The 288358-nt window shown below is 44.5% G+C and overlaps 7 protein-coding genes, 2 non-coding genes and 1 pseudogene across 11 annotated transcripts; 6 read left to right on the top strand and 4 right to left on the bottom strand.

Annotated features, from left to right (window-relative positions):
* Window positions 1–12025: 12025 nt before the first annotated feature.
* LOC146208982 (procathepsin L-like) lies at window positions 12026–25739 on the bottom strand. 2 transcript variants are annotated; one of them, XM_084587347.1, is made up of 7 exons: window positions 25628–25739; window positions 24503–24645; window positions 21390–21578; window positions 17856–18047; window positions 15554–15719; window positions 12422–12527; window positions 12026–12125 (listed from the first exon to the last, which is right to left on the bottom strand). In XM_084587347.1, exons 1-7 carry the CDS (start codon window positions 25731–25733, stop codon window positions 12026–12028), a joined length of 1002 nt encoding a protein of 333 aa, XP_084443473.1. In that variant the 5' UTR covers window positions 25734–25739. The 2 variants fall into 2 exon arrangements, with proteins under 2 accessions (XP_084443473.1, XP_084443472.1); XM_084587346.1 differs by having other exon boundaries at window positions 15554–15715; window positions 17834–18047; window positions 25628–25733.
* A 31974-nt stretch (window positions 25740–57713) lies between these two features.
* Window positions 57714–62806, bottom strand: LOC146208983 (ankyrin repeat domain-containing protein SOWAHC-like). Its single transcript, XM_084579700.1, has 3 exons — window positions 62744–62806; window positions 62193–62632; window positions 57714–57798 (listed from the first exon to the last, which is right to left on the bottom strand). Exons 1-3 carry the CDS (start codon window positions 62804–62806, stop codon window positions 57714–57716), a joined length of 588 nt encoding a protein of 195 aa, XP_084435826.1.
* A 50128-nt stretch (window positions 62807–112934) lies between these two features.
* On the top strand, window positions 112935–122021 carry LOC146208984 (procathepsin L-like). The gene is made up of 8 exons (XM_084596698.1): window positions 112935–113034; window positions 114019–114139; window positions 115084–115226; window positions 116335–116526; window positions 117141–117332; window positions 118236–118401; window positions 119643–119748; window positions 121831–122021. Exons 2-8 carry the CDS (start codon window positions 114037–114039, stop codon window positions 121928–121930), a joined length of 1002 nt encoding a protein of 333 aa, XP_084452824.1. The 5' UTR covers window positions 112935–113034; window positions 114019–114036; the 3' UTR covers window positions 121931–122021.
* Window positions 122022–126415: 4394 nt separating this feature from the next.
* Window positions 126416–158059, top strand: LOC146208985 (cathepsin L-like). Of its 2 annotated transcripts, none has more exons than XM_084596704.1 (9): window positions 126416–126712; window positions 128930–129251; window positions 136027–136153; window positions 139330–139472; window positions 140672–140860; window positions 141581–141772; window positions 142260–142425; window positions 145298–145406; window positions 157501–158059. In XM_084596704.1, exons 3-9 carry the CDS (start codon window positions 136051–136053, stop codon window positions 157598–157600), a joined length of 1002 nt encoding a protein of 333 aa, XP_084452830.1. In that variant the 5' UTR covers window positions 126416–126712; window positions 128930–129251; window positions 136027–136050; the 3' UTR covers window positions 157601–158059. The 2 variants fall into 2 exon arrangements, with proteins under 2 accessions (XP_084452830.1, XP_084452835.1); XM_084596709.1 differs by having other exon boundaries at window positions 128970–129251.
* On the bottom strand, window positions 143312–144507 carry LOC146208986 (uncharacterized; annotated as a pseudogene).
* Window positions 158060–181158: 23099 nt separating the features above from the next.
* LOC146208987 (uncharacterized) lies at window positions 181159–182648 on the top strand. Its single transcript, XM_084579710.1, has 3 exons — window positions 181159–181499; window positions 181581–181849; window positions 182362–182648. The coding sequence occupies exons 1-3, from the start codon at window positions 181210–181212 to the stop codon at window positions 182646–182648; spliced, it is 846 nt and encodes a 281-aa protein (XP_084435836.1). The 5' UTR covers window positions 181159–181209.
* Window positions 182649–196563: 13915 nt separating this feature from the next.
* Window positions 196564–231192, top strand: LOC146208988 (procathepsin L-like). The gene is made up of 5 exons (XM_084579719.1): window positions 196564–196776; window positions 197610–197801; window positions 200767–200932; window positions 230468–230573; window positions 230687–231192. Exons 1-5 carry the CDS (start codon window positions 196564–196566, stop codon window positions 230784–230786), a joined length of 777 nt encoding a protein of 258 aa, XP_084435845.1. The 3' UTR covers window positions 230787–231192.
* LOC146208989 (uncharacterized) lies at window positions 215321–218495 on the top strand. The gene is made up of 5 exons (XM_084596716.1): window positions 215321–215606; window positions 215687–215766; window positions 216793–216979; window positions 217611–217721; window positions 218427–218495. Exons 1-3 carry the CDS (start codon window positions 215408–215410, stop codon window positions 216901–216903), a joined length of 390 nt encoding a protein of 129 aa, XP_084452842.1. The 5' UTR covers window positions 215321–215407; the 3' UTR covers window positions 216904–216979; window positions 217611–217721; window positions 218427–218495.
* A 39797-nt stretch (window positions 231193–270989) lies between the features above and the next one.
* On the bottom strand, window positions 270990–271062 carry TRNAS-UGA (transfer RNA serine (anticodon UGA)). Its single transcript has one exon. It is a non-coding gene; the product is annotated as a tRNA-Ser (tRNA).
* A 367-nt stretch (window positions 271063–271429) lies between these two features.
* TRNAL-CAA (transfer RNA leucine (anticodon CAA)) lies at window positions 271430–271502 on the top strand. The gene has a single exon. It is a non-coding gene; the product is annotated as a tRNA-Leu (tRNA).
* Window positions 271503–288358: the final 16856 nt, after the last annotated feature.

The following is a 288358-nucleotide window of genomic DNA, read 5'->3' on the forward strand; positions in this document are numbered from 1 at the left end:
GCATACAAAGTCACGTAAAATGAGCACCTCAGCTTAGCGATGCATATGCTATATGGAAGCGGTCAGAACAGGCAATAATCAGCTTACGGCAAGGTCGGTCTAGAGGGCCAGCGTGCGCTGCGCCTCTCGCCCCTTTAGCCCGGCCATGCTTACGGAGGGTTGGTTGGTTCACAGGAAGGGAAAGGCGCAGTATCTGTCACACTTACTCTGTGGACACCTGAACCGCGCCGTAAGGGAAGGGAGGAAGGTGGGAGTGAAAGTGGAAAGAGAGAAAGGGGAGCCGTAGTGGAGGGCTACGGAGTAATTTCGACCACCTGGGGATCTTTAACGTGCGCTGACATCGCACAGCACACGGACACCACTTCGTTTCGCCTCCATCGAAACGCAGCCGCCGAGGTCGGGTTCGAACCCGGGAACTCCGGCACAGTTGTCGGGCGTCTTACCACTACGCCACCCCGGCGGGGCGCTTACGGAGGGCGTTGTTGTTGTTGTGGCTGTAGGAAGAAGGAAAAGAAAATGCACGGGCCTGCTACTGGCTCTGTAACTGAGCCACACCCTCTGCACCGTGCAGACAGAAGAGAAAATAGAGAAGGAGGAAAAGGAAGACGAAGAGAAAGACGCGCGCCGCAACAACGGCCGTTGCCCACCACCGAAACGATGTGGGGTTCAATGACGGCCTACAACAAATAAAAATTCTGTGGCAGGCTAGCCCCCGCCGCAAGCGCCGGTGGCCCATCTGTCCCAGCCCCATAAGGGGAGTGGCTTGGTGAGGAACGTAACTTGGCGCCTCTGGCGCTTGCTGGTAGTACCTTTCTATGGCGCAGCTGTAAGGAAAACGTACTAGGGGCCACTTTGGACCATTAAAGTGCGAAGAGGCGAAATCCTTTATAGCGCGATTGTTGCTGTCTTTGACGCAATGTTTACTGAATGCGCTTGATGAATCTTTAGTCCAATGTTTGCTCTACTCTCATGCCTAAATCTGCACGTTATTGACCGAATGGAGCCAATACGCATACGCAGAGGCGTCCATGCGCTGTGCTTTTTAGTGCACGTCAAAAATTCCAGGTTGTCTGTTCCGTAGCTTTCCACTGCAGCTCCTCTCTCTTTCTTCTTTCACTCCCACCTTCCTCTCAGATTACGGTACGGTTCAGGTGTCCGCGGGTTCGAACTGAACCTCGGCGGCTTCGTTTCGATGGAGACGAAACGAAGAGGCGTCCGTGTGCTGTGGGATGTCAGCGCACGTTGAAGGTGGTGGTAACAACTTTTATTGCCACGAAATGAAATGAATTATTTCGGGCTGGGGCGAGTCTAGGGTGGCCTCCAGTCGGGAGCGACCTCTTGAGCTCCCCAGGTGGTCGAAATTACTCCGTAGCCCTCCACTACGGCTCCTCTTTCTCTCTTTCCACTCTCACTCCCACCTTACTCCCTTCCCTTACGGCGTGGTTGAGGTGTCTACAGAAAACAAGTGAGACAGTTACCGCGTCTTCCCTTCCTATAAATCAATCATTTATTTTTTTAGGTATCCGCGGAGATGTGTGACATGTAGTGCGTCTTTTCTTTCCTTAAAGCAATTTTGAAACGACGATGATTCCCGAGTTACAGTCACTGTTTCAGTATGCTGTTTGATGCGGTATGCGAGGCAGTGTCAAATCAAATGCGCGGTACGAACACTGCCTACCATGGTAGCGCAGTAGCCAAAATAACCGACAACTGTGCCGGTGTACCCGGGCTCGAAACCGACTGCCGGCGTCTGCGTGTCGACGGAAGAGAACGAAAAGGGGTTCATGTTGTTCTTGTGGCTGTAGGAAGAAGGAAACGAAATGCACAGGCCTGCTACTGGCTTTGCAGTAGTGCCACCTGATTGATTGAGTGATTTATTGATTGGCTGATTTATAGGAAAGGAAAGGCGAGATAACTGTCTCACTTGTTCTTGTGTGGACGCCTCAACCGCGCCTTAAATGAAGGGAGGAAGGTGGGAGTGAAAGTGGAAAGAGAAAAAGAGCAGCCGTAGTGGAGGGCTGCGGAGTAATTTCGACCACCTGGGGATCTTTAACTTGCGCTATCGCACAGCACACGGACGCCTCTTCATCTCGCCTCCATCGAAACGCAGCCGCCGAGGTCGAGTTCGAACCCAGCACCATAATTCAAACGCATCTATTCTTCGGCGGTCAGCCTTCTTCACAGTCCAACTGTCGCATCCATACATCACAACTGGAAAGGCCATAGCACGAGTTATACGGATCTTTGTTGGCAGACTAATGTCTCTGCTGTTTACTAGGCGGTCAAGGCTAACCATGGCTCTCTTTTTCAGAAGCAGGCGTCTTCTAATTTCATGGCTGCAGTCTCCTTCCAGGGTAATCTTGGAGCCTAAGAAGAAAAAATCTGTCACAGCTTCCACTTCTTGTCCCTTGATGCTCCAGGACTTCATAGGGCAAGACGCCATGATCTTTGTCTTTTTAATTTTCAGTTTAAGCCAAAACTTCTCACTCTGTTTTTGTACGCGCATCAGAAGTCTCTTTGTACGCGCATCAGAAGTCTCTTGAGTTACACTTCACCTTCTGCCATTAAAGTGGTATCATCCGTAATCTAAGGTTGCTGATACGGTTTCCAGCAATCTTCACTCCAACTGAAGACTTGTCCAAACCGGCCTTCCTCATGATGCACTCTGCATGTAGGTTAAATAGGCAGGGCGACAGTATGCAGCCTTACCTCACTCCTTTGCAAAAAAGATACAAATACAAATACAAATATTTATCAGAACCTTCGCATCTTGAGCAACAGTCGAAGGAAGTTAGCTTAAAAAACTGGGCTGTTGAAATGTTTATGGCGGTAAATTTCGCACACTATTTGTTGTCAAAGATCAGAATGACCTAAGTGGGTTAAACGACCAGAAAATCATAAAGACTGCCAATGCTTGCTATTACTCAGGAAGGCAAGTCTCTCAAGCTATGCATATATGGCTTCCTTAAAATCAAATAATGTCATTTCAGTTGATGCCGCGGCAAGGACTAAAGAGATGTCATCCCGCGACGCTGCAGAATGAACAAGACAATCTTTTTTTTTCTCCTGCTTTCTCCCTATACTTCACTAATAATCAAAAGTGTGTAAAGAACATCAATCATCTCTTTTTCTTACTGTGCTTATGAACCTTCCAGATGCCTCCAAAGTGTCACAAGCTATTACGAACGCGTAGACCAGAAAGGTCTGGAACACAAGCTAGGGCTTTCCGGGCAGTCTCAATGGCAGAAGCATCGATCCTTAATTGCAAAGTCAATATTACCAGGACGACTATTTAGCGCAATGGCCTTTCTTGTGAGGTCATGGCCATTGATTCCGTGGCATTTCGGTCAGCGCATTCCTTTTTCAGCAGTCAAGTAGCGGCACGTCATAAAGTGGAATTTCGCAAATTGCTTCATCGACCGAAGGTCCGGCTCGGAAAAATCGACTATACAAAACACATTTTATTCTGGTATTACTCTGAACATTTCCTCTTAGACACTGACGCGTGAAAGTGCGGGAAGTGAAGATTGTAATTGCAGAGGGGTGAAAGCAAAATACTAATAAATAAACAACTAAGGGGCTCAACCTACAAATTTCTTACGAGAATTACTTTATGATGTATAATAATGACACGAACGTCCTTGAACTGAATGAAAAATGATATTTTTTAAACATGTGCTTTAAATTGACCTCAGTACGGTCGCGCTCAAGAACGGAACATTTTTATGCTTTTTAGGCCTTTAAAAATCTACTTCTTTATTTTCATATTTTTCAAATCTTTCTCAAATATGAAATTTATTGACTTCAATGCTCAGACTATTCAACATCTGATTATATTAATATGTGGCAATAATGTTTGCTCACGAAACACAACTACTTATGATTTATGTGAATGTTCTGGCAAGCGCCAAACGTATTTAGCACTAAGCTGTAGCAACGGTAGTTACTACAGATTCGTCTTCCTTCTGTCTCACTGTTGCTGATTATCGCCTGGGTACGGCGCTCGGCTACTGTTCCCAAGGACGCGGGATCGAATCCCGGCCTCTGCGGCAGCTTGTCGATGGAGGCGAAAAGCAAGGCGCCCGTGTGCTGTGCGTTGTCAGTGCATGTTAAAGAACCCCAGGTGGTCGAAATTTCCGGAGTCCTCCACTACGGCGTCTCTCATAGCCTGAGTTGCTTTGGGACGTTAAACCCCACAAACCAAATCAAACCAAACCAATCAACGTTCAGTGACACAGGGCATATATGTAGCAATATCTTCGAAAAGAAAACTCAGTCACATGAACCTCGTCAAGATAGATTTGTATGTGAAAGCACAGACAATAACATATACCATTAGACTAACAATTTACAAGAAAAAGGCAGGATACGTACTTCTTCAGGCAGTTGAGCTGTTGCAGAGTTCTTCTATGTGCTCGGACTCCTGTAAAAATTTCAATACATAAAGCAACACAGTGAAACCGTCAAAAAATGTGTAGAGGCTCATGGATCCTTGAACCGGTTCAAGAGCGTTAGCCATTGCTGGCTTCGCATTCTTTGCTGCCGGGTCAATATTGGGTCTTGTATGAGCTTGATAAACTTCAGGGAAGCTGGCTACTCTGGCTTCTCGTTGTTCGTAAATCTCGACAGCGTGTGCCACGGCTGCGGTCTCTGTCTTAAGTGAGTGTTGCTTCCTTTACTCCACGCCGCCTGGTTTTGGTCATGCATAATTCTTTTAAAAACTGGCGAGCGACTGACCGTCTTGCTGCTTCGGACACGTCTGTTGCCACTGCGGTTCATAAATATTTATATTCCTACCACTGTTGAATAGCCATTGTTTATCTTTCGAGGGCACTGGCGGCCGTTGTGATGCGAGCATGTTTATAGGCTTTCGTGACATATCTTTTCATTTCCATTCTCTTGCAAAATAAGCAGCTATCGTCATTTAATTTATTTCCGAAAGTCTTTGATCAGCACGTGGAGAATGAAGATCAAATTCTCACAACCAGTTAAACTTTGCACTGCTCCATGTTTTCTCGGAAAACACGATATATTAGCACTGGGTGCGACTTCTTTAATAGCAGTTTATATTGGCGGTAGGTGTTTTACATTCAGGAGAAAAAGGGCGCACGTTTATTGCGTGACAAGCTTAGACAAAACGCTAAACAGGCACTGTCGCTTGAAAACTACTTAAAATATTTGTGCCATTCATTCAAAAGAAAGTAGATAGAAAGTGCAACTCGAAACGTGCTAAGTGCTAATTTTAAACAATTTGTCAAGCTTTCCCAGCCTATTCAGCGTTATTACAATCGATGTATTAAGCCTCCGGAAGCACCACTCAAAGTGCTGAGGTCAGAAACGGTGAGGAAAGCAATCTCTGACATATTGAACACAGTACACATAAAACCTGCAGCATCTAAACTCTTGGTGTCTAGTCACTTATCTTGCACACAAATATTAGAAAGGTTAATCGCGGCTGAACTGAATGTGGAGCGAAAGCTTTGGCTGCGGGTGACTGAGCGTTGCAATCGAAAACAACCAGCGGTTTGTTGAAGGCATGAAAGTTCCTCAGCGTTCTCGCCAGAAACCGCTTTAATGCCAGCTGATACTTTCCTGCTCCACTCAGGAGGCTCACCGTGGTGCCGCGCATGAGCAGTGCGGAAACTACCCTTCTCTCCCCTCCTGCGCGCGCACCACTGGGATACCGCTACCCTTCTGCTCCTCTGCAGCCAGCGCACGGCGGAACACTTGTAGAATGGTGTAGCTGGTTGCCATGGTAACGGCGCATGCGCAGTACTGGCATCTTCCCAGCGCCGCGGAATGCGCCTCTAGTAGCCTAGTGCAGCTTTCGGTGCAAAAAGTACTGCATGAAACGAGAAGTTCACGCAGTGATATTAGGGTTTCATACAACATTCCTCGCCTTACAAGCCAGATCCATGATAGAGTAACTGGCCTGTGTATTAAGAGAACGCGTGTACCTGCTGGATGCAGATGAAACAATTACTCAAGAAACCACTCAGTGTACCCTTCTAATAATTATAAAGTTATAATGAACTTCTTTTGGAAGTGCATTTCAAAAACAGTATCTTTTGTTCGCATGAAAAGACAATAAATAAAATGTCGCGGTAATGGAAGCATTTCACTTTAACAAAACCAGAGACGAGTCAGCACGGAATTCATTTCGCTGTTGCTGATTGAAGACCTTTAAGAAAGGGCACTTAGCAGCTTTTATAACTTTTTATTCAGTGCTTCACATTTAGCATTTTTACTCACCAATCACATTTTGCATTTTTACTCATTTCCAATCAGTTGCGGCCATTACAGGTCATCGTTTGCCATACTGGTCGTTTCGTATTTATTAGCAATCATGATTACTCAGGCGCAGTCATTTTATTCATTTTCAATCAGTTTCAATAATTTCAAGTCGTCGCTTGACATATGTGTTGCTTCGTAGTCATTATGAGTCAAACCTAATTATTATAGTCATTACCTTCATAGCTAAGCATTTTACTCATTTCCAATCAACTGTTCTGACGTATTGGTCGTTTTGTAGTCAATAGCAGTCATCATGAGTCATGTTCAGCCATTGTAGTCATTACCATACATCGCTAAACATGTTTACTTATTTCCAATCAGTTGCGCTCATTACAAGTCGTAATTTAACATAATGTCCATTACAAGTCATTATCAATCATCATTATTAATCATTAGCATTAGTCATTCACTATATCGATGTCTATTCCTAATTTTTATTCATGACCTATAATCATCAATCCTTTTCATTCTTGATCTGCCTCCTCACACATCCGCTATATGCGAGCGACATAGTAGCCCAAAGATGTGTTCGCTTAACGAGCTAGCCTAGAAAGACTTTCGCCTTAAAACTCTTTCCGGACTTACGCAGATTGCTGCAGCCGAAGGCGCTGTAGCGCGGTACTCTACCCCTAAGTACCTCTTACAGGAAAGAAAAAAACCTTGTGCAACAAAACTGGGACGCAAAATACAGCAATCTCCGCGTACGCATTTCGGAGAAAAGCCACCACGCTATGACTGTTTCGAAGCTTGATGGCGAAAGCGGGCCGCGGCACACCACGTGATCCATGCTGACCGATCGGTGGCGTAGCGGCGCGGACAAAAGAACCTCGGTACTGTCAAAATTATGAAGTGGCTCTAGCTCTTTGAGCGCCACCTGTCCAAGGTTGAGATACCTATATTAAACACTACAGAAGTGGTCTGAATAAAAAAAGCTTGTTGTCGTGGTAAAAGGTAGAAGAGAAAATTAGTCATGCTCCAGTTGACCTAGTTTAATTGCTGGTGCTGTACACTGCATGCCACTGCGACTAAGCCGGCGCCAGGCAATAATGTGAAGAGGTAGGCAGGCGCAAAATACGGTCGAAAGACAAAGGGAAGAACGCGTAGCACTCGTGACTGTCATATTTGTCCTCCCTTTTGTATTTTTCCGAACTTTTGTATTTTTCCGAACAAACCAGAAGGCAGCTTGCTTTCTTGCGCAGCCGATGAGAGAGCTAAGCATTTTTTCGGAGGGCTCAGAAGGGTCGCTAGCTTCGTAGCGCATGTTTTTATCCACCATTGTCTACAAGACAATCGCGGTCATGTACTGACCCGAATTAACACCTCTGGCTCGATTAGATGTCGGAATACGGCTTTTGGAGTACGTCGCAATATATATACAGCCCAGATGGGGAGTCTTGTTCATGATGGAAAAATACAGCGCAGAGAAGGACGAGGACAAAATGAAGACACATAGGACACACGAGCGCTGTGTCCTCGTCCTTCTCTGCGCTGTATTTTTCCATCATGAATAACCAACACGCCCAGACTGCTACGGTATTGAGTCTTGTTCAGTATGCCTATGGTTCCCGGCCGCCTTCACTCTGGGCCAGCTGCTCATTAACCGGCAAGAATCTCGACGAAAAACCAGATGTAATCTGAAGGTGTACTTCGCACAAGGTTTCAAACTTAAAGCGTTTAGGTGCAGGTTAGTTGGTTAGTAAAGATGAAATCTTAAACAGCAGGAATAACGACCACGAATCTTTTTCCGCCTTGCAAAGGACGCCAGCTCTTTTTTAAATAACGTCAGGGAAGCAGAGATAGCGCAGCGGTCGTCAATTTTTATAATTCTTTTCTTTACATAATCTCAATTTTGATGCGATCTGCCTTCAAACTCATCAGACTGCGGCCGCGTGAAAAGCAAGTGAAGCCAAGGAAGAGGGCCATATATTTACTATATGTCCGGCCCTTAACGAACAGAGGCTTACATTGTATTTTGTGCTTATGTATATGTTTTATGTTTGGTGAAGTGTAGTGGAAGGTTTCATTGTTCAGAATTATTCAAATCCCTGTTATGCTCTCTTGATCTGTCAGTCTGGTGCCGTTCAGTTTGCCCCCCGAAAACCTTGCCTTAGGATACTGGAATCTTGTAACCCAGTCACTCACGGGCAGGCAACAAATCTTTGATGCCTTTGGTTGCATCTACGAATTGGCTCTGTCGGGTGATTAGAAACTCGGCTAAGCTTTGACAGTTTGCAATGGGCTAGGACGGCTACTCGTACACCAGACTGTTGCGCAATTGTTTTTTGTTATGGGACAAGGTATGCATCCGGGAAATACAACTGTCTTTTCATGTTTTTTCTCCTCCTACGCCATACTGGTAATCTCACCAAGCAGAAAAAGTCAGTGTAATTTGTTTCATACATGCTTTGTCCCATAATTTAAAAAGATAGCGCATCATTGCGGTGTTCGAGGAACCTTCTCAGCTCCTTACAAGCTCTCAAATTCTTAGCCGGGTCACTAAGCCCCTGACAAAGCAAATTCTTGGATGCAAGAAATGGCAGAACACAGATCCGTTTACAGTACTGAGCAACTGCATAGTTTACGAGAGTGCAGTATTCTGTAGACAAGTGCCTGAATGACAGATTAAGAGAGCATAATAAGGATTTGACTAATGCTGAAGCCCGAAACTACTGCAGTACAACTTCGCTGCCTCAAGTGCACATGGTAGCGCAAAACAGATTGGAAACGATTGTTCGGTAAGTGAAGAAATTCCAGAAAAAATAAAGATGGCACGAGAATTGAGATAATTGAAGCGAAAATGATCTTAAAATTGTTGCCGTTGCAAAGCATTACATCCATGGCGTTATCTGTAAAGGGGCTTGCTTTCTTTGCAAGGCGAAAATGAGCACATTGACTCTGGGATGCATCTAGTCATGTTATATATTCCTGTGAATTTCAGAAGCTAAACTTGTCAATCAGTGCTCGGTGTGCGTGTCCCCTCTCTGCATTCTCATCCTTCGTGCAGCTTAAAATTTTATCAGAGTTAGAAATGTCATTCCGTAATAGCAGATACGTTGCGTGTCTACGAGTAGTTTCCACAGTGATACCTAACAAGGAACAAACTAACGCTGACGATGTGACATGCTCTTGACTTGAAAAATATTGCCAATTACTACTACGCTGCACTATTTGGGATTGGTAAGGAAAATATTACCCGTAGCAGTGATGAAAAGACAGCACACGACAAAAGCTTTTATGCTCGCATGTTATGAGGGATGAGATCGACAGTGTTTTATTTATTTATTTATTTATTTATTGATACCTCAAAGGCCCCATTTAAGGGGTATTACATGAGGGAGTGGTTGACGAGTACATGAATCATTCGATGGATGATCTGAAGGTTTATGGGTCGGTATGAAGTATGACGGTGTTTGGCAAGTCATTCCAGTCCCGTGGGGTGCGAACAAAAAAAGATGACAGATGCGCAGATGTCCGGCCAGGTGGAGGGTAAACGGTCTTTTCATGGTGCGTGCGGCTGGATGTATGGTGGGCAGGGCTGACGACAGACTTGAGCAGGGGGTGATGATAAAACTTGTGAAAAAGGCAAAGTCTAGCAGTTTTGCGTCTGTGCGCTAAGTTAGTAAGGTGAGCATTTTGTTTTAGTTCCGTGACACTTACATGATAAGAATAAGCCGAGTATATGAATCTTGCCGCGCGATTTTGTGTTGCTTCTAGTATGCTGGAAAGATTATTTTGGTAAGGATCCCAGACAGCGCATGCATACTCTAGTTTGGGACGAATAAATGTTAGATAAGCTAGTAACTTAACTGATGGGGGAGTTGCGCGCAGTGTTCGCCGAAAAAAGCCGAGCATGCGATTAGCATCGTTTGTTACCTGCGTTATATGATGGGACCAATTTAGATCGCGGGTTAAATAAATGCCTAGGTATTTATACGTTGATACAGCGATGATTTCGGTGTTGGAGATAAAGTATTTTAATGATGGCAGGGAGCGACGACGATGGGAAGATAGTAATGATGTTTTCTTCGTGTTTAATGAAATTAACCAATTATTGCACCAGGTTGTTACGCTTTCGATGTCCAGTTGAAGAGTTTGGGGGGTTATTGCTATTAATTATAGGACGGTAAATAACGCAGTCGTCTGCAAAGATCCGGATGTTAGAGCGTATGTTAGATGGTAAGTCATTTATATAAATAAGAAAAAGCAGAGGCCCCAGGACGGTGCCCTGGGGAACGCCGGATATAACAATGTACGTGAAGATGAATATTTATTAGCTAGAACAAATTGCTGCCGGTTAGTGAGGAGGTTGCGAATCCATTCTAAAACAAAGGAATTAAGGTTCAGGCGGGAAAGTTTCAATAAAAGCCGTTTATGAGGAACTTTGTCGAATGCCTTTTCAAAGTCTAGGAACAGGGCGTCAACAGGAATATTAAGATCAATGTTAGAGCTTAGGTCGTTAATTCGTAGCCTGCAAGTACTGTAGGCTAAATGGCAGTGGTGAGCTAATAAATGAGCTATAATCCGTCGAGGTAGTCTTACTAAGACAATTGCAGCAAGTTGCTGCCGACAAGTTATGCACATTTCCATTTGATACGTGTGAAGCGAAAAGGAAGCAACATACCTGATATTCAGTTTTTCAAATGAAGATATTAAAAAAAAATGCTAATGCTCAATATAGAATTGCTGTATCCCTGTGCTTTTTTCGACCACCAGCGTAAACGACCTCTAGTCGCTGAGCTCTTCGTAGCCGTCCTTGTTGACGTTGCTGGAATGATTCAATAATTTTTACGGACTGAAAATGACATGGCCTGGCAGCCACATTACCTCGCACGATAATTTCAAATTCACACAAAACATTTACGCTAAACCTTACGCCATGAATGGAATGAAACTGATCAAACGGGATATGTGGTGCGAATGAAAGATCGCCACAAGTACGAAAGGGAGGTATTCATTTCATTTAATCACTGATTTGGTAAAAGTGTCAAGTTTATAAGGGATTGAAATCCAGAAGCAAAATGTTGGGAGTCAGATTCGTTACCGACTTGGACACGTACGGCAAGCCTGTAGGGCTAGGAAACAAGCTTGTTACATGACTGTTGCGTGGTCATTCACATCAAGATTTGTGCTACGATTGCGTATTAATATTTGGGGTTCAAGCTTAAAGTTAAACGTTGCCTGGTATTTGCGCCAAGTCACATTTAAAATCTCCCTTTTTTTTGAAGCAATTCAACTTCCGAATTTCCTTCTCTAAACTTCCTGGACACGTGGGATAAAACCATGTATTCTCAAACCAGAAAATACCATATTCTTTCCACAACGTTTTTCTGCGCTAAACTTTGCAGTGAGGTGTACATTCTCAACACACTCACTTGTGTTAAATACAAAAATGCTGGTGATAATTTCGCAAATGTTCTTTGAACTTACAGGTTCCTTCACATGAATAATCCCGTATATCGCAAGGAACAAAGGTTAACACTGTTATCTCAAAACTTTGAATAACAAAAGCTGTTCGCTTCAATCAACGTAGAAGAGGAACATCGAAAGAGCAATTACTGGGAGGTTTTACTTGTTATATAGGGCACGAAGCCTCTGCATTGATGTCGCTCAGAGAATGCGATCTGTTTTTTTGAAGAATATCTGGTATCATTCACCAATTACCGAAGCAACGTGAATGTCCTTTCAGATGCCCAGCTTTGATAATCCAATTATTTATTTCCTAGTAGTGGTGTTACACTAGAGGGTACGAGGCATCTGTGGCGATGCCGCACTGGTTGTTCTTGTCTCGAGACATGTATATGTAACCTTTGTTGCCCCAGTCTTCGGCCCAGCTGCAAAATGGAAGAAAAAGGTTAAATACATTTGCTACTCAAAATATATTTTAAAAAGTTGTCTCTCATTTAAATCTCTGTTTTAGAAAAGAGCTGCGACGTCCAATAATCAAACAATAAATATTTGAAACCACATATATGTATATAGATATAAGCTGAAATGTGACCAGAGAAATGTGAATGACAAATATTAAAAAATTTGCCGTTAAATCCTGTTGTCTCTTTTGTGTACTTTGAAAAGTGAAAAAAAAAAAAAAACTATCCACAATAGCATATAAGAATTGAGTAGCGGGCACCTGTTTTTGACGAGCCAGTACTTGGTTCCGTTTTCAACGCCATAGCCAGCAACAAGGACGCCATGGTCTAGTTTGTCGCTACTGCATGCTGGCTCGTCATATACACCTGGAACGTAAAGCACCAATATCAAGAAGCGTTTTAATTCAATGTTATTATCACACGCTAACTACCAAATGTTCTTGAGGCGGTTTATTAAAACTAACTAAAACTGTTTGGCAATGGTAAATTCACGCGTATGCCTTTCTTCAATATATCTACCAAAATTAACTGGACCGGCTGATTCGCCTTGAAAGAGGATCATGTGAAGCGAATTGTGTGCTCCTGTCTTTATACAGAAACTTTTTCCGGCAAAGTGCGTTCAGTTCATTTCGAAATATAAAATGAGTTTCCGTGATCATGGGAAGTTAATAGAATATGAGCATATTATCTTAATATATGAGCCATTTGCACTCACTAACAGTGAAACCTGCGGTATTTCGTACCTCTTATGCGAAAGGGGAAATGTCCTTTATGTATCTATATACACGTGTTGCTCTCGGAAGGAAGCAGGCACGACACTGTAAAACAATTCTAATTCGCTATTGCGGTTCTTTATAGCTTGCTAGAGATTGCTCATGAAAAGTGTTCTTGTCGTAGGAAATGATTACGGAATTGAACGGCGGCGCAACACGGAAATGGACACAGACAAGAAGGGGACACCACATGCGCAGCGTTTGTCCAGTTCCTCTGCCCGTGTAAAACTAAGCAGCGCAGCATTTGTGAGATGTTCCAACTAGCTCAATCTGAAGCACTTCTTGAATAAAGCACAATAGAAATTGCAGTGAATACAATAATTAACGTCGTGAGAAATCGGAGCACCCTCAACCACAGAAATTCAGGGTTATGAAGGTAGCGTTTACAACGGATTTTATGGCATGCTCTATATTCATGCCTGTTTTTTAAATGCTGCATTATTTCGAGAATAGAAAACGTTCCATCTGTCTTATATTGGCTTCAATCTGGGTATAGGTGTGTTGGCCTTAGATTTTTTATTCTTTATGCAAGAATCAGGCGTTACAGAAGGTGTTTAAAGTTTGCCAAAATATATATGTTTGTTCTAAGAGCAGACTTGCCTTCCCGAAAGCCGATTTTACTTCTGCACAGTTATAACAAAAAATGGGTTCACAAACAAGTCCGTCCTGGCGCGGTACTCGCGAATTTTACAAGAGTGATCCTGCCGTATAGAAATCTAGATAGGCTTTTGTAGAGAAAGCTACACTGCGCTAGGTTTTCAAGCCATCGGCGTGTTACCGTAGCACCGCATTATTGTAGCACAGTAGAAAACGCGAAGAAGGAGAAGAAGAAGAAGAAGAAGAAGAAGAGGGGAAGAAGAAGAAGAACCATCGCTCACCCGTAGTTAATGCTATCACTCCACATTCGGCTTAGCAGCGGCGAACCCGTTTATTTAAAGTGACTTCCGCAATTTCCAGGCTTTTCCGTCAAATATCCGGTACACGAACTTTATTCTCAAGTTAACTCTACGAGCAGCAAGCTTATCGCGTTGCAGGTAATTTCTTAATTGCTGTAGAACTGTCCCTTCGTTCGCACCTGCTCAAGACAAACCTTACTGCTGTGTTGTGAACTCTCTGCAGTTTGTTAATTGATGACTCTTGTGCATACAAGAGCCTCATACAATGCAAGGATATTCTATGATGAGATATTCTGCACACCAGAAAAGCAGTTTCCCCAAGGCTTTATTGTTAGCATATTAAATTTGCTGAATAAAACTAAGCCAAACCAGGCTCTTTGATTTTTTAATATATACTGCTATAGTACTCGTAGCAAAACACCAAAGGTTTTCGCTAGCTTCATGATCCGTCCGCCTGACCGAGTGTTTCTATGGCAGCAATCAAACCTATTGTCGCTTCATGTGATTACACTATGCCTTGTTTCGAGTCAGCTTGACCACCATGGCTCACCATCGCCAAAGTCAAGATCAAAGCTTATTAGACGTAATTAACACCCATGCAATATGTGTGATATACAGGTTAGAAAAGGAAGTGTTAACACATTGGCGTGATTACACTTTCCCCAGCTTTATTGAGCGGAATATCTTCACTTTTGTTTAACATATGAGCTAAGGGTACTACATGCCTGTAAGGCAACATAAGTACTTTTCTAAAATGAAGGCAAATTACCCTAATTACATCTTCTTAAGAATAATTGCTCTTGATTTTGCTCAGCTAGGTTTTATATGTCTAAATACACCTGTAAGCCTAACTTGTATAAGTTGGCCTAGAAAGCCTTAATAAGCCTATGTAGTGCAAAAGCACTTCTAAATGTCGAGAGTAAAACTTGAGCTTCGCTATGCCTAAACTGCTGTCATTTTTTTCCGAAATAAGTGAACGGTAATAAGAAAGATATATAGATATATAGTTAAGCGGCAGATGCATAGGAAGAAACGAAAAAGAGATTATCCACAGCCAGCACTGTCTAAGTAGTTACTGTGCTGATTTTGAAGTTGAGTTATGCCGCTAAAAATTTTCGGACTTCAAACCGTAAATAACGTACGTGGTGTAGGGCGTTTTGAAGAATGAGCGTAAGCAGGCGAGATTAGGTCCTAGCTTCTATTTTCTCCGTTGTGCGGAGCCAGTATGATGTTTGTTATGTGGTATTATCTTCTCCTTGCTATCGACCTGTATGCCAATGATGTCTTCTATTACCGTGGGCCGTATAGTATACCACATTTTTCATGCGGTTGCAGTAGTTGCTTCCTGAACTATGTCATAGGTGTAAAAGCTCCTAATAAAAGCATAGCACGGCAGTGCTTTAAATTATGTTTTGCTAAGTTATTAAATCTTTCACTAAAACATAGTATCATTTGATATGAAGCTACAAGCCGTTTCTTTGATGAGCTATAACACAATTTATGCTGCAGTAATGTCAGGAGCGTTTAAGTTGTTAAAGAAAATCCGAAGCACCTGCTTCAATATAATCTCATCAGCCCTCTGCTGCACAACACGCGACGAATTTTCTTCTACATCATCACCTCTTCACCAAGATTAGAAAGCGCTATAATAAAATCTTGTATTCTCGACAGGCTGTAGACAGCATGCAGATGTACACGTTAGCAGAGATTATACGGCACGCACCGTGTTTGTAAAACTGGAACGAACGTTGGCTGGCATCGATTCCCACGGACACAGGACCTACTGTCGCCACAGCTTTCTTTAAATCATCTTCTGAGCCCTCCTTTACAATAACTGTTCCTGTTACTGTGGCTCCAACGTCAGTCTTATTGAACTTGCAATCTTCTTCCTGCGCATGGAGGAATATTTACAGATAATATACAAAATGACTTTACTCTACTGTTGCGGCTATATTTATTATCATAAAGGCTTTACAAAATGGCAGTCTGTTTTACTAACAAATTTGTTATTGTAACCGTTAATATTAAGCAAGAGAGCAGTGGCCCTGAAATTCAGGAACCTGCATCTTAAGTTTTATTGCAAGAGTACCTTAAATAAATTTTCTTTCTGATGATCCAGAGTAAACATGACATCAAAAATATAATCTTCCTTCACACCTAACCTGACTTTACGATTCCTAACAATTTAGGCAGCTTCAAGTGTCACTCAGCGCAATTGGTCGACGTGGAGGTTAGGCATATCACAAAGAAAGGGAAGTTGAAACGAACAAGCGTCGCCGTTCTTCGGAATATGAAAATTTTCGCAATTATTATTTCGCTTAATGAGGACCAACATAACGCACCTAATGCATCTAAAGTTCTCAGGTTTATCAGGAAGATTTTCACATCTTTGCCGAAAGGGTACGTCTAGCAATTAGCATAATTTTAAAGCGCTGGTTTTGTCTTAAACATACATTACAACGAGCAGAATTCTGATGAATGCGCAAAAACAGACCTAGACCCGTAGCCGCAATGCCTATATGAAACGACCTAACGCTACTAACACGCATAACGTATGCACGAGTTTAGCTCCATATGAATGTTTCGCTTTCATCGCATGGTAAGAGCACCGCCTGCGTTCGCCGCATATTTTTGTCTATGTACATGACACTGCAGACCTTTTTTGTCCAAGCATGATCGACAAAATGAGTGTAAAGAAGAAATAACAAAGAAAAGGAAATATTGTTTCATATCATGCACCAGATTACACTTCTACAAATAACCTGGAAGCAAGAATTGGATGAATTGGCACATACACAAGCCATTTTGATTATGTCACCATTAAAAATATTGCAAAATACAACCAGTCAAAAAACAATAGTATTGCCAAACGGGAGAGTTGTTGGAACATATCGTTCCACCAACTCTTGTTGGTGGAACAAGACGCTCGTCTTGTGTTTCTTTGCTCTGGTGTTTGTCTTTTGCGCTGTTTTTTCATACAGTTAAAATAAAACGCAGTGGTTAAACATATTGCCAAAGGCATTCCTGAAATTTTCTGAAGCTGAAATATATACCAGGGCCAGAAGAACTCTTAAGATCGAGTCTAACGAGCATCTTCACAACCCCCTCATTAGAGAAAAACCCAATATGTTCGTTGGAAGAATCCCATCGATTGTTCACATCTTCATCACAGTTAGTGGGGAACACAGAATGAAAATAGGATTTAAAATGTACCGCCATTTCTTTTGGCAATGTGACGGCATTGCCATGCACGACTATTTTCTGGATAGGATCCCGGCAACTCCGGATGTGGTTCCAAACTTTCTTGAATGCTTTTGCATGAACTATGGGAGAATTTCGTAAAGCAACGCTGCCTGGCAGACAGGTTGCTAGCAGATTATTCCTTCTTCAGTGCTCCTAAGGTACCAGACTTTGGAGACATTTCTTTTTAGGCCCTTGATTTTTTTTAAATGGATATTATGTCGGTCACCGTGGACCCAATTGTGCTCATAAGTTAACAGCACAAAGCTGCCAAAGGCAGCGGATATATGGAGCAAATATCAGCAAAGTCAGCAATGAGAGCATAGGGGCCGCCACTGGGCGCGTACACAGAGGTTCAACACCCAACATAAATGGCAGCCTTGTAGAGGAATATATAGCCTTTGGAATATAAATGTATGTTATGCAGACCACTCTGCCTTTTGCTAATAAACCGCTCCTGTGTGGATTACCGTTCATGTTTTCAGGTTGGTACAGCGATTCACAATGAATTATATTATGGGTATATATATATTTCTCGAACGCTTCACTAATGTACTGCGCACTGCGTACTGAGCACGGCTTTGAAAAGGGAACTATTTTCATAATTTCGAACCATGCCACACTGAATACGGCATGCTTATCATAATTCTGTGCCTTGAGATGCGCAGCACTGAAAAAGAAAGAGTGTCAATGAATCATAGTTTCATCAGCCGGTTGTATCATCTGCACAACCAGTCCACAAAATGATCCTATGCATTCTTACTTTCTTCGTAATCGATACTTACGATGCCTTTGTATGGGTAGCTTTTCTCGGTGTCAATGCCTCCATTGGCCTTGATATAAGCAAAGGCATTTTCCATAGCACCACCGTTGCACCCATTGTTGCCGTACGCTTTTGAGCAGTCGACGAGATTTTGCTCGCTTAAAGAGACCAGCTTACCCGTTTTCCTGAAATGTTGACCTTCCAGAGACCCTGTCTACAGTAATGAAAACAATATAAACGTTATTAGCATACGAAGGCAAACCAGATGCCATAGAGCGCATTATGCTAGCTATGATGAACAGTTTCTAAATAGAGTCTATTAAATGGTTCATGAGAAAACATTTGGCAAGTAAATCAACAAAATAGATAAACATTTGCGCAAATTGATCGGCATTCACAATGGACAAGAGCGTAGGAAACACAGACACCTCTTGCGGGCAGATATATATCAGCTCGTCTCTTGCCTATACCCTTCAACAACAGCCCATGTTTGCTGCGCTCTTGTCGGCTGTGAAGCAATAGACGTGGCTGGAAAAATTCCATGATTGTTTTAACGAGCGGTAGAAGTACAAATCGGCCCCTTGGCTACAATCTTGATTTTCTTTATGGTCTTCAGCGGCTGTAAAAAAATGGCAGTGTTTAAACCACGCTTCGCCCAAAAGTGGAGTGACACCTACCACCTCGTGGTGAGGCTTAAAGGCATTAAAGTGGAAATAAACAAGCTTTATCATTTTCTTCTCGCAACAGTCCCGAATACTACTGTCAGCATAAGAAAAGTGTGTCTGTTCTGCTTTAATTAGACAGGTCATAAACGCATGAGAGCTGCTGCTTTCAATTCGATTGAGTGTTCCGCTGGTAACTTGACATTAATGTTATGCCCTCTGCACTGGAGGCATTGAAATCAAATGAACTCACGCAGCGCAGAGCAAGTGAATCTTCCAAAAGTGGGAAGACATTATTTAGTAAACTAAAACATTCTTTCTTTCCAACTATTTTGCGCCTGTACAAGTGGAACTACAATTCAATAACTCTTAAAGAGTGTCGTTCAAGGATGGAATATGATATATGCCAGAATCTTGTGCCTAGCTCAATGTTATTCATATGCCAAAGAATATCACAATCATGCCTTGAAATAATTATGACGTTATTATGTTAATTATACGTAATTCTGGCGTCACTGCTTACTAGTTTCTTTTTATTTCTTACAGCAAGGTGCGCCCCGTACAGGCAGCTTCTTTCCTGTAAGCGACAGAGCAGGGCCCGTAACCAGAGTTTTTGTCGTTATCGAAGTGTCGCTATCTCACGTGACCTCGAGTCATCTGATTGGTCGAAACGCCAGAACTGGGTGTTGCCAATACGGAAGCGGAAGAGGTGGCCACATCATATTCCGGGGTTTCCACCAATCAGATTACTCGAGGTCGGGGAGATAGCGACACTTTCGATAACGACGCAAACTCGGAATATGGGCACAGTTCATTAAGTATTCCCCTGTAGACCGCATGCCCAGAATCTAGGGTCGATTATCTAGAAGCTACCATCAATTCATTTTTTTTCTAACGTGCAATTAAAGTAATAATTGTTTTCTACTTTTTTTTACTTTTTCGTGGAAGAGAAGCGGAGGGGTATTCATGTGCTGTGCGATGTCAGTGCACGTTAAAGATCCCTAGGTAATCGTAGTGTCCGTTGCCCTCCACTATGGCACCTATTTGTCTCTTTCAACTTTAACTTCCACTTTCCTTCTTCCCCTCACGGTGCGGTTCAGGTGTCTACAAAACATGTGCCACATTGTACAACTTTGCCTTTCTTAAAGCAATTATTATATTATTAATGGGTACGCATTAAGTAGGTTTGTCGGCAGTTTTGTATCACCAGAATCGTCATCACGGTTACGTTCGAACGAAGCAGGTTATAAGAAAATGAACGGTTACGTTAGTTACAAGATCAAAAAATCTCGCCAGGGAAGCAATTTGGTGCATGTGGGATAATTAGGTAGATAATTACAGCCAGTTAACATTTAGACGTCGATTTAGTGGGGAGGAATAATGGCGACGTCCAAATCGAGTAACGTAGTACTCGGCATCGGGTGACATAAGCCTAACGTCCGGTGGCGCAAAATTTGATATTTTTGAACCTAAACGATAGAGAAACGCCGCGATTTGCGTGCACTAATAACGGGAACGGTTAGAATGTGTGTAAAGAGTGGTAGTAAACTAACCACAATCTGAAAAATTCTGAGAGCACTACAGAAATAACATTGAAGAAATGCTGAACCCTGGGCATTGCCCCGGCACACGGTATATCGCGTGACTTTTGTCAATCATAACCAGCGTTCCATACAACGCATCAAATTTTGCCGGCGTTCTATACTTAATTTACATGAAAGGTTTGGTTTGGTTTGGTTTGTGGGTTTAACGTCTCAAAGCGACTAAGGTTATGAGAGACTCCGTCGTGGAGAACTCCGAAACTTTCGACCACCTGGGGTTCTTTAACGTGCACTGACATTGTACAGCCCACAGACGCCACTCCGTTACATGAAAGGGAAGACGCAGTATCTGTCACTCACAGTATCCTGCTGAAGCATATCGCTGACAACACAGCAACGTTCAGGCTGAAGCATTTCCGCAGAGCAGATTTTCCGTGTTCTCGGAAATGTTTATTATTATTGTTATTATCAATTATAATATTGTTAGTAAGCCATCCAATTTTCCTTCTCCTAATTGTCGTTGCGACAGGGCAGATATAAGTTTCGTGTACGCCTTATTTCATAGTCAAATTCTGCGCCGTCAGCTCACAGAATACTTTCTACTGCGCGTTCCGCGAAAGAGCATGAAGGAATTTATGTCGTTTCAAGTTTATTCGCTTCAGCATTCTCACTCATATCTGGATAGTACACATGTTGTTTATTTATTCTTGTCCTCCCCTTCACATATTCCGAAGCTCGCTTCTTTCATTTATATTGGATTTTAATTGTGTTTTAATCTAAATAGTGTTTTATCACATAAAAATTCAATTTTCCAGCCTATATATTGTATTTACTTTGCTTTTACCTTTTCTCCTGTTTAATGCTGTCGGTGTTATTAACTCTTTTTATCTGCTTCTTATTTATATTTTAAATTTAAAACCTCATATTTCAATCTGACTGTCCCGCGTTCAATTGCATCCCGTTATTGTATTTAACTGTATTTCTAGTTTGTGTTTTAGCTAGTACATATTTGTAGCACCTTGAATGGTTGCTTAATTTTTGCGCACTTCTCTATGGCTATAATCAATGACTGTTCATTTTTTTTAAATCTATTTATTGCTTTCTTATGATGTGCTTTCCACGAAATGTTACACATTCATTTCGTCCTTTCTGTGACTTATTTTTCTAAATTCCATTCCGTGCGTTATTTATTTCTTCTATCTGTAAGTATGTAAACATTGCGTGTGCATTTTTATTCTTATTTGTGCTTCAGCACAAAGGGCATATAGTTCTTCCTGCGCACATTAAAAGATTGATTGATTGATTTTTATGTGAGACTTGGTTCGTGCCGCGCCGTGCTAAATATCTACTCACCGTACTGAAAGCCCAGCAGGAACCGCATCTGCCTTGATTCTTCACAGAAGTGACGTAGCCTTTCTCGCGCCAGTCCACCGACTCGGGAAGGTCACCCAAACCAATGTTTTCTGGAGGCAAATACACGGAGCCGTGGCTGCCGGTGTTGTCTTTCAAGCAGCTGGTGGCCTTCAAAAACTCGTGATGGAGCTGCGAAACAAAAACGCCTCTAAATAACATAAAAAGACTCAACTAATTTTAGCTGTACATATCAAGTTTATGTACCTTATTTAGGCATGTGTCAGTGTACTTCAAGAGCATCTGCTACAGGCTGATTGAAATAATGCATCACAAGTTCATTCATTTTTTTTTTCAAATACTACAGACCATTTGAAAAAAAAAATACTACAGACCATGTCGCCCCGCCGGGGTGGTGCAGTGGTAAGACGCCCGACTACTGTGCCGGAATACCCGTGTTCGAACCCGACCTCGGCGGCTGCGTTTCGATGGAGGCGAAACGAAGAGGCGTCCGTGTGTGTGCGATGTCAGCGCACGTTAAAGATCCCCAAGGGGTCAAAATTACTTCGTAGCCCTCCACTACGGCTCCCCTTTCTCTCTTTCCACTGTCACTCCCACCTTCATCCCTTCCCTTACGGTACGGTTCAGGTGTCCATAGAGCAGGTGTGACAGATACTGCGCCTTTCCCTTCCTGTGAACCAACCAACCAACTACAGACAATGTAATATATTAGCAGGATCATACGTATATTTCATAGAGGAAGCAATAAAAAAATTGTTTATGAGGTGAAATCACTAGCATATGCAAATAACATTAACAGAAAAAAAGCTCACTGTCGGAACAAACAAAAGAGATAGACATGATAATACAAAATGAGAATCTCATTTAATAAGGAGGTGACGTTAAAGGCGCGCAACCTCATGCTCTGGGTTTATGTGCCTAATAAGCGTTTTGCTTTTCTTCTAGGCTATTGGAATGGAAGAAATTTCCGACACAACAGCGGTGCCACATTGTGGAGTAGTTCCTCGTGGACTGCAAAAGCGCTGGTTGCATAATCGCACAAACTGAATTGAAGTTTGGGGGGCAAATATCTTATTGCACATGCATTCCAAAATTGTTGCAAACGACGTAGTCATCTCATGCTATCGGTCCTGTGTTCTCAGTATTGACATTCTTACGATAAGTGGGATATGGAAGTTATTTAGGTGCCAGATGGGGATAATTAACACAGCCGTGCAGGGGTTGGTTTGTCATACTGACCACTGCTTAAAGTGTTGGAGTGACTTTCTAATCAGATTCCATCGTACATTCTTAAACACCAAGCTATATTCACCCATGATCTCCCATAACTACTCACAAATACACACTCAAAGTTGATTTGAATAGTAGACAGATACCTATATTTTTTATAAATTTTATTTTTGCATAAAATTAGTTTTGTATATAGATTGGTTGTCTCGTTTGCGCTTTAGGAGACACCTACTTAGTTTTCCTTGTTATTGCTTTGACAAATAATTTCATTGAAAGGTTTTGTGCTAAAGTGGATATTTTTCAATCTTCTATCAATTTTATGTTCTTATTGGTGCCAACATTTACGCATAGCATTGTAAACAGCTGCTGCGATGATGCTTGAGCAGCTTTTAGCCCGGGAGACCACCTTGGGCTTGAGGAAAATGTGTTCAATTCAACGGAACTGTGAATTAGTAAGTGGAAAGCAATCGAATGGAATAAAGGCTTCTCTTTTGTCTTCCTCCAAGTGGTTCTTTTCATGCCCTTACATAAGCTTATGTGCTTGTAGGAGATCGTCTATTTCTGCGTTCTGCATGTGTGTCGCTCATACGGTTCTTGTGATGGGGTATAATACAGAGTGGAAAGCTCCAGCAATCAAAGCAACAGCTTTCTTTTCTAAATATTTGGAAACAGCACCTCTCAATTATCTTGTTGCACATAATCTCTCTTCAGGTATCTTGCCTGTGGCCCACAGAAAAGCTTTAACGATAATTTCGATACTGAATTTTCCTTCAGCCAATCATTACTTCGTTAGTTTGAAAATACTAATGCTGTAATTACCCACCAACTCATTTGAGGCATTTTTCTATCTAGAATATAACAAACCCCAGCTGCTAAAGGCCAAAGGTGTTGACTGTGCACTAGCCAAATCATTTCGCTAAAATACGGAGCTTTAATACAACTCCTTCATAGGCAGTAGCTTTCGGCAGCTAAGCGGAGGCTTGTGGGGTCGCATCCAAGATGCGGTGTCCGAAACGTAGTGGATGTATAGTGCAAGCATGTCATTGTACTACGCGATGGCAACAGGCGTGAAGAAACCAAGTCAGCCTAAGTTAATATGATATTTTTTATTACGTCACCCGCTCGCAATATCCGACCAATCACCAGACCCTGAACACCAATGTACGGCACACTCTCTGCGTGCGGCGATTTAAGCGCATGTAAGGAATCTTAGGCTAATAAAATGAATTTGGAGCTCTCACTTTCCTAAATTCTAAATGTTATGCCTGGGCTAAAAATATAGTAGTAAAAAAATTTCTTTAACTGGTGAAAAACACTGTTTACAATATTTGTAAGAGTACATTGAATGCTGAGTATTCAAGACAGTGTACAGTGATGAATCTTTGAAGAACAAGAGCTGTCAGTTTATATTTTGTTGGTGTTTTATTGATAGCAAAGCGAGTCATACAGTCAAATTTTCACGTTGGCTCGCGAATTTGCACGGGTTGCGTTTACTTTCAGGGCTCAGCAATTTAAGATTAATCGATTGTAGGCTCATCATTTTAACACACCTAAGAATCCTCTCACGCAGGCCGCCTCCTCTAGTTTTACATTATGAGGTCAATGAGGGTTTTTTTACAAAGTAAACATATAGGCTTCGCGAGGAAATACAATATTACTGGGAAACGCGAACATATTATTTACTTTCTCAACGTGCTCATATGACGAATCAAACATTAAAAGAGATTTTTTTTTTCAATGGACCGGAAGACAACGAAGGTGTATTGTCATTAAAAGCGCCTCTGTATGGCAGTAATTTACTTCTGCCCGAAACAACGTAAGTTACGAGGCAATAGTCAATCAGTATATGCTATAACTATACTCACCATGTCTCCAAAATGATTCATGCCCATGCTGTAAGATACTGTGCCCTTTGCAAACTTTTCATTGTGCCGTGAGATGAATAAGCTGTTATCTACGAATATCTTGTACCTTAGAACTTCTTCAGAGGGAGATGTGTATTTTCTGCCTAGAAAAAAATCATTTCAGGTAATTGAGCGTCGGTAATTGAATATAGCGTGATAACCAGGAAAACATGAACAATAGATCATTCATTTGAAATATTTTTAGCATCCTTGGTCCAGAACAGAAAATCTGTTCCCGATAAAGAACACGTATATTCAGCAGTATTTTGCCATTGCACTAGAAAGGAGGAAGCTAATAAGTTCACTTAATTACAGTACATTAAGAGCACCCTGTTACAGGCGCATTTTGTTTTCATGCGGTTTGTTTGCGACGTGAGATAAGGCCACTTATCATGTTTATGAGTATTCACTGACTGGCTCCGGTGAACACACTGTGGGCATTTAGCCGTGAAGACTGGTGCACATAGAGTCATATCTTGCTAAACGTAATGATAGCCTGCCATGATTTCGGACCGGAAGCGTAACAACTCGTTAGTAAAAAAACATGAACTCGCCACACCACGACGCGTGCATTACAGCCCACCTATAGATCTAATACAAATGCAGATGCTGAAATTTAAACGCATTAAGCATCTCACACCCGCTCCAGTGGTTAGTTATCAATTTGTGTCGTCGTTTGGCACCACCATATAACTCGCGGAAATCGATAATACAAACATTTAAATACTTTAAGAGCTTTTTGCCTGCTCAATGTTAGGTTGTCATTCCATGCTAAAAGCACGTTAATATTAAATGCATTTCATTGCAAGCTTCTTCGCTTACTGCGTTTAACGCGTGGCGAGGATTTTCAGTTTCCAGCATTATTGCAGTCGGGATTAAAAATCAATAGCATAACTATACACAATATTGGTTTGGGATAGTCGTTCTCTTGAATCCGACGCAAGACAGCGAATATCGGCCATGCACTCAAATATGAGTGTTTACAATGGTGGTTAGGAAATAAGAAAGCCAAGGAGCCTTGCATTAAGCACAAATAGTGCCTTTGCAGGAATGGATGACATCTGGCAAAAGTCAGAAAAATCCCACCGTGCTTTGCCTTAAACGTCTCCCATTCAGATAGTAGAACATCTCCTGCTGTCGCAGCGAATGCAACAGCAAGCGCAGCAGAAAGAATCAGCCAGTGTAGGATCATGTTGAACAGCAACTACGCCTGTAAAAAAAAAGAGCGGGTTTTTGAGGTTTTCATACACTCCTAAAGGCGAGTGACGTTTGCATTGTTTTCAAAACCTGTCTCCTTATAATTTAGATTGTGAACCGTGCTAAAAAGAAGTGTGCTTGAAAAGCTATGTCAGACCTACCTCCGACAAGACCTTTATCCTCCCTACCAAGCAGCGTAAAGTAATGTGCTGGGTTGCGAAAGAATAGAAAAGAGGCGCGTCAAAGCTTTAGCCTCTCAGTAACGTATACAGGACGCAAAATGCGGTCTGTACGTATCGATAATATACTTCAAAAGGCACCGTAATTCTTTAGTAACGCTTCTTTTTCCACGGACGTAGGATTTGTTTTGCCGCCAATATTATTTTCACAGCAGCAGCATTACAGTTACTATAGCAACACCTACAAAGTCTAGACGCTATAATGCCCCATTATTGAGCTATATCTCATGTTTACGTGCTGTAAGAGTTACTCTAAAACACTCACGTTGTGTCAATTGTCGTGAGCACTATAATGTAAACAGCTATAGTACTGTATAGGTATTTAGTGAATACTTCTCTCATAAGTTAGAACAGAAATATTTGAAGTTAAAATTGAACGCACGAATACAGGGTGCTATAGGATAAATGTATCTAGAGTTGAATATTGCGTATACAAAATTACATTCTATTTATAATTCTACAAAACCATCATGCATAAGTGTTTACCAAGTGCAACCACTAAAAAATGGTTCACTTGCCACACAAGCTAAACAGACACGGACATGTGAGACAGAAAGGACAGGAAATGTGTCCGTGTCTGTTTAGCGCTGCGTTGCTAGGGAACCGTCAACTTGTCCATGTTTCCTTTCCGCCTAAAGAGAGGTCGGAAAGCTTGTACTGAAAAACATTTTTCTAAAAATTGCTGATGTAGACAACGTCAATTTAAATGAACATGCAAATCTCTGACGGGACTTTATGTCACGTACCGGCCTGCAGAGTGTTGTATTCCCCTTGGACCGCACCAGGCAAGATTTTGTTCCGTCTTTTAAAGGAGGCCTGGTGTGTCTAGTGGCGTCTTATCTAGATTCTGCTGGAAGAATTTTGGGGCATCTCTATTCCGAAGCTCTCGAAATGCTCTAGATTGACTAAGCTGGAGGTGTTCCTATTGTTTCGTTGTGTTTTTCCGACACTTCCGGGATTGCTCATGCGGTGTGTCTACGCGTGACTGTTCACAGGTAAGCTGACACAACTAGATGTTTGTCACGAGATAGCAAAATGTGTATGAAGTACTGGTCAAACACCGCTGATAACTGTCTGTACATGGATTTTTCTTATCACGTCCCAATTCTGAGCGTTCCTGCCCTCGTTGTAAACAAAAAATTGCGGACATCTTAATGAAGAGCTCAGGTATTATGTGATGCAGCGACTATTAAATCAAAAGCTCAATCCTGATGGCGTTACGGATGCAAAGCATGCGTCAGAAGATGTCGAGGACAAGAGGTCAGACACGTATAGTGTGCGTCATCCAAGCCAAGACAGGACTGTGACTATCGGTATCGCTGAACCTTTTTAAGTTTCCGCTCTTCCTAACATTCAATAATGGTGGCTTTACTGGCATCAAGAACACATTTTAAAACGCTTTGATAGGAATATAATAATTTTGAATCATTTTAAATATTCTGTTGAGATTTTGGCATTATTTGTGTAATGTGTGCGTCTGACTTTATTACCGGTAAACATGCTTAAGATAATCACCTTAATGAGCAAACAATATATGAGGCTCACGTGGTAAGCCCCAACAGCGATGTGTATTGATTCCTTATCAATCTTCAGCAAACGTGTTGACAAGGTTAGCGTGTGTTTCCTAACACATAATTGAAAACCTAGTGAAGGGATAATATTTTGTACTATCAAAAACAAGCTGTCACTCAAATGATTATTTCAGTACACATTGTTCGCCTACAGAAACAGAAAAAACATATCGAGCAATCGAATGAGTAAGAGATTCTACTACCATGGTGCTGGCCATCAGTAGGGTAGAACGCACTGAAAACAAAAACCTGGCCGAACCTCATCTGCACAAAAACAACAAAAGTGAGCCTTGATATAGAAAGGCTCGCAAACAGACTATAAGGACGTGCTTAATAGAGGAACCATTTTTATATTGAACGAGAGTAGAAAACTTGGCAAGTTGGTAAGTATTCATCTTGTTGTGGCACCACAGGGACGAGGACAGATACGGAGAAAGACAAACCAAGTGCTCCTTGGTATGTCTTTCTCCGTATCTGTCCTGGTCCCTGTGGTGCCACAACAAGATTTATATTGAAACTGTGCATTCTTGCTGTATTCTTTACCTTCCGCTGTTACCTTTTCCTGTGAACTGAATGCACGGAAGTTTTCTACACGAGCCTAGATGTTTAGCAGTTTATTTCGGCTTTAGAGAATATTTGTGTCGGAAACTTTCTGAAGAAGGTAAGGCTGAAAATTAAAGACGGGACCGTCTGCTACAATTTCGCTGACAAGGTCACGCCAAAAACATTTGAAAGTCTACGAAGGTGGTGTTTATTTTAGCTTAAAGCTATGCTGTCCCCTGCGGACTAATACCCAGGACGACTTGCAGTTTTTGCTTTAAATTGCTTTGCTTGAATTGCTGATCTCAAATGTTTTTCTTGTCTGCTTTTTGGTTGCCCAAACTGATCGTGTTTTTTTTTCTCGCTGCATGTTTGACATTTCATTATTGGATATTTCATCAATTGGCTTGCTTCTGTTTGTTTATGTTCATGACTTTCTCTTATGAAGAGCTTTGCTTGCATTTCATTTAGTCCTTGGTTTGCTCATATTATATTGCCCTAAGAACAAGTGTTTTGAAATTATTTATTGCTACCTTCATTCTGTACACTGTTGTTATTTGTATGCAACTCCTGCTTGGGCCATAAAGGCCTGCAGTATCGAATAAATAAATAAACGTGTGTTTAAAATAAACTACGGATGTTTTTATATGCAGGTCGCTTTTATGCACTGAAAGTCACAGAATTTTATCAATTTTGTTTTTATATGAACCAAGATAAATGTCCCTTTCAGAAAGCACCTGGCGTCTTTTATGAAATACAGTTGTTTCGGCCAAGGTCGTGACGCAGCTGTCTAGATGGTCAGTAACCACCAATTTTAACGTAATTTTTTAGAGATGAAAATAAATAGAAAAACAACAATACACCGTACAGAACATGAATAATGCGCCAACAGGGCGTGCAGGCCTTAGCGCTTGCTGGCTTGCTTGCTTAAACCGAGAGCGAAATCTTTATAGTACCGGCCGCTTGGTTCGCTCATGTAAATTGTGCCTCGGCGTCGTATGAGAGTGTTCGCTCTTTAGCCAGTCCTTCGTGCGCTTGAAGCGAGCGGCAGCGTTGTCAAGGGCGCTGGAAGATAAAATGTGCCAACTGCTTACCGCTTTCGCCGGTTCTGCGTGATGAAAGTTTAGTAGCTCAGTATGTTTAATGTATGCTCTACCATAGAAAATTAAAACAAACAAGGGGCTTCAAGCCCACCTAGCTCCTGTCAAGAAGCCATGCCCAGCACGTGATCATTTGCAGGCTCCTTTTTGTTATTATTGTGGTTTACGTTTTTTTCATGAGGTTTTTTGTTTTATTATAGCCTTATATGGTGGCTATACAAATGATTGCAAGCGCCGTGATTTTTGCATACTTAGAACTACTGACGAGCTGTGAAGGTAGAACAATTACTTACATTTATGCCAATAGAGCTCACCATCAGTCCATATCAAAAACCATAATCCCCAACAAAACATAATTTACTCCTATGCACTGCAGTTCATCAGAATACTCTCTAATCCAGCTCAGTCCATCTTACTGCAGCTTGATCAACGTTATACGCTCTATAGTGCCCGGCCAAAGCCGCCCGAAAATTAAACCGGATGCCAAACTTCTCTGGCGAACGACTGCTTCATAAAATCCGTATACTGCTCTACAAAGCACCGGTGCACTGGAGGCGAGCCGCGCCAAGGGGAGAGAAGCGACGTATTTGAACATGAGCTGAGCATCCAGACAGCTCTGCGCCGTGGCCCAGGCGTTGGACCCCTTCTCGCTCCGCGGCACATTTCAAGCAATAGCTCAGCAAGCTCTCCCATTGGCCCTGCTAAAGTGTTGCCGTCGGATTGGACCATTTGAGCGTCAACGGTTTCTCGGTTTACGGAGACTCAAGTGCTTCCGCTCGAGACTCCTAGAGTGAGTTCGTCACTAGCGTCCATCGTGAACAGCTCGCCCTCTGAGAGAGCGGACGCGGCGGAATCTCCCCGGCCGTCGCTGCGCGAGCACCGTCGCGTATGGCTATGATAGCTTTCTGCCACAGAGCCGATCTCGTTGTGCAAATACCTGTAAATAGTGTTTAAAGCTTTTTCTTCATATCACCAGAGCCGACTCGGATCCATCTCTACTGCCAAGGGAGCTGACAGCCCTTGTTCACGAAACGGGTGACGAGCGCTGCGCAACCAACTCCTTGGCAAAGCCCTTTTGACGGTGGAATACTGTGGGATAACCCCACCGGCACAGCTCCCTCCCTAGAATATACTCATTTTCCGCTGTATACTCTGATTTAATCTACCCTACGAAGATGTTTAATTCGTAATCTACCTCATCCTTGCCTCAAAGGTCCCATGAAAAGCTTTTACTGAAATTATAAAACGCGCACGAGCAACAGGTATACCATCAATAATCTCCGCAATGGAAAATTTTTAAGCTAGCTTCATCGGCGTCGAACATATGGCCATTCGGAAATAATGCTCCTCTTTTACCCGCTCAACTGAATTACGCTGGCGCCAAGAAAAAAGAAAAGAAACAAGTCGCGATGGTTCCCCATCACGCCGCATCTGCACTTCATTTACGTTCTTGTCTCGAGTTTTGGCAGAGCACATATCTGCTTTCTCATTACTTTGGATTCCTACTTGACTGGGGACCCAGCAAATGTTTATGCTTCGTCCTTTACCTGTAATTGTTGCTATGCGGTGTATGATGTTTCCCCAGTATTGGTATAACTGCGTTTCTTGGGTGAAGGCTTGTGACTATACCTAAGGAATCTGTGTAAATAATACTTCTCCTGATATTGTATTTTCTTATTTTCTCTATGGCAACAGAGACAACATAACATTCAGCAGTAACGATGGACACGCACTGTGGAAGTCTTATTTCCTCCCATTCGTCTTGAACAACTACGCATCCGACATAATGATCTGTTTTCGAGCCATCCGTGTTAACGTCCATGAAGCTACTGTACTTCTCTTTCAGCTGAAGGAAATCTTGTATGATTTGCTCTTGTGAGGTTATTGTTTTTTGGAACTGTGTGAGAGAGAGGTCGTAGACTGCAGAAACCCGGCACTAAGGAGGCAGAAGGTTGGGTCTTTTGGCTATACTAGGTAAACAATCCGGAAGCTCAACCTCTTGACACATTTGCTCAAATCTTAGGAGCAGTGGTCTCACAGCATTGGGTTTGTTGGTGAATAGTGTTCTAGAAGGGCATTTAGTTACTAGGGAATAGCAGATATGCTTTGGCAGAGATCTGATGTTAAATATAGAGGCATCGTAAGTGAAATTCTTCTAGGAGTAGGTTCATTTGTTTCCACAAGCAGACTGGATATAGGAGAAGTTCGGTATGCTCCACATGAGAGTCGAAGTTCTTAGTTATGTACCAGGTCTACTTTTTTTAAGTATGATGGTCTAGCTGACCCATACACTATGCAGCCATAGTCTAAGGAGGAGCGTACGACAGATCTGTAAATGTGTTTAAGGCATGTCCTGTCAGCACCCCAGTGTTTACGTGAAAGAACTTTTAGTATGTTTAGAGATTTGGAAGCCTTTTTCTTTAGGACATTTATATGAGGAAGAAAGGTGAGTGTTTTGTCAAACGTTACGCCTAGAAATTTGTGTTCGTTTTTTACCGGTAATTTTGTTTTGTTCAAGTGTAGCGTAGGATCTGTCTGTAAGCCTCGTTTGAGAGAGAATAGAACAGCCACTGTTTTTTGAGGAGAAAACTGAAATCAGTTTGTGTCTGCCCATGCTGCTAGTTTATTTATGGTCAACTGCACTTGTCTCTCACATGGTGATATGTTAGACGATGTGTATGCAATCTGTAGATCATCAACATAAACAGAATACATTATGGATTTCAGGATAACTGCGCTTATGGAATTCATTTTTACTAGATAGTTGTGCTTAAGACGCATCCCTGTGGTACACCATTCTCCTGCATAATGTTCTTTGAAACGCTTGAGCCCAAGCGCACACAAAATGAGCGATTCAACAAGAAGTCTTTCAGACAGTTTAATATCCTACCACGTATGCCTAAATCTTCTAGGTGACGGAGGACGCCAAACCGCCATGTAGTATCATATGCCTTTTTCATATCGAAGAAGACTGCAAGGCAGTGCTGTTTGTGAATAAATGCTTTACGAACAGTGTTGTCAAGGCGGACTAGACGGTCCCTGGTAGAACATGCTGTTTTGAACCCACATTGGTGAATGTCTAGAAGTTCTCGGGAATTAAAGACAACGGTTAATCTGGTATTAAGAACACTTTTAAAAGATTTTGCAAGGCAACGTGTGAGAGCTATGGGTCTATAAATGCCGGGGACCGTTGGTGGCTTTGCTAGTTTCAGGAAAGGCACAATCATAGCTTTTTTCCAGGCCTCAGGAATACCCCCGGATACCCATATTTTGTTGAAAAACTTCAGAAGTGCTTCTAAAGCAGGTGTAGAAAAATGTGCTAGCATCTGACAGTGAATTTGATCTAGGCCAGGTGCAGTCTTCTTGCCGACAGATAGAATCGTGCTTATTACTTGTAGTGTTATCAACTTGTTATATGCTTCATTTGTACCTCCACCTGTTGGCAGCTTTTGTTTTTCGGCCTTGTCTTTATACATTATGAAAGATTTTGGATAGTGTAGAGAGCTGGAAATTGCAGAAAAATGCTCGCCTGGAATATCTACCAGTTCCTGTAAGTTTGTTTGAGTGCCAGGAGAAGTTAGAAAGGTCATTGTGCACGAGGAGAAGTTACCATCCAGTTTGTGAACAAGCTCCCATGTTCGTTTTGGTGTGATTGAGCTATTTATTGATGGTATGTACTTTTGCCAAGAAGCCTTCTCAGCGTTATGGTGGACATACCATGCCCTAGCTTTCGCCTGCCTGATTTTTACGAGGTTTTCGTTTGTTGGGTGCCTGCGAAAGGATCCCCAAGATTTGTTTTGTTACTTTTTTGCTTCTTTGCACTCTTGAGAATACCAGACTTTGTGATATATCAGTACCACTCCTGAAGAAAAGTGCGGCGTCAATGATGCAGGCCGTAAAATTTTCATTGAACTTATCAACACTGAAATTTTCGGAAAAGACCTTTTCCAGGCTGGCTTCAGACTAAAATAGAGCCCAGTTTGCAAGGTGCAGCTTCCACCGCTTGGGTTTGTTTAGAGTGATGGAAGATGAGGGTGTTAGGCTGATAATGACAGACAAATGATCACTTTCAAGAGGATTGTGAAGGATATCCCATTTAATATCAGCAAAAATCGATGGGGAGCTAAATGATAAATCTAAAACACTCCTTTTCCCCGCGATTGGGGAGCAGTATGTATGCTTTCCTGCATTTAGCAGGCAGACATGATTGCATAATATGAAAGCTTCTAAAATACGGCCTATGGTGTCTGTTTGATAGCTTCTCCAAAAAGTGGAGTGTGCAATAAAATCTCCAACAACCAGATATTGTTCTGGCAGTTGTTCTTAAAGCTCTTCCAGATCATGAAGGGTTACAATTAGGTGCGGTTGAAGATACAGTGAGCATATAGTTATTGTTTTATAAAGAATTATAGAGACAGCAACAGCTTCGAACTGGGTTTTGAGGCGAATCTCATGTGTTGCAACTCCATTCGGTACTATAATAGTGACACCTTCAGATAGCCTATTTGCTTCTTTTCGGCCGCAGCGAAAGCCGTTGTGTCCTTTTAAAATATTTTGATGAGGTCCTAAGTTAGTTTCCTGTATTCAAAAACTACAGGAGAAGATGAATGTGAATTTTCTTTTATATCGTTGTAGTTGTTTATGAGACATCGGCAGTTCCAGTGTAGGAGGAAAGCCATTTGTTTAAGGAATATGTCTGAATTTAGGTTTCAGGTTTGTCTGGTTCTGTTGTACGAGTTTTTTCTTTCTGTTTCCTTTCCAGTCAGTTATGCTGCCGCTGCAATGAGGACGAAGAAGGGGTTGTGCCCCTTGCCTTGGGGATTTGGCCGTTTGGGGAGAATTGGGATTGTCGGTTGCAGGTTTCTCTTCTGGGGGAGAGGCCTTTATGGTTGCTGGCTGTGGGGCCAGTGTGCCCTGTTTCTGCAATGGCAGGGCAGCTTTCGCTGCTTCTGCCCGGGGCGGGGATGGCCTTGCCTGAGGCTTACCCTCGGCGGAGACCAAATCATGTTGTGGTGTGCTGCCCCTACGCTCCACCACATTGGAGCAGTTTGGTTTGGCTGTGAACACCAAAATGCCCTATCTATCAAGATATCGTTGTCGTGCCTCTTTAAACGTTATGGTTTCCTTGAATTTTATGGTAATGACGTTCTTTTTCTTTTTCCAAGAAGGACATGACCATGGGTATGCGGCGTGTTCACCTGCACAGTTTGCGCAGTGTGGCGCAGTTTCACACTAGTCAGATTTATATTCATTTGAGGCACATTTTTCGCATGTTTGTCGGCCACGGCACCTCTGGGAGCCATGACCGAATCTTTAGCAGTTGAAACAACGCCTGGGTTTGAGGTGTATGGCCGGATGTCTACTTTGATGTAGCCGACTTCAATGATTCAGGGAGTTTGCTAGAGTTGAAAGTCAGAGCTATGTGCTTTGGTGGGATTTCTTGGTCGTTCTTGCCGATTTTGATCCTGTGCACACTGATTACATTTTGCTCGGAAAGACCTTCTAGAAGTCCTTCTTCGGTGAGTGACAGGAAGTCGTTCTCTGAGATCACGCCTTTGACTAAATTCAAGGATCTGTCAGCACTGACATTTTTGGGATGTCCCCAAATGTGACAAGTTGCTGATGGTTGCTGTACTGGAGTTTGCTTTGGAGCTCAAGCAGGAAATCCCCGCTAACCATTTTACTAATTCTGTATCCGGGGCCTAGTATGGTTGTGCTAGGTGCCGCAAATGGGGTTATTAGCCGAGCTTGTTCGGAAGGGCTTTCACTGTGGATCACATGATATTTAGGGAAGGTTTCCTGCTTCGTTGAAAAGAACTAGGCTGATACATCGAACCGTCTTTTCTTGAAAAGGCGATCAGTTTGTTTATGGAAGAAGCCATAAAAATGCATGATGTTTGGCCACGGCGCCAGCCACCCACCGTGGAGCCCAATGAGTGGACGGGGCAGGAATTGGCAGGCAAGTCCTGTCCACGTCAGCTGTACACCGTAACTATAACCTAATATGGCGTAACTTAGGGTAGTCAGCCGCACAAGGTTAACCCTCGCGGCCTGGAAGTAAGGAAAAACCAAGGTAGATAGTAAAGGACAGGAGAGTTGTAGGATAGGAGATAGGAAAGTGAAAGATGGAGGGGAGGATAGGAAAAGGCGACTGCCAGTTTCCACCGGGTGGTTCAGAATGGAGGTGACGTCTATGGGAAGAATGGGTCAATGCGGTGTGTTGCCTCCGCCGAGGGGCCTTAAAGGTCCGGACAATCGGCATCGGCTCAACAACCAGGATCCCCTTTTACCCAGACACGGTTATGCCATGCACGGCTAAGCGTGGGTGCTCGGGGTCTGTGATGTCGCACATAACAGGCAAACGTCGGCTTCAGCAGATGCCCCCTGCGGGGGTAGTGTACTTAGTTTATTAGTTTATCTTTACATCGTTGTTAAAAATCATTTGGAGAGAGAGAGAGAGAGAGAGAGAGAGAGAGAGAGAGAGAGAGACAAAACTATTTTCCACTAGTGTGGGATATACGGCTGTGGTGGGATACCGCGCAAAGACTAGTGTGCTCTTGTTCTATCATTTTTCAGTCATGACTACAGAAGAGACGGGTAGCACTATCTACATGTGTAACATTTCCTGATTATTCACAGAAATAGAAGAATTAGTTCTATATAAAGAAGGAAGTACTCCCACAAATTGGTCATGTTACGCACCACACTAAAGGTAATTAACACTGGGTAAAATTCAGCCTGTTTTACCAGATTGCTGTAAGAGGGATGGTCTCGCAGGAACTGCTTAAGCAGTCCCCTAAATCCGATCTTTGTAACGCTGATAGTATCGAATGCTTTTCTAATTTAACAAAAATATTTATTCTAAATACTTTGTAAATGAATCTTTGTAGAAACTTTCAACTGCCTGATCACTGTGACCAGAAGTAGGCGCGTATGCATGTACAAACTACAGTTTATTCCAGTTAAGCTCAACTAATATGTCTGCCATACCCTCATTAATGCTATAAAATTCATCTAAATGGGCAGCTATATCCTTATTGACAAGAAAACCTACCCCTAGTTTGTTGTTCCGGTAAACCTCTATAACACCAAACATGTCCGTCTTTTCGTACAGTATATTCCTCATTCGGCCCCAGCCTCACTAAGCCCTATGACATCCGTCATACCTTTTAGTTCCTCTAACAGAACTGCAAAACTATTCTCGCTAGCATATTCACTAACCATATTATCAGTAGCTATGGCCTTAGCAATAAACGTTGCCAGGGTCAGTTTCCAATGTCGGCCTCTCCGGAGCTAGAAATTCTTAGCACACTCCGCTGCGTCGCAGGTGTGACCGCCAACGTGGTCAGTTGATCCGCTGCCACTGCATGGTGGCTGAGGGCCGGGGTTTTAAAGACACATCATGGGAGGTTATGGCCAATTACTGCACTATGCTGGCCAACTCCTGTTCTGGTGAGGGAATGCATTGCCGGAGGTGTTAACCGGCATCAGGTCGCACCTCAAACCAGTTCATGCAATCATATCGACACACGATTTCTTTATTTGGGTGAAGAATTGCGCAGCACCTGGTTCGAACCATGATCTTTTTGTACACAAGGCGAATATTTTTCCTCTACGGCGCCGCAGCACAACCCATGCTTACATACTACCTATCATTGTGACACAAAGTGATACTGCCTATTATTGTTACAAATACGCGTCTACGGTGTGAAGAAAACAGCTAAAATCTGAGTTTGGGGGACCTAATAACGTAGCGATAATTTAGAACCTAGTTCCAAAAAGAATTTTGGGTTTCTAGTTGTAGACATTGTTTAAGGATATACACTTCATGAGGTTTGAATGTAGGAGGACGGAACCCCCGATACATTAGTGGTGCATGAGGAGTCTGACTTTGGACTCGATCTTACCTTATGTAGGAAGAAGGAAAAGAAAATGCGTGGGCCTACTACTGGCTCTGTGGCTGAACCACCTCCGCTGCCTCCTGCTGAAAGGGAGAAAATTCAGAAGAAGGAACCCACCCTCTATATTTCATGAGTGGGAACAGGCAGCCTGCGGATCACCCCATCCCGTCGTTCAGCAGGTCAAACATTTTCAGCCTTTTTTTACGGAACCAGGTTCTAGTTTGCCGAGGCATTAGAATCATCAGACGTCTTGTCCATCTGAAATTATCTAAAATGTCTCCTCCACAGACGGTGGGAGCTCTTTGTGGAAATGAATACAGGTATTCACACGTAAATCTGCGCTGGGTTGGGAAAGAGGCCATCTGCCTTCAGAGCCGGCACCAGACGCGTCTGCATTTTTTTCTCTTGAGGATGAGCCCCAATTTTCATTAAAACCTCTACTCTTTCAGGACACCTCTCTAAACAACCATAAAGTAGCGCCTGCCGGGCCTTACGACAGAATCGACCACTCACCCACTTTAAGTGGTTGTCGGTGCAAGCATCCGGTGGCAAAACCGGTGTCGGCGGCCTTCCGCCGGCGTTGGCGCTGTGAACGAAAACCAGTAGCTGGCAGCTAAAATGGACGAGCACAGACAGTCAGGACGTAGGATTGCGGGACGCTACTTTTGGCAGGAGCTGCCTACTCGGGCTTTTTTTTTTTTTCATATGAAAGGGTGATAACGGAATCAGCCTGCCTGGATCCTTGTATTCCGCTACCTCTGCTGCACGAAAGCAGGTTCATACGGGTTGTTTAAAGTGAGGCTTTATATGCGTCTGGTAACCTACACTATCGCCTCACGCCCTTAAATGGGGACTTTGTGTTCACTTAAGAAAACACGTTTCTACTAGTTGGTGAAGCATGGTTTCTTAACAAATTATTTAGAGCTACATAAATGGCGCGGACATAGGAATAAATGCAAAGGACGGGATACACACAGCTTCCATACTGTGTATTTCTTCCTGTGTCCGCGTCATTTATGTAGTGCTGAATAACGTGTTAAGATATTTTGTGTTCATCATAACCTTTTTCCATGAACAAAGGGAGTACCTGATCTGTGAATTAATAATTCTGCTTGTTATCTTGTTTTATGCTTGTGGAATGTATATAAACTTCGTTGTTTTATTTATTGTACATATTGTCTTGTGTTTCGGGCCTTATGCCGGAAGAACATTAGATTCTTAGCCTTGCGCGAAACCCAATATGAAATTAGGACCTCTTCAGTATTAATGGTTGCACACGACGTGCACGGAATATAGGAAAGCAACTGGATTCGACGCGCATTGACGGACGCGCTGTACCACAGAATATGAGTCTGACACTTCATCATTTGCTTAACGTCATCATTTATTTAAGGCACGACATACTACACCACTGATGACGTCATCAAACTAAAGCGTTACGGATGGATGGACGCGATCGTGGCTGCGAGCATTAGCTATTGAGCCAATAAAGGTTATCGCCTTGAAAATGAGCTTTAATTTTGAGTGTGATTTTTTTCATTGGACCAGCTGTGCTTTGCGATATGCTCACAAAAAAGGCTGCAGCACAGAATATGTGTTTGGTGTTGCTCCTGACCCTAAGTGGCTGAAAATGGTATGCCCCTGCAGAGCCCTCGATGTTTTGCGGCTGGGGCTGACCTGCCACCGGTGGTTGTATCTGTTCAAGGCCGTGATTACCACCGCTGCGGTGGATGGTGACGGCTGTTGTGATGCGCGTCTTTCTTTCCCTGTTCTTCTTTTTCTTTCTTTCTATTTTCTCCTCTGTCCGCACAAGAGAGAGGAGGTCGCTAAGCTACATAGCCAGTAGCAGGCCCGTGCATTCTTTTTCCTTCTTCCTGCATTGCGCACAACAATATGCTTGACAGGGAGGCTCTTCGTTTGTGCGGTCGACTCTCTCCGACAGTCAGTGAATTATTATCAGGCACAAAAAGCTTTGCTCCAGCATTTCAGGATTACAGTAAAAGGCTATCGAGAAACATTTTGTGAAAGTAAGTCGCGTGATATAGAAACAGAGAAGCATAGCGTGGCCCGCTAGATTAATCGTTTCAATCGATGGGTCGAGAATTCAGGTACAGGCATGACGTAGAATTATCCATGTGACTGGTAGTAATTGCCGAACAGTTCATGAGGGACTGTGTCGTCTGGCGATTTTTGTTCGCTAAATAGAGTGCTAGACGGTAGATAAATGGCTGAGGCAGCAGCAAAGTTTTCAGGGGTATGGCGGCAAAATCTGGCCTTCATTCAAAGAGTCTTTCGAGGTGTTCATCCCAATGAGAAAGGATGTTTTGTGCCGTAGTCAGTCAGGAAGGCCTAATGTGTAACCGACCTGGACATAAGGCTGCTGATTCTCGTTCAATGCAAAAACAACTTTATTGCAGTTATTGTAAAAAGGCAGGACATGGTGTGAATTCCTGTTCACGTAAGCACGGAAACCGAAAGCAGTCTTCTTGTTGTGTTTCGTCTTAGAAGGAGTCCACAACGGAAGGCAGGCTGGAAGTAGCTGAGGAGCAGCTTGGAGTCGGATTTGTCCGCAAAAGATCTGCAGGCGCACAAAATATACCTGTACAGGCGGGAAAGCTCAAGGACTACCCGTCCGTGTCTTACGTTACAAGGGGAGCACTACGGTGTTTGTATGGAAGGCTCTAGTTCCTTACACAGCTCTCACCAGCACCACATTCACGGTGGTCCTGGTTGAAGACAGTAGCATGCAACCTCTCGAGGCAAAAGTTTATATCGCTCCCCTTACTTAACTGACAAAGCCCTGGCGAAAGGCATGGAGACACCATTGAATGATTTGATAATTAGCAATATAGCGGAGGCCCGTGAGCCGTGATGTCTAGGCAGTAATTAGAAGAAACCCGAGTGTGCGGCTAAGTCATTTCCCAGAATATAGGCGATGTGGTTAATGTAAATGAAAAACGTGATGGCACAAAAGTAGTGTTGGTCGGAAAGGATGTTTCCGGGCAAAAAAATAAAGACTGCTTTAACTAGAAAAGGTTTTCCAGAGCACGCATGACACTTCTCCATCGTATTTGCGCAACAACGGTTCGCTGTATCGCCTTTATCATCTCGCCTCTGCCAGAGAGGTTCGACAGCTAGTACGTCCAAAGTTGGGCAGATCGCATGTGTTAAAGCTCTCCCACAATAGCCCGCCGGCGGTATATCAAGGCGCTAAGAAGGCTACAGGTCGAATTCTTGAAGACTTTTATTGATTATGAGTGCATGAATATATTAAGAAATATGTCAGGTCGTTTGGCACCTGCCAAAGGAGTTGTCCGAGAGGCAAAGAAGGGAAAGCTCTGCTAAGAAGCATGCCTCAAAATTTTGGCGCGTTCTCAATGGTGTCAGGAGAGGCATTAGGACAGGATCAGTAAGAAAAAAATTTAAGCATCGGGGATGGAGTCATCAATCTTTTACCGAGTTGCCATAATAAACTCCTACTGCAGTGGAAAAGTCAGTTTGTAGTTGTGGAAAAAAGAACAAGGCAGATTATCGGCTCGACTTCTGCCACGCTAAGAAACTGTTCCACATGAATATGATCAATATGCTAAGAGATACAAAGAACGTACGCCACAAAAATTCATGAGGCATCATTTTCGTTGAAGAAGATGACTGGGAAAAATAACTACCTAGCCTTACAACTGAACACGGTTAAGAGATTGAAGTTGTGAAGGTCTCAACCGAGCTCGATGATGAGAAGCAGAAAAAGACCCACGGTTTACTTTAAGCATATGAAGACATCTTTTCCGAGATTCCTGTAAAGACTAACCTCATAGAGTGCCAACCTAGGCACGCCTCATCGGAAGTCTTGAATATCCCGCAAAACCAGTCAACTTTTGCTCTGAAGGACGTGGTTGAAAAAGGAATAGGCCATTCGTTCAAATTAGGGGTAATTAAGGGTTCAAATATCCTCACATTTATCCCCACGATTTCATCAAGAAGAAAGACACCACCTATCGCTTTTTTATCTTTAGATGTATCAACGATGCTTTTGTGTTCAATGCAGAGCTTATTTTAAGAAATGCTGAATTATTTACCGAGATGGGAACTAAGGTGTAGATTTTTCGAACTATACACATGCTTTTTAGCCTTTTACTATAGGCTTGCCTCACGATCAAACCGCACTAGATTAAGATCGGGGCCATTAACATCTCTTTTCTTGGGCATCAGCTTAGAAAAGCGAGGACATTGGAAATGGTGGAAGAACAGTTGGTAAACGTGTCGCTTCCGAGGATCAAGAAGCAAGTGCATGCATTATAAAGGCGTGCCGGATACTACCTTGATTTCATTCCTGGCTACGCCGACAAAGTCCTACTGCTAGGGGAAATGACATGCAAAACTGAGCCAAACCTTGTTTCCTGGACACCACCGAGGCAAGCCGCTTTTGACGAGCTTAAGAAGGCGCTAACTTCTAGGCCCGTGGTAAGAGCTCTACGTCTTATTAAGCGGTTTGTGTTTCGCACAGATGCTTCCGCGTTTAGCATAGGCGATGTTCTCCTACAAGAACATTATGGCGTTTTCTATCTGGTATCATATGCCAGCCGACAATTTTCGCCTCTCGAATTCCGCTATTCTGCGATTGAAAGCAAGTGTTTGGTGATAGTCGGTGTTATGGAAAAATTCCACATATTCCAGTACGGAACGTTTTGCTTCAGACTGATCACAAACTATCTCACGAAAAAGAAGCACTCGAATAGCTGGGTACTGCGTTGGAGCCTAACATTACAAGTGTATACCTTTCGTGCGGGGTACATCCAGAGGTGGGAAAACGTAAGCGCTGACTGCATGATCCGTTAGTAAAATGCCGAAGGATGATGCCCAAAGAGTTATATTGCTTGGTGTTTACAATGGTTACCTGTACAATGGTAGTGGGGTGTTCTAGAATTTTCTCGCTCGTCAGGAGTTTTCGTAGAATGTCAACATTGATCTTTCTATTAAAAAATTGTATGCATCTATTGCTGCGTTGTATGAAGGCTCTTGTGAAAAGTGTACCGAAGCTGCCGCTTTAGTTGGGTCGCCGTATCGTGGGAAAAATGGTTTCTTGCCGAATGCACTCCCCAACTCACTCACCAAGGCACTCATTTACGCCTTGTTACGTACATGGACATCCTTGGACATCCACCAGCATTATCGGCTCGAACGGTGTCTATACCCCCTCCACACCGGGAACTATCCCGGCGCGAGGCCGCTCATTGGCACAAAATATAAACAGGAACTTTTCCAAACCCGTGGCTTTATAGCAAACTTTCCCCAAATGTGAATGCACTTATGATCAAACACTGCTCAAAAAAGGCCGCATTCATTCACATGATGTGGACATTTACACGACACAACGCAGACAATTCGGCTACATTGGATGCGTGGGAGTCCCTCCTGCGAACTACCCCGCTCGCCCAACAGCGCCAGCTCATTTTGCACGCATTGGAAGACGCAGAGTTCCAAGGGATCCCTGCTGACCTTCTCTAAGAAGTGCAACCAGTCTTTCGGCTGGTTTCCCTATTTTGGGAGTAAATAAAGAGCTTACCATCATCATCTACATACGCGACAAACACGCGCATTCGATGGAGTGCACGACTGGAGAACCCATCCATCGGAAATCGCTCGGCGCCAACCATCCAGCGCACTTCGGCCATTCTGTTCAATTGAGCTAGATGCGACACGTGACCCTATTGGCCCAGAAATTAGCTGCGAGCACGGTGCTGGGGGCTGTCGGTGGGAGCGGAGAAATTCGCCAGTTGTATTTCGTGAGTGAGTGCAAGTAGCGCGCTGCGCCACACCAACCTTGGCCTGTTTTTCCTTTTGTTTGCGCCGGCCTGACGTTGTTGAACGAAGTCATTTCTTTCCTGCCCCGTAGAGTATTGTGCTGCCAACCGCAAAATTGGGGTGCGTTTTTTCCCGCCAAGTGCCATATCTCTGGCGGTCCATTTTGCTTCTCTTTGAGTTTATTTCTACTGGTGAAATTATAGCGGGCTTGTTCTCTCTACGGCTGGTCATCCCCAGTCAGCACAGCAACATCGCACCAACCCGGTCTAACGTCGACAGAAATTGGCACTAACATCGACTTAACACTGATTTTTCAAAAATTATTACATTCTTATATCTTGGTCCGGCATATATTTCAACATTAAACCAGCCTTAGCATCGCCAACATAGGCGAAAAACCGACCGTGCCACTAGTATCACATATTGGTATTTACTGGCACGCAACAAAGATTCATTTGCATACACAGCATTGGACTGCCACTGTCAAGCGAACTTTAGACATGCAAAGTTATTTCATCTGCCCTTACTTCCGCCATTTGCTTTGAATAACTCAGTCGGTATATTGTGGCTTTCATATGCAGTTATTTCCCAATGCCATCTTGCATGCCATCTACGTAGGGAGCCATGAACACCATGCAAATGAATGAGACAAACAAAGCATTTTGCAAAAACATTTTATCAAGTACTCATATACATGTACATGTAACAGAAGGACATACAAGGACTAAAATGCAGTAAGGGAAGAGGAGGCATGGGGCACAAGGACGCGATGGAAGGGGCTAGTAAGTGGGATTGAAATCAAGGCACTATAGCAGCACATGGTCATGTAGTGAAGGGAGAGGCGGTGGAGCGCAGTCGCATTTGGTCCTGATGGAAGGGGCTGGGCATGGGCAGCAGGGTTCATGCACTATAGCCTTGTTGTGCCAGATGTGTTGCAGGAACAGAACGCTTGGCATGGAGTGCGTTCCAGGGCGCGGTCCACCATGGATGGAAAAGGCAGTGGACTGTGTTGAGCATGGTGGTTTGCAGTGAATGGTCGATGGATCAAGTGATGAGGTTAGGAACTGGGAGAAGTGTATGGCCCAGGCAGTAAGCTGGAAACTCCGCAGGAAGCACAACAATTCATCAACAGTGGAGATTGGCCCCGTGGGTTTTACATCTGCGTATAAATGTAGCATATATCCATAAGATCCAAACTCAGCCTCTCAACACTTATCCACATTTTTCGTTTAGAGCGTTTTGCCACAGTTCTCTGGGCGAACCATAACTTCAGGTTAATGCTTAGTGTTCATAAAGAAAGAGTTCTTGAAAATGTGATGGCTTAGGTTCCAGAGCTTATCAGTTTTTAAAAACCCTGCAATGACCAATATGGATTACTCTGCATACAAAACCTGATATAAAAGACCATATTAAAGGAAATGTTTCTGCAATACACCACTTACAGCCACACATACATTACTTTGGCAAGAATAAAAAAATATGGCCCTTCCTGCATCAACCAAACAATCATCAATCTGCATGCCTCAATCAAACAAAAGCTAACTGACGTAAATGTGTACATTGCAGATATTCTCAAGCCTGTGCGTGCATATTATATTCTAAACATCACTGGTGAATGGGAGACACCTGTTTAGCTTACAGCAATACCATTTCAAGTTCCAGATTTTTAGTTTTCACAATTTTTTGCATGTTGCGATCTACTATAAACAACGGCCATACTTGTAATGTACCAAGTAAGATGTATACAGTGCTGCTTCTTCAGTTGGAATTATTACGGTTAGCCTGTGACGAGCAATTCCGCAAGTACTGTAAATTTACTTTGTATAGGCCCGAAAATATTATGCAGGATCTGGCTACAATGATTTGATACTTCCTTTTCAGCTAGCAGCATGTCCGGTATAAATTTTCCCTCATAACAGCTAATCATATGGTCTTATCATGGGCATCCTTCCATGTGCAAGAATACTTTCACGTAGGAATACATAAGTCATTCTATATAAAGGTACCAGGTGTGGTGCTCAGGCACCTCTGACTTCTTAAAACCAATTCGTGGTAGATAATTGTATAGATAACAGTAATATGCCTGAATATTGGAGGCGAAAAATTATTTTCATTGCTTAAGCACGTTAAAAAATTTAATGCTTGATGTGAATATGGGATCACAAAAATCATACGTCCAGCATGACAGCAATTTTTCATTTTCCTCAATCACAAGTTCCTTCAAACACTAGTTTAATCCTGAGGTGAAATGTTGTTTCCTGCACATTTTATATTTCAGTATCAATAAAATGTAGCTATTTTGTGTATTTACTTCAAGACCAAAATTTTCACAACAGTCAAAAAATATTTGTTTTCCAGAAATTGAAAATATTTTGTACTCACTGTACAAAATAAAATTGTCTGATGAAATAGTTTTGTTCGCAGAACCAAATAGCACATATACACAAAAAATCACCAATATCTCTCAAATTTAAGGTGCAATGCATGAACTAAAAGTTCACTTAAGATATTAAGTATAATGCTGCTAACATTTTCAATTAAGTGTCTTCTGGTGCATTCAGGTTTCTAAAAAAATGTCTTGTCGGACAGAGGAGAATATTTGCAATAGGCAGCTATGCAGCGCAAGATGTACACGGGTGCACCAAAGCATGACTTCTTAATGTACTTACAATAGCAATTTGCTTGGTCATGTGGCAGTTCATTAAAACTTTAATTGGGCGTGACATAACAATTTAAAAAAATTGGGGGATCATTCCTTTTTTTATTAAGACATGTAAAACCAGTCGGCATGGTTTTTGTTGTTGGCCTAGCATTCACATACTGCAGCAGTTTGGCAATTTTTTTTTACGTCTTATTAAGTTCAGCAGAGGTAGTAAGTGGATGCAGAAAAAGAAATATGAGTGGGGAATATAACGGGGTCACGCCATCCCGAAATAAACTAATGGACAAGTGAAGCACACTGCGTATCTTAAATGGCATCCCTGGTCACATTACAAAAAGAAAATTGCCCCAGAGTATCACCAGTGTGAAGCGCAGGAGGTGGGCTGGTCGTGGGCTGGTAGCTGGAAAGGGAAGTCCCCTTGAGAGTCGGCGGCAAGACCACTGCCAACCATTATGGGGAAAACTCTTCAAGTATTCAGGCAAAGCTGCACATGTATAGGACTAACAAAAGTAGGAGCAACGGGCCCCTGAATGAGCAGCTGAACTAATAATTTCCTCTTGTCTTGCAGACCATCCCTCCTGCACTGTAAGCAAACCTACTCATGTTTTCTGAACTCAAAAGTATATCCAAGTACAAACAAGCAAAACCCAAAATGTTCTCTAAAAATGACAAAACTTGAAATTGTATGATGTTATCATTTCAGTAAATGCCTTGCTCAAGGGTTAAGCAATAAATTTATTGAAAGTGGGAATAAAGTGAGTTGTCAAGCTAATGACAAATATCAAAGGCTTGGGGAGAGATAACTATAATTGTTCCTTCAAGCGAATTAAATAGCCTATTCCCACAGGGCTTCATACAGCAGGGTGTAGGAAATCCACTTACAGCACGAATTTTGTCGGGGTCGGGTTGAAGGCCGGGAGCATCGACCAAGTGTCCGAATACCTTGAGTTGTCGTCGGCCGAAGTTACACTTCGTTGAACTCAGCTAAAGGCTAGCTCTTCGGAAGACTCCAGGAATGACATCAAGGCGGTGAAGATGGCTCTCGAACGTCGAAGAAACGACAATGACGTCATCGAGATAGCCTAAGCACGTCATCCATTTGAAACCACGTGGAAGATAGTCCATCACACGCTCGAATGTAGCGGGCGCAGTACATAGGCCAAAGGGCATCACCTTGAATTGGTGCAGGCCATCGGGAGTGACGAAGGCGGTCTTCTCTCAGTCCCGCTTGTCAACCGCGATCGGCCAATACCCGGAACGAAGATAAATCGAAGAGAAATGACTGGTACCGTGCAAGCAGTCGAGGGCATCATCTATCCTGGGAAGTGATTAAACGTCCTTCTTTGTAACTTTTTTGAGGTGTCGGTAATCAACGCGGAACCTCCAGGCATTGCCCTTCTTTTTAACAAGCACGATTGGTGACGCCCAGGGGCGGCTCGAGAGTTCTATAACGTTTCTTGCCAACACCTTGTCATTTCATCTTGTTTGACGCGACGTTCAGAAATGACAACTCAGTAAGGTCTTCTGTGAATTGGACTGGCGTCTCAGATACCGATATGATAAGTAACGAGGGACGTTTGTCCAAAGGGTCAGTTACCAAAATCGCAAATGTCACTGTACGAGGTCAGAAGGCTCGTAAGTGCTCGAGCACGATCAGGACACAGATCAGGAGCTACCATTCGTGATATGCGGGCCTCCGGACCGTAGGCGGGGACGGCGCATGTGTCGATACTCCAGCAGTAAGGCCCGGTAAAAGTGCACACACATTAAAGTCAGACAGCGGGGTCAGTTCGGCTAAAGAAATGCCCTCAGGAAGAACTTGTGCAAAAAAGATGAAGTTCAGGACTGGAAGATAAGTGTGGTTATTCGCTACATGCGCGATATTGTGAGGAAGGGCTATGCTACGCTGCAGAGTCACATCTGTTAAGGGGAAAACAAAGTAGTTCTCATCAAGAATGGAGGGAAAAGGCGTCATCAGCACATACAGATGAAGCAGTCCAGAAGAACAGTCAATGAGAGCGGAGCGTGCAGTTAAAAAGTGGAGGCCTAATATAACGTCTTGAGGGCAACTGGTGAGTACTGTAAATAACAAAGGGATGTTGCGGCCGGCAGTGCTAATGCGTGCAGTACACATACCAATCACAGTAGATGTGTGGCCATCCACAACACGAATGGTAGATGAGGTGGCGGGTATGAAGAATTTTGGGGCATCGGCGGAGCGAGGAACTCAGGAGAGGTGTGGGCGCCAGTGTCAATAAGTGCAGAAATTGGAACTCCATCTACAAGAATAACAATGAGATTACGTCTAGGTGCGGGGTTCAGAACCGAGTTGGCAGTCCGGGTCGGTAATGCAGCGTCACTCCCGGGCGCTGCATTCTCTAGTTTCCCAAGTAAGTGTCGGCGTATGATGGGGAAAAGCCGCAACGAGGGGTCGGTGCACGGAATCGACGAGCCCGGGGAGATGGAGATTGGCTCTGTAGTCCATCGTCGTCCTCTTCAGTGGCATATGCGTGGCAATATTTACCTGTTTCACAAAATTAATGAGTGTAATGATGAGACCTGTTGATTCCGCCAACATATCTTAAATATATGAAGCCTTTCCCCTCTTTGGGCTGCCAAGGCTTGACAAAACGTGATGCGATGAATACAAGTGTTCTGCAACGGGCTGGCGCAGGTCGGGTCGGCGCGCGCTGCCAAAAAAAGGAAAAGAAGAACATGGAACCTCCACGGCCAGCTGTCCTTGAAGTGTTGTCTCCCTCTCTAGAAAAGCATGATAATACTCCAACGCCAAGACCAGCTCCAATGACACAAGGGCCCTCTACTCTCATTGCCATTGGCGTCCTATGCGGGACAGCGGTTGCCTGCGCGCTTGTCTGGATTGCCCTCAGCACACCCCAAAGGCTGAGCAAAAAGAATTCGACACAGGGCCAATTCTGCTGTCCCGAAGAAGCCGCCTACCTGCTGTCTATTATAGACAGGAGTATTCTGCCCTGCAAAAACTTCTTCCAGCATGTCTGCAAGAACGCGATCGACGAGGGAACCGTGAAAAAAGGTTTCGCCGAAGGCATTTTGGTGAGCCCCTTTGCCATGCGTAGCAGGTGATATTGCAAGCACTTGAAACTCATTTAGCTAGATAACACAAATGTCATAATTACGTTTCTTGTACAGTGCCCGTAGCACCGAAGTTAGACATCTTCGGAAGTACATACAGGAAGCGCATTTCAGTATGAAGAGCTGGAGAGTGCCATCTTAAACTGTTCGCAAGAAAATTCATTTTGACAAATGCCGTCATAGCTACCCACGTTTACAGTAACACTGAAGCACAGATGGGTGCACGTTACTGACACAGAAATAGCGCATTTCATTGCCTGTGACTGGGAGGAAGAATGCGTATAAGTGCACCTAAACCTCTTTACGCGCCGAAAGGAGAAATTATGGCGAGTTTCGTTATGAGTATTGTTTAATTCTTTAGTAACGTTGCTTAGTGGGCATCCTATTGTACACATTCGGGCAAAGTTAAAATTTGGGCCTCAAGGGACAAAGTTTATGGACTGTCCCTCCCTAATTTTAAAGTCACCACTGTATTTGCAATACGCAAATCAGCTTTGACATCATCTTTCTCAAAATTCAGACGTAGTAAATTTTAGAAAGTCGAGGCGGAGAGGGGTGGTGTCGTTTTGACTGTGGCCTACCTAAATTTTGCAAGTCACCATTGAGTTAGCCACCACCAAGTTTGATAAAATTCTGATGTAGTCAGCTTTCGGGCATCCAATGATGCCAAATTTCCATGGCGGAGCACCTACGTTTTTGAGGTTTACCGCGAAATTGGTCACACTCGAAATACGTTACGCATCGAATTTGTCAAAAACTCTGAAGACCTAAAATTTTGGGATTCAGGATCCCAAGTGCAAGGTTTATCCATCTCAATTTCATGGTACTCTTCATATTATAATTAGGTTATGTACATCGACCTTCCTCGAATTCTGATGAGAAATGTTTTAGAGTACAGGAAACCAAGTGTAAAAAGCAGCCCGAGATCTATTTGGCCGTATTATAATTATATTAGGACAGTTAACTGTTGAGCTAGTCATCAAGTGTCGTGCTATAAGAATGAACGAGCCAATAACCACCACGTTATGCTTTAATTCAATGCATATAAATATAAATATATACATAAGCGGAGCAGCAAAGGGAAGTCTTAGCCATTGCATCTATCGATGCCAGAAATGATGCTAACAAGCTTTCATAGGTTTGTACATGCTACGCCTAAAGTGGCTCAATAATTTCTGTTTGAAGCATGTAGACCTGGCCATGTCCAAGATTTAACCAGGTTTAAGGAAAAGCATGTTCCATTCCATCGTAATTTCGAGAGTGTATATTTCTGAAGTGTGTGTGATGTGACAAGGGGCCCATAACGCCCTAGTATCATAAAGTAATAGTCTATTTGCCACATCAATTCTTGTTATAACAAGCATTTAAGTGTCCAGGTGGAACAATTGGCCTGCATCCAACGGTGGGATCTGTTTGTTACGTTCTGCGTACAAAGATATATGGCTGGAATGTCTAACCAAAATTCTGAGCTCATCTACTTAGACGGCTTTAAGCCCAGAACTTAACATGGCCCCTTATGCACATCAATTGTTATGACGAGGTACGAAAATTGCTTATGAACATGCCTCTCAAGCCACGAGAATAGCCTTCCCCACAATCCAGTTACGGATTGCCTACTTCTAGTGAGAATGCCCCTGTTAGAAACACTGGGTTTTATATCAATATTTCTTGATCCCAGGAGGACATCAACAGCCGACTAATCACGGGTGTCGATTCTTTCGTCTCAACGTCTGGTACCGCCATCCGCCACTTCTACACATCATGCCTAAAGGAAATATGGGAAGAGGAACTGCGTTTCAAGGACACCACTACTGCGGTTCTCGAATTCGCAAAAGCGAAACCTAAAATGACTTCGGCCGACATACTTCGCTTCGCTCTCAATGCGTACCACCGCTTCAAGCTTAACTTTTTCTTCACAATAGCATCGGAGGATACGAACACCGTCACACTCACAAGGAACTATATGCGTACCGCAAACGCTGGAAAATTCAGAAACGAATGCCTGCATACTGTTCTCAAGGAGGCCAACGCGCACTTCGGCACCGCTTACACGCTTGAGCACATTGCAGAGTGGGAACAGCATCTTCCGGGCCCGTCCAGGGGTGGTTTTACGGATACAACATTGCAAGAGCTCAGTGATGCACTCAATGGACTGGATCCCCGCCACCTGACAGCTATCCTTCAAGATTTCTCTATTTACATAGCAGAAGATAAGCCAATTCATGTACAGAAAAAAGACATTACCCTCAAAGAAATTCGGCTCTTGTGCAACTCCTCGAGCCAACCGCTGTCATTGTGTCACATGATGGTAGTGGTTACGCTTGAAGCACTATCTCAGATGCAGGTATACGCAACGCTAAAATCACCGACGCAACAAAGCACGGGCGTCTGCAGACACCACGCATTCAAGTTCAACGAGCTCTGGCGCAGGACGCTTATAGCGGTTCTCATTAATTCGAAGAACACAGCTCAAATAAGGAGCCTGTTTGAAGCAACAAGGCGTGCGTTCACAACCTACGCACCAGTTCGCAAATTCCTGACAGCCGCCAATGCCATAGAGCAATTCGAGGCTTTCATAGGAAATATGTCCCTCTTGTTGCCCACAGACCTCGTTCTGCCAGAATTTCCTGCGCCAGCACTCTCCTCTCATGGCTTCGTCCGAAACTATTTTCAGATTCTGAACTTCGAGTACGACGTTGCAGTAGCAAAGTCTCAGCGTGGCGTGGTGCAGGTCATTGAAGACATGGAAATGAAAACCAGCGGTCAAATGCGGATTCAAAACAAGACTGCATTGTACGTGCCGGCTCCCATGTTCACCATACTAAGCTCCAACAGCACGAATCCTATGCTTGCCGATGTTTCCGGTATGGGCGCCCAAATGGCTACCGTCATCTGGCTTCAACTTCTTCAATGGGATTTCGAATCTTCGCGTGTATGGGAAGCTTATGTAAGACAAAGGTAACCGTTTACACTTGGTGACGTCTTTTTGAGGCATTCAGGATGCATGTTTGAGAAGCAGCTTTTCATTACGCACTCGTGCCTAAAAATTGCCATATCTACGCGGTCCGTACAAGAGGCGATGTGTAGTTAACCTTTCCAACGTTTTCATCGCCAATATATGTCAATTGAGAAGTGATTGATTAGCTGTACGCTTATAGATTTTAAAGAGGCACCTTCACGGTTGCCTATGCTTGGAGGACCGCGTTATATATGACGGAATCGATTATGAGGAACAAATCTAGAATGTGCTTCGAGGAAATTTATTGGAGCCTTGCTGGCCTCCGAGCACATGGTATCAAAATTTGTAAGTTAGGAAAGCGAAGGGAAATCTTTAAAAAAAAATATCGGATGGCGCTACATGACGTTTCGAGGCGTTTCCCAGCAGGTGTAAAACGCGCGCTAGCGGCGACCGTTATCGGCGTGTTGCACATCCTGCTTTAAGCAGTTATGTCTTTTGCGGGAAGTTTTGTGCATATCAGTGTGCATATTACACATTTCATGGCCGCAAAATGTTCATCCACAGCAAGCGAAGCGCGTGTCTGGCGACATCTCGCTCGAATCGGAGCGCAAAGAGAACGGTATACAAAGGAGTTTTCTTAATTTGCTTTTACTATTTGTTTCTGCGGACCGGTACTGGTAGAAGTTTCTTTGGCGAGCACAGCTTGAAATTCGAGTATCTCTGCCATTGCAGACCTTATAGAACTAGTGCTCACAAAATTTGCTCAAACTATGTATATATATATATATATATTATATATACAGCAGAAAATGGAGAGGGAGATGAGGGTCGCGTCATAGTCTAAGATGAACGAATAGTCATCAATGCCAAGGACATTGTAAGGTATATCTCTTTTTTTGCGTAATTGTAGTGTGTTGACCAGAATTAGTACCGCAATGATTTTGGGAGAAAGAAAATTACCCACAAAGTAGAAGCATAAACCCTATGCGGATGGTGGGCACTGAACCCCCTACCTTGTTGTTGTTGTTGTTGTGGTTATTTATTGTATGTACAAAAGGAAAGAAAAGATGTTTGCAGCCCCGGTATCTGCTATCTGATATCCGAAGCACCTGAACTGGGGCGGCGGAAATAAAGGGATAGCGAGAATAAGGTAGAGGAAATCAAAGAGGTGAGTGATAGGGGGAAAGAAAAGGGTAGGTAAAAACAAAAGAAATATATACACTATGGTACAGTGTACAGTGTTTTGCTTGAGGCCCACTCGCAAATGTCTTAGGTAACTGAGCACTCGGCACATCGGGCGGGCCTCCGCAATAGCTCTGCGTCCAGGCAACTGTTCACAACGCACGCACTGGCACACTGTACAAAACACTGACGGCTGTCGTGGGCGATCGGCTGTTATTGTGGGAAATAGCACACGGTGGAGCGTTCAAGTCACAGCGCGAATTACCTGGCGAGACGAAATAGACGGTTCATCAAGCCCGCCTGTTCGATGTGCTCACACAGGCTCACGTGAGCTCGCTCGCGGACGCGCGCACTGCCCGGCGGCCACAGGAGCACAGCTACGCTGTCCTGCGCTCTGCAAGCCGCCAGCAACTCACTTCGTGGTTCGGCTAGCGCGGTGCAGCGCAGTAGAAGATGTTCGAGAGTTTCTACCGCGCCATAGCCGTCACACACGTCACTGGTGGCAAGTCTGTGGCGCATCCGTCGTTCCCCAGGCCACACAAATCCAATGCGTGCACGGAGGATCATTGCGCGTTGCAGCCGAGTCAGCGAGCGGCCGCTGACACTGTGAATGCGCGCACCTCTTGCGATGCGTGGTTCGGGGTGCTGCGTCCGGAGGTGATCGTCGATTACCGCACGCACATCCTCCAAAGCGAGTTGCTCGTCGCTAGGAGGGAGTTCATGTGCTGCGATCGCGAGCTCGTCGGCACGTTCGTTGCCCTCTATGCCGCAGTGCCCGGGGATCCACTGTGCCCGTATAGCGCAGCCATGCTCCGCCCAGCGCTTGAGACGCGCGCGAATCTGACATAGCAGCGGAGTTCCCCGGCCGGTGGTTCGAAGGCGGCTGAGGGCAGCGCGGGAGTCGCATAGCACGGCACACCTGGGTGGCGGCGGAGTCAGTTCAAGCAGTAGGTCCAGGCCTAGGCGTAGGCCCAGCAGCTCCGCCGTGGTGGAAGAACCCAAGAATGACAGGTGCAGCTGTCTGTGCAGTTGCAGGGCGGGGATGGTAGCCGCCGCTGCTAGCGAGCAACTATCTCTGGCCACGGAGCCATCAGTGTAAATGAGGAGGTGGTGTTGGAGTTCCTCGTAGATGACGGCTCTGGTCAGCTGCTGCACTGCACAGGGCGGTGTGGTGCGTTTCCGCGCTATTCCGACAATCTCTCGCTGAACCTCCGTAGCAGCGGGCCAGGGCGAGAAGAGGTCGTAGGGGGGCGTTGCACTGGTGAGCTGCTCGTACTCGAGCAGCGCCGCTCCCATGCGCGAGTGGCGATGATGTCGCAACCGATGTAATAGCGGGCCGCCGTCCTTTGCGCGCTGTAGGCGATCGATGTGTCGGAGCCGCGCCGCGTGGTCTGAAGCTGTAAAGGCCACGCACCTACCTCGGCCAAAGTAGCTGCGCATTGAGAGTTCTGAGGAAGGCCGAGGCAAACGCGAAGCGCCTTGTGAGGCTCGACTTCTAGCTTCTTCCAGCATGGTTTGCGCAGTGTGACGAGCGGTAGCGCGTAGAGTATTGCCCCCAGAGCTGCGGAGTTGTACAGCCGTAACGCTGCTTGCTGGGAGATTTCCTGGCCTCGAGCAGTGAGCCTGTGTACGGCGGCGGTGGTTCTCTTCATCTGCAGGCCTTGATCGCCGCGGGTCGGAAGGAAAGGCGCTGGTCTATGTCCAACTCCAGGTACCGCACCGAATGTCGCCACGGCAAGAGGGTCCTGTCCAATGTGAGCGGCGGTGGTCGCTTGCGCGAGCTCGGATCACAGGCCATTGCGATGGATTTGTCCGCGATGAGCGAGAGACCTAGGCCGTGCAAACAGTCGCTCACCGCCGTCAGAGCTGCCTGCAGGCACGCGCGCACCCGTGCTGTCTCGCCCGGCAGTCCCAGGCACCACAGAGCAATGTCATCTGCGTATATGGAGATGTACACATGATGCCGGCAGCCTGCAGGCAGGCAGCCCCCGGCACCACCGACATCGCCACATAACACCCCCCCCCCCCAACCCCCTACCTCCAAATATTGCATTCGGTGGTATTACTAACTGTGGTAATTTTTTGGTCTTTCTTCTAATACAAATGTGGGCCTGCCAAAGGTTCAGAAGGCTTGAGTGGCATTGCGGCGCAACAGACAGACCATATGGCATATATCGACCAGACAAGTTACAAAAAAATAATGAGAGAAAAAAAGAATTATAAAACAACACAAAAGGACCAAATAAAAAAACGTAAAAAGATAGCATCAAGCAGAATGCTGACAGAACTGACAGTCTTCAAGCCATAGATATTACGCTAGTGGGCTCTCGCAAAGCTCCCGCTTACCCTTGTTGATCCAGTTCCACTTGACACTTGAAGTAACACAGGACGTTCCATGTCCGCCACATTGGAATACGATGGTGCTGGTGAGCACACTAAAGGTTCGGTAGCCGGCAACACTAATACCCGAACAACTAGGGGGTCGGACATCCGTCGATGTAGTCCAGGAGGTAAGAGCACTACACTCGATATTTCTGTTTTGTGTTCGGTTACCACCAAGACACACTGTTTTTCTTGTACTTTGTGCTTCTATTCTTTCTCCTCAAAATATATACAGTACTAATTCTCGTCTATATTAACTAGAGAAGTAAAAAAAAGCCCCATACGCTTTCCAAGAGATCGCCGACTGTTGGCTTCTTTCATTGTGCCATATATGTTACTGTCTACGCGCCCTCTCCTTTCCGACAAGTCATGAAGTGGCATTTCTTCCGTAGAAAGTAGCAATAGCACAACCGACCAAATATGTGTTATTTAAATACTTGTTCAAGGAAGAGCTAATTAACCACTTTGATTTGTCGTCGTACATCCTCTACAACGCTGACAATTTGAACGGCAAATATAAATGTAATGTTCGCGTGTTTTTGGATCATTGGAATCGGCGTATCGCATCGACGGGCTTCCTAGGCATTGTACATCTCCAGCAGGTGGAGTTTTCGCCACAACTAAACTATATTTGTTCTCCTAGGAAAAAAGTCATAAGGCCTCTGGTGCTTAGTAAGCTTTCACCAGCCATTTCCACCTGCTCTAACGGCCAGTGGAATTGAGTGTCTAACAGCACATAATATAGTTATGTGCACTACAATTCTTATTTCATCATGAGGGACAAATCTTACGAATATCGTTTCAGTGTAGATAAAAAAGTTGATGGCTTTGTAAGCAAGAATCAATTTTGGTAAGAATACATTTTCTTTCTTGCTTCTGTAGACAGCACTAGACACACATTGGCACTCTACTATTTTGGAATTAATATTCACAATATGCGCGTAAAGCGCCACGACTATGCTAGAAAAACAATATTGGTCACTTTGGTGAATAATTTTCAGTTCTGGTAAGACGTCTGTTTTTAACCTGGAAGCGTATATGTACTTATTACATCTCCGTACTGTTTCTCGGCGCTTCCTTGCAGCTACTGTTTCGGGAACGCTACGTCCGCCCTTTATAAACATATTGCACCTTTTGCGGCCGTATATAGCATGGCCCTGCAAGTCGCTCTGGAGTCTTTGAGGACGTTGCCCTCCTTGGCAGGCATGGATCCGGGAGCAGAAGACTGGCATGAACCGAAGCCAGCATGGAAAGAGCACCGGATGTCCAACGCAGAGTTCTTCTACTTAAGCTACGCCTATTCTCAATGTGATGCTGATGAGTATCTTCAGGTCCTGTTGAACGAGGCTCTGAAGCTTGTCCCAGATTTTGCTTCTGCCTTTAGATGCCACTCCTACAGAAGTGCCTCCAGAAATGTGACTTGTGCGAACCTTGAGGAGGTGCGGATGGTCCTTTGATATGCTAGCAATCGTAGCATGATCACGAAACTCGTGAGGTGCAATGGATTTTTGACATATTTTGGTACTTTTCCTATTTCAATTTTTTTATTTATAGATGAAAACAAGTTGTCAATGCCGAATGGTTGTATTCCTCACATGCCCGTTTGCAAGCGGTGGCCTAAATAATGGAAGATAAACGATTGTTTCGTTATTAACTGTAAGCTAAATAGTTTAACCTGGACACTGCGTGAGTCTTTCAGCATATTAGTCTTTCTTATGAAGGTATATACGTATCAAAGCAATATAGCACGTTTTCATGGTGTTCTCCTGGCGACTGTCGAATCTACGCCGCCAGTGCTCTTTCTTTGCCGACAAAAGAAATGTTGAATTGTTGGAACTGCTGTAGTTTGTCATTATTTAAAATCCCCATGGTCTTCCCCCAAGCATACACCTTGCTTTATGATGCGTATTTCAGTGATCGTTCAAAGATCATTTCAGGCTGGATGTGAATTTTGCTACTGTGTGATTGCTTAAATGCACATTCCTACCCGTGTTTAGGGGGCAATTTTTTGCACTAATGGTGCGTTCGAACATCAAGCGACTTGAGTTTCCCACACTGGTTTATGTTACTGGAAAGCGAACAGCCGCCAATAGCTTCTTGTTGTAAAAAGTGTGCTGAAGCTTTTCATTGTTATATAAGAACTGTTCAATCTTGTTTGCGTAGGTCAGTGCTTTTGTAGGAGTGCATATTGATTTGTTGCTGGTTTCATACCCTGCTTCAAGGAAACGGACTTACAGAGTAGGTGCTTTCCTCCTAGCAGTCCTCCTGCTGTTACACCGCGGTTTGTTTTGATTATGTGGGGAACGAAAACAAAACTTTGAAACTGCAGGGAGGTGACTTTGTAAGGATTGCTACTCGCAGGTGAAAAATATATTTTTTTAAACGTTGCCAGGGTCAGTTTCCAATTGCAGCCTGTCCAGCGATGGCGGCCTGTCCAGCGGGATGCGATCGGAGCACATCAAAGAGCTTTTTTTAGGTGGCGTCTCCCAAACGACACCATATGCACGTACATATATGTTTTGTGTCTCAGCGCTGATAAAATTTGCGCACATATCCAAAACCGTAGCGCTTGGCCTCAAGCTTGCGTGCTCTGCCCCCCACGCCCATCTCCCTATAAACGAAGCAATCGAGGGTAAGGCCCCCTGACCACCTCGAAATTGTTTGTGATAGCGTTTTGCTTTTACTAGAATTAGACTGCATTGTTCTCTTGCCTCTTATGCCTTATGCCTTCCGCCTGCAGCTGGTTAGAAGTTCAAATCTTGTCGTTCCACATGGGTGTGAAATATTTCGTCTCTCTATCTGCATAAAACCTATGGAATATGAACCGACGGCCGTTTGCCTGGGTAATAATGTTAGTGGCTATTTTTCTTTCCTAGCAGTTTCGCCTTTCATTGGCTCCATAGAAAACTGTTAGAATTATTCTTTGCACTTTTCATAGCCCCTAGCGACTCTGCTAAGTTGGTTGGTTGGTTGGTTGGTTCACAGGAAGGGAAAGGCGCAGTATCTGTCACACTTGCTCTGTGGACACCTGAACCGCGCCGTAAGGGAAGGGAGAAAGGTGGGAGTGAAAGTGGAAAGAGAGAAAGGGGAGCCGTAGTGGAGGGCTACAGAGTAATTTCGACCACCTGGGGATCTTTAACGTGCGCTGACATCGCACAGCACACGGACGATACTTCGTTTCGCCTCCATCGAAACGCAGCCCGGGAACTCCGGCACAGTAGTCGGGCGTCTTACCACTGCGCCACCCCGGCGGGGCCTCTGCTAAGTGCATATCTCATTCTCAACATCTGTAGGGGTAATAATATTAGTTGGTTCACAGGAAGGGAAAGACGCAGTATCTGTCACAACCGCACCGTAAGGGAAGGGATGAAGGTGGGAGTGAAAGTGGAAAGAGAAAAGAGAACTATAGTGGAGGGCTACGGAGTAATTTCGACCACCTGGGGATCTTTAACATGCGCGGACATCGCACAGCACCCAGACGCCACTTCGTTTCGCCTCCATCGAAACGCAGTCGCCGTGGTCGGGTTTGAACCCGGAAACTCCGGCACAGTAGTCGGGCCTCTTACCACTGCCCCACGCCGGCAGTACTAGGAATCTATTCCCAGTGATTCGCTGCAGCATGAGCGCATCCGCCGTCTTATTTTCAAAGTTCATTGTTAGCTTCGAGAAGTTCTTATTGCCAAGTGCAAATGTTCAACGCTTCTTGACACCGCTGTAAGCGAACGCAGGGAAGAATAGTTTGTGCCTACGTTGACTCAATAACATCGTCATATATCGAAAATAATAAAAATAACTAGAGTATTCAAACTATTGGACATGCGGTTGAGGGTGAGAGAAGACAGAATAAATAATGGGGAGAATGAGTGAGGATCACCAATATTTAGGTGGGGGATAGGGCAAAGGAAGGCCACAAAAAGTTTAAAATTGAGGGTGAGGATTAGGGAGGGTCACTGATTGAATAATCTATGCCGAGGGAGGAAAGACCAACATTAGGGTATTGCCCACCTCTGTGCGGGAGTCACGGCTAGCTTGGCGTGCGGTGTGCGACTGTTGAACAAGTTGAATGGTTATCAGATTTGAGGGTCCGTCGTTGGTGTGAAGTTGGTCTGGTTCACACGAAACATTTATGGGTGATTTAAATCAGAATCTACTGCGAAGCGACGAAACATAAATTATAAAGCTGCATTCGGACTGCCGTTTCATGTTTCCCGTATACACTCTCGGCAGTTTGCCTGCTATTTATGTGATTCTTTTGCTGCTCCGATGATGTCTCGACGAAGAACGACGCTAAAGAAGGATTTATTTCAATAAACGGCAAAATATTTATGAGCAAGGCCGCTCAGCCATGCATAAAGCGCAATACTGTTCAGCCCAGTCAAGACTGGCAACATTAGTCAGGCGGCATGAACATGGTTAGGGGGTATTTTCTTCTTTCCGTCTTAATTTCGGTAAAAAGGTCTTTTGTAGGCAACGCAGCTGCGGCGGGTGTCTCGGTAAATTTTCTTTACATGAATCCTGACGTCACGCATGATGGACAGTCGTGGACTCAATTGTATTGGCGGTCACGTGGTAGCTATGAAAGTATTTGCGATGCTATTGTTATGAAGCCGCGATTTGGCCGCATATTGAATCTGCGATTGACGGAAAAACGGACGAGAAAGCGGAAAATGCAAATTGCGAGCTGACGCTGTTAATATCATCCACCAACGCGAATCGAACTCCTACCTCTGCAGCCAGCAGCCCAGCCTGTTCACCGACAACGCCACCGCGAAACATATCTTCGTTCTCCTTCTAGTGTGTTCTTGCCGTCTCCATGGAAACGTAGGGGAGCGACGATGATGCCTTCACCTCGATGTCTAGGAGGGAGCTGGGCGCACGCCATTGCCGCAAACTATGAAAATCAAGCGTTCAATCTGTGCGCGCCATTATCGCCGAGTGGAGCTATGGAATCCGGCACAAAATAATCAGCAGACTAAACCCTATAGGCTTTCACCTTATCGCGCTTCAGAGTTTTTAAGTGCCGTAATGTAACAAAAGTACGTAGGTGGCGCTGTTACCAGTGGCCGTACTGGCTTCTAACAAGTTGCTGTCGCTTGTCGACCTAAGCTTTCCCACGAGCGCGCTTGGAGACACATGATATAGCAAGCCCCATGATAAGGCGGTAGAGGGTGGCTGAGCCTGGCCCTGATTGGGCTGGGACAGGTAGGCAACCGCGAATATCAGCGGTGGCTAGCCTGCCACCGAATTTGTATCTGTTGCAGGCCGTCCTTTCACCCGCCACCGCTTCGGTGGTATACGATGGCTGTGGCGGAGCGTCATTCTCTCCCTCTTTTCTTCTCTATTTTCTCTTCTGTACGCTCGAGGCAGCGGAGGTGGCTCAGGTACAGAGCCAGTAGGAGGACCGCGAATTTTCTTTTCCTTCTTCCTACAGCCACAACAACCTGCCCGGCTTCATGATGAGCCTCCGGCCGCATCGGGAGCCGCGCTCTACGTGACTCCAGCCCTCCCAGCTCTTTCTCTTTTTTTTGTTTGTCTTGTTTTTCTGTGACTATGTCCCTCTCCACAGCTGTTTTCCGTGTTTACTTCCTTTATTGCATTGTCCGCTTTTATTGTTTTTTTTTTAGCGCAGCGTCCGATTTTGAAGCGTCATGCTGTGCGGTCTCTCCATCACTGTCGAATTAGCTGCAGTGGCGTGGTAAACCTACTGGTTGTTCATCACATGATCACGAAATATAAACAATAAATAGGATCAATCATGTTTGACGTGAAGCTCGAATTTGTTTTTGTTATGGAAGATGAAAAAGGAAATGGCGTAGGCGCGGGCGCTTTGTTTACCTCTGTATATTATCTTATACTCTAAAGCAGTCTTACGACCTCTTTTCGTATATGCCCTGCCGGATCTTACAAAATACCTCTTCAACCTCTCACTAACCGAAAAGATCCCACCCTTTTGCTTGTTCGTTTTCTTCTGTCTTTTAGTGCCTCTAGGAAGTCCCACAGTCCACAACCTCATCTCTCTCCCACTCATTCTTCCTTCGTTTTTCCAGGAGCGTCCTTTCTCCTGTACCTTCTATCATTGTTTCGTAGTTCTCACGACTTAAAACAGCAATCACAACCAAGGCAACCCCGTTTTGATAATGGTATGTCACTGACAAATACCGCCAAAGAAGGTATTTCTGAGGGTTATATGCTCTCCTTAACTATGAAACAATGTCGTCGGCAACAGTCGACGAAACGGCGTAACACTGAAAACAAAATGCAACTGAACCGATGGACTGATTTGAGCCATCTAAATAACCCAGCAACTCCGTGGCGGCGACAGCAACAAAATTGCTTTGCAGTTGTTTAAAAATGCCAGTTTTTGTCTGCCGCGGTTAATTTAAAGTCGATGGAGAAAAGCTTAGTATACCCCCTTACAACGGAATATAACTGTCTAAAGCAGTACGGAAGACGTTGCACCTGGCGGCAGTCACTATAGTGTAAATCTCTGTAAATATTGTTCTACAAATTGATCATTATGGTTTTCTATGACATTGACCATGAACAAGATATGATCACAAGATCTTTCTGCGCACAGTCAGAGTGATAAACGGCATGATGGCGATTGTTGAAAGGAATAACTAGAGATTGCAATGGTTAGCTGCATTATCCCTTGAATAGTTTTCTAACGTTTTATTTCCGTGGTCGCTACAGCTTGATGAATTTCGAAGCAGCACTAGCCATGCTAGTATGACAGAAAATCTACACCACCGCGAAGATGTGGTCATGATAGCAAATGGTAGATCTGTCTCAATCACATTCCTTTTTTTGAGTCAGGATAAACTTTTTACACACTCAGAACTTGAGCTGAACATTTTCTTCTTTGCCGTTCCTTTCGGGGGTCCCATGGTGCGTGCACCCTCAGCAACACTGTCAGCCGAATGCCACGGTTTCAGCTTCTGGACACAAAAAGGACTTGTAAGAACGGCTGCTGTCCACTTCAATCTACTGTTGAAAGACCCCAACCTCTTGAGGCAGAGGTTTTTCTCAGGGCTCCCGGAGATATGGGTGATGTTCCTGGAGCCAGACGGCCCTGTGGCTTTCACTGGTCGCGGAATCCCTCCTTTCTGATACTGGCATGGCTTGCGCCCACTGTTGTCGAGGACATTGGCATCTGCTCCATAAGCCAGAAGCAAATCGGCTACGTCATTCTGGGCGAACATGTATGCCAGGTGCAGAGGTGTGTAGCCTCCGTGAGACTTCACGTTGGGGTTTAGGCCGTAGGAGCCAGCGATGAGCTTTACTATTTCCGCACTTCCGTGCTTGGCCGCCCAGTGCAGTGCTGTGTAGCCCGATGCAAAATCCTTGAAACCATAGAGGTCAGGGTCTTCACGTAGAAGGCGCACGAGGGAGTGATAGTCAGTTTGAGCTGCGCGAAGCAGCCACTCGTGTTGGCGAGGATGCAACTGCAAAGCATTATCGCGCTTTTGTTGAGAACCCTGTAATACGGCAGGCGTAGCAAAATACACGCTACTAGCGCTACCCGCGATTGCAATTAATGTGCAACAGTAACTTACCTTTGACGCGCTCGCCCTCAGGTCGATCGCACCCTTATCGGCTCGGTTCTGCGAAGAGGCCATGGGATTTTCTTGACACGTTGCTAATGCACATCCTTTTCTTTCTTGTTCTTCCTTTGCGCAGCGAATTTATTGCCGCTCAACTTCGCTTCCGGCATTGCGCTCTCAAATGGTTCGTGCAACAGAAGCCAAACCAATGGAGTTCAAAAGCTTTAAGCAGTGCGGTGAATACTTTTTACGGTTCTCTTTATGCCTATCACTAAATAAAGCCTCGGGAAGGAACAGCAGTTTACGTTAGGTAGCGAAATACTGGAAGTAGTAGGCGAATATGTCTACTTAGGACAGGTAGTAACCGCAGATCCGGACCACGAAAAGGAAATAACAAGAAGAATACGATTGGGATGGAGCGCATTTGGCAAGCACTCGCAGATTATGACTAGCAGCTTACCGGTATCGCTCAAGAGGAAAGTATACAACAGTTGCATCTTGCCTGTACTCACCTATGGGGCTGAAACGTGGAGGCTAACCAAGAGAGTTCTACTTAAGTTGAGGACAACCCAGAGGGCTATGGAACGAAAAATGGTAGGGGTAACATTAAGAGATAGAAAGCGTGCAGAGTGGGTCAGAGAAATAACTCAAGTTACCGACATTCTAGTTGAAATTAAGCAGAAGAAATTGACATGGGCAGGACATGTAGTGCGAAGAGCGGATAACCGATGGTCGCTGAGGGTAACAAACTGGATTCCAAGGGAAGGAAAGCGTAGCAGGGGGCTGCAGAAAGTTAGGTGGGAGGATGAAATTATGAAGTTCGCAGGGGTCAAGTGGATGCAGCTAGCACAGAACCGGGTTAAGTGGAGAAATATGGGAGAGGCCTTCGCCCTGCAGTGGGTATAATCAGGCTGATGATGATGATGATGGTGATGAAATAAAGCACCTGGGTGTAGCCGCGGGAAGTTATGGTACAATGTTAGTTGCCCAGCCTTCTATTTAGCACACACTCACGATATTCGAAATCACGTGACTGCTAGGTGCAGTTATGGAACTGTTAAATTCGGCGCATTCGCGTGTTATGTTTATGTTTTGAAGCGATAACTTCACTGCGTGAAGAAAATGCAAGGTGTCCGTGATAGGAATTAGATTCAGGTGATATTGACAGATTCAGCGCCTTTTCTTGTAAATTTAGAGTTGAAGCGAAAGCTTCTCTAGGCCAGAAACAGCTGGTCTTCGCGTAACACTAATCTCACCTTCAAGTTACCTTCATGAAATAAAGCGCGGCTGCCCACAATTCTGTAGTGCCCACCAAAAATATCCCATGCTTTTCTTTCCCCAAAACCTACCTTAAACAGAGAGGTAACCCTACGTCCTACGATGTCGTTTATGTCAGCGCACGGACCTCCGGTGGCAAAATTACTTAGTAACCCTCCGCTACGCGCTTCCTTTCCCCAATAAAAATAATAATAATATTGGTTCATAGGAAGGGAAAGGCACCGAGTCTGTTACACATGTTTCTGTGGACACCTGACCGCGCTGTAAGGGAAGGGAAGAAGGTGGAAGTGAAAGTGGAAAGAGAGAAAGAGGAGCCGTTGTGGAGGCTAGAACACATCCCGCGTTCCGCTGAACACTTAAGTCACATGGAGGAGGAGGAAACAACTTTATTCAATGCATTACTATGCGTCAAGAATGCCCTGGGCCAGGATCACCAAGGCCAAATGATCATTCAGCTGGTAAGATGCTAACCAAACCCGCCAAATTGGGGGAGGAGGGTGCGGAAAGTGAGATGATTGAATTGCGACAGGGCAAGAACACATGCGACATTTCAAGTTTGCATAGTGTTCAGAACAATTTGGGCATGCGGGGGAATGTCTGAATCGATATAGAAACGATCTGGCAGGCGTAAGCAGTGTATTTAGTTGTATGCTTCTAAAAATGCGTATATGCGTGGTAGTGAGTGATTTATCAGGAAGTGTACGCAGAGTTTCTCTAATGTTGTCATAGTGAATGTTGACTTCTTTTTAATAGTGAGCAGTAGCGTCCCACATCATGGATAAGGCCGGGAAATCCCAGGTGCCCGGTGGTGAAGTTTGCGGGCGAGGCGATGCACTATCTCATTGCCTGCAATTTCAGCGTGACCAGGAATTCACCTCAGTGTGACAGTGTTGGGACGTAGTTTGGTGAGAGCTCTGTGCAGATCATTCTGGAGTTATTTAGGAATACGACCAGTATGAATGGCGCGCATAGCCTGTATTGATTCATTGTATGTGGTATATCCTGAAGGGTTTAGGGGGTGCTTGTGCGAGGTCTTGAATACTAGTGACTATTGGCAGGGCTTCGAGAGTCGTAGGAGGGGGATCTATGTAAGTACCTAGGGTATGTGTCACTATATAGCTACAGCTCTCAATTGAGTAAGCAGCCGCTCCGACGTTATTTCGGAATGCATCTGTGTAGACGATCGTGGAATCTGTAGGGCGAACATGATTGGCAACGCGAGCGAATCGTCTGCCTGGGTTAGCATCGGGTGCAACGTTTTTTGGAATCGGGGTTATTTTGAGGTTATACGGGAGCGCCGAAGTAGGGGTACTTATAGGGAGGTCGATAGGTTTGAGTGCAACCTGCTTTAGTATCTAATGTCCTTGTTTGGAGCTACAAATACGTGTCAATGGCCGGTCTTGATGTTGTTGTATGAGGTCTCCCAGGGGCACGAACAGCCCTGTTGAGTATAGGCGCTCCGTGAACGCATGTACAGGGACGTTAAGTGCCGCTTTGTACAATATATGAAGCGCAACCTCAATCTTATGTCATTGGCGACAGGTTAGAGTAAGGTAAGGAATTGTATATAAAATTTTGCTAAGTGGTAATGCGTGGACAAGCTGCCTGACTTGACCCTCACGTAGCCCGGCGTGCTTGTTGACTACTCGGCAAACTAGATGCCTCTGCCATTGGGATATTGATTAGCTGGTTATGTTGGCATTGATAGCGAGTTTTCGCAATCAGCAGCAATTCGGATTTTTTAGGGGCTGGAAATAACCCTACTTTATCACGATAGCTAACGACTGCATAAATACCTCGCTGTAGTTTCTCCTCTACTGCTCCAGGAGACCCAGAAGTGCACCAAAGAGTAAGGCCGTCTGCATAGAATGTATGTTTTAGGTTTGAGATAGATGCTAAAATACGAGATAGGGGAGCCATTCCAAGGTTAAAAAAGGGTGGATGACAGAATGGCGCCCTGAGGAGTACCACGTGTGCGAGGAAAGGATTAGATACAGAATCGAAGAGACGGAACTTGGCAGTGTGGCCGCGGAGAAATGCCGTGAAGTAGCCGTACATAATTGGACCAAAGCCAGCAGAGGCAAACATGTTTAATAGAGGAACATGGGCAAGGTCATCAAAAGCCTCACGCACGTCAAGGACCACTATGGCTTGAATCTGGGAAGAGGGTGGAGGGTCAAATTCGTGCATGAGGAGACAAAGGAGGTCCTGAGTAGACACGCCTTTTCTGGAAGCCAAATTGTTGAGGGGGAAAGACATTTGTGGATTCAAGATGAGCTTCGAGTAGATTGAGCATCATCCGTTCCATGGTCTTTCCCAGACATGATGTTAAAGAAACTGGGCGGAGGTTTTGAAGCGCAGTTGGTTTGCCTGGCTTTGGAATTAGGATTATGAGTTATTCTTTCCGAAATGCTGAAAGTGTGCTTTCCAATGTAAGTTTATAATGCTCAGAAAATGTTCTTTATCCTTGTCAGAGAGATTTCGAATGAGTGAGTACGTAATCTGGTCTTCACCTGGGACTGACTTCCGCTTTAGCTGCTTTAGTGCCCAGTCAAGATTCCAGAGGGTAAACGGCTCATCGAGTTCTGTATTGGAAGTACCAGTGTGCGGAGGATAAATACTAGTTAGGGGAGGAGGAATGTAGAGATCACGGAGTTCGGCTGCTAAGGCATCCGCGCCTAGCTGCGAATAGTGCTTCTCGAGAGTGGGAACAGGAGCCAGTTGAGGCCCGAGGAGTTCTCTGATTAAGTACCAGGTTCTTTTCTGATTTAGTGTGCCGTTGATGGGGTTACAAATTTTGTTCCATTGATTCGTGTCATGTGTAACACAGTGTTCTTTAACATGTCGCGCAACTCGGTGACATGCTCAGACAAGCGAGAATTGTTGAGCGGAGTGCAAAGGGTGGGCAAGAGTCGTTTCCGCCGCTTCGAGATGCGCACAAGTGAAGGGTTTGGATTATCTGGCGGGGCTGAAGTGAAACTCTCCTGCGTAGCTTGTTTCTGGGCATACTTGAGTGCTTTTGTCCCGCTCTGAAGATTGCCAGTAGTATGAAAGATGCCTAGAATAGTGCGTAAGGTATTGCAGTCTACGTGAGAAATTTTACGGTTATGCGGACGGGGATGGCTAGGGACAATGATTTGATAGGTCGCTGAGCAGTTTTTCATCTGTAACCTGTTAGGTGACATCTCGCAGTCCACGGCCCACTGTGATGTCTGGCGTCGTGGATTGTTGGTGCCTGTAACCTTCCCGAGTAATGGAGTTCGGGGTTTTATAAACAGTTAATTGAGCTCCATTTAATGCGTCGTTGAGAGTGCGAACAAATCGGAAGGTGTGTTGATATCCCCAGACAACGTGCTCGGCAGTAAAGTCCCCACCTATCAAAAAGTCGGAGCCTCGAAACAACCTGAAGTAAATACATGAGCGGTTTGAAAAGCGTGTACTCTCTAGGTGGGTTATAAAAATTGTGAATGTATAAAGGGTAAGATGAGTGTCAGAATACAGAGCAAATGCCGCGAAGTGACCTTCAAGACGAGAGGCGACGACAATGGCCTCAAATCGGAGGTCCCGACGAATATACGTGCTCACTAATGGGGCACTCTCGTTGTTATGCGCTGCGTGCAAGGCACGGTAACCCGGAACACCTTTAGGAGCACGCGATTCTTGAAAGAGAATGACGTGAGGCTTTGAGGGTAGAGTCGGGAGCCATATATAATGAGTGTTCGATTGATACTCGGGTTGCTGCTATTCCACTGTACAATGTGTTGTCCAAAGCCATTTTTAAGCTACGTTAGCATGCTTCTCGGGAGGGACTAAGAGGATGCAGCAGTTGCTTCAGTGGATGTAGATGGATGGGGCCGTTTGAGAGAACGAGTTAGAAATTACATGTGTTCGTCATTCTGAAGGAGATTGCTGAGGAGGATATGCATGCCTTATTGCAAAAACCAGTGCCACAGGGTCCTAGCGCCCCAGCGCCATACCTGATTATAGTCCCAGTATGACCCTGGAACCTAGGCGGCACTATTTGCCCGTAGAAAGAAAGGCCTGGGATAAAACTTATAAGGTAAAAAGTCACGAAAAAAACCTGAAAAAAGTTAAAAAAAGAGTGGAGCCTAGCGCGCTTCGAACTCGGTACCGAGACGCCTATCAATCACTAGCCCTCCACGCTAACGACTTGACCACGCCGAGAATTTTTTTCTGACATAGTATTTATTACACGTGGTTATGTACAGAGAGGGTTGTGTACACAGACTATTTACAATGCACTCAGCCATTGCTAAGATGCACAACAAAAAACACAACTAAAAGGCAGGCAAAGATAAGCACCATGTCACCAGCGGAAACCAATCAGGTTGAAAGTCATTTTCATCATAAGTGTCCTTCAGTTGCAGCATAATTCTGCTCAAATGGAGTCTAGGTGGAACAACAGGTTCAGCGTTGCGATCCGACATGTGTGTCTTCCACAAGCTATGAAGTCCAATAAAGAAAAGCATGTCATATGGTTCGTAATTGGATTGTGTAACAGCAAGATACCACACACTGTACGAATTTGGAACAAACTCTTTTTTTTAGAGTTCTTTGAAGCACATCCCAAAAAAGTATTGCGTCTTTGCAATTAATGGGAAACAGTGCTCAATTGTTTCAGGTACATCACGCAGACGGCAGTTTACAGAAGATACAAAAATATTTTTTCTATGGAGCCATGTGCTAACAGGTAGAGTTCGGTGTGTAATTTAAAGAAAAATGTTTTCGTGCAAGGAGAAATCTGCACTTTCGCACCCTCTTTAACACATCAAGACCCTTAAAACCAAAGTACAAAGAACGATGCAGCTGTGGCGTGAAAACAATTGCTACCAAATCCTTGTATAGTATCTTGAGCGAATCAGAATATAACTACTCATTCGAGAAAATACTGTCAAAATCTCTCCGAAGCCTAAACTTCCTGCATAAATCCTAGTAAATTTGGGCGGTTAGTAAAATTTGAAGAAGCCTCTAAGTCGGGAAGCAGATTCATGAAATTAACTTGTAGGAATGCTCTAATAATTGGATGCGAACAATCAAGAAAAAAGAAGAAACGGGCAACAAACTGCCTCACTTACAGATGCACTAAGCCGAGCCCCCCTGCACAAGCAGGTGTGAATAGGTTACCACGTCGAATCGGTTCAAAATTGGATGACCAAATAAACTTCGCAAATATTCGGTGAAAACGCTGGATGTAATGCCTAGCACAGTGGAGCACCTGAAGCACATAATAAAGTTTTGTCACCAACAACATGTTGCAGGCTTGCGCCCGACCGATTATTGAAAGCCGATAGAGGACAAATGTATTAGAATAACGCTGGACGACTGGAACGCGCTCTTTCTAGTAATTTGCACTTGACTTGATCGCATGCAATGGAACGCCTAGATATTTAATGGCACACATGACCATTCAACTTCTGCATATAGGGGGGGTGTTGAGCCCCACGAACAAAACCAAAGGCCGGAACTCTTGGAGTGACTCATCTGAGCACCAGAAACAACGCCAAATTCTTCTATGCTGGATATAACGTTTTCTATGCTTGGTTTTCCAGTGCAGAAAAACGGAAGATCATCCGCATATGCAAGCGCTTTAACCTCATTTCCAAGGAGAGGGAAGCCATGGATACTACTGTTTTGTAAAACACTCTGATAAAGTGGTTCCAAGTAAAGAGCAAAAAGCAGTGGAGACATCGGACAGCCTTGCTTCACAGAAGAGTTGATTGGTATGGGGTTTGAGAGGTGGCCATTTACAATTAGGCGAGTCGAACAATTTCTATAGCAAAGTTGCACCCCCTTCTGTACTATACTGAACTAAGGCTCGCTCGTTCCAGAAGAGAAAACAGGAAAGAATGACGAACTCAATCAAATGTTTTTGTGAGGTCGACCTGAAGTAAAGCAACCTGATCATGAGAGCACAAAGCACGATTCGAGGATTGTGCGCGCAATATATGGCAGGGCTCCTCAAGCCGCACGTCTGGTGAGGGCCAATGAGAACCGATAATGCGACTGTAGGCGATTTGTAAAATTTTGGCGCAAATCTTGTAATCCACATTTGCCAGTGTGATTGGTCTATAGCCTTCCACTGAGCGTAATTTTTCTTCATCAGTACTCTTTGGAATTAGGACTGTGTGGCATTTTGTAAAAGTCTCAGGAAGGGCTTCTAGATCAAAACTCGTCACATAGACATCTAGCAGGATAGGAGCAAGAACAGCTTTAAAAGCTTTGTAAAGTTCAGAGGAAATGCCATCAGGACCAGGCGTTTTTGAGAGAGGTAATTGATCAATTGCCACTTCTACCTCTTGCTGCGTGAAAGAGCTACTAATTACAGAACAATCACCTTTTGATAAAGGGGTCACCAGGGATGTGAAACGCGAGATAATGTCAGGGTTTCTTACAGGAGGAGTCACTACGCCGAGAACTGGCAAGTATCGAAACATTTTGCATTTTATGCTACGAACGCCTTTATAAGGTTGGCACTTCATATTGCTGCCGCTCTAACAATTACAACTTCTTGACCAATGGAGCTTGCGGCCTTCTCTCACGACTTGCAACTAATGTTCCGGATGCCTATAAGTGATATTTTGCGCACTGGAATTATTTTAACATGTGGAGTTTGACATCGCTGGAAAATTTACCAACGCCGGCTCTTCGGTAGGGCTCTGCTACCGTGGCGTAATTTTCGCTGAACAGGGAGCTTCAGTACAAACCTTTAAGGGAAAACGTTTTGGTTTTTGGGTTTCGGGTTTAACGTCTCAAAGCGACTGAGGCTATGAGAGACGCCGTAGTGAAGGACTCCGGAAATTTCGACCAACTGGAGTTCTTTAACGCGCACTGACATCGCACAGCACACCGTCAAGGAGACAAGTGCGACCAAGCTTTAATACCGGCAAGCGCAGCAGGTATTCAAGCTTGGTCGCACATATAAAGTGATAGCATGGCAGCAAATAGCACAACAAAGCCAACAGTGACCATCACATGCAAGTTACCAATGCGTACATTTACACCCTTGTTTTGTCGTGTTTATAACTAACCTCCTTACACTCTTCAGAAAGTGTGCAAGGGGGCACCAACGAACCCTTTCAGTGGGTGTATAGGTAATCATTGTACCCTTTTGTAGAAAGGGTGCATCATGTCCATCTGCTTCCTTTTACAAAAAGGGTCATGCAGCTGCACCATTTGAAAAAAAGGCGGCTGTAAACGTCCTGCACCCTTTGTCAAATAGGGTGTTATTGTCTCCACCCTCCGTTAAAGAGGGTGCTATGCACACCTGCGCCCTTTTTAGCAGAAGTGCATAAATTAGTGCTTCGCGTCCATGCTTATCCATTGCGGGTTGGGTTATACTCATTCGACATGTCGATGTGGCCTTGCATCGATGCAATTGGCCACATAGTCTTGAAATATGTGGATAGGATAACGGAAATTTCATTCAGCACAAAGGAGCGGCTTCTTACAAAAGAACATATTGCCGCGAAACCTTCAAAACTGTGTTTAGTGTTATTAAGAGCCGCCGCCATACGGCCTTATCCCTCTGATTCTGGATCGCGTATCAGTTCTGTATTCTTTGCTTGTTAATGCTCGATGTCGCGAATCACACCTTTATCAGTTTCGTTCTAGCGCAAGATGCACCGAGATCTGTCCCGAAGATTCCGGCCACTCATGTGTCTTTCTACAATGTTCCAGCTTGTGCTGGTAGCTGTTTGCGACGTTATCTAGATTATTCTGAGCAGTCTTTAAATTGAGCATTGACGAGTGTGACGGGCATTCTTTGTTCGACAACTGACGCGCGCGCTTGTTGCTATCGCCGCCGCCGAGTTGCTTAGTTCTTTTGCGGGCGCAAGTCAGCCCCAATAAAGATTTATTTCAGTACCATCACGCCTGCGTCTTCTTTTGGCGTGTGCGGCCTTGTCACCACTACGTGACATCTGGTGGAGGTGTTCCCTTTGATCCTTCAAGCGAAGACCCAAGCCATGTTCCTGTCGCCCTGGAAGACCAGCCTACAGGTCACCGAGCCAGCCTTCGACTTCAAGGCCTACAACCCGAACACGGTCTGCGGCCTGACCCCATTCAATCTCGGAAGGCATCGACGCTGACAATGGCCCAGCCTACAGCACCGGTTGTTTTCGTACAACCCCGTGAGCCCCCCTGCTTCCATGGACGACCGGATGAACATGCTGGAGACTGGATGGACCTTTTCGACCGTGTGGCATAATTCAACGGCTGCAACGACGCTGCGAAACTCAGGCAGGTCTACTTTGTTCTTCAAGAACATGCCCCAGCTTGGTTCGAAAATTATGAGGCAGCTATGAAGGATTGGGAGATTTTCAAGGAAGCGATTTTGACTGCCTTTTCAAGCGTCGTCCGAAAGGAAAGAGCCCAAGCACTCCTTCAGTCAAGACTTCAACTTCCTAACTAGCCTGTCCTGGCGTACGTTGAGGAGATGAATCGCCTCTTTCGCCGCGCCGACCCTAACATGACCGAAGGTGAGAGAGTCAAAGTTTTTATGCGAGGCGTTAAAGAATCGCTTTTTCCAAGTCTTGTCCGAAATCCGCCAAACACCGTGGCGGAATTTGAAACGGAGGCGTCTACTATCGAGGAGACGTTGGCCACCCGAATGCGCCACTACGAGCGACCACTTCAGCCGGACTGCTAAACCCACTACCCCAGCGCATCTGCAAGCGAAGAGAACCTTCGGGACCTTATCCGGGAGATTGTGCGAGAGGAGCTCCGCCGATTGATGCCATAATCGCAGCAACCCCAGGTGGCGACGCTTGCGGACGTCTTCTGTGAAGTCCAGCAGTCGCTTGGCGTTCCTAAAGCGATGGCTGCGACAGTTCCAGCACAAGGGGCAGCAGCGATGAACTATGCTGCTGCATTACGTCGCCCTGCACCCAAACGTGATGACTTTCCAAGCCCTCGTCGCAACCGTCCTGTTCCTGAAAGCCACCTCTTGCCCCGCCCGCCAAGCCTATCAGCGACCCCCAAGCCCCAGAAAGTGCGACGCCTGGAGGACAGTGAACAACCAGCCATTATGCTTCCACTGCCGTGAGGCCGGCACATTCTGCGGCACTGCCCGTACCGACGAATCGGTCACCGCATCGACGCTCCACGACCACGCCCAGGTGAACAACCGCAAGAAATCGACAACTATCTGCGTAGCGGTGAGATTGCGTCACCAAGCCGTCGGTTCAGATCTCCATCGCTGTACAGGGCCAGCTTTGCGTCGCCAGGCCGTAACTATGATGAAAGTATGCGCGAAAGGTCCCCAAGCCCGCGCAGGAGAAACTAAAAGCAGCAACCGTTGGAGGTGAGGTTGCTCAATGGCGAATAGACTAAGACCCTCCGCTGCCGACGACCACTAACGACGATGCTGCTATCTAATTGCCGCTCCACACGAAGATATCGACGACAACACGACCAGAGTGCAAGCCGACACCGTCGACCAGCGAGGTAACAACGGTATGCCCCAGCCATGACCTGAAGAGACGATGGAGCCGAGATCGGACACCAAGACCCACGTGAAATGCGAGGACGCGAACAAGCGACCTTGAAGTTGATGTCGACGGCCGCAGAGTCACTGCCCTAGTAGACACTGGAGCTGACTATTCAGTCATCAGTGGACCATTAGCCTCTCAGCTCAGGAAAGTTATCACCGCTTGGGATGGCCCGCTGATTCGCACCGCAGGAGGCAACCTGATTACTCCATCGGGATGACGCTGTGCAAGAATATCCGTAAATTAGCGTACTTATCCCACCAGCTTAGTGGTCTTGCAGCAGTGCTCCCGCGACGTGATTTGAGGCATGGATTTCCTAAATTAACATAGGGCTATCATCGACCTGCGATCCAAGCTCATCAAGCTCTCTGCAGACAAAGCCATTCCTGCTACGACGACTTCGACCCAACACATCGCTCTAAACGTCCTCGATGGAGAATTGACCGTGCCGCCCCGATCAAGCGTCGCAGTCCGCGAAGGTAGCGCAAATATCGGATCCGCTGAAGGCATTGTCGAAAGAAATATTGAATTGCTCTTAAACGAGGTGTCGGCATCGCAAGAGGCATCGCGAAATTCCGGAGAGGTCAAGTACAGGTGCTGGCAACCAACTTCACCGAAGAATACCGGCATCTCAACAAGGGCACGACGATCGCTTTTCTCGACAAATTAGCGGACCTCAAAGATGTATTCACCCTCCACGACCAAACGCTGGAAGATGCACCGAACCAATTCAGTCAGCCCACATTTGACATCAACCCGGCATTGACCCACAGCAGGAAAGATCAGATTCTCAGTCTTCTTCGGAGCTACGAGGAGTGCTTCTCGTCATCATCGAAGGTACGACAAACACCACTGGCCAAGCACCGTATTAAAACGGACGAACACGCCTGACCTCTGCGCCAAAGCCCTTATCACGTATCGCCGCGAGAACGCCAGGCCATACGCGATCAAGTTGAGGAAATACTGCGTGATGACGTAATCCAGCCATCGAAGAGCCCCTGGGCGGCACTAGTCGTTATGGTGAAGAAAGACGGCACACTTCGCTTCTGCGTTGATTACCGCCGCTTGAATAGCATGACTTAGAAGGGTGGCTAGCCACTTCCCCGCATCGACGAAACTCTCGACCGGCTCTGCAATGCAAGGTACCTCTCATCGATGGACATGAAGAGCGGATATTGGCAAATTGAGGTCGACGAAAGAGATCGCGAGAAGACCGCATTCATCATACCGGACGGTCTTTTTGAGTTCAAGGTGATGCCATTTGGCCTCTGCTCCGCATCAGCCACATTTCAAAGAGTAATGGACACAGTCCTGGCAGGCTTGAAGTGGCAAATTTGTTTGGTATATTTGGACGACATTGTTGTCTTCTCGTGAAACTTTGAAGATCACCTAAAACGACTGCAGACAGTGCTGGAAGCCATCACGTAATCGGGACTAACGCTAAAAGCAGAGAAGTGTCACTTCGTCTACAAAGAACTGCGTTTTCTAGGTCACATCGTTAGTAAGGATGGTGTTCGCCCAGACCCAGAGAAAACCGCTGCAATCGCACAATTCCCACTGCCTGTCAACAAGAAAGCTGTGCGCCGATTCCTTGGGTTGTGCGCTTATTATAGACGATTTGTCAGAAACTTTTCGCGCATCGCCGAACCGTTAACGCAGCTTACAAAGGCTGACGCACCTTTTAAATGGGAAACGCCGCAAGGAGAAGCCTTCGACGAACTTAAGCGCCGCCTGCAATGCCCTCCTGTACTTGGCCACTTTAATGAAAACGCCGAGACCGAAATTCACACCGACGCGAGCAGTGTGGGCCTAAGAGCCGTTCTCGTCCAGAAGAGTGCCAGACAGGAGAAAGTAATCGCCTACGCGAGCAGGTCCTTCACAAAAGCCGAAGTCAATTACTCGACGACCGAGAAGGAGTGCCTCGCGATCATCTAGGCCACTTCTAAGTTTCGTCTATACCTATACGGCCGTCCATTCAAGGTGGCAAGCGACCATCACGTGCTCTGCTGGCTGGCTAATTAGAAAGATCCCTCCGACCGCCTTGCCAGATGGAGCCTACGACTTCAAGAATTCGACTTGACTGTAGTCTATAAGTCGGGCCGGAAGCATTCCGACGCAGACTGTTTATCACGCGCTCCCGTCGACGCCCCCCCCCCCCCCCCGAAAGGCGATGACGACGATGCCTTTTTCGGACCGGTAAGCGCCAGCAGTTTCGCAGAACAACAGCGATCAGACCTTCAGCTGAAAGCACTAGCCGATTTCTTTGAAGGAAAGACCGCTTCCCCTCCTGGTGTGTTCAGACGACATTTATCTTCGTTCGCGTTAAGCAATGGCCTTCTCGTGAAGAAGAACTTCGCACCCACCAGGACTGCGCAACTTCTTGTAGTGCCTAGAAACCTCCGGCAGGAAATTATTCAGGCGTTGCTTGATGAGCCCCCAGCAGGCCATCTCGGATTTGCACGCACGTTGCGTCGAGTCCAGGAGAAGTACTACTGGCCGCGACTGCCTGCTGAAGTTTCCCACTATGTGAAGACATGTCGTGAGTGCCAACGACGCAAGACGCCGCCTATGAGAGCAGCAGGACTACTAAACCCGATTCCGCCCCCAGATATGCCCTTTAAACAAATGGGGAAGGATCTCCTCGGCCCTTTTCCATCTTCGTCTATGGGTAACAAGTGGGTCATCGTGTCCACTGACTACCTTACCCGTTACGCCGAAGCAAAAGCACTACCAAATGGTACCGCGGCAGAAGTCGCCAAATTTTTTGTCGAACGAATTCTTTTGTGACACGGCGCCCCAGAAGTGCTCATCACGGACAGGGGAAGGGCAATTACGGCAGAGTTGACGCAAGCCATCCTGGAATACTGTCATACAAGCCACCGACGAACAATTGCGTACCATCCCCAGACCAATGGCCTTACGGAACGCCTAAAGAAAACGATCGCGGACATGATCGCCATGTACGTCGACGCTGAACTCAAGACCTGGGACGCCATCTTGCCGTACGTGATCTTCGCGTATACCATGGCAGTCCAGGAGGCGACCAGAGCGACCCCGTTTAAGATTGTGTACGGCAGGGAGCCCACGACGACGCTCGACGCAATGCTACCGCACGTAACCAACGAGGACCACGTTGACTTCGCTGCCTGCCTGCAGCGTGCAGAGGAAGCCCGAGGACTCGCACGTCTGCGTATTAAAGACCGACAGCGCACCGACAGCCGACGATACAATTTACGACGACGTCACGCAGAGTACAACCCAGGAGACCAAGTGTGGATTTGGACACCGATTCGCAGACTAAGTGAAAAGTTGTTGCGTCGATACTTTGGGCCATACAAAACCATTCGTCGCGTCGGGCCACTCGACTCAGAAGTCATTCCCGACGGAACGTCAGCATCACAACGGCGATGCGCACGTCCAGAAATTGAACATGTTGTACGAATGAAGCCATATTACGCGCGTAAAAGAATGGGTGCTGTTTAAGCTTTGCAGTGTTTATGTTTAGGTTGGTTTGTTTTAGTACATCGAGGCGATGTTTTTTTTTAAGTGTGTGGTAATGCCGCGAAACCTTCAAAACTGTATTTGTTGTTTTTAAAAGCCGCCGCCATACGGCCTTATCACTCTGATTCTGGATCACGTATCAGTTCTGTATTCTTTGTTTGTTAATGCTCGATGTCGCGAGTCACACCTTTATCAGTTTCGTTGTAGCGCAAGATGCACCGAGATCTGTCCCGAAGATTCCCGCCACTCGTGTGTCTTTCTACAATGTTCCAGCTTGTGCAGGTAGCTGTTTGCGATGTTATCTAGATTCTTCTGCGCAGCCTTTAAATTGAGCGTTGACGAGTGTGACGGGCATTATTTGTTCGACAACCGACAACACGTTTGTTGTTATCGCCGCCGCCGAGTTGCTTAGTTCTTTTGCGGGCGCATGTCAGCCCCAATAAAGAGTTATCTCAGTACCATCACGCCTGCGTCTTCTTTTGGCGTGTGCGGCCTTGTCACCACTACGTGACAATATGAAGCATGAAATAAGATACATTTTCCAGGTTAATTTAAATAAATTCTGATTTAAATACCAACTCAACCATTGTGCAGCCGCCTTCCCCTACAATTGAGATGCTCCTAAAAACGATTCTCAGCTATCCAGTTGAGAATGTTGCCATTGAACTGTTAAGAAGCCGTTAGGAAGTGTTAAGAATCCAATATGGTAGTAAGTTCTTGGGTATCATCAATAACACGAAACAGATTCTGTCTCTCAGCGACGAGGAAGTCAGCAGCATGTTCGACCATGTTGGCCAACACCACGCACACCTCAGTGGCTTCTCTTCAGCTCGCCTTTGTAGGACAGTAAAAGTATAGATCAGAATACCTCAAATTAGTACAGCAAGTAATTGCAGTTTATACATATAAATAAAATTATCTGGACATGACCCGTTGAAATGCATTGTCCCAGGTTTTCTTTAAAACTTTTGTGCAGTGTTCGCATGAAAGATTTGCAATTTATTCGCAAGTCGAGAAGAAATTATTCGTTGCCTTATAAAGGTAAATAGCACAAACGCGCTGTAACTGAGATCTTCGATTAACTGTACGTGGCTTACACCTTCAAGAAATTGTCAAAATCAAATACAAGAAACGAAAATAAATAAGCGAGTCAGCCTCGGAGAGTTCAAGTTGGTATTACCTGAAATTGGTTCGCTTCAAAGTTGACCTTGGAATACAAATGATTGCTGAAAGTGCCAGGGGTTTTTAGGCATCGCAGGTTCGGCTCTTCCAAATTCAATTGTCTATATGAAATCTTTCTTCCGGTGGTTGAACAACTCGTGATCGACACCTTTTAGCCAATGCTTGCAAGTTCAGTACATCACGCGGTAGAAAAAGGACGTAGAAGCAAGAATTGTATAAACTGCGCCAACGACTACCGCCAATGCGAATGATCGCGATACATCCTCGCTGGCCCCGGACCCCTACTCACCGTTCGCGCGCACACGACACATTCCATCGAAAAAGATCGCACGCTGTATTCTCACGCAGCCGCCGCAGTAACCGAATTCTCTCAAAACACTACAAACAAAAACAGCTCCCAGACAGCACCGGAAAAAGAGAGAGTGAGGAAGCGAGGTTTGCCCGGAACGCTAAGGCTCAAGGGCTGACTGAGGGTACGTCTCCTATAAACACTGCGAGACAGGCTTCCGATGCACGCGCGCCGAAGAGGGGCCGTGCCTCTTTATGGCGTGCTTTTTTTTAGACAGTGCCTATCATTAAGAGCTGTTATTAGCATGCTTGAATTGAACTTACGAGTTGAGCTTGTGTGACGCGCTCCTACCATGCATTTTCTTTAATCGACTCTATTTGTTGCCCCCTTTCATATAGGTGGAATTAGTCATTTTTAGTTTCAATACTACATTCACAACCATCGGGAAACCTTTGCAGGCAGAATGAATTCAGCGTGTGTTGCCGAGTTATTAACGAATGCAGCAACTATCTCTATTTTATCTTGACTAACTGGTTACAAATTGTTCGCAACCACATTGGTACAAATGCGATAATCTATAGGCAAGACAGTCGCGTTAGCAACCACTACGAGCTAATACACGCCGCTTGTGGGCGGAAACGACGGCATGCCCTTAGAGGCCAGTATCCTCTTACGGGCTGCACGGCGCCCGTGCTCTCGCCACCAGTGAACAAAAAAAAAATATAAAACATTACAAGTCCCATAGCCGTTTCTTGACGAGAGCTGAGCACGAAGCGTGAGGAGGCGAGAAAATGGCACACACCATGAACGCTACGCCAAAATCGAAGCGCCGTAAGCCCTCTCCTGGATACCTGAGCAGTCCAAGCACCGGCGCGTTGACCCCACCACGGAACGCGCTATACGAATGGGAGGAATTGGCCTGCCGTCGCTGGTCCAAACAATCGAACAGCGCCGAGTAGAAAACCGAATACTAAAGTAAACAAACGCAGGAATTCAGAAAGGCATCATTGTGCCTTTGATAGTGCGACCACAGCAAGGCACGCCGGATGCATATTGGCGGGAGAATCATATTCGCGAGTCACCGCCAGGGCAGCTGTAAGGCTGAAGCTTAACTAGTTCGTTTCATTTATGCATAACTGCAGTTGAGGCAAAGCTGTAAAGCCTCCACGCACGAGTTTTCTCAAGAAAAGAAACGTATTCGAGTATATAGTAAAGGCAATATAATGTTGACGGTCGAATATCTAGAAAAATCCTCACAGGTAGAGTAGATGCGTAATAAAGGAATAATTACACATTAACATACACCCAAGGGCTGCCATATAAGGCAACAAAAAAAAAAAAGCTACACTGCTTTCTCAGAAACCTCGAAGCTAAAGAAAAATTATGGTGACGTTGATAAGATAGTCGTTTTTGTGCAATAAATTCCTGAAACATGACTTTTCAATATCAGTGTCCGTTTCTTAGCACTGTGAGTACATTCTTTTTGAAGCGATATTTTCTGCAAGGAACAATGACTGCTTCCCTTATGCATCCTATTGAAAGAAAGCCTTACCACCAAATCCAAATATCAGAAAGCATGACGCAGGAAAACATCTAGTAAATGTTATTCACTTAGGCTTGTTGTTGGAACTTTGCTTTTTTGTGGTAGTTAGCATCACTTTGTACATAAAGGATAGAGTGCTTGTAGCTAGACGCTATTCTGTTAGTTCACATCTTTGAAGTACAAAGTATTATTAACAGGACTTTTACTATACCTATACTTGGTAAGAACCTATACTGAGAGTACCATGCAAGCAGTTTCTAGCCGTTTCTGATAGTCGTTAAGGCAGTTTTCAGGGTATATAGGTGAATCGAAAGCAGATTCTAATCGATTTATATAATAGAGACTGCTTGGTTTGGTAAATAAATTCAAGAGTGGCAAAATGTCGCACACAATAAAGCTGACTTGCTTCTTTTGACAAATATAAAACAAATACAGCATGATTGTAGGTTTGTGACTATTTTATACACATGCTTCTTCGTGTTGACAAAAACTAGAGATTTATTTATAGGTAAATGATTTGATTTTAATGGATATTTGATAATGCACGAGCATTACGTTTTGTGAGTTTTAGTTATGAATTTGGTTTACTACCATTTCTTCATCTGTATAATCAGTAATGTAATATTGTTTAACTATTTTGCCGTGTCTAATACCCTTACACCCGCGGAGCCGAACACCCTATCACATTTACACCCATAAAGGGTGGAATGAAGTGTTAAAGTTGTGAAGGGATGTTTTGCACACTTTTTACACAAAGAGCAAAACAAAAAGATGTGAAGAAGGAGTGAACAGCAACGTTGCCCGTTTAAAGGTGTAATTATTTTTTTACACTGATGCATATCCATGATGACACTGCCCGCCTTGTCCCTTAGAGCATACATCTGAATACATGTGAGCATACATCTGAACTATTCTGCCCTCCCCCTCACCTCTAATTCATTGATGGACTTTTTGCTTACTAATCTAGTTCCCTCCCTCTTGATATCTAGCCTAATTAGACACCTTATTTGTCATCCTGTGGTCACTGCATCGAGCCTTTCTGATTACCTCTACATCTTGTTCCGTTTTCCTCTACACAGTATGAAATCGATTTCATTTTAATTCTCCCTGTCAGGGCGTTTCCAAGTCCACTTCCTGCTTCTCCATTTTCTGAAGAAGGTGTCATGATTTTTAGGTTATTGCGCTTGGAAAACTTAACTAGTAACTCCCCTATTTTTTTCTAGAACCAATGACGTGGTCCCCCACTGCCTGGTCTCCAGCTTGCGTTTTCCTTACCTTTGCATTTAAGTCACCTAATAATAAAGTATTCTCGCGCCTTTACTTTCCCTATTGCCAATTCTACATGTTAGGAAGCTTTCGGTAGTGATGATTTCATATATGACTTGATCACTTCATAGATGATGACTTTAATAGATTGCAAATGAAATTGTACAGTTGACGTCTCTTGCTCAAGTTAAGCGAGAAGCACTAAAATGTTTGTTTAGTAATTCTATACAGCATGCTACGTGAAAGTGTTTTTGCCATTTACTATATTGTATGATGTACCTTTAGTTTATTATTGTTTATTTTGGCGTGGAGCATGCGCCCCGTCGATTGCCGTGGCCAGCCCAAAAGCGCTCCTGTGCTTTTGCGGGCACGAGAATGTAATCTGTATTGATGAATGGTAATAAAATTATGTATGTGTGTATGCAGGTGCATAGGCCTGTAAAACCTTCAGTTTATTCCGCTTATTAAGCTTCATTACAATATCTGCCACCCTCTCATTATAGCTATAGAATTCCTCTATATTACCAGCTATATCCTTACTGACAAGAAACCTAGCTACTCCTAACACTTCTCTCTTCCGTAAACATCGCTAACACAATACATGTCCGCCATTCAGTACAGCTTACCCCTCATTTGGCCTGCAAACCGCAGTAAGCCCTATAACATCACATTTCATACCCTCTCATTCCTCTAACAGTACTGCTAGTCTAGCCTCTCTAGCTAGGATTCTAGAATTAAAAGTTACCAGGGCCAGTTGCCAATGGCTGCCTGTCTGGACTTGAAATTCGTAGCCTGATAAATTGTACAAAGCAACTACCAAGGATTAAAAACTGCTCTCGTAAGTTACAGGCACATTCTGATATTAAGAGTTTATGCTGCTTAATATGCAATGATGTTATGCTAGTTTCTTCCATCAGGATGTGTTCTAGAAACGTCCTATGTCAAGAACCTGATGCAATTATCAATGCACAGAGAAGCATTCGAGTCCCTCATTTGTTTTGCACCAAGATTGGCTTGTGAGCCTGAGCTACTCTGCTGGAAGAGGTTTTGCCGGCTCAAAATGCACAAAGCCCAAGCTCAAACTACTGCAAATCAATTATTGTATTGAAAACATCACAGTAAGTTTTCATAATCATTTTTGATATCTGACTAGAACGAATATGACATTGTTCCTGTGCGCCTTAGATAGCCCTACAGAGCCTAATAATAAGTGACCGGTATATTTTGCTGCAGGAAATCACATCATTCACGTTTGTCGCGAGTGCATTTTGGTGCCCAATATTTAAGAGATACTTTAGTTGATTAGTATTAGGAAGCTCTAACACTGGGAGCTTGCACTACGTAGGGGTTAGCACATCAAGAATTATTTTCTTTCAATATATCTTGCCTACTGCTCTTTGAACCATACAAAAATTACTTTTATTAGAATCCTTGCCTTCATTCAGCCTAACTTATGAAGTTTAATGCTGCTAATTTTTACATGTTAGTGAACTTTTCCACCTCGTTTTATTTTACACCAGAAATACAGGTACTAAATGTCGACTCATGCGATGTTGGTAATGAAATCGCCATTGGTGATGTGTAACAAGCTTTATTGAGCCAATGGGGCAGTTCTTGTTTGCACAAAATCTTCCGCCTTCAAGTTAGGCAACTATGGTGCTTTCAAGAATTCAGATAGCTTGGCTAAGCACTAAAATTAAAGAGTATGAGGCACAAAATTCGCGCCATGCCTTCACTAATATAACTTTTGATATAAAGAACCGTGCGTAAAAATTCCGCAGACAAAAGGAAATGTACAGAACACTACAAATTTGAATTTATTAGAGAAGGGTTCTCACGCAATTCGTGCAGACGGCAAGGGGATTTCCAAAGTTTAAGAGGACTTGGTATAGAGTGGTGCTGCACAGGAGCAGAGCGCCGATGTCGGCAATGCAGGTCGTTCTTAAAAAACGAATAGGCGCCATTTTATTTATTTAACCTGTGCCTATGTAAGAGCAGTGAACAGCGCCTGTCGCCGGAATCGTTTTCAGGGCAGACGTACTCCCCACTTCCGCTCATGTGTTCCTTCAGGCGGCTATCTGCGACAAAACCTCGTGGCTGCGGCACGTGCCGATAAAACTGACAATCGCCACGCTCCTGTCGACGAAAAAGACAATGAGTGTGTGAGAGCCAACTTGCTCACGTGCTCGTTCCTTTGTGGCCTCACATGCGTAACGACGAGCGTGCTAGTTACGTACGATTGCTCTTTGAATGCTCGCGTGATTTTTCGTTTTAGCGAATAAAATTAGGAGGACGCTTAAGATTCGTGTAAAAGTATTCGAGTAACTCATTAGCCGATTTCTAATGATCGTGGCACATCCTGTTTTCGCCTAAAGCGTCCACCTGCCTCCCACCGAGAGCTGTTCTACGCCACATTTCTCGGCATCCGTCTTGCAAAGCCTCACTGTCTAGCAGTACCATCATAAGGAAACACACCCTCAAACTGTTCACCTACACGACTGCACGCATGTGGTAATGTCAGACGAAATCCGGCAGTACAACCCGCCAGTTTTCATCGCACGTGTTCGAATTCAGCGACACTCATGAGGTTATTTGTCTACACCACGCTGGCTTCATCCACTAAAACCACTAACCGGTCGCTAATAATTTATTCCACCAGCCACATAATAAACACCCCGAATCAATGAACATAAACGCAGTATATATCCCGAACTCCACGCAATGCGTCAATCGTTTTGTGGCATGCTTTTCGACTTTATACGCGCAGTATGCACTAGCGCCATCTGTCCAGGGGAAGACGAATCGCATTTCTGGTGTGCGCTGGAATTTGTTCTGGCCCTTAAAGCGCCCTCTCAAACGAGGGTATTGCGTCGGCCTTTAGGCACAACGAGAACACGGCGCCTAGCGTGAAACAGTAGGCAGACTCACGCGAATGGGGCTAGAACAAACCATCATCATCAACCGGACTACACCCACTGCCGGTCGAAGGCCTCGCCCATATTCCTTCATTAACCTGGCCCTGTGCTAGCCATGTCCACATTACCCCTGCTGACGTCTTAACCACATCCGCCTACTTAACTTTCTGCCGCACCCTGTTACGATTTCCTTCCCTTGAAATCCAGTTTTTTTTTTTTTTTACCTTGAGCGACCACCATTTATTTTCTTTTAACAATACATGTACTGACTATGCCCTGAGCACAGCATAGTGAGTTGCTTTTCACTCATGACGTTTTGGCCTAAAAAGACTCAAAGTAGGTGTTTGCTTAAATTACCGGATTACAGGAACTTGTGAACGTGTCCTGCCTGATATAGTCGCGCTCTGGAAGTGTGCGTTTATGATAAAGTACATTTCTTCTTTCTTTAATGGGTACACCTTAGAGGTCTCTAACCAGAGTATTATACTAGATGCAGTTATGGTCATAGAGGCACTAAAGTTACACAGTATTGAAATTTAAAAAAAAAAACGGCAAATTTGTACGAGACTGGCCACGAGGCGAGGACTTCGTTTAGCGAATTTGATCTTGCACTGTTACTACATACTTGTTGTTGCAAATGAGAATGTAATGTCGAAATGTCGGGTGATCAATGGTGAACCTTGAGTAACAGCACGCGACAAAGCAGGAAAAAAGGCGTGTTCTCTTTCAGCAACCGACGTATTCAATTCGTGCAAAACAAAACTGACTGCACTGAATGGCAAGTGCACTTTCGTGTTTCATGACAAAGAGGATGACTGCAGGTGTACGGCGCATTTAGGTCCTAAGGAGTATTGCTGAGTCAGACTAAAACTGCCTCATCATGGGCGTAAGCGAGTGGTTGCCATGTCCTGCACTTTAGGCAATGCACGAGAAAGTGGACAAAATATTGGTGTAATTCATCGAAATACCGAGAATAACTTTGTTTTGATTAACAAAGTTTTTGGAGTTGTTTTGCTCGTTTACGTTTTCTAAAATTCATGCACTAAGGCTGAGTTCTAGTTTTTTGGTTTAGAAAATTTACGGTACGTAGTTCTTAGCATTCACATACACTGTGGAAATAGATTTCAAGTTATAACCAGCTACAAAATGCGAAGCCCCAATCGTTTACATTTTAGAACGTGACGCATTCATGCATACAGGGCTAATAAGAGCGCTCATGTTAATATCAAGCATTGAGACAACATAGCGAACGCTCACGTTAAACATCATCCCACGAGTTCAGACTCGTAGAAAAAAAAGTCATTCAGTGGCATTTCTGCAGCGTGACGAGCTCATTACGCCTGAGTGATAAGATTAGTATTCATTAATCGCCCATCGCTTCTACCTGGTAAGGTAATGCGATGACGCGCGACTCAGTAAGTGCATGCTGCGTTGAATGATTTCGACAAAGGATCAAGGAACAAAAACTTCTGCATAAAACAATGAGCGTTGGTCCTATCTGCGGTATGTGGTGATATAGGCTTCGCACCGTCACGTAAACAGGAAAAAGAATATTAATTTGTTTTCTGCATAGCTTCTATGCGATGCAATAAACGACCACACTAGTACAAAACGTTCCCATTTACTCCCTCCTTTGGAATTGCTGCAAAATGCAAATCTTCGCTGAACAAAGTACCTAAGGAATGTAGTTTCGGAGAGTTTTTTTCCCAACGGGATAGTCAAAACATGACAATTTGCAGTCGTGGGTCTTAGCTTAAACGAATCAAGCGTTCATGCACAAACGTCACATCTATTTTTTACCTTAGTATAGGGTTGGGGTATAGATAATGATGTATTGCTCTTTTTCTCAATAGCTCTGATTACCCTGTAAAAGGACAAATGGACATGGGAGGTGGACACCTGCAACTTCAAAAAATTTGTTCAGTGAAGTGCTTTAAGTGGTAATGGTTCCGGCGGATAAGCAGTAACATTGGGAAAGGTGTTCGAATCCCAAGATCATACTCGTACAAAAATAATGGACGGCTAAATGGGCTTCGGGGGTTTTACAGTGTTTTCGTAGTCGTAGCAGATAAGGCAAGATTGGGAATGTGCTTATGTAATCGCATGGCTGCGATATGATTCTTGGCAGATTTTGTGGAATTAAAGTAGGCTGGCGACTTTGTGTTCGCATGCATGGTTGTATATTATCTTGCGGCTTGCGTTATCAAGTAGTACCAGATGTATACGAATGATATTAAAATAAAACGTCAGCAAGATTTTGAAATTAATAATAATAATATAATAAAATTACCTTTGTAATGATCCCATAAAGCGAATGTGCATTACATTAGTAGCTTTAAGAAATGAGAGGCTACGTAGGCGTATAAGAATGAATAGTAGAGAATACTGTGCTTAAGTGACCGGTGTATGGACCATCAACAAATACAGTTAAACCTAAGTATTAGGTGAAATCTTATTCTAAGGGTCAGGTAATAATATCTAAGATTTTTCGTGAAGAACGGAGACAAGTTTTGACCTATTTTGTGGGGCTTAACGTCCCAAAGCGACTGAGGTTGAGAGATGCCGTAGTGGAGGGCTCCAGAAATTTCGATCACCTCTCGTTCTTTAACGTGCACTTATATCGAACAGTCCACAGCTGTCTTGCTTTTCGTCTCCATCGAAAAGCGGCCACCGATCCGCAGCCATGGCCGCATATCGCATCCTTGGTAGAGTAGTCGAGCACCCTAACTACTAAGCCACCATAGAGAGGTCGAAGACAGGTGATTGTCTTAGTATGTAAAAAATTAGCGACATTTTGCACCAGGTTTTGATGTTGGCTAGATCAAATTACCAAGCGCTAACTTACACACACATACGTGTACAGGTGGGTGAAAAAATGCTACTGTAAATGAGGAACATAAGAGCTGATAACTCTGCTACGTAGTCAACGTTAGTAACTGGAAATTAGTCGCAAGATATATTTTGATAAAACACAACTTCTAGGACTGTGTGGTTAAAGGATAGCAAACATATATTTAAAATTATTTAAGACACCTTTATTAGGATTTTCTATAGTCAAAAAAAAAAAGCCGCTGATCTATATATTAGTGCTGAGGTTGGATCATATGTAGTTTATCAAAGGTTTCAAAAAGGGCTACCTGGTTGTGCACATTAGCCTCTGGGTGCCCTAACAAACTTCCTTACGTAAATAAAAGGAGTACAACACCACGAAGGCAAAATGTTTCGTTGCATGCACAGTTGGATCCAGCATCTCTGTATATGCTGCATAACGCGAATTAAAAGCATTTAGATAACACTGTTGAATTTTTGAACTTTCCAGGCCAGGAGACAGGCCCAAGAAAGCTTCCAATTGTTTTCACTAAACGTTGAAGTGAGCCTAATCTCACGCGCATAATAATTAAACTGTGACAACCGGATGACTGACAGTGAAGCGGCCGGACAAGTTTACCTTGGGTGATACTGGCCTACAGTACAAAAGATACTGGCCTTCAGTACGACCGAGTATCACGCGGAAGATTACAAAGAACCGTGAAACCTGTTCTGACTGTACGCGTGCAGAAGTTAATCGAGTGCAGTGTAGCTTTGATTTCAGCACACTAAACAGGCATTTCGCTGCCGCTTGTGTTGCGTCACTGCGGGTGAGAGGAGATCGCTGGGACAAACCGCGGTACGCTCACGAAATTCGTTACACTTCCCCGCAAACAAGAGACAATGAGCAGCTGATAGAGTGTTGTGTTTTTCTTAACAAGTTTTCTCATTGGCGGCTTCGGATAGGTATACACGCGCGTGCAACTCTTGAGCATAGCCTTTTCGAAAGGCGTAGCGCTTAGCCTTAGCAGTGATCCGAAAAATTTGCTTGCTGGAGGGAAGGCACTGCAAATCACATAATGTAATCTGTTTGTGAAGGTTAATGCTTTGAGAAGTATAGAGCCTTTCCCAAAATGAATCTAATACGAATCGTGTACCTCTTCTATTAAAGCGAATACGAATCGAATACAGATATCACCGACCCAAATACGAATCCAGAATTTGCAGCATTATACACCATTCTGGCGAATTACCTTGTAAACAAGAATGATGCGAAACACCCATGCGCCAGCAGTGTTGCAGTGCTGAACAAGCGATGCTGATTTCCAATAAAAGACAAGATACAACAACAGTAACAGTAAGAAGGCGTACTCTCATCTCGGAACTCCCTCCTGCGCATAAATATTTCTGGAGGATGGTACAGAGCGTCCGTGTGTGCTCTTTCGGGCTTTCAACAGGCACTCATCGATGTCACTCATAGAAGGAAAGAAGTTGTAGCGGCTTCATAATAGGTTGGTTGGTTTGGTTGGTTTGTGGGGTTTAACGCCCCAAAGCGACTCAGGTTATGAGAGACGCCGTAGTGAAGGACTCTAGAAATATCGACCACCTGGGGTTCTTTAACGTGCACTGACATCGCACAGCACACGGGCACCTTGCTTTACGCCTCCAGCGAAAAGCGGCTGCCGAGGCCGGGACTCGATCATGCGTCCTTGGGAACAGTAGTCGAGCACTGTAACCACTGTGCCACCCGAGAGGGGCGGCTTCATGCAAGAGTCGCGCCAATTATTCCAACAGGATTCAAAACGATTTATTCTCGTTCTATATGGATCAAAGATTTTCTGGACCACGTGGTTCTAGCCGTTGGCTATGGTGTCAAGGGCAGCAAGAACTACTGGCTTGTCAAAAAGAGGTAAACTGTATATAGACCTTAACATAAAGCTCAATAAACAAGCTAGCACAAATTGTCGATCTGATTTCACCTCTTGCACGTTCTACAGCTGCCGATAATTTCATTTCTTGTCATTTGGTTCATTTTAGCCCACGTGAGTTGTGACCGTCGCCGTGACACATTTCCAATGAAAAGGTGATTGTATACCGAGTATCATCAGCTAGGTTTGTCAGCTAAAGAATATTGATATTAATGCGTGTACTTGCTGACATATAACAATTTTTGTCATGTCTGTCTCTAAATGAGAGCCGGCATTGGAATAGAACAATAAAATATTTGGAATGGATTTATACTTTTGGTGAGTCTCCTCTAAAGCAAACGCATCGTACAAAAACCTTGAAACGTAAAAATAATATTGTCTAGAATATGCCGTGGCAAGGCGTGATTTGAAACTATTTGTGACTGTGACAGAATTTCAGGGTATGTAAGCACGAGTTCTCTCGAGACCTGTCAGTACATGCCGACTTTGAACTAGAATTGTGCTGTTCTTAGAGCTTAGCTCCATAACGCAGTGATTCAGTGACAGGATAGGCCGAGTGTCTCATGGCCCCTTTTATACACTTTGTGGTTCTTGAATAATTCAACCTACTTTAATGCTCCAATACTAGAAAGCCACTTAAGGCGGCTGAATGCTTCTGTACTGGTTATCGCATCGCCTTCTCTCGGGCTTGCTTGCTGCTTGCTAGCGCACCTTTTTTTGGTAGCTACATTTTTCATAGGATTTGAAACGGAGTAAGTTGTAAACGTACTTCCAAATAAATTAGAAAGACAAACAGCCGAATAGCGAGGCTCATCTCATTAAAGACATCCGCACTGCATTTCCTTAAAGATCCTGCCGATCTGAACGTATGAGAGGCTCTATTCGCTGTGACAATATCTGTCGTCTTCAATGTGTTTTGGCCGTTATCATGCTGTCATACTTTTGTTACGTTTGCGTAGTACCGGCACTAATTAAATTTTAGCAAAAATTTACAAACCTATGTTCAACAAAACTTGTAGCTCATATTGTATTTTTCCATACATGAGCAAGAGCACAAACTTACTAAGCGACATATGTAAATTCACAACAGGCGCAAATATCCGGTAGAAGACCTTAAAGGTTGCAAAGAAGATGAATAATCTGCTGCCCTCAGTGATAAGCGATGAGGCCACTCTGCGCAGCTTTGAGGAAGGCATGATTGCGAGGGCGTTCGTTTGGAGACCACCTCTTATCTGGAATGGCTGCAAAGACGCATAGTGTCCGATAGATCCGGAGCAGTGGCAGATGCTATTGCATTGCAGGGTACTTCCGCCTGTACCGATTCGCTTGACAGCCTCGCCAGTTTTAATTGGAATAAGCTTTCCATGGCCTAGCCGTAAAACGAGTACAAGAATTGTCAGTATCCCATTAATTATTTATTTTTTAAGCTTAAGACACTTAACAGTAAAACAGTTCATTTCGGTCGTAAATTTCTGTATTTGCAACGCGGAGCGAAGTGTGTTTCATCAGTCGACATGGCTCTGTTCGACGCCCACTGGGCCATCACGTCGTGATCTTATTAAACTCAAGTTTGCCGAATTCTCCGCGGTGATTACTAGGCAACGAAGGTGTTTTTTTTTCTCCGCTCGAACTCTTTCCACAACGTCTCTTCATGTGAACCGGTCTTGATAAATATACTTTTAAAACACGCATTGGGGCTATGGCGCAGAGCATTTTCATTCTTTATTTCCTGCTGGGGAGAAGACGGGCCAGAACGGCTACATCCTCATGTTTCGCGACAGGGACAACCAGTACGGCATCGCCAGAAATGCAAGTTACCCCTTGTTAAAGTTTACCCTGCAGCGAAGCAAAGACAACAACACAAAATGCTTGTGCGCCACAAATTAATAAACGAACTTTCCAATAATTACATTGGCATAATTGTTCTTTTATTATATAATTATTCGGTCTTAGTTTCTAACCGAGTGATGATGCAGAAATGCGTAACAAACATTCCATTTAAATTTCTGGGTACGAGAGCATCAGTTAGATATCTACTGGAAACAATTCATTTCCACGATTTTCTGTAGCCTCTGTTCATGAGAAGATGGGATCAACCATGGAGCAAGAACCAACACCGCTTGTCCTCTAAATTTTGCCGCAATATCAAATATAAACATAAGTATAAATATAAAAGAATACATAATATATATTTAGATATTATACATAAACATATATATATAGAAATATAAATATAACTCAGGCATATTGATCGGCGTGTTTTTTTCAAGAATGTCAAGAATTATATATATTTTCTGCGTTTACTCCATCCCAGGTAGCACAAAGTGGGCGCTGAAGGGTGGGCCCCGGTGGGCCCGATGTAGGCAATGCAGGACAGTCCCGGTGGGCTCAATGTGGATGCTGCAAGAGGGGCCGACGTAGGCCCGAAGGGGTCTGTCGACAAAGCCCCAATGGGCCCCACTAGGGACCGATGTAGGCAGCCCTTGCGGGGCTGCCCACAATTTTCCGAGATTGTTTAAAGGGCACATCCCGCCAATTCTCCGCGATGGTCCTACTTTGGACCGATTTGGGCAGCCGCTTTGGAGGAACGTTTTTTTTATTTATTTAAGTTAGCCCCTCAGATAATGACATAGGACCAATGCGGGTTCTATAGCGCTAGCCGCACTTGGGCTTGCCCACATTATTCTCATAGGGGTCCAACGTAGGAAATTGATGGAAAGCCATAGTCCAAGTTTTCCAAATCAATATTTACGCACATAATTAAATAATTATTTTATACATGAGTGCACTTTCTAAACAGCCACAAAATTAGATTTTACAATAATTCATAACATTCATCTAGCCGAAATGACTTCATGTACGTCTTGTTCAGGCTATGGAGATGTGTGTTCTGAACAGTAATATTGTGCCGAGAGTTGCAGGCTGTCCAAAGCAACCACATAAGAGGCAACAGTTAGCAGTCAGTTTGTTTTAGTATTTGTAGCGCAATTTGCATGATCGCGAGAACTAAAGCCATGTAAATTTCTAATCGACTAAACATGGCAACAACTATTATACAAATCATCTATAATAGTAATTTAGGGCAACGTCTAATGCAAATAAAGGTTGGAAACAATGATTACGCAATTGCACGCACGCCTTCTAGCCCCATTACGGCCGATGTGGGACCTACAGCGGTTTTGTGTGGGCAGCCCCAATTGAGCTGGGTGTTGGTTTTCAACCTAAAGCCCACTTGCTGTTGCACGTGCCTTTAAATTCTCCACAAGGGACCAATTTGGTATCATGCGGGCCCTCCCGCCTTCCGGCCCCATTACGGCCCATGTGGGATATAAAGCAGTTTTATGTGGGCAGCCCCAATTGGGCTGCACGTTGTTTTTGAACCTAGAGCCCACCTGCTGTTGCACGGGCCTTCAAAGTCCCCACAAAGGACCGATTTTGGTACCATGCGGGCACGCCCGACTTCCAGCCCCATTACAGCCTATATGGGACCTAATGCCGTTTAGCTAAGGCTGCGTCATTTGGGCTTCACGAGGGCTTGCCCAAATTGAGCCCTTATTCATATTTCACCTGCCCTCAAGTAACCTACAAGGGGCCGATTGGGGCAGCATGTGGGTATGTCCGTTTTCTTGCCCCAGTACGGCCGATGTTGGTCCCACAAAAATTTAATGGGGGCGGCCTTACTTCGGATATATGAGGGCTTTCTCATAAAAAGCCGACATTTAGGTTGGATTGCGCTCAAAGATCCGGCAAGGGACCCTTGTGGTCTGGATGCAGGAATGTGCTCTGTATTAGCCCAAGAAACGCCGCTATGGGACCCAAGCAGGAGGAGCAGGGGCAAGCCCAAATGGGGCTTGCCCATTTTTGCCCCATCGGGGACCGATGCAGGTTTTATGATGGTTGCCCCAGCCCCACTTGCCTACATCGGACCTACTGGGGCCCCACATTCTGTGCTACCTGGGATATAAGAAAATCAACTGAGTGATTTGGTATAGTGCTGCAATAAATTTATACAAGATGATGTTGAAGCATATATACGATTTAACCACTCGCGAGTCTGTAGAAGTAGGATCAGTGCTTCCAGTGAACTGTATGGACCATTCCTGCTTTAGAACAATAATATGAAATCAACAGTATGATGTAGTGCCGGTTTAATGTTTACTGTTTCGTTGTATTTTGCTTCTTTCAGCACTTTTTGTGACCCAGCATTTGTACAAATATAGCTATTTGATGCTCTAAAATAATTTTTTGCGCGCTTCGTACTCGTCCTACATGTTATACTCATAGATTCTATAAGCACTAATAAAGAGTAATATGGAAAAAATGTTCTTGAATTAATCAGGGTCGGTATAATTTATGTACTTATTTGGGATTTGGCCACATGGAGCACGCCAAAATTTACTGCTTGTTGTAACTCCGTCTATCTGATACATTCTTCACAGTACAAGGCATCTGAACGCCTACTGTGAACTGTTATGTTATCATTGATGAGTGGCTGATGTTAACCTGAAGCTCATATTAACAGGGCAAGTACGAAGCAATGGATAGGTTTAGCAGATCCATTTACTCAGCCGAAATACATTTCTAAGACTCTATTGGAAGATTTATGGGCTGCCAATTAAGACCTGGTTGTCTCATTAGCATATTAGTGAAGCTTGCCTGCTTTTAGGAATGGCCATACTACATTCTTTTCTTACTAAATAAACGCTTTTATCAATTCCCTAGGTGCGACTGCAGCAACGCGTCTATTACCAAACATTGCCTCTCAGGCTCACGCCTTTGGCTACTCCTCTTTTGCCGAACTTTGTCTAATTTTGGAACATCCTTTAATGTACCATTCATTGCTAATCATTATCTGTGCATTGATAATCAATGGGAAACAATGTAACAATAAAATATTGGTGGTGGCTTAGCTTGGTTAAGCCTGGATATCAGAAGCGAAAAGCTTCGGAGATGCCACGGCTATAGCTTGTGGTTATTTATCGTAGTTGTGGCTTACCTTGTTGTTGACGGTTGCATTCTATAGATATTCCATGGCTTATCATCACGGTGAAGCCTTGATTTCAGCCGTGCATTCCATAAGTTTAAACTTTATTCTGATTCCAAATCGTCATCACCGCTACGCGTCTGTAATAGAGGTCATTCACGTGACGTCATTTCTGCTTTATTGGCAACAATGGCACGCGCAACTTAACATGAGAGAGGGAGAAAGAAATAAAGAGAGGGGGCCATCGATTTTTCACGTTCTTCACGTTCTTCCACTGTCTCTTGTGCACGTTGTCGCTTCCTTGCCACAGCTTGTCGCCGATACCTCTCTTTAGCAGCCTGCGTACCAAAGCAATCACGGCGAGGCCGAAGCAACGGCCCGACGGTGCCGCCATCTGCTGGAGCTCGGCTGAAGAAGTTGCTAGACAACGGCACACCACCTGCTCGGCTGTTTAAGTTCAAGCGTGGCGTCCGCCGGGGATACACGACGGCTCAAAACCTGGCGCAGTATCACTATCGCAATAATATTTTGAGGTCGATTTCCGTACCCTCTTCTCAGTGTGGCATATTATGTCTGAGTGGCTTTGAGATTCGTTCAGTTTTTTCTTGCACAAAGTTAAAAAATCTCATGTAGTTTTGATTCTATGTGTAGTTATCCTTCAGTCCGCCTTAATGAATTGCATACATTAGTTCTTCTCTTGCTACACGAATTCAAAAGCAGCTCAGGAGTACTCCTCTGCCCCAGGTCAAGTAACCACGTGTATTCCTTCAGAGTGTGCAAAAAAAAAAAAGGTTTCTACTTGCTACCTACAATGTGATATGGAGTAGCTGTTTTTGTTGCATGAACTTTGGCTTTTGCACAACGAAACAGTTCGATAATCATAAATAACTTCGTCTGGAAAAGAAGTAGAAATTGGCATAGCGAAGCACAAATGAAGAAAGTATATATGTAATGGATGTCACATTGTGTATTAGCCCTCTTCAAGATATATGCAAGCGAAACCCCACCAACAAATCAACATTGAAAGTGAAAATTGAAGAAGTGAGGATCTCGCTGCTGAATAGATATTCGGCTTTAATCGAGGAAAGTGGTCTTAGGCAAAACGAAAGTCGACAATTTGATAGATTTCATTAATTATGTATTTTATATTTATAGCCTAAATATTATTACTTTATTACATTATCGTTTCTACTAATACCTAAATAAAGGATCACTTTAAATGAGTTATCATTATATCCCTATGTACAAGGATCAAACATCATTACCGATTGCCCAATAAAAGCAGGGGTACGATACTTAGTGTAATAAACACTAACTTAAAATGCGAGCAAATATTTGACTAAAGATTTCAAAAGCGGGAAAGCCTCCAATCCTACAGAGAGAATAGAGCTGGCAAAGCTATCAAAGCTAATCAATAAATGTAATTTAACTCTCATAACACAGTGCCTTGGAGAGAATTTTCAGCATATTCTCAAAAATGGTGGTAGCCTAAATGCGCTCAACAGCGTAATAAGCTTACTCAGTCAAACAATATATGCGCAAAATGACAAGACAGGCAATGCATTTACCACTATAAATATTTTAGTCGAAGTACATCTTATACTTTAACTGAGCAGTAGATCAAGAAAACTAATCAGGATCACAGTGAATGCGGCTGCTGCGCAGAGTGATCAGAAAATCCGGAGGTATGAACAAATGAAGTCAGGGAAGCTTTAGATTGACTGATATAGAAGCAGTTAGGAACCATCTGTTAACTCGGATTTGTTGATTGTGAAAATGCTGTACCAGAAAAACAAGAATCTCTGGATACCAAATCCCTCAAGGCCTCGAGATTATCTCAATCATGGAAGAACACTAACAATGTTGGTCATTGTGGACCGGGCATCAAGGATGAACAAATTACAAGATTACAGACCCATCGCCATAATGTGCGATACTCACAAGATATTTATTGCTAGTGGAATCCGGACAGCCTTAGACTTAAAAAAAGCTACAATACGTGATACGATGTCCGAAGTCGAATATCAGAATATAGCATATCAACACTCTGAACTTGGTAGCAACAAAGTGAAAAGAATATAAAGTACCCTTGTAGATAGCGCTCAACATTCAAGGAAATCCATCTGACAGTCGGAAACTCAGCAGCCATGTCGTATTGCAGAATCAGTCCGCATTTATGTATTTATTTATTTGCATATACCTTACAGGCCACGAGAGAAGCATTGTGAAACGGGGGACATATACAAAGATATCCGCAAAGTGGGTTAAAAAACAAAATAACAATCGCAAGTACAGGAAAACAGTGGTAATTATACAAATCGTTAAACATAATAAACAATATATCGCAATGCAGAGGGAGTTATAAGAATTATACTAAGCAACACTGTAACGCAAGCGAGAACATTGCAAGGCATTATACAGATGCAAAAAAAAAAAAACAAAAAAAAAACGTACATTAAACTATACCACATGACTAGTGCGCATCACCGAAGCCCCTTCAAGGAATAGTGACATAAATGACGGGTGCATACATGATATACTAAGCGTTATCAATGAAGTGCTTCAGTAGATCTTCGCGAAATGCGTCGTGGTTGTGGGGCGATGCCATGCTATTCGAAAGGTCATTCTACAGATGGATGGCGCGCGGGAGTGATGATTGGTTTGGTTTGGTTTGTGGGGTTTAACGTCCCAAAGCGACTCAGGCTATGAGAGACGCCGTAGTGGAGGACTCCGGAAATTTCGACCACCTGGGGTTCTTTAACGTGCACTGACATCGCACAGCACACGGGCGCCTTGCTTTTCGCCTCCATGGAAAAGCGGCCGCCGAGGCCGGGATTCGATCCCGCACCCTTGGGAACAGTGGTCGAGCGCCCTAACCACTGCGCCACCCCGGCGGGGCGGGAGTGATCAGAAGTAAAACGCTTTAGAACTGCTGTAAATGCGAGCATAGCTGTAGTCGTTATGCAATCTATGCGATCATACCAGGGCTGATTAAGATAGATTAGGGTGGTTTAATCTGCAATATGACATTTTACGTAAGATTATGGTTGAATACTTTCTACTAAGTTAGATTATAGGGGACAATGCTTTATAAGGAAGATTACGTTGGATTAAGAAATATTGCGTTAGATAAGGCCATCACCTTGAATATAGTGGATTGGGATGTAATTAAATTAACTGATGTGGGTTTGCTGAATTAGGTTAGATTAATGATGAATTGATTTCGTGTTCATGGCACGTAAATAGTAGTCCACTACTTTAAAACCAGCGTGCAACATCAAACACAGGGATCCCTTGGTACCTTGCCAGAAGGATGTTATGTACAAAATCCTGCTTTCGTGTGGTCACACTGAATCGAACGAACTGGAAGATATCTGAACGTCTGGCTGCAAGAACGCTCCAAAAGGTAGACAACATTGCCATATACGGACACTTAGCTGTGCATTGTAAAAAGTGTGACAGTGAGACACCGTGCTTTCTTTTGCTCCGCCAAACAATAGTTTTGTACCGCCGCCGCATCGGCTTGACTAGAGAGATTGTGGAGGTGTCGCTGATAGAACGGTCAGGGGATGAATGCGTTAGCAACCGTCTGTGGTTCTATCAAAAACAGAGCTGGATTTCTTAGCTTAGGCGGCACATGAACGTGTCGCACCTTCTTTCTCTTGTGATACTGAAGCGTACATATATATGGCCCGGAACCGCAATAAACGTTTGTTGATAGTAGCGCTTGTCCTGTCCTCACCTCGCCCTTTGTCGTTCTTTGTGATTTGTTTTGTTGACGATGAACCAACACGCACAAACATTTTCCCGTCCCAAAAATAGACTCGGTAGCTTGCGCTCAGCAATTGGCTGGACCCTTCCACCTGTCTCCTCCACTCCCATCCTCACCCCTCTCTCCTTCCATTGTGACAAGTGTAACTAAGTAGTTTATAAAAATGTGCAGCAGCTGAAGGGCCGCCCATCGAGTGAAGCGTCGGCGACGCTATCTTGCGCGGAAGGAGGGGGGGGGGGGGGGGGATGGGGGCGAGTTAGCTGCCGCACATCGCGCCGGCTGAGCGCACGGAGAATTGGAGGTTGTTTAAGCGTGCGGCATGTAACACGATCAAAACATGTGTGGCTTACGGTTGTAACAACCAAGTAAAACGTCATCAGGGGTTCCATTTACAAAAATTCTCATTTTCTTTTATTTTGAATTGATTTTTGCTTGTGATAACATCTGGTTCGGTGCGGGCTTCCTCTCACATTTATTTACTTTTTTTTGCCCTTTTGAGAGAGTTTACACTAAAGGGGCTCTCTACCCACCGATAGTTTCAGCATGGCCTGTGGTGGGGCAAGACAGGGCTCATACCCGATCCTGGCCACATCGGCCTCTTTCGGAGCACTTTTAGGCAAATGTGGGTGCATATGTAGGCATAAAGCAAACAGAATATGGGCTAGCGCAAATGGGGCTGCCTATTCAAAAGCCGAGTAAGTCCTGCACGGATTGCGGCCGGGCTGAAAAGTGAGTCTTCTCCCAAAAGCCCCACACGAGCCTTTTTTTGCTACTTGCGGACAAATGCAACATATATGCGTATTCTATTGAGTAAAAATTAGATTAGTAGTCCAATTGGGGCTGTCATGGAAGGCCGCAATGGCCCCCTGTTGGCCCTAGGTGGGCTTACCACTCCGAAACTTCTCCATCCTATTTTTAAGGGTGCCTTTTTATTTATGTCATTCATATACGCTCCTCTAATAGCCTCTCCTGGAGGTTTGGAATAACTGTCTTAAGCATATTCATGCCATTACTGGAGACTAACATATTTTTTCGCTATGTCAACAATGTAATTATGCTGCATTGGCAAACATTATGTAATAAGAACTTTTCCGCCTTACCAGTATTCACAGAACTACCTTCGAATCTCCCCTGCACAATTATAATTCGACACAGGGCACCGAAATAAATTTTCAAGCAACAAGTTAGGGCACAATGTAGGCCAGCCTACAATGTTATAGCGTAGGCAATAAATTTTTCTTACGTTGTTGAGTATAGCCCCGCCGGGGTGGTGCGGTGGTAAGACGCTGTGCCGGAGTACCCGGGTTCGATCCCGACCGCGGCGACTGCGTTTCGATGGAGGCGAAACGAAGAGGCGTCTGTGTGCTTGTGCAATGTCAGCGCACGTTACTGATCCCCAGGTGGTCGAAATTATCCCGTAGGCCTCCACTACGGCTCCTCTTTCTCTCTATCCGCTTTCGATCCCCCTCTTCTCTTCCCCTGCAGTGCGGTTCAGGTGTCCACAGAAACAAGTGTGACAGACACTGCACCTTTCCCTTCCTGTGAACAAATTATTATTGCTGAGTAAGGCTCACCCGATGTGCCGAGTGCTCAGTGACCTAAGAAAGTAGCGGGTGGGCCTCAAGCAAACTACTGTATACTGTACCATAGTGTATATATTTCTTTTATTTTTGCCTGCCCTTTTCTTTCTGCCTATCGCTCGCCTATTTGATTTCCTCTACTTTTTCCTCGCTATCCCTTTATTTCCGCCGCCCCAGTTCAGGTGTTTGAGGTATCAGGTAGCAGATACCATGGCTGGCAAACATCTTTTCTTTCCTTTTGTATATACAATAAATAACCACTACCACCACCACCATAATACAAGGTAAAGAAATAGTGCTCAGTGTTTCACACTTGATGGTTATTGGAAGTTGGGCAGCCCTGAAAACGCCAGATTCATCCCATAAGGGCAACACGTGGGCCAGACCAAACCGGGCTGGCTTCGTAAAGCCCTCACCGGTACAATTCGGGTACTGGAGGCATTACAGGCAGAAAATTTAAAACGTTGATAAATGGGGCGGCACTCAATCGCCTGTACAAAAATAGGGCCCATTACTGATTTTAGCGTGCTTCCCCCACTCGACTATCCGTGCTGAATGCAGGCAGCCCTATTCGGATTGCCAACACGGGTACCAATTGGGACCGATCATGGCGAAATTGTACGGCCCAAGTCACAGTATTCCAAAAGAGAAAAACGGGTTGGAAAAGAGTTGGAGGCCTTGTGCGGTGCTTGTGAGATAGTGCCGTCGTATGCCGCATATATTAATGACATGCCGTGTAGGATAAAGTATCAACGAAGTTGCAATAAGCCTAGAATAAGGCGGAATAAATTGGGAGAGTCGAATGAAGGTTTCATTAAGTTATATTATGGTGGGTTTGTAAGAGGCTGTTATTTTATTGCGTAATGCGTTCAGTGAGTGCGATGTTAAGTCAGGGCTGATTAAGATAGATTAGGGTGGTTTAATCTGCAATATGGCAGTTTACGTGGGATTATGATTGATCACTTTGTATTAAGTTAGATTATAGGGGACAATTCTTTATAAGGGGGATTACGTTGGATTAAGAAATATTGCGTTAGATTAGGCGATCACTTGGAATTATGGTGGTTTGGGATGTATTAAAAGTAACTGATATGGGTTTGCTAAATTAAGTTAGATTATGGATGAATTGATTTCGCAATCTTGGCACGTAAATAGTAGTCCACTACTTTAAAGCAAAAATACGTAATTGATAATTAAGGGAATAGTGAAGAGACTGCATCGTTTGCAAGCATAAATTGAAATAATTTAGTCAGTTTATTTGAAAATGAACGCCCTAGGGCTAAATGGTGAGCATGTCGTCAGAGAAAAATATGCTTTCTCATTTGAATAAGCAACTCACTCACTGTGATGCGTAGGGAAGCATATCTACAAGCTTTCAAAGATATAGTGGAGCTCTACATAAAGTCAGAATTCATCAAATAACTAAAGTGTGGAATATGGTTTGTACAAACGACAAATCGAGCTCCATCCTTTGAATTCTTCTTTCTTTTAAGAACCAAAGAAAGCTGAGTATGCACCATCAGGATTATTTATTTATTTATTAATTGATACCTCAAATGCCCACGGGCCGTTACATGAGGGGTGGGCTAACAAATCATATAATTAATTTGGTGATGTATGTCCTGAAAAATTCGTGGTCAGGATGGGCAAAAGCTTCAGCTGGCAGGTCGTTCCAACTAGTGTCACTACAGGTAAATTCGATTTGTGTAACGATGATGTCGTATTGAGGTTTGCGGCTACATCTAAAGCATGGAAATATTGGTGGATAACGCATTCCGAAGTCGACACCATTCCAATTTAAACTTTAGAAGCGTAGTACTTCTTAGATGTTTGCAATTTATTGACTCTGATATTTTCGAATACTGCATCAACTTGAAATTTCTTTCACAAGTATATTTTAGCCAGTAAGCTCTATACGGTTGCCAAAATATAAATCGTTTGAAGTTCAAATTTATTTTGGAAATGTTATGTAACTCTGTAACCAATGAGAATCAATGTTCCTGCTTGATTCTTTGCTGTTTGTTTCTTGCGCTATATTCGTCGAGACCATGTAAACAATATATTACTTGATGTTTTACCATAAAGTTCAATTTTAATCATAATTACTAATCTTGAGAAGTTAGCACATTACTATAGGGCAATGACATTAGTTAGGTACAACTGTGCTGGATATAAGTAACTCTACGATGTATGATTTGAATGTATAGCATGTTTTTGAAATTTATTTAGCGGTCTTTAATTAGGATGTGCAGTTAGTCCAGTGCATAATTCTATATGTATCAATATACAATTTGTAGCAATACCTAAAATTTGAAATTATTTATTTATCAGTAATTAATTAGGACCTAAGAGGCGCCCATCAAAATTATACTCTACACAAGCTATCTAAAGAGATATGACTCGATGTTGTTGCATAAAGCTTACAGTTTAACGGCAGCTAATAATTTCACTGAGTTTAATTTGGGCTTGCCATTCATATTGTGTCTTGATACTTTATGTAAGCTGCGGTACTATGTAATGCTAGCAATGCTATGGCTTCACTAAATGGCTTGGCATTCAAGGTGAGCTGAGACTTTGAGTTTAGAGCTAACAACGCCCCAACACTGGGATATCAACGATATCATTAAAATCTGTTGTTTAAATTGGTTCGGAGATTCGATTCAAAAATCTTTAAAACACTTGAAACACACCAGCAATGCCTGCGAACAGGGCAAGAAGCGGCTGGCCAAGCGCGCTTGACAGGCCGCTTCTTACAAAGTTGGCTGCCGCAAGCTTGGCCCCAGTCCATTGGCCTGTAGGGCGGCTTCCACTTTAGCGGTATTTTGTAACCTCTTTCATGTCACCAGAAAACACTATGCCCGAAGCAACCAAACACAGGAAAGCATGTAATAGCTGTATCTTGCCGATTCTCTTCTATGGAGCTGAAATTTGGAGGCCACCGAAAACTTCAACTTCAATACAGAAAAACCCATCAGCTGTGTAATGGAAATTGGGAGGTGTATTGTTGAGAAGCAAGAAGGGAGCAGAGCGGGTCAGCGAACAAGCACAATTTAGATACATATTAGCCGAAACAAAAAATGGGCATATACAGGGCTTCCAATGTGAAATCAAGAGAAGCGAAACCTGTGGTCGTTACGTCGGACAGAGTGGATTGCATGGAAAGTCAAGCGTGGCAGAGACGTCAGAAAGTTAGGTGGGATGACGGTATGAGAATGTTACAGGGACTATGTGGATGTAGCTGTTCCAGGACCGGGTATTAGAGCGATATGGGAGACCCCTTTAGCCTGCAGTGTGCATAGTCCGTGAGATCATGACGAAACTATTCTGGGTGAGGCGGTCACACATTGATTTCGCCACACAAGCGTGTGGGCTTGCTGACAGGTACAAAACCCCACACCTCAACTCCATGCCTAACCCGATAGACTCAAATCCCTACAAAAAGATGCTCACTAAATAACGATGGTGCACCAGGTGCGCACCAAAATAAAACATTACAGCAGGGTTAAGGTATATGAAGCAACACCTACGCCGGTGTTCGACATTACGAAAGGGCTCACTCGACCACAACAGATATTTCTAAACAAAATAATAGCAAACGCAGCGTACACAACATACAAACTTGACAAGTGGTTTCTCGGCACGCACGAAACACTGGAGCAGAGCATATGCATCCATTGTCATGCACAGTGTAGAGCAGATGTAAAACATTTTATGACAATGCTCATCTTTTTCACGAGGAAGAATAAAAATTACGCATATTCCACGTACCGGCATGCGAACCCTCGCACATCAGATACTATCAAACACCGCAATACAGCGGCCTGCTTCGAGCAATGTAAGAGAGGTTGGCTTACAACGTGCAGATCGGCAGGATGCCAAGCAACGGAAAACAGCTTGAAGAACCATGAAGAACTGCGAAGCTACACTCCCATCCCTTCTAATTCATTATTTGTCCAAAACGCTGCCGAGAGACATTCCTTTATTAACAAAATATGTTATATATTCATTCATTATTTCATTCATTCATTCATTCATTCATTCATTTTTTCACTCATTTATCCATTCTCTTGTCCTACTAGCTGTTTAAACAGAACTTTGATGCTTTTGTCTCAGTACTTGTCCCGTCAAACTTCCTATGCCGATGACCTTACTCTAACATGTAGCGACAGCATGATTCCGTTCTCTTAATGGTTGGGTTCTCTGAGAGGGTCACGTAAAAACAAATACGAGCGCACTGGAAACACGCAATTCCCTTCGATTCTGTGGCGCAATGGACTCAAATCATCTGCTATAATCATCCCACTGCAGTTTTTCTGATTTATGTTTTCAATTCACAATGTTCAAATAAATTACTAACATCTTTTTTGGGGTGCGTATCCCTTTAGGGTGCATATTATGATGTTTTTGATTCCTGATATCCGCAAAACGAGCCGTGAACAGAGACAGGAGGTGATCGTGGGTGACTGTGACACTATGAAATTACATTCACTGCAATAATTTTCTGTTTCAGTGAGTGTACGGTACCTTTAGGTAATTTTCAGAGGCGGTTGTAAGCAACAATTGCCGCTTCACTCGCTAAAAGACGATCAGTGAACAGAAAGAAGTTGCAAGACCATAATGTTAAGAGTTCGGAATTACGCTTCGCAGAGGCTTGTGTTGGGGCGCTCTACCACACAGCCGTGAAATCCGGGGACTTTTCCGGTTATACTGGTCTCGGTTTAATCCAGTCGATAAGCAATACAACTGGCTACAACAGACGCTTGAGCAAGTTGGTGATCCATTGAGGGTAAACAGTGCAAAAAAGACGAGGACATAAGAACTGCACAAACGAGCGCTGACTTTCAAGTGAGCTTTATTGCTCTCCCGCAAACATATATACTGGGAACAATCAACAAAAGAAAACATAACAACACTGATAAACATAGATATCTCTAGCTTCGGATGACAATAGCGGCGTCATTGCCTTATATTCTGAAACCTGAATTCCTTCGTTGTTAGAGCCACCGAAGCACTACTAATATAATCATCATCTACCTTCGCGATTTCAACGGCTTCCAGAATTTCACGGTGCGGTGAATTTCAGAATTGCGGTGATTTTTTATCACTCTCGTTAAATCGAATTGAGGCTTGCAATTAACACAATCCCTTCAGTGAATACCGAGATGCCCCTTCACTGCTTCCTGCACATTGTAATGGTGCTCTTTGAGGCGCTCATTGAGGTAATGTCCGTTCTTCCCGATATATTTTTACCACAATAAAGCGGAATGGAATGAACAACACCTTCCTGACAAGCCACAAATTGATATTTGTGTCTAACCGAGCAACGTTGCGCAACGAACGCGGCGTTGCTAACCTTCTTGCAAATAATTCCCAGCTTGTTGGGTGCCGAAAGGACGACTCTGACATTAAATCGGCTTTCTATTTTCTTCAACTTGTGTGAAAGCCCGTGAATATATAACACTGCTGTTACTTCTTTCTTTTTTCTTAATGGTTGCAGATGGAGCCTCGTCCTCGTTCCTTTCCTTTGACCTTAAACCTGAAAGAGTTGAATCTGCTGTTGTGACAAGCAGCTGCTTGGGATACCCGGCATTCACTAGACGTTGGGTTTCATAATCGGAGCTGTCTTTCATGGAATGGAAGCATGACGTTTTAAGTGCATAAATATAACAGAACTTGACAACGGCTCTTTTCAATTGTTTTGAATGAGATGAGCCAAATGGAAGTAATGGTTTACTATTTCCTGGTTCGTACATCCAGCATGTATAACTTAGGTGAAAAGGACAGCTTGAGGTCAAGAAATCTGATCGTGTTATCTTTAGGAAACTCACAGGTTAACATCAGCGGATAAAGGCACTCTTCAAAAATAGATGTAATGTCTGGCATAATTCTCTCGAAGTCATTAACGTTAGCGTCGATCAGGACAATAAAGTCATCGACAAAACGGAAGCACTGCACAACCTTCGACACTTCTAAATGATTTCTCAACTTCCTGCCTTTTTGCGCTAAACAAAAGGGACTTAGTACAAGTGAACCACTTGCGCCAACGCATCCCCTTGGTTTTGCAAGTAGATTTTGTTATTCCAGGTGACAAAGGTTGAAGTCAGAAAGTTAGTAATAGTTCTAAAAACCTGCCACAGAGAGGCCTGTCTCGTTCTGGAGCGTCACGACACCTTGACACCTATGCACGAAAGGAGCTCGTCATGCGGTAGCGAGTAGTACAAATCTTTCGCGTGAAACGAGCGAACCATTAGACCTTTGTTCTTATGCACTTCAAAAGATTTTAACACGTGCTCTGAATTCTTTACCTGGGAAGGGTCGTCTAAGGTTAAGGAATCTAAGATTTTCTTGATATTAGTTGGCACAGAGCTTTGTCACGTGCCCTTTTCAGAAACATATACTCGAAATCAGCTAAGCCGTGAAACTCTGGAAGCCGTTCAACTCGCGAAGGTAGATGATGATTGTGTTAGTAGTGCTTCGGTGGCTCTAACAGCGAACGAATTGAGGTTTCAGAATGCAAGGCTATGACGCCGCTATTATTATCTGCAGTTGGAAATATTATCTATGTTTATCAATGTCATTACGTTTTCGTTTGTTGATTGTTCCCAGTATATATGTTTGCGGTACAAGCAATGAAGCTCAGTCGAAAGTCAGTGCTCGTTTCTGCATTTCTTATGTCCTCGTCTTTTTTGCGCTCTTTACTCTCAATCGATACATAATGCAATGTGTACATAATGCAATCGATACATAATGCAATGTGCAACGTGCCTGTGCACGTTGCCATAAATGGCATTATATATTTAATTTCATTTTCATTTTATTACCCTCAAGCGCATACGCATTACAGGAAGGAGTGGTACATCATATGCAGAGAGAAATCACTGAACATGAAATTAACAAAAACATAAAAGCTAAGCTTAACCAGGCAGTACAAAACACTGTATGCACGTGCAAAATATACCAAGCATTACAAGTAGAAAAAATGAAAACAATTGTAAGTGACGAGGAATGAAATGGGAAAGGTTCAACGCTGCTGAATCGAATATGGAGGAAATGCATTAGCTGTGAGTGACCGAGCGTTCTTCTGCTTCTTGTTCATCTTGTTCACTTGACTGTTTAAGATCATTAGTGATCGTGGCCACGAACTACGCGACAGGCCGGAAACTGACGTACTATTGCTTTTGCAATTAAATATTATGCAATAAAACAAACACCCACATACTAACCAAACATAAGCTGAAAATGAGGGACTCAAAATAAGGTAACTGGCTTGAAGGAAGAAAATGCATCAACAATCAGCTTTAAGATGTTGCACCAGTGATGCGCGAAATAAGTCATTCCCTGGCATTATTGCATTTTGGGCGGAAGGCAACTTCACTCTACCGACGTACGACGTAGAAACAAATTGAAATGGGCATTGATATTGAAAATGATGACGTTTGCTTGGTAAGCATGGTTGACGCGGAACGAGCGATAAGATGTTTGTAAATGAAAGCGTATAAAGCGTTTGGTTATAATGATGAATCGTGATTTTATATAAAAGGCTAAGTTGTGATTATATCCTTGGGAGCTCGAAATATGACAGATATCGTTGCTTTCATTGATGTTATGCTACTAGTGTCGACTGTCATTGGAAATAATGAAACGCGGCGAATTATTATAAACCATCTCGAGTCGGCATGGCAAGTTCGTGAAACCGGGATCACAGATTTCCGAAGAATATTCAAGCTTCGAACATACTAAGTCCTACTACATAGTCAGTTTACTCGAAGCAGGGAACATTCAAACAATTACACAAACATGCTATAGCTGTTATTAGTGATGTAATCGATAGGTTTCTGAGATTGTTAGTGATATACATGCCTTACATATTTCCAAGAAGAAACAGGCTCTAAAAAATAAATGGCATTGAACAAGGATGGAGGGGAGCATCTGTTGGTTAGCCAGGTCGACAACAGGCACCGCTACGCCTAAGCTGACGCCACTACGAGTGCCACTGCATGCTCCCAGCTAGCTTTGGCCCAAAAGAAGCCATGTCCCGTTGTCAAAATGTTAGTTCCGCCAGGGGAACTGAGGCTCCCCCTCAACCCTTGTTCAGTGCTGTTTCATACTCTGTAGCCATATTTTTGCCTCGTTCCACCAAGGATCTAAAGGAGTATAACTTAATACATAGCAATCAGGGATTACATTAGTGTGCGATATTCGCATAGCTTTTCAGGTTTTGACATTGAAATCAATGACGTGTGGGTCGCACAATTTGGCTATATTATTTTACCGTGGTAGTGACAATACCGTTGACAAGAAATGAGGAGGCGATCTTCACGGGAATCAACTCCTCATTGAGCTGACTTGCGCCCGAAAAAGAACTGAACAGCTCGTCCGCGGCGACATCAATAATCGTACTCAGCGGGCGTCGAACTAAGAATGCCCGTCGCACCCGTCAACGCTCAGTTGAAAGGCTGCTAAGAAACATCCAGATAAAGCCGGCAACGGTGACTAGCACAATCTGAAACATTGCAGAAACATACGCGAGTGGTCGGAATCTTCGAGAAATATCGCGGCGCACCTTGCGCGCCATAACTGACAAAGCTGCGCCTCGAGAGAACAAGCATTAAAAAGAAAGAATACTGAATTGATTCGCGAGCCAGAACCACAGTGATAAGGCCGTATGCCGGCGACTGCTAAAAAGTAACAAAAAAAGAAATTTGTAAAAGTGAATATTGGGAAGGTTTAGCTATATGCTTATCAAGAACGCTATCACCGGCGAATAGCTGGATAGAAGAACTCACACAAGTGCCAAGGTCATTAACATAAACTAAGAAAAGAAGCGGGCCCAGAAAGGACCCGTTTTTGGTTACACTTGACATAACAGGTGTTGGCGATGAATAATTGTTTTCAGGAAACGCATCCTGTTCTGTCTATTAATACAGATTCAATCCTGGCAAGAAAATTCCCGCCAGTATGCAGGCACTTGAGTAAGTAAGGCACTGTTAAGTAGTAGAAGGCGATAAGGTAATTTGGACAAATTTCTTACAGAACATAAGAAGATGCCATCAGCCGAATAGCGATTCTATTAGGGATTATTGTGGAGTTATGAAAAGAAACTAGATGGGTCTCGCTTGAACAGGACTTGCCAAATCTTTTTCGTTTTAAATTAAGAAAAAGTGTTTGAATAAAAAACCTAGCTGTAGATGTCAGCAGATGATAGGTTCAAGAATTTTACACGTTTTACTAGCAAGGGAAGTGGGGCGATGATTACGGGGTCACTGTTTATTACTGGATTTGTGAAACGAAATCACATTCACCTACTTTCGATGTATGGGAAGAGCTTCAGTACTTAAATATTCTTTAAATGTTTTTCCAAGAAAGACGGAGTAGATTTTTTTGTAAGAAACTTTTTATTTACATTGCCAACAGCAGAAGACCACTAGTGTTTCCGTGTGTTAATGTGCTTTAAAATCCCCGTGGCATCTACTGCAGGGACAAAGTCCAAAAATTTATATGATGGACACTGAATATTAGTTGCGGATGAAAAGCTGAGTGTGCATATATCGCATGAAATAGAAAAGCTCTCTTGACTAGGCAGGAGCAAGCGTTCTGGTCAACTAGGAAATCTCTTTGTTGCAGTGGGAGTTACGATGTTCCAAAATTTGTTTTGATTATTTATGAGCGTGGAGGGAGGAGCGTTTTTCAGAAAATGTTACTTTGCAGTAGCAGAAGCGTCAGGGACGGCCTTATACGCAATGTGAATGCCTGCCTACCAGCGTTGCGTGGTATGTTAAAATTTTGGCGCCTGAATTATATATATATATATAGGAAGGGGGTTAAAGCTCGAATGGGTCAGGTTGGGAATAAACGTAAAGGAGATGACACACGCTAGAAAAACGGTAAACTTTAATCCGACGTTTCGGCCGGGGTCCGGCCTTTGTCAAGATCACTTGACATCACTTACAAAGGCCGGACCGCGGCCGAAACGTCGGATTCAAGTTTACCGTTTTTCTACCGTGTGTCATCTCCTGTACGTTTATATATATATATATATATATATATATATATATATATATATATATATATATATATATATATATATATATAAACAGTCAGGTACTAGAGACTGTGTGAGCGGCTGTGTCTATGTAACAGCGATGATATTTTTCTAACTAGACACATATGCTATAGGTGCACTGCGGCCAGATATTGATCGTTGGAGGCATGTACACATGACTGAAATGATAGTACCCCATTCTCTTCATGCAAAAACACAGCTTTATTTTATTCCCGATCCTAGCTACCTGTTGTTGGATTTCTAGCAGCCACTAAGCTTATAGCGCTGCTTACGTGACGTAAATTTTATATTTCACAGTTCTCCTAATCCCGATGCCAAGGTTGATCTCTTGAAAGCTGAATCGGCAAATAGCGACGGTGGGTCGGGAAGGAACATATATAACCTTATCAAGAACCCTTGTCAGAAACATAACTAACCTGCATTATAATATGCGCAATCCTTGACGACATGGATGATTGTAATGGACCCCAGATGATTGTACTCTTCGTCATTTAATAGGGAGGTCAGATCAGATTTGCATTACTCATCGTTACCATATCTAATAAACCAACAATCTCAATTCGACGTTCTAAATAATATCTGTCAGCTTCTTGGTGATGTGTTCGCAGCTCAACCCCAGACACTGCCGCCAAAACAAGGCCACCATCTTACAACGGGAGCAAGATGGTGGCACAGTGGGATGTCATTCACACCTCTTGCCTCCGCTCGCAGCTTCGAGCGCGTGGGTTCATAGTAGGTCATTTTTGGCCTCCCGTACAAAACTTCGCGACATTAACTGCTGCGTTATATTACAGCACCTTATGGATGCAGCTTAAGTGATTTTACCGAATGTCTTGAATTCCCAGCAAGTTTTTGTAATTGAGGCTTAGTTTAAAATCACGTCGTGTACTATATTGCACTCTACAGTCATTTCTTAAAGAAACTATTAGACATAATTTCTCTTTACTTAGACTGGACGGCTTCTGAAGAACACTCACGACATATCAATATTTTGGGCCCGTTATTTATTCAATCAATAACTTCAATACAACTTTCCTTTAGTAAAAATGTATGTGAAGGCCTATTTTGAACTGAAGTGCTGCTCCTGTTAAGTTACTGGATCTACTTGCCACATTTATGGTGAGTGTCGCTTAGGTCTTTGTCATTATCAATCTTATGTAGTTCGTGCTCTCGTCGTATAGTACTAACATAGTCGGTGTACACAATAAATACGGTGCTGAAGGCAAGAACCCGCAATGGCGTACGTTTAGCGTGTGTGGCTCGTACCCAAAAGTGCCTCTTTCGGTTCGTTTCTGACACGCTGGCTCAAGTCACCCATTTACTTTTACGCAAAATATTTGTTTTTACTTTGTTATTTGTCAAAAAGACATTTTATTTAGTTTGTCGCCTTACTACGCAATATGTCTGATGGCTTATTCAATTTCATTTCCATTGCCAAGAAAGAGTTCTGTAGTGACGTTTATCATAATTGAGCTGTACTGTCTTCGTCAGATGTTTATATTATCCCCGTGAATAATATCTGTTTAAACGCCGGTTTTTTTCTTAAACGGCACTGTTAACTCTTTTATGGGTAACGTTTTCGTTTCAGGGTAGCAACTTTTGTTTTGTAACATTTCTTCCAGGTGCTCTCTGCCATTGAACGCCTTTATTTTAAGTTTGTTATTAAAAACATTTCTTGAATTTCGTGTCGTAATCGTATGTGCTAATACAATGGTATATTTTGTTCAGCATAGCATTCTGTAGCAAGGCCGTAAAATAATCTTCTTACAACGTTGTATGTATTGCTGTAATTGGCAAGCTTAGATTGTTTATACATCTTTTGTTTCTTGTACCGCAATGCACGAGAGAGAGAGAAAACTTCATTACAAAAAAAAAGACCCCAATGGTCTATGGTGTCATTCTTGACTGGGCTACCAGTCTACACTGAGTCACTAGGTCTAACCATATCATAGGGGCCTCCCCTGCGCCTCCCGATGGTATGCGTGTATGTCTGTGGGTTTGGAGCCCGTGCTTCCCCATGTGATATGGTAGGCGAAGGCCGGTTGCTACACCAAGGGCTTATATCTTCGTAGTGTTCTTGGAAGATGATACTGTATTAAGTGTTGGTCTGGAGCTGTTTTCATCCTCGCGATGCCTACCCATTCAGCCCCTAATGTGGAGATGGGGAGGGGGCACATCCGACGCAGTGCGCATAGTTGCCGAAGTCGCGCGCCGTAAGCCACGGGGGCAGGAAGGCTGGACAGATATCAGCGATAGTGGCCGCTCGGTTTGTGTGCCCACGAGCTAGCCTGTCCGCGACGTCATTACCTGCCTTCTTTTCTGCCTTCATAGTCATTTGTACCACGTCCAAGAATAGAACCCCTTCTCAACAGGGCAAAAATATGTGATCTATTGGTTCGTAATTATTAGACATGATGGATTTGAGTCAACATGGTAGGAAGTAGAAACTTTTTTTTTTTCTCGGGCATTTCTTCTACACTCGGGCGTTTCTTCTGCCTTCGTTCTGGGCAGAAGACATGTTGTTTGAGAGCGGGACCACATTTACTGTTGCCCGGTGGGAATGGAAATGTTAGTAATTGACTGGCTAGTATACGTCTCATTCGTTTTTGTTTTTTTGTAAAAATGTCTCCGCCCATTAATTTAGCATATTCCTATGCGGTGCATGCATGCATCCTATGCGGTGGCTTACCATGACACTTATTGATACACGCTTCATATGTCGATTTAAAAAAAACGAACCCTTTAAAAAAAATTTTTTTTTGATGTTTTAGCCAAATTCAAAACGGAATGCGCCAATACATGACATTTTTGCGGGGAAATTTTCAATGGTGGTTAAGGTTCGTGAACAGAGCCCCAAAGAGAGCGCAAGTGCAGCACACAGTGGCAAAGAGGTAGGTGAATGGATAGGATAAGGAAGTGAGTGGCGATAACATGCGTGACAACACCAGTCACAGGACTTGCATAGCTGGAGATAGACTGGAAACATTTTTTTTCTCCACCGGTTGTATTCGAACTGATAATAATGGGGATGATGACGTCGTCATTTTATTACTTATCGTATGGATTTATTATCTTCGTACATTCTGATTTCAGAAAACAGCCCCCTCGCTGCCACTTATAGAGCGATTTAGACATAGTGAACCCAATAATCTAGTCCGCCATTGGCAAGAATACGGAGGCTAGAAAACAGTATGCAGTGATCTGTCATCCAGTGATATTAAAAATCTAACAGCGCAGGTTGTTGCCAATGTTTATCGCAACTGTTTTAAGACTAACCGTGTGCGCACAGTACTTATATGGCAGAACTTTCCTACGACTCATGAAGCCGAACGACGTGACGGTATAGTCCAAGAGCCGCACCCGGCTGGTTATCAAGAAGGGCTGATAATAGACCTGCTGAATACCAGTCGTTATCGGCACTAAGCGCATGACCGCAGCCCTCAGCGAAATTCAATTGTCCGACAAACAATGACACATGCCTCCAGGGCACGGGTTCCGACCAGGAACGAAACCTATCAGTTCGTCTTATCAGGTCCGATAGTATTGTGAAACTTTCTCGTGCCTCAATCAATATCACCAAGAGAAATTGTGAGGTGCAGCAAACATGCTTCGTGCGCAAGTATAAAACCCGAGAGAAGCGGCACCAACGGTGCAGAGTGCGTTCGAGCAGGAAGATCCTTTGACGGTAAGGTTACCTCATCGTTTCTGTCTGTCATTTCTCAGAGCTCTCGCTGCTGAAAGAAATCTTACCTGTATTTTAAGCACTGGGGATTTGTCGCTAAAAGATATATTCTCGAAATATTATTCGGCATTTAAAAACTGTTACCAGAAAAAAAAAAACGCGCCTTTCTTCAATTTAAGAAAAAATCTGAGCCCGAAAATAGCTCAGTCAATTTTCCCTTTCCTCCAGTCAACTTTGTTAAGAAAAGTATTCAAAAGTGGAAGGACCCCGCCGGGGTGGCGCAGTGGTTACGGCGCTCGACTACTGTTCCCAAGGACGCGGGATCGAATCCCGGCCTCTGCGGTAGCTTTTCGATGGAGGCGAAAGGCAAGGCGCCCGTGTGCTGTGCGATGTCAGTGCACGTTAAAGAACCCCAGGTGGTCGAAATTTCCGGAGTCCTCCACTACGGCGTCTCTCATAGCCTGAGTCGCTTTGGGACGTTAAACCCCACAAACCAGACCAAAAGTGCAAGGAGCTGTGCTTTCTCAAACCATTTCCGTAAATGAACTACGACCGCAGAGCTTGCAAGATAAGCATATAAAATAGCGCTAGGTTCTCAGAAATGTCTCCTGCCTACTCAGCAGCAGCTTCGGTCTTGGCATGCGGGAGGGCCGTTATCGTACCTGAAGTGCTATCTTTTCACTTGAGCAGGGGAGCCCCAAAGCACGCTATCGTTTTTAAAATGTACCAAGATCCCTTTATTACGAACAGAAATTGATTACCACGTTACGTGTGCATAATAAATTAGATTTTGTTTCACAGCAAAAACTAAACTGGAACAACGGCCTCATTTCCACGGATAATGGACCATAGAATGGTGACCTGGGCCAGGGTAGGGTGGGGCAGACAATCTGCAGGCCTATTTCGGCCTCTAACTAGCTAGCAATGGTTTCAAATGAAGACTGCTTCTGCGCGTCGTCACATTTCCCGTCATTGCTGCCCACACAGACGGTGCCCGCCTCCAGGATGCTGCGATTCGCTCTTCTCTGTGCCATTGTGGCAGCAGCCACGGCAGCAACTTCACAAGAAATCCTGCGCACCGAGTGGGAGGCGTTCAAATCAACCCACAGTGAGTACAGCCTACTCTCCAATCAAATAGTGTAATGAACATTGCAGACGGAAACATATTTCGGACGTATCTCGAGATGTCCTCTATTTTTTTATTCAGAAATTGGAACGGTTGCATCATAAACTGGGATTGTGTGTTTCTGATAGCAACTTCTGATAACGTGCACAAAGTTCAAAGTACATCACAGTTCCTTGTAAGTTATTAACAGACGCTCTGGGGGCACGGACATTCACGTCTCAGTTCGAAACGCCGCATGCCATATTGCTAGAATAAAGAAAAAAGTCAAATGTACTTGATGGCATTCCTAATGCTTTTCTCCATCAGAACTCTGACGTTATTTTCCATTACCTTTACGTGATTTTTAATGCATAACTTGATCAAAGTTGTGTTCTTAGTGATTTTTAAATTTGCAGAATAGTGCCAGTTTTCAAGTCGAGTCAAAAGTTAAACAATGGAAAATATACGCCTATTTACTTCTATGCACATGTTTAAAGTTGCTTGAACTTATATTAGCTCATCATATACCCAACTATCCTGAATCGGTCAACTTCCATGTCGAACATTAGCATTGTTCCTGTAAAAGGGTGTCTACTAAAACACCGCTAATATCCGTAATTCATGGCTTTTCTGTGGCCGTTGACAATCGTGAACAAATACATGCCAAATCATTTGTTTCTGTACCGCACGGCTAAAAGAAATCGGGATGCCGGTGATATCCCAGGAGCTGTACCATTTACAGACCAATGTCGAAGGAACAAGAAAAGGCAACTGGCCATTTATCAGAAAGTAATACACTAATCAAACTCTCTTTGCATTTAAGTACGTCTGAGTATAGCTAAATCTCTGTACTGTAGAAAGTTTCTAAACTTTCAAAAAGCAACCAAGTTCTAAACGCCCTAATGTTTCTATGCGTTAGTATAATCAGAAATGCCTGTATATTCCAGAGAAGACATACAAGTCCAATGTGGAGGAGCTCCTTAGGTTCAAGATCTTCACAGAGAACAGCCTCTTTATTGCTAAGCACAATGTAAAGTACGCTAAAGGCCTCGTCTCTTACAAGCTCGGTATAAACCAGTTTGCTGATCTGGTGAGTAACTTTGGTATGTTCCCACCTTGTCTTTTTCCATGTGGGTGCTTCCCTGCTATGTAGCTGGCATTTTGTTTACTGAGAAAGTTTAATTTGCAAACGGCTTACTGACTTACTTCAGTTGCGCCAAATACATTGCAGGTGCAGGTTATATCCATCAGCTGTCTTGCTGTGCTATATGTCAATCAAAATTGTAAGCTCAGTGACGTTATTGTGACGTTACGCAGTCAGAACCTTACCTGTGTTTAGAGGCAATATGGCGCGTACATGAAAACCTATAGCTGTAGTAATGGTAGGGTAAAATAAATGATAATTTTTATTGAAGCACAAATCATATAAGGTAAATTACAGTACTCATATTTTGTTTATCATAGCGTAGTATAGCAGCGGCAGCTTATTTCAATCACTTTATTGCAAGACCTCGCCCTCACTCCAGACATCTGTAGCCATTTAGCTTAACTCATTTTAGGATGGAATATGGACTCATAGGATATCTTCGTACGACGTTTTTTCAATATGTTAATTCGCTCCATGGAGTGCCATTTAAAAGTTTTTACGTTTAGTAGCCCCGCATCAAAAACCAGAAACTTTATTCTTCAGTACCATGTCGCCAATCTTTGTCAGCGTTTAGATGTTCATCATGGGAGTAAAGCCAGATTAATCTGAACGGGCATGTTTTAAACACTTAAAGAAAGCATTCAGTTCAATTAGTTGCACCACCGATCGTCTTTGTTCATTTTATATTACAATAACTAATCCAGTCGGTTTAGGGTGTTTGGTTAGTTATCTTGACTATCTGCCAATGTACTGGACCATCAATCTGAAGGGATTCTGATGCGAACCACATTCGTTTTATTTCACATAGGGTGAAATTAATTGCCCCAGGAGTATACAGAGTACCCAGGAATTTCTCTTTCACATTTCATACGAAAATAAAAAGAATACATGCCTGGTGAGAGGCACACATGCTGCGTGGAATTCATGCTGCGTTCCACCTGCGCTGGACGGGTCATTCGGGTCGCAATGTTAATTCAACTGCCTTGGTAACACTATCAGGACACGATTTACTTAACGATTCTCCGCTAATTATTTTCTTTTCTTCGCGCAGCTCCCACACGAGTTCGTTAAGATGATGAACGGTTACCAAGGGAAACGACTGGCAGGTCGTGGCTCCACTTACCTCCCGCCGGCTAACCTGAATGATAGCAGCCTACCGAAGACTGTTGATTGGCGCAAGAAGGGAGCCGTCACCCCCGTCAAGGACCAGGGCCAGTGCGGATCCTGCTGGGCATTCAGCAGCGTAAGTGCTTAACAAGTGGAAGCAACACGTGCTCTGTATTCGACACCGCATAAATGAAAAACCACGTTTATGAGATCTTAAACTTAGTTTCTCGGTGTCTATAGCTATTTTGCAATTGTCATCTCTTTATCATGGCCCATTATACGCGGTATAATAAATATTTCAGCCGCTAGTATAATTGGTAGTAAACATAACGTGCATGACATTGTACTTGGCTATGCTGGTAAAAACATTTGCTTTAATTGAGCAAGAACGTAATCCTTAACTTTTGACTTGACTTCGTTAAGCTGTAAAGCGTCGACTAAACTACGCAGCACTATTTATAGTGAGAGCTCAAAGGGAAGCCCGTGGCCGCACCCGTGAACACCGTTTTTCATTTAGAACTCTCTGGGTCCAATATGAATAAAGGACTTAACTGATTTATTCGAAGAACTCTCCCAATGATTTTACATTGGAGAGTATAGACTTCCGAATATCTAAAATGCAAATTTCTGGCCAGGTCTATCAGGGCCATGCTAATAATAATGGTAACCAAGGTGCTTTGTTTGAATAGTGAAGTTCTTTGTTAACTAGTAGATATAACTTACGAAAAATGTTATGTCGTCGTTACGCAGACTGGATCTCTCGAGGGGCAGCATTTCCTGAAGACCGGCAAACTTGTTTCGCTTAGTGAACAAAACTTGGTCGACTGCTCCAGCGCCTACGGCAACCAGGGCTGCAACGGAGGACTCATGGACAACTCTTTCAATTACATTAAGGCAAATGGCGGTATCGATACCGAAGACAGCTACCCTTACGAAGCTGAGGCAAGTTAAAGCGACTAGTTTTACAATGATTTCGACGATCACTACAGAACATCTGCCCATGCATAATTAGACAGTATGCATTTCACGAAACCCTCCAACATAGCTGCTTGATAAACGCCAGACAGGCACAAATGCATCCGCTCAGCAACCTAGCGATCAAATCACGCACACACTCGCATACACACATAAATTCAACGAAGCTGGAGAATAACTGGTGGCCATTAAATGAAGCGAATGTTTTGAGAACGCAGGGCATGTATAGATGCTACAGTTAGCTAAAGACTCTGTCGGATGCTACAAACGGCATATGTGAAGGGCGCTTCAAAACGGGCAGGAATGCGCAGGGCTTCAAAGATAAATAGTTTCTTGTACGTTAACACAAAGCTATGAACCCGTAAGGGTGCCCAGGGATATCGGTGATATAAGACAAACAGCCGTGAGGCAAATGGCATGCCGCCGTTGATAAAAACGCGACATACGCAATAAGGAAGACATCGATATTCTGTCCCAACAATAATGTTCTAACAGCGTGAGTATCCCCACGATCCCGCTATAAGAGTCACTATTTTAATGCCTGTTACCGCTCCATTCTACAGACGAACGCACCAACCGGTGGATTTAAGTCAGAATTTTCTTACTTTACATATGTCACTTTATTCTATAAATGCCGCACGTGTCGCCCCCTAAGCAAATCAAGCACCCATCCTGAAGTCAAATCTACCTTTTCCTTTTTCATGTATCTAGGCCGCACTCCTTGTCTCGCCATTCCAAAAACAAGTCCCCTAAACTCGTAAAGTTTGCTTGTACACCTCACAAATCTGAATACCCTGACATTAATGAGTAATTTACACGGCATTAACTGTATTGACAAAAAGTTTGTCTTTTGTGTCTTACGGCATACAGGATGGTGACTGTCGTTACAAGAAGGAAGATGTTGGTGCAACTGACACTGGTTTCGTCGACATCAAGGAGGGTTCCGAGAAGGATCTACAGAAAGCCGTGGCCACGGTCGGCCCAGTTTCCGTCGCTATCGACGCTAGCCAGCAAAGCTTCCAGCTCTACTCTGAAGGTATCGCTGTTGTATTTTTCTTTTTAATTCCTATTTCTGAAAAACATTGCTGTTAGTAGTAGTCGTTATCGCTAATTGAGCTGACCGTTATGAGTGGAAAACAACTAGGGGCGGTTCGTTTTTATTTCTAAAAAGAGAAAAATGAAGATAGTATGTAAACTTTGTTTCGGCACTGGTAAAATTGATTATTGTTTTCTCAGCCAGCAAGCATATCTAAGTAGATTATGCGTTTTGTAAAGACTACAGGCTCCATCCAATAATATGGCGGCTGTAGCCACGAGGAAAATCTTATGAACTGATAAAATACCGTTGTGTCCGTATTATGCTCTTTCCTCCCTTTCTTGTACCCTTTCGTCCAAAGCGAGTTCGAAAGTGTGGTTTATAGAGCATATTCCATAGTCAATAAACTAAGTTCCTTGCGTTTCGCTGGTGTGGCAATTATGGTTACGCAGCGATAAGAACTAAAATCCTATACCGAAAGGTTCCGAATGCTATGCACTCTGCACAATAATTTTCCTTGTACGAGCTTCTCAGTATTATGCCTTTTCTCTGCAAAATGAAGTGTTCATAATGGTTTGCTTGGATATTATAGATTTTTTTAAGTTGATTTTTTCTAAAAACATCAAAAAATTTATTTGTTGAAGGAAAGAAGGCCTCGAATCTTTGCTATATCTGTAACCCTTGCCGCCTATTCAATTCTTGAGATCTCACTTTAATCAGGCAGCACAGTTTTGCATATTTCAGGGAGGTGCATTATTGTTCGTACAAATACTACTAATCTAAGATGCACAAGACAGTTAAACTACTTCCCATAAATTTAATTATATCTTGAAGAAAATTCACGTGGGTGGAATAAATAAAATTTTGTCTTTCTTGCCTTGTTCTCTATTAGCATAACCGTACATGTGTGATGCAAAAAAGGTTCCCATCATACAGCATGATTAATTATACGTTATGTCAGCCTTGCAATAGTATACGGAATCTTAAGCTGCTTCGATCCCCAGTGCTCTGTAATATAGCTTGTGGTGGAACTTTGGCCTGAAAGCTAACACGATATGCCGCTGTGCCGTCCTCTAAAAACTAAGTCGACTGCTACGTACAAGTAGCGCAGACAGACACAGACAAATACGAGACAAACACAGCGCAGACTGTTTACATGTATATGCCTTCGGTGCTAACCTGTCTGATTGAACCATTCTTATCCTAAGTTCTTATCTTTTTGCGTTATGCATATACCGCAGGCGTCTACGATGAACCTAACTGCAGCAGCGAAAGCCTTGACCACGGTGTCCTTGCCGTCGGATACGGTGTCAAGAATGGCAAGAAGTACTGGCTCGTCAAGAACAGGTGAAGAAATGTAGATATTTTTGATAGCTTAGTTTGTTTCTTCCTTGCTTACTTGTACCAGTGTTATGATGGCTTTGGATATATTTGCATTTAAGTAAATTTTTTACTACGCTCGCAAAGGCGTAACAAATGTCACGCACATTGTTGTCCATGAATTTCACACGTGTTAAGTGTACCTGCAGAGAAAGCGTTTCTTTATCAACCCCACCACTGAGCTGCACATCCGTTTAAAATTTTGCTTTGCACTTTACTTAGCTATTTTTGTTTAGAGTTTTCTGCGCTGCGTTCTATTCCACAAAGATTAATGCATACTGCCAGCACACAGTCTAATAACCTTGTAAAATAGAGAAAAACATTAGTCTCGCTAAATATTGCCTCGATGTAATTCGGTAAAACTCAGTAGTACTTGCGAGCGGGCTAGTTGGCTATACGACTCCGACGACCTCCGGCGCTGCATGGCCGTACACAAAAAGCAATACACACCCAAGAGAATTAAACCAGGACGTTAACACAGATGATGCGCGCTCATCTGAATTTCTCACTAACAAGGGGTATTCTATTGGGAGAAAATTCATGTACTTCTGGGGAAACGAAGCTGTGCGGTGCTGCTATGTGGAATGGCCCTCCATGATGGCTCGGAAAGGGTTTCCCTCCTTGTGTGTCTTAACACCAAAGAATGGTGTCAGGGTCAGCTTCTTGTATCCCTTAATTTTCTTTGTTAATGCTTCCTTGCCCATCTCTTAGAAAATATCAGCCGCTTGCTTATGGGCTAAACAAAGCTGTCTCCTAGAGATTTTTCTTTTCGACTCGAAGTTTTTTAATATTCCTTCCTTCGCATTGGCCTGGTAATCATCTTTGTGCATGACAGCAAGCTCTCCCGTCTTATCAGTGTTATCTGCCGTGTTATCTAATAGAGCGTATCATCTTTGTTAACGTCCTGGTTTAATTCTCTTGTGTGTGTGTATTGTTTTTTGTGTATAACCATGCAGCGCCGGAGATCGTCGGAGTAATTCAGTAGCTGCGCATAATCGTTTAAATCGTATGTAAGCGGCACTACATTTGCTGCCCAACGAAGGCCTTCCCTATGTTCTTTAAGCTCATTGTCTCCGATAGAGGTTGCGGTAAACTTCCCCGTCGCACCACCCCCTTGACTTCAATAGTGGTCTTGATAAGTCGGCGCTCAATTGAAGTTCACTCCGTTATTGTTCCACATTGCGCTTAATTTCGCGCTGCAGTTCTCGGCAATAAAGCCTAGTTCGCTTTAGCTGGCAGATTAGAGATTACGCACTTATCAATAAAGTGCGTATTGAGCGGGTGAAAGAATGTTGCACAAGCACTGCCTTTTATGTGATCATCCTATGTGAGCTTAAGAGTGCTATTGCATGGACAAAGCTTCTGACGATAAGCTCTTCCGTAAAAATAAAGAAGTGTGGCAGCAGTGGAGCTAACGCTATTAGCTTTATCGTGGAACACCGACGTGCTTTCACTTTGTTCTGACGGCTGTGCCTGGCCTGGCTTTGAAGACGCTAGAAGCCATAACCTAACACGAGCATCGCAATATTGGTGTCCTTCGTACCACTGCACGAGTCTAGAACCTATAACAAGGCGAAAATCTCCGTTATTTCATATATTGGAGATGTTAGTCAACTAAAGGAAGTATCGGAGTCTTTCTGCATCCCGAAACTGTCTCCTCGAATGTGCCCTCTCTTATCAAATATATGAATTGCCACGGGTTTGATGATTCATAACACCCATTTAAATCTGTCCCATGGCCAATAGGATCATCTGCTGAAGAAAAAAGAACAAATTTTAGTCGCGCCTTAAGGTGGTAGTAACAGGAGCATCAAAGCGTAGGAATACGTACTTACATCTTCAGTAGCCATCGGTATTAGCCGAGCCAAGAACCAGTTAGCAATGCAAGAATGGCAATTGTGCTTCCATTTCCTGTTAAAAGACCCTTTTTAGAAGTGCCTAGAGTTGTGACATTTATCTGTATGAGGCCTGCTTTGTGACTGCACATTTTTGTATCCGCCTGTTATTCCACTGGATGTTCTTATTTATCTCTGCATGATGTCGTTACAGCTGGGCTGAAACCTGGGGCCAGGACGGCTACATACTCATGTCACGCGACAAGAACAACCAGTGCGGTATTGCTTCTTCTGCCAGCTACCCTCTAGTTTGAATTAGGTGCTAAAAAAAAGAGCCTCAAGGCGGATCACTCATAAATTATTGCCGCATCACTAAAGAAAATAAATAAACCGCCATAATCGCCACTTTGTGTCTACAGTCCTTTCTTTACTGCAAGGTATGCTGCAAACCAGATGTCACACGCAATATGTCATGAAAACAATGATGCAATATTTCTGCATATTATATAGTAAAAAAAAAACGAAGAAATATTTCCAAAGAGATGTTACAAGCGCTGTAAGTTCTAGTTGCACTGTTGAAGAACAAACAGCTTGGGAGGTGAGATCCATCTCCTCCCCAATTATTAAACAAAAAATGCTAGTGCTCGGGGTTCGGTGGCATTGCTTGATTTTCGTACTTCACATCACGATGCCAATAGATTATTAGCAATGAAAGTATCGTGTATTATGGACTACGATGGCTCTCCCTTTGGATAGGCATTGCGCAGACGTATGGCTGAAATGCTCGAAAAGAGGCGGGTGACAGGGCTGCGGTAGATGAAAACAAAAATAAAAAGAAAGGTTAAAAGCTCTCCCAGGCATGCACGCTGCGTGTATAATTTACACGAATGTTAATCCGAGTGTTAAAGCCGTCATCTTTAATTATACACTTCCCTAACCCCCCCCCCCCCCCTCCCCCCTCGCCTCAGACCAAAACTTACGCAGGCTTTCTGCAAAGGATATGGAATGTAGGTTGTCGGAAACAGCCTGACAACACAAAGGTTTATTATGGGGATATATTGCTTACATACATTTGTCATTTGGTGGTTTCTAGAGTGCTAGATAAAAGGCTCCCGATATTACTTTCTAAAAGCTAATCAGGTTATTGTCACTGAAACTACCACCATCCCAGGAACGGGAGATAGTAAAATGCTAACTAGTGAACGTTACTAGCACAAAAAGTCGAAGAAAAGCATGTAGAGTGCAAACATAGACTAGTTAATTTGTTAAGTCTACAGAGTAACTCTGGTTGTGAGGGATGCCATAGTGGAGGGCTCCGGACATTTTGACTGCCAGGGGGTCTTTAACGTTCGCTTATATCGCTTAGTCAGTACAGTGGAGCATTGCTGTTCGCAGCTATCAAAACGTGGCCGCTGTGGTCAGATTTGGAACTTCGTCCGTGTGTTAAGCAGTGTTGCGTCCAAAACACTCAGCCACCATGGCGGGAAGCAAACATAGCGGCAGTCAGAGTACAGGTAATGTTTTGAGTGTGTTGCAGGTTCATATGCGGAATGAGATCTGTGCCCACAGCCTCTGATACTTACCAGTAATATGTAGGGCCTTACTCATACGAAGAAGTATAAACGATGGGTATATACGTATAAACGGCGAAAGCCAATATATTATACAACTTTACAAGCCACACCAACCCTCCCAGGTTGTGTGAAAATCCTTATTCAGGAATGGCCACGATAGCAGGACAAGCCAAGCAACAGGTTCGATCCACTAAATACCTTAATTACCGCTGCATAAATATAATTACAATGTACGTGTACTTACTCAGCCGTCTGATAATTATTCCTACAACTTTCCTTTAGAACAAATGAATGGTAGCTGGGAACGAATTAGCGACTTTAGGTATAAAAAATGTGGAGATGTCTGATGTTGCAAACTGCTTTAAGGAAGATAGTAAATGTTCAGTAAAACAGCTATAAAAAAGTCTGTCTTAATATTTGCTGCATTGAATACGTTGTTAGGACCTTTGTTTTTCAAAAGAAGTTAAGCCTGAGTTGATTGTGTATTCAGGGGCGGCAGGGAAAAGATTCCGCAACGCACCCGAAGTGCATGGATAGTTTACGTTTCACCATCGTTATTGTCTCTTGGTTGGAGGTGGCCAATTTTTCAAGATATGGAAATATGAGATGTTATTAGTTAGAGCGGCCGTCTGGGCTGCAGGAGGTAGTTAGTTCGAAACCCAGCGCTGGATATCCACCATTGAACGTGAGTACAAGCCGGCCGAGCGTTCGGGTTTCCAAGGAGTGTGCGCACGTGAGAAGCTCTGTAAACGCCGCAGTGCCCCTGGTGGGCCAAACCGTATTTCGAACAACCTCGCAGCTTGCTAAGGTAATTCATGTTCGCCTAAGTTCTCACTTTGAGTCCCGGCATCAGCAGTAGCATCAGCAGCAATTAAATCTGGCGTAGGTTATAGGGACACCCTATGCCGTTCAAACGGGAGGCGTTAGAGACGTTGTGAATAAAGGGAAGAAGTAGTGTCTGCGTAATTGTGCTAGCAGTCATTTTTTACTAAAGGAGAGGAGGTGTGTCCACCTAAAGCGAGACCAAATTTTGGTTTTTGTGTTGTACTCCTTTATTAAATTCTTATTTTTCGCCTTAGAAATTCGTAAATATTTTGAGTATAATTTGTATAGCATATTATTTGAAAGGTATTGTATCGCTGCAGTGAAGTTCGCGCACTTTGGTGAAGCAAGCAAAAAGGTTTGGCGAAGTAAATATTCTGAACATATTGTTTTCTCCTAACTGTACCACTAAACCTTGCCAATAAATACATATTGAGATCTCCGTAAGCAAGCCCGATCATCCCCATTTATATAAAACACGGCCACGTTAGTTTTTCTTTGCAATCTTGTTTCCTCATGTGAACGCATGGTAAATACAGAAGGCAAATGTTTATGCGCTTCGAATGCTTAGGTCGTTTTTTATTAATGTCGCTTTTAAGACATTTTACTATATCCACCAACAATTTCACTTTGAAAAGATATCCAAGAAAGCTATACATAGTTGAATATGGTGTAACCCTTCCGAAGTGGTAGGAGGCTTGGGTACTAGAGAGCTAAGCCTGGAGGCATGGTTCAGATGCTAGAGGCTAAGGCTGCTAGTCGTTAGCAGCAAAACAAGGCGGTAATTCAATGTGCAATCTCAATGTGATTTGAAACTCTGGCTGTGAACCTTATGGTCTGGTTAATCCTCAAACCTTCACTGTCGGATTTGTCTTAGTCAAATGGTCCTTACGGTGGTCCCCTTTGTATCGTACCGCCATTAAAAAAGTCTGTCTTAATATTTGCTGCATTGAATACGTTGTTAGGACCTTTGTTTTTCAAAAGAAGTTAAGCCTGAGTTGATTGTGTATTCAGGGGCGGCAGGGAAAAGATTCCGCAACGCACCCGAAGTGCATGGATAGTTTACGTTTCACCATCGTTATTGTCTCTTGGTTGGAGGTGGCCAATTTTTCAAGATATGGAAATATGAGATGTTATTAGTTAGAGCGGCCGTCTGGGCTGCAGGAGGTAGTTAGTTCGAAACCCAGCGCTGGATATCCACCATTGAACGTGAGTACAAGCCGGCCGAGCGTTCGGGTTTCCAAGGAGTGTGCGCACGTGAGAAGCTCTGTAAACGCCGCAGTGCCCCTGGTGGGCCAAACCGTATTTCGAACAACCTCGCAGCTTGCTAAGGTAATTCATGTTCGCCTAAGTTCTCACTTTGAGTCCCGGCATCAGCAGTAGCATCAGCAGCAATTAAATCTGGCGTAGGTTATAGGGACACCCTATGCCGTTCAAACGGGAGGCGTTAGAGACGTTGTGAATAAAGGGAAGAAGTAGTGTCTGCGTAATTGTGCTAGCAGTCATTTTTTACTAAAGGAGAGGAGGTGTGTCCACCTAAAGCGAGACCAAATTTTGGTTTTTGTGTTGTACTCCTTTATTAAATTCTTATTTTTCGCCTTAGAAATTCGTAAATATTTTGAGTATAATTTGTATAGCATATTATTTGAAAGGTATTGTATCGCTGCAGTGAAGTTCGCGCACTTTGGTGAAGCAAGCAAAAAGGTTTGGCGAAGTAAATATTCTGAACATATTGTTTTCTCCTAACTGTACCACTAAACCTTGCCAATAAATACATATTGAGATCTCCGTAAGCAAGCCCGATCATCCCCATTTATATAAAACACGGCCACGTTAGTTTTTCTTTGCAATCTTGTTTCCTCATGTGAACGCATGGTAAATACAGAAGGCAAATGTTTATGCGCTTCGAATGCTTAGGTCGTTTTTTATTAATGTCGCTTTTAAGACATTTTACTATATCCACCAACAATTTCACTTTGAAAAGATATCCAAGAAAGCTATACATAGTTGAATATGGTGTAACCCTTCCGAAGTGGTAGGAGGCTTGGGTACTAGAGAGCTAAGCCTGGAGGCATGGTTCAGATGCTAGAGGCTAAGGCTGCTAGTCGTTAGCAGCAAAACAAGGCGGTAATTCAATGTGCAATCTCAATGTGATTTGAAACTCTGGCTGTGAACCTTATGGTCTGGTTAATCCTCAAACCTTCACTGTCGGATTTGTCTTAGTCAAATGGTCCTTACGGTGGTCCCCTTTGTATCGTACCGCCATTCCCAACTCCTAACACAAAGTCGAATTTGGTTCCGCAGAAGAAGCATAGATAATGTCTTTGGGGAACGCGTTGATGATAAGTATAAGCAGGAAAATACTTCAAATACACGGGTTTGATAATTGTTCTTGGCCAGCGATAGAGATTCCGGGAAAAAACTGCCTGAAAACAATCCTCACCTACGCAGCATCCCTGCTTATCAAGCCAAAATAATGTGTGATAAAGGCCACTCAACATGTGAGCCAGGAAAATATCTTCAGTCAGCGGTGTTACGCTACTATCTTTCTCATGTGCTTCTACGCCCTTTTGATACTTTCATCAAACTAATGCATTTCTTTCCCCGATTCTCTAGTGCACCGTGATATATACGCCCTCGTTGTGTTTGCAAAGGTACAAGGGTCTCGACCAAAGTTCTGATAACAACTGCAGTATTCAGGTGAGCTTCAAGCTCTCCATTGTTTCCTGTTGCTCTGAATGTCATACTGTAGTGGTGCTGGCCAAAATTCGTTTGACTTGTTCGATGCAATATGTATGAACCATTTCGCCGTAAACTATACTGCTCTGGAAAAACAGTACATGTGAAGTCCGCTTGTATGGTTTATTATGACAAAGATAGTTTATTTCTTATTTTATTGTGACATATGTTCCGCTATAATGCACCTCCGCACAAAGACTCGTACAAAAAACTATAAACATACATAGCCACAGAGCAAATGCATCATCATTATCAGCGTGAGCCGGACTATACCTGTTGCACGGCGAAGGCGTCTCCCGTATTTAAACAACTAAACCAGTTCTGTGTTAGCTGCCTCCACGTGACCTCTCATCCATCCAACTGACTTTCTGCCGCCCCCTACTAGCTTTATTTCTCTTGGTGCCTAATGTGTTGCCTTTTCTGACCATCGATTATCCTCTATTCAGAATACATGACCTGCCCATGCCCATTTGTTCTTGATTTCCACTAGGATATCAATAGCTTGAGTTATTTCCATGCCAACTCGGTATCCTATCTATCTCCTAACGTTACGCATGCCATTTTCCTTTCCATAACCCTATGCACTGTCCTCCTTTTAGATAAAACACTTTTCGTTAGCCTACACGTTTATGCCCCATAGGTGAGTACAGGTAAGATGCAACTCTTATATACTTTCCTCTTATGCGATACTGAAGGCAGTTAGTAATAATCTCCGGGTTCCTACCAAATGCGCTCTAACCAAATTTTATTCTATAAACTGATACGGGGGAAAACAACTGCTGCGGTTCAGGTTACTAAAGATTTGAGGAACAATGGAGGGTGTGTCGTGCTTGAAAACCTAGCCACTCTGTAAACGCAATTACTCATGACAACGAAGGTACCAAAATCATGGACACTACTAACATTTTCTTAATTCATAAGAAAGGGGATGCCAAAGACTTGAAAAATTACAGACCAATCAGCTTACTATCTGCTACGCACAAGGTATTTATTAAGGCTATCATTAATAGAATCAGGACAGCCTTAGACTTCAATTCACTAAAGAAGGAAACAGGTTTTCTGAAGGGTACTCTACTATCTGAGCAAACAACTGAACTGTAACGCATTCAATTGTCGGCAAAAGAATATCTGCATGCAGTCACAAAAGTGAACTTGCCATCATCGCGATGGTCGACACTCCTTGACGTCGGAATATAATAAAACAGCCCCACGAATATAGGGACAACCAAGCGACAAACATATGCGCTGTCCCTTTTTGTACAGTTTTTGACCATATACCTACCAGCATGCATTCGTCGTCGTTACCCATTCTACCTATAATTGCACACGCCTTTCAAAGAAATGTAAAGCCTCTTGATGTACACATAATTTTTTTGCATAGATTTAACATCATGATTTAATTGTTACACCTCTGAAAGCAATAAACGTTTGCTTCAAAATTTTACTGAGAGGTGCTGGTGAAGCGCAAGCCCCTCCCTTCGTGTTACCAAAGAGTGCAGCCCAGGTAGTGCTAGGCCATAGAAAAAATGATATTCATATTGCCAATGCAACTCAGCCTGTGCCAAACTCCATCAGTTAAACAACGAAAATCTTAAAGTAGATATACTAATGGAGGACGCGCTCGTTAGAATTCTGGTACACCAGTAGTTCATGTTGCTCACCGAGGGATTCAGAAATTTCAAGGGATCTCTTCTTTGACAATAAACGCAGTAGAAACGAAAAACTGCATAACCAATACAATACCACAAAATATTCTGTATTTCGGTCGTAAGCGTCACATGTTTCTTTAGTTCTGTAGTTTCTGCGCAGCAGTTTTCTGTGGGTTGTAGTTATTGCTAGCGGTTAACTTATTGCGTCGGCAATCCCCGCCTGGGCGGCGGCCGTGTGGATTTTGAAGCATACGTGAAGCGTTCGGAGCATGCGTCTTGGATTGCCTGGCTGAGCATGTAACCCAGGGTAAAGAGAACCCCCGCCTGCAGCGCGCATCCGCCGAAAGTAAGTCGAGTCGGCTCCGTGATGGCTGGTGCCGTGCCGTCTGTGTTTACCTGTCTTTTTTTATATTTTCGGCATGAATGGGCCTTCAGTGCAGCAAATACAGCGTCCATGTTTTGGTGTGAGAGAGTGAGATTACGGGGCTGCGAACAGTGCGTCGTGTTGTTCTTGTTGTTGTGGCTGTAGGATGAAATCAACATTCACCGACCTGCTACTCGCTCTGTAGCTGAACCACCTCCACTGCCTCGTGCGGACAAAGAGAAAGTAGACAAGAAAGAAAAAAGAAGAGGGAGAGAAAGACGCGCGCCGCCATAACAGCTATCGTCCACCATCGCTGACGCGGTGGCGGGCGCAATGACGGCCTCAAACTGATAAAAATTCAGTGGCCGGCTGGCCCCCGCCGCACTACCTGTCCCAGCCCCATCAGGGCCATCCTAACAGTGCGTCGTCAACGACAGAGGAAGCTTGACGAAAAAACGTGCGAAAGTGCACGACGAAGACTGAATTTGTAAGCAGTAAATTTCTTTATACACATTTATAGCTTTTCGTCTTTTATTGTGCGTTGAGTGTTTCTGGTTCCTTCCTGCTTTTTTAACATTCTGGACTACTTTTTGTTGTAACTATAAAGAATAATAATATTACTTCAGAAAGTTGCCCCTACTGGTTTCCTATCGAAAATCACATATAAATTCGATCGCAGCAGCAGAACAATTTTTGGGATTTTTCCGACGGTTGTTTTTCTTTTAGATTGCGTCAGTGCAATTTAGAAAGCGGAAAAACCTATTTATTTTCCCATAGCCCGAACGTGTCGCAAACACGACCCCGCAGAAAATTCACCCTTGTCGATGAAGGCGATGCTACGTTTGGAGGCAGTCAGTCATGAGTATTTCTTCTATACCTGAGTTATTTCGCTTCCGGCGGTGGCTGCCGTTTGTGGATTCGCATTCGCGTAATCGCACTTTACTATTCGCCTAATCAAAATTTCTCTGATTTGTGTCTCTATTATCACCACGCAGGCTGGAAGCAAGTACGCATTCGTAGCGACCACATTAAAACACGTTGCTAACCGATCTGCAATGGTTGTGCGGAACTTAGGGTGTCCACTAATGCACCCGAGGGTGTCGAAATGAATGCCGGCCACGGGAGCCGCTTTTTTATGGAGCCAAAAAGCTAGACGCCTCTCGGCTGTGCGATATCAGTGCACGATAATGAACCTATGAACCTGAGCCGGTCGAATTTTGCGGAGCCCTCCACTACGGCGTCTCAATAGCATGTGTTGTATCGGCACGTTAATTCCCTCGTAAACCAAACCGACATAACCGAGGCGTGAGAGCGCGCTTGCACGACCTAGGAGCAATGTCTCTCCCTATCCAAGTGTCTCCAATTAGATGATAATTTTACCCGATCATCTCAACGAAGCTGTCCTTTTAAACAGATATAGTAAAAAATTCCTATATTTTCGGGCCATTGCATAATCTACCGTAGTCAGTGTCCCGGCATGTCACCTGCTAACTGTGCTAGAGGTAAGGTGCAGATTATAGCGAAAACTAACTTATGGAGCTATTTCTCTACTCAAGTTCATTTGTGGGATTCCTCCATGCGAGCTTGCCAAAGCAACTGTGATGCGAGTCGTTGCCGTAGTGGCTGTATCTCCAGCTCTTTCGCTTGTTGCCCTAGCAGCTTCGACGCCAGCCGTTGGAAAACTGCCAAAGCATTGAGCAGGACGCCGGCATGCACACAGAATGCTCCTGTGAGAGGCCTCTTATAAGCGAGTTGATGGCCTGGCTCCGCAACCAGTAACTGCCACTCGCAGCAGTATGTGTAGTTTGCTTCGTAGTTTAACGTACATGGTATTGCTGGATCATGGAAAAAGCAAGAGAGTTCCAGAAACCCATCTACTTCTGCTTTATTGATTATGCGAAAGCGTTTGACTGCGTAGATCACAGCAGATTGTGGCAAGATCTCCAAGAGATGGGAGTTCCAATTCACCTCATCTGTCTCCTCAGGAACCTGTATGAAGGACAAGAGGCCACAGTCAGAACTGCGCATGGTCTTACCGATTGGTTTCCGATTGAGAAAGGAGTGAGGCAAGGCTGCATACTGTCGCCCTGCCTATTTAACCTATATGCAGAGTGCATCATGAGGAAGGCCGGTCTGGATGAGTCTTCATATGGAGTGAAGATTGTTGGAAAACGTATCAACAACCTTAGATATGCGGATGATACCACTTTAATGGCAGAAAGTGAAGTGGAACTCAAGAGACTTTTGATGCGCGTACAAGAAGAGAGTGAGAAGTTTGGGCTTAAACTGAACATCAAAAAGACAAAGATCATGGCGTCTTGCCCTATCAAGACCTGGAGCATCAATGGACAAGAAGTGGAAGCTGTGACAGATTTTCTCTTCTTGGGCTCCAAGATTACCTCGGAAGGAGACTGCAGCCATGAAATTAGGAGACGCCTGCTTCTGGGAAAGAGAGCAATGGTTAGCCTTGACCGCCTAGTAAAGAGCAGAGACATTAGTCTGCCAACCAAGATCCGTATAACTCGTGCTATGGTCTTTCCAGTTGTGATGTATGGATGCGAGAGTTGGACTGTGAAAAAGGCTGACCGCCGAAGAATTGACGCGTTTCAATTGTGGTGCTGGCGAAGACTCTTGAGAGTTCCTTGGACTGCCAGAAGATCAAATCAGTCGATATTGTCGACCATAAATCCTGACTGCTCATTGGAGGGTCAAATTTTAAAGTTAAAACTCAGCTACTTTGGTCATCTGATGAGAAGAGAGGAGTCGCTGGAGAAAGATTTGATGTTGGGAAAGGTTGACGGTCGCCGGAGAAGGGGTAGGCAGCGAACGCGATGGTTAGATGGCATCCTCGAGGCACTGCAGATGAAGTTATGTGATGTTAGGAAGATAGTGAGAGACCGGAAAGCGTGGCGTGAAATGGTCCATAGGGTCACGAAGAGTCGGACACGACTGAACGACTGAACTGAACTGAACTGATTGCTACTGCTATCCATGAAATACTGAGGGGCGGGTTTTCATTGTAGGCGTGCTCTGAAGAATGGGGAATGTTTTCAGACTACCACTGCGAATCATAGCGTTGGGATCAGCCATAGGTGTGCCGCGGAAACTTCCAGTGCAACTATGGAGTGGGCGCAAACAACGAGGTCTTGGATAAGGTGCCGTCCGCGATAACGTATCAGGTAGGGGAGGAGCGCAAAAACATAGGAAGAAAAACGTAGTCAAAGATACGCTATTGAACAGAATTTCCGTATCGGCAATGGCATTTTTAGGTTCAAAGCTGGCATCTAAGAACAAAAAAACCATGAAATAATATTTGTTAAGAAATGAGAAACCTCACGTCAATTTCAGCAATGTAGACAGGTTATCGTCCTGTTTTTATTTGTCATGGAAATATATATTGTAGTCTTCTCACTGATGCAATGGGCGTATTAATTTTACTAGTTACTTTCTTGCTCGTTTTTTTAGGAATGCGCGTGAACTCTTTCAGGCCTTACCGCGTGTTCTTTAGGATTCGTCAGAATACAGGAAAACGCATCAGAAACCACGCTTTTTCTATAACACTAGTGCAGTACAGGTAATTGCTAAAATGCAGGGTTACTGGCTACAGCAATACCCGGCGATGACAACCCTGAACAGATATGAAGACGCAGAGTGCAATAGCTCATTGCTACGTGACAGCTCATTGTGCCTTCGGACCTAATCATAAGGCACATACATTCAAAATCACTCGAAGTGGAAATTATGGAACAAAGCTGCCTCCGAGAACAGGCTCTCAAGGCAACTGGACTGAGCTGAACGATTTCGAGGATGTAAAACAACTGATATCAACCTATATATAATAAAAAAGGACTCAGCCGGGATAGTGGGGCCCCTACGCCCTAATACGCCCTACCCTTTAACATCGCCTGTGGCCAAGGATAAACCAGCCCCGCCTGTGGTAAATATCACATAGCTCCTTGCCAACCTTACGGATCTACTAGACACAAGCCTGTCATCGAGGCTGATAGTGGTGTCAATGTGTCCAGTCTTCCACTCTCTCTTTCGAAACAATTATGTGGCTCACTAGGGGTTTAATCTTTTGCCTTACGACAGAAAACGTCAATGAATTCCATTTATTCCTGGATTTAAGCAATTTCACAATGAGCCTCCGTCTCCATTAAGACTTCAATATCCACAAAAATAAACGTGAAATTAACAAGCTTGGAATCTCTGATAAATTATGGACGCCAAAGGAATACAGAGATAAACATTTATATATGTACATCGCTGCTGTTCAAAAAGTTATCCTAGCCGCGTATAAAAATAAAAACCAAAAGCAGTCCGTAACAACCTAGCACTCGAAGAAAGCCAAGCCCTCGACGCTTTCAGTCAGCGGTTCAACATTATCATCAAACCTGGGGACAAAGGCGGCGCTATTGTTTCGACAAGGCTAAATATTTAACAGAATGTTTCCGACTATCACGAAATAAACACAGCGCGAAGAAACAGGACACAGAGCGCCAGTCCCGTCTTGTATGTGTCTTCTTCCTGTTTCCTGTTTCCTCGAGCTCTGTTCATTTCGTTATAGTTACGAACCAACTAGCCCAGACCAAGATCTTAATTGAATGTTTCCGACATCTGCAAGATAAACATTTTCACACAAATTGGCTAGCGACCCCACAAGAGATTTTGAGACCCAAATCAGCAATCAGTTAGAATCTCTGCTTATAAGCTAAATATATCCCGGGATGTATTAAAAATAATGAACCCCATCCGACCAAGTTCACGGCAATTCTGCCCTCTCCTAAAAATTCACAAACCCAACCATGCCGGACGTACAATGGCAAGTAATGCTGTGTTACTGTTACTGCGGCTAGTAACGGTACACTGCGCGAAAATATTTCCACCGTCCTTCACTTACTCTTTAGCACATTATACATACAGGACACAAATCCCTTCTTCAGGGTTGTGTCCATCCTTAAAATTTCAGGGGAAAGCTTCTTAGTCACAATGCACGTGACAACCTTGTACATGAATATCCCCCATTCAGACGGAATACGCGTGACAGTGGATGCGTACCTAAAGACGTACCCTCATGTGCACCTGAATTAGGAACCCCTCTCCAGTATTTCTGGCTTAGTGCTTACTCACAATAATTTCTAATTTGGGAAAGGCAATACCTTCAAGTCAACCGTATGATGATGGGAACAAACCCTATGCCAACATATTCATGGCGGATCTCGAGATGTAGTTCCTGGTTACTCAGTCTCTAAAACCCTTCCTCTAAAGCGTTTTCTGGACGCTTGTTCCTCATTTGGCTCTACGATGAAGCCAGCCTGTTAAAATTTATATAAGATTAGAATTCATTTCACCAATCCCATATTGTTAATCCACAGTATTTATACATCTTTAGCTTATACGTTACAATACAGAGAAAAGGAAATGTGCCCAAGACAGCCCCTCTAGCGGAATTCCACCTTCCGCCAGGAATATCTGCGTTCAAAAAGCAGCCAATCACTCCACTGTGAAACTAGCATAACCTTCTCACAGGCCGGTACATTCCGCCGGGTCTGCTCAGAGTTCGAGGACTTCGACTGCCGTGCGGAGCAGCTAAAGACTAGTCTTCTAAAAAGGAATACTGCCCATCCATTGTCAATGATAATATTGGGGAGAGGTCGATGCATAGATAGAAATACGATATTCAGCTTTCAAAAATCACAGGAGAGCAAGAGGCCTATAAACCCCGTTCTTATCCATTTCCCAAAAATGTCAAAGGTCATTAATATCCTACCGACACCTTCAACAATATTCAGCAAAGCATCCACGTGTCTCTCATTTTGAAACATCCACAGACAACAGTATATCAGCGCTCTACAAACTGAAAAGACATTTTTCTTAAATCTAAAACGACCGTCAATACTAACCTTAACCCTGGATACAAACCTTGCGGAAACCCACGTTGTAAAGTTTGGAGCCATATGCAGGCGACAAACATTGTAAAAACAGACTTCTCTCATTTTACATTTAAAAATAAAGAAACCTTGAACAGTGACAGCGCCAGTGTGGTGTGCATGCTACGCTGCGATATGTGCGGCAAGAAATATATCGGCAATACCGAAACACCATTTCGGTTTCGTCAGGTCACCGCTGACAATAGGCACTTTCGTCGCACTTCGCTTCTTAGATTTGAAAGTGGATGAAGGATAACACCGAAGTGTAAAATGACGAGGGATAATACTTATCGACTGCCTATGTGATCAGCCTCAAAGGTAGACCACGACACATCTACGAGGGTGGATAACATATTCGAAAATAAAGAAACATAATTTTGTGCAAGTCAGAACTTGCGTACAGAATAAAGTGAGTAAAAAGGCTGACAGCTATAAAAGTTAAAAAAAAATCAAACGTACCAAAAAAAACAAACTATAAAAAGAACGACATACCAGGAAGAAAATTAGGCAATCTAACAACAGAGAAACCTGTAAAAAGCCATATCATGTAAATATTCGCATTGGTCATGCATTGCTTGCTGTATTAGAAACACACATTCACTTAAACTGTCTGCTGCCTGCTCCGATGATTCGGAGATATTCAGAATCCGTACAGACATACGTTACATATACATAAAAACACATGAACGATCTCACATGCACATTTGCGGAGTGCCGCTAAAGAGAATCAGTATACCACGATCCGCGATAGACAAAGTGGCCCTCAACCGTGCGAGGGCGGTGCGCACGCGGTGACTGGTGCCGACGCGGCAGGTCTACGTGCCGACATTCTGCAAGTCTATCGGCGTTATTGCATTCGCAGCGGAATGCACAGTGGAAGCCACAGATTTCAGCTAAATATGCTTGAGCAACATGGGGCAAACGTATTTCTATAACTGAAGTGTAGAGAACAAACACCATGCTTTTGTGCCATTCTTATTCTCGCTCCAAAACCCGATTAGACGCTACATTTTCCTCGGTTATCATTTCTGGAAATTGTTTTAAAGTAAATTCACTCTAAAGATACTGTGAACAATAGCGCGTATATTAAATAAACGTTTATTTCTACTCTGAAGTGCGGCCTAGAGCGTCAGCAGCCGCACCACTCCGATTGCCCATATGTAGTGAACACTATGCTGAGGCGGGCAAAGGCGTTTTTAGCGGCTACTCATATCTGTATAGCACGCGTTTAGTGAAGTATTGTATTGAAAGAATCTGAGTGTACTGAGCGAAACACCTTCATATGTGACAACAAAATACGCCTTACATGCAATTATTTACTTCTGCTTGCAGTTACGGACTGGTCTCCTGTTTGCAATGATCAGGTACGCTCTCATATTAGTGCTTTTGGTGCCTGCCTCCATGGCTCTTCATCAAGACCTGCTGAACAGGGAGTGGGAAGCCTTCAAAGTAGAGCATGGTAAAAGTATTTCCGTTCTCACTGCTTGTAACATAATTTTTAATGTTATTCACTACTTCCCTGGCAGTCCCAGCCATTAGCTCAGGATAAGTGTCAAGGATCGTGCTTGTTGCTAGAAATATTCGGCAGCGTCTGAATAATTCGGGTGTAGAGTTGGGCTACAGTAGGACAGAATGAGTAGAAATTACATGATGAAACTCCGCGAACTGCGAATTTTCCACCCTCTGACATAGGTAAACACTCAAACACGTTTTTATAAATATATATGCTTCAGATTTGTGCACCACGACATCATTATTTCTCTCGCTTATTCATCATTCTAAGGACTGCTTATTGGATAAATATTGCCAATCTTTAAAAGATAAGTGCGCGTGGCGCTGTGTATAGCACTGTAGGTACTTCATGACTCCGTAATAGTTAACAAGCCACAAGCGAGAGCTAGCTTTTGTTCTATATTAAAGGAATTGCGATACAAAGCTGACACGGAAAAATGAAGCAACGAACAGGTAACATAAACGATGTACAGGTGCCGACATAAGTAAGCAGAGCACGCTTTTTCTTTCAAATTAAAATTGCGTCTTCTACCCTGGGGATACGAAATAAATATTTATCTATGCGAGAAGGCACTGACGACTACTACCAGTTTGTATACATATGACTGCCAGTTTCAATAACGCTATGCGCGAAAACATTTAGAAGGATATAGCGTGCTCCATTAGTTTTCGCACACATATCGTACTTCGAAAAAACTACCTTCACCTTCCTTTGCACAATCTGCCCCAACTAGCCCAACCATTGCATTTCGAAATCTTGCAAGGCAACTGACGGTGCGCTGTCACATAATGCATTTAGCGCTTCGATCATTTCTCTTTATGCTTTTGTATTCACGTGACCTAGTGTGATATGATCCTTTCGGTGGGGCATGCATACTTCATTCAGTTTGTTTTCTTGCGCAGGCTTGGTTGGCTAGATCGGTATGATCAGGTTTCCGTGTTTGCAATCGTGATAACGAAACGTCTGAATGCTGGGGTGCTTTATCTGTAAGAAGTGGCGGCTTGTTCCCTCAGTACACAGTCCCAGAGCCGCGACACACAGCCCCCTGGAGTACTCGCATTTTTTTTAATGTCTGCTACAGCGCGCCCCCTGGGCTGCGTATGACTCTCAAGAAGAGAAAAGTATACCTAGCAGTGCAGTTTCTAATCTGCAAATTATGCAAATTATTTTCTGGCTTCAAAAAGGGCTCCAATAAAAACCGACGAGGAAAATTTTATTGATAATACCTATGAATTGCTGTATAGTTTGTATATTTGTTAGGAATACCTCTGTACCAAATATATACCCTCAACCACAGCACAATACAATTTTTCGAAGATTTGGCTCTTTTTTGGAACGTACTATGCTCCATTATACTTAAAACCGCATAATGAAACCGCAGATGTTATATAAAAGCCGTGAAACGAGTGGTGTTACTCTCAAATGTGGGAATGAGCATAAAGAATACCGCGAAAATGATATTTGGGGGTGAAAATAATGAAATAAAAGAAAAATATCATCCTCTACAACGTTTCCTGTGCATTTAAAAACCTCAGTGCATATTCATATACTGTAAAAACATTCAGGCGTCAAAGTAAAAAAATTAAAGTTTTTCTGAAATTTTGAATTAGACCAACGTCTGCTATTCTGAAAACTTCGAAGAGCTGTCACATAATCAGGCATTTTTTTGACAAAGGTATTGAGGGCAATTATATGAGCCCGCTCAGTAAAGAATCCTAAATGTTATCGAGTAAATCAGAGGTAGTAGAGCGCAAACTCTGGTATATACGCGTGGAATATTCTTTTCAGATTGATCGTCAGGACTTTTTTGGACCATGATTCACGTTTCACTATCCTGCAGCATGCGGAACGATTGTTTTTTGACGAACTTGGAAAGCCCAGAACCCTGTTGTACAATGTTTGCTTTTCTTTAGTCCTTCACAATCAACTGGTGTGCAGGCCGCTTTTCGGGATATCGAGTTAAAGAAAATCATATTTCAGATGTATCGGGCTGAGTTACAATTCGGTCAGCACGCACTAGATGGGCGGTATAATTGATGCTGCATCCCCTACTCTGCTTCTTCTACAGGGATTATAACCGAAATTTATCTACGTAATCTAGGTAGGCGCTTATTATCATGCCATACAACCAGATTTTAGGCTCCTCTTGTCGTTTTCCATGTAAAGGTTTAAAATACGGGGTCAGGCACGACCCGACCGCGAGTAGCATTTCTCATTATAGTGAACGTACACACAATTCGGGTAACTCTATATAAGTTCTAGGAAGCCTGCGACCCTTTCTTAGTACGTGTTGTTGAATATATTGTGGCCGAAGCTATTGATTGCTTTGCTACGGTAGTCAAAGCGCCTCATATCGATACGCTATAAAGCATGTCGTTTATGGTCTATTGACAGGCATGCTACTGGTAGGCATCCCTGTAGAACTACGCAATTTTGGTCGAGCCCGAAACTTTAACGAATCTTGTGCCTGAAAATATGACAGGTGCTCTTGAAGATATCTTGTAACTTGTATCTGCCATGTTTACCCGTCCTCTATGAGCAGTCAGAACAGGCTGTCCTCATTATGAGTTGTATGCTGAAAATCCCAACTCTTTTTTTAATAACCTCTCACGTCATTCTCATGCTTTCAAAGCACAGATTCGTCCAGGGGCTTGCTGCTTTTTTCTCGCTTTTCATTATCCTCTTCTTGTTTCAAATCAATGAACACAAAAATTTTCCGAACACCTTCTTCGGGCTGTTCTCTCGTCATTACAACAAAGGTCCCATCTTGTCGGAGACGTGCAGCAGGAGGATGGTTTCCTTTAAAATCGGACCATCTACCTATGAGCAATCTCTCTCTTACGTAGTTTTATGTTTTTCTGTAACGTCAAGTTCAGCAAGTGGTACTTTTGCAAAAAACGAATGCCAAAACGCAGAAAGTAAGCAAGAACAATAAATTAAGTTGCATGAAATCTTTTGTACCGTTTTTGCCAGCACATACGCACGTATAATTCAGAATGTTTCGACTGTATTGACTAGGCGGAAATAATGTAATGTAATATGTTAAAGCCCATATTTTGTTTTCCGTGCCTATAATGTCACTTGGGGCGCAAATGTTCAATTATTCACTAAATACGTCACAGGAAAGCTGTACAAATCCGAAGAAGAGGAAGCAAGAAGGAAATTAATTTTTGAAAGCAACTTCAGACTGATCATAAAGCACAACCAAAAATACGCCGATGGAGACATCAGCTACAAACTTGGTATGAATCGATTCGGAGATATGGTGAGTGGATTCAAGGCCGTCCGTAGAATTTATCAAATAACAAATTCTTCCTGCATTTTGCAACCACATGTGTGTTTTGTATTATACACTAATCAGGCATTTCAACACTGTTTTTCACTCTGCTCACTTCCCAAGGAATGAACTGAGGAAAGGAGCCAATAAATTTAAAACCGTGAAGTTCACGCTTGTCATTGCTCTTTACGGTACAAGCTATTACCAGATTTTGTACTTCCAGTACTTTTTAAGCCTACTTGATTGCGAAACTGCCGATATAATACATCCAACCTGTTTTAGTATGTCACAAGGAAATTCAAGAAAAAAGGCTAAAATCCAGGTTGAAGGGCTAACTGTCAATCATGGCTGACATATCTTTCTGCAAAATTCATTGTCATGGTGTACCTATTGAACAACTGTTCGCTCATTGCCGTCAAATTGGTATTTTCGTGTAGTGAGAGCAAAATACTAGCTTGAAGTAGTGGACAAAGCAATGTTATACTAACTGCTGAATTGAAGAAATGGTTATTTTTTGCAAGTTTCCAGCATAAGGAACACCGTTGTGTGCGCAATACTGAAGCAGTGCGGGCTAGGAGCGAATAAAGCTTTATGCAAAAGCGACATCTGACTAGGGCGTGTTAAGGACTTGTAAACGGATCCTAATTTAATTAGCATGCGCTGCTGTCCAGCTTCATAAGTTTTTGTTGTGCCGTCGTGGTTGGTGAAAAGGAACTAATTGCAATTGCGAATATTGTTGCTGTTATTTCGGTATCCATTAAATAGCAATTTCTTTATTTGAGAGCATCAAATACTTTTCTTGATGAAATCGAGACCTCTAATGCACTTTCTGCTGGAACGGGTTCAAAAAGCTTGAGTAAACTTAAGCAACTCTCTATGAAAACAATAGTATTTTTTAAACAACCGTCATCCGCTGCACCGGAGGCTTTATAAACTTGAAAAGCAAAGGAAATGGCGGGGTCATGTTGCCTGTGTATTAAGGCTTTCATTTTTCTGAAAAATGAACAGTGTTCACTAGTACACTTACCGAATTTTTGCACCTATAAAATCCTGTAGTGCATGGATGCGCTTCCCAGTGGCGTTGTAGTCTCTGGACCTAACACCGTGACTAGATGAAAGATATTGCTCAAAAACGTTTCTTCTCCACTTTAGTGCGTGCCTTAACTGCATGAGGATTCCTGACGCAGCACCCACTAGAGCTTGCCCCTCAAGCTGCAATTTCACCTGGGGAAGAAGTCAACTTGCAAGCACTCCTCAGTCCGGAGGTTCCCTTGAATATGACGGAATTGCCTGAGGAGGTTGACTGGAGAAAGAAAGGCGCAGTTACACCTGTCCCGGACCAAGGCTCGTGTTTGTCTTCATACGCCTTCAGCGCTGTGAGTAGCATGCCACGAAACTGAAAGGAACACATGAACTTCCACATTACAGCTTGAATGAACAATAAGCCGCAAGCGAGCACAATAAGCAGATGGCGAGGTTGGACAGGCCAACTGGCAAAAGAATAAAAAGCTGCACACCTACTAAATTAACTAAAATGATAGTGAAGGCCCAACCTTGCCGACTAGAAGTCACACTTTAGAAACGACAGAACACCGCACCCCCACTGTCTGCCCCCCCCCCCCCACACACACACACACTCGCACCGCGATTCCATTATGAAAGTAGTCTTTTATTTCATCTCAAGCAATGTTTTCTGAAGTATCAAAAAGCAGTACAGCCTAATTTTTGTCCAGTGGCTTAACACAGTTATGCTTCAAATATTTCTCTCCCTAAACGACACAAAAAACACAGATTATTACCATTATCATAGAGACTATTCACTACTGTCAGAAAATAACAAGGCCATGAGCCAACGAACGAATAATCAAATAGAACAAACAGTATGCATTGAACTGCAGATATCTGAACACTGTGCAATAAATTCAGATATATAATTTATTTGAAGGGGCGCCACTGGAACATCCAATTAAGCTTTATCATTCAATAACACCTCAAAACTCCTTAAACGTTTTTTATTTGGCCTTCTTAGGCGTGTATCCTGCAAAGAAATGCCGGAAAAACTTCAGTATTTACATGTTCGGAATTTTCGGTTTCAGATCGGAGCCCTGGAAAGCCAGCAGTTTCTCAAAACAAGCAAACTGGTTCCGCTCAGCGCGCAGAATGTGGTTGACTGTGGCGCAGTGTTTCATAATATGAACTGCGATGGTGGCTATATGGATTCTACTTACGGATACATTAAGGTCAATGGTGGTATTGACAGTGAACAAAGCTACCCCTATGTTGGAGCAGTAAGTTCATGCCCTTCACTTATGCGAGCAGGTGTCATGTGAGGCACCAACTTTGCGTCCATGGCAATCACCGGAGCTTTGAACCCAAACTAGATCTTGCAACTGAACACCTAATCTTCTGCGGACAAAACATGTTGCTCTCAAAACCTATAAAATTGCTTATACAGGCGGTAATGCCATGTTCAACGAAATGACTGTGATTACAAGGAAGTTGTGGTACTGGAAAGCAGAAAGTAGTCACAATAAAATGCTGTCGAATTCGAGCATATCTAGTATAATTAGTACTAGTAGCGTCAACTAAAGAACTAAAGAACACTTTCTTAATTGTACGTTCAAAAATTATATTCGCTGCTCTCGCTATTATTGTTTAGCTTATCGAAACTCATGTTAGCTATAAAAATTATTACAGAACTTTGAATTGAAGAAAGTAATTACCGTGAAAGAAATGGCTCATCATGCTTAATACTTTTCTTTCATAAACCTACAGAAATCAGACTGCGCCTTTGACAAGGCAAGCGTGGCGGCTACTGTATCCAGCTTCGTAAACATACGCTCGGCAACAGAACTGACTCTCATGACAAAATTGGCAACCATTGGGCCTATGTGTGCTTTTGTTGACAACAGACTGTCATCATTCATTCTATACTCAGAAGGTAAGCTTGATTTTCAATTATTTTAGACTGAGTAACCTTTATTGTGTACTTGACAATGTACCAATGTTGTTTTCACCAGTTCCAACGAATATACGTGATTAGGTATTGCACATTTTAGCATGGTCTTTGAGTAAAGAATACAAGAAGCGTTACCGAAAATCATGTGCACTAAGAAAAAGATATTTTGAACGTTAGTGTTTGCCCTCATTCCACCCTTCAAATTTTACTTCACCGATAGCTGACCTCGTCTGATTTACTGAGTATGATAGGGTGCATGCGCCATCTTGGGTTTAGCCTTATATCTCAGCAACTGTTCTATATATTAGCGTGAAATTCTGTACGCTCAATAGAAATGGTGCTAGCCTTAAGTTGGTGAAATGTTTTTACTGCAGCCCCTTTTACTTTGCTAGTAGTTGAGAACCAAATTTTACGCTACATAGAAAATAAAATGTACCTTTTCTCAAAAACAAAACAAAAAACAGCATGACCATGAAATCTGGCACAAAAATATTGTATAATAGCGGGTTTAACTGGAATGTTTAAAAATGATTTCCCGTAATCATATCACAAGAAAAGATATATTGCCGTCGCATGTATCACACCCTCGAGGGTCTTTCCGATAATCTTTTTTTAATCAAGACTCAGTGCTGTTTTCGAACATTTAGGTTCAAATTACTTACAAGGCATGGGAGTATAATCTGGGAATATTTCAGCGTACTCGGCCGTATAGTTCTCCAGAAAAGGTACATCAAGTTTAGAAAAATATTAGAAAAGTAGTTTTGAGAAAAACGCCTTGCTGTATTTCCACCTGCACTACAACAGTTAAAAATACATCAGCAGAGTACACAGTTTCTGTACTTTTTTATGTCCTCCCCAAAGCCTTTCGTTATGTTTTTTTGTTTATTCTGCGATAATCCTTGCTTTTGGATGAGCTTCGCAACTCAGCCCTATCAACACGCTCTTTGTCAAGCCGGTTCAGACCGACTGTACAGAACACACCTGGTGTGGTGCCAAGTGTTTCCAAAACAGTGATTCGTGCTTTATTGCCGTCATTGTATTATGCCACAGCATCGCAAGTGGCGAGTTCCAGCGTGTCAGTGCCAACAAATGTTATTTTCAGACAGAGGCATGGAAATCAGCTAATTCGTTGACTCGTTGGTGTCTTGTGTCCTGCCGCGGAGACACTTGCTCAGAAGGCCTGGTAATGATAAAGCCCGGAACACTGACTTGACTGCTTCCGGAACAGTAGTTGGCAAGCTGTGTTTATGGCAATATGCCTGACTATTACCTTCACTGAGGGCACGGTTACTCACATAATGATGAGGCTCCTTTGGGGCACAGTCCATGGTTGGTCTCTTCGTCGGTAGATAACTAATCAAAAAATAGATTGTCCCCACGGCCTATACCATGCTTTCTAAGCTATCATTGTTCTCACGAACGGCCTTGCAGTAGGGAGTCAATATCGTTCTCTGTGAGACGGCCTTCCCCAGATAGTGAAAGTCCATCTGACAGCTTCTTACTTTCAAAGTAGTCTTCAGGTTTCTGAGCCTGGTTCCCATACGCTTTTGCAGATGACCGACACACTCGCGCTTTTCAACGACTTTGCTATATGGTTTTGCTTCTTTTGCAGCAAAGTATGCCTTGCTGTCCCCGTCACCAATACATTTGGTGTACAAACTCATGTTTTTCAACAGACTGTGTCAAACTCTTCACAGCACACGCAGCTTTCATACCTCCAGACTGTCCAATGTGTGTTGCTTTTCACTCGTCTTGGCTGCTGTCAGTGAGTAGATTTCGCGAACACCGATTGCAGAACTTAGTCTCCAGTACGAAGTCGAGCACCTTGCTTGTGTCAGCTGAAATGAGTGGGAGGACACCGTGCAGGGATGAATGCGCTCTCTTCATTCAAGTTCCATCCATACTAGCAGCGAGTTCTAGTAGTTGAGAACAGCCATGTATATCAGCCTTCACTTCGTCAACGGCCCGAAAGATGCTTCGTGAAGCAACTGTCGCTGTTGCATGAAGAAGGCGCGCAGTGTACGACGCAAATTTCGTAGGCGGCGGAGTCATGTTTATAACAGCGCATATCAGACGGACAGCCAGGAGTCCTTTTCCACATGTCCATAGCGCGAAGAGAAACCGTTCATTTACATCCAACAGGCCTCTTTGTGATCGCTTAGATGTCTTGAATGAGCTCGTTGCACCGCATTCATCGCTACAGACATCATGGTGCACGCCACCCCACTCCTCCCATAAATTTCATCGTTTAGCTGAAGCTCATCTTTCTCGCATTTGATGCATAATGCCGACTCCCGTAGAAAGTATCGAAGGATCTCAATGTCAACGAAACGAAATTCTGAAACGGTAGCCTCTTCCCCGTGAAAGTCACAGATTCGCTATAATAGCATCCCTGGTGGACAAATTTGCAATCGCAACTTACAAAAAATGCAAAAAATGGATATGCTTATCAGATCGAAGCATATTTAACATAAAAAATACGTAAAGACTGAAAACCTGACGGAAAATACCATGTAAACAAATCCTGCGTTTGGCATTTCTGGCGGTTTTTGGCGCCATTTTTAAATTGCTTACAGTGCTCCTGCGCGCTCGCCGCTGCACTGTTTTGCTCCCCACAGTGTGTATGATTTTTTTATTGATAAAATCAAAAAATGATTTTTTGGTCGATTTACTCTACTATACCCCTTTAACTGAGTAATTAAATTCACATCTGCATGCTGCTGCACATGTTACATTAAATATAAAAAGCTTTCAAAGCAAATGACGCAAATAAAAAACAGTTGCCATGTACATATTTTCATCGGTCTTGAAGAAATTATATTAAACAGTTTAAACAATTTCCTATTTGATACAGGTGTCTACCATGACCCGAACTGCGCCAAGGACACCATGAACCAGGCTGTGCTCATTGTTGGCTACGGTTCCACAGAAAAAGACGAGAAGTATTGGATTGTGAGAAACTCGTAAGTAGTTTTGCGACGTTTATTGCAAGACTAATGTTCGTTAATGAAAGGTTGGACTCTAATTTTCAAAGTCTAAAGCGAAACGCTGACTGCTCTGCTCGGCAGTAACGATCGACATGCAACCACCAAGACAGATACCAGGTCCATTCCATTATGTCCTCATTTTTTCAAGTAATTTATTGCGTCCGCGTCGCTATTCTTAACACGTGATGAATTGGCTGTAAATTTGAATTGTATTATTCCCTCTGGAGGCTTTGAGAAGCATTTGAAACTTACAAATGATAACATAAAGCGTGCTAATACATCTTATGCACAATCGTCCTACTAAGTTAACTTTTCCAGCTGCAGCTAATAAATTAAGCGTGCATGTCTCATCGTGATCTCTCCGTAGTTAGGTTGATTCGTGTGTATTTCACCCCAAATTGATTACAGCCCTAATTCATTAAAACATGAAGCAAAATTAAACAAATCCCTACGCTGTCCTTGGTTTCACCGAATGTTGGCTCCATGCCTTCCTCTACCATAACCAGTCCCTCATTTTCCTTTTAAATTTTCTGCTTATTGGCTTACGAGGGTCTCGGTTCTGGAAATCTTGAAGCCCTAGGATTGCGCAGGAGGGTTCTCACACAACGTCGGCCCTCCTCTGCTGAACACTTTCCACGTTACACTACCGGTACACAGAATTTTCGCCGTCCGCTGCTATGAATGAGGGCAATGCTGGTGAACACGTTTAGGGTCGGTAACACGCAACAATAATACCCAAGAATAAGACGGTTGCGCAGCCGTAGATGTAGCTCACTGGGTAAGAGCACTGGTTGTGGTATTCGGAAGACGTGGGTTCGGTTTCCAACATCGGCGCGTTGTTTAGTTCTTCTACTTTAGACTTCATTATATCGCACCCTAAATGGTCGAGAGTACTAGAAGGGAGCGGGGAAAAACGTGACACAAATTTGCAGATTGGAGGTTTTTATTTCTCGCTAATACACAAAACAAATATTACTGCAATATTTGGCACCTTTCTGGTCCCCCGCGCAGAAAATTTGAAAAGCTGGACTGCAGCAAAAGATTTCAAAACTTAAAACGTTTGAAAAATTGAAGACGTGCCATTACGGCCCAAGCTCTGGGCAAAATGCGACAGGGCGTGGGAAAAATGAGACAGCATTAAAAACTTGACATGACTAGTAATTTGCAACAAATAGACACGTACTTCACTCCGTGGGTCCCAACACAATCTTCATGAGAGGCATTCCCGCATGCACGACACTTGATCCAGAGAGATCTTGCCATTGCTTCCTTCCACAGGCCGCCATACAATAAGCAGCTCCACTCTCGCTTTGCATGCAGCTTGGGTACGTGAGTCTTTTGAATTGAATTCTTCTTTGCTTCTCACTTGCCACGCCAGCAGAAAATCCATTATCGTTACTTTAAGCTATGGAGCGCACACAATGTCAGGTTTTGTCATATGCGTCGCCATTTACTAAAATAATTTTATCAATTGAACAGGCGGAAAAACTCGAACACATAGGATAAATAAGAAACGATAACAAATTGTCATCAATAAAGACATACATGAATCGAGAACGTTTGGAATGGCTGATTGCACGGGGCCGAAAATTAAGACGTGCCAAAATCCCCGCCTTTTCAGCGCTTTCTTCTTCTGCCAAATCGCACTTGTTTTCCTTTTGTTGCCTTCAAGGAGAACCAATCCCGTCAATCTTAAAAACAAACGCAGTGGACATGTAGCGGAGCTTATACTAAAAAGAAAACTATAATGTGTTTTTTTTTTGGTAAATCATAGAGGTCGATAAGCGCTACAAGTGGCGTTTTGACCTGCTGCTCCCATATTGAAGTCAACGGGAAAAATAGAAGCTCAAAAGCCACTACGCCATCCTTTGCTTCGCCGACTTTTGGCTCATCCCTAAACTAAACTGGGCATCGAAAGCGTAGCAACATTGTGCAATAAATGGTTAATGTCATTAAACACGAAGATAACATCATTACTATATTTCAATCGTCGTAGTTCCCTGCCATCGTCAAAATACTTTATCTCCAACACCGAAATCGTCGGTGTTATATATATAGCCTATGCCTTCACGGCGCTTATTTCCGCCCTCACCAACTCACCTGTTCTGGCGCACTTCGATCCTTCTGCACCTACCGAACTGCGCACCGACGATAGCGGACATCTTTTGCTATCCTTGCCCAGTCCCAGCATGGGTCCTCCCGCGTCATTGCTTATGCTAGCCGCCTGCTTTCGTCCTGTGAGCGCAATTATTCAATTACAGAGCGGGAATGTCTTGCACTTGTTTGGGCGCTGACCAAATTCCGCCCTTATTTGTTTGGGTGGTCATTCTGTGTAGTGACTGATCATCATGCTTTGTGTTGGCTATCCTCACTTAAGGACCCCACTGGCCGCTTAGGTCGCTGGGCCTTACGAATACAAGAGTATGAATTTACTGTGGTGTACAAGTTCAGCCACTTACACCAAGACGGTGACTGCTTCTCCCGCCATCCCGTAGATCCTCCCGATTTGTCCGACCATACTGCTGACGACTACGTTTTGTCCATATCGGACTTTATCAATATCGGCTTCGAACAGCGTCGTGATCCTGTCCTGCAACCAATTATTGACCAGCTGCGCAACAACCCATATCTTTCCGCCAGCATGTTTGTACTCCATAACAAGACATTATACAGACGCAATATGCGTCCAGATGGCGTGGACCGTTTACTGATCGTTCCGGCTCATCTGCGCGCTAGTGTCCTCGCCCAACTTCACGACGTTCCTACAGCAGGACACTTGGGAGTATCACGCACGTATGACAGTGTGCGACGCAGATTTTTCTGGCCTGGTCTCTACCGCTCTGTCCGTCGCTACGTCGCCGCTTGTGAGCTGTGTCAGCGCCGCAAGACACTCTCGCATCAACCTAGTAGGCCCCTGCAACCAATTCCAGTGCCGACTGAGCCGTTTTCTCGTGTGGGCCTCTATCTTCTTGGGCCTTTTCCGACATCGACTTTTGGAAACAAATAGATTGCTGTGGCGACTGATTATACCACCCGATATGCTGTAACCAGGGCTATCCCCACCAGCTGCGCCTCCGACGTTGCCGATTTTCTTCTGCATGATGTCATCTTGATTCATGGCGCTCTGCGTCAACTGCTCACAGATCGTGGCCGCTGTTTCCTATCTCAAGTGGTTCATGACCTTCTTTGCTCATGCGCTACTCGTCACCGTTCACCACGGCCTACCATCCGCAAACGAACGGTCTTATTGAGCGCCTCAATCGCGCTCTGACAGATATCCTGTCTATGTATGTGCCCGATCACCATCGTGACTGGGACGTTTCCTTACCATTCGTCACGTTCGCCTATAACTCCTCACGCCGTAATACCGCCGGATACTCTCCCTTTTATCTACTCTTCGGCCGTGACCCTTTACTCCCATTCGACACCTTGCTGCCTCTTGACGACTCTTCCTGCAGCTACGCTTCGGATACCATCGCCCGCGCTGATGCCGCCCGCCACATTGCTCGAGAGCATCTGGGGGCATCTCAGCGCTCTCAAAAGCGTCGTTATGACCTTCATCCCCAAGACGTCCACTACCCTTCTGGTTCCCTCGTACTTCTTTGGCACCCGGCTCGCCGTGTAGGTATGTGTGAGAAACTTTTGCCTCGTTACGTGGGCCCTTACTCGGTCTTGCGGCGTCACCGATGTGACCTACGAGATCGCCCCTTTACAGCCCAAGAATCCTTCCACGACCTCTCATCCAGACGTCATGCATGTCGCCCGTCTGAAACCATATCATTCGAGTTCTCCTGTGTAGGACGCACCGGGACGGTGCTTCTTCGGCGCGGGGAATACTGTTACGGAGCACAGTACCGAGACAACGACGACGTGCAGGTGTGAAGTAGGAAAGAAGACGACGCTCAGGCTTAGCCGACTTCGTTCTGTGGTGTGCAGTGTGTGGTGTGCGTCTAACAATGAACTAGCGTAATTACGACTGTGTTTATATATATATATATATATATATAATACATATATTCAGGCAAGACACCAGTAATCGAAGTCCCATCACCGTTTTCAGTTCTGAAAGAAATTTTTAAAATGGGTGGTCAAATGTCTCAGCACAGAGCCATGAACCTTAGTTTTGTAAGATCCGGCGTAAGTTCACCGGAAAATAAACCGTATACCACTAGATGTGGAAAACGCCATTTTTGCCATTTGAAAAAGTTGCATGTTTGAAGACCTGGGACTTACGCGCACAATATTTCTCATCCATAACTTTTTACTGCTACACTCAAGCAACTTGTACTTTTATAGGAACCATGAAAGATCTGCTTTGTTGCTGCAACATATTTAGTAAAAAATCGCAACCTCTGCTTCAAGAGCAACGCACTCCAAACATGTCAACTTTCGACCTTACATACTGTCATGACGCCTGAAACTGTCTGTAATGAAGCTTTCTTTATTATGAACATTATTAGCTTATTTTCAGACAATATTTGGGGCTTTGGACCCGGGGGGGGGGGGGGTTGTTTGAATATGTATTCAACTAGCCCGAAATTCGAAAAAAGCAACAAAGGCGCAACTGTGCTACTAATGTTTCTTAAAATCACTCGCCAGACCACTTAGTTCCTCAGAAATATTTCGGTAGAAAAAATAATTGCATTATTCTGTTTGAACTTACAAAAATACATATCAAACTAAGCACTCGTCCTCCATGTTGCCGATATGCAGTCCTACATTCTGGCATGATTCGTTAAGCTAGTTCTTTTCAAATGTTCAGGCCTTTTTTTATTTCAGTCCTGGAAAACTTTGAAGCTGCAGATGTGTCCATTCTTTCTGCACAATTTTTTGAAGTGGGATAAAATTCAAATATATATAAAAACCGACAACTTAGATTTCAATGTAAAAAATACCCCAAATTTAATATTTATCTAAATCTTACAAAACCAATTTTAAGTGCATTATAAATATCAGACACTAAAAAAGTATTTCATTATGTTGCACAAAAATATGAATATAAATATAGAACTGAACACATTGTTTCCTTATAGAAGTCCTCAAAATTTCCCTTTGAGGAGAAGGCATCAAACCTTTGATCATTTGTTACCTGTCCAATTTCGTTATATTTTACCGTAGGCATTATGTGAAGTCTTCTCAATTGCTTAAATGACAGTTTTCGCTTGTTGGCAGGGTTGATATCCTAAAACTATACAAATTCGCATTTCCTTGCAATTTTATGGCATAATGCAAGTAACGAACTTTTTTCTAGCCTGTAATTTTTTTATAGCGAGGTGCAGGGTTGATCAATCTAATGTTTAGCAATAATATTTCATTTCTAGTGCATGATAAATATTAACAATACGGTACTTTTGAAGTCAATTTGTCTTATGTGGACGTAACTACAATCATATGAGAAATTCTTCGCAGCTTGAGAGTAATGGTAGAATTCTATACCTAAGCATGAAAGCAGCACGAATGAGCCGAGATAACCATTACTCTTGTCAGCAGGGTTATCTTGAACAGAAAAAAGTGAGCCAGCACGGATCCTACCATCCACCTAACCTGCAAAGCGTAACTTGCAGTTTAGGTGGACAGTGGGTTCACACCAGGTTGGATCGTATTTCCTCCAGGATAGAGAGCTCTTTTGACAAAAATACTCGTGATCTAGGCAGATTCGTACTGCTGCCAAAATAAAATATAAAATTTCATCATATATATTATGCTACAAACTGCTTTGTTTATGCATGCACTTAGGTGCACATTAGAATACTGGTTTTCAAAGAGTATCGCAAATTTTTACTCTAAACGCGAAATGAAATATTATTAAGAAATGAATTGGATAGCGCTGCACCTGGCAATAAAAAAAGACTACGTGATAGAGAAAAACTTCAAACGTCACTTCCTTCCTCCCGTGAAATTGCAAGAAAAACCAAATTTATTCCATATTAGGCTATCATGAGCATTTATAGCAAACTGGAAACGAAGGCTTTGGATATTGCATAAAATAATATGCAACAGTTATTGTTTTAGATCCTTGGTAGCGTGTCTTGCCGTGGCCTTCAGATTGCACTCATTGAAGCAACAAAGGAAGCAAACCACTTCCTGTGTGATTAGGCGCCGACCTGTGTTGGCACGCGGCACAATTAGGCCACCATGAAAATCAAAGTGGCTTAATCAATAAAGAAAAAGATCAATGCGGCAGCTTACTTTCTCACGTAAGTTTTTGCCTCACCTAATCGAATAATCGCCACTGAGAACCCGATTTTCAAAAGAGTAGCAAGAAATTTGCGTCATCGCGTGAACCGTAAGTGGAGCAGTTTATTCGACACCTGGAAGCCTAAATGTTTAGCTCGCTACTGCACCAACGTAGCGAATGAATCATCTATATATTTTGTTATCTTGAAATCAAGCGTGAATGAAGTAGTGCGATGATTCAGCTGCAGAAGGCGCGACAATTGAGGCCGTTCCTTACCGATGCTAAAAATGATGTCAGCACACAGAAAGTCTGCAAAGCATGAGACGTCATGTAATTCGACTATATGCACTCCTTACTTGCCAAGGGAGGCGAGCAAAAACGGTTCTTCTTCAGACGTATTTAAACTGTCGTCTAAATATTGTAAACCGTTTTCATGACAGCGAACTGGTGTCCCTTGTTACCATGACATTTTTTGTTCATAAAACCCAATCCCATGCAGAAGAGCTTCGGTTAATGAACTCTCCGAGCACATCCAGGAACCCATTCGATTGAAATCAATTTGTTTTAAAAGTAAGACCTCACTACCTCACTATGACCACTGCATCCTGAAAGAGAAAATGTTCACAGTAAATAAAATTGTTTTACTAATGGCCGTAAATCCGAATTAGTGTTCCTGACAATACATGCTGCAGTTACTGCCAGTTGTCGCCCGTCTTTTCTATCTATATGTGCTCTATTTCGGCATGCGAAGGGCTCTCAGCAGCTGCAATCAGACACATGAGGCAAAGCAGTACACGCATTGCAAGTCGTCATGCCACGCTCATTTCTCTCACTCAAAAACTATCCCAGAATGAGAACGACTGCACACATTATGCTCGCTACCTGGACGAAGGGATTTAGGAAAAATCACGTTTTTGGAGCACGTACATTAATTTGTGGGCCTTAAAACGTTAAACGCTTTGACGTCAATTTCTTTAATTTCACGAATTGAGGCTGATGACAACATCCTTAACACGCGCATAATCCTGAAACTCGACAGACGGTAGGCGACAATAGTTTCGGAGTAGTGTTTGATGCGCAATATATGCAATGATGTTTTTGCTGGTGCTAGCGTGTCGTGTCCCAGGACAGTGCGTTGGTTTTTAATCGCCGCGGTCTGCTGCCGTAAGCAGTGCATTGCGCCATGGGCTATTCCGTAGGAGTTTGTGAGATTACGCACAGGAACAATGAGATCTCGTTCGTGAACTCTGAATAGAGTTTTAACGGCAATTCAATATTCCTATTCGTTATAAACTTGCTTATAATGTTTTAGCTTCACGATCTCTACAACGAGGAAAAGCTAGTCTGTCGTGTGCGCGTGTGTGCGTTTTTGTTTGTGAGCGAGTAGGATAGAGCGAGAGAATTAGAATAGAAAGGCAGAAAGGATAACCAGGCGCCGCCCAGTAGGCTACCTTACGCACGGGGAGGGGAACAAAGGGAGAAAAGGAAAAGAAATAGCGCCGTGTAAAGGAGTCTATGACATGTCCAGAGCTCTATAGTGAAAGGGGGTAAAGAGCGTACACTTCAAAGTCTTGAACTCAACATCGAGTGCTTTAAAAACATAATCAGCGCCTTCACTGATTTCCTATGTGATGAAGGAGTCATCCAAGCGCCCAAAACCGTATCTAAGGTAAGATCGCGAGAGTCCAAGCGGCGCGAGTGTAGCAGCCAGGAAGGTACGCTCTCGCTCAAACTGAGGGCAGTCACAGAGTATGTGCGCATTAGTTTCAACACAACCGCGTTGCTCACACATTGGAGAGTGTGCCATGCTGATGAGATGGGAGTGGGCGTTTGTACACGCCACTCCTAGCCACAGGCGGCACTACATTATGGCATCATGGCGGGGGGATCCGAATGGTATCAGCCGTTGAAGTAACTGGTAGAAGTAGTGCGAACGGGACGTCTAAGATAGAGAGAGAGAAATAGGCGTGAGAGTGTTTAGTACCTGATATCCAGAATGAAGGGATAAATCCACGGTTAGCAATGATACGCTAGTTGGTGACACTTCCACTTATGATTGTTGCGAGGAGTATTCTTTAGCTCTAGGATGTTAGAAATGGGAAAATGTGAGTTGGGAGAATCTAGTTCCAATTTAAGGTTAGTGCTTGTACGATGCGGTGCTAGTTTGTGCGTAATACTTAGTGGTAGTGTCTGTGTCTGTGGGCGCTGGGGGGGGGGGGGGGGGGGGAATACAAAACTGGACATGAAGATGTGTAGATCTGAAAGCGAAACGGAAGACCGCATGGTTGCGAACAGATGGTAAGGTCAAAGTTCTGCCAATGTGTGTCTATACTACAATGTATAGAGTCCAGAAATTGAAAATATATATATACAACAAATAAACACTCTTTGAAACTAATGTCACGCATTCTGAGCCAACTAAGCAAAGTCATGTATTCACAGCAAATCTAAAGAGAGTCACCGTTCCGTAAAGAACCTGTTGGCCGAACTCATCTAATCGGATCTCACTCTTGCTAGCTTAAGGCCGCCGATGTGGACAATTCGGACTGGCTCAAGCAAGTGCAGCTTATTTGTAGTCGTGTTAGCCACACACGAACCTAACACAGCATCTTTAGTGACCTACGTTGAAGGAGCAGGGCCGACCTATGAGCAGTTCTTTAGCAGTAATTTCCGATGAACACACAAGCGGTGTTTTTGAATTCTTTTAATTACTTGGCTAATTCCACGTGTTCAAAACACGGTTTGGTGTTTAGAGAGATCAGAGCTAAACTTTTTCATTAGGTGCCGTGTGAGACTTCTTAGCAACCAACAGAGTTCAGGGAATGACATTCATACAAATACAACTAAAGTAGCATTACGTTTACTCATTGTGTAAATAAAACTATTGTTTTTGTGTGTAAGGGGTCGTGTGTATATCAACGTCAATCAAGCAAATCAGGCGACGTTATCTAGATCTCTTGAAATGATGTACATGGTAAAGATCACTTGCGTTGCGTGTTAGGAAACAACGTTTTTTATTTATCCACTCTCCTTATCTTACGTACTGTCTTCTACTCTCGGGAACTTGCATTAAGACGGATTCTGAATATCTCTCTTCTCTGGAGAAAAGAACAGTACATACCATATCTAATAAGGTGACCTCATCGACATACGCGCTTTCTGTAAGTTTAAATATGCGGACATTTTAAGAGTCAGTTAACATTTCTCTAGTCTTGGTTTTCCGCGAAATTATTGACGATTATTCCGCTTTTTTAAACGAATAAAAAAAAACAACTTTGGCCTTCGCCCACGTACTGCCTTATTTACGGGGCCAGGGCAAGGACAAGCTATGCTACTAAAACTCTCGGTAATCAAATAATATTATTACTTCATAAAGCGTGGCTCCATGCGGGCCACGCTTTATGCGCGTTGCCCGGCCCTGCGCCGACGATTTCACCTCCGCATGATCAGCAGCCGAGCGGCGTATTTTTGCCGCCCAGCTGTGCGATGCACGCGCCCCCATCCGGGCGAATACGTCGAGGTCGCGCGCATCTTGTTTTCTCTGTCGCCGTGAGCTATAAGCTATGGTTTTCTCTCTTCTGGGTCAGGTGTTCCAATAAAACAGGCACAGGAATCACTTCCATCTATGGATCTAAATACAGAAGCCTTACCACAAGAGATGCATATGAGGTCCGCTGGCAAGGCTAGGAGCTGATAAACAAACAGCATCCGAACTCAGCGTAGACACTCGCACGTGGTCGCAGCGGGTGCCCCACCTACACCGAACTCTTCCTCCTGCACCAAACGTGCGCTACCGCGACTTGAAAATGCCATAGCGCTTACCCATCGACAATGCACCGTGCGCGCGAGGAACTGTTCTCCTGAAGGGACCCTTAATATATAAAAGAAAAACAGAACACAATATTACACACTAACAAAGCTGCTCGCCGCTTTGGCTAGCTAATTAAAAAAAAGAAATGCACGGTGCCCGATGCCCAGATCTTTCTGCCGTCGCCTCGAGAGCGGAGCCACTCCAAAAGACAACACGCTGCTCGGTCAATTCGCCTAGGTAGTCAAAACCCAGGCCTCGCCCAGTCGGAAAAAACTACAGAAACTTTTCTGATGTTACGACAGAATTTCTGTGCGGTTTTTGACGGGAAACCTGTTGTGACAATAGAACATTGTGTAGTAACATCAAAAATTTCTGTAGTTACAACAGAAAAGGGCTACACAACTACAGACAACAAAAATATATTACAGAAAAACTACAGAACTACAGGAAAATCTGATGGTTACGACAGAACAACAGGATATTTTGTATTTTTGACACAGTTCTGTAGTTTTTTTCAGCTGGGCGGCACCATTCGAGCGCCAAACCGCCGTCTTTCCTGGAAGTGCGACGCCATTTTGTTGGCCTCGCGGCAGTACACACTCAAGCTCAAGCCCCTTCTTGCGTCCCTGAAGTGCATCCACTCAACTGATGCTCTCGCGCGCGACATGCTCGCGAGCGAGTGTCTCGGCCGACGTGGCATAGAGTAAGATATATATAAAGAGGGGACACTTCCATAAGGCCCCAGCGGCCCGCTGTGCGCACAGCGGAGTAAGCGAAGCGTGCCACCCTCAGTGCGGGGCGCTTCAAGATACCAAATCTCGGAGGCCGGAATGTTACTTTCAGTTTTAGGGTTTTCGCATGCATCTCCTAGTTTGATACACAGGTGTTTGCGCTACTTGCGTCAAGTAGTTACTGGCATTGTTTAAAAGAGCGGAGGCCGTACCTGAAGCAATACAGAACGATGTCGCTCGTCATCAACCCACTCTTGCTCCCCTTTTATAGGACCCGACAGGAACGCAAAAGTGTTCGCACGGGCATATGGGGCTATACATAAAGGAAGACCCTTTGAATCGGGAGGTTTCGGCGCATGCTACCTAGCCGTGACAATTAATACTATTCGCACTTATTCGTGCCTTACCTCTAGTAAACAAGTGTTCTATATCCCGTTTCTTCGACCTGTCTACAACCAATTTTTAATTACATACAGTACTGAAGCTAAACGTTTTTGTAGGTGAAACGCCGTCTGGCGGAGTCGTGGAACCTCCAGCCGCGATCTGGGCCGCAAATGGCGTCGAGTGTCCTTTCATTATATATATGTTACTCTGTGGTCGTGGCTCCGTCCAGAATCACGTGACGGCGGCTCCGGCTTTCATTGGCCATCTGCTGCTGCCCTCTCCCGGCGTCGGCGCGTCGTCGGAGGTTTTTTCTGCTCCACAGATCCCAGCGATTTGGCAAAATGGTCCTCTGAGGCGACAAAAAAAAAACAAAAAAGAAACGCTCCGCTGCCGCCGGCGCCGACGAATCGCCCGGAAAAACGCTCCATGCGGGCCACGCTTTCCCATATTCATCCCTTATATAACTTACTAAAGAAACCGTAACGACGTTCCTTGTTAAAAAAAAAAAAAAGAGTTTAGGTTGCTCCTACTTCATGCAAAGCCGCTACAACCATTTTTAGAATGTCGTGTAATGTAATCAGAAACCCATACATGATGTGTTTTAAATACTTGTAAATTCACTACCACCTTCTTGAATGTATGCCAGTTGTTTATATACATTCAACCAGATTGCATAACTTTGTTTAAAAATATTGTGCGGCAACTATTCTACCTGTATTTGTTATTTTTGTTCGCATTTGAGTAACCGCACCGTAATTTCTTGTAACTGCATGCTTCAGTTATTTTTGCTTGCTGTCCAAAGTATAGGTCCGGGGTAAGGCCTCGTCATGAGACGTTATAGTGTCATTTTGCTTTCCCCGTGGACGTAGATCACATATTTAGGTTATTTCCGAAATAAATGAATGAAATGTATTGAAAAATGATTAGAAATTTAATTCATACTACCTCTATTCCACTCTGTTTCAGATGGGGAACCAACTGGGGTCAGGATGGCTATATGCTAATCAAGAGGGATTCAAGCAATGAATGTGGAATCGGAAGCTTCATCACCTACCCCATCATTTAGCGCACTTATAATATATATCTAGAATATTCTACGCGCGAGAAAATGCAGCAGAGTTAAAACCCCAAACTATAGGTTTAACGATATTTATGTCCTGAAAATATATATTTCATGTATGTAAACAATGCAGGCAATAAAAAAAATCCAGGAAGAGATTTAAACTGCTAATTCAAGAACGCTTTGCTATTTCGTGAATAATATTCACATGCAAGTTTTGTTTTACAGCACGTTTTATATCTTGGGTGGAGTACAATAATATCTAACGCTAGCGGCTTCATTACGGAAGACCATCGTTGTGTGATTCAGAAAATTCAAGCCAAGTGATAATTGCGCGCATTAATCTCGCGCTTTATAGCATGTCCGAGCATCTTCCGCTTCAGTAATGTTCCACCTTCTGACGGGATCGGGCAGGCATTTGGAAATAAGCATGCACAAAAAAGATAATACCACGGACGCCCGAAATATGTCCCTCATGTGGAAGGCAGCCAGAGACAAAGTTGGCTCTTTGTTTTCTGCGCCACTTAGGAAAAATTCTTAACAGGCTCAATAATACCGCCTTGAAAGGTCACTGAGACAGGTGGAGTGCAGGGGTCGTGAAACCCGCACGATTATAATTCTCCGGGGAATCGGGATTGTGATCACCTTGCCTAACGTGCCTATTTAAGCCGATCACCTGGGAGCATTTCAGTGCGGTCACTGCAGCCATGTACGGCAGTATTGAAACTTTTCGACCGCACAGTGCTGGCTATGTGGTTTGAGCACTCGACTACTACGCGAAATAATGCGGGATCGAACCACTCGTTGGAAGCGAAATTCAAGGCATCCGTACAGTATATGAGGTCAGTGACGTTATAGAACCTCTAGAAGTAGAACTTTCCGGAGTCCTTAACTACGCCGTCTCTCATAGCCTTAGTTGATTGGGACGTTAAACTGTAAATCAAAGCCAACCTTTTGTCTGAGTAAAGAAGCGCCGATATAAGATTGCAGCTTTTGCTTAGTTAAGACCGTCAATTTTGTTCTCACCAAAAATACATTGTTCAGAAAGCGCTCCATGCTTGGTATTTCACGCGGTTGTCGATATCTATACTGAACAACGGAGCCACAAAAAAAAAATCACAGCGCTAACAAACAGCATCGGAGGTTTTCGGTTCTGTTCAGTGGAACTCAAAACATTTCATATAGCTACTAAAATTTCAGAAAAGGAAGCGCTATGCGTAAAGCTCGAACTCCAACTACAGTCACGTTCGGCAATGCTTCTCCATTTTCACGGCATACTCATGCCGTCGTTAAATCTGAATGTTTGTCTTTAAATTTGCACTTAGATATCAATCTTTTTTCCTTCGATATGAAAAATTAGGCAGGAATTGAAAGCAACTTACAGGCACCGTTCAAAAAAGACGCTTAAAATATTGCGAAGCATCGGCACTGATTAGGTGGCCAAGTTTAGTCTCGAACCAATTCAGCTGTCACATTCAGGTAATTGCTTGAAATAAAGGCATTGTTTTTTTTCTACACCCCCTCAACGATTCCTCTCTAGGCGCGTTCATTCAGGATTATGAGCATCAAACTTGAATAGGAATTCGGCACCTCTATATACCACATGCCTTTGAATATGTCCATACGAAAATAGCTACCAATGGGCAGGATGAAATGCATCCGTTTGTGATACCTTTTTTTAGTCAGAGTTTGCACCTGCTTTGTAGAGTTCGAATTCCTATATAAATCTTTATAGCAAAGTCGATGTTGAGGCGACCTATACAATTTGGCGCCATTTCTCACAGATCATTCTTTTTCTTGTATATTAACGTGTGATCGGCCTCGAAGTAGTTTTTATCCCGACGAGATGAGGCACGATTTGGACAGCTTCCCGTTCTGCACGCAGTCAGCTTTCTTTCTCAGTGACTACTCTGATGCTCTCCAATTACAGCCGATGCTCTTCGCACCAGTTTAGAATTGCACCTAATCTTATAACTGTTCCACTTACTTCTACTTCCTAGGTTTTCATCCTCTATTTACGAGAACTTTAATGCTTTCAAATATTTCTAAGATGAAAATGGCCAGAACCCCACAAACCATTAATCGAAGCAGAGGACATTCAGTGTTCTTCGAGAAAATTTTGATGATGTCACCATCCCACTTGGCCGTAGCTGTGCTCTAATTGTAACATTGTTATCATTGATGCTTTATAGTCGCTAGCATAGTATACATCTGCATTTCTTCCAATAACACCTATAGTGCTCACAAGAGAAAATGTTAGAAGGTATTTAAATAGACGTGTTTATTGCATGGAAACAGTAAAGTTGACCGGAAAGTTCCATATATAGCCTGCTACTTTACAGCGCTAAAAAAGAAGAATTGTAGACGGTTGTGGTGGGTGACGATGTAGCGAGAAAAAGTATGAAAATATATAAAGGCATGGGAACTTGGATTACAATCGCGTGTCGAGTGCCATGTCTCTCAAGAAGCTGGAAATATACTGCATTGCCTGCGTAGTTTGCCATCCTTATAGCCAAGCATCCGGTAATACTAACCCTCAAAAATAGGCCTGTTTTCCAAATGTTTCAGAGAAGTCGTTAGAATTATCCTTTCGCGCGCATACACTGCGACACGAATACTTACGGAAATGCCATATCTGGACGTTTAAAAAAAATCCAGATCAGGTATATCAGGAATTGGGCAGATATGGTATATTAGGACAGATCTGAGCCAGATAAGGCATATCTGCCCAACTACTGATTTCGAGTACAGATAAGGCATATCTGCTTGCATATGCCTGGTCTGCGCAATTCATGATTTCGAGTACCAGGTAAGGCATAACTGGTCAGATATGCCTTATCTACCCAATTCCTGATTTAAAGATCTAGCCCGGATGGCATATAGGTTTTGAACTATAGATTTATATATCTGCATTTCAATTAACATAACACTTTATTACAACACACAAAAGACAATTTCAGTATTCCACCTAAACATTCCGCATGCTCAATCAAGTTTGTCAAGGGGAACCTGAATTTCCCTTTTTATTTCAAACCTTACAGGAAAACAGCTTTGAAACCACAGGTTTTCTTTCTTCCCTGTCTATTTGGAACCGGCCTGAATTACATGGGTATACAGGGGTCAAAGTCATGCTCATCCGTTAGTAAATATTGAGATTCTTCTCATTTACGCGTGATACTATCAGAAACTAAAGAGGTATCTGACCAGAATAATCTACCTATACCTGTCTACACAAGAAGCTAAAGTGAAAGACATTAACTTTATTCAATTAGATGTTACATTTTTATTCTACTCTTTTACACTTTGAGCTTTAACCAGTAAATGCTTTTAGTTTGAGCTATTTTACTTGCGAAGTTAAAAAAAAATAAATACAGAAGGGCTATTAATCGAACTAGACTATTGAAATCAAACTTAAAGTTTTGTCGATACCCGGAAAAGTACCGCTAAACCGTAGGGCGAATAAACCACACACTGCTGAGGCTGCTGATAATACCTAAACCTTAGCAAAATACATATAGGCTGTTAGGAAGTACTGGTGTTACCTTAAGCAGAGACTGCAGTGCAAAATGAGCGAACGCGCCAAACTCGTGGTTGCTTTTAAAATTAAGAAATAAAACAGAAAAAAGCATGTCCGATGGCATTTGTTATGACAGCGATAGCTGTGCCCCTTAACCAAATAAAGCATGAAGCTACTTAGGGAGTGGAAATAATAATAATAATAATAATAATAAACAACGAAGGACCCTACCCACCCACTGAAATTTGTCAATATTGCTGGAGCGACAGACAAATTAGCAACGAAATGTACGGAAAAATATCTCATACTGGCAATTACCATCAAATTTACAGATTGGAAAATTAATTTTCTATCAAAATAATAAAGTGAACAATATCCTGAGGCTGGCAAGTGCTAGTTCCCGACAAGAAGTCTCACGCTCACGGTTTTGGTGATCGGGCGTAAAGATGAGGCGGCAGGATGAGGGTGTGATCCGCCTGCAGTTTCTACGCAATGGTGAAGATTTGGCCTGGGCCACCCAGGGCAGAAGCACCGAAAAGCTCAATCGACCGTCAGGTTTGCTGCCAAGGCTGGGGAGGCAGCTTCCACCCGCTGTGGGAAATAGCAATTTCCTCTGTGCCAACGGTCAGACTGAAGCTCTTGTAGGTTTCCTGTCGCATTTTTGTTACATGCACACAGCTAATAGCGAACAGGCGCTGGCACACACACACCAGCATGCACAACATGCAGCACGCCCGCCAGCCGCACTGAACTCTGATGTCTGCCACCGAAAAGGAACGAGACACCAAGTGCTTAGGCACACGGAGTTGAAAGGGGGAGGGGAAAAAAGCACACACAAAACGAGAGCTCGCGGCCTACGCGGTAAAGCGCGGCAGCTAGGAGGAGAGATGAAATGCGAGCCCGCGAAACGGGGACCGCCGCTGTCTGAGTGGGAAGAGGGGAACGCGGGAAAGGAGGAGTCACTGTCTAGCCAGTGCGCCCTTGACGCAGCAACCGCCAGCTGCCTTTGAGGATGAGTCACTGTCTAGAGAGCGCGGAGGGGGCCGTATACTGACTTGCCATTATTTGCTTGATATTTTGAATCGCTCAACTTAACCGACCATGCTTTTGTGCACCGGACTGCCGCCGCATTTTAAATGAAAATGCGAGTTAGTAGGCGGAAAGAGGAGCATGTAGCCATAACCCAGCGCCCTCCTTGATTAAGGAATACATGGTATAATAATTAGAGTGCAGCGAAATCTGCAGAATATTTGAAATATTAGGAGTCGTAGCAATTTTCTAAATTGAATACAATTAACACTAAGCATGTAGGCCATGCTGAGCGTAGAAAAATTGAAGCTCGACCACATGATGCCAATATTGGATATTTGCAGAAGGTAGACGAAGGCCATATATTGCTAATATACAGCCACTATGGCGCCTACATAATTAAGGCCCCGATGAGGAAATATAAAGTCCTGTTGACACCAGGCATTTGGCCCCTGTCTGTCTATATAAGGTAATGACGGCGCCATATATGCCCTTTATCAGCCACATAAGATCGTGAGGATATTATATATGCCCCTGATCACGTCATATAAGGTCCCGCTACCTGTTCAGGTATGGATTATATGTTGCATGATATGGCCAAATCTTAGCCATATAAGGGCAACATTTTGCACATATATCACCTTATCTGGCCTGATTTTCGATTTGATTTGCCCAGACAAGGTCTTATTTGCTGCCTTATATATTTGTAACTGGGTGTTCATAATCTATAGTCGTGCACGTGCGCAAAAACACTATGGCAGCTACGTCCACCCTATCACTACTTATAAATGTTGAGAATTCCAATTAACTTATGAAAAACACGTGCGAAACTTTCCTTGCTCCCGATGGACTTATTTTTATACGTTAGCTTTGAACACGTGCCTGCCAAATCAACATTGACGTGGCAAGGCCTTTCAGGCATTTAAGCCCTGCGCGAGATAATGCATATCAAATCTCCAGATGCAGCAGCGCAATTTCCATGAGAGCCTAACGCAAAGGGCGCTTTTGTGACTTCCGATGCGCCTACGCATTCAAGACGGTGGTGAGAATTACTGAAATGCTTTTCAGTGTGTAGCACTACTATCCACAATCGCGGATTTCGCCGTTGTCTATCCGAAACAACTCACGCACTTTCTATTCGTGAACTGGAAGTGGAAAAAGAGCAGTTGGCGACGCGCGTGTCGCGCGGCTCAGCATTGAAGAGGCGGAGTGGCCGAACAGCTGCCGCAGAAGGCCCTCTCTCTCGCTCTCTTTGACAGTCTCTCGGTAAACTTGACAAGGAGAGAGACAGAATGGCGATGCCCGCATCACGCGACTAACAAAGAGGAGGCGGAGTTACCGGACAGATGTGTATAGTGAGAGAGTGGGGCGTGTCACAGTTGTAGATGTCGCGGCCGCACAGCGCTTACAACCGTGCTTTAGTCCGGACTGAGTGGCCGTGTGTCGCTCGCGCGTACTCAAACACAGCATCTCTTCTCTAGTATCAGTGACTCCATAACCTTCATGGACAGCAGACGTGTACGCGTGGTATCCCTTGACATTGACACCAAGCCGCTCGCCGCGTCGTGAAGGATCTTGTGTTTTCCTCCGCGACTTAACTGGCGGTAGCCTTCAAGCGCATTTCCGCACTCTTGGCGCTCTTGAATTACCTTGCTTCGTCCTGGAGACCTTTCACTGCTCGGAATGTGCTGATGTCGAAGCACTGGAGCATCTGTTATGCTCATTCCCTACATTCTCCTGAAACCTCTCTTCGCTTGTGATCCCACCCCAGACCTTTCGGACGCATAGCGGTGCGTTCCAAATAGGAATGCAACACATTGTGCCTATTTTTGTTCATTTGTAATACGAACCACTGAATATGCTGTAAGGAAAGTGTATTTCGCGTCGCAATGGATGAAGCCTGGGCTTCAGGCCCTGCGGCGAAGATTCGCCATGCTCGACGTTCTGAAGTACAATGGTTACGAAGACAGCGGGAACGTTAATCTACTGTTTATGATAATGCAGCTAAACAACGCAAGATTCTAGAAGCACAAGCAGGGATAAGCAGTGCTGCGCACCTACTTCGAATTTTATCTATGCCTATGACAATCAGTTGTAATTTTTATTAACACCTATACTTTCGTACTTTTCTCCTTCCTTCAATAGCTTCTTAGCGTTTTTTCTTTATGCATGGAATTGCCTACCAAGATTTCTTACTCTGTTGTAAATCAGTCATCTTACTTTTCCATACCCTTCTTATTAGCTGGCACGGTTAGCCTCTGACCATCTGAAAGACAATTTGGCCTGGTGACCCTCGCTCAAGGCATTCTCGGTGCTAAATACTGCATTTCACTAAGCTTTTCATCGTTATCCTCTACCAAGAAAGAGAATCAGACAAACTGTGCCTGTCCCTTCTCAAAGAATTTTTAATGCCAGACCCAAATTTCTTGACATATTGGAATTTGACGAGAAGGGTTATCAGAAAATGTCCGCACAAATAGGCAGTTAGAGAACAACATTTCTCGGCTAGATATCAAACCGCTATCATTTGAATCTTCTGCCGAGCGCTCAGATCAATACTCTAAGTCGGGCTTTTTTTTTTCTTTCTAATTCCATAACAATATGCCCACCCTGTCACGCTTCAAGGCCGACGTAAACGGGTTTCATGCACATTCGCATAAGCCTCAGGACGTAACTTTGCTTAGATGTTGAAATTCCGGAAGACACATACATGGATCGAGTAAAGACAGCCGTGCAGGAGGTCGATTCTGCGCAACACGCATCTCTCGTACCATAGCACACTGTTCTCTGAAGAGAGGCTTCGTTGACCTTGGTGGCTATGCGTGGCGATCTTTCATATGCGGCTCTTTCATAGTCCCAGCAGCACAAAAAGATCGCCTGGAACACTGGGAACATTCCCCCGAGGGCAAAATAGTTCAGAGCGTAATATAAAAGTTCTTTTTAAGAGTCTGTTGACTATTGTAAAAAAAAAGATGGCATTAAATTAGATGCGGTCGTGACTCGGTGGCCCGGTCCCAGTGGTGGGATGATATGTTGGCCATGGTTGCAGCGATCGCTGTCAGCTCGCTGCAAGTTGCACTGTCAAGTCCGCCGGCTGCATGAAGCGGACATAAGAAATTCTCAATGACTTAGCTCTGCTATGCATCGATATACGTAGCGTAAAGCGTGCGCAGTAGCGCGCAGAGCAACTGTCGCAAACACGCCTCCGGCTCTGTACACGCGTAGGAGAGGAGCGCAAGCCGGCGGCAGTGGCGGCAGCGAGAAGCCAGCACCGGTCATGGCGAGGAGGGGATGCTTCTGCGCCTCCCTGGACGTCACGCGGCTCTAGCATAACGGGAGCGCGGAGTTTAGCGAACCTCGGCTCTGAGCCGCGTCGTCGTCGTCGTCGCAGCAGCAGCAGCAGCGGCAGAGAGAGAAAAAATTTTATTTCAAAAATAAAAAGAAACGAGAAAGGAAAAAGAAAAAAAAGTAAACAAAGGGGGGGGGGGGGCAGTGAGTGGAGTCTTCATTTCAAGACTCCAGTGACCTGGGCTGCCGCTCTTGCCTGAGTTATTAGCCTATGCTGGGTCTCTAGATCATAGCATTGCAGAGTGACCTCCCACTGCGCCTCCGAATGGTGCATGTTTATGTGTGGAGGTTTGGTGCCTGTGCACCCCCATGTGACGTGGTAGGTGGTGAGCTGGTCGTTGCACCAAGGGCATATGTCTGTGTAGTGTTCTGGAAACCTTATGTTAAATTGATTTAGGTGGGGTAAGTGTTGGTTTGGAGCTGTCTCCATTCCCGCATTTCTTGTGCATTTAGACCCTTGTGTGGAGGGGGATAAATCCTACGTTGTTCCTGTAGGTACTTAAGTCGCGCGCCGTAAGTCTCTGGGACAAGAATGCTGGTTGTGAGATCGGGATTGGTGACCGCTTGGTTTGTGTGACCTCGAGCTAGCCTAACCGCGACCTCATTAGCTTCCAGTCCAGAGTGCCCCGGAACCCAAGTGATCTGATGTTTGGGATGTGAGGTTGTAGCCAATGGGTTAGTTGTGAAGCGAGCTAATTTTTTAGGTATTCTGCCTGCAAGAAGGAGCCGAAACGCAGCTTGTGAGTCGCGGATTACGTGAAGCACTCGATTGGTCGCGTCTCCGTAGGTAATGGCCAGCACGATCGCCGCCACTTCCGCTTCTGTGATAGTACAGTGCGGGATGTGCATGCTGGAGACTTCTGTGTATGAGGAGCCCACCACCACGGCTGCTGCTGCGTTCGATGTATGCTCGTATAGAGCGGCATCCACATAGACAGTTCTCGGACTGCGTTCCACTGCACGCTTAAGATAATTCATTCGGGCGTGTCTTCTGCCTTCGTTGTGGACTGAAGACATGTTCTTTGGGAGCGGAGACACATATACTCTTGCCCGGTACGGAACAGGAATGTTAGTCGTTGACTGTATAGCTTGTTCGTCCGGCTAGTCTAAGTTGACAGAAGGCGTTCCCTTTGGGACAGGAGGACAGCCTCTTGAATTTCTTCAAATGTGTTGTGCAGTCCAAGAGCTTCCAATTTGACGTTAGATGTGTATGGTGGGAGGCCTAACGCGTTCCTGTAAGCTGCACGTATCACTGCGTTTACTTTGTTGAGATCTCTTCGGAGCCGGGTGAGATAAGGTAGTCCATAGGAGAGGCGACTGATGACCAGCGTCTGCACCAGACGGATCGTGTCTTCTTCCCGCATGCCTTTTCTGTTTCTGGTCACCCGGCAGATCATTTTAGAGATCTGCTGTGTTATATTCTTGAGGAGGGGGAGCACGTGGTCTACTTTTCTATCGCTTTGGAGCCAGAGACCCAGGATTCGTATGAGTGGCACTTCCCGGATTGGGACCCCATGCAGGCGGATGCTAAGATTGCCTGGTGATGTATAGTGGTACCCACGTATGCGGATGACTTCAGATTTATCTGGGGAGCATTGGAGCCCACATCGAAAGACCTCTGTTTCCAAGCAGGTTGCGGCTGCTTGAAGTGTTTCTTCTTTCTGGCCTAGAGAGCCGGTGGTTGTCGAGATCGTAATATCATCAGCATACAGGGTGTATCCAATGTTCGGAACCTGTTACAGAGCCCTTGCGATTCTCATCATGGCGATGTTGAAGAGGAGCGGGGAGATGACCGATCCCTGTGGCGTGCCCTTGTTTGGCATGTCTTGAAGATCCGATCTCATGTCACCCATTCCTATCGTTGCCGTTCGGTAGGACAAAAAATTCTTGACGTATCGGAAGGTGCATACTCTGCAGTTTAGGTTATTTAGCTCGGATAGGATTGCCTCGTGAGACACGTTATCAAACGCGCCTTTTAGATCTAGCGGCATAATGAGGTGCTCACCTCCTCTCGGAATGCTAGAAAGTACTTCCTCCTTGAGAAGAAGAAAAGCGTCTTGAGTGGACAGGCCCGTTCTGAAGCCGATCATGGAGGGATGGAAGAGGCTGTTATCTTCTATGTAGTGTTGAAGTCGCGTCTGGATGACTCGCTCGTAGAGCTTGCCCAGGCACGAAGTGAGTGATATAGGTCGTAGCGTTTCGACCGCCGGCTTCTTGCCCGGTTTTGGAATTACGATTATCTCCGAGCGCTTCCACTCAGAAGGAATTTCATTCTTCTCCCACAGCGAGTCGTTCAAATACTTGGTGAGGTCGCTGATTTGTGCCTTGCTGCAGTTGCGGATCATGGCGTTGCTGATCTTGTCCGTTCCCGCCGCCGTGTTGCGGGTGCATGATCGAATTGCAGCATACATCTCGGCTTCAGAAATGGGAGCATCCAGTGCCGGATTTTCCTCGCCCTGGTAGGTCAAAGAGCAAGGAGCAGCTGGGCTGGTGCCGATATATTTGTCCTTAAGAGCCTGAAGCAGCGTGGCGTCGTCCTCTGGAGAAAAGGTGAGCAATACGCTTCAGGATGCGGATTTTGATTTAGAGGGGTCAATGAGGTTCCGCAGGATTGTCCAAGTACGGGACGTTCCCAAAGTTCCTCTCAATGACTCGCAAAACTGTTGCCAATTTTGTTGTGCTAGGTTGGTGGCGTATGTCTGGGCTTCCTCCGTGAGCTGCGCAATCCGCAGACGGAGAAGCCTATTCAGGCACTGTCTTTTCCATCGCCTCACAAGGCGGCTGCGCTGCTGCCATAGCTTGAGAAGATGGCGGCCTACCTCTGAGGCTTCCAGTGTGCGTTGTTATATTTCGGTGGCTTGCTTGTGTGCTTGTCTAATGTCTTCGCTCCAGTTCTGTATGCACTGAATTGGGCCTTATGGGACGTATGCGTTGAGGAACTTGGGCCAATCGGTGAAGTGGGCAGCGCCCAGATCCCTCCGGATTTTGGTAGATGATATGGATGCGCTTAGTAAGCAGTGGTTACTTCCCAGGGTTTCTTGTAGGTTCGTCCCTGTAGCCTCAGCAACGTTCTTGATCAGGGTGAAGTCCGGGCAGGAGTCACGGGAGACGCTGTTGCCTTCCCTTGTCGGATATAGAGGGTCGGTGAGGAGTTCCAAGCCGAGGGCTTCTATTGCTCGCGCAACTGTCACTCCTCTGGCTGAGTTTGACTGGTACCCCCAGTCCCGGTGGGGCGCGTTGAAGTCCCCGACCACGACAAGCTGATTTGCTTGCGCCAGGTGGGTGGCTTCGGAAAGGAGGTTGGTGAAGTCGGCCTTTGCGGGTCGTGGCGGGTTGTACATGTTGATGACGAATGAATTCTTTCGGCCTCGTTTGTTAGGCACTATTTCTATCGCTAAGTGCTCAACGTCCGGTTCGGATAAGGAGTGCTCGATTACAGTAATGGCGTTTGCGACGAGGATTGCAACCGACGGCATGTGGGGTTGGCGGACCGTGTAGTAGCCGTCTAGCGTCGGTGACCTGTTGGCTCCTAACTCTTGCAAACAGATAATGTCAGGTCTGATGAGGGTGGTGCAGAGATATTGTTTCAGCAAACCCTGTTTTCGTCTGAAGCCCCTACAGTTACGTTGCAGATTTCTGTGTTCGATGTTCGTGCTACGGTGTGGGGTGCCAACGGGCAAGGGACACGAGGTCACGTGACTTCTAAGGCCCATACTGAGTTCGAGTGCGGATTTTGTCCGAACCTTCGTGCAAAATAGGGCACGACTCATGTCCTGCATGATGATTCGACGGGCGACCGGCAGCAGCACAGGGGGCACACTTAATGTTGGGGTCCCGGACGGAGCGAGGGCAAGCCGCCAAAGCATGTGACCCCGCACAACGGGTACAACACGCCTTCGAAGGATCATTCTTGAGCTTTCACTTCTTCAAAGCGTGGCCATACTGCGCACAAAAAGTGCACAGGGGAACGTACAGGTCCTCACGGACCTCGACGGAAGTCCAACCGATGGTTACACGACGCGCCGCACAGAGGCGGGCAAAAGCGGGGGGGGGGGGGGGGTCAGTTTCAATAACATGAACAAACTGTCCGGAGCGCTGTGCAAAAGAGAGCCTGACCTTACAGGATGAAGGGTCCAGATAAAGAGCGTGGTTCCGATGATTGAGTGCCGCCATGAGCTTCTCTGGCCTTATATCGGGGTCAACCCCAGTCAGTCGTACGTGCGGATTCCACTGCTTGGGGATTCGGACGTTCACGGAGTTCCGCGTTGCCTCGATCCGTGAGATTGCGGACTTCAGACGGTCGAGGTCACCAGGGTCCCTGGAGGTAACCGTCAGGGCGGGATGAGAGGCCCTGAGTGTAACAGCTCCTATTCCCTCAGCTTCTGGATCGATGTTCGCTAACATCCGCGCTGTTATTCCTTAAAAATCGATGTTCGCCTTGAGCAGAGCCGCCACCTCGCTGCCAACGTTGTCCAAGGGTGGAACAGAAGTTAGGAACATCTGCTGCAGCTGAGGATCCGGGCAGGAATCTCCAGACTGAGGAGGCCTGTACGGATGAGAGGTCGCAGTAGGAGCTGCAATGGCAGCGCCTCCCTGTTGATGAGATTCTGAAACGCCGCTCAACGTGGCAGCATATGTCCGAGGGACCTGGGGTTGCCGCCTCACGTCGCAGAGGTTTGCCGCAGTTGTGGTGTCCTGGGTAGTCCCGCAAGCAAATCGCATTCAGAGGACACCCAGCTCATGCTCTCGCGCCGCCAAAGAGGTTCGGGGCGTTTCTGAATGGTTCAGCTCAGCTACCGCACACGCAAAGAAGTGCGCAGTGTGTCGGTACAGGGCACAGACCAGAGGCAAAAGGACTGCCCTGGTTCCGGGACCAATCTTGTTATCTTTGTCCAGAATTGCCGCAACAATCTGCTCATGGACCCTCACGGCGTCCGTGTCTGTGCCAACCTCCAAACGGTTAGTTTGCGGCGACTCCGAGTCCGCAGTTGTCCGCGGCGGAAGGCCCAGGAGCCCCGAAAGCTCAGAAATGTCGGGTTCCAAATGGAGACTGGCGGAGGTGGAGGCAGGGTGGGCCTCACGAAGTGCACCAGGAGTTGCAAGGTCGTCGGAGTGGTACGACGTCTGGTCTGCGGCGGTGTTATGAGCCGCCCGACATGAGGACACGTCGCACAGAGACGAGGGGCTGCCTGGAGCAGCCTCGTCGGCCATGGCCAAACAGGCAGCCGGTATGCCTAACCAGCCAGCAGCCAGAGACCAGAACGGTAAAAAAAGCGATCCGAGGGCACGGCCCGCCAGGAAGGAGGCCACTCGGAGATTTACCCAGGTTTTACCGGGCTTCTCCGAGTAACATGGGTACCTAAGACACCCGGAAATTAATATAAAAGCGAAGTAGCAAGACAAGCGAAAAGAACCGCCTATCAGCCAGCCATCAGTGGCAGCGGCAGCAGCAGGAGCAGCAGCGGCAGCGGCAGCAGCAGCAGCAGCGGCAGAGGCAGCAGTAGCAGTAGCAGCAACAGCGGCAGTGGCAGCAGCAGCGGTAGCGGCAGCTGCAGCAGCAGCAGAAGCAGCAGCAGCGGCAGAAGCGGCAGCAGCAGCAGCGGCGGGAGCATCAGCAGCATCAGCAGCAGCAGCAGCAGCGGCAGCAGCAGCGGTGGAAGCAGCAGCAGCAGTGGCAGTGGCAGCAGCAGCAGTAGCAGTAGCAGCAACAGCGGCAGCGGCAGCAGCAGCGGTAGCGGCACCTGCAGCAGCAGCAGCAGCGGCAGAAGCGGCAGCAGCAGCAGCGGCAGCGGCGGCAGCATCAGCAGCACCAGCAGCAGCAGTGGCACAGCAGCAGCAGCGCAGCAGCGGCAGCAGCAGCAGTGGAAGCAGCAGCGGCAGCGGCAGCAACAGCAGCAGCAGCAGTGGCAGTGGCAGCGACGACATCGTTTTGATGGCGGACTCAGTCCCGGACCTCCAGACCCTGCTGGATATATGCCGGAGGAGGGTTCAGACCTTGGCATGAGTTTCAACGCCAGGAAATCGGCGCTCCTGGAGCCCAGTAGTATTAAAGCAGGAGGCGAGAAGCCAACCATGCGACTCCAGGGAACCGAGATTACCTGGACAACGGTATACAAGTACCTCGGCGTCGAACTCACTGCTGAGAGAGCGTATCTGAGGGACTATGAAACAAAACTCCGCGCCAAGGCATTGGCGAGGAGAGCGCTCCTTGGCTCCAGGGCACTGTGGACGTTCAGCCGTTTCGAGGTTGTTAGGGCCCTGTGGAAGTTGGTGGCCGTACCTGGGCTCAAGTACGGAAACTCCGTACTGTGCATCTCTTCAGCTACACGGTGGGCCCTCGAGGTCCGCCAACGTGAGGCTGGCCGCCTTTTGCTGGGAGTAAATGGATATGGCACGAACGAGGCTGTACAGGGCGACCTCGGATGGTCGTCCTTTGAAGTGCGTGAGACCACTGCCATACTTGCCCTGCAGCGTCGCCTGAGTGCTCTGCCCGACGGTAGATGGTCCAGGGAGGTGTACAAGTACATAGTACTTAAATGCTCCAACACCAAGTGGATGCTCCGAATTCGGAGGCTGGCAGAAAAGTACGGAATTCCGCAAGCCGGCCTGTCAGAGGTACCCCAGCCTGCGTGGAGAAAGAAGATCCGCAACCAGGTTCGGGAAGCGGAAACAGAGAGATGGTTCAGAGAAACACAGGCGAAGTCATCTATGGCGGTATACTCCAGTGCCAAGCATACCATCACTAAAGCAAACCTCTACGGCAACACACGAGAAAGCGGACTACTTTGCGGGGCACGGAGCGGCGTGCTGCGCACAAGGACAATACGAGCCAAATACACCGAGGGCTTGGATACCCGGTGCCCCAGGTGCGGCGCGGCCGACGCGACCATCCAACATGTAGTGATCGAGTGCCCAGAACTGCGACCCGCCCCCACTACAACAGCGACAACACCAACGGAGGCGCTTTTGACAGCACTCGGTCTACAGTCGACGTCACTACCTGAAGAGACTAGGGAAACCATGAGGGCAGTGGAGACGACAGAGCGCCGCCTCGAGGACTGGTGGCGCAACAGAGAAGCCTGTTCAATTTCTTCTTTCTCTCTCTTTCTTACTTCTTCGGACTATTTGACTGAGCATTTAGCATAGAATTTTCTCTCACACCTCAATTTTTCTACCTGTTTCTCCTGGCCTGATCCAGAACTTTGTGATCCCCCGATACAAAGGGGAATGGCGGCATCAGCATCAGCATCATCAGCGGCGGCAGCAGCGGCGGCGGCAGCAGCAGCAGCAGCAGCGGCGGCGGCAGCGGCAGCAGCAGCAGCGGCGGCGGCAGCGGCAGCAGCAGCAGCGGCGGTGGCAGCGGCAGCAGCAGCAGCGGCAGCAGCAGCGGCAGCAGCAGCAGCAGCAGCAGCGGCAGCAGCAGCAGCGGCAGCAGCAGCAGCGGCAGCAGCAGCAGCGGCAGCAGCAGCAGCGGCAGCAGCAGCAGCGGCAGCAGCAGCAGCAGCAGCAGCAGCGGCAGCGGCAGCAGCAGCGGCGGCAGCGGCGGCGGCAGCAGCAGCAGCGGCAGCGGCAGCGGCGGCAGAAGCAGCATACGGCAGCGGCGGCAGCGGCAGCGGCAGCAGTGGCAGCAGCGGCAGGAGCAGCAGCAGCGGCAGCAGCAGCAGCGGCAGCAGCAGCGGCAGCAGCAGTGGCAGCAGCGGCGGCAGCAGCGGCGGCAGCGGCGGCGGCAGCAGCAGCAGCAGCAGCGGCAGCGGCAGCGGCGGCAGAAGCAGCATACGGCAGCGGCGGCAGCGGCAGCGGCAGCAGTGGCAGCAGCGGCAGGAGCAGCAGCCTGACAATACCCACTGCAGGGCGAAAGCCTCTCCTATATTCTTCTAATTAACCCGGTTCTATGCTAGCTGCATTCTCTTGACCCCTGCGAACTTTTTAACCTTTAACCTCATGCGCCACCTAAATTTCTGCCGTCCCCTGCTACGCTTTCCTTTCCTTGGAATCCAGTTGCTTACCCTAAGCGACCATCGTTATCCTCTCTTCGCACTACATATCCTCCCCATGCCCATTTCTTCTTCTTAATTTCCACTAGAATGTCAGTAACTTGAATTATTTTTCTGACGCACTCTACAAGCTTCTTATCTCCTAATGCTACCCCTACAATTGTTCGTTCCATAGCCCTCTGCGTTGCCCTCAACTTAAGTAGAACCCTCTTGCTTAGCCTCCACGTTTTAGCCCCATAGGTGAGTACAGGTAATTACAACTGTTGTATGCGTTCCTCTTCAGCTTGTCATAATCCGCGAATGCGAGGGTCCCGGTGCAGTCGTATGACTTTGGGACCCTCGTCTGTATCTTTATGCATTTCGTAAATATATTCAATATAATAAACTTTCACTTTCACTTAAAAAAATGAGCTCCATCCCAATCTTATTCTTCTTGTTATTTCCTTTTCATGGTCCGGATCTGTGGTCACTACTTGTCCTAAGAAGGCATATTCGCCTGCTACTTCCAGTGATTCGCTATCTAACGTAAATTGCTGCTCCCTCCCGAGGTTGTTGAACATTACCTTAGTCTTCTGCATGCGCATAACGTGCGGCGCAGAGTCTAGGGAAACTCGGCTCAGACCCGCGTATGTAGCTTTAGGCTACAAAGCCAACGCACACATATCGGCCTGCCTTTGCAACGGGGGCATGGATGTCAAAGCAATTATTTAGATGTTCAAATCGAAACACAGCCGCATTTGACAGCCGCATTTCAATGGAGGAGGAACGAAAATCTCCCCATATGCAATGTAAGCTATAATTTGAGCCTGATTCGCGTGAGGGCATGAAGCCTTGCATACCATGTCATATCTCATTAGCGCTGTTTTGAACGGTAGTAGAATGCCCCTCCATGTCAAATATAATTACATCTGACATCTTTGTTGCCACATACACACCGTAGAGTTATAGGTGACCGTTTTGCATTATTGCTTGCCAGATGCCGCTGCTTTCGCATTGTAGATAGTAACAGGTGGAAGGAAATTGCCATCAAGGTTTTTGGCAAAGATTTGGTACGGGTAAATCGAGTGCTTTTAATGCTCATGCTATAGCCAGCACAAACTGTCGAAATGTGATATTCGCCATTCAGCTTGTCTTTCTTTTAACTTTTGCTACTAGTTTTAGCGAGCACATGAACCAGCAACCAGGCCCAAACCGACCTGGTATCGACTGCCTTAAATGCTACAAAAGCTTCTGACTTGTCTTCACCACCTATTGCGAGAGTCAAAATAAAGAGTTTGTAACAAATTTGCTGGGAGCATGCATCATAAAGAGCGTACAAAGCAAATACCTATTGCATACTTCCTCACGCAAGCGACAGTAGTACATTGTCCAGTGGCCTCCTTAAGCGTAGCTTTGCGCGGTATGAAGCCAACTATCTAGTTATCTTATGAACTTACAACACGTATTTTACCTTACGATTCATTTAATTCACAGTATTCACTAAAAGAGTGTATTTTAGTGATAACTTATCAAACATATCTAATGCATCACCGTACTGAACGACGTATCACATAGTTGGTGACCTAGCTCGTACAGTACACGATATCATTGAGTTGAATAACGGAGTAACCTCGCTCATGCTCTAACATACAATTATCGTAAAGCTTGTGTTTTCTACTGTAACACTATTCTGTGCCTGGGCGTCAACTTTATACAGCATAGCAACAGATTTGTTGTAGATTAAAAAGAAGTATAGTACGGTGCTACACTGTAGTGACCAATTCCCACCGTGGTAGACGTTACCATTATCTTGACATTCTATAAGGTTTTGACCTCTTGGAAGCTGACCCCTGATCTTTCACATATGACTTTCCTGCTATACCGAACAATCACTCTTGAAACTGCATTCAACCATGTGTTGAATACTATGACTATTTTTCCCACAAGTGGGCTAGTTTTTCGGGCTGTGCAGCACATGTGCGCAATTAATGCATCGCATATTTATTCAAGCACGCTTTTGAGGGTATTACTTTTGTACCATTATGCCTGGCAAGGAAAGTTTCATAAATGGCCAGTACCTTGTATTTGTCAAGTAGAGGGCAGGTGGAAAAATAGCTGGGCTAATGACTGCACATCTGTCTGGAAGACAAAGAACGAAGAGCTGCATCAAACCTATTTGCCTATTTATTGAGATGTAGACAAGAAATTTCAGTTTGACAAACAACAATGCTTCAGATATAAACTAGAATGACCTTGCTTTAGCATAGCTGTTAGCAGGAAGCCCTCATGTCACTGTCAGTGCCGAGCAAACATTGCATTTAACTTGCTAAACGCCATAGCAACTTTGATGTCAAAGTATAACCAATTTACAGATAATGCGATGGTCTACATCCGATTGTGTAGCTGAAACGTACGCAATAACGGGGTCCCTATATTATCGTATTTGTAAATTTGAAGCCGACCGGGTGTCACAAGGTCGGTTAACACTATACCAATCGTTGTGCTAATCTCTCAATGCTAAACCGCATATCAAAATCATGTCAAAGCATGCTTTCGCACATTCTAATCCGTTTTAGTGGAGTTGAACCACGACTGCTTTAAAAGCCACGTTTTCAATGGGGAAAATTGCGTCTCAAAGACGTGTGCTTGAGGAAAGTCAGTCTCACAATCTACACCATGGGAGTGCCCACGTACCGAGTGCAAAGATCCCATTCTATGTCGTTTGGCAATGATGTGCGGGTTTTCTATTTAGAGTGCCCTTTGAAGCTTGTCAGCAGGATGCCGCCCGATCTCTAAGGCCTATTGTTCCCTCCAAATTATTTTTTAGAGATAACTGTTAGGCGGTCTTGTACTGTGAGCTGTCGTCTCCTCCAGGAAGCTTGTACCCTGAGGTAAGCTTGCACAAACTTGGCTTTCATTACATTTTATCATTTTGCCTGGTATAAAATGAGTGCTGTTTATCATAAGCGTAACCGAGGACACACGATACCCTAGCTAGAAACTTTGGTCTATTTTTTGCGGCGTATCTCTCTTCATAGCAACAGACCTTCGCACTCTCTTAAACATACACGCAGTGCTGTCGTGACATGTCCTTTATATCCTATAATGGCGGCCTAAACAGGGCATACGGATGGTGAGAAGGAATGTTTTGAAGTTCTGCTTTACGCAAATAAAACCACGTGTCTACCACCTTACGCTCGCTGCATTTTTGAAAGGTCATATTACCCCTTATTTGCTTACTTAGGTTGGCACTTGAGGAGGGCTTGAGCTAGATTTGGCTGAGTGAACTCCACTTCTTGTCAAAATCGCTTTCTGCGGCTTGACAGTAGTAGTCATATTCTTGTCACACTATTCTTCAGTGCATACACTAAAAGAAAACGGCTGAGTCGGAGAAATCGTTGCACTCTCAAGTGTTATTGCTATGAATACGAAGACGACGAAGCAGGAATTGGCATAGTGTCAACCGCTGACGCTAGGCCAGGTTGCCATTAACCCACATCTCAATCAGTCACCATACCATGCTATCCTTTTCCTTGCCGCAATGTAACATCTTGGTGGTAGTGCGAACGACGCTCCTTCTTTTCCATGGAAAATCGACACCTTTCGCTGTCCTGGTCCTCGTCCGCTGGTGCCGGCACCTTGCCACCCAACTCTACCTTAACAACTTTGACCAGGCCTGACCAGCCATTCGTCCCTTCCGCATCATCAATTCCGACCAAAAGAAACGATGTCAAGGAGGAGACCTGTTGTGATCAGATACTTTTCACCTATTGATGACGAAACTAACTATACGCAAGCTCCAAGACACCACCTCCGCCCCAACTGCCTGCCGCGTCTAAAGACCTTGGCTTCCTATCTTGTCAATCGCAGGACCTGAATTTCTGAGATATAGAGCCCCCAAATACTATCATTCCTCGCAGTGGAAACATTCCATCTTGTAAACTTTCCAGGCTGTTCTAACTTTCACTTCATGCATCGTAATTCTAGCAATTGATCCGAACAACATATCGATGACCTCGACCTCGGGTCATGCACGCATCAGAATACAACGGAGTTGGCAGAGGGCATACAGAACGCTTGCAGCGTATACGTCTGCGCTGTCCGTGTCTTTATTTGCGCTGCTTTCAAAAATATTTTACCGACTAGCCTAAATGAAGCTGCTGCTGCTGCATAAAATGATGGAGCTCTCTTGCTGGGACCGCTATCCATTAAACCATATTTATTAAGTCATCAATTCGTCCTGTCTTTTCGCTTGTTACCTCTCAATAATATTATCACTGTTCGGCTAAAATCCCGTGTAAAAGAGGCAACTATACGCTTAACTGTGAAGACAACCTCGAAAGGTGCCGATTTTTTCAGAGGCATTCTCGCTTAAACTTCAATGTTTGTACGCTGGAAGCTAAATTTTATATTTTACGCGAATCGTATACAGAATCTTTCGGTCCAAGAGGAGTCCCCATCGACGTAACCCATAATTGAAAAAAAAAAAAAGGCGTCAGACCAAATGCAGTCGTGATTTCGTATCACAGTGTGACTATACCGTACTTCGTGCAGCATCCAAGGTGGTGTTAATCTACTTCGCGTCACACTTAGCGTCTATCTGGTTGTAAAGGTGTAGGCTGGTTTCTAAAAGGTATTCGCACAGACGGTATATGTGACAAATAAGTGCAGATGCCCACGGAGAAGTGAGGGAGATACGCGCATTGTGGCTTCCCTACAAAGAACGTAAACAAAACGATCTATAAAAGTATTCGCGGATTAAAACGATGTCTTTAAAGAGGCCCTGCAATTCTTGTCTCCTAAGCTTTAATAATAATAATAATAATAATAATAATAATAATAATAATAATAATAATAATAATAATAATAATAATAATAATAATAATAATAATAATAATAATAATAATAATAATAATAATGTTTTATTTACACCCAATGTGTACATAGGATGAGGGAGCACAGCAGAAAAAGTTGTCGTAATGACAACTTGACAAGGCAGCAGGCCCCCAAAACAATAACAATGACAGCTTCACATCGGCAGTGCAGAAAATATACAATCACAAAGTATACACACAAAAATTAACATAACGTTGCAACAGACAACATTCTTCACGGGATGGGGGGGGGGGGGGGGATGGAATGAGAGAAAAAAAAAATAACTAATACAACACTAGTGCAGACTTCTAGCATAGGAAAATAATAATGCACACCTCTAAACGGACCAAAAATGTTTTCTAAGCTCTTTATAAGTGATTGATTTAAGTTTAATGTGTTTTCTATCCAGATCGTTTAATGTTCCTGGCAGTATGTTGTGTAATGTTTGGAGACCATAGTTAGTTCTGTATGTGTGTACCTTCCATTATTCATTTTTGCGTGTAGCGTACGCTCTATCGTTTGCTTTCAGTTCAGCTAGTGACTGCGGAAATGTAGAATTATTTATGAAATCTCGTTTAGACCAATTATTTACGTAACGCAGATACCGAATCAAAATTAAATGAAGGAACGCGTGCAATAGAACCCGACTTATTAAGAAATGAATGTTGATAACACAAGAAAACCATAAATTGCCCTCAACTCAATTTGCCGCCAGTTTGCTTTTTCCCATTTCCCTCCCCCAACTTCGACGCGTGCGGGACCAATCGGTACAGCCTACACAAGCACGTCACTACAACGTTACAGAAGATGGCAACTTCTGGTGTCCCGGTTTCTGTAACATGTTTTTGCTAAAGTTTACGGGCTCTGTTTCATGGCGCCTCGCAGAAATAGAATGAGGAACAAAGAGACCAGTAGCAGGCAGCAGAAGACACTCTTTGTCACCATTCACTCCCAACTATTGTGCTTTTCTCTCAGCCACCTGCTCCTCCTTTTGTGTTTTCTGTATCCTTAGGCCTCTTACAATAGCGAGGAGTGACTGACAAGCTCGCTCAATTATTTCCTGTCTAACATGTGCGGTATAACCACGCGTATCTGCCCACGTGCATTGGTTGTAATAGTATTTGAGGCAATGTAGTAACCAGCACTTCTCTCGACTTTTTTTTTTAGTCTTTTGCTTTGCATGCCTTTGTAAAGCAAACATAGTGAAATATTTGACTTAATATAAATTGCAGCAATGCGACATAGCATATTTTTTTCTGAAGAACACAAGTTACGGTAAATTTGCTACATAATCGATTGTTAAATGCTCACCAGTTGCCATCATATCTGCTGGAAAGCCCCGCCACTCTGTGCCGTAACTATCAATGCCATGGTTTTGTTTCTGAAGCAAATTTAGATATTAAATAGCGAATTACGTGTGTTGCAACCCTTGGTAATATATCATCCCCATAACTTAACACTTTAGGCAAATAAACAAACGAATGCGCTCTAATTATGGTGCAGGACCCCATTAAAAGGTTATCGCATCTACTCATAGGCGAAACTTAAAACATCGCCCTAATTATCAATACGCATGCCTTGAAACCGCTTGAGCTTCCACCGTTGCTTTGTATATGTAAAACCATGTCAAGGTGAAAAACCTTCGGTTTACCAAACTACGACTAAATGAAGATGCGAAGAATTTTTTTAACCATGATGGACAGTAATGTATTTTTTAGTCATTTACGTTGCTAACCGAATATCTTTGCAAAGATTTACGAGTTGAAAGTGGATGCTTTAGATTGAATTATGGGGCCTAATGTCACAAAACGACTCAGGCTATAGGAGACGCCATACCGGAGAGCACCTCAGATTTCGACCCCCTAAGATTCATTAACGTGCACGGAAATCGGACAGCACACGGCCGCCTTGCTTTTCGCCTCCATTGCAAAGCGGCCGTCGCTGCCGGGATTCACCCCCGCATCCTTGTGCACAGCTGTCGAGGCCCTCATCACTACACCGCTGAGGCGGGCCGTGCGTACAATGCCTGACATTTATAGGTCTCGAGCTCGACAGCACGGGAAAGGTAATGCATGGCTAGTGCTTCCGAAAACGTTTTTTTTTCTCATTGCATATTCACCTTACGGCAGACCTGAAAGGAAATATTGCAGCGCATTTGTCGAATTTCAAAATGTTACCCTTTGTCACGTCGCATTCTTTTATGAAGTATTAACTGTTCACGTTTGTAACACGCCGCATGAGTCACATCGAGTTCTTAAAAAAAAAAAAACGCTAACAAAGCTAAACAGTAAAAACACGTTACGCTGCAAAACAAGGACTCGATTTTTCTCCACGACTTGTACGCGAACCGTTTCAGCTAGCAGAGCTAACTTTATTCCGCGGAAACAAAAACTAATGTTTTGAAAATTCATTGAGCTTTTCAGGTGACTTCAAAGACAACTAGCTGTGCCGTGTCAACGTTGTGTGAACTGGTGAACGTATCAGAGCTCAGAGGGCAATACGGAACTAAAATATGTATGCAAATGCTCTAACGTTGCCGACTGGCTATCTAGGCATGGCAAACGTGCAGCTTACGGCGTAAATGCAGATAGGATTGTGAAAAGAAAGAGGTTTCTTCGCCACTACATACCTTGTACTTCCGCGATGCTGCCTTACAATTCTTTGTAATCGGTTGTTATCAATGAGCAATACTTTAGACTTTTCGTAGAGCGGTTGCTTTTAAGGGCGGCGAAGTGGAGTGGATGAGCGTGAAAAACCGCAGCGCATGCGCAAAGCGCTGAGGTGGCTAGCGCTTTTACGACGCTCTACGCTCTCCAGTTGTCTAGCCGTCCCAGCGGAACCCGCCCAGCTACCGAACATCGTCAAAGTATAACATGGTGGCCTCTTCTACGAAATTTGATGCTTTGGCTTCAGTAAGCACTGGCACGGCGCAAACACGAATGCAAGCGATGGAGCCGGACGAAGGCTTCACCACGCAGGAAGACATTTGCCTGATGCACAAAGTCGCTGAGACATGTCAGTTTGGGGACGAACTCATGTTGACGAGTGTTTTTGCTAATGTTAGCTGGGAGGGTGGCCGAGAGCTCACATTTCGCGGCATAAAAGATCGCGTGGTTCATCTCCTTCGCAACAGGAGGAAGCAAGGTGCCAAAAATCAGACACCGTGAGTAAGTTTGACATCGCTCTACACGTACTGCGTTCACGCGCACATGTTTATGCATGGTGTACTCTCTGCCCTATTCAGATCAGCGACGGAGGAGCGATGTACCAAGAAGAATATCGTTCAGGGCCTCTCTGACTACGAGGGGGATTTACACTGCGAATCGAAGATAAACAAAAGAAGTACAGCCTTCGCAGTGGATGGAAAGATGCCACGAACGGCTAATGATGACTCAAGGGCGAGCAGACCAGAAAAACCACTAGGTTTGAGTCACTTGGAGGAAGAAATGGGCGGCCATTACTTCCATGCTGCCGCGACAGCTTCACAGATTTGCATAACTGGTGAGAAAGAGGGTAAGTTTTTGCCATCTCATGCAAACATCTATATTCATATTGTAGTGCCTTGTATATCGACCACATGTGTGCCGGCATTTTTATAACTACCATGGGTTTACAGAGATAAAGCCCTCAGACTTTGGGGTAGTTATCTCGGTTCCAGCTGATTTTCTGTTTGTTTGAGTATCTCGGTCCCCAGGTGAGCTTGAATCTTGGTATTTCCGCACCTCGTCGGCGCTCTGCTATGACTTGCGTGACCCTCCCTATGGCTGACCACCTGATATCGCGTCTTTAAAAGCTAATTCGTTTCGCCGCAAGGGAGTATAAGGGGAGCTGTAAGCTTACAGTAGTGCACGGGGATGTGTACGGCGCCGCTGCGTACCAGACCTTTGCTTAATGTGTCACGTGACAGCTGAGCTGATATCTGCATGTGAGTCTGCTACGCTTTTCAGCGCCCCTAGTCACTGGTACACAATCGTTTATTGCGACCTAAATAATTATACCCCCTTTTTTGTATTCACTATAAGCAGGATCTCCTGCTGCCCAGCTGCTCCTCGGCGATTCCGATCAAAAGTCTGTGTTGAAGCCGTCTCCTGCGGCCAGAGATGTTGCGCAGCCCCACAGAGACCAAACAGATGACAATCAGCAGCAGCAATGCCATGCCATATCTGGGAAATTAAGACAACAGCTTTCTGCCTCACCACCTCTTTCAGTGGACGAAGACCAGCGCCAGCCCGAAGCTAGGCAAATGGGCCTGCCGGTCATGGCTAAAGGCATGTTTTTAGAAATCTTTATTGCAGTACCTCTACCTACATAGCAGAGTTATGTGCAGGGGAGCATTGCATGTGTACATAAGGTAAATCGGAAAGCTTTTCCAGCTAATTTTAAAAGTGAAAATTCAGCCCACTTCGCTAAAACCAGACCCCTTCAATGCTTACTGATAATGACAATTCTCCGAAATGCTATGAGAAATCCCATATACCGCTCGCGGCTGGCGCACCGCGGCACCACTGTGCACCGCATGACGTAGAGTAAATGCAATAACTCTAGAAAGAAATTAGCGTATTCAGGCCATGCATTGCAGGGAAAGCATGAACGGTGCCGTCATCAAACAATTTGATGTCTTCGAGGGTACTTACTCCAGCTAAATGTGGTCTGTGAACGAGGTTTCAACCTCGCTCATGGATGTGGATTCGTCGAGTATTCTATACTATGGCTGCCATAGTCTATGCTGTGGCCGATGTAAATAATGAAACAATTGTCAAGTCTAGAATATTTATGATTCTACGTTGGTCGCGTACCCACAGTAGCTTACGTAGCTTCTTTGGTGTGCTATCTGAAGGCCAGTTACACCCGCGATTGTTAACAGCTTCTCATCAGTTTCGTCCTTCGAATGCACACGCCCTTTATTCCCGAGTGGATCCAAGGCCTTTGTAAGTTTGCTTTGGCACTAGGCGATGAAAGCAAAAAAAAAAACGATGACTGATCCCACAGCACTGGTCCAGCCTGGCTTACTCTGGATGGCCAGCTCTGCATACAGTAAATGTCAAAAGGCCCTTCCGCCTCTATTCGCTATTCACGTTATTTGCACTGTGTTTTTTTTTTTTCATAAACGACAGTTCAGAATGTTTGAGAAGAACGGTGTGTTTTGGTTAAACTCAGGCAGTAGTAATCTCGAAGTGCTGAACCTATTGCCCATCTGATCGAAACCGCGTAAGAAAATCAGCAGATAAATATGTTTTCTTGGTGACAATTCTGTCTGAGTGGTCTTTGTTCACATGCCCCCTTGCAGTCCATACTTCTCGCATAGCTATCTTGAGGAAGGTAAAACATATCATAAAATTCGCACATATAAGTGCAATGCAGCGCCTTTACTCGAGGGCTCATGAAGCCATATGCCGCATTCTTGAGTACCTTTTGCCTTGCATACGACGTAATTCATGAGGGCACAAACGGCTCTTTATTGCTAACCGTTTCTTGATATTATTGCTTTTACCTTGCAAATGCGAGCTGAAGCGACACTCAAAAACTGAAATTCCTAACCAAAACTCAAAGCGCGTCTACTCGCATATTTGGTTCACAATCGTCCTACATCTTTGCTTCACAATTTTACATTTTATGACCAAACAGAGACTGAAAGATCACAAACATGTTTTGAAATTTGCGAAAGTGCGCAGACATTTTGTAAATACATTTTTATGCGCTTTTATTAAAACATCGCTCCAAACCTTGCTTGTTTTTGATTAAGCTAGCAAAAACTGTCCGCCACAGTGATGAGTTTGTTAATGGCGGTTTAAAAAGACGGCTCCCTTGTGAGCAGCTCTTTTAGGACCCAGCTTTATCCCCCCTCTGAAGGGCACCATGTGAAGTGTTGGGCACTGTTTCGGCCTACAAGGAAGCCGTTGAGCCTTTCATTTGCAGACAAAATTCAATGTTTACTGTACTGTCGTGGTTTCGGATAATGTAAGTTTTGTACGTGAGAACATGTCGAGAACTTTTAACGCGTCCACATGCCGTTCGGACTACCGATGAGTGACCGAGAAAACTCTCGCTGCTTCACTTGCACTAAAAGGAACGGGAGGGGGGGGGGGGGGGGGGGCGAGGAAACGAAGGCGTGATTGGGAGAAGAAACAAGTAGCTCCCCTTTTACCTTCAAATATGAGCTCATTTGCGAAGAGCATTTCATGTTTTTATACCCGAATTGCCGACGCTGAGCTTCTTCCTTGACGAGTAGTGAAATGAAGTCAGTCAGATTAGCGGGTGCAGTTCCTTCGATTGCAGGAAGGGAATGAAAAAGTTTCAATTGAATAAAAATAAAAACATCGACTCAATACAGTTCCAACCATAGTAATCAGAAGTCGACGATTGCGTACAGCGGGCGTAAACTACGGTGTGACCTGTTCGGCCGAGCGTTGCTTAACGCGGAATGCTGCTGTACACCACGAATAGCATGCGGAACATATTTTAAGCGTTTTTAATTACTGTAAGCGCTATCGAAACATATTGCTGCGTACAAAAATGCAATATGAAGTGTTTTAATATTGCCTAAAGTTGATATAACCAGTGGGAAGCTTTAGTCGCCCACGGAGTCATCGTGGTATCTCGAGGTGCGTTTGCATTAGTCGGCACCGCTAGGAAATTTAACGTGCTTTGAGAAGCAAATGAAGCTATATGCACAGCGAATAAAGGATAGTAATATGAAAGGAAAAAAACCTTGAATTTATACTATTTAGGAAGGAGTACCTTTTTGTTGCACACCTAGTAAACAATGGTAGCGCCGAGGCGTAGTCGCTGCCATCGGCGCATTCGTTACGCATAGTAGCCTAAGGATAATAGCATGTAATGCTATTATGCCTGCGAACTCGTTTCGCGAATTCAAGAGACATTTGGAAGACAGCGGCAGACAAGACTTGAAGCAGAACTGAAATCAACGTCAGTAAAGCCCTTGTTGTCAGCCGCACACTGGCGTAGTGGGCGGGCTCGGAAGAAACGTGCGGCTGCTATTGGTTGGCTCGAGCAACACAGATGACGCTGTACGCGGGTGTTAGCGAGACAAGGGCAGAGACAGCGTACAAACTTGTTTGCTCACAATCTACCAAACAATATCGGCCCACAAATATCATTTAACCCGCCTTCCTTAGTATTAAAAACCCTATGAGTCACAATAACCTCATACAAATTCTCAAACTAAACTCATACTAAACTCGTACAAATCTCATACCATCTTGTAAAAATCTCATTAAATCCATGAAAAATATATGAGTTTATGACATTTGTTTGAGCTTAGTATGAGAAATCTGTACGAGGTTATTGTCTCATACGGTTTTTTTTTTCACTAGGGTTTGGACTAGCAATCAATGTCTACGTGTTCAAAATTATTTTCGTTATATATATTTTTTTGCGTACAGACGTTTTCTGGTAGGAGGGAACAGAGTGCAGCCAAGAGACAAGTACATCATCAAAGGGGGACTACTTGTGCCCGCCAATGTTACAAATTTAGTTCACAAGTAGTCGCAAGCTGCGCAGTTAGTTTCACGCCTGGCGTCTGCTCCGGATAGGCATTCGTAGATACCACACTCATTCTTCTCATCCCCCTTACCGAATGTAGAGCGCATGCATACTTCACCTAATAGGAAGTTCTTGAGTCGGGAGATATTTTAAACGTTTAAGTGCAAATCGATATGAGACGGAGGTCGGCAGCTTTGACGTTGATTATGGGCTCTTCAGTCACAGTGGCTGGCGCCACTAGCAACAAAAGCTTACATCATATTAAACTCCGGCGGGAGTTTCTTCCCCAAAAGGAGAATTTAAGGACTGTGGTTTAACTCTGCAGCAGCTCAAATTATTGCTAAAGAGCAACATAGGCTTACATTATATCAAACTCCGGCGGGAGTTTCTTCTTCAAAAGCAGAATTGAAGGACTCTGGTTTAACTCCGCAGCCTCTCAAATTATTGCTAAAGGCCATAGAAGAAAATACATATAGGCAATCCATTTGACTAGTTGGAAACGTATTTGTAAACTGACGAAAATGTGCTATATTGAAAATCTTGCCAGAGTAGGAAGACAGAACACACAAACCAAAGAAACATTTCGCCAAGGCGCAGCTGTTAATGAGCCAAATATTTCTTTATCACATGGATGCATAACGTGATATAAATTCTCGGATCTATTCTCCCCGGCGTGCTGGTGCTAAGGCGCTCAAAGTTTGTGGCCGATCATGTGGGATCAAATCCCGGCCGCGGCATCCGCTTTTCGAATAAAGCGAGAGGCAAGGTTCACGTTGTTATTGTGATTTCCGTTCAGGCTAAAGAAACCAAGCTGGTCAAAAAAATCTAAACGTAAAAACTAGTTGTCACATAAATGCAATCTTGCAAAACATACTCTACTGAGTATTTTGAGTACGAAATGCACGACAAGCTGGATTGGCAATAGTTATTTCCATTGCATCTGTGCTCACTCTATGACTTTACACTACTGCACAGAAACCTTACAATACTTGAACTCGCCGATTTTGTTTGCCTTTGCAGGAATACAAGGATCGAAAAGTATGGGGCTAGAATTGTTGCCAGTGATGGAGACGTATAAATTGGAGCTGAGAAGCGACGAGCTGGAAATTGAGAAGAGGAAATTGCAGAACCAGGAGCGCCGTCTTGCTTTAGAAGAACGAAAGTTGCAGTACGAAGAAGAACGACATCGAAGAAGACCCCAGCGAAGAAGAAGTGTCCCTGCTGAGGTGGCTGCTCATCGCTTGAGTGAAAACCTTACCTTTCGCGTAAATACGATCCTTACATCAAGAGAATTGACTTCTCAGAGTCCGAGGAGGTTCCGACCGCTCATGTATCATCTGGTAGTGTGGCATTCATCACATAATTCCTGCAGCTGAACTGCGCTCTGGGACTAGGCCTAGTGCCGTCCTTGGCACGCTGGCGGAGGTACCTTCGTCGGCGCCGCCTGTCTCGACGGCATTACCGACCGCACAATTGACATCCGAGCCTGGGTCCCAACTCCTGGTTCCTGCTCCTGGTCCATCGGCTGCAGCACATATCCTGCCGTCTCAAAATGTGCATCAGCCCGTGAGTGATCTGTCCCGAGGGCGGAGGTCGGGAATGGCTAACCAGCTTCCACTTGGTGATGGAGTTTCCACCAATGTGAGTGAGCAGCCGAGCACGCCAATGGACGTGTCTTCAGCGCTACCATCTGGACGGGCGGCACAGCGCGGTGCTCAGAAGCGTCCTTCAGAAGACATTGCACCGGGATCATCTACCGCAAACAACAGTTCACAAGGCAAGCGTTCCTGTACAACAACTGATCACCCGGTATTTTCAACACCCGGATCACCATGCTATAAAGTGACCATTAAGGCTCTGACAACCAAGTGCCTTACTGAGATACCAAACAGAGTTATTCAGGCGAATCTGGACGCATGTCTTGGAACCAAGGGTTTCCGTGGTTTCACGGCCAGGAAGAAGTCGAATACAATTGCTGTGTGGCTCCCGAGTTTGGCTGCTGTTGAGTGTCTTCAAACACTTAAGTGTATTTCAGTAACAAGCGAAGTCTCGGTTCCAGTCCAGGTTTATCTTGTTGATGGTTCCGATCTACAACGCTGCATTGTCTACAACGTAGACGTTGACGAGGACCAGGCTACACTTCAGCGTGAGCTCTACTGCCCTACTCATCGTGTGATTCAAGCTCGTCGCATGGGAAAGGGGCGCTCTTGCATCGTCACCTTGCAAGGCCCCGTGACTCCCCCAACTCGCCTATACTATTATGGCTGCATTCTACGCCCTCGACCATATAAACCAAGTGTCGTCTACTGTTATACCTGTTTCCGACCTGGACATATGCATAGGTCCTGTCCTTTTACAAAACCAGATGACGCTATGCCAGAAGAAACAGTATCTTACCGATGCGGACTTTGCAAAGCTAATGACCATGACATCACCTCTCCAACTTGCCCAACAAAGCAGAAAGCAACTCAAAAGGTGCGTCGTGGAATACAAAGGCAATGGTCTCAACATGTTACTTCACCACCGTTTCAGACATTCAACAGATTCGAGGCTCTCCAGTTGGACGACGATGAATGGCCACAGCTATCTGAGACAGAGCCACCGGCAATCTGTACACCACATGCTTACAGCGCTAATGTGAGTGCACAACGTCGTCACAAACAGAGTACAAACGTGAAGGACATGCCGGAACCTCCGCAGGACGATGTGACAGCAGTTGACGACCAAATTGAAAGGCTTTTAGCGGAGGTCTATAAGCTCCGAAAACATCGTGAACTGCTTGCTCGTCGTAGGCGAGCAACGGAATCTCAGACCGCGAATATCAAAGCTGCCTCGACAACGATTATGTCCCATACTCCCATGCCGTTCACTGACTCCCAAAAGTCTTCTGCTGCCCTGCCTGATAACTCTTCGAAGTCGTTACTGAGGTTTATGGTCACTCAGTTATCTAACCTGACATCTGTGCTTTTGCGACATCTGGACTCATAATCAAGATGGCGACTACAAGATATCGCGGTGTGCTTCAGTGGAACTGTAGAGGGCTCTCCACAAAGGTTGGAGAGCTCAAATCCCGTCTTCGCATGAACAAGCTTCATGTATGGGCCATGCTACTGCAGGAGACCAACGCGTTGCCACCCATTCCTGGTTTCAGTGGATACGTGTCTCCTTCCATGGACGATCGACGTGTTCACACGGATACTCCTCCGGGAAAGGTGGCTGTATATGTTGACACACGGTTTCCTCAGGTACGCCTTGCTCTGGAAAATTGGTGTACTTCATATCAGGAGGTTGTTGCAGTGGCAGTCAAATTTGGTAAGGCAACTGTTGTAGTTGTGTCAGTCTATGTAAGACCTGGTGGTGGCTCTCCCTCCCGCATAAACCTGGGATGGTTACTGAATGTTAGGCAACAATACCCGGGATGTCCAGTTTTAGTTGGTGGTGACTTCAATGCGCCTCACCCGGACTGGGGATACCCCACCTTAAGTCCTCGTGGCAGGCGAGTGCGAGACGCCTTTACGGATGCGCTGTTTATTCTCCTGAACCATCCAGATACACCAACAAGGACTGTGCTTCATACTAGGAGTGGAACATACGCTCCAGATCTTACGTGGTGGTCAGGAAACGGCACCCCCTCGTGGCACTTAGAGCCGGACTCCTGGGGCAGTGACCATCATCCTATTGTCATCGGTCTCTATCCATCACAGGCCCGACGATTACGCCGCAAGTGTACAGTTGTTAATTGGAACAATTTCCGCGCCATTCTTCAAAATCACTCTGTGGAGTCGGCACCATCGCTTCTAGACCGCATAAAAAGAGCACTAAATGAGGCTACAACCATTACCTGGGTGGAGGTTGGTCGACCAACACCGGATGTGCCTCTGCTCAACTTGTGGGCTGCTCGTCGACAAGCGGAATTGACTGCAACCAGAGACCCAACTTCTGCGCATGCACGTACAAGACTAAATTACATTACTGCTAAGGCTAGAAGGTATGAGCGTGATCTCTCACGGCGACAATGGTACCTGTGGTGCGAGCAGTTCTCCACACAGTCATCGAATGCTCATCTTTGGCGAACTTTCCATGCCATGGAGCATGGTAGTCGCCGTACTGATGCAGCGGCCACAGCATGCTTTGCAGCAAACTTGTCTCCGAATGATTTCGCAAGACAAGCAGCACGCAAGTTTTTCCCCAAGTACGACGTGTTGCCTGCACCAGTTACAAGAACTTACTTGTGGGGCATGCCAGCCCATGTCGACAAGCTGCCATCTGCTGCCGACACCGAGGGAATCGCGAGCCCATTCTCCATGCCCGAATTGCTTGCAGCTATAGATGAGGCCAACCGAAAGACAGCGCCCGGTCCGGACTCCATTACGTACGAGGTCTACAAGAACCTCAGTGGTGATGCACTTCCTCAACTCCTTGACACCATTAACAAGGTATGGCTAGACGGCGATGTACCAGACAGCTGGAAATCGGCTATTGTGATCCCTATTCCAAAGCCGGGGAAAGCACCAACAGACCTAAGTAACTTTCGACCTATTTCTTTAACGGCAACAATTTGCAAGATTGCTGAGAAAATGCTCGCCACACGAATCTCGTGGTGGCTTGAACATCACGGTTTCTACCACCCGGCCCAGATAGGCTTTCGACCATCTATAGGCACAGAAGACGGATTGGATGTCTTGGCGTCCTCCGTATTATCATCAACACGCAGCCACAATGTACGCACCGTCCTCGCCATGGATGTAGAGAAGGCTTACGATAATATCAGTCATGCTGCCATTCTGGATTCAATTGACATGCTTCATTTACCTCTTAGAGTACGCAATTTTGTAAAATCTTTTCTTGAAAATAGACAATTCGCAATACGCCTAAATAACGAGGCCATAGGATCATTTGTCCCTCTTCGCGGCGTACCCCAGGGATCGGTGTTGTCACCAACATTATTTAATATTGCGTTTATCTCACTTGCATGGCGGTTACATGAAATTTCTGATGTTAAATTCTTAATATACGCTGATGACATCACGGTGTGGAGCACACACAACGACCTACTGACTCAATCATCGGCCCTGCAATCAGCTTTAGATATTACGTGCACATATGCATCTTCCATTGGCCTTGAACTTTCCGCCAGTAAAACTACGTTCATATCAGTCGCCAACCGCTGGGGCCGCCGTAAACTATCGGCAACTCCTATTCGTCTACATCTATCCGGAACCCCACTTCAAGAAAGTCCAACAGTAAAAATATTGGGCTTAACAATTCATGAATCAGGAACTGGAACTACATGGCTGTCTGGCGCTAAAAAACAGGCGTTACAGACACTGGGTTTGATTAGACGCATTGCTCCAAAAATGGGCGGCGCTCGCTCAGATGTTGCGAGACAGTTGGTGCGGGCAGTTGTGCAACCGCGCCTTGTTTATCAAGCCCAATTTCAGCATTTAACAAGGGCACAATGGGATCGACTTGAGGCTATAAATCGAGAGGCAATGAGGGTCATCACCTGCCTCCCTCGCATTACACCAATCGTGGCACTCCAAGAAAACGCACAACTAAACACAATAGATGAACTGGTGCAGCAACGACGTGATGCACGCAAGCTTAAGGCCACACTCTCTCACGCAACGTGTGCTCTGAAGGCTTATGCTTCGAAACATTCACTACTACCACCGCCACTGCCAGTTCTTCCACCTTGGCGTTTTGTACAACTGAGCGATAATAAGCCGACTGATTTACGCCGACCAAGAACACAGGAAACGGCGTCGTCACTTCGCGACCGAATTATGGAACAAGACGCCCGCTTGCCACATGGTTCAATTATAATTTACGTCGACGCAAGCATCAAAGCCTGTGAAGTGATAACAGCAGTTTACTGTCCTAGCAAATCTTCATTGAACAAGACGGCAACATTTCAATTACCGGAACCTCCATCTTCTTTTTGTGCGGAACTGCTTGCAGTGCAAGAGGCGCTTCGCTCTGTAACCGCCATTCCCATGCTTCCCACGGCCCGTATTATCATACGTACAGATGCCCTCCAGGTGACAAAGCTACTTAGACGAGTTAGTAGTAGCCCGGAAATCTGCCAGAACATACACAGTCTAGCGGCTCGCATACCAAATCCAATTCGTATTGAATGGACCCCGCGTGACCTTTTAAGTGCTCAAAGCCAAGTGGATGCTGCAACCCGCATATCAAACTCGACATCGACATCGCCAAACCTCATAAAATTAGACAATGCCACCCTGCTTTTAACAAGAAAGGAGCACCTCCGGCGCCGTACACGTGCTCTTATACCTCCGTGTACGGTAAGCCTCCCCCGCGGTCTAACCCGTGCTGAGGAGGTGGCGCTTCGGAGGATTAGAGTTGGGGTGGCCCTAACACCAGCAGTGATCCGAAAGTGGCCACAATTTCGGTATTTATATCCACACCCTGGGTGCCCCATCTGCAAGTCTAAAAATATAGAAGCAGACATCCATCACCTACTGTGGGATTGCCCAGCGTTGAAGCCAACGCGGATCCGGCACCTGGTGGCAGCTGGCCTCTCCCCCCATAATCCGGAGTCATATGCTGCTTGGACACTGGGACCGCATCATCGTTCACTCCTCGACTTCATTGCATCAGCCAACCTTTTTTCATTTATTTGACCACATCCCTCATCCATCATGACATTCCTCTTATGCCCTGAGGCAATAAACTTCGCAAAAAAAAAAAAAAGAACGACATCAATTGCAGGTGTCCTTCCGGGAAGCCGATTAGCAGAAACTTCTTGATTCTTTTCAAAAAATGTTTGACGAACAAAACAAAAAATTGTTCGAACTGCTGAATGAACGACACAAATAATATTGATAAAAAAATGAAGTTGTTTCATTTTTATTAATGGTACCCTGTACTGTTCTTGCATAAAGTCTTCTTTTTGACAACTGAATCGTGTTATGAAGCACTACAGATGTATAAAGTGAAGCTCTAGAGATGATGGCTCAAGGTAAAAAAAAATCTGGAACTTGGGCGCTGTACAGACAGATATCGCGGTTCGTGAGAAATGCATTTGCTTTGTATAGAGGAGGGCCGGTTGTGGTGGTAAACTTTCTTTTTTTTATACCCAGTGGTAAAAAAACTACAGAACTGTGTCAAAAGTACGACAAAATATCCTGTAGTTCTGTCGTTACCATCAGATATTTCTGTAGTTCTGAAGTACATTTCTGTAGTTCTGTTGTTTTTCGGTAGTATATTTCTGTTGTCTGTAGTTCTGTAGCACATTTCTGTTGTAACTACAGAATTTTCTCATGTTACTACAGAATGTTCTGTTGTCCCAACAGGTTTCCCGTCAAAAACCGCACAGAAATTCTGTCGTAACATCAGAACATTTTGTGAAGTTTTTTCCGACTGGGTATTAGAGTCCACAAAGGCGAAACGCACATCAAGTGTTCTGATCATGAGTCCCCTTCCACCAGCTCCCTCACACTGACAGAGCTGTGTTAAACTCTTAAGGATCAGGGGTCAAAGGAACACCAGCACGGTTTTCAGTAGGGAGGCCTCTAGGCATAGCCACGGTCATCTTAGATCACATAGCTACTTCACTGAACAAGCTATATTCGCACTTCGCATTGCGTTGCGGTTTTTCGGTTTCTCTGCAAGAGTAAAAGCAAACTGTAGAATGAGAAGAGGTGTGTATTAGGTGTGTCCAAGCACAAGGCCTAGAATGAGGGAAGAATGAGATACAATGCTTTGTTGGAAGGCTGTCCTTGAAGGTTTTTAAGGCAGCTAGCTACTCACCAGTATCATGTTTGCAACCGCGGTATGACTCGCCTGTCAGATGATCTTAGTTTGACACTAAAATTATGGCCTGTCACTTCAGGGCATGAATGGTTTCTGGTTCATTAAAACAAAGTTTTTGGTTCCTTGATAGTCGTCATTTCGTTCGCGCTTTGGCGATGAATGCCCAGCTTCTTTGTTAAAAGCCCTGGAAAATGTACGTAAAGTTGAGAGGCCTCGACTCCTAAACCTCTTATTCTATTTATGGCTTAGTTGCTAAGACTTTTTCATGAAGTTCGGGTTGAGTCAGGCGGGTATGTTCAGGTCGCCCGGCAGTTTAAAAAGCCGCTCCCCAATGTGGACGAGAACTGCTTTGGTCACAGATGATAGGAACGAGATTTACCCCACGAAAAAGTCCTCGAGATCACAGAGTCTGTTTCGGTACGCAATCCTTCAAAACGGTGAGTACATGGCCTTGTCCCAGGAAATTGCCAGCTACTGATAACTTGCCACAGACTAACGCATCACTGTAACCCTTTGTTGTATATGCACATCATCCTTGTCGAGTTGAAGTGCGCCTCGAAGACACCACTGTCGATGCCGCCAATGTTCAGAAGCCCGTTTATAGAACGTGGGTAACGTCGTGTCTCGTCAAACAATTCAAGGCGCAGCAAATCCTCAATTTCTATTCTTAGAGTAGCAGGATGGAGTATGCTCCCCGGCATCTCTACAAATTACCACAAGGCTATGGCAGAGGAACGTTTGCGGTCTTCACTCGCGAATATTGCAGCACGCACTCACGGTACAGAGTTCGCCTAAAAACATTTTGCAGCGTGCTGCTTCTGACTGTTGTCATTGTCAATGCGGGAAACCTAGTTCTTTTCAACATGACGCAGTTGGTCTTAAATTAGGATAGCCTGTGATGTCAAGCTATACACTCGAAACACAAATAATGTTTTTAATATTGCGTTTTGGTACAATAAAAACAAGCATGATTATTATTCGCTTCCGCGTCACTGCACTTTTGGCCACTAGGTGGTAAGCCCAGCGCTCCGCACTACTAGACTCAATACGACGCTGTACATGTTGAGGTAAATCTTTCGACATCGCGGATCGCTAGGCAGGCAGTCCGCTGCGGGGCTCCCAGTAGAGCGGAACGTAACCCGCTCTGCTAAGAGTATTTATAGCTTTAGTGCTGGAGATAATGCGAAATCCGTCTCGTCATGAACATAAATGTTTCCTTCAACTTCATGTTCAAATAATAATTAAAGTTTAGTTCTGGAAATCCTCACCGAAAGCCTCAAGGATTACGAAACGCGTAATAAAAAATATCGTTAGTAAATTGTTTTGCCTAGAAAACTTGGTGTGAGTACTTAAAAGTGACAACTCCTTTGTCAAAGCTAAATTTTAATATTGCAAAAAAAATTTTACAGGTTCTTTTCTTTTCGTATTTCAGGAATATAAATCCACTTAACTGGTTTTGATGTGTTCTGTCGTCGAGAGCAATACATATAAGATATACTAAGCATTGTCACATGTTCTCTGTAGAAGTGTTTTCGAGAACACTTTTCAGAGAGACAGGGATGTGTTTTACTCCTTGTAAACTTTATTTTTTTTTAGAAATCATTAATTTATTATATAGCTCCTTTTTACAGCACATTCTTACTGACACAGTTGCATCAATATCGGTACCGTTCCAGATTTTTTGACGCAAGCCGGCTTAATGCCTGGGTGGTGGATTATACTTTGCTTCACTGCTTCAGCTGCCAGCCATGTGAATTTGACTCACCTTGATGAGCAGTGGATCGCCTTCAAGCTGAAATACAGTGAGCGCATTCGTGTTTCATGTTTCCGAAATAATATCGGAAAAGATCTAAACTTACAGATGTCAAAGTGTGTCGATAGGAACGGGGTCTATGGGTTCGCTGCCATTCTTGAGCTCTTTTTTTTCTGACCCCATATTTGAAACCCATTATTTAATGTGAAGTGTGTATTCATATTGTTATTTCCTAGGAAAAACATACGCATCGACGCTTGAAGAAGAAATGAGGAAACGTTCATTTGTTCGAAACAGTCTCAAGATTGTGACACACAACGTGATGTATGAGAAGGGAGAAATCACATATGGACTTACAATAAATGAATTTGCAGATATGGTTCGTAGATTTTTTATGCTTTTTCTGACATTCTTAGGACGCATTTCGTTGCTTAACTTACAAAATCAAAATACGTTTTCTTATAGCAAGCATTTTGTGAAATATTAGCAAAACGTTTAGCAGGCAGACATTTTCAGCAATGTACCGAAATGCCTCAAAAGTGCTGCAGTCATGGCAACATTCATACAGGCATTTGGAAAATATGCAACAAATTCGAGTGTCGGATTTTATTATTAGGTTGTCAGAGTGGCGCACATATATTTAATAAAGCTCATATTTCCTTTAAAATTTCAAAGGTAATTGCTACTGCATGTTCATTTTTACTTATTTTGCAAATTTGATCAAATGAGAGATATCATTAGCACCATTTTTGCCAAATTTCTCTGCCCTCTCTTCGGATAGTACCTGTCATTGCAAAAGTAAGGGTGGAAGAACGGGCTAGTTGGTAATTCATGTTGAAAATCAAACTAGCGCACTTCAACAGCGCTGTGTTGTCGTTCTCTCTCTGTGTCCTTGTTTTGAAGTGCGCTAGTTTGATTTTCAACATGAATTGCAAAAGTATTAGTCGTATGGCAAATATGCTTGTTAAATAGCATCTTTCATCATATGCAGTTCCGTGGCAATATGCTCAAGGTGAATGCCTGAACACTTGGGAGAGCAAGAAGAAAATATACTATGCTGCATTCAAAAACCCCCGATTTTAAAAGATAGATGCAGCTTAAACAAAAAAACTACTTAGATTAGCCCGTGTCTCTCTACGTATAGTAAGAGGTTTTGTTGTTATTTAGAGCACAATTACCACGTCATGCTTCCATGTATTGGCACCTACAGCTTCCTGGAGAAAGGGAACGAGCAAGCGGCTGGAGCAAAACTTACCGGAAACGAACGAGTTTTCAAGGCTCGAAGAATTCTTCACTAAAGAGTAATATATCTGCGCTTCCTGACCACATTGATTGGAGAGACAAGGGAGCTGTGACTCTCGTCAAAACGCAAGGGCCGTGTCCCGCAACTTGGGCTTTCAGTGCGGTAAGATGGTGCCAAGCTTATTTGCATGCTTATACTTGAAACCATTTCTTCATTCACTTCCATTATCCGAAAATATTTCGTCATATCCTCCTTGTAGACATAATGTTGGTTTATTATTGCTGTAAGGGTACGTGTGCATGTTTAGGTCCTTCGAGGCTCGTCATACTGCCATCACAGCCATCACTGCAAAAAACATTACCCTAACACAGTATTTATAAAAGTAGGACAATCGAATCTTATTTTTTGAAATATTATATTGCGACATCTGGATAATACTAAGCGTCTTTGTCTACCTATTTTGTTATCTAGTTCTTGCTCGGGTTAATTTGGTCCTGAGAAAACATGTACACGACATCCAAAGGCACCATCATATTGATAGCTTCTCTGTAAGGCTGAAACAAATGATTCAATTCAAGGCTCACTGCTAGCATTGAGCGAATTATTAAGGAATGATTGTAATTTTTTACTTCTATTTAATATTTGCAGTATGCTGGCTCCGTACGCGCGGTGAATTCAAATTTATAACAGAGTAAGTTTACTGTACACATATAGATTTTTGACTGCTTTTATAATTTTTTAGAGTGGACTCACAGGACATGACTCGCCTAGAACTTAAGATGACTCTTTTTTTCTGCCTATCTCTTCAAGGCTTTCTGAAAGGGATAATGTGAACATGGCACTCATTGTACCATCTTTAGGATAAATGTGGAGCCTTAACTACACATATTGCACGAAATTGGAGGTATCATGCAGCAAGGTCGATGGCTCCTTTTTATGCAGAACTAACTTGACGTGCTTTTTGCCAAGCAGTGTCATGCGTGTTACTGTTACAGGTAGGAGCAGTGGAAAGTTTTCACTTTATCAAGACTGGAGAGTTGGTTGAACTGAGCGAACAGAACCTTATCGACTGCTCACAAGACTTTGGCAATTTGGGCTGCGAAGGAGGGCGAGCGGATCAGTCGTTTGAGTACATCATCCACAATGGCGGGATAGACCTCGAGCAGCTCTACCCTTTCGTTGGCCAGGTTAGTGCAGAGAATACATTTCTAAAGAGGCCACGATTGATGAGCTGTGCATGAAGCAAGGGGCATGCAACAAATACAAGAAAACGCCCTGTAGGTCTTATTGCGCTCATATGCACCTGTTATTTAAGCCTTCTGTGAGTTAAGCTGCGTTTTTTCTCATTTATTCTCTTCATCTGGGCTGAAAAATGTTCAATTCTTAAACGAAAAACCGGCGGTGCGTGAGCACGGTTGTCTCCACAAATAATATTTATTCACCATTTCGCATTTACTAATTACTTATTTAGTATTATAGCATCCGTTTGCTGGTGTCTATATTTCTGATGTTAAGAAATTTATAAGAATAGTAAAGACAATAATCAAAATAAGGAATATTTCATTGTTATTATCATTATTAGCTTTCCCTGCCTCCTTGGTCAAGAAGATAACAAATGCAGATTCTGCGTTGACTACTGCCATTTGAATCAGATAACCAAAAAAGATGTGCATTCTCTTCCGCGTATCGATAACGCGCTTGAACGTTTGCACAGGGCCGGCTACGTTTCATCCATCGACCTTCATACCGGCTGATGACAGATCACTGTCGACAAAAAAGACCGTGAATCACCATTGATGGCCAATAACAATTTAAAGTCATATCTTTTGGCATTTGCAATGTCTCAGCAACCTTCGAACGCATAATGTACCGCACCGAGACTGTGCTTTTCCCGAGGAAGGTCGAGTTACCGGTATCCGCTGGTCGTGCTCTGAAGGATGAGGAATTGTTACAGGCCGCTGAAGAACAACGACGCTGAGGTTAGACAGACCTGAGCTGCCATCAACGCCTGTTGTACGGAGTACTACCGCCGGTGGATGTTCCCCGTAACAATATTTTTATAACAAAAATAAAACTTTATTGCAACCCTATTTCGCTATAAAATTAACCAAGCCCACCAACCGATAAGAACGGGACTGTCTGAGCTCGCTTGTATGACCATACTTGAGAACATGAAATAAAAACACAATTCCATTTAGTTACCCTACTAAAAAAATAAAGCACTGTATAATCAATTCACAAAAGTGTTTTAGAGCTTAGTTGAACCAGAGTTATTTCATTAATTCTTCCAGTGTGCTCTTAGAAGATGTGTTAAATATCTTGTCGGTAACTTGATAGAAATGTTGGGCACATATGAACAAGATCTGAGCGAGCCACGATTTGTGGCTGATTGAGGAATCACACAACCATGCCAGTTTTACGTTTGGATGCGGAATTCCAGAAATGTTCGACAAGAGTTTAGAAAACGACGATCGAAAATTTGTTACACCAAGTTCGCGGAACATACTTGCAGCTGTTACTACTGAGTTATTGTGGGCAACACTTTATACCTCATTTTTTATACTGTTGGCAACACTGCATCTCCAACAACCAGAGCATACGCCGAAGAAAGTAATGTCGCATTTCAATACGCTATACCCAAAATCATACACAATGATCATCTGTACCGAGAGGGATACAAATCTGTTAATGTGGCATAACAAGTTTCTTTATTTTTAGACAAATATGCGATTAATGATGATGAAGATAGGTTTGAAACAAATTCGAAGAGAATTCACACAATTCATGTATAGTGAAGGATTGCGTTTGCATGAATCAGTCTGGCTTGTGTAAGAATAGCAGCATGTTTATAACGGTAATTTCGAGTGCAGAGCGAAAACAAGCAAGCTGTGTTTTTGGCATCGATAGCAAGACCTTTTTTAGTAAACCAAAGCATTGCAATTTCTCATTTTGTACAATTTTAGTTGGGGTCTTGCAGGAAATATTTTGCCAGTAACAAGGTGTCTTCAGCATACTAAAAAACAAAACATTGGAAATTGCGAAATGGAAATCATTCACGAAGATGCTATGTAATGTAGACAATGAAATTGACCTTTAAGGATATCCGCGCTCGGCGAGAAATTAGAGGTGATAAAAGACGGATGTCGGTTTGAATTTCGTGCAAAGAATAGATCTATAAGAGGCAGCCGAGGCATATATGGGACTCCTCCGAGGACACGCAGACGCGGAGTGCGATGGACCCGGAGGCTTGATCTTGGGGTGCGAGTGCGCGACATTCTACCGCCGTTGCCGAGTGACGATGATGATGAGCAACGGATATTTCTCGAGAACGCTTTATTTATTTATTTTATTTATTTATTTATTTATTCGATACTCTCAATCCCATCAGGGATCGTAACAGGGAGGGCATTCAAAAGTACAGAGGCACAAAAAATACCAACGATAATTAATCGAAGTACATAAAAAATATTACACGAGATTATACATAAGAAGATATATGTATAGGCATTAAACAAGAGTGCGAAGCATGCGACAAGACTTTGGCGGACAAATGCAAGCGCAAGCGAAAACACAAACGGAAGGAATAACTTACTAGTGACATAAGAACTCAATAATTACTCAGATGTAAGTAGTTAATTTTCCACACAGGGTTAGTAACAATTTATGTGTTCAAGGTGTTCCATTCGCGTATAGCACGCGGAAAGTATGAATATTTGAAAGCGTCAGTACGGAATGAAAACTCGTTTAGAGTGTGTATGTGATTATTACGTGTTTGTCGCGTTTGTGATTTTCATATGTATCTTGAAGTGTCGATTTGTAATTGATTGTGTTAATCACGGTCCAAGCGTTCCCGCCGAGAATCAAAAACTGAGGAGCAGCGGGCTGCTCGACTGGAATAGACCACACGAGAAAAAGTGTGCAAAAGAAATTTAAGAAGAGGTTGCTGTGCGTGTTGAAGAAATTGTGAGTCGAGTGAAGTAAAAAGTAATAATCATAATTTAATAGATTTTCGCCACACCACCAATCTCAGGCGAGCTCAGGCTTTCAAACATGCGCCTGTTGCGGTCGAGTTGTTGATTTTTTTTTCAAATTTATCTCAAAGGAGGGAGCAATTAAAATTATAACTTTTCACACTCTTTTCACTTTTTCCAGACAATGCCTTGCGCGTTTGACAAAGGTGCAGTAGGGGCTAGAATAAGCAAGTATACCAGGGTGACTCTTGGGTCAGAAGATGAACTGCAGAGCATCGTTGCCAATATGGGACCAGTGGCAGTGACAGTCGACGCTTCAAACGATGATTTCTTTCAATACAACCAAGGTAAAGTTACTTCGCACAGGCGAACAGTTTTCGATAATGCTGCCTTGCGTGCAATGAACTGCTGTCTAAATATTTTGACTTGCAAGGTCGGAAGTTAGCACTTTGTTTAAGTCTACATCACCATGTGAAACATCGGAAGATACAAACTTCCGATCATAATTATTCACATTATGCCTTTACAAATAGTGACGCATTGAATTGTTATAGCCTGCGAATTTCCACTTTGTGCATGCGAAAATATTTAGAAATGTTATTTACAACAACAAAACTGCCTTCATTATATCTGGCCATCCGTCCATCTTTTCAACAGTTCGCCGCGGCGTACATTAAAAAATATACTGATAAATCGATGCTGCCTTAAGACAGCGTAGAATAGTTGGTCGCAATGTGGTGAGCGTTATTTCACCATCATTATCAGCTGGTGTAAACCAACACCACTTAACAAACAAGCCCTAGGCGCTCCCGCAGTGACGTCCGCTATCGAGGTCAGTGGGCGGAGCAGGTTAGCTCGCAAAAGTATTGCCGCAGGAGCTTATAAACCTTGGCATCGGGCGAGGAGGATGCCAAAACACTGCTTCTGTGAGCTGTGGCAAACTGGCTCGGCTGCCGCCACCACAGTGCTAGGAGCCATGTGGGTACAAGAGCCCGGCGGAGCATGCACGGTAAAAGTGGCCGGCCTCCCCGCAGTGTTAGCAGATTGGCCTGCGGTCCCGCGTACGCCACACGTCCGAATTGCGAGGGCGTGTAAGAGGCATCACAGCTCGAGGTGATGCGTCATACGGACTGATGTGGCTAACCACCGGCGTCGGGTCAATAGGACCACAGGCAGCTGCTTGACGAGCAACGAACGCGTACGTTCGCTTGTCGTCGACCCGTGGAGGCATGGTAGCGACAGGATCGTAGCCAGCTTCCTGAGGAACAACGGATGTGGGCGTGGGCATTTCATCGCCGCGCTGCAGTACGTTGGTGACCGGGAATTCACGAGCAGCCTGGCGTACTTCATCTCTGACAACTTCGGTCAGTGATGTCACTGGCGCACTCTGAGACAGACGGAAACGTTGGAGTTGCTCTAGAACAACCGACCGAATGAGGTCACGTAAGGCGTCCGCACCGCCTCCATGGCACGACGAAAAAACATCTGGGGCCAGGCTGATGACATCTCGGTTGTACTGCCGGGCCCGTTGTTGGAGCGTCGTTTCCATGGTCGTTACTTCCGCGAGGAATTCAGTAACGGTACGCGGTGGACTGCGAACGAGGCCCGCGAACAGCTCCTGCTTAACTCCACGCATGAGGTGGCGAAGCTTCGTCTCCTCTTTCATATTGGGGTCTGCGCGCTGGAAAAGACGGGTCATGTCTTCCCAGAACATGCGTACACTTTCATTTGGTCGCTGGTTTCTGGACTAAAGTGAAGCTTCAGCTTTCTCGCGGCGATCGGCATTGGGGAAGGTGGTCAGAATTTCATGGCAAAATGCTTGCCAGGTGGTAAGGGCGCCCTCGTGGTTTTCGAACCACATACGCGCAGACTCTTCTAGGGCGAAGTAAACATTACTGAGCTTTCGCTCGTCACTCCAGCCGTTGTACCGAGCCACTCGCTCGAAGGTAGCCAGCCAATACTCAGCGTCTTCGAAGACGTCGCCGTGAAAAGATGGTGGTGTTCGCGGCGGGTGGCAAATGATCGTAGCTGAGAGCTTGGGATCAGTGGCCATGTCGAGGTGGCTCGAGAGTTGCGGCTGCGTGATCCTCGTTGGGGTGGAAAGGGGCCCAACCTCAGGCGACTGTCCGCGGAGGCGGCGACCGAGTCGCTGGTCGACCGGAGTCAGATCCGTCGTGAAGCGTGTAAACGTGGGAAAACGTACCCAGCGCACTCCACCAGACTGTAACGGGTATTGCGACAAACGCCCAGGCAACGCCCTGAGCCTAGAAGACTACTGCCGAAGTCCGAGAGCGGTCCGAGCAGCGGTCTGAGCGCGGTTCCAGCCAACCAACTTCGTCGTCTACGCCAACTAGCAACCACTTCATCGTCTACGTCAACTAGCCACTGATTGTCTCCGCTTCGTCATCGACTATAGTTTGTATCAATATATATATATATATAGATTCGGTGTGGTCCATGATTGGTGGAAGCGGTGGCAGTCCGGCAAGGCGAAGACTACCTCGAAACTCAAGTTGGTCTTGCTGCGCCGTACTTAAGGATCGAACGGAGCATTTTCCACCAGTTGTTAAGGTGCAATAATTGTCACGCCACTGACGACGAGGAATAATTGTGCTGGTGTGGGAGAAGAAGAGGAGAAACCGTTGGTGCCGGGGGGCTAGTAGGCTTCACCTTATCTCATTGCCATGTCACTGTAAATAAACACCCCTTTTCTATTGCGCCGTAACAACTTGGTGGAAAGTGTTCCGTTCGATCATTAAGTACGGCGCAGCAACACCAACTTTAGTTTCGACGTAGTCACCGCCTTGCTGGACTGCCACTGCTTCATGGATCACTGCCTTCATGGATCACTTCATTCCTTCATGGATCACTGCCTTGTCGTGGCGGAGGGGCTTGCGAAACTCGATGAAGTCGTGAGCTCTGCTGTGTAGGGCCACCCAAGATAGACAGGTTACGGCAGAGAGTTCTGACAAAATGTGATTCACTGGAGAAGGTAATGGCAACCCACTCCAGTATTTCCTGCCAAGAAAACCCTATGGCCAGTCACAATACCATTAATGATATGGCGCCGGAAGATAAGCCGCCCAGGTTGGACGGCGTCCCACATGTTACTGGGGATGAACAAAGGGCGATTCCTAGTAGCTTCAGGACGAATGAAGCGGCTGGGCTAAAGCCAAAAGGACGCTCAATTGTGGATGTGTCGGGAAGCGACCGGAAAGTCCGATGTTGCAAGGAGATGTATCACATAGCAACATGGAATGTAAGATCTATGACGCAAGGTAAACTGGATATCGTCAAGCGAGAAATGGACAGATTGAACATCGATATCTTGAGTATCAGCGAGCTCAAGTGGACCGGAATGGGAGAATTTAACTCCGGCGACCATTATGTTTTTTATTGTGGGCACGAATCCAAGAGAAGGAATGGCGTCGCTCTCATAGTAAACAGAAAAATGGGCAAAGCAGTGCTAGGGTACAACTCCAAAAACGACCGAATGATTTCATTTCAGATCCAAGGTCACCCTTTCAACATAACAGATATCCAAGTCTATGCAAAGACCACTACTGCTGAAGAAGCTGACGTTGAGAGATTTTATGCGGACCTACAATGCCTTTTAGACCGCACCCCATCATCAGATGTCGTTTTTCTCATAGGAGACTGGAATGCTAAGGTAGGGAGTGAAGAAATATCCGGAATTACAGGCAAGTTCGGTCTTGGTGAGCCAAAGGAAGCTGGGCAGAGGCTAGTAGAGTTTTGTCAAGAAAACAACCTGACCATAGCGAATACTCATTTTCAACAGCACAAGAGACGCCTGTACACATGGACTTCACCGGACGGTCTGTACAGGAATCAGATCGATTGCATTATTTGCCGGCAGAGATGGAGAAGCGCTTTACAAGCAGTAAAAACAAGGCCTGGGGCGGATTGTGGCACCGATCATCAGCTTCTTGTTGCCAAGATTAAGCTTCGATTGAGGAAAACGCAGAAAACTAGAAGGCCTTTCAGGTATAATCTGGATCAAGTTCCATTAGAATATGCTGTGGAAGTGAGGAATCGATTTCAAGAATTAGATCTAGAAGACAAAGAGCCCGAAGAGATGTGGTCTGATGTTCGTGATATAATACAAGTTGCTACTAAGGTAGTTCCAAAGCAAAATAAATGCAAGAAAGCGAACTGGTTATCTTAAGAGGCTTTGCAAATAGCTGAGGAAAGGAGGGTGGCAAAAGTTATGGGGGAAAGAGAAAGATACAAGGTTCTCAATGCGGATTTTCAGAAAATAGCAAGGAGAGATAAGAATGCCTTCCTGAACATACAGTGCTAAGCAGTTGAGGACACAGCCAATTAAGGAACACAAGAGCTGTGTATAAGACAATCAAAGATATCAAAGGAAGCTTCTGTGCTAAGATGGGCGTGATAAAGGACAAACGAGGCAAGGACCTCACTGAAGCCTCAGAGATGAAGAAGAGGTGGCAGGAATACACAGAAAAACTGTACAAGAAGGACCCGAATCTGCGAACGCAACATAAGACGGTTGTGATAACTGATCTCGAGCCGGGCATCCTGAAGAGTGAAGTTGAATGGGCCTTAGCCAGCCTTGCTAAGAACAAAGCTAGCGGAATTGATAGCATTCCAGCTGAGTTGCTTCAAAACCTCAACCATGACGCTGTTAACATTCTGCATACATTATGTCACAAGATTTGGACAACCCTGCAGTAGCCACAGGATTGGAGGAGGTCAGTTTACATCCCCATTCCAAAGAAAGGCAGTGCCAAGGATTGTTCCAACTATCGCACGATTGCGCTTATTTCGCGTGCTAGCAAGGTGATGTTGAAAATCCTTCAAGTTAGGCTGCACCAGTATGTGGATCGGGAGCTTCCGGACGTGCAAGCTGGGTTTCGCAAGGGCAGAGGAACTAGAGACCAAGTTGCCAACCTTCGCTAGATCATGGAAAAAGCAAGAGTTCCAGAAACCCATCTACTTCTGCTTTATTGATTATGCGAAAGCGTTTGACTGCGTAGATCACAGCAGATTGTGGCAAGCCCTCCAAGAGATGGGAGTTCCAATTCACCTCATCTGTCTCCTCAGGAACCTATATGAAGGGCAAGAGGCCACAGTCAGAACTCGGCATGGTCTTACTGATTGGTTTCCGATTGAGAAAGGAGTGAGGCAAGGCTGCATACTGTCGCCCTGCCTATTTAACCTATATGGAGAGTGCATCATGAGGAAGGCCGGTCTGGACGAGTCTTCAGTTGGAGTGAAGATTGCTGGAAAATGTATCAACAACCTTAGATTCGTGGATGATACCACTTTAATGGCAGCAAGTGAAGCGGAACTCAAGAGACTTCTGATGCGCGTACAAGAAGAGAGTGAGAAGTTAGGGCTTAAACTGAACATTAAAAAGACAAAGATCATGGCGTCTTGCCCTATCAAGTTCTGGATCATCAAGGGACAAGAAGTGGAAGCTGTGACAGATTTTCTCTTCTTGGGCTCCAAGATTACCTCGGGAGGAGAGTGCAGCCATGAAATTCGGAGACGCCTGCTTCTGGGAAAGAGAGCAATGGTTAGCCTTGACCGCATAGTAAAGAGCAGAGACATTAGTCTGCCAACCAAGATCCGTATAACTCGTGCTATGGTCTTTCCAGTTGTGATGCATGGATGCGAGAGTTGGACTGTGAAAAAGGCTGACCGCCGAAGAATTGACGCGTTTGAATTGTGGTGCTGGCGAAGACTCTTGAGAGTTCCTTGGACTGCCAGAAGATCAAATCAGTCAATATTGTCGACAATAAACCCTGACTGCTCATTGGAGGATCAAATTCTAAGGTAAAGCTCAGCTACTTTGGTCATCTGATGCGAAGAGAGGAGTCGCTGGAGAAAGATTTGATGTTGGGAAAGGTTGAGGCTCGCCGGAGAAGGAGTAGGCAGCGAACGCAATGGTTAGATGGCATCCTCGAGGCACTGCAGATGAAGTTATGTGATGTTAGAAAGATAGTGAGAGACCGGAAAGCGTGGCGTGACATGGTCAATAGGGTCACGAAGAGTCGGACACGACTGAACGACTGAACTGAACTGAACTGAACCTAACAAAAAGCGGGCGGAGCAGACCATTGCTCAAAGAGCTGAACTGACGGATGAAACTTGCACCACTTATACAGAAGAGATCCTCAGATTGTGCAAATGTGTGAATTCCAACCTGCCCGAAGAAGACAGAGTCGGCCAGAGTTTGAAGGGCATCGCGGCTGACGTGCACAACTTTTTAATTGCCAAAGACACCCTTGAAGCCGTCTTCGATGTTATTAAACACATCCGCGCTTTTCAAGCTCTCAAAACCCGTCGTACTGCGCCAAAATTTGGGCGGCTGGCCAACGTGCCTACCGTGGCCAGCCTTGATGACCATGCCCAACTACATCTTCCGTCGACAATCCGGCAAATCGTGCGGGAAGAACTGCTTCGGCTCAACCCACTTCACCTGCACGAATCTGCTGTGGTCTGTGTCCAGAGGGTATCTAGACGGCCGGCTTCACCACCGCAAGCGATTACAGTGCAGCCGTTCGCACAAGCTCCTGAAGTTGCAGCTTCTATTGACAATCCACCTATACGTTTCGCCAACAGGAATGCGCCGATGCTTGACGCGCCAAGGTATGACGTTGCCTCAAGTGCACATAGATCTTCCATTCGATCTACCAGGATTCCTCAGCAGTATGAGCATTCAGCCAGACCTACGACGCGCCCAGCTATTCCTTGCTGTTATTCCCAACAGCATTTTTACCTTCCCGGCCGATAGGCTACCGCTGCGACGTCGAAGGTCACATCGCCAGGTACTGCTGCAGTAGGTGCCCTCCTCGCTATAACCGTCCGACGCCTCCAACAGTACCTAACAATCGGCAATACAGTCCCATTTTTCAGCAATCCAATAACCGCAACATCCATAACCAGCATCTCCGCGACCACTCCCCAGCATCCGACAGAAGTGTTATTCCTCCACCCGCCTTCCGTACGCGTCGTTCTCCATCACCGCGGCGGCGCACCATGTCGCCTCAGCAGGAAAACTAACCAGCGCAACTAAGGGGGTGAGGCCGCTGGAAATGTGCTGTGTGCTAACATCCCTCCAACTAACTATAAGGCTCAAAAACAACATTCGTGTGTTTATTGATGGTGTGCATACACTAGCTTTGGGGGATACGGGTGCGACTGTGTCTGTGATGAGTAATAAGTTTAGGCGCTTGTTGGGATGCAAAGTGATTTTTGAATATGACCGTACTTCAACGTTTTGTGGTGTGAGTGGGGAGGCGTTGCGGCCACTGGGTGTGTATAGTGCGCAAGTCACTGTGGGTGGTGCAGTTTTTCAAGCCGAATTCGTAGTTTTACCCCACTCTACGCATGACATCATTTCAGGAATGGACTTCTTGAAGTTTTGTGCCGCTACCGCGGACTGCCTAAGTCAAGAGGTTCATTTTGACGGCTCGCATCTGCCGATTATTTTTGCAAGTGGCCGTAATGAAGACACAGTTTTTGGTATTACCGAAGACACAGTAGTTCCACCTTTGTTTGCGACGTTCGTCCCCGTGTCCGCTCCACTTCTTGACCTGGTTTCATTTCAGGCCGTGGTGCACCCAGTTCACTCAGCATCCCAGTCGAAAAGGACGACAGAAATTTCTGTAGTACTACAGAAATTTCTATCGCGCTACAGAAATGTTTGATGTTACTACAGATATTTCTGTCGCGACAACAGAACTTTTGTTGTTACGTCAGAACTTTGTGTCGTTACGACACAACATTGTGTTGTAACAACAGAACGTTGTGTTGTTACGTCAGAGCGTTTTGTTGTTGCGACAGAACGTTGCGTTGTTACGTCAAAACTTTGTGTTGTCGCAACAGACAACGGAAAGTTTTGACGTAACGACACAACGTTCTGTCTGTTGCGACAACAAAACTTTGTGATGTCGCCGCAGACAACACAATGTTTTGACGTACCATCACAACGTTCTGTCGCAACAACAAAATGTTCTAACGTAACACAACCTTCTGACGTAATTTTCGCGACAACCCAGGGTATGTAGGTAATAGCGGGGTCAGGTAGCGAGGTTACAAGAAAAATTCTATAATGTGTTCTGCAGTGGCAAGCAATTTTTTTTTTCGCGCATGTAGAACCGCCCATATTTTTCTTGTCCCAAATAAAACATTAGGTTTTTCTTTGTTGCGTATCAACATGTTTATTTCAGTTCAAAATACAAAATTCGTAATAAGACACTGAACAGTGTTACAGACAGTTCCATGTAGAGGCTAATTTTTTACCAGCCGTATTTTTTTTTCTGCGCGACTACCTCTCTGCCCTCAGCCGCCTTCGAACAACCTTAAAATCAACTCATTGTGCCAAAACAGAGCGCGCCTTGAGTGTCTATCTGCTGCCGTGCATGCATACCGCTAATTGCGCCATTCGCGCGCACATCAAGTAGCATCACGGGCGATTGCCGGCGCAGTCGCGACCGCAACACTCATGTTTCGTTCCATGTAGGGATTAGCTTCTCGATGAGTGCGAATAAGTTCGACAGGAACAATCGCAAAGCTACTTCTGTTTTATCTCAATCCTTAGACAACCGGATGAATAAATCTTTCTCACCTGTGAAATCTGCTTCCAAATTTGTAGCGATCTCTTCAAATGATCTATCCTTGTTCTCACGTCGATGATAAATTCCATCCTTTATGCACAACAAAAGATTTGACTCTCGTGGAGCAACCTGATATCACACGTTCTTGGCCAAAAACGAGGACGCCATATGCTTGCACAAGTAACTTCCCCGCACGTCTCCAGCACTCGCGCGCAGTCCTTGCTGGATCGCGCCCAGCTCGGCGGGACCGACGCTACAGACAAGGCCGATGCACGGGCAGTCTCAGGGAAAGATGGGGCTTTCTGTATATTTTAGTGCGGTAGAAGGACACGCTAATTTCAGTACGATAATGGTACGGCGTTTGAAGGGAATTGATTTTCCACTGTAGCCTGCCCACCTACACGCATTAGCTCGCTACAAGGCACACATTCCTCCGCGGTGGACAACGGGACGAAGAGACAAGTTTTGCAAACTACGTTTGGGAGTGCTTGCAGGCAAACCGCTTCTCTGGAGGATCGGATTCGGGAACTGGCCAGCAACCGGTTTCCGCCCCTCTCACGCGCACGCCTCCCCCCACTTCCCCTTCCGACCAGATGGCTGGATAGGTCTCTTCGCTGCTAGGAGAGAGGGTGGGTCTTCGCTCCGGCTGAGTGTTCCTTGTATGCGGCAGCCTGTGTGGCGTTTGTGGCGGTGCTGTGCCGCCATTTCATACCTATCCGTATTGGCAAGCTCTGATAAGTTGAGACAATGGGCGGCGGGCATCATGCTATTGTACACTTTCCACGTGACTGACTGATTTTATACCATTATAACCTGCCCTGTCCTTTCTTTCGTATGTCCCTTCTTTTATTTCCGATCCCTGTCTTCTCGTTGTCCTTTCTATTCCTTACCGCAGCTCGGGCGCCGCTGCATTTCATGGCAGATACCGTGGCTGGCAAAAGTCGATTTGTTTTTGTACTATTTAATAGTTAATTACGGCCTCGCGACAGGCAGTGCGTGTGATGGTTACATGCGGTGCTGTGGAAACGTTGAACCGCTTGCTCCTTCACCTTACCGTGTTCGTCGAACCACGCTGATGCTACAATTATGACATTTTCGGTCGAATTTACTGTCTGGACCCTTCTCTGTCTGTTTTGACTTAAAATGATTCGATATTGCATCTTTATATCGGTTCAGAGCCTCAGATTTGATTGGACTTCGCGACTGCGCTGTCAGACACTTTCTTTATGGCCAAATAATAAAACGATGTATTGATATGAAGAAGTCAATTAGGATTAAGGTGTAATGCATGATCGTCGAAGATTTTAGCACTCGGCGAAAGCGAACCATGATCGATAGGGCAGCAGAAACGGCACTAAATTTGACTAACATCATCATCCGTCACGCAACGAGACGCTGCCGGTTGAGGCAGCAGACCTCGGCATTCTGAAAGAAAAAATTAAACTACTCGCTACGAGAAACAACCAGCATGCAAGAGACAAGAAAGCATGCAAGGAAGATAGACCACCCAGAGGCAGCGCCTAGCACCACATATCTCGTAACGAAATTACATCCCTAAACAGCACGAAGCACAAACTACACTATGGATCCGTATTAAATTAGCGTTAAGTGCACGTACGCGATGCATTTCACCCTTGCCCACACGGCGTGAAAATGAAACACTCAATAGAGCAGGGAGGGTGTCTTAATCGCTTTATCTCTATCTGCTAGTCATCCCTAACTCTCATACGCGCTCACGTCCAAAGGCCATTTGCGACATTTGCGAACAATGCTAGGCGAACTCATAGAAGCGCGCGTTTAGCCTCTTGTGTCAGAAACCGTTCGGCGGCACAGCTCAATGGATCCATGAACCATCAAATCTCAAGGACCACAGCTGCATGCAGTACACGTGACGCGGTGGCTGTGTGCGCACCCATCGCTGTACCCCTCGCGCGTTTACAATATTTGCTTAGAAGAGGCAGCTCAAATAGGAAAAAAAAAATAGCCACCGGCATTCCAAGCCACGTTTACTGCTGGCAGGGAGGTACGAGACAGGACTGCAAGACAGCAAGGCGACACAGTCGTCTGCGCGGCACTCTGAAGAAAATAAGGACCTTTTAAGCGGTGCATCAAAGTAAAAAAAGAAAAAAAGTCCGCTTGTTCAAACGAAGCAATCAGGAGAAGGCCCAAAATGCGCCGACTAAAACCTGATCGCTTATTCTGCATAGAGCAAAATTTGAAGGATAAAAGGTGGTTGAAAAGAGCAAAAAAGGAAAAAAATTTAAAATGAGCCAAATGGCCAAAAACCTGTACAGACACGGTGATCAATGGCACAAGATACCCGCCGACCCGACACTCCGGGCCTGCTCAAAACGAGCGTCGACAGCGGCACTAAGCAAAAGACGCTGCCGGCCGAGTGAAGGCTGGGGAACGTGACAAACGAGGTAGGGACATGGAAGGGGACTGATGGCCCCAGAAAGGAAAGGAAAAGGATAGTTGCGGGGCGGCAGACAAAGCTGTTTTCTGCTGTGTATTTTCTTTACCTGGGCACCCCCACAAAGGTGAGTGGGGTTAAACGACAAGAAGCGTTACTGGTAAAGTGGGCAGTAGAAAAACTGGCCGGAGCTCGAGCGAACTAGGCTGAAGATAAAAAAAAAAAGCGAAATAAAGATGGAAGAAGAGAAAAGGAGAGTTATAACTAAGGCATGGAAGAAATCAAATTTCCAGATATATAAAATCGCTGTGAGCAAGGTTGATGAAATGGTCGCTACACTATGTAGAAGTTCTGCTGTGCCTTCATCATGGTCGCCCTGAGAATGAATCTTTAGATACGCGTAGCCCATGCGAAAATAAATGTTGTTGAACAAACGATCGCCCAACAAGGTCAAGGCAATGTGTGTTGAAAATTCAGCCTCAGGCAATAACCTAACTTATTGCTTTTCTCGGGTACCCTTAGGCGAAATAGATCGTTCACGTGCCTCCTAATACAGCTCCCCCATTATAAGATTGCCATAGCTTACAGTTATGCTGTTGATCACATTCAGGCCACAGTCAGTCAAAGGGCTCTGATGTGTCGGGGGCAGTGGTCTAGCGGAATTTGATATAAATTTACCTTCCTGTAAAGACATTTGTGACAGTCCTGCCCCAGGAAGAGAATTATCACTCCGGTTTGTTGTTTGATTGAGTCATTGGCATAGCCCACAAAAGTAGGAATGGTGCGGCTTCCGAAGTATTGCAGAATCGAGTGTTGCAAAAAAGAGGGTTTTAAAGAATATACATGACGGCGGAAAAAACAGACTGTAAAAGAATTATGAACTTTTTAACAAAAAAGTAAATTACAAAATACAGAATACAAACTCTTTCATTGACGCACTTCACTCGAAAGGATCGCAGTTTCACAACACTTCGCTGGCGCAGTGCACACTTTCAACTAGTTATTAAGGTACACTATCGCCACTGCAGACGCTACGCGCGAACGTTCAAAAACACCACACGCTAAAAAAAAATGAAAAACCTAAACGGCGCCGGGTACAGAGGGAGGGAGTCCGATTCCTCTGGACGCGCACATGCTCACGGCTGGCGGATTGCCTCAGACGAACATCGCGATCGAGATCTAATGTCGAGATAACCGATGCGCGTGATAAAAGGATGGCTGGTGCTAGGCGGGAACTAGCGCCGAAATTAAATAAGACGGACGCTAACTCATAGTCTTAACAAATTTATTTTCGGTCTCAGTCACTAGAAATAATAACGCGATAGCATTTGTTTTCCACATTCCCAGTCGTCAATTTAAACTTCGGTGGATTTAATTGCAGCATGACCTGCAGGGGGACCTCCTAAGCACAGCAATACTGAGACCCTTTTTGACAATTTAAGAGTTAGCAGAAAGAAAGAAAGAAAGAAAGAAAGAAAGAAAGAAAGAAAGAAAGAAAGAAAGAAAGAAAGAAAGAAAGAAAGAAAGAAAGAAAGAAAGAAAGGAAAATAAAAAGCCTCTTCCTTTTTGATTTCAATGAGGTATAAAGCTTATAATATTGCATACCAGCATCTTGTAGGTACTGCGGAGGCAGGATAAAGTAGGCGGTAAAAATTCGATTTTCTTGAATTTACAGATGAAACGATTCGCTTCCTTAAGATTAGCAAGTAAAAATCATTACGCCGGAAATCACTAAGAGTCCTGGCAGGCTGCGGTGGTCAATGACCTCCTGTCGTTAAAGGTCAGCACTAAATCATTGTGGACTTGATCGGTACAGAAGCCGATGCATACGCCTTCTCTTCTATGCACACTCCCCTAGGCTAATTCCCTCACTGTAGACCATAGGTAAATGATGCAAAGATCGATATTTGTAACCGTTGAGGCTGTTTTCATCCCGGCGTTGTGTAGACATAATTTCGTCCATGTTGTTGAATGACCTTCTTGTGCACTGCGATGAGTTTCGGTGAGCAGGGTTTTTCCTTTATTTTTCCCGCATGTTGAATTCTGCTGGGACTCCTTTTGGGAATCGTTCTGAGCTCCCGTGAATGTAGGTTCCAACCACCTTGAATCATAAGCGGGTGTTTTCTACAGTTCATCTTGCTCTCTTGTCAAATTCGTTTGCATCTACATCACGATGTTGTACGCTGAATTCGAAGTGTTTGATATTGTTAAAAAAGCACACTACGAAGTTTTACCTCAAAATCTTTGTCAAAGAAAACGACCCGGCCTCTTTTACCAAAATGTTAAATTGAGTAAACTTCCCGCATAACAATATCGATTGAAGCGTCGGTACGTTGGAAGTAAGAGTCCATATAGAATGGTGATTAGCAGCTTTCGGCAGTTATGAGTAGAAAGTGTACATCACGAACAGTGAGAAAAATGTTGAAGACGAGTGTGCGCTAGCACCACAGGCGATAACATAACGTTTGCGTACAAGTGCTGCAAAGGCATGGCTGATATTTATTTATATCTGAGCTGTGCACCTGTCATTCCGAAGGTTTAGTGACGCCCCTTCACCGCAATACCAGCGGCAAAATTTACAAGCTCCTGATAGTAGATACGTGCTGCCCAAAAAGTGAAACTGGCCTCATAATCGTGTGACGGAGGCCGCTGCTAAACACGAGAAAAAACGTGACAGTGCAGCATGTAGTTACCTGTGCTGCTTCGCGTACATAAGGACGCCGCATCGAATTTGGTCTCTACAATTGCATTATGCCCCTGCTCTTCAGCGGCTGTGTGTATGTGGATGTTACGCGAACAAAAATGAACCCTCGTCTGGAAAAAGGCAGAATTCCCTGAAATGCACGCGCAGTAAAATTGTCAGTAGTTAGAAAAATCACGTGATTAAATAAAGGTATCGAGCGAGTCAAGCGAAATTACCGCAGGAATTTGTACTTTATAAAAGGATGGCTAAGCATGCACGGCTCAATGATTTAAGGAAACACAGGTGTATGTTACCGACAAACATCAATTTTTACTTTCTCATTTTGCTTGCCTAACTATTTCCAACTGCCTAAAATATGTTGATTTGTTTACTTGACGATGCATCATGATTGCAATAGTAAAAAGAAGCACAATTAAGACCTTCCAAATAGAGCTCATTCACGATGTGATATTTAAAGACCCCGATAAAAGTGAATTGCGTATTCAGAAGCGAAGCTTGGCCTTTTTCACAATTCTTTCGTGCTCCTTACGATAATTAAAGTACAACAATTTTAACTCCATTCACTCCGGAAGGAAATATTCTCGAATGTGTCACAGTTCACCAGCGCTAGCTGAGTGTGTATGGGCCGCCAGTAGAGCCGCCGCCGCCGCTCTCGAATCCGACCATGAGAGAGCCTGTTGCGCCCGTGCCCGGCTCCCATTGTCACAAGCCCGGGGGAGGCTTCCCTGTCTTCTTCTGTTGCTGGGAATGCAAGGCGGCCATTTCCCCTCCACCCTTCATAGCTCTCTCTCCCTCTCCACGAAAAACCAGTTGGCCAAGATGGATGCCGCGTTGGCGGCAGCGGGACGCGAGCGACCATCTGCATTCTCTTCTTTCTCCTCCCCTCTTCCTTCTCCCACTATCCGCACGCTTACAGCACTTACAGTGTCGGTGTCGTTTCCGCCGGCAGTCCACAGCCACCCCCCCCCCCCCTCCCTCCCTTTTTTGTTTATTTCTCCGCTTCCTCCTCGTCCACTCAAGTTAGCAAGATGCCGCGTTGTTCGTCCCGCGGATCACGTCAGTGCTGCCCGTGCAGTCGTCTTTCTCCTTCGGTGACTTTATGCTGATCTGCGACGTTTCTGTTCGTACTCATTTAACACGAGAACGAGCACAAGTGCTATATCATCTGAGAAGCCACAGTGCGAAAGTCCTCACCGCGGGACATTGGAAACTTCGACAGAACGATGTTGAAGATTTTGGGAAGGCGAAGAAAATCCGCGCGGCGCCCACCACATTGCACATATATTTTGATATTACAGGTAAGCGTCTCTTTGCTACGATGTGTTTTGAATTGTATTCTGAAGCGTGAAATGAATCGTATCGCTGCACTTAACCGCAGACGAAGAAATGGAGGGATGGAGCAGAGAGCTTAGCAGGCTGAACCGGAAACGCCATGACGAGCGTGATGCGCGGAAGAAGGTACGTAATGTGATGTTTGTCTATCTTTTCTACTTTTAGTAGCTACGATGACGGATGAAGTTTCTAAACCCTCACTCTTACCCTAAGCAACCACCTTCATCTTGAGTACTGCCTCTAGCCTCCTAGCATGAAAACCACAAAGGCGCCAGACTGCAGTTCGCGAGCAGCAGCCAAGTACGGGCGTTATTAGTCTTGCCTGGAGAACTCGAGCTGTGCTATGTGTCGCAAAATATTGTCGCCAACCTTTCAGATCTTCAATGATAACGCCTTGTAGAGCACGGGTCGATTCTGTATTTTTGTTCATGCTTATCGCGAAACGCGCTTCTTTGGCTGAGCTGCATGTACGCGAAAACTCACGCGAACGCGACGACGACACACATCGCGCGAAGCCTTCGCGCGAACAGAAATGCATGTGTCGATTGGCTCGTCACTCCGACCTGCCGAAATAGAAAATTTTGCTCCTTCCTCGCAATCGCATGCACAATCAGCTAACAGCATGAACGCAAAGCATACGTTACTGCCGTTCTATTCGCACGCGCTCTCTCGCTCTCTCTCTCATTTTTTTTTTTTTTGCAGTGTTGCATCGTGATTGTGCATTTCCGCGTAAATTTCTCGCTTTGTACGAATAATGGTGAATGGGCAAGGATTCTACGAATGTATAATCGCAACAAAAAAAAATAAATAAAAGGTCAAGTTAGTATACTCTTATAGCGCAAGTGTAGATCCATTTTATGGCATGCTATCGCAAAACACTTCAATTCTTGCAATTGTGACTTACATATGCAAATAGTTTGCGGTGTACTATACCAGTAACACAGAGCGTCGTCGCCGTTTCGCGTTTCCGTTGATTCACGATTAAAGTATATTCTAAATAACTTGCACTTCGTTGCCTCAAACTTTATCCAGTCAAGTGCTTTTGTCTCTTCAACAACTATAACAAAATGTGTGCTTCTTTTGAATGATGCATAGTCTTATTTATTTAAAGAATCAGCCACATCAATTACATTTACCTTCGTGTTTTTACAGGTCCACCTTGGCCATGGAAATTGTATGAACCAATTCAGTCTCCGATCGGATTCCGACTTCTGCAAGCTGATGTCCGTTTACCTCGGGGGGACTGAAGTACAAGGAGCGTGACAGGAAGCCTTCGTAGCAGAGCCATCTCAAGAGTGTTCCCTCCACCTTACCCTTTTGGAGTGGCATCAGTTGTCAGGTAAACGAAAACACCTTTCCATGAACTGCAGAAGAGATTTCATTTGGTTTTGTGGTGGCTGTATACAATATAATTGTAATTGTATTGTTTTTGGTATTTCAGAAACTGAAGCTGGTGATGGTTTAACTGTGGCTATCAACAAGCTGCAAACCATGCTGCTTAAGGAGCATGGCCGCTGTTTGAAATACAGTGCAGGGGAAGGCTGATGAGACCACACAAAACGGTTTTATCATTATCAATGGATGACTGGCTCAATGTGCGTGTTGGTTGTTAGGCACCAACATTATGCTAGCAGTTTTGAGTCACTTTCATAGCTGAACTTGGCTAGCACGAAAAAATAAGCCATATTTGCTGCAATATTTAACAACACTAAACAACATGTGTTGCTCGTTTGGAAATGTATACAGCAGTTGCTTGACCATGGTCAGAGCAGTAGTTGTATTTCAGCATGCTAACCCTAGCAACGTTCTATTTTATGCTAAACAGTATTTCAGTAGTAAATCAATGCTTCCAGCTGAGCAATAATTTTCTGGAAAATATGTAAAGTTTTCATCCGAATTGTGATTTTATCGTTTTTGCAAAATCAAATGAATGATTGAATAGAAAATAATTAATGATTTTATTTGTGCAGACACCTGGCTATTGCTGAAGGAGGTGAGCTGCAGCGAAGAAGATGTGGTCAAGCGCTACAAGATGATGCCGCACTACCTGGCACAGAAATGTCTGCGCCTTTTTCTCTAGGGTAAGATTTATAGTGTATTCCTTCCGGTGGGTGACAGAGTAATGTATGCACAGGATTTTTTTTTTTTTTTTTGCAGCGGAGTTATGCTTGCTTTCAAGGTGTAGCTAATCAGCGGATGTCACAGGTTGCTCAGTTCTCTAACATAAAAGCTTATAGGCTTATAGTAGGCAATAAAAGCTATTGCAATTTCAGGAGATTTTTCTAGCAGAGAAAGATTTGCATGGGCCGCAGTTATAAGGGCATTACATACTGGCTGTCCTGAGGATATCTGTGTGCAGAATGGTTAGACTAAACACGTATAATCTTTCAGTCATTTTCAATGAGCCTTGTTAAACTCTTTAAACATTTATTTATTGCTCGATATGAAGGCTTACTACTTTGGCATTCTACCACTTACGTTAGAGTTGTGGGCTTTATTTAGGAGAGACGGGCTATGATTTGATAAAATGATAATACAAAAATGGCCTTGTGCTGTCCATTTCCGGTCCGCATAATGAGCACAATGAGGTTTAAAATATTCTTGTGCCTGTCACTACAACATTCTCCATTGCCAATGTCTATGGAAAACCACAAAATAATTCTTTCATTTTTCAGTTACCTTCAAAATAACCAGCATCAATTTTTCTTCATCGAAACCACTTTTTTTGTTTAAAAATGCATTTTAAATAGGTGTTTAATTGAAATCTGCATCTTTTTGTCATTCAGGTGTTCCCGTTCAAGCGCCTTTTGGAAATACAGCTTTATGGATTCCAAATAAAGGCGGCTTCTCACAGGTGTTGTTTCGCATGTCTTCGGCATGCTTGCACATTTTTTTTGTGCAGAGCTGCTAGGTCTATGCCTGCAAAATAGCCCAATTAATGACTATGATCCCATGAGACTAATTTTTCCCACTTGGCTGTGGTTGCATTTTGCACGTGTGAATATTCTCACAATAGGAGAGAAGAAAGTCACAACAGTATGTGAAATGAACATGCGCCCTCGGACTACAGAACATCAGAGTACGGAATGTCAGATTGCGGAGCATCAGAATGCATGCCGTCACAGTATAGAACAACAGACTACAAAACGTCAAAATACAGAACTACAGACAATGAACGTCACAATATAGAACTACAAACAATGAACGTCACAATATAGAACTACAGACAGTGAACGTCACAATACAGAACTACAGACAATGAACGTCACAATACAAAACTACAAACAACGAACGTCAGACAACAGGTCAAAAATACGACAAGACTACAGACCATCAGAAATTTTCTGTTGTTTTTTTCGACTGGGATGCCTGAAGAAAAATGTTATTATCCCTCACTGTATGATCTCCGTGCATCACGGTAGTGCCTCGTTATGGACAATCAATCTATCGCCCCAGCCCACAGTTTTACCAAGGGGATTGAAGCTTGGCTGCTGTGGACCAGATGCGCCCCACGTCGTTGCTTTGGTCACAGGTGCTACGAGTGCTACCGTACCTCTGCCTGCTGATGAAACTTCGATCTTCCGTATGATCAGCGCCGATCTCAGCTCACCTTAACGCCGTTCTCTTGTGAATATTCTTCTACCCTTTTCGCCTATGTTTGACTTTTCTCAAACAGATGGGCCGACCTCTCGCCCTGCACATCGGACCCATCATACCATTGACACTGGTTCGGATCGTCCCATTCGTCAAAAGCCATATCACGTGTCCCCATCTGAGCGCAAATTCATTCATGAGCAAGTGGAGTACATGCTACGGAAGAAGGTGATACAGGAGTAATCTAGCCCCTGAGCTGCTCCTGTTATTCTTGTACGCAAGAAAGACGGTTCGTGGCGATTCTGCGTCGATTATCGGCGTCTAAAGTCTGTTACGAAAACGGACGTCTACCCTCTTACTTGCATAGGCGATGCCATTGACTGCCTCTCTGGTGCGTCCTATTTTTCTTGTCTTGATCTCAGATTTGGCTACTGGCAAATTCCAATGGATCCTGCGGATAAGAAAAAAACAGCCTTCGTAACGCCAGATGACATGAGTTTAATGTTATGCCATTCGGGCTGTGTAATGCGCCAGCCATATTTGAACGCTTTATGGACACAGTTTTGCGCGGCTTAAAATGGGACATTTGTCTTTGCTATCTGGACGATGTCGTCATATTTGGGAAATCCTTCCAAGACCACAATGACCGCCTAGTACGCGTCTTGAATTGTCAGCACAACGTCGCCCTAATCCTAAACTCGAAAAAGTGCCGCTTTTGAGAACGCCAAGCGCTGGTGCTAGGACATCTTGTTAATGGCGATGGTGTAATGCCGGATCCCCAGAAAACTGCCGCTGTTGAGTCTTTTAAACCCCCGCGGACAGTGAAGGAGTTGCGCAGTTTTCAAGGGTTGTGTTCTTATTTTAGACGCTTTATACATCACTTTGCTGACGTCGCTTACCCATTGACGTGCCTTCTCAACAAAAACTCCACTTTTGACTGGACACCAGACTTCGACGTGTCATTTCGTCAACTGAAGTTTCTTTTAATATCGAAACCCATCGTACGTCACTTCGATCCTGCTGCCGTGACAGAAGTTCACACGGACGCTAGTGGAATCGGTCTCGGGGCAGTCCTTGTCCAATGGCACGATGAACGAGAGCATGTTATCGCGTACGCAAGTCGGACCCTGAGCAAGCCGGAGGGAAACTACAGTCACCGAACAGGAATGCCTGGCTGTAGTTTTCTCTGTGCAGCGTTTCCATTCATATTTGTACGGACGGTCGTTTACTATCGTAACTGACCATCATTCACTCTGTTGCTGCGGAACCTTCGAGCCCCATGTGGTCGCCTCGCACGCTGGGCCCTCCGGTTACAGGATAATGCCTTTGCCGTGGTGTACAAAAGCGGGAGGCTTCATGCAGACGCAGATTGTCTTTCTAGGATGCCAATGGCCACGACTGGACCTGACAGCGACGATTTCGACAATTATATATCGACCCTCGAGCCAGCGTTCCCCGACACGAATGTTTTCAAAACGGAACAGCAAAATGATGCCAGTCTGCAGCCTCTCTTTGCCGCCGCCCAAGCCAACGTACCTACAAGCCGTTTTTGTGTGCGTGATGGCCTCCTACGGAGAAAGAGTTATTTGCCTGTCGGCCAGCGATACCTACTCATAGTTCCCAAGACGATGTGCACCGACGTATTGCGTGTTATGCATGATGATCCAACTTCTGGGAATTTAGGATCGGCTTGAAAACTCCACCGTGCTCAAAAAAGATTTTACTGGCCCAGAATGTGCTAGACGATTGAACAATACGTTGCCAGTTGCAAGCAATGTCAACGCCACAAACGTCCAACTGCAACTCCATCTGGCTTGCTGCACCCTGTGAAGATCCCGACAGCTCCGTTTGATCAAGTAGGCATTGACTTCGTAGGTCCGTTTCCGAAGTCCGTGTATGGAAATCGCTGAATTGTAATCTGCGTGGACTATCTCACACGTTACTGTGAAACTGCCGCTCTTACATCTGCTACGGCGCATCAGGTGTCGCTTTTCTTGCTGCACTCAGTCATCTTACGACACGGGCCGCCACGAATTGTCATCACTGATCGGGGCCGACAATTCACTGCTGATGTTGTTGAAGAGCTCATGCGTTTATGCGCCGTAACTTTCTGACACTCGACACCATACCATCCCCAGACAAATGACTTGACTGAGCGCGTCAACAGAACGTTTATCAACATGCTAGCCATGTATGTGGACGCAGGGCATAAGAACTGGGACACCATACTACCCTTCATCACGTATGCGTTTAATACCACCACACATGAGACGACTGGGTACAGCAGTCCATTTTTCCTGCTCTATGCCAGACCGCCACGCTACTCCCTGGATGCTATCCTGCCCTTCACAAGCCGTGAAGACCCCTGCATGGCTGAGACCCTCTGTCTCGCAGAAGAAGCTCGGAGAATCGTCCGATTATGGTCTGGTGCTTCACAAGAACGTTCTAAAGTGCGAAACGATGCCAGTCACCGGCGGGTCACGTACTCTGTAAGTGATTTAGTCTGGCTGTGGCGTCCAATTCGGCGCCGTGGCCTACATCAAAAACTCTTGGCCCGCTATGACGGCCCATATGGGGTTGTCAAACGCATCAGCGATTTAACTTATGCAATAGCCCGCCTGACAGCAGGTCTGCTAAAACCGAACTAAGTCATGTTGCCCGCTTGAAGTCGTGTCAGCCTCGCACGACTCATGAACACACCCACAGGGCTTGGGCTGAGTAGGGGGCAAATGTCACGCCACTGACGAAGAGGAAGAATTGTGCTCGTCGGGGAGAAGAAGAGGAGAAAGCGTTGGTGCCTGGGGGCTAGTAGGCTTCACCTTATCTCATTGTCGTATCACTGCAAATAAACACCCCTTTTCTATTTCACCGTAACAATATATATATATATGAAGGAAACAAGCCAACAGTCGGCGAGGCCAAGGAAAGCGTTGGGGATGGTATTTTATGTATTTTTTAATGTTTACATGGATAATCAGAAATTAGTAATGTAATCTGTTTAGGGGAAAGATAATTAAACACAGAGTAGAAGAAAAAACAACGTGTCGATGGTGGGAACCGAACCCACGACCTCCGAATATCGCGTCCGGTGCTCTTCCAACTGAGCTACATCGGCCGCTGTCCCTCCTGCTACTTGCTTGGGTATTTATGTTGTCTGTATACGAACCTTGAGAGTGTTCACCAGCGCCACCCTCAACCATAGCGGCGGACGTGGAACGTCCTTTGTTACCGCCAGAGTCACGTAGAACGTGATCAGAACGTGATTGAGGGTGGCGCTGGTGAACACTCTCAAGGTTCGTATACAGACAACATAAATACCCAAGCAAGTAGCAGGGGGGACAGCGGCCGATGTAGCTCAGTTGGAAGAGCACCGGACGCGATATTCGGAGGTCGTGGGTTCGGTTCCCACCATCGGCACGTTGTTTTTTCTCCTACTTTGTGTTTAACTATCTTTCCCCTAAACAGATTACATTACTAATTTCTGTGATTATCCATGTAAACATTAAAAAAAAATACATAAAATACCATCCCCAACGCTTTCCTTGGCCTCGCCGACTGTTGGCTTGTTTCCTTCATGTTTTATAACGAGTACCCTCATTTCCCCTTAATTGATCTATATAATATATATATATATATATATATATATATATATATATATATATATATATATATATATATATATAAACACACATATATATAGCTGCCATAACAGTCCGAGTACAAAGATTTAGCCATGGTTCAGGTTGCAGCCGGCCGGCTGCAGGCTGCCTCTGAATGCGTTTAATTCCCGGCTGTCGATATGCCACCATGGCTCCGAGTCTCTACCGCGCGCCCCTCATCCCAGAACCGCTTCTTCCTCCTCCGCGTGCTGTTTGCAGATCCTTGCTCGAATCTTCAGCACGCTGTGCCCCCTGAGAGGAGAGGTAGTTCGCAGCTTGAATGGTACCACCTCAATGTCGTCTGAATGCACCTCCATCATTTTCTGTTGAAGGCTTCCGGGGGCCTTGAATGAGGTTATCCTCGGTAAATCTCTATCTCCTCCTTGCAAATATCGTACCTCCTTATACCGATAAAGTGGATTCTTTTGGATGATCGCTCCGTGCATATGTCCTCAAAATGCTCCGGTCAAGGTGGTGCTTTCGTGGACGATGCTGAGGCTGCATGTGAATCAACTGCTGCTTTCATAAACTTACGGCTGTCGGCAGCAGAATCAGACGCCTCAAGGGCCTCGATATGGTGACAGAAGAGCGTCATTGTACAGGCGGCAGTCTCCTCCTACTCTTGCACAGATAAAGCGTCTTCTGCCGAAACGTTCCCTTCAAATACCTCAGTCTTCTCACCAAGCAAACGTTAGCCGTCGTTGCAGGCTTTCAGTCGGGCGTGAAAAACATTCAACCCAAGAATAGGATCTGCATTGAACTTAAAAAAGCGGACTTGCCTCACTGCACAACCGAGTCTGAAAAGCTCGTTGAATGACGCGCTTCTTTTGATGTACTAGTTGTCTCGATGCAGCAATCTTCGTCTCTCTCTGATGGAATTCGCCGGCGGAGCTCCTGCTATCTTACGGAAGGGTCGCTGGATTTCTTGTAACCTCCAGGCAAAATCGCCGGAGGAGCTCACAATGCCTTCCCGGGTTTCGGCACCAAAAATTATAGAAGTGAGGTAGGCATCAGGACACCTCTGAATGCGTTTAGTACCCGGCTGTTCCCACGGCTGTCAATGTGGCTGTCAAGCGGCTGTCAACCGAGTCTCTAACGCCCTCTCTTCATGCCAAAAGCTCCTCTGCCTCTTTCTCGTTCTAATTGCACATTGCTTCGTGCAGCTGCAACACAGACGTCTTCGGCACTTGTAGCTAAGCAACATGAACGCCAAAAGCGAAGCGTCAAATTCTTCAGGAGAAGCTCTCAATGATCCAAGCCGCCAGCAAGCAATCACATTAAACAAGCACGTCCCAGAAATTGCTCTGCTGTGCCGGCAAATGGCTGTCGGTCAGGTGTGAAGTTCGCAACAGGCAATAAATATCGCTTGGGGCATTCTTATGAGAGGGAGTGGAAACGAAGATTCGAAACTGGTTAACGTCTAGTCAGCGTAAACAGTGCTACATATGACCTAGTTGTAAGCTAGCCTGCATATCCATAAGCGCGCGCCTATTCCCTGCATTCCTCGCAAAAAACACCAAGGGAGCAACCTCGACGCCGCAGCGGACTAGGAGTGAAAAGCCGGCGTAACGCCATTGACATACATGAAGAAATTTCAAGGCTGTTTTCTAATTTCACGGTGCACCTATGACAAAGTTTTTCAGTACAGAGAAATCATAAATCTCCTATGACTGTGAAAACAAGAGATGTCATTTCAAAGCAGGCGCATTCTTAAACACCGCGAAACGTACGGTTGTGCGAGTTGGGAGGGGACGCATAGAAACATGTGTAAACGTCACTTACCGCAACATATTTCTCGTTCCGCGGTGCACCAGCAGAAGTTACCGGGGGGTTAAACGATGGCGACAGATTTGAAGAAATATGTGACAAAGCATGCTGCGCCATTACGGAGGCAACGTATTTTTAAAACGCGCTTACCTACCGCGGGCTGACTCTCTGTCCACTGGGTGTTTCTCCGAATCGCGCAAGCTTCTCTTGTATCCTGATGCGTTGCCATATGCACAGAATTTGCTCACCAGCAACAGTCGTTGAAAGTTAGCAGCCCAGAAAAAAACTACTGTCGAAAAGAACTTCTCAAACTTCATGAAAACAGTGCGTAAGAGAATGGCCCCCTGTAACAGACGGCGGTGCAGACAACGATCCAGTGGAGCGCGGACGACGCCTTCGCCCGGGAAAGCTATACCTGTGTGAGCAGACGGAGCATTTTGTCCGTGGGCTATTGAGCGAGGTTCATTTATATTGTGCTGTGTGAGGAGGGCATTCAGCTTAAAACATTTGTATCAGTGAAGTGGCAGTATTCGAGAGGGAATGCAGCCTGCGCGGCTGCCCATCGGACAACGCGAGAGGTTGTCGCGGTTTCTAGAAACACCCAGCTGATAGTTTTTCCGGGGTATATCGGTCACTGAAACATACAATTATCGAGGCACCTAAAAAACTGATTCGCTTGAAAATGGTGAGGCAGTTTGTCTCAAGTTTCCATGAAGTAATTCGCTAACTCTTTGCCATCTGCTGGCTCATTGGTGCTCTCCGAAACCGGAAAATTATTTTGGTAAGTTTCTTTCTTGGTGTCTAAGGGCAGCGCTCCTGACTTGTACCTCCTAAAGTTCGCAGTGTTTTAAAGTTGTTCCGGCTATGTAATGAGGTTTGTTTCAAAATGTGTTATACAATGTTTATATTACTCTGCACCGAATGGCGAGGGCATAGAGATAGACACCGTCAAATCACCAAACTGCTTTGAAATTTTTTGATTCCAAGTATTCGTATGGGCGTTAGGCCTTCCTACGACCCCCAGTTGGCCCAGCCTATACAGTTTATTACTCTTACCTAGACCGAAAGATAGGGGCGCTGCACTTCAGCCACCATGGGCGTGCTAAGCATAGTGGTCCGGTGTGTTACTTGATGTGAGACCGTAGGATGTTTTCAAGAACACGGAGTAGCGTTAGTACGTTTTCTCAACCCGATCAACATCATCATCACGAGGCACGAACGTAGAGCACAAAAGCTATTGTAGTGAAGAAGCAAAAGCAGACGATGACAAAAAAAGGGTTTTGTTTTCCGAATTGCCATTAAAAACCCTTTCAATTGGCTGAACAACCATGTATAATTTAAACCACTTTTTGTCTTTTAGGTATGCCCATTAGGTGCGAAATATCGGTTTCTGTGCTGCGGAATACGTAGGAAATGGGACAAAGAGCCATCGTTTACTTTGGATAAATTTTAGACTTACAAGCTGTTTTCCTCGCTTTTTGCACTTGGTGTTCACAATATATTTTGTATTTCTAGAAGAACGTTTATCTTTGCTTTATTTTCGGCGAAACATTGTAGTTCTGCACTCGGTAGCTCTCCACCCCATCATGCCTTGAGCGCCAATGGCGGCTGAATTGGTCGCCAGGAAGCTCTATGTGAACTCCCATTGTTAGCAGCATAGCGTCCCCTCTAGGGAAGAGTAAGAAACTCTATGGCCCAGCCTGATAAGCCCGCACTAATTAGCCGAACGTTACGGAATGATGCATTGCACACTTATAAGCTGCAAGTTCAGTTTAGTTCAGGCGTTCAGTCGTGTCCGACTCTTCGTGACCCTATGGACCATGTCACGTCACGCTTTCCGGTCTCTCACTATCTTCTTAACATCACATAGCTTCATCTCCAATGCCTCGAGAATGCCATCTATCCATCGCGTTCGCTGCCTACCCCTTCTCCGGCGACCCTCAACCTTTCCCAACATCAAATCTTTCTCCAGCGACTCCTCTCTTCTCATCAGATGACCAAAGTAGCTGAGCTTTAACTTTAGAATTTGACCCTCCAATGAGCAGTCAGGGTTTATGGTCGACAATATCGACTGATTTGATCTTCTGGCAGTCCAAGGAACTCTTACGAGTCTTCGCCAGCACCACAATTCAAACGCGTCAATTCTTCGGCGGTCAGCCTTTTTCACAGTCCAACTCTCGCATCCATACATCACAACTGGAAAGACCATAGCACGGGTTATACGGATCTTGGTTGGCAGACTAATGTCTCTGCTCTTTACTAGGCGGTCAAGGCTAACCATTGCTCTCTTTCCCAGAAGCAGGCGTCTCCTAATTTCATGGCTACAGTCTCCTTCCGAGGTAATCTTGGCGCCCAAGAACAGAAAATCTGTCACAGCTTCCACTTCTTGTCCATTGATGCTCCAGGACTTGATAGGGCAAGAAGCCATGATCTTCGTCTTTTTAATGTTCAGCTTAAGCCCAAACTTCTCACTCTCGTCTTGTACGCGCATCAGAAGTCTCTTGAGATCCAATTCACTTCCTGCCATTAAAGTGGTATCATCCGCATATCTAAGGTTGTTGATGCGTTTTCCAGCGATCTTCACTCCAGCTGAAGACTCGTCCAGACCGGCCTTCCTCATGATGCACTCTGCATATAGGTTAAATAGGCAGGGCGACAGTATGCAGCCTTGCCTCACCCCTTTCTCAATCGGAAACCAATCAGTAAGACCATGCCCAGTTCTGACTGTGGCCTCTTGCCCTTCATAAAGGTTCCTGAGGAGACATATGAGGTGAATTGGAACTCTTATCTCTTGGAGAGCTTGCCACATTCTGCTGCGATCTACGCAGTCAAACGCTTTCGCATAATCAATAAAGCAGAAGTAAATGGGTTTCTGGAACTCTCTTGCTTTTTCCATGATCCAGCGAAGGTTGGCAATTTGGTCTCTAGTTCCTCTGCCCTTGCGAAACCCAGCTTGCACGTCAGGAAGCTCCCGATCCACATACTGCTGCAGCCTACCTTGCAGGATTTTTAACATCACCTTGCTAGCACGCGAAATAAGCGCGATCGTGCGGTAGTTGGAACAATGTTTGGCACTGCCTTTCTTTGGAATGGGGATGTAAACTGACCTCCTCCAATCCTATGGCCACTGCAGGGTTGTCCAAATCTTTTGACATAATGTATGCAGTGTGTTAACAGCGTCGTAGTTGAGGTTTTGAAGCAACTCAGCTGGAATACCATCAATTCCGCTAGCTTTGTTCTTAGCAAGGCTGGCTAAGGCCCATTCAACTTCACTCTTCAGGATGCCCGGCTCGAGATCAGTAATCACAACCATCCTATGTAGGGTTTGCACATCCGGGTCCTTCTTGTACAGTTCTTCTGTGTATTCCTGCCACCTCTTCTTTATCTCTGAGGCTTCAGTGAGGTCCTTGCCTCGTTTGTCCTTTATCACGCCCAGCTTAGCACAGAAGCTTCCTTTGATATCTTTGATTGTCTTATACAGAGCTCTTGTGTTCCTTAATTGGCTGTTGTCCTCAACTGCTTGACACTGTATGTTCAAGAAGGCATTCTTATCTCTCCTTGCTATTTTCTGAAAATCCGCATTGAGAACCTTGTATCTTTCTCTTTCCCCCATACCTTTTGCCATCCTCCTTTCCTCAGCTATTTGCAAAGCCTCTTCAGATGACCAGTTTGCTTTTTTTCATTTCTTTTGATTTGGAACTACCTTAGTAGCAACTTCTTGTATTATATCACGAATATCCGTCCACATCTCTTCGGGCTCTTTGTCTTCTAGATCTAATTCTTGAAATCGATTGCTCACTTCCACAGCATATTCTAATGGAATCTGATCCAGATCATACCTGAAAGGCCTTCTAGTTTTCTGCGTTTTCCTCAATCGAAGCTTAATTTTGGCAACAAGAAGCTGATGATCGGTGCCACAATCGGCCCGAGGCCTTGTTTTTACTGCTTGTATAGCGCTTCTCCATCTCTGCCGGCAAATAATATAATCGATCTGATTCCTGTACAGACCGTCCGGTGAAATCCATGTGTACAGGCGCCTCTTGTGCTGTTGAAAATGAGTATTCGAAGCTGCAAGTAGATATCATAGAAAAATTTAGCTGGCACTTCCGACCGCCTACGGCTGTGAAGGTGGCAGCTGGCTCATTCAATACGCTTCTGAAACGACCACTGTCTACACTTCAACCTACGGCACATGTTATTATGTGACTGGTAGCACGGGCTCTCCATGCTCTTCGTGGTTCTATGACGTCGCCCTCACTTCCATTGCCTCCATTGTACGGCGTAATGTGCACTCATGTGTACATTGAAGGCAGGCGCTATGCTTGGTCACGTGCTGTGGTGAGGTGATTCACGCGTGCCGTTAGAGACAAACAAATGGTCGGCTCAGATCTTTATTGAAAACTTGCTTGTAGCTTGAATAGCCAGAACCTGCTAGAAACGAAAGACATGACACCCTCCTGAAAGTTACGCATAGAGCGGTGGATATGAAATTTTGATGGTTAGAAAATCTGACGCCATGGATGTTTCTTGGTAATGCCGTACGCTGATGGCATCCTTATATGCTCCGTAGTCAGAGTCGTATACCTCTATATTAGAGGGTTTATCATCTCCTCGTAAATTATCAATTTTATTATTTAGTGGCATTGAAAGTGGACGTGTGGCCATTATTTTACTCTAACACCTGACGTATATGGGGTGAATTTGAAACAAGCAGTCATTATCTGCCGTTATACTTATGCCGAGATGTGTAAAGGACCACACCCGAGATCTCAAAGAGCCGGCTGTTTCAAGTATCTCTTTTGAGGGAAAAGAAATTCATTGCTTTGATTTTGTGGAACTCGAAACAACCAAATAAATTTTGAATGACATATTTTGAGACACATTGGCTATATTAAAATAGACATTGTACATAAATGCCATCATTTTCTCCTGTTGGGGCAATGACAAAGAAAACAAAGTCAAGTGCGAAAAACATGATGACAAGAGTGCAATTATTAAGGCGAAAGCCTTTATTGCCTCATCGTTGTCGTCAGGAGAAGTGTCATGCTTTTGCAGTGGCTCTGAGTGGTCGAGACGGGATGACGTCATAGAGGTCTCGACCAGTCATAGAGCACCACCAAAGTATGCGCGAATGCGTGTCTTATATGGCCATATGTCAATCAATATTCAATGACTATTTAATTAACTAATTATTGTTTAAGAATTACTAATTGTATGAACTGTACTTCCTGATTACTAATTATTGTGCGATTTATTAGTGATTGTTACTTAGTGTCATTTGCGTAATAGATAAATGATTTCTAATGATTGCCGTGCACCCGGTAAAATCAACCGCACCAGAGTAAACATAAAATAACTGCGAAGATAAAATAAGCGCGATCTCTTTGCTGCCAAGCAGAATTCACTGAATAAATGCACTCGCTGAATGTGAAAGAGTAGTCGCCCACTTTAATCGTAGCAGAATTCATTGCAACATGCGCAACAGTCGCCTAGCAGAATGCAGCCCTCAGGCTTTCGCCTTTCATCACTTTGGTCGCCAAAGTGTACTGGAATTTTTTTTTTTCAACAAAGGTTGCTGTATTGAGATGGCCTTACGAAGAATCATGCATGACGTGTTTTATATTGTCCCGTATTTTAAATTTACCAAGATGTGCTCAGGAAATAAACTGTCTTTCAGTGTTTATTTTTTCTGCCAATTTTTGCATGACTTCAATATATTACGAATGCTCGTTTGTAATCATTAATATGCTTAGATACGATAGGCCCATATTACAAAAACTCTCCTCCGGTTTTTCTTACACTACCAGGTATCTATAACAACCCATTCTGCAGTAGCACGGACGTCAACTACGGCCTTTTAGTGGTTGGTTACGGCACAGATAACGGAAATGATTACTGGATATGCAAGAACAGGTAAAACCTCAATTCTATTCTTTTTTTTTTTCAATTTATTACGTTCAGTACCTGCACTTCTGAACCTGGGTCCTTTATAGATATCCTGCGGCATATGTTCTTTTTACCTACAGCATGGGACCGGAATGGGGAGAGCACGGGTACATACGGATGGCCAGAAACGTCGACAACCGCTGTGGTGTAGCAACGATGGCATTCTACCCCGATATTTAACATGCTGCAATCAATTATCCATTTTCTTGTTATCGGGGCTTCTTTATCACTATGACGAGCTGCGTACTATTCATTTCAATCAGAAGTCTCAATAAGATTTCCTTTTTATGCACAAAATGTTTGTTTCCTATGAAATATTCCTAAATAAATCACTATGTACTAGACTAGCTATTTATTGCTCGTGAATATTTGTAACTGAAATTAGATCGAAGCGTCAGCTGTAAAGAAAAGAGCATCGCATCTTTATTTCTGTCCTTTATTTCAGCTGCATGGTGCACTTGGTTTCTGTCATATTTTTTCGCAATATCTTCTCTGTCCGCTATTTAAAACGGGTAAAATTACCCGCTTTCGGCACTAATATTGTATGTTTATTTGAGAGCATCAATAAATTTTTCAGTCATCCAAGCATTTCGGCTACAGCTCCTATCTTATCGAACTTTGTGCAGTGCTCACTATTCAGAGGCATTATTGGGGGGTATCTCAACTGTTTAGAATGAGAAGTGTATCTCAGGCTGTGAGACAAGCGCAAATATGCGCTATTAGTCAGTACTTGAGTTCTAATGGCTGCGGGCCGACCTGATTACTGACTCTTTCTTTAATTGATCAAGCACGGCACTTAACCCGTTATTCATGAAAAGGTTGGGATTTGGGGGCCACAGCGTCAGAGTCTTTCTTTACACTCTGCTAAATATAGCGCTATGTAGAGCGACTTTGCGGACTTAACTGCACTCTCTGTTCTTGAAGTCACTGTAAGTTATAGAATTATTTACTAGCGATGTTGGTTCCAGTTACTGATACGTTGTTAGGTATATACTTATATTGCCTCACCATAGTAAGGAATGCAATATTACGCAATGTGTAATGTGTGCGAGCCTTGAGCTTAAAATACCGACGTCACGCTAAAATGATGTGACATGCACCGCCATTTCTGGGTTTTGAATATTTGTCCAAGAACTTCGGGTAACGCTGATGTCACAGGCTTTCGCTATTTCTGCGAGAGTCCTAATTAACTGTGCCGAATATATTTCATTTGTCAGAGGTTTCCATCCTCGAGCCGCATAGCGGTTAGCTTTCAAGGAGCTGAGTGTGGAAAAAGGTGAAAGTGACCGGCAGGATGGTGTTTCCGGTGGATCAAAAAGAGAGATTTTGGCGTCAGCAGAGAAATGTGCACACTATGGCTGCGGTGGCTGCTAACGCGGAGATGCGGACTTGACACAAATGGACACTGCTGCAGTAACTAAAATACACGGCAAATAGTAAAAACTTTATATGTGCATGTCGTTTTCAAATTTAGCACAATAGTGCAGGTCTTGTTGGTTATTCTTAATCGATCGATAACCATGATTTGAGGTTTTTTGTTGTTCATGGGCGCTCGCCGGCCAACGAAAGATTGTGAATTTTTCATGTTTGAGCTAATATAACTAATCTTGGTGTGATAAACAAATATGCTTAGCAACTTGCGAAAAATAACAGTTTACAAAGCCCTTACTAAGGCTGAAAGAAAGCAGACTAGCACTTCGCGCATTTCCGAGTGGTTACAGAAAAGCATATACTCTATGAAATGCACCCCTGGCAGGGTGATCACCGCTCCTGAGATTAAATACAACTATCCGCTATCAGTGAAGTTAATATGCCGAAACCTTGATAGCAGAAAAAAAATTCTGGCGTTGTGTCGTCATAAAGCAATACTTCCAAACGATACTGTTGAATGTTATTTATACCATACGCACAATGCCTGCATAGTGCGGATTGCGCCTCTCGCTTGACGGGGAACCAGTGCCTTATCTCAGCCCTGCAATCAGGTATGTTGGCGAGCACTATTCTTCGGCGTTTCCATTGTGCTTGAGATATTCACGCCGCTTAATGGTGTTGAAGATTGGTACGCATCTGTGCATATGTCTCACTATTTCATGAGATGAGTATACCGTTCTTCGCCCACTTTAATGGAGTCCTCAAGGTTTTTTTTTATTTATTTTGCTTTGGTATCATACATTCAACAAGCAGTGAGCGAGTTTGCATATTTTGGTAAGTTTGCGGTGATACTATCTAATAAATAAGTTATGGTTATTAATGTTTTTTACAAATAATGAAGGTTAGGGCACAGACAGTGTCCCTTTAGCCACTTCGCGCCAAAGCTTACTTTGCGCCCGCTTGTTGGGAGCAATTTTACAATGTTACAAAGCACTGCGGTTGGACTAGTTGGTTGCGATCCATAGTGTAAATATTGCCGCACAAAAGAGAAGAAGACACCATTGCACGACCAAGCAAATAATCACATCGTGAAATGATTTTTATTAAATAAAAGTGCTCCTGACGTGAATACTAATCTCAGTGGTTCAAAAAGGCGATTTCATTTTCTTGCTAAGATAATGTTGACATATTCACTAAATTTTAACAACCTTCCCGATATTAAAGCTTCTATTATTTCGTGATCGAGCTTGTCATTTGCATGGTCGAGGAACTGTTTTCGAAACATGAGCTTACATCTGTATTTACGGCATTGAACAACAAAACACCAGCTTTTTGCATCTTTAAGGTTCATTTGTATAATCTGTTGCAAATGTAGTACTCGTGCTTTTTCGCTAGTTCCTGCGCTTTTGTATTCGTCCCTATGGTGCAGCGACTTTCTTACCAGGGTATGTATAGCTAGTATCATTCTAACGTGAAATAGCGCTGACTCCACGAAGCTGTCGACAACAGACACGTATACTTCTTTTTCGCAGATGATTATACGATGGGTGCGATCACGGACCGTAATTTGAAAAAGAAATTGCTCGGCTAGTTAGTGTACAGCCGATTGTTTTCCTGCCTTATAAACCTGCCGTGAAGTTGAGACCACTTTCACTGGAGCCCCGCCACCGTAGTTCAGTCGTTAGGGCGCGCGAATACTGAACCCAAGGATGCGGGATTGAATCGGTTCGGTGGCCGACGCGTTTCGATGGAAGCGAAAAGCAAGGCGCCTATGTGTTTGCGATATCAGTGCGCGTTAAACAACTTCAGAGGGTCGACATATCTCGAGTCTGCCACAACATCGAGGTTTTGGTCCCCGCGTTAGGTCAGTGGTGGGAGAGAGGTCTTAACCTTAGTGTTAGCTTGTTATGTTGAGATTATTGGTCACTTTTGTATAAAAAAGGGCGCCTTCTGCTGCACAATATGTTCATTTCTGCACAACAGAAGTACGAAAAAAAGATTACGGTGAAAGCCTTTATTGGCTCATGACTAGACAGCAGGGCCGGCTTGCACGATAAAGTCCGAGCTAAGTCCAGACTTAAATGGTGTCTTTAGAAAGACCAAGCTTATTTAAGACGGCTCGTGTTCCGAACGTCGAACGCTTCGGGTTCATGTTCACCAGAGGGGCTTCCCAGAACGGCCTCAGCAACCACTTGGGGCATTTTTCCTCGTAACACAATCTTAAGCCGCAAAAAGCAATGGCACGGATTTTACACAACGCAGAATTGACGGAATGTGTACATCTTACAGCAGGGATAGTGCCAGCGCATCCCTGTATTTGCCTAATTTTTCTACTTAGACACCTGGCGTCCTTGCTTCTTACCCAAGACAACAATAGAGTCGTAATCATTCAAGCGAATTATTCAAGTCAGGACTGAAGCCCAGTCTTGACTCCAGTCTTAAGCGTCCATGCTAGTGGCCTATTCTTTAGACTCCAGTTAAGTCTGGACTTAGCTCAGACAGTCTTAAGATTGCTTTGTGCAAGCGGGCCCAGGTCTGTCCGTGCGTGCACCCTCGAGAAGTGTCCTATTTCATCACGAGATTCGGCGATCATTGCAATGATGTCATCAGAAATCAAAGCCCTGTCCCCGCTTGGGATTGAACCTCCATCCCTCGGAGACCCAGCCGAGCACTTTAGCCAACTACGCCGTACGCGCAAGGTTGTGATACGCACACCACAATTCTCCTTGCCTACCGTGAGGATGACAGTAGCGTTGCCAATGACGCAACAGTTATTGATAAAGACAATAATTTCAGCAGCATTGATGGTGACGGTGCGTTTCGTTAATAATCATTATGAGATCGAACGTGAGGCACTGTATGCAGCAGCAACGCTCTGGCTTTGGCATTTCTGCAGTGTAGATTCTACAGTTGTCTCGGAATGTTTATATACTGCGCTGTGTGTTTTGTTATAACTGTATTATTGTAGTAGTTACAGCATTTCCTACGCTACTTAAGGAAAGCAGGCGTAAAAGTAATAGAAGTTATCTAAATAGACTTCATTTTCAACACACAAAACTTTAATATTCTTCCTTTCTCTTGAACAGCAACAACACTCCATATGTCTCTCCTTTGTATTGCTAGAGTGTCCTGTCGTCTAAGTGAAAATTTATGCATTTTTGGATATATCTCTAATATTCCTCATTTTAGTAAGAGTAAAGCTCGAACAAAACAATTCTGTTTATGCCCGATTGCTTGAGCTCTGGTCAACACCTGTCGTAGAGGGATTTATTTCATTGTAAATCTTGCATTCGATGATTACGGTGACAACCTGGGCTCCCTTGGTGCGTTAACAGCGTGGACTTCAACGTGAAACAAAAGGTGAGCAAAAAAAGGAAGATGCAACGAGCACTGACTGTTGGGCAGTCCCGTTGGAGATCAGTATTAAACCTTGTTCAGTATGTCGCGAAAAATGTCTAGTCATTCAATCACTTCTTTTTTGTCTGATGAACTACTCAGAAATCTAATCTTGGCATCATGTCTTCTATATATATATATATATATATATATATATATATATATATATATATATATATATATATATATTTATATATATATATATATATATATATATATATATATATATATATATATATATATATATATATATATATATATATATATATATATATATATATATATATATGTATGTATATATATATATATATATATATATATATATATATATATATATATTTATGTATAATAGAGCGAAGGGTACGCTTCATTTAAAGAAACATTTTATTAGACTCGACGTTTCGATCGGAGACCGATCTTTCTCAAGAGTGAATCTTCTTGGATAGTGTTGCGGCTTTTTAAGCATTTGGACATGTTGGACATGCTTAAAAAGCCGCAACACTATCCAAGAAGATTCACTCTTGAGAAAGATCGGTCTCCGATCGAAACGTCGAGTCTAATAAAATGTTTCTTTAAATGAAGCGTACCCTTCGCTCTATTATTTTTTAAGCGGCCAAGTACGTTAAATGTTCTCGCATCCTATATATTTATGTATATATATATATATATATATATATATATATATATATATATATATATATCTTTATTATGCTACTCGTTTTTCATCTATTCATTACAGGGGCGCACCGGCGTGGTAGTGCAGTGGTTAAGAAGGCCAAATACTGTACCGGAGTACCCGGGTATGATCCGTACCATTGGCGGCTGCGTTTCAATGGAGGCGAAACGGACAGGCGTCTATGCGCTGTGTAATATCAGTACACGTTAAAGATTCCCAGGAGGTCGAAATTTCTGCCGTCCCTCACTACAGCTTCTCTCATAGCATGGTTCGCTTTGGGACATTAAACTCCACAAACGAAACTAATCATTTCAGCGCTGCGCTGCCTTCGCCACAGAAGAAGCCACCACATTTGCAACGTATGGGCATCTAGGCAACCTACGACGCCACTACATTCTAAACATGGTAACCTTTGGGTAATCTTTGTAAAGGTGCACATTTTCACAATGAAGTATACCTAGAATTTAAAGGTTACGCAATGTAGCCTTTGCCCTGTTAATCTTTGTAAAACTTACAAATGGTAAAGGTTACATCTTTTTATGTATAGGTTACGCAGTTGTTTTAGCGCTGTAACCTTTACAAAAGTATACATCATTGAGTTATGCATAGGTTTCATGCACCAAAATGTATACCCTTTGTACGCCATAATGGCTGGCATAAATATGGCAAAACGTTTCTTGCAACTTGCTGAAGGAGATACAATACAGAGGTCTGCTGGATTTCGATTTGAATGAAACAAAAATTGGCCAAACAAGAGAATACTTTATAAAGGGAAAAAAAATGACAAACATCGGTAGGATAGTCAAATTGGTCAGCGATTCCAACGTCTTCAAGACTAGAGGAAATACATAACGAACTTCCTAAAAAAAATGACAAACATCGGTAGGATAGTCAAATTGGCCAGCGATTCCAACGTCTTCAAGACTAGAGGAAATACATAACGAACTTCCTAAATATTTTGTACATTAAAAACAAAATGAATGTAACAGATGCAGGCATGTTCAAGGCACCATTTTTGCCAATGTTTTCCAAAATAATATATCGCAATAAATGGGCATGCAAGGCTCTGAAATATGGACCCATATTAGAGTATTACTATTGGTATTCCAAACGGAACGACGTTGAACAAGCAGCTCAATTAAGCATGTTCAAATGAAGTCTTGCTTCGAAAAAAGCTTGTCTACAACATATTACTCTGATTGCGATGCAAATAAAAAATAGGCATTGTAGGTGTAGTATTGAAATGAACAAAATAAAAGCCCAATCATTAAAGAAGTGCAAAATCAAATTGACATTGTATAAGGGATGCAGAAAACAAAATATAAATGGTAAAAGTATCAGAGAAAGCAAATTGTGATCCCATATTTTATCACACTTTTTAAAAGCAAGATTAAAAATACAAAGATAAAATATCAAGAAAAGGGATAGAAGCAGTGCTGGTAACAGGAGTTCTTTTAAAACTTTCGGCCACATACAAACCTAAACAACAATGAATCTATTCAAACATTTTGACTAAACAGCACACAGACATAGGTGTACCTAAGAGCTTTTTCAGAGGTGCGTAACATCAAAGAATGTAGCACAACTTCCCTAGATTATTAAACAAAATCCCTTCGTGTCTCCTCCAGTCACTTTATCAACAAAGATGCACAATACAAGCAATAACTTGTAACATTACCAGTGCTATAAGCTTGACAACACTCGCATAGTATATGAACTTGTGCTTATTTGCTTCATTATATTACAAAGTGAACAATTGAAAAACATTTTTTTCAAGAAAATTACAATACATTATTGTTTTTAAAGAGCATGAGCAGGCTCTTATGTCGGTTAGTTAGTAGTCCACATGAAACTACAGTGCCGAGCAGGGTAATCTTCTGCAGCAGGAGGAGTATGGCGGAAAATGCCGGCAGATAGTCGAGGTTTTTATATAATACGTCATCAAGCAGAAGGTGTTAGTACGAGGTTGCCGTTGATGACCGAGATCACTTCTTTACTACTTCCAGTGTAAACGCAAGTGTGTTCAGCACAGGTATATAGATGAGGTGCAATCACTTGATACTCTTCAGGCAGTGGGATCTCTGGAATGTCAAATTTTTGGTCAATGAACAACAATTTTAACCATGGCTGATATTCTCACCACGGGGAAATATATATGGCACACAGAGAGTACAAGACGGACTGGCGGGCACGCCCAGAGGCCTAAGTTTTCGTTTTATTGCGACAGTAATACTCGGCCAGGATTCGAGCCGCCGCGTGGTCTTCGCGGATGCCACTCTTGACCTTTAGCAACCTAGGAGGAGGAGAAGAAGAAGAAATAGGAGGAGAATAAGAAGGTGGTGCAGCTGAAAAAGATGAAAAAAAAGAAGATGAAGAAGACTGGTAACTAAAAGATGAGCTTAAGTGTCTCGACTACCCAATAATGTAGCACTTTACACTGATAGGGAGTGATAGGGGAAGAATGTAGCAGGCAAAAGAAGCTTCCACCTTTGCTATCGCAATTCAACTTGGGTAAGCAGAGGTAAATCAACTAATGTTTTCATTCGAACCTGAAAGCTAGCGACAATGCAACAGCTAAGAACCAAAGGTCAGAAAGTAGCTATAGTCACACGACTTGAGGAAGCTCGCCGAGCTCGTGTATAAGGCTATTCGGGCAAGTGAGGCGTCAGATGTGAAATAGGAACCTGGTACAAACAGTCTGTCTCGAAGCGATCAGATGCTAGCTACATCTCCTGTGCTTTTTTCGACGCTTACCAGTGGAGGCCGGTTACAAGAATCCGAACATCTGCGTTGCAACAGAAAACCTGCATAATGTGCTAGCTGATATTTTATACTAGATGATGCGGCCAAATCTTTCGACCGCGCATACACATGTGCATCACCCAAAAAAAGAGGACATGCATTGATTATCGTTTTCATATTTTACTTTTAGCTTTTCTGTATTTGAACGGTTGCATCAGAAATGCAACACATTAGCGTTGAATTAATTAAAGCGCGTCTCCAAGGGCCTCAACGAGGCTTCAAATGTCCAGGGACGGCCGTTAATGCGAAATCGAACTGGAGAGCAACTTCGATAGAAAAAAAATTAATAATCATTTCTGGGCATAAGTGACAGTATGCGCTAGGTGCTGATACCACTTGGCTCTGCCAATGCTTGCTACTGGGTAAACGCGCGCCTGGTTGCGTATACACTTATAGCTTTTCTGTACATAAAATTTCATTTTAAGCCCTCAAGTAGAGCTATAACGGTTTTCAATAAAAAATATCGCGCTCGCTGAAACAATTTCCTACTTCTTGAAGGGCTGGTTTTGAGTTTTAGTTTAGGCACTTGTGTATTTAACCCACTTAACCATCCGAGCAAGGGCTGTTAGCTATGCTGTTGCACTTCACAAATTCCACTCTCGTACAGCAAACCACCTAAGCAGGATAGGAAGTAAAATGCACGAAGAAATCAGTTCGCAAGAAGCGTAACATTTCGTCACATTATATATGCTTTGGGACCGCACGAAGCAGCCGAGGTGGCTCAACTACAAAGCCAGTGGCAGGCCCTCGCATTTTCGTATCCTGTTTCCTAAAGTAGCAATAACCACAACAACATACGCTGTGTCGAAACGTGCACCTTTGTGTTAAGGCGGATGAAACGCACTAAACGCGTCTAAACTTCCCGCCTTTTTCTTACTTCATTCATATTTACCTATTTGAGTGAAGCCATTTTCCAAATTAGTACCAAACTCTAAAGACATTTTCTGTGGTAGAGGTGCCGAACACAAATTTTCGTCGCTGTCTTCAAAGCAGCATTAACAATCAATATATAGCAGGTTCATTATCGGCAGATTTCATTGCTATCAATTTGCACAAAGGCGTCCTGTTGTTTTGCTATGGCAGCCTGCCTTATTAAGGCCATGTCGTCAAGGTCGTGTGTACAGAACGTGTCGGCAGCCGTTATGTCTTTCTCAGAAGGGTTTGGATAACACAAATGGTAGTGATTGATAAGCCCTCTAGGGTCTTCGTGAGGTTGCGGAGGGGCTTCTACATCGACGGCAATAAAGTTATCTAGACCTTGATAGAGGATGGGGTATGCCGCAGAAAAATTGCCAATAGGGTGATTTGTTATTGAGTTACACCAAAAATATACAAGCAAAGTCTATAAGACATCGGAGTAGCCATACGACTGTCACCGTCAAGGAACGTGACATCATGCCAGCCGGTAGTGGATGTGTCTTGACCTAAATGCTAAATAGGTGCATGGCAGTATTTAGAAGTGTATAATGAGTGTCAAAATCGCGCGTCCGCGAGATTTGTCCGCGAAATCTATGTGTAAGGTTACGTCAGTGGCAGTGGCGCCTTTTCTTACCTGTAAACCTATTATGGAACAGGGGTGAAGTATGACGCATTTAACAGAACGCTGGTTGTGTTCGATGTGGGGCACGCGATGTATCGTGTGCAGTAGCAAAGATCAGGCTTTCGCATTTCTCCACTGCAGATTCATCAGTGCTCTCAGAATTTTTTCAATGCAGGGTAGACTAAAGAAACCAAACTGTAATACGCATCCCAAGCTTAGGTAATTTTTATCAATACAATAATAGAATATTGAATGAATGTATTACAGACCCCTCGCACTCTTCAATGGCGCACCCTAATGATTTCTAAAGAAAGGCTTGATTAACCAATGATTTGCGGACAAACTTTAGAAACCAAATATTCGTACACATTGAATGCCTGCACCGTATGATCATATTATCCTCGAGTATTCAACATGTGCTTCACAACTATTATCAAAATATTCTACCATTGGTGTTCAGTGGAAGCTTTATCTACTCTCACCGAATGCTGGAAAACTTTAAATGATAAGGTTTGTGGTGCATCATAACCTTAGACCATAACTATCAATGTGTACATGGCAGTATCATAATATCACTCATGTGACTCATAATTAAATTGTGTCCAGTAACATACCCACCACTTTCCCGCAATTTTATCAGGGACAAACAGATAAGGAGGGTGGAGTGACTTGGTGGGCGAGCTTGGTGAACATTACCGGGTATCTTAAAACAGCACTAGGACATGGAGAGATAGAAAGAGACAGATACGCAATGCTCATTGTGTGTTTGTCTCTAACTGTTGGGGTTTCGCGCTGTTTTAAATTAATGCGGCAGAAATTTGTGGACAACAGTCCAGTTCAATTTCAAAAATTTCATTTGAAATTTATCTTGAGCGTAAAGACGGGGCTTTACAGTTAAAGTTAGAAGTGATAAAGAAACCGCGCCTGGTCAGTAAGTATCTACATCCGCTTTGAAAGACGAGAACCTCCATACCAAAACAAAGGCACATTTATTTTCTTAGTTGCTGTACATGTACCACCGACCTCCGCGAATTTCCTTTACCGCATGTAGGAGGAGGTATCTGAACTATGCATCAATAGCAAGAATAAAAGCAAAATATATAATAGAGAAACATGCAGGCTGCCAGATTCGAACTGCGATCCTTCTGTCTGGAAACAGGACACGCCACCCACTTAGCCAGCAGAGTACAGTGCATACAAGAGGGAGGTGAGGGGAGAACAGACTCTTTCATACGGAGACTGCCAGTAGTAGTGTGGAAGAGCCTGCGCAGAGGGGACATTGAAAACAAAACAAAAAAACGAAACATCTGAGCAATTGTGTGTGGCACTTTGGAACATTAAAGTGCGATGAGGCGAAAGCATTTGAGTGCAAGGCCGATGTTTCCTTTTTAATGCGCCCGCTTCTGTATGATTTGTGATGTGGCGTTCGAGGAAGCGCCAAATGGAAGGCGAAGCACGGATCGCCTTGACATTATGGCCGGATGTGACGTCATGAGGACGTCACTCATGATGACACTGATGTGCCAATTAAGGCTTTCGCCTTAAAATGCAGAGAACATTGGCTAAAATTGTAATATCGACTGAAAGTGGTGTTTAAAAGTTCCGACTTTCTTGTCGCCTAGCTGGGGATAGCAAGCGGAAATGAGACAAACCACTGCCGCCAACTAAATATTCTGGCGGTTTGTGCTATGCTGTGCTCCACAGGTAAGTTAGAGAAGCTTTTGCTTTAAGTAGTGGTGTCCGAATCATTGCTTTAGCACCTCAACTTTGCGTGTACTTGTTATGCCGTCACAACAAAGCATAATAAAAAGTTACTTTCATATAGGCCTATCTACCTCCGTGAATTTCATGATACAATACCGCAAAAAAGCGAGCAGCCAGAGAAAGGACAACGCATGGCGAGAGATGATACTTAACACAACAATTTATTCCCTCGAAGCCGCATATAAAAAGCAACACTCGAAAGAAAGAAAGAATGTGATCAGACCTACAAAATCATAAAAACACAGCACTGAAACCCATACAGATATACTCACAAAATTCAAGCATTTTCTGAAAAGCGTTGGTTTGCAGATGAAGTTATGTTGGCCCTTTGCAATATGGATGGCCTTGTCCATTTCTTGTGCGGTCCTTTCTTTGTGGGGGTATAGCACAAGTGCATGATCAAGCAAAGCAGTGGATTTCTTTCTCTTTTGCATCGCTTTAAACCCAAGACAATGTTTCAGCAGATAAGACATTTCCGCTCTTGAATTATTCCCTTGTTCTTCTGAGCGCTTGATTAGGCTGCTTCTGATCTGGTGAATTCAACGAGCACTACAGAAGAGGAGGATACAATATATTACGCAGTATACACGTGTATTATAGACTCAAAAAGTTTAAATGATAAAGGAACATGCAGAGATTTTCTACATTGCAAAGGCCTAACAAAATTGCCTTAGCCACCAACCATTTTTTTGAGCGTCAGACTGCCTTGCTCACAATGCTAGAAGACGTGATTTAAATAATACTGCGTTGAGCATAGAATACAAATGATTGCAGGAATAAATTTTGCCACGGGTAAGACAATGCGCAGGAACGTCCTCCCATAAAATGGCTAATTAGCTAAGCAGAGTAAACGACTTCCTCATCACTGAAGTCGGGTGGTTAGTAGCAATGGATAGTTCGAAGGCAGCAATGAGCAAGGGGATGTGATATCGCTTTGGAGAGAAGCGGCTTCCGACGATGAGGGAGTAGTGGCAACGTTCGATCAGTTAGAACTGCAAGCGGTATTACGACATATAATGTACAGGGTCGTCCACGTCTAGCTATAACAAGAACACTGCTTTCAAAGTGTCATTTCGTCCGCCCTGGCGGTGCAATAAAGCTGAGTTACAGGCCGCTTATGCGAAAAAACTCCTCTGGCACCCCTGGGTGTTTTTCGCGTTGCTTCAAAATGAGCCTTTATCGCAGAAAATGTTTCTTTGAAAGCAGTGACCGCGGTATAGATAGAAAAGGATGACCTTGAGCATTTTTTTTTTTTTGCCTTGCGGCTTAGCGGAAAGGAAACCGCAAATATTGACATGTGCGTATCTATTATTTTTTAAGAGTTGTTAGGGGCGGAGGGACGGAGGGAGGGGAGTGCGCAACATGCGACAGTAGGTATAGGCGGTTGGAATTTGTCGCAACTGCCACAACTTCACGTCATCAACTGACATCTCTCCTGCAGCGACTTCCTTGCGCGTATCCTGCGCTCATGTGCAGTCCCGTACGGCAAAATGCATGTAACTTCCTCGCGCTGCAGGACTTTAAAAATGAGCTTTTCTTCATTTCAGAAATTGATACTGTTTCGTCTTGTTGGTGGCTTCAAACTCGTGTTTAGAGCTAACCGCACTATTCCGGTAATTAAAATATTAGTGGTTTTCAATTTTTAAGCTAAATGTTTTGAGACGTTTTGCAGCATATTGTGTCCGTTAAGGCAGATATTTGTTTTTTGAACTGATATTATTTCTGTTTGAAGTTTTGTCGTGTTTTTTCTGGAACGGCACACAAAAGCAGAAAAATTCCCGAAGCAAAAATCAGCCACGAGTCTGCGCTTGTTTTGCTCCATTCTCGTCTTTCTCTTGGTGCCCGGTATCCATATTATATATATCATGCTCGACTGAACTGCACAACAATTCAACCTCATTGACGAAGGGCAGATGGGTGAATCAACTAACGTGGTTTGTTCCATAACATGTTACAATGCAATGGGGCGCGGTCCTCAAATGGCGTGGCTAATCGTATCACCAACTCCGGCGATAGTCGAGCCACCATTATCGCTCTAACCGCCGTGATTAGACGCCATGACTGCACTTTTTGCACACACTGATCTGCAAACTTATGTCGAAAACTTGCTTCAGGCTCGCATCACGCAAATGTCATGGCCAAGGAAGGTATTCTTGTAAACTGGACTAAGTCACTAAGCAGCGGACCCTCTGATGCTGCGCACGCAATGTTTTTGGCGCCAAAAGCATAATCTCAAGGCGCAACGTATGAAACAATTTTCCGTTCTGAACCTGTTTGTTCCGGACACTGCAAGGAAAACCTTGATCAGAATTTTTTCTGCGTTATCACTGTATGTTTTCTACACGAAAAAAATACTTTTAGGCAGACTAAAGGCAGCTCATCGCTGTTAGTGTGGTGCTACAGTCGGTGGAAGGCTTATCTTTTTGCCCACGACTGTTTTATAGCCTGTGGTTTATAAGCAACGCAAAACATCTTCCATAAGCGTACAAACAAAACTCTTTAATGTAAAAAATAATGGCGAGCGCTTTCATTTCATGCTGACTGCTGCTTTTCTTGGCGTCAACTAACGTGCTCGATGAATAAACTACCTGGTAAGACATTCTGTATTCAGTAACATGACAATTACAGCGTTCACGCTATACTGGGAAGCGTCATACGTCATTCGCTTAGGTTTACACGGATCTTATTGCGACGGAATCGAGAATGGCGCCAACACATTCTTCATTTCTTCGAATGCCACTTCAAATCGTTTCTCACTACGCAGCAATTTGTAGAGCACTGGTCAGGGCAGAAAACTGTGGAAGGACCATTTCAAAGTATATCACAATTCCTAGAAGCGATTGCTGCTGCTACGTGCCTGCCAGCGCGATAGCTTTCATGAGTGCTTCTATCTTTTTTTGGCGTTGTGCAGACACCCTTTCCGCTGATAACACTGCCTGGATACCGCAGTTCTTTTTGAAAGTACGACCAGGTTTTTTTACGCGAACTCTGCGCTTCGTCAGGGGCTTTAGAAGCGCTTCGAGGTATGCAAAACGCTTTGATGAGAACAATATCCAAATTGCAGTTGACACCTTCAAGTTTTTCAGTATTGTTTCCATAACTTTTTTTAAATCAGAGGTGCCGAAGAAGCACCTAAAAGTAGCCTGTTTGCGGCTTGAAGTCTTTAATGAGTATTCAAGGTCTAGAATTTTCTTGAGCTCTGTTATATAGGCTCCGTTGACGCGTTCTCAGAAAATTACTCCCCTGGGAGTCCTGCCCAAACTTCGACGGTGGTCGGAAGATGGTACCGGTTAGTTTTAAAACAAGGATTTAGGATGGTCTTGTAATCTCCGCATAGCCTTATGCCAACGTCCGTCTTTACTGCATGTATAACAAAAAAAAAGACATACAGTACAATCCCCAATGCTTTGCTTGGCCTCGCCGACTGTTGGCTTCTTTCGTTTATGTTTGGCATTGTCACTCGTAGCGGATAATGAAATGACTCGCATGCTTACCGACATCTTACGCTCAGCTTGGGCTGCGAGTTGCAATTAAAAGGGCTCACGTTTTGAGTTCAGATGTTTGGGCGCATTACCTTACTTAAATTAAAACTTCCCTCTTTCTTCTGCATTTTTCTCCTGTTCATCATTTAGCCTATGGTACCCGCCTAGATGAGTGCGCAGTCTAGCAAACTGTTTGGAACATGAGGAAATATGTGACGTGAAAATATACGTCCTCAAATGACTCGGATAAGTTAGAACCATTATTTACCTAGCGGAGGGAGCTCGTTTTCTCTCGTGATGTGAAGAGGCAGCTGAACCCTCTGTTGTCTGTGCTGCGAGTCCAGGTGAGCAACTCGGAGAGTCTAAAAAATGGCTCCCTGGAACGTACGCCGCTTGAGCATGTCGACATAGCCTTGATCGAGGAAAACATCTAATGAAACTAGGCAAAGAGATGACGGATACAAGTAGGCCCCATACAGAGCATTTCCAAGGGCACGACCTGTAAGTGCATCGACAATTTTTTTGCCGGATCAATACCATGCGAAGCATTTCGTCTTGGAAGCCGTATCTTGAAAGGGAACTAAAATTTTCACCGAGATCCTCCGCGCTCCCTTCGTCTTTCGCTGAGAATTAGCTTGGCACTCTCCTTTAATGTACTGTTTCTTATCTTATAAGGTAGCCGGCTAACCTGCTTCGCCAACCCGCAGCGGTAGCATTCACTGCGTCATATCCCTTTCCCCAGCTTGTTATAAACGTCCGGTAGGCTCAATGCGCAGGGGCATGCTTCTAGTATGTTTTTTTGTCGCCGCCTCAGGGGCTAGCGCTCCTCCTACGGCTGCCTGGGAGGCTCGCCTCTTATAATTCCTAACAGGCGATGTATATCGCACTTGCGCGGACGGCAGAAAACCGGTTCCGCAGCGGCTGATAGAGGGCTGATTAACATTATCGTGTCTGCGACAGCTTCGTAAACTGCGCAACACAACACGAAATCTGATCAGTCTCAATCTCAGGTATGCATTGTAATTGCAAGCTTTCGCTAATTACGGATACCTTCCGTGCCACATGGTCACGTAAAAATCTCAATAACAAATCGGAACGCTCATCCGACGGCAATTTTTGCGCGATGAAACATCAGTATCTTTAATTGAGATTCGATCTGTCCCTTAAGCAGATATATGACTGGCTAACTTAAATGGGGCTGACGCTCAAATGCAGAATAGGTCCCGCTTGGGCCGCAGCTGGACTGAAAAAGAGGCAGCGCCACCTGGTGCCCACACAGGCCCCAATCTGGGTATTCCAGTAAAATACAACATATATCGTGCTATGTAAGGTACAAACAGAATGGGCTCAATTGAAGCTGCTCACATAAAGTTGCAGTAGAACCTATTTGGGCTGTAGCCGGGCGTGGAAACCAGAAATTTCTGCATCCCATCATTTAGTGAGCCATTTTATGTATTTATTTCATCTGATAAGCTCCGGATAGCATCAAATTCTAGATAATTTACATAAGAGTTCTAAGGATATCTATACCCTTATTATTAGATATAGCTTGTTGCCTCTGGCAGCTGCATTAAGCATGCAGTATAGGCAGAAATTGTGAAGCAATAAATGTGCCCCCGTACGAGTTTGTGCTGGAGTAGGGCGATGCTGGAAGCTATGAGTAGCAGGCGTGATGACAAAAGCGCATCGGCAAAAGTGAATTACCAAAAACTAATATAATTTGACTCGCCTAACAGTAATTAGACATTTTAGTACACAGTAGCACCAAATTTATTTACTACACTTGATTGAGGTACGGCACTGAACGTACGCATAATCGACATATGTTTTAGGTGGCCGTGATCACACCTCCATCCAAAAAATTCTAAACATTGCAGCGCCATCGCGTCATTAACGCTAAAATCACATCATAGGCGATGCGAAAGCAGGCCGGTATTTTCTGACGGCCGCAGCGCAGAATGAGCAAAATATCGTAAGACAACGCGAGCACTCCTCAAATAATCGAGAACACTGTGCACGTGCAAAAACTACTGACGTTTTTGCAAGATCTGATCACGTAGGTTACTACAATGAAAGGTTTGCAGTAGAACCTATTTGGGCTGTAGCCGGGTGTGGCAACCAGACATTTCTGCATTAGGTAGCACACATTAGGTAGCGAAATACTGGAGGTAGTAGGCGAGTATGTCTACTTAGGACAGGTGGTAACCGCTGATCCGGACCATGAAAAGGAAATAACAAGAAGAATAAGATTGGGATGGAGCGCATTTGGCAAGCACTCGCAGCTTATGACTAGCAGCTTACCGGTATCGCTCAAGAGGAAAGTATACAACAGTTGCATCTTGCCTGTACTCACCTATGGGGCTGAAACGTGGAGGCTGACCAAGAGAGTTCTACTTAAGTTGAGGACAACCCAGAGGGCTATGGAACGCAAAACGGTAGGGGTAACATTAAGAGATAGAAAGCGTGCAGAGTGGGTCAGAGAAATAACTCAAGTTACCGACATTCTAGTGGAAATTAAGAAGAAGAAATGGACATGGGCAGGACATGTAGTGCGAAGAGAGGATAACCGATGGTCGCTGAGGGTAACAAACTGGATTCCAAGGGAAGGAAAGCGTAGCAGGGGGCGGCAGAAAGTTAGGTGGGCGGATGAGATTAAGAAGTTCTCAGGGTTCAAGTGGATGCAGCTAGCTCAGAACCGGGTTGAGTGGAGAAATATGGGAGAGGCCTTCGCCCTGCAGTGGCTATAATCAGGCTGATGATGATGATGATGATGATGATGATGATGATGATGATGATGATAGCACTTATAAAGCTACATGTCTACAGTAAACGTACTACATTATAAATTTTAATTTACCGCAAGTACGGAACCAGCATGCTGCAAATAATATATCGATATCATAAAAATACAATATTTCCGTACGAATCTTCCAGAAGCTTAATAAAACCCATTTTTAAAGTCTTATTAAGAATCTGGCGTTAAGGTGGTGCATTTAGATGTCGAGTACATAGCTGCTCAAGGCAAAATACTGTTGGTTTCTACAAAATAGAGGCCAGCTAAAAATACCTGCGCCGTGAGAAATATTATTCCACCAAATGCATAATTTTTCTTCTCTTTAAACACACCCCGAATAATAAAATGGTCGTCTTCAATAATTTTAAGACCATAAATTAGCTGTCACATATTTTGTTGCTCAGATTCGATTGTCCTACTTTTAAGTATACTGGTTCTGGCAGTATTTTTCCCAGTGATGCAAGTGATAACGGTGCGAGGTGCCTTTAAGGGCGTAAATATGCACTCGTACGCTCGCAGCATTACAAAACCAGCATTGTGTGAATACGAAGGGTATGAGTTAATTTTCCCCGATAATGAAAGTGAATGAACCAAGTGTTGGAAACATAAGCGTTCAAATAAGCATGGAAACTTCTCACTGCTCTGAAAGCCCAACTTGAGCGACTTGGCCCTTGCGTTTTACCGGCAGTCACAGTTCTCTTTCTTGCTTCTCAAGTCGATCGTCAGTAAGGGCAGATATGTTAACCGCTAGTATAGAATTTCCCTGGCTTTGAAAGCTCCATCGTTTCTAGTAAGTTTTCTTGCAGCTGTGCACTCCTCCCGCCACTCCATAAAGCTGTAAGTATCCATGGACCAACGCATCATGTAGTAATCATGTTTGAAACAGCAAAATTTTTTCACTAAACGTAGACCCAAAGCGGTTGTTCAAAGCAATTTTCTCTTAAGTCTCAACTTACCTTTTAGAATGCTGGGTTCTGCATGAAGAACATTGTATCTGCTTCTTGCTATCTCAAGATTATAGGCAGGCAACTGCGGTATTTTTCCACAACATCGCCTGATGGCAGAAGTTTTTAAAACTTGTATTCGCCGCACAGTGTATTAACAATTTCTTAATGGCGGGTAGAATCCAGAGTGGCGGCAGAGAAAGCGGCAGAAGGAGTGCTAAAACAAACATTCCATTTAATGAAATCTGCGAATAAGGATACATAAAAGTGCAGGAATCATTACTTTAGGAACCTTAAAGGAAATCAAAGTAGTTGATTAACAACTCTGAAAAATTCGGACATTAAGATGTTTTGACACAGCATCAATAATCTGCCGACACTTCAATTTTTCCCAAATTTCCGGATGTCTTTCTGATTGCCCCCCTTATAGGGGTACTTCTCAGGCCCTTCGAAAACTTGCTGAAATCTGCTTGCTGAACGTTTTAATACCTTTTACAACATGCATTATAAGTTTCTACAAGTTAGAGAAAAATTGCGTCTCTCTTGATAGCTCAATGAATAACACGATTCCCAAGAACGTTAGCCAAACTAAGGCTTGTCATAAAACGGCTACGAACCATACCTGCATATAGAGTATCACGTACTCTGTGGTTAAGAGGCCAAGACACGAAAGCCAAGTACTGCACGCCAGGGGGTTTAGCCCAGAGCAAACGTTGGAAGCGGACACACCCGCCAGCGCGAGACATTCTTCGTCCTGTCTCATTGAGAGAGGCGCCATCTGGCAATCTTAGGTGGTATTGCTGCCCCTTAGAAAAAAAAAGAGTGAAAGAACAGTACAAACAACGAATAACAAAACAAGATAACGATCTAGCGGTGGCAATATGTTAACGTTCATAAGACGGATTGGGGCTGCCGGTTTGATTTAGGTAGGAGAGCGCCTTCTCGGATGACTTCATAAGTGGCGTCATTGATACGGCGTAGCACCCGATAAGGCCTTGAGGTAGCGCGAGGAGTTATCCAGACAAGTCTTGACGGCAGACTGGTGTCCATACCAAGACATGGTCACCAGGTTGATACTGAACGTTTTGGCGGAGGAGGTTGTAGCGGCGCGCGGCAGATCTCTGCTGTCATTCGATGCACAGGTAGGCGAACTAGCAGGCTTCCTCAGCACGGAGAACATATTTCTAGATGTCTGAGGCCAACTGATCATCTTCTCGACACGGCAGCATGGAGTCAAACACAATCTAAACTTCGCGTTCGTACTAAGTCGAAATGGCGTAAAGCGCGTTGTTTCCCGTAAGGCGCAGTATTGTGCTCTGAGGTCACATACGGCAGCAACTCCCAAGTCTTGTACATTGACAGCATGACCGCATTCGTCTTGTTCAATCTTTCGGTGCGGCCATTACGCAGCAGGTGGTACGCTGTGGTTTTTCGATGGACCATGCAGGTCAGCTAAAAAAACAGGTCGATAAGCTGCGCTGTGAAAGCCGTCCATCTTTTGGTAATGACATACTAAGAGGCACCATGTCGCAAGACGATGTTGTGCATGAAAAACAATGCAACCTCTAAAGCTGGGCCATGAGGGATTGCATTGTCTCGGCGTAGCGAGTCAGATAGTCCGTAGGGTCTACTATCCATTTGTTCCCCGCCTGCGAGAAAGGAAAAGGGCCGAGGAGATCCATTCCTATTTGGTCGAAAGAAGTATGCAGAGCTGTAACGGGCCTGAGAAATCTGGCAGGCTTAAGGTCTTCTAGCGCTGGAATTCACGGCAGCTTCTTACATAGCCTTTAACAGCGGCAGTGAATCCTGGCCAGTAAACCTTGTGCGCATTCGAACGAGAGTCCGTGACCAACCGAAATGGCAAGATGTGAGTTCGTTATGGCATGCGAGCAGGATTTCCTCAAAGAGGTTGCATTGGTTTACCAGAAGTTAAGCTGTTACTTGGCCCTGACGGTTGTCTTATACAAGAAGCCGTGCCGCTTAGAGAAGGTGCCAAGATGTCAAAAGAGGTGTGGAGGAAGAGTCGTGTCATGCCCTACAAGATAGTCAATGCAACAGAGAATGTCTTGGTCAGATCTTTGCCGGTCTCTGAGCTCCTGTGAGCATAAGGTATCTAGAAAACCACTGTCGTCATCTGGTGCGAATTCGCCAGCTTTCAACAAGTGCGCATGAAAGCGCATCTGCGTCTTCGTGTTTGTGGCTGAACTTTTAAGCGATATTAATGTCGAACTCCTACAGTCGTAGACTACACTGTGTAAGTCACCTAGATGGGTCCCGCAGATTTGTTACCCAGCATAAAAAGTGATGGTCTGTGAAGACATTAAATTGGCGGCCATAAATATAGGGTCAAAATTTTATGGTGACCCACACGACCGCAAGGCATTACTTCTCCGACGTAGAGTAATTTGTTTCAGCACCAGAAAGACTGCAGCTAGCATAGGCTATTGCTTTATAACTTCCGTCTTGTGGCTTCACTAGGACCGCGCCAATACCGATCCTGCTGTCGTCAGTGTGTCCCTCGGTGTCAGCCACTCATCGAAGAGTGCCAGAACGGGGGAGATTTGAAGCTCTCGCGAATCAAAGAGGAGGCCATCTGATGCTCAGCAGTTCACACATATGAAGTGTCCTTCCTCCTGAGGCGCGTCAGCGGTTTCGCAATCTGAGAGAAGTCCGCAGTGAATCTCCAATAATACGCGCATAGACCGAGAAAGCGCTGAACGGCTTTCTCATTAGTAGTAACGGGAAATAATGTGACGGCAGTAGCCTTATCGGGGTGCGGGATCACACCATCAGCACTCACAAAATGACCAAGGCCCGTGCGTTCTGTATATCCGAAGTGGCAATGTCAGCAGAATGGAGAGCTTCAAGGACTGCTCGAAGGCGTTGGAGGTGTTGGTCAAATATTTCTGAAAAAAGGCGACCTCGTCCAAGTACACAAGGCAGCTTTGGCACTTTAGGCCAGCGAGGACGGTGTACATCATGCATTGGATTGTCGCTGAGACAGAGCACAACCCAAATGGAAGTATTGTGAATTCATATACGTCATCTGAAGTGACAAATAAGGTTTTTTCTCGGTCTCTTTCATCTACTTCGATTGGCCAATAGACGCGTTTCAAGTCACTGGGTGAAAAATACTTAGCGCCTCTTAATCTGTCCAGGGAGTCGTCGATGCGGGGCAGCGGAAGATGTCTTTTTTTTTTTGGTCCCGCGATTGAATTTGCTATAACCGATACAGAACCAAAGGGTGCTATCTGTCTTTTTTCAAGGACAATTGTTTATCACCATGAACTTTGGGAAGGTTGCACAACGACAACATCAAACATCTCCTGAACTTGTGGCTGTATTACTTCCCGTTATTTGGCAGACACACAATGAAAGTGGTATCTTATACGGCGAGCGTCGTGATATGTAACGCTGCGATGTTACGTAATGGGCGTTTGACAAATTTTACAGCAAGAAGCGAAGAAGTGCTTAAACTTTAGCAACAGTTGCTCTACAACGCGCCGTTATTCATGGAAGTGGCACTTCATGTCAACGTTTTAAAGGGATCGTTCGTCAAATGCGACAGCCGCGGAGGCAGAAGGGATCGGAACATCGGCAGCAGGGCTGGCGAAAGCAATAGAAGTTCCTGGGAACAAGTGCCTGGGCTAATTAGAAACATTTTTGACAAGAAGTGCAGTCCAGCTTTTGTGCAGAGGCAGTAAGCTGCGAGCAGCGCAGATTCTTTTAGCTGGCAGGAGTGAATGGTTCACCTCTGCTATTGCATTGCCGGCGTGCAAGTCTTCAAAAGTGACTTGAACCAGAACGCTACTTCATGGCGGCCTCAAGGTGCTCTCTATGGATACGCGAAGAGCAGTTTTGTGGGGCCTGCAACTGTCACGTTCGGTGGTGTGGCCCATCGAAAACGTGACGATTTTATTCCGCAGGTCGATAGCTGCACTACACTCCCGCAGACATCAATGCCGAGGATAAGATTACGGGAGCAGCCACCCAAAATGACACAACTGACGACGAACGTGTTTTAGTTAATCTGCACGGGAGCCGTGCACATCACCTTCGGTATAACGAGATGGCCTGCGGCTGTTGGAGGTACACACCTGTCCAAACAGTTACACTTTTCTTAAAGAATCCCCATGCGGCCACTCGAAAACGAATAGTCAGAGCCGGTGTCAATTACTTGCCGACGGTGGTGCGACCGTCTAAAATAATAGGGATATCCAAAGTAACGCGATTATCTTCCTTAGGCGAGGATACCAGCTGCTCAAGATCAGATTATTGCGGCGATGACGGAAGGTCTTCAACGCAGCGACTACCAGTATCCTCTCCCCCGAAGGTCACCGTTTTCAGTTTTCCCGACGAAGGCTAGGCGGACGGCCTTGCTCTAGAAGAGAGAAGCCGCGAGTATAGAGAGAAGAGTGCCGTAGCGAAGGAGAGGGGTACTGATACTGCTTCAACCTGATGCTCCTGAATAACTCGGGGTCGTTGGCCGAACTAGGGAGGAGGGAGTCGATGCAAAAACCCTGAAAACCAAGGCGCCAAACGTCTTTCTGTCGAGGTGGAGAGCGATCGTCATAATACTGCACTAAGTGCGCAGAGGGCGTAGGGTCTGTCGACGGCGCGAGAGGAGGCTGTGGGGAAGGTGAAGCCGGACGCTGCAGAACTTCCACATAGTTTGCACGGGTGGTATCTTAAGGAAGTGATGGTGGCTGCGTATTGCCAGGCGAGGCAGAACTCTTAAACGCCTGTTGCCCCTCCGCACGCACAAGGGTAGAAATGAGAGTTGGCAATGGCTGCGCTGGGCTCTAGAACTTGCTATGTTCTTCGTGCACGACGCTGCGAATCAGCTCGCGCAAAGATTCAGGATGCTGCTCGAAAGATGGCAGCGATTCCGTAATTGCAGCTTCATGGAAAAGCCCGTCGAAAATCGCGTCGCGCTGCTGTAGCATCCTTTCTATTGTGGTGGTTTCGGCAAGGAATTCAGGGACAGTTGACGATGGGCTGCGCGCAAGGCCTGCGAACAACCACTCTCTGATTAAGTGCCCCATTATTTTTCCTCTAGTCATGCAGGATCAGCTCGCCTGAAGAGGCGTGCATGGTGTCATTTCTTCCACGTATGTCTGCACGCTCTGGTTTGGCATCTGGACGCGAGAGGGGAGGGCCAGTTCAGCACGTTCGCGGCGATCTGCGCTGGTGTAGGCCTCACGCAATTGATAACAGAATTCTCGCCATGATGTTATAATTTGCTTGAGGTTTTCGAACCAGGTAGGAGTGCCATCCTCCAGACTGCAGTGCACGTTCCTCAATCTGGCAGCGTGATGTCACTGGTTATATCAGCAATACATTCGAACTAAAGGACCCAGTCCTCCACATACTCAAAAACGTCACGGTGATAATTCAGAACTCGCGGTGTCTGCAAGGCTTAGTTACCAGCCGACGCAACACCGGCGGCTAGCTGAGCAAGTGCACTAGATGTCATGGCGGTGGTTAAGGGCTGACCCTCCCGAGACAGACCCTGGAGCCGGCGACTGAAGCGGTGCACCGGCATGTCAAGTTGAACAGGGCTGGCGCAATGTATTCCGGGCCGTGTATCTTGCATAGGACAGTGCTTTACACAGCACCGCAACCAGAATATCACGTACTTGTGACCAGAGGGTAAAACACGATTGCACAGAACTTCAAACCAAGGAATTTATCCCAAGGCGAACACTGGAAGCGTCACATCCGCGGAAGCGCGACACACTCTTCTTCGTCCTCCCTCATTCAAAGAGGCGCTACCTGACAATGCTAGGTGGCAATATTTATTGAAGTTTGTTCCTGAATTCCTCCTTGCTATACTTCTCGTTACCTTTCACTATGTTCAGGCTGTTTCGAAAAAATGAGCGTTTTCTTATTTATTTTTCAAGGTCGGTGGGGCTCACGAATTGCAGCCAACAGATAGACACCATTCCCACTGTCATATTTTGACACAAGTTGTCATCTCTCTGAAATATCACTGTGATGTCAAGAAAGACGGAAGCGTCCATTGTATTTCTGATTATCCGCGATCCACTGTCGTCATTATGGGTTAAATTCACGTGATTATTAGTTGTTGCCGTGAAGCAAGGTATAATGCACTACTTCGGCATAAAGCTTTCTGATTGATAAAGCGGGATAAAATTGATTTCAGTTGAATTTTATCCCCCTTTGTCAATTAGAAAGCGCTGCAAACACGAGCATGACCAGAAAATATGTATGTCTAAAAAATAAACTTTGCGATGCTTTAATGCCTATTTGCGTATATTTCAGAACATGTCTGTGACAAAAAATCCTACATAGTTCCTGTCATCACCCCAGTCTGTCTTAAATGCTTAGCTCCACGCGACTGAACATTCGGGAAGGAGTTAACTAGATTCTTGAGGTGCCTAAGAAACGTAAATATTAACATTAAACCTCAACTTAAAAAAAAAATCTTCTAGTTTTAGGCAATCGCCCTGCGTGTCCACGAATGAAATAGTACCGAACTTTTTTCGAGCACTGCATGAATAGATTGAGACATTACGTGACGTTTTCCACATTTCCGTTTCAAATAATAATCCAACCAATCTTGGTTGAAGAATCATACTTAGACTCCGCTGCTCCAAGGCTTGTAAACACTTTTATCTGCGTGGGCTACGTACCGCTATTCGGCGAGCCCCACAGCCGAGCGCTAGTAGATGTAGCGCAGCAGCGTATGGAATGCTCAAGTGAGTTTGGTTAATTGGAGGGATGTGCTTCCCCACCTAGATAGGAACAGCGCAGTTAGGCTGAAACGAATAATAATGGCGCTTTTTTTACTATAACGAAACTGGCTAATACAAATATAATTTGTGCTTCTAACATTGTTTAACATTACAGGCCTTCATAATCTAATAGTAAGAACGTCATGTTAAAAACAAAATTCGCAGTTTGACGGTGAAGTTAATCAGTAATCCTATGCCACAAACAGTTTCTTGGCGAGCATTGTGTGAAGGGTAGCGTGAGTACGTGCTACCACACCATCCCCAAGAGGCGACAACAAATTTCTTCTGCCACAGCTTATTGGTAATTTCTAGCGATGCCGGTGTTTACACTTAGAGACCCACTACTCTAAGAAAGCAAATAGAATATTTGCTGTGCCTTAAGGTTGTGGCGAAACACAGCCTGACCTAATTTCTGTGTCGGACCTCTGAACATTGCCGACATCGACAGTGGTGACTTCAAGACGTACTTCAATTTGACAATGACGATGTGCATAGAAAACAGAGTCGTGCTGATCCGTTAAGCAGTGACCACTCCGCAGAGGGTTGCAGTTCCCGGAGATGAGGCTCCGTGCATATACTTTGCGACCTTGCGAGGGTTGTGTACCCTAACAAGTTGTCGCACATCAAGGACTTTTGAAACAAAAGCTTCTCTACGGCAAATAGTTCGAGCCATCGGGTATGCACGATTTTCGCCTTGATGAAGGTTTAGAGGTCAAACCTCTGTGTTAAGCTTTGTGGTCACCATGTGATTTTGGGGCATGTGCAAGTAGGCCACCAAGTGGCCCTTGACCACTGTCAAGGTCAAGGCCACGTGATTTAGAGGTCAGGCTTCTGTATTAAGCCTTAGGTGTGTCTTTGGGACATGGTCACGTAGGTCACTAAGTGGACCCTGACTTCTTTCATTTTCAAAGTCATGAGATTTAGAAGTCAGACTTCTATGTTAAACACTTTGGCCGCCATGTGCCTTTGGGACATGGTCACGTAGACCGCAAAGCGGCCCGTGATCTCTGTAAAGGCCACCAGCTTTAGAGGCCAAACCTCTCTGTCAAGCCTGGTGGTCGCCATGTGACTTTGGGCCATAGTCCGTACGCCCGTGCCCTTTGTCTAGGTTAATGTCACGTGTGATGACTTTAGTCTGACGTGGAAGTAGATGGCGCTAGAGGAGCGTTACGTGTATAAATATCAGCCCCGTGCTTCTGCCTAGGCTTCAACTCGGCCCGAGATCTAGGAGGACAAACACCCATTACAGGAGTGCGTCGGTAAAGAAGGCACGTCGGAATGAGGTCCTGAAAAGTGGCATGGCGAAGACACCGATGAAGAACAGGCTTTGCGTTTGGATAAATGCACAATGTTTAATGCAAGCTTGGCAATCAAGGTTTCGTTCCCTGCACTTTTAAACAAAGATATATCACCAGCTACGTTTCTCATACCACAAAGCTCAGCCCAATAATGAGTGACCAATCCAGTCTCGGTCACATTGGGGGGCGGTTTATTAGCTTCCGCTACGACCTCAACAACCACACCTGTCACAACCTAAACATGTTCGAAAGGTTCTAGCAGCAAGCCTTAAATAGGCTAGACGTTTTTTAAGCCTACACCTGTCGAACGTATGTTCAGTTTTAAGGCCATTGACAAAACAGGAGCAAGGCGTTGATATTCGGCACATGGCAAGCGACAAGCCGACTACATAGGAATCAAAAAGCACATTTTCCGGCCCTAAACGTGTCCATGCAATGTTGTACCAGATGATGTTAGTGCCAAATTGGGATCATCTATCAGTTAGGCGCGTCGTACCCATGAAGCCAACTTGATGCAAATGAGTAGTTGATGGTCATAACTACATCATCAAAGGGGACCCTATCTCTTGCTAGCTTTTTCCTGAAAACCTATGCCAGTGTGTCCTTGAGTTCCATGCATCAGCAGTTCAACACAGCTTTAACTGATGACAAGCAGGCCGTGAAAAGCGACATTGAAGAACTGAATACATTTGGTTTCCGTGTACATGAAAAAATTTAATTATAAGGTTTACCTTTATACTCTGCATGCCGCATACAAGGCGAGTGCACTTCCCGGGAACCGCGATGGCTGTTGCCACAGCGCTGAAGCTGCTGAGATTTTTCTTGAGCTACTGCCACTTGCCCTTCGACAGTGCTTCATATCAATTAATATGCAGAAGACTAAAGTAATGCTCAACGGTCTCGCGAAGGAACAGAAGTTTATGTTAGGTAAGGGAAGCACTGGAAGTAGTAGGCGAATATGTCTACTTAGGACAGGTAGTAACCGCAGATCCGGATCATGAAAAGAAATTAACAAGAACAATAAGATTGGACTGAAGCGCATTTGGAAAGCACTCACAGATTGTGACTAGCAGCTTATCAGTAGCGCTCAAGAGGATAGTATACAACAGTTGCATCTTACCTCTACTCGCCTATGGGGCTGAAACGTGGAGGCTAACCAAGATGGTTCTACTTAAGTTGACAACCCAGAGAGTCCTGGAACGAAGAATGGTAGGGGTAATATTAAGAGACAGGAAGCGTGCAGAGTGGAGCAGAGAAATAACTCAAGGTACTACCATTCTAATGCAAATCAAGACGAAGAAATGGGCATCGGCAGGACATATAGTGCGGCGAGAGAATAACTGATGTTCCCTTAGGGTAACAAACCGGAGTCCGAGGTAAAGAACGCGTAGCGTGGGGCGGCAGAAAGTTAGGGGGCGGATGAGGTTAAGAAGTTCGCAGGAGTCAAGTGGATGCAGCTAGAGCAAAACAGGGTTAATTGGAGAAATATGGGAGAGGCCTTCGCCCCGCAGTGGGTTTTTGGATAGGTACTAAGGCTTGCCTTTTTTACCAGGTGGACAAGAAAGGTCATAGCCAAGTAAAATTCCCTACTATGACGGAGGCTGTTCCGCCATGGCGCAACGCCACCAACACTATTTATCTAGTATGCCTTATCCAGTTGTCAAGGCGTTGTTTGGGTCTCTACGCCACAGCCCTCTCATCCCACAGTGTCGCATCACTGTCCACCGCAGCGTCTCCTTGCGGCTGTCCAGGCGTGAACCGCTTCTCCTATGCTCAGCTAGTCAGGCTGATGATGATGATGGGTGCTTCATAATGCAACGCAGCTGTCACAACAAAAGGCTTTATTCAAAAACTATACAAAGGTCAGAGAAATATAATTCCAGATATTTTGTGATTGTCAATATATTTACATGGTGCGCTTTTCAAATTTCAAACAATTATTTGTTTTGTTCGTCAAACATCTTTTTATATGATCAATTAGATTGTGCTGGTTGGCTTCCCGGCAGGATACTTCAATTCGGTACCTTTTTTTCTGAAACTCCAACTTTCGTTCTTCTAAAGGAAGACGGTGCTCCTCGTTCTGAAGTTTCCTCTTCTCTATTTTCAGCTCTTCGTTTCTTATCTCCAATTTATGCCTCTAAATCACTGCGTGCAATTCTAGCCCCGTACTTTGGAATCCTCGCCCTCTTGCAAACGAAGAAAAACAAATAAATTTGTTCACGCACTGTACCGTTTCTGCGCGATGTGATATGGTCGTAGGGCAAGTACTGATCCTGTGGCATTAACTATTTTGAGGCAGTCTTGTCGTGCATTTCGTACTCAGCAGGCTCATACTTCTGTCACACGGGCAAGTCCCAACTCCCTCAAACTTCTTTTCCATAAACGAACACGGAGGGAGCGGGAGGGAGTCCAGCCCCAATGGTGTTGTCACCGTGTAACACGGCTAAGAACGAGCTTCTCAGAGACGCCGTTGGGGTCCCATTAGGCGCTGTTAGTTTTGTGTGATCATATAAAATAATGAAATAAGCCATTGCTCGCTGAAAAGTATTTTCCTCCGTGCCTGTTGATTCTTTTTGCTTGTCTGTTTTAGTCGTTTTGGGTGTGTGTGTGTGTGTGTGTGTGTGTGTGTGTGTGTGTGTGTGTGTGTGTGTGTGTGTGTGTGTGTGTGTGTGTGTGTGTGTGTGTGTGTGTGTGTGTGTGTGTGTGTGTGTGTGTGTGTGTGTGTGTGTGTGTGTGTGTGTGTGTGTGTGTGTGTGTGTGTGTGTGTGTGTGTGTGTGTGTGTGTGTGTGTGTGTGTGTGTGTGTGTGTGTGTGTGTGTGTGTGTGTGTGTGTGTGTGTGTGTGTGTGTGTGTGTGTGTGTGTGTGTGTGTGTGTGTGTGTGTGTGTGTGTGTGTGTGTGTGTGTGTGTGTGTGTGTGTGTGTGTGTGTGTGTTTGTATGCGCTCATTACGGCTGCCTGACCAAGTTTATTCTGTACTGGACCGTCTACTAGCCCCGCGGCTATCGGTCCAAATATTCTTTATGTATTTCGTTTGCTACAAATAAAGATCACTTTGATTGATTGATTGATTGATTGAATCGTTCCGAGTGTCGGAAACGACGTTTAATTACATTGCTGATGTTTGCCGGCCTACAATGACGCGGAAAACAACAAATGTGCGGTAGCAAGTTGCCGTTGAAAAGCAGGTCGCCGTTGCATTATATAAACTGTGCTCGTCGGCTGAGCACAGAACTGTAGCACATCTCTTCGACTTGGGGCGGTCTACGGTGAAAACAATTTACAGCGAATTCTGCGGAACTGTTGTGGAAGCATTCGAAAAATACTGGGTGAAAGTGGTGCCAGTCGCAGAGCTCGCCAACTACATGATGGAATTACAAGCAGTAGGCACACTGGATGGGTGCCACTTCCCAGTCCCCCCCCCCCCCCCCCCCAAAGAGCACGCCAGCGATTATTACAACTACAAAGGCTGGTAAGTACATAAAGGGCGAGTATTAGCGCTTGATAAAATATATGTTTCATGGGTAGTTTGCTCCTGTACAATGTGAGGTAATAAGGAGAAAGGTTTGACTTTGCATTGCAGTTAAAGATTTGTGTGCATTATATTAATCTACGCACCACCTTTAAAATAAGGAAAATTGAAGCCAATTCAGTTGTAAACCTTACTGAAACCTATAATGTTGGTCGTGCTGAAACAGTGCACAGTAATGATAGTTGTACATTGTTATTTAATGAGAATAGGTCCATAATTTCCTGGTTGATCACTATTTTCAAGATGAGGGTATTACCACAGAGCAGTCCAGCGTTTGATTTGTGCTGTTAAATGCGTATGACCATGTCTACACTGGCACGTATGATAGAAAATGTGCATTTCGTTCCCAGTAATTAACTATATGAAAACTGAACTTGCTTAAAAATTTTAGCTTACGGGTCGATGTGGCAGGGCAGTGCGCATTGCATGTTTTTAATTGTTCGACATGTTAAGTAGATGACTGCATACGTTGCGCAAAAATGTATCTCGCTTTAAAATTTCATCAACATCTGACCCACTCCTGTATAAGCCTGAAGAAGGCTTGCAGTATAGTGAAAAAAAAAGAACTTGCACAGGGTTGCAAATGCAGGGCGACGCCGCGCGGCATGTGGTACTGAATTGTTTACTCATCGTTTGTAAAAACGCAGTCTCCCACTGTTTAACGCAATGCTGCAATTTTAAAAGTGTTTGGCTCCTCACTAAATGTTCTGTCAATTTTGCTTTCAGGTACAGTGTGATCCTGCTGGCACTAATCGACCATAAGTACAGATTTCGGAATGTCGTGGTCGGCTCACCTGAAAGGTGCCACGACTCTCACGTGTTTCAAAATTCAACACTGGCCGATGTAATTGAAGGGACCAAATTCAGGCACCCAGTGCTTAAAGTTGGAAATACCGATGTGCCGCCAGTAATACTTTGTGATCAGGCTTTTCCTCTCACAGCACACTTAATGAAGCGAATTGGAAACCCAAGTACTGAGGCTGAAAAAAAAAACATTTAATTATGAGCTATTCAAATCCCGAAGGTTTCTAGAGATTGCCTTTGGCAGGCTTAAAGCACGCTTCAGGTATATCACGAAGGGCATGGAATGCGATGTTAAAATGTTTCCAATTATTTAGCGTGCATGCTGCACACTTGCCAACATTTCTGAACACTTCAATGATTCACTATCGCAACACTGTATTAAAGAAGCTAAGCAGCAGAATGCTCTCTACGAGCAGCCGTCGCATACTACCGACATGCAAGTTGCCGATGGCAAAAAAGTGCGTGCTGCTCTTATTCAGTGCTTTCAACAAATGGAACGGCATTGAATGGAGCATAGAATGTACTAACATTAATTCATCTCATGTGGCTTGAAGCTGATGTGTTGGAGTGCGAGGTAGCAAAGCTCTCCGTCCATCAAAAGCGTCGAATAGAACAAAGTTCTTAATACCACGCGAATATTCACTCGGTGTTTTAAGATTTATTGAAGAAGTCTCCAAGCAATTGTACACGTTTCTCCTGTGCAACGACGTGCCATTCCCCGAGGCTCCTCTCGTGCCTTGAAGTGACTTCCAGTGCTCTAATGAGCCTTTCTTGCTGCTCCAGCAGCAAGTCGAACTTGCCTTGCGGGGCCACACGTTTCTTCTTTCGTGTCTGCATATGATGTCCGCTGCTGTTTCAGGTTCCGTATTTGGAAAAAGGGCAGCTTCGGTCTGTGAGCGTAGATGTTCAACATTTTGAGTATCTGCAGAAGGTTCGCCTGAAAGGTCACCGAGCTCATATGAAGAAGGCGTTAGCGGCCTTCCGACTTCCATACCGTATATTATCTGCAATACAAATTTCATATGAAACATTTATTTATTGCCCAGTTCCACAAAACAAACGTGCTGCCACACTGAAAATTGTTGAAACAACAAAGATGTGACTGAAGTGAGAACATTTCATTTGACACTTAACCGACAGATCAGCACACTCACTTATGAGTGCACTCATTCACTCTCGCACTAACATTTGCGAATGAGAACGAGACTGGTTGTAAGAGTAATTAGCAGACAAATAAAGTCGAGATGATAGACTTTGTTATGAGAGAAATGTTGAGCCAAAAGCGTGCTGTAGTCTGAGCAAGTGGTGGCGAGTACCTCTCAGTGGACGAGTTTGAGTGAATGTGAGTGCGAATAGTGTGAGGCCCCGCTCATGATGCTCACCTATGCACTGGTAATGAAAACTGCCAAGCACGAGGAACATTCAATTGTCAGCCCTTAGAACCACGAAGGGTTGTTGAAAAAATGGTCTAGTAAGCATTTTTTCAGAAGCCAACAGGTGCACGAAATTCAAAACAGTTGTCACGACTCTGCAATGCAAAAGCAGCAGGACAATGTCGGGTGCCTGAATGGCCATTAGGAATTGAAGCACATGGGTGTCCTGGTGTCCTGCAGGTTTTCAAAAGTTTAGCTAGTAAATCAAGGATAGAAACTTGCTCACTGCTGAAACTGCTAAATAGATTGCTTTGCTTTTTGTCTGCGGCATATAGGTATTAGCTATGAAAGCAGAAAAAGTAGATGCATTGCACCTGTTCTACAGTTTCTTCTGGATAGCAGACGCTCAGCTGAATACGTGAACGGTCATTCACTGGCAGGCTGCCGAGGAAGCGATGGATTTCCCGGAAGAACGGTCACGCTGTGGCATAGAGTTTCTTACTCTTACCTAGAGGGAAAGCTGTGCTGACCTCTACGGGAGTTTACATGGAGTTTCTAGATGGCCAGTTCAGCCACCTTGGGCGCTCAAAGCATGATGGGCCGGAGAGACACCGAGTGCAGAACTACAACTTTTGGCCAAAACTAATGCAAAGATAAACGTTGTTCTACCGCAGATAATGTCCTAACATTGAATATTGTGACTATAAATTGCAAAACAAGAGAGAAACAGCGTGCCAGTATGAGATTTATCGAATATAAACGATGGCTCTTTCTCCTATTGGCTTAGTTTTGAACAGCACAAATACGAATATTTCGCACTTAATAGGCAAACTTTGAAATTAAAAAAACGTTATGAAAATATTTATGGTTGTGCAATCACTTAAGGAAGATTTTAGTGGCATTTCGGGAACAGAAACCATTTATTGGCGACGTCTGCTTTTGCGCCTTCGCTACTATGGCTTTCGCAGTCTATGTACGCACCTTCAGATGATGATGATGACGAAAAAGAAACATCGCAGTAACGCCACTCCACGTACCTGCGAAAAACCGACTGCCCCGCAACTAGTAGCACACCGGCCCATGATTCTTAGCGCGCCCATGGTGGCTGAAGTGTAGCGCCCTCAGCTTTCCCTCTAGTTAGTGTAAGGAACTCTATGCGCTGTGGCACCATATTCTGTGGTCTCTCGAGCTACTTTCCTGGTAAAAAACAGCAAGTGAATTCGAATGTCAATCGTTGCAAAGTTCAGTCAACACACGCGGGAGGACATCGCTCACACATTATTCCCGTCAAAGTACTTGGTCAACACAGGTAAGTAGTAGTATGTGGTTATTTTATTACATATTCAAAAGGAAGGAAAAAATGTTAGCCGACCCCGGTATCTGATATCTGAAGCAGCTGAATTGTGGCGGCAGAAATAAAGGAATAATGAGGAAGCGGTAGAGGAAATTGGAAGTGAGCGACAGGGAGAAAGAACAGGGTGGGTAAAAATGAAAATAAATAGAAATATATACACTATGGCACAATATGCAGTGGGTTGCTTGAGGCCCGCCTGAAAATGCCTTGTCATACACAGGCAAGCGATTAGCCGTGATTTCTTTACCGTTGTCACAGGGCTACCAACTAAACGCTGGGCTGAGAAAGTAAACAAGAGATACCATTTGTCCTTTAAAGCTGATTATCTTTCGTATAAAATAGCGCGAAGACACGGGATGAAGCAGAAGAAATAGACGCGCACGGCGCCGTGTGTGTCTATTTCTTCTGCTTCGTCCCGTGTCTGCATAACCAACTCCCCAAACGGCCATTCTACTACTGTTTTATTGCCAAGCTAAACGATAGCGCATCCGTTACAATGAAACAATGCTCACCTGTACTTTTGACTTAAGTTGTCGATCTTTGTACTTGTTTCCGGGTCTTGAAGATTACGCGTGATCTCAGTGCTTGCACAATAGCGTCATAAACCTTGGCGTTATGGTTTTCGCCGCGCAACTGGTCCAGACTAGTCTCCCAGACATTAATCAGAGCTCACGTTTCTGACTATGTCCAGGTGGCCCTTGGCTGCAGCGGTTCCAGACGCGGCCGGCCTTGCTCCACGCGCACTTCTTCGACGTCGTTCATATCGTCCGGACACGTTGGTCGCGTTCAATGAAAACAAACAAAATGGCGAAGCAACATACCAAGAAAGCGCGGCCCGTGCACGTGGTCCGAGAGTCTAGTCAGTCTAGTGCTCTTGTTGAGAGTAAATGTTTTTGCGCGCGCTCAATTAGTTCCGTTAAGCGGTAAAAAGTGTTACAATTAGTTATAAACGCAAAATTGATGAGTGTTTTTTTCTTAACCTGCACTGAAGCTCACGGGGAACCAGAGTGCTCCCTTTGCCTGCTCGAGGGAGATGAATAGAACTCCTTCCGCTAGGAACTTCCTTAAACTTCCTTTCCTAAAAGACTGCCGTATAACACGGCGCTGATCTCTATTGAGATAAAGACTGCCTTGGTTGAAGGGAGTTAAACGGAGTTCAGCCATGACCGTGTGACAGTTGTGTATGCCTTGCAAGCATGAATTTATGTGACGCCTAGCTATATATTTCATGTTTTTGTGAGTAATGTACCATGGCAAACAATACTGTTTCTTTGCATTACTTTTTAGACGTGTTCTAAAAGAGATGGTTTGGTTACGTTTACTTTATGGGGTTCAATGTTCCAAAGCGACCCAAGCTATTGGCTACGCCGTATTGGTGGGCTACAGAAAATTTGACCACCTGGGGTTCTTTAGCGTACACTCCATCGCAGAGCAGAAACATTTATTGCTTTTCGTCTACACCTAAAAGCGGCCGCCGCTGCCGAGATTCGATCTCCGAACATCATTCTCCGCTTCACGAGTACGCACGAGGTATTCCCAGCAAAGCAGAGATGGCGCCGACTACACCTAGACGCTACCGTTGTTTACCAACTGTGCTCAAACAGGTTATGTTGTTTACATGGCTTAAATTCAAGCTTATCTCTCTTTATATTATGTTTAGCGAGAATTTGCACTAAATGAAACGGCTTAAAATGTGTTCCGCAAAGACACTTACTTTATAGCTGCATTTCGCGTTCAGGAACGCTCGGTGGAACTGGTCACACCAGCGTTTCCGCCAGTTGTACGGACGTGGTGCGACATACGCAGTCCTAGACATCGTATCACTACGGCTCGAACAGCGTTGTGTCAGTACTTTTTATTCAACTAAAACATCTTCCTCCTCCCCTCCCGCTATCGAATAAACTAGACTAGCGAATTCGACAGATTTGATTTACGTACTCGTGGCGGAAGGGATTCGGCGTCGACTGTTTGGGTCTGAAAACAGCGAATGTTCTTCACAAACGCGATCATATTTCAACGCAGAGGTGAAGGTTTCTTATCTCACACATGCCCTCTTCCTTTTCCTCTCAACCTGCGTTTCTCTAGGGGCGGGGAAAAATCGAGAGTTTACTCGGTCGCGCCTCTGTAGCCCCAACGGCAAGCTGACATGTAAAAAATGCCCGACATCGTCCCACGTACACATGATACATGACCCAAAAACACCCAGTCCAGGTGTCTACCGAGCATGTGTGGAAGATGCTGCGCCTTTCCTTATCTGTGAGCCAATTATTATTATTCATATTATTTCACTAAACGACGCATTTCTACCCACGTAACCAGGTGCAGGGTTCCCATCTCGGCGGCAACAGCGCCCAGCTCCTGAAACGACACCCTTAAGCTCTCACGATTTTAAAGCTGAGCTGAAAGAGGTGTGTTCAGTAGGGCACAGTTATCTAGAACTGCGAACATCAAACTCCTCACGTTGGGCAATGCAGTTGTCCGTTCAGTAAAAGACGAGTAAGATTTGGACTGGCGTTTTAAAAAGTGCGGCGAATAGCATACCTTCATAAAATTTTTATATAGTTTTTGAAGTTTCAAAACTTATTGAGTGATATTTAAGTCGGAGTTTGAGACATTAAGAGCTGATGTAGGTTGATTGTAAACCACGTTTGCGAGTAGACGCACTATGAGTTTCAGCTTGAAATTTCAGCTTTCTACTTTCGCTTCAGCTCGCAATTCCTAGGTCAAAACACTTTAAATAAGAAGCCGTTTGTAGGTGAGAGCCGATTGTGCTCTCATAAATTGCGGTGGAACCTTCGTTCGCTGTATGCAAGGCAAAACTCAAAAGAGATCCTGCATGTCACCTTAAGCACCTGTACGTAAACGAGATGCATTTCACTTTACATTGCCAAATTTCATGACAGGTTTTACCTTCCATAACGAGAGCTATGATTGCGCTATGGAATGCAGGCGTGGAACGTAAACCTACCCGACACAAATGGTACCAAGTGAGCATATTTTTCCACTGATATCCTTACAGCCACAGGAACAGCTGGATAAGTGGTTCAGCGCTACGCAATTATCATGGTCTCAGAACTGAACACGATGCCCGGCTGGTAGCATTTTGAACCGTTATTTATGAAAGAACACAATCTAAATTAGCTGAACAATAAAACACGCGCAAGGACTCTAAATTTACTGTATGCAGCGCTGGTCATCCAGAATAAGAAATTCTGGGCCACTGCTGTCGAATCTGCGGTTTTTATTACATTCCTTTCGTCGCATTGTGCCGAAGTAAATTATAGACGTGTTTCATCTACTCGGGAATACGAACGTTGCGTGTGCGCGTCAAGGGCGAAATGAATGCGAAACGCTGAACAATCGCGAGGCTAACTGGCCTTCAAAAAACTACACAAAAAATCATGACCTCCGTGAAATGTATTTACGTGACAGCTACACTACGGTAAGCTCTGTAGCTGCACTGCTTGCCGCCATCTTCCAATAATCTGCAATGCCAGGTTGAAACCTCGTTCATGGGCCAGATTTAGAAAGTGGAAATCATCTGGCAAGCATCAAATCCTCTGGTGTCAGCGGCGTTCATGTATACATCAACTTAAGTATACATGTCATGCCATTTCGGGCATGACCTGTTGGCTGGTTGCAGGCTGGCGCTGGTTTTGGTCCAGTAAAGAAGGCCCTGAGAGAGACTTGTGTTTCTCCAATATCTCTGATATGACATGGCACTGCAGCTGCTGGCTGTCATCTGTCTCATCTGTATGTTCCCGCTCAGCATCACTGGCACCACTATACGGCTGCAATACAGACTCCTGATTGTTCTCGCCAAAGGCAGCTGGAGATCCTGCTTATAGTGAGTGGGAAGAAGGAGGCAAATTGTTCAAGTCACGTTAACAGATTCTGCAACAGTGACTAACTGCGCTTAAAAGCGCGGAAAACTTGCATGTAGCTGTCAGCTACGTTATCATTTTAACTCACTAAGCAAAGCGCTGGTATGTAGCAGCCTCTGTAGAACTATCCGCTAATAAGCGAAACATAAGTGCGTCAGAACGCAGTATGCGCCGAGAAATCGCTAACACACTCCTATTTTCATGTTCTTGGAATCCTGACGCCTCCAGTTACCGATGACAAGACCGACACAATATTTTATGGCACGAGACCTAAACTCCCCACTCCAATTTAACGTTCACGAAAACGCTCGTCCGCCCGAGCTCGTCCACAAACGGACATGTAGCGGTGACTTCGTGCATTAGGCAAGGATTTTCCTGCGTGGTGGAGCATGTACGCGGCTCCTTCGCTTGCAGGTGGACTTGCGCCGCATCAGTGCTTAGCGAACCCGAAGCGCCAACGTTCGCAGTAGAGGCCACCATGTTACAGTTTGACAACGCTAGCTCTCAGGGCGCGCCCCGCTGTGATGTCCAGAAATGCTGTCGAGCGGAGGCAACACCACCTAGACTACTGCAAGGCCTGTGCAAGCTTATGTGACGCCATCGTAGCGAGATAATTCTGAAAGTCGGCTTCTCTACGCGGTGGCGTTTTTTTTTTTTATATTCAACGTTGCTCTGGAGCTACCTCTCGAACTTTTTAGTGCTAGCGATGAAGAGTGTTATACTTATGTTACATGTGTTGTCTAATATTGCCAGTCTTTTGAATTACATGAGAAGTTTGACACAATTCACTTGTCATCATTTCAAATGGCAGAAATGAAGTTGAGAGGAAATTTTCAACTTCATTTAGTTACTTGAATGAACATTAAGACAGGCACAAAGTTCATCTGAGAGAGCACATTTATTGTTTGATGGGTAGATACAGCTAAGAATGTTAGGCAGAGATATTACTCAGAACGGGGCCCTTGACGACACTCAGTGCAGCTTGTCGTGAATACGAGGTCGCATTCACGCAAGTGCTGGTCACAAAGCTGTAATTTAAATATAAAAAAATGCTGCTTAAGCTGGGAGCAGAGATTGTGTCGCGCTTCCGCGGATGTGACGCTTGCAACGTTCGCCCCTGGATAAATCCCTTGCTTTCGAGTTTTGTGCAATCGTGTTTTACCCCGTGGTCACAAGTACGTGACATTCTGGTTGCGGTGCTGTGTAAAGCACTGTCCTATGCAAAATACACGGCCCGGAATACATTGCGCCTTTTGTACACGGACGCCTTTTGTACATTTGATAAGTTTCAATTAGTCAACATGATTTTCATTACATCGCCCTACAAAATTACTTCATTATAGAACTTAGGAATACAGGAAAACAAAGTCGCCGAGCTGTCATGTGCGTATGTTTGACGCTCGATATTTGAAACCACACTGCCGAGTAAAATGTAACGAAAAGAAGACTCGCTTTCTATGTTATCACCTTCAATACCGCTATACTGACTACTAATATACCACTTTAATGGCAGAAAGTGAAGTGGAACTCAAGAGACTTCTGATGCGCGTACAAGAAGAGAGTGAGAAGTTTGGGCTTAAACTGAACATTGAAAAGACGAAGATCATGGCGTCTTGCCCTATCAAGTCCTGGAGCATCAATGGACAAGAAGTGGAAGCTGTGACAGATTTTCTGTTCTTGGGCGCCAAGATTACCTCGGAAGGAGACTGCAGCCATGAAATTAGGAGACGCCTGCTTCTGGGAAAGAGAGCAATGGTTAGTCTTGACCGCCTAGTAAAGAGCAGAGACATTAGTCTGCCAACCAAGATCCGTATAACCCGTGCTATGGTCTTTCCAGTTGTGATGTATGGATGCGAGAGTTGGACTGTGAAAAAGACTGACCGCCGAAGAATTGACGCGTTTGAATTGTGGTGCTGGCGAAGACTCTTAAGAGTTCCTTGGACTGCCAGAAGATCAAATCAGTCGATATTGTCGACCATAAACCCTGACTGCTCATTGGAGGGTCAAATTCTAAAGTTAAAGCTCAGCTACTTTGGTCATCTGATGAGAAGAGAGGAGTCGCTGGAGAAAGATTTGATGTTGGGAAAGGTTGAGGGTCGCCGGAGAAGGGGTAGGCAGCGAACGCAATGGTTAGATGGCATTCTGGAGGCATTGCAGATGAAGCTATGTGATGTTAAGAAGATAGTGAGAGACCGGAAAGCGTGGCGTGACATGGTCCATAGGGTCACGAAGAGTCGGACACGACTGAACGCCTGAACTGAACTGAATATAAAATAATGTTGAGTAATAAGCTAAATAAGCACTTAAAAATGACGGTATCATTTTATTATCAAAATGATTTTCCACTTGACACAAATATTGACAGATCTAATTGTAGTAAAGGGACCAATTTCTGCTTGCCTCTTTTCTTTAAAACGTCTTTATTATACAAGGATAATTGTGTTCACCTAGAGTATGAAGGACAGAAGCCAACAGTCGGCGAGGCAAAGGAAAGCGTTGGGGATGGTACTTTATGTCTTTTGTTTTAAATAAATACTGGATAATCACAGAAATTACTAATGTAATCTGTTTAGGGGAAAGATAATTAAACACAAAGTAGAAGAAAAAACAACGTGCCGATGGTGGGAACCGAACCCACGACCTCCGAATATCACGTCCGATGCTCTTCCAACTGAGCTACATCGGCCGCTGTCCCCCCTGCTACTTGCTTGGGTATTTAAGTTGTCTGTATACGAACCTTGAGAGTGTTTACCAGCGCCACCCTCAACCATAGCGGCGGACGTGGAACGTCCTTTTGTTACTGCCAGCGTAACGTAGCACGTGATCAAGAGCGAGGGCGAAAGCTGTGCTAGAACTCTCTTACGCTACCTATGGCTTCAAGACTGCCAGAACCGAGACCCCCGTAAGCTACAAGCAGATCAATTAAGGGGACGAGCACCCTCATTTCCCCTTAATTGATCTGCTTGTAGCTTACGGGGGTGTCGGTTCTGGCAGTTCTCAAGGTTCGTATACAGACAACTTAAATACCCAAGCAAGTAGCAGGGGGGACAGCGGCCGATGTAGCTCAGTTGGAAGAGCACCGGACGCAATATTCGGAGGTCGTGGGTTCGGTTCCCACCATCGGCACGTTGTTTTTTCTTCTACTTTGTGTTTAATTATCTTTCCCCTCAACAGATTACATTACTAATTTCTGTGACTATCCAAGTAAATATTTAAAAAAAAAGACAAAGTACCATCCCCAACGCTTTCCTTGGCCTCGCCGACTGTTGGCTTCTTTCCTTCATGTATTATAACGAGCACCCTCATTTCCCCTTAATTTATCTGCTTTCACCTAGAGTAATAATACAATTTTTACTTGAATTCTATGAGGCTGCTGTGGTGTAAGTTAGATGAACTCAAGAATAGCTATGATTAGTAGTTAATGCTAGTAGTTATCTCGCGCCATGTGAGGCGCGAGGTAAACGGCAATATATCTGCTAATATCACGTTCGGTGTCATTCGAGCCCTTCAGGCGGCCTATCTTATGTCTTGTAGTGAGTACAAATGGCCTTATGACAGTTACAACGTTTTGTACCCTCATAGCCGACACAACAGCTAATTGTCATAGCCATACGTCAAAGGTGAAATTGAAGCAGAGTAAATAATCAATTTGGTTATGAACTATTCAGCGCCTGTAGCCGAATACTAAGCTGATATACTTAATGACACGCTCCTGACGATGATGCGGGATTGTGATGGTGTGGCAGCATAAGAGGAAGAAACTTTAGTTTCTGGGGGCTAATAGGCTTCTTCCTTGTCCCGCTGCCACAGCACTGCAATAAACACCCCCTTTCTTATTTTACCGTTACAACTTGGTGGAAGGTTCTCCGTTCGATCCCTACCTAGGGCGCTGCAAGACCCATTGGAGTTTCGACGTAGTCGCACCTTGCTGGACTGCCACCGCTCCCGACCATCATGGACCACACCGACTCTAATCGTGCGAGCCGCGACTCTGCAAGCCAGGCTGGCGACAGGCCTGCACCCTACAGCCCTATTTAGTCCCAGCCTTACCGCGAACAGCGACCGTTTGCAGAAGAAGGTGAGGACGTTGAGTGGCTACTTCATTATAAACGAGTTAGTCAGTAGTACCAGTGGGACCCTGTCACCATTATAACAAATGTCATTTTCTTTCCAAATTGCACTGCGATGGTCCGGCTTGAGAATAGCGATACAACTTGACAACTTGGGAACGGTTGCCATCGAGTTCAAACAGCGTTTTGGTGACTCTGTTCCGAGCAAACATCGGGCTTAGCAGACCTTTGCTCAAACAGCTAATTTGCCTGATGAGACGTGTACCACGTATACAAAAGAGATCCTCACTTATGCAAATGTGTCAATTCCAACATGCCAGAGGAAGACAGAGTCGGCCATATTTTGAAGGGCATCACGGATGACGTGTACAACTTCTTAATATCCAAAGACAACAATTACATTGTATCCGATGTCATTAGACACATCCGCGCGTTTCAAGCTATCGAAACACGTCGTATTCCACCGAAATTCGGGCGGCTAACAAAAGTGCCTACCATGGCCAGACTTGATGACCATGCCGAAAAAGATTTTCCGTCAACTATCCGACAAATATAGCTGGATGAACTTCTATCGCTCAACCCACTTCCCATGCATGAATCTGCTGTCTTCTATCAGACGGTCTCTAGACGGCCGGCCTCACCACCACAAGCGGCTGCAGTGCGGCCTTTCTTCTAAGCTCCTGAAGCTGCAGCTTCTATTCACTACCCGCCTATGCATTTTGCTAACCTGAATGCGTCAATGCCTGACGCCCCAAAGTATGACGTCGCCTCAAGTGCACCTAGATCTTCAGTTCGATCTACCTGATCCCTGAGCAGTATGAGCATTCAGCAAGATCTACGACGCGTCCAGCTGTTCCTTGCTCTTATCCACAACATCATTTTTTGCCTTCCCCACCGATATGCTATCGCTGCAGCATCGAAGGTCACATCGCCAGGTACTGCCGGAGTAGGTTCCCGCCACTCTATAACCGCCAGGCGCCTCCAACAGTACCCAACAATCGGCAATACAGCCCCTTTTTTCAGCAATCCGATACTCCGAGTGGATATTACCGCAACATCCAGAACAAGAATCTGCGCGACCATTCCCCTGCATGTGATCGAAGTGTTACTACTGCACCCGCCTTCCATGCGCGTCGTTCTCCATCACCGAGGAGGCGCTTCATGACGCGCCGTAAGGAAAACTAACCAGCGCGGCATATGGCGGTGAGGCCGCTAGAAATGTGCTGTGTGCCGACAACCGTCCAAGTATAATGCTCAAAAACAAAAATCGTGTGTTCATTGCTGGTGTGTGTACATTAGCTTTGGTGGATACGGGTGCGACTGTGTCTGTGATGAGTAATCAGTTTAGGCGCTTGTTGGGACGCAAAGTGATGTTTGAATATGACCGTGCTTGAACGTTTTGTGATGTCAGTGGACAGGCGTTGTGGCCTCTGGGTGTGTGTAGTGCGCAAATGTCTGTGGGTGGTGCAAGTTTTCAAGCCTACTTCGTCGCCTTAACCCACTTTACGCATGACATCATTTTAGGAATGAACTTTTTGAAGTTTTGTGGTGCTACCATGGATTGCCGAAGATAAGAGGTTCATTTTGACGGCTCGCATATACCTATTATACGCTCTTTGAAAGCAGCTGTAAAGAAGTAGTTTTTAGTATTACCGAAGATACAGTAATTCCACTCTGTCTGCTACCATTATAAATTATGCTTCTAATATAAAAGCGCATAAAATGAATTGTCCACAAGTCAGACCTGCAGGTCTAGTACAGATCCCGGTCTTTGCGATTGTTTACCGGAAAGAAATCGGATCAAATAACCAACATCGTGGAGGCGCTTAGGTTGGAGGTTGAGCAAGTGCTTTCCTTCAAAGGAAAATATGTGAAATTATGGCTAGCAGGGTCAGTGATGTTCAAGAATCTATTGCTTTCCTCTGTAGAAAACGTAGGTTTCTGGTTTCTACCGTGATTGCTATGAATCAGAGGTATCCAAGCTATGCAAACAAGTGTGATCGCTTTCCGATACGGTCACCCGGCAAACTAAAATCCTAGGAAAAGCTACAGTTGAAATAAATTATGTTGAACAGTGCGGCATGCGATGCGATTGTGACATTACACGGCCTCCCTTTGCAAACGAAGACATGGTGGCCTTCATGGAGAATTGAAGGGAACTTCTGTCGAAATAAAATTTGCAAAATACATTGCCTGGCTACCGCAGAAAATTCTAACTCAAATACGCTTATCTGGATGTGCACACGGGAACATTGCCACACTTTCGGTTTCGGTTCAGCAGTGGGAGTGCGTGAGTGTACCGCCAGTACCACTCAACAGGAAGGAAGTGCTCATGCTTCGTCTGGATAATAGGACAAGAATACAGGCGCATTTTGCCATTGTTTAGTTGTACATTTCGTCTTATATGTCCTGGAATATTTTTTCTCCCAATTCTTTTCAAATTTTCGCCTCTTCTCATTGTAACCTCCTTTCTCTTTTCCTTTGTCCTGCTTTCTTTTCCACAGAACAACAAAATATCCAGTTGGTAGTGTGCGCATCATCTGTGTGGACATCATGTTGTATTCCCTTGTGTATGTGTGTATGCGATGGGCACTGCAGCGCCAGAAGTCATCGGAATGCAGATGCTCCTGTAACATTGGTGGTCATTTTCATGTCGTGCAATTGTGTTTGAAGAGACATGTACATAGCATCCATCAATTGCGTGAGTCATATGCGATATCAGCCATCAGTGGAGAGCTCTATGTGTCCTTGGGAACAAGGACATCTTTCGCCATCAGGTTCAATATTTGCGCCGAAGATAAGCGGCTTCAAGGCGTATAAAGTGCGCGTGAAGTGTCAATGGGGTTTTATCGCTCTTTTCTACGTGCATACAATCGCTTCTGCCTGCTACCTTTGCAGTGGTCAGTATAGGCGTGGGTGTTGAACAATGGAGATATAAAGTAATGCCATTATCCGCCGCACGAAACGAATTTGGTTTCGCGATAAATTTAATGTTAGTACTTTCTGTAAAAAAAAATTTTTATTGATTAGGAACCTGGGAGGAGTTAGTGTCCGAGCCATATTCTTGCGTTTACAAGCCTAGAACTGTTTCCTTGTCGCTGATAGAACATTTCCGTTAGGAGGTGAGCGGGGATAAAATAAAACGTTTACCAAAAACGTGTTTTCATTTTTTTCTTTCTTGCATTCTAAATACACTTAAAAATGTCTCGACATGTCTGCCTGTCATCTCCGCAGTAGAAAAATTACAATTAACGTGTTTTTTTTTGCAATGAGGGACGCGAACACCTCTGAAAGCGCACATGTACGCCGATTTCAAGATCGAGCCCAGAGCGGGCAAGATATTAACCGCAGAGTGAATGTCTATGTTTGGATGTTTACTTTTAGTGCTCTATATCCAAAGAAGACCTTCTATCGAGATTATGACAGGTAGCTAAGACGAAATGCAGAAATAAATGAAATAAAGACAAGTTATCGGCAGTAAAAACCGCGGATTATTTAGTAAACCAAAACAGGAAGCATCTATTGAGAGAAACGGAGCAGTACACCTTCGAACCCTGTTTTTGTCACATTGGGAGCCTCCTTAAATAAAGTAGTCGACAAACATAATAGAATATGGAGCCTAGACAATGAGGCGCACCCAGAAAGCTACCAGGGAAAGAATCATCATCATCATCAGCTTGACTGTACCCACTGCAGGGCGAAGGCCTTTTCCATATTTCTCCTATTTATCCGGTTCTGTGCTAGCTGCATCCACTTTACCCCTGCGAACTACTTAACCTCCTCCGCCGACATAACTTTTGCCGCATCCTGCTACGCTTTCCTTCCCTTGGAATCCTGTTTGTTACGCAAAGCGACCATCGGTTATCCTCTCTTCGCAATATATTTCCTGCGGGTGCCAATTTCTTCCCTTAATTTCCGCTAGAATGTCAGTAACTTGAGTTATTTCTCTGACCACTCTGCACGCTTCCTATCTCTTAATGTTACCCCAACCATTTTTCGATCCATAGCACTCTGAGTTGCCCTCAACTTAAGTAGAACCCTCTTGGTTAGCCTCCACGTTTCAGCCCCATAGGTGAGTACAGGTAAGAGGCAACTGCTGTATACTTTTCTCTTGAGCGATACCGGTAAGCTGCCAGTCATAATCTGCGAGTGCTTGCCAAATGCGCTCCATCCCAATCTTACTCTTCTTGTTATTTCCTTTTCATGGTCCGGACAAGGCAGTGGAGAGCTGCAAAGCAGAAAAAAGAACAATAGGAGACTCAAAGCAATCGCCACAGAGCAGTGTCATTTTGAAAAGCAGGTCCAACGTATGAGGCAGGCCCCTTTGATTGGTTAATTTAGGTGCTAACCTTCAAAAGCATATTCTTAAATATTTCAACTTATATCTCCAAGTTTCCACTTTTACAACAGTACAGCCGTTAGCAAAATGTTCTTTTTTAAACTATTTTGGTAAAGAATAATTTAGGATGGTTTCTGGACAAACATGTTACGAGCTAGAGAAGATAAGTTTAAAATGTTTGATTACATAACGCAGTTGGTTCTCAAACTGTGTTCAGAGTTTTCAAAAATATCAAACGAAACCGCAATGGGCCTTATCCTGCACAATGACTACCAGAACGGTTAGTACATTTTCATGATTTTTAAAATGATAGTTTTCCTAATCTGGTAGTGAAGTGTTACACATTATTTTGTCTAGTCAGGCATAGTAATACGTAAAAAGAATAAAGTATTTAACCAAGTCAACATTTAAAACGACGTTTCGGACTCGTGCGGGTTCTTTCATCAGAATGAGACAGATAATAATAATAATAATAATCTGTGGACACCGCAACCGCGCCGTTAGGGAAGGGAGGAAGGTGGGAGTGAAAGTGGAAAGAGAGAAAGAGGAGCCGTAGTGGAGGGCTACGGAGTACTTTCGACCACCTGGGGATCTTTAATATGCGCAGACATCGCACAGCACTCGGACGCCTCTTCGTTTCGCCTCCATTGAAGCGCAGCCGCCGTGGTCGGGTTCGAACCCGGGAACTCCGGCACAGTAGTCGGGCGTCTTACCACTGCACCACCCCGGCAGGGCCAACTCCGCTGCTTCGTGCGGACAGAAGAGAAATGAGAAAGAAAAGGGAGAGAAATTCGCGCGTCGCGACAGCTGCCGTTCACCACGCGGCTTCTGCTTCAGTCCTCAATCATTCAAACTATAATAGCAGTCATGAATCGCATAACAGGAAGTGTGCCAATACTCTATGTTGAATTATTACGTCAACAGCTTCACCTTTAAATTTTCATTCCTTCGCCTTATCTGTCTCATGACTCCTATTGTAGTTTGAATGAATGAGGACTGAAGCAGAAGCCGCGTGGTGAACGACAGCTGTCGCGACGCGAGCCTTTCTCTCCCTCTTCTTTCTCTTCTCTAATTTCTCTTCTGTCCGCACGAAGCAGCGGAGTTCGGCCCCGCCGGGGTGGTGCAGTGGTAAGACACCCGACTACTCTGCTGGAGTACCCGGTTTCGAACCCGACCTCGGCGGCTGCGTTTCGATGGAGGCGAAACGAAGAGGCTTCGTGTGCTGTGCGATTTCAGCGCACGTTAAAGATCCCCACGTGGTCGAAAGTACTCCGCAGCCCTCCACTACGGCTCCTCTTTCTCTCTTTCCATTTTCACTCCCACCTTCCTTCCTTCCCTAACGGCGCGGTTGCGGTGTCCACAGAAAACAATTGAGACAGTTACCTCGCCTTTCCCTTCCTATAAATAAATCAGTTACATAAATCTGTTACATCAGCAGCGGAGTTGGCTTATCTACAGAGCCAGTAGCAGGCCCGCGAGTTTTCGTTCTTCCTTCACTCTCAACGACAACGCTTTCGAGAGCGAGAGTTCGATTCCCGTTGCAGACAAGATTTATTCATTGGTAACTTAGTAAGCAGAGGCGTCAAACTTTCGCGAGCAAGGGTTAAAAATAATAAATATTTTCTCCACCGGGAATCGAACCTCCATACCTTGAATCTCCATCCAAGGCTTTCAGGCATGCAGACGTTGTTGTTGGTTGGTTCACAGGAAGGGAAAGGCGCAGTATCTGTCACACTTGCTCTGTGGTCACCTGAACCGCGCCGTAAGGGATATTGGCTGTCTCCATCCACATGCCCGCCGGGGTGGCGCAGTGGTAAGACGCCCGACTACTGTGCCAGAATTCCCGGGTTCGAACCCGACCTCGGCGGCTGCGTTTCGATGGAGGTGAAACGAAGTGGCGTCCGTGTGCTGTGCGATGTCAGCGCACGTTAAAGGTCCCCAGGTGGTCGAAATTACTCCGTAGCCCTCCACTACGGCTCCCCTTTCTCTCTTCCCACTTTCACTCCCACCTTCCTCCCTTCCCATACGGCGCGGTTCAGGTGTCCACAGAGCAAGTGTGACAGATACTGCGCCTTTCTCTTCCTGTGAACCAACCAACCAACCAACCATCCACATGCTCTTTTTAAGCTGCTATTCCCTGTTCGCAAAAAAAGGTTCTGAAGCTGTACCTTGTGGCGACTGCGCTGAGTGCGTGTTTTTAGACACTGCAAAAGTGTGTGGATGTGAGGAAACATATCGCCGCTAAAATAGAAGACAAAAGTCTGCACCTACTGGAGGTTATATTGTTATTTATAAACTATGTTTATCATGAACAGCGAGCATTTTACAGAAGACAAAAAGATACAGATATAGTGAAGGCCACGTTAGTCGAAACTTACCTCAGGCCTATATTTCCTGGTAGAAAGCAAACCTCAGTGCAATAGCTGCCTCCTATCATTTATCTGCAGATGACAATGACGCAATAACAATAGCCCTAGCTACGAGGTCGCACTTTGCTGATAAGGTGGAGATTGGTTTTTGCATATAAAAACTGTAGGGCATTGTCACTTGCAGATAAAAAGGAATTTTCGCGCACCGTGCGCACTTTTTCTCACGCAGATTGTGCAATACAGCTTTCCCCGAGTCGTTCAAATAGGCTTTTTGTTCCAATGTTAATAAGGTGGCTGGTAAATTATAGCCTCCGTTTAGGTCATCTAAATTCGAGTTATTTGTGCAAAAGTATAATTTGCCATGTTTGTAATTTGCAGTTTAGAATTAAGAGATAAGCAAAAAGTTTTACGAAGGGTTAAAAGCCTTTCTCGCACCTGTTAGGCTTTGAATTCAAGAAAGGGATGTTACGGTGATCTCGATATTTCCTACGTTATGGTTCACGGTCAGCGTTAGGCCACCTCATCAGCCGTGGCTCGATTAGGCTTAGCGATGGTATCACAGTTGCTATGTAACACACAGTAACATGCACACAGCACAGTAACATGTAAAAGCCTACTTTTTCGCTCAGCCCTGAGGACCGTATGAGTACTTTCGTACCTTCAGCTGAAAAACAAGTTGATTAGTTTTTTATTCGAAGATTGCGTGCGAGTCAGAGAAATATATCTGTATCTGAATGAATGTTTAAAATTACGCTTGATGCGGCTCTTAGTTCATTATACTTCAGTGCTGTCTTGAAGACAATTGGCTATCATTTGGCCCTGGTACTCTTCCCCCAGCCTATTCGTCAGTGACAAAGCACTGGCCATTTATTGAGGTTTACTTGCAAGTGACGAATGCGGGAAAGTAAGACCTTCAGAAATACACTTGCAAAAGTATGCAATGCATTCATGCCACACATGGGCCTTGCGGCTGGTTGAATTGGCCCGCTCGCGGGGCAAAAAAATTCTAGAGGGCAATTTCGACCACTAAAATGCGATGAGTTGAAAACGATTATAGCGCAGTGGACAGTAGCCCTTCAATACGGCACCTCTTTCTCCCTCTCTTCTTTCACTCCCATCTTCTTCCCTTCTTTCACTCCCATCTGCTTCCCTTCTTTTACGAGAAACGAAGAACGTCCGTGTGCTGTGCGATGTCAGTGCACGTTAAAGATCCCCAGGTGGTCGAAATCCGTAGCCCTCCACTACGGCTCCTCTTTCTCTCTTTCCACTTTCACTCCCACCTTCCTTCCTCCCTTCCCTTACGGCGCGGTTGCGGTGTCCACAGAAAACAAGTGAGACGCTTACTGTGCCTTTCCCTTGCTATAAATATATAAATCAGTTTTTTTTTCTTTTACGGTGTGGCACATGCGTCCGCGTTGAACCCGACCTCGGCGGCTGCGTTTCGATGGAGGCGAAACGAAGAGGCTGGTTGGTTGGTTTGTGGGGTTTAACGTCCCAAAGCGACTCAGGCTATGAGAGACGCCGTAGTGGAGGACTCCGGAAATTTCGACCACCTGGGGTTCTTTAACGTGCACTGACATCGCACAGCACACGGGCGCCTTGCTTTTCGCCTCCACCGAAAAGCTGCCGCCGAGGCCGGGATTCGATCCCGCGTCCTTGGGAACAGTAGTCGAGCGCCGTAACCACTGCGCCACCCCGGCGGGGTCGAAACGAAGAGGCGTCCGTGTACTGTGCGATGTCAGCGCACGTTAAAGATCCCCAGGTGGTTGAAATTACTCCGTAGTCCTCCACTATGGCTCCCCTTTGTCTCTTTCCACAATCACTCCCACCTTCACCCCTTCCCTTGCGGCGCAGTTCAGGTGTCCACATAGCAAGTGTGACAGATACTGCGCCTTTCACTTCCTGTGAACCAATTGGGGTGTCCAAGAAAACAAGTGAGACAGTTACCGCGCCTTTTTATTCGTATAAATCAATCGCGGAGAATTGCGAGAAATAAGGCGCCTTTTCTATCCTATATATCAATTTCAAACGGCGCTGATGCCTAATCTACTAACGCCCCCTAAACATCTGGGTCTGCTTTTGTTTGCTGTGTGGTGCGGCGTTCGAGGAAGCGGTGAATGAAAGGGGTCCGCACAGATGCCTGGATTGGACACCCAGCGAAGTCACCCCTTCGTATATATATGATTGATTGATTGATTAAAACTTTTTTTTCCACTGATTTAGGAGGCCCCTTACTCCCCGCTCCAGGAATGGTCTGAGGAACGGGGGCGGGGCCCTCCGCGGCTAAGGACTGGCGAATAGACATTGGTTATTGTGTGTGTGTGAACAACTTTCTTTCTACCAGAGTGGAGGCCCCCTATTCCCTTCCCCCGACGCGCAGGACTAGGGGACGGAGGCCGGGACCTCTGCGATTAGAGGCAGTCTTGGGTATTGCGGGCTCTTCCGCGAGGCGGATGGCTTGTTTCTGAAGAGTTGGGTCCTCGCTATTAATGACCTTGTGACGTCATGACCTGTCGTGACGGTACATCGCACGCCCTTTTTCTCTCCATTTTCGTTTTCTTTCTTCCTTCTCTATTTTCCTTTTTGTCCATATCAGGCAGTGGAGGTGGCTTAGCTACATAGCCAGCTGAAGGTCCGTACATTTTCTTTTGCTTCTTCCTACATTCGCAATAACAACACAACAAGTTTTATACTGCAAAGTTTATCGGTGTTCAATTACTCGCTTACTGGAAATGAAAGGAGCAGTAACTATCACACCGAATTCCACTGTCATCCTCTCGTTAGACAAGGGGAATCATAAAGGGCGTTTCCCGATCCGGGGCGTGGCGCTGTAATTTATTATATTTTACACATAAAGAACATTACTCCACACACACGCACACACAGAGAATATTACGCGACAAAAATACACAACACAGGTTAAACCCACACGCGTGATCCAATACAAATAAGGCATTTGCAGCAACACTTGCATTCTCGGAAGGCAGTCAGGCACTTCGTCTTGCGTCTTGAAAACTTCAATTTGAACACTCGCAACGGCTTCGCGAAAATACTGTGGTATTTTCCTCGCATCCACGTCTGCAAGCCTGAAAGCCTTGGCTGGGGATTCAAGGTATGAAGGTTCGATTCCCGGTGGAGAAAATATTTATTAATTTATTTTTAACGCTTGCTCGCGAAAGGGTGACGCCTCTGCTTACTACCTGTTTTAGACAAGAGTTACCAATGAATAAATCTTGTCTGCAACGGGAATCGAACTCTCGCTCTCGAAACCGCTGTCGTTGAGAGTGAAGGAAGAATGAAAACTCGCGGACCTGCTACTGGCTCTGTAGATAAGCCAACTCCGCTGCTTCGTGCGCACAGAAGAGAAATTAGAGAACAGAAAGAAAAGGGAGAGAAAGGCGCGCGTAGCAACAGCTGTCGTTCACCACGCGGCTTCTGCTTCAGTCCTCATTCATTCAAACTATAATAGGAGTCATGAATCGCATAACAGGAAGTATGCCAATACTCTATGTAGAATTATTACGTCACCAGCTTCACCTTTAAATTTTCGTTCCCTCGCCTTATCTGTCTCATTCTGAACCCGCACGGGTACGAAACGTCGTTTTAAATGTTGACTTTGTTAGATACTTTATTCTTTTTACGTACTACTTTGCCTGACTAGACAAAATATTGTGTAACACTTCACTACCAGATTAGGGAAACTATCATTTTAAAAATCATGAAAATGTACTAACGTTCTGGTAGTCATTGTGCAGGATAAGGCCGATTGCGGTTTCGTTTGACATTTTTGAAAACTCTGAACACAGTTTAAGAACCAACTGCATTATGCCTTTTCTAAATTTATGTCACATATTTGATAATGTTTTATAATATAATCAAACATTTTAGACTTATCTTCTCTAGTTCGTAACATGCTTGTCCAGAAACCATCCTAAATTATTCTTGACCAAAATAGTTTAAAAAAGAACAATTTTGCTAACGGCTGTGCTCTTGCAAACGTGGCAACTTGGAGATATAAGTTGAAATATTCAAGAATATGCTTTTGAAGCTTAGCACCTATATTAATCAATCAAAGGGGCCTGCCTCATACGTTGGGACCTGCTTTTCAAAATGGCACTGATCTGTGGCGATTGCTTTGAGTCTCCTTTTCTTTTTCTGCTTTGCAGCTATCCACTGCCTTGTCCGGATCATGAAAAGGAAATAACAAGAAGAGTAAGATTGGGATGGAGCGAATTTTTCAAGCACTCGCCGATTATGACTGGCAGCTTACCGGTATCGCTCAAGAGGAAAGTAATCAACAGTTGCCTCTTACCTGTACTCCCTGTACTCAACTATGGGGCTGAAACGTGGAGGCTAACCAAGAGGGTTCTACTCAAGTTGAGGGCAACTCAGAGTGCTATGGAGCGAAAAATGGTAGGGTTAACACTAAGAGATAGGAAGCGTGCAGAGTGGTCAGAGAAATAACTCAAGTTACTGACAGTCTAGCGGAAATTAAGAAGAAGAAATTGGCACGCGCAGGGACATATATTGCGAAGAGAGGAAAACAGATGGTCGCTTAGCGTAACAAACAGGTTTCCAAGGGAAGGAAAGCGTAGCAGGGGGCTGCAAAAGTTATATCGGCGGATGAGGTTAAGTAGTTCGCAGGGGTTAAGCGGATGCAGCTAGCAGAGAACCGGGTAAATTGGAGAAACATGTAAAAGGCCTTCGCCCTGCAGTGGGTACAGTCAGGCTGATGATGATGATGATGATGATGATGATGATGATGATGATGATGATGATGATGATGACATCCTTGTCTTCTCTTCAAATGATTTCCCTGGTAGCGTTCTGGGTGCGCCTCTTTGTCTAGGCTCCATATTCTATTATGTTTGTCGACAACTTTATTTAGGGGGGCTCCCAGTGTGGCAAAAACAGGATTCGAATGTATACTGCTCCGTTTCTGTCAATAGATGCTTCCTGTTTTGGTTTACTAAATAATCCGCGGTTTTCACTGCCGATAACTTGTCTTTATTTCATTTATTTCTGCATTTCGTCTTAGCTGTCTGTCATAATCTCGATAGAAGGTCTTCTTTGGATATAGAGCACTAAAAGTAAACATCCAAACATAGACATTCACTCTGGGGTTAGTGTCTTGCCCGCTCAGGGCTCGATCTTGAAATCGGCGTACATGGGCGCTTTCAGATGTCTGCGCGTCCCTCATTGCAAAAAAAAAGACAGTTAATTGTAATTTTTCTACTGCGGAGATAACAACCAGACATGACGAGACATTTTTAAGTGCATTTAGAATGCAAGAAAGAAAAAAATGAAAACACGTTTTTCGTAAACGTTTTATTTTATCCCCGCTCACCTCCTTATGGAAATGTTCTATCAGCGACAAGGAAACAGTTCTAGGCTTGTAAACGCAAGAATATGGCTCGGATACTAACTCCTCCCAGGTTCTTAATCAATACACATTTTTTTTCTACAGAAAGTACTAACATTAAATTTATCACGAAACCAAATTCGTTTCGTGCGGCGGGCAATGGCATTACTTTATATCTCCATTGTTCAACACCCACGCCTATACTGACCACTGCAAAGGTAGCTGGAAGAAGCGATCGTATGCAAGTAGAAAAGATCGATAAAACCCCATTGACACTTCACGCGCACTTTATACGCCTTAGGAAGCAGCTTATCTTCGGCGCAAATATTGAACCTGATGGCGAAAGATGTCCTTGTTCACAAGGACACATAGAGCTCTCCAATGATGGCTGATATCGCATACTACTCACGCAATTGATGTATGCTATGTACATGTCTCTTCAAACACAATTGCACGACATGAAAATGACCACCAATGTTACAGGAGCATCTGCATTCTGATGACTTCTTACGCTGCAGTGCCCATCACATACACGCATACACAAGGGAATACAACATGATGTCCACACAGATGATGCGCACACTACCAACTGGATATTTTGTTCTTCTGTGGAAAGCAAGCAGGACAAAGGAAAAGAGAAAGGAGGTTACAATGAGAAGAGGCGAAAATTTGAAAAGAATTGGGAGAAAAAATATTCCAGGACATATAAGACGAAATGTACAACTAAACAATGGCAAAATGCGCCTGTACTGTTGTCCTATTATCCAGACGAAGCATGAGCACTTCCTTTCTGTTGAGTGGTACTGGCGGTACACTCACGCGCTCCCACTGCTGAACCGAAATTATTTTAAAGATGCATTAGAGAACAGCGCCACAATGCTCTCAAATTTTCTCTCTTTATACTTTTCACACGTAAGCCAAACCCAAAATTCATATTCATATCGGAATGATTTGTCCACTTCAGTTTGCTTCATACGGTGAAACCTATCGTGTCTCTTTTGGTACAGAAGAAATCACGCAATGTATGAGCAATTTAAGGTCCTTTGCAAATTACATCTTTTACAAATATTTTTTTTCAGCAATTGATGGTTGAGGTGCGTGAACCTTCAAAAAAGTGAAATGAGCACTGATTCTTTACCTGCTGATTATATGCCTCTGGTCCTTGTGTGTTGAATTTGAAGGAAGTACTCTGAAGCAAAACGATGGAATTTGCATAGGATCTTCCATTGCTTCTATATTGAGTGATCTCTTTGTTACGAGCGGTGACAAGAGACTTTTTAACCGTATCCAGAAAGTTGGAGCGGCCAAGGCATTTTGATATGCAGATGAATATATAGTTTGCCGGCGGTACGGAGCGTATACGGACAGCAAAGTTGAGAGCAGTGTGGCAATGTTCCCGTGTGCACATCCAGATAAGCGTATTTTAACTAGATTTTTCTGCGGTAGCCCAGCGATGTATTTTGCAAAATTTATTTTCACAGAAGTTCGCTTCAATTCTCCATGGATGCCACCATGACTTTGTTTGCAAAGGGTGGCCGTGAATTTCACAATTACAACGCATGCCGCACTGTTCAAGTTAATTCATTTCAACTGTAGTTTTTCCTAGGATTTTAGCTTGCCGGGTGACCGTATCGGAAAGCGATTACACTTGTTTGCATAGCTTGGACACTTCCGCCTCATTAGCAATCACGGTAGAAACCAGAACCCTACATTTCCTATAGAGGAAATCAATAGATTCTTGAACATCACTGACCCTGCTAGCCATATTTTAACTTATTTTTCTTTCAAGGAAAGCACTTCCTCAACCTTCTACCTAAGCGCCTCAACGATGTTAGTTATTTGGTCCGATTTGTTTCAAGTAAACCATCGCAAAGACCGGGATCTGTATTAGACCTGCAGGTCTGACTTGTGGACATTTCATTTTATGCACTTTTATAATAGAAGCATAATCTATAATGGTAGCAGACAAGAGTGGAACTACTGTATCTTCGGTAATACTAAAAACTACTTATTTACAGCTGCTTTCAAAGAGCGTATAATAGGTATATGCGAGCCGTGAAAATGAACCTCTTAACTTCGGCAATCCATCGTAGCACCACAAAACTTCAAAAAGTTCATTCCTAAAATGATGTCATGCATAAAGTGGGTTAAGACGACGAAGTAGGCTTGAAACCTTGCACCACCCACCGACATTTGCGCACTGCACACACCCAGAGGCCACAACGCCTGTCCACTGACACCACAAAATGTTGAAGCACGGTCATATTCAAACATCACTTTGCGTCCGAACAAGCGCCTAAACTGATTAGTCATCACAGACACAGTCGCACCCATATCCACCAAAGCTAATGTACACACACCAGCAATGAACACACGATTTTTGTTTTTGAGAATTATACTTGGAGGGATGTTGGCACACAGCACATTTCCAGCGGTTCACCCCCATTGGTCACGCTGGTTAGTTTTCCTGACGGCGCGTCAGGAAACGCCTCCGCGGTTATGGAGAACGACGCGCACGGAAGGCGGGTGGAGTAACCCTTTTATCAGATGCAGGGGAGTGGTCGCGGAGATTCTCGTTCTGGATGTTGCAGTAATACCCACCCGGAGTATTGCATTGCTGAAAAAAGGGGCTGTATTGCCGATTGTTGGGTACTGTTGGAGGTGCCGGGCGTTTATAGAGTGGCGGCAACCTACTGCGGCAGTACCTGGTGATGTGATATTCGACGCTGCAGCGGTAGCATATCGGTGGAGAAGGCAGAAAATGATGTTGTGGATAAGAGCAAGGAACAGCTGGGCGCGTCGTAGGTCTGGCTGAATGCACATACTGCTCAAGAATCCTGGTAGATCGAACTGAAGATCTAGGTGCACTTGAGGTGACGTCATACCTTGGGCGTCAGGCATTGACGCATTCGGGTTGGCAAAATGCATAGGCGGATAGTCAGTAGAAGCTGCCACTTCAGGACCTTAGGACAAAAGCTGCACTGCAACCTTTTGTGGTGGGGAGGCCGGCCGTCTAGAGACCCTCTGATATAAGACAGCAGATTCATGCATGGGAAGTAGGTTGAGCGATAGAATTTTATCCAGCATATTTGCCGGATAGTTGGCGGAAAATCTATTTGGGTGTGGTCATCAAGGCTGGACACGGTAGGCACTTTTGCCAGCCGCCCGAATTTCAGCGGAATACGACGTGTTTCGAGAGCTTGAAATGTGCGGATGTGTCTAATGACATCGGAGACAGTGTCAATGTTGTCTTAGGCGATTAAGAAGTTGTACGCGTCATCCGTGATGCTCTTCAAAATGTGGCCGACTCAGTCTTCCTCTGGCATGTTGGAATTGACACATTTGCCTAAGTGAGGATCTCTTTTTTATGCGTGGTACACGTTTCATCGGGCAAATTAGGTGTTTGAGCAAAGGTCTGCTCAGCCGAATTTTTGCTCGGAACAGAGTCGCCAAAACGCTGTTTGAACTTGATGGCAAATCGTTCCCAAGTCAAGTTGTCATCGCTATTCTCAAGCCGGGCCATCGCAGTGCAATTTGGAAAGAAGATGACATTTGTTAGCATGGTGACAGGGTCCCACCGGTACTACAAACTAACTCGTTTATAATGAAGTAGCCACTCAACGTCCTCACCTTCTTCTGCAAACAGTCGCTGTTCCCGGTAAGGCTGGGACGGAATAGGACTGTAGGGTGCAGGCCTGTCGCCAGCTTGGCTTATAGAGTCGCGGCGTGCACGATTAGAGTCGATGTGGCCCATGATGGTCGTGAGCGGTGGCAGTCCAGCGAGGTACGACTACGTCGAAACTCCGGTGGGTCTTGCAGCGCCCTAGGTAGGGATCGAACGG

Source organism: Amblyomma maculatum, chromosome 1 (assembly GCF_055883805.1).
Source record: "Amblyomma maculatum isolate TAMU_Amacu chromosome 1, ASM5588380v1, whole genome shotgun sequence".
NCBI classification, from domain to species: Eukaryota; Metazoa; Arthropoda; class Arachnida; order Ixodida; family Ixodidae; genus Amblyomma; species Amblyomma maculatum.

What these genes read in the sequence shown, in the direction of transcription:
- LOC146208982 (XM_084587346.1), bottom strand. Translation starts at nt 25,733, where the DNA reads ATGATCCTACACTGGCTGATTCTTTCTGCTGCGCTTGCTGTTGCATTC. An exon ending in TGAATCATTTTGGAGACATG is followed by an intron (nt 21,579 to 24,502) that starts GTGAGTATAGTT and finishes TTTGTTTCGCAG; the next exon opens with CTCCATCACGAGTTTTTGAA. An exon ending in GTTCCAGTTTTACAAACACG is followed by an intron (nt 12,528 to 15,553) that starts GTGCGTGCCGTA and finishes TTTACGTTCCAG; the next exon opens with GTGTATATGACGAGCCAGCA.
- LOC146208983 (XM_084579700.1), bottom strand. Translation starts at nt 62,806, where the DNA reads ATGGCCTCTTCGCAGAACCGAGCCGATAAGGGTGCGATCGACCTGAGG. An exon ending in TGAGGGCGAGCGCGTCAAAG is followed by an intron (nt 62,633 to 62,743) that starts GTAAGTTACTGT and finishes AATGCTTTGCAG; the next exon opens with TTGCATCCTCGCCAACACGA. An exon ending in AAAAACCTCTGCCTCAAGAG is followed by an intron (nt 57,799 to 62,192) that starts GTTGGGGTCTTT and finishes CTTCGTTTATAG; the next exon opens with GGAGATGGGCGTGGGGGGCA.
- LOC146208984 (XM_084596698.1), top strand. Translation starts at nt 114,037, where the DNA reads ATGCTGCGATTCGCTCTTCTCTGTGCCATTGTGGCAGCAGCCACGGCA. An exon ending in GGCGTTCAAATCAACCCACA is followed by an intron (nt 114,140 to 115,083) that starts GTGAGTACAGCC and finishes TGTATATTCCAG; the next exon opens with AGAAGACATACAAGTCCAAT. An exon ending in TAAACCAGTTTGCTGATCTG is followed by an intron (nt 115,227 to 116,334) that starts GTGAGTAACTTT and finishes TTCTTCGCGCAG; the next exon opens with CTCCCACACGAGTTCGTTAA.
- LOC146208985 (XM_084596704.1), top strand. Translation starts at nt 136,051, where the DNA reads ATGATCAGGTACGCTCTCATATTAGTGCTTTTGGTGCCTGCCTCCATG. An exon ending in TGAATCGATTCGGAGATATG is followed by an intron (nt 139,473 to 140,671) that starts GTGAGTGGATTC and finishes TTCCTGACGCAG; the next exon opens with CACCCACTAGAGCTTGCCCC. An exon ending in TATTGGATTGTGAGAAACTC is followed by an intron (nt 145,407 to 157,500) that starts GTAAGTAGTTTT and finishes ACTCTGTTTCAG; the next exon opens with ATGGGGAACCAACTGGGGTC.
- LOC146208987 (XM_084579710.1), top strand. Translation starts at nt 181,210, where the DNA reads ATGGTGGCCTCTTCTACGAAATTTGATGCTTTGGCTTCAGTAAGCACT. An exon ending in GGTGCCAAAAATCAGACACC is followed by an intron (nt 181,500 to 181,580) that starts GTGAGTAAGTTT and finishes TGCCCTATTCAG; the next exon opens with ATCAGCGACGGAGGAGCGAT. An exon ending in CATAACTGGTGAGAAAGAGG is followed by an intron (nt 181,850 to 182,361) that starts GTAAGTTTTTGC and finishes CACTATAAGCAG; the next exon opens with GATCTCCTGCTGCCCAGCTG.
- LOC146208988 (XM_084579719.1), top strand. Translation starts at nt 196,564, where the DNA reads ATGTATTGGCACCTACAGCTTCCTGGAGAAAGGGAACGAGCAAGCGGC. An exon ending in CAACTTGGGCTTTCAGTGCG is followed by an intron (nt 196,777 to 197,609) that starts GTAAGATGGTGC and finishes TTACTGTTACAG; the next exon opens with GTAGGAGCAGTGGAAAGTTT. An exon ending in TTTCTTTCAATACAACCAAG is followed by an intron (nt 200,933 to 230,467) that starts GTAAAGTTACTT and finishes TTACACTACCAG; the next exon opens with GTATCTATAACAACCCATTC.
- LOC146208989 (XM_084596716.1), top strand. Translation starts at nt 215,408, where the DNA reads ATGCTGATCTGCGACGTTTCTGTTCGTACTCATTTAACACGAGAACGA. An exon ending in CATATATTTTGATATTACAG is followed by an intron (nt 215,607 to 215,686) that starts GTAAGCGTCTCT and finishes ACTTAACCGCAG; the next exon opens with ACGAAGAAATGGAGGGATGG. An exon ending in AGCGTGATGCGCGGAAGAAG is followed by an intron (nt 215,767 to 216,792) that starts GTACGTAATGTG and finishes GTGTTTTTACAG; the next exon opens with GTCCACCTTGGCCATGGAAA.